Source organism: Camelus dromedarius, chromosome 12, assembly GCF_036321535.1.
Source record: "Camelus dromedarius isolate mCamDro1 chromosome 12, mCamDro1.pat, whole genome shotgun sequence".
NCBI lineage: Eukaryota > Metazoa > Chordata > Mammalia > Artiodactyla > Camelidae > Camelus > Camelus dromedarius.
This window is the reverse complement of record NC_087447.1, coordinates 9141538-9420266: the sequence shown is the minus strand read 5'-3', so window position 1 is coordinate 9420266 and position 278729 is coordinate 9141538. Positions and strand designations below refer to the sequence as shown.

At 53.2% G+C, this 278729-nt stretch overlaps 8 protein-coding genes, 1 long non-coding RNA gene, 1 other non-coding gene and 1 pseudogene across 28 annotated transcripts; 6 read left to right on the top strand and 5 right to left on the bottom strand.

The window, feature by feature from the left end:
• Nucleotides 1-2045: 2045 nt before the first annotated feature.
• Nucleotides 2046-62143, top strand: DAGLA (diacylglycerol lipase alpha). 5 transcript variants are annotated; one of them, XM_031459482.2, is made up of 21 exons: nucleotides 2046-2153; nucleotides 37454-37592; nucleotides 37973-38184; nucleotides 39566-39667; nucleotides 40099-40237; nucleotides 43367-43454; nucleotides 45389-45523; nucleotides 46108-46185; nucleotides 47990-48114; nucleotides 51789-51942; nucleotides 52534-52617; nucleotides 52733-52810; nucleotides 53284-53364; nucleotides 54322-54464; nucleotides 54762-54830; nucleotides 55163-55235; nucleotides 56499-56695; nucleotides 57385-57514; nucleotides 57633-57725; nucleotides 57915-58102; nucleotides 59408-62143. In XM_031459482.2, the coding sequence occupies exons 2-21, from the start codon at nucleotides 37498-37500 to the stop codon at nucleotides 60360-60362; spliced, it is 3219 nt and encodes a 1072-aa protein (XP_031315342.1). In that variant the 5' UTR covers nucleotides 2046-2153; nucleotides 37454-37497; the 3' UTR covers nucleotides 60363-62143. The 5 variants fall into 5 exon arrangements, with proteins under 5 accessions (XP_031315342.1, XP_031315344.1, XP_064348338.1 ...); XM_064492268.1 differs by having other exon boundaries at nucleotides 2141-2153; nucleotides 37457-37592; XM_031459483.2 differs by lacking the exon at nucleotides 2046-2153 and adding an exon at nucleotides 33962-36397.
• Nucleotides 62144-67530: 5387 nt separating this feature from the next.
• On the top strand, nucleotides 67531-101586 carry MYRF (myelin regulatory factor). Of its 7 annotated transcripts, none has more exons than XM_031459467.2 (27): nucleotides 67531-67687; nucleotides 79955-80042; nucleotides 80254-80517; nucleotides 82983-83044; nucleotides 83966-84248; nucleotides 85278-85528; nucleotides 85610-85733; nucleotides 87450-87645; nucleotides 89047-89123; nucleotides 89300-89410; nucleotides 89813-89903; nucleotides 90294-90494; nucleotides 90765-90876; nucleotides 91355-91464; nucleotides 92165-92325; nucleotides 92399-92471; nucleotides 92763-92851; nucleotides 93137-93205; nucleotides 93639-93719; nucleotides 93870-93955; nucleotides 94064-94255; nucleotides 94516-94767; nucleotides 96453-96540; nucleotides 96768-96842; nucleotides 97198-97303; nucleotides 98762-98836; nucleotides 99011-101586. In XM_031459467.2, the coding sequence occupies exons 1-27, from the start codon at nucleotides 67642-67644 to the stop codon at nucleotides 99089-99091; spliced, it is 3444 nt and encodes a 1147-aa protein (XP_031315327.2). In that variant the 5' UTR covers nucleotides 67531-67641; the 3' UTR covers nucleotides 99092-101586. The 7 variants fall into 7 exon arrangements, with proteins under 7 accessions (XP_031315327.2, XP_031315326.2, XP_031315331.2 ...); XM_031459466.2 differs by having other exon boundaries at nucleotides 93867-93955; XM_031459471.2 differs by lacking the exon at nucleotides 80254-80517 and having other exon boundaries at nucleotides 93867-93955.
• A 545-nt stretch (nucleotides 101587-102131) lies between these two features.
• Nucleotides 102132-105290, bottom strand: TMEM258 (transmembrane protein 258). Its single transcript, XM_010986964.3, has 4 exons — nucleotides 105174-105290; nucleotides 103567-103676; nucleotides 102858-102994; nucleotides 102132-102245 (listed from the first exon to the last, which is right to left on the bottom strand). Exons 1-3 carry the CDS (start codon nucleotides 105174-105176, stop codon nucleotides 102868-102870), a joined length of 240 nt encoding a protein of 79 aa, XP_010985266.1. The 5' UTR covers nucleotides 105177-105290; the 3' UTR covers nucleotides 102132-102245; nucleotides 102858-102867.
• A 98-nt stretch (nucleotides 105291-105388) lies between these two features.
• Nucleotides 105389-110209, top strand: FEN1 (flap structure-specific endonuclease 1). Its single transcript, XM_010986963.3, has 2 exons — nucleotides 105389-105653; nucleotides 108287-110209. The coding sequence occupies exon 2, from the start codon at nucleotides 108308-108310 to the stop codon at nucleotides 109448-109450; it is 1143 nt and encodes a 380-aa protein (XP_010985265.1). The 5' UTR covers nucleotides 105389-105653; nucleotides 108287-108307; the 3' UTR covers nucleotides 109451-110209.
• TRNAT-AGU (transfer RNA threonine (anticodon AGU)) lies at nucleotides 106510-106582 on the top strand. Its single transcript has one exon. It is a non-coding gene; the product is annotated as a tRNA-Thr (tRNA).
• Nucleotides 110210-111801: 1592 nt separating the features above from the next.
• Nucleotides 111802-125041, bottom strand: FADS1 (fatty acid desaturase 1). Its single transcript, XM_010986962.3, has 12 exons — nucleotides 124663-125041; nucleotides 122647-122757; nucleotides 121895-122092; nucleotides 121082-121183; nucleotides 120849-120977; nucleotides 117511-117571; nucleotides 116298-116374; nucleotides 115279-115376; nucleotides 114984-115080; nucleotides 114647-114726; nucleotides 114412-114537; nucleotides 111802-114066 (listed from the first exon to the last, which is right to left on the bottom strand). Exons 1-12 carry the CDS (start codon nucleotides 124852-124854, stop codon nucleotides 114015-114017), a joined length of 1323 nt encoding a protein of 440 aa, XP_010985264.1. The 5' UTR covers nucleotides 124855-125041; the 3' UTR covers nucleotides 111802-114014.
• On the top strand, nucleotides 122752-182711 carry LOC105091476 (uncharacterized). Of its 4 annotated transcripts, XR_010383329.1 has the most exons (5): nucleotides 122752-123582; nucleotides 124329-124521; nucleotides 162728-163033; nucleotides 163852-164052; nucleotides 181807-182711. It is a non-coding gene; the product is annotated as an uncharacterized LOC105091476 (long non-coding RNA). The 4 variants fall into 4 exon arrangements; XR_010383328.1 differs by having other exon boundaries at nucleotides 122752-124521; XR_010383327.1 differs by lacking the exons at nucleotides 122752-123582; nucleotides 124329-124521 and having other exon boundaries at nucleotides 161252-163033.
• Nucleotides 150826-152826, bottom strand: LOC105091524 (small ribosomal subunit protein eS8-like; annotated as a pseudogene).
• Nucleotides 182712-197872: 15161 nt separating the features above from the next.
• Nucleotides 197873-228395, top strand: FADS2 (fatty acid desaturase 2). The gene is made up of 12 exons (XM_031459473.2): nucleotides 197873-198385; nucleotides 205922-206032; nucleotides 207722-207919; nucleotides 208051-208152; nucleotides 213148-213273; nucleotides 219540-219600; nucleotides 220009-220085; nucleotides 224939-225036; nucleotides 225276-225372; nucleotides 225643-225722; nucleotides 226165-226290; nucleotides 226658-228395. Exons 1-12 carry the CDS (start codon nucleotides 198179-198181, stop codon nucleotides 226707-226709), a joined length of 1335 nt encoding a protein of 444 aa, XP_031315333.1. The 5' UTR covers nucleotides 197873-198178; the 3' UTR covers nucleotides 226710-228395.
• Nucleotides 228396-232081: 3686 nt separating this feature from the next.
• FADS3 (fatty acid desaturase 3) lies at nucleotides 232082-246954 on the bottom strand. Of its 2 annotated transcripts, none has more exons than XM_031459476.2 (12): nucleotides 246550-246954; nucleotides 237761-237847; nucleotides 237082-237279; nucleotides 236534-236635; nucleotides 236289-236411; nucleotides 235950-236010; nucleotides 235317-235393; nucleotides 234721-234818; nucleotides 234251-234347; nucleotides 234037-234116; nucleotides 233747-233872; nucleotides 232082-232405 (listed from the first exon to the last, which is right to left on the bottom strand). In XM_031459476.2, exons 1-12 carry the CDS (start codon nucleotides 246754-246756, stop codon nucleotides 232354-232356), a joined length of 1308 nt encoding a protein of 435 aa, XP_031315336.1. In that variant the 5' UTR covers nucleotides 246757-246954; the 3' UTR covers nucleotides 232082-232353. The 2 variants fall into 2 exon arrangements, with proteins under 2 accessions (XP_031315336.1, XP_031315335.1); XM_031459475.2 differs by having other exon boundaries at nucleotides 237761-237871; nucleotides 246550-246953.
• Nucleotides 246955-252306: 5352 nt separating this feature from the next.
• RAB3IL1 (RAB3A interacting protein like 1) lies at nucleotides 252307-272319 on the bottom strand. 5 transcript variants are annotated; one of them, XM_010982982.3, is made up of 11 exons: nucleotides 272059-272318; nucleotides 261483-261735; nucleotides 261034-261129; nucleotides 260868-260945; nucleotides 259978-260196; nucleotides 258744-258872; nucleotides 258532-258644; nucleotides 258229-258252; nucleotides 257003-257102; nucleotides 254186-254252; nucleotides 252307-253349 (listed from the first exon to the last, which is right to left on the bottom strand). In XM_010982982.3, exons 1-11 carry the CDS (start codon nucleotides 272208-272210, stop codon nucleotides 253267-253269), a joined length of 1314 nt encoding a protein of 437 aa, XP_010981284.1. In that variant the 5' UTR covers nucleotides 272211-272318; the 3' UTR covers nucleotides 252307-253266. The 5 variants fall into 5 exon arrangements, with proteins under 5 accessions (XP_010981284.1, XP_064348336.1, XP_064348333.1 ...); XM_064492266.1 differs by lacking the exon at nucleotides 272059-272318 and adding an exon at nucleotides 269329-269440; XM_064492263.1 differs by lacking the exon at nucleotides 272059-272318 and adding an exon at nucleotides 265893-266697.
• Between the last annotated feature and the right edge of the window lie 6410 nt (nucleotides 272320-278729).

The following is a 278729-nucleotide window of genomic DNA, read 5'->3' as shown; positions in this document are numbered from 1 at the left end:
TTTCATAATTAACCCCTTCCCCTTTTCTTTTTAAACAGCAACGATCACCATTAAAAACCATTTTTCATACATGTACTTTTCCTTTCCATCCATATATATAATAGCAGTGCTTGTCAAAGTTTAACGTACATACAAATCACAAATCACCAGGGGAATCCTGTTAACCTGCTGAGATTTGGGGGCTGGAGATTCTGCATTTCTCAAAAGCTTCCCTGATGGTGCTAATGCCACACTTTGAGCAGCAAGAATTCAAAGGACAGGTTGGTGGTAGTTAAATGTAACGTCTAATTCAGTTGTTAAGTGCCCAGACGGGATCACCATCAGCCTTGAGGAGAAATGGACATGGACATCTCCTTGAAGATCTTGACTCTGATGCTCATCATGACATCAAGTCTGGAGGTGGCTGACCAGGGAATACTGGAACACAATATTGTTTGGTGAAGATGACTTTGGATGAATGAACGGAGGATGCATGAGTGTGTGTGTGTGTGTGTGTGTGTGTGTGTGTGTGTGTGTACACGTGTGAATTAGTGAGCCCTGGGCAGCTAAGGGGATGGAATGTAGCTGCTATAATTGACCATGCCCCAAGCTGGACCAAGATTCTTTCTATTGGGAATCTAGAACTTTGAACCAAGGGGCATTAAGTTTGGCAGTTTTGATTCTGATTTATTGCAGTGATCTAGACAGAAGGATCCTAAACTACTTTGCTACAGTCAGTCCTTAAAGTCTCTCTGATCCCTGCCCTTCCTGAGGTTGGGAGGGTCCAACTTTTTCTTGAATTCCCTGAGGCATCCCACTCAGTATTTGTCCTCTCCACCCCCATTTTTTTTTTTTAATAAGCTGGAGTTTGCCTTCAAAACAATTACAAGTAATAAAGAACTCTTTTGAGAAGTAGTTCCCACCTGCTTCATGACAGAAGGGAAGGCTGCCCTGGACTTAGAGTTTCACTTTAAACCCAGAAGTCCAGATAATTTTCAGGCTGATACTCCATCTTAGCCCCCCTTACACATAGCTCCTTATGGTCCCACTTACACCAAACTGCTGCACATCACCCTGTTTTCTTGGGATGACAAAGGGCGCAGAGAACACTTTAGAGGCACTCTCCCTCCTGAAACATGCTACTCCTCTTTCCCTTCTGAATTCTACTCCATCTTTGAGATTCAGCTGTGTCATCACATCCTCCAGACCCACTCCCTCCCCCAAGGCTTACTTAAGTGCCCCTTCTAAGAGCTCTACCCGCCCTCCCTGCTGAGCTCCTGCACCACAAGCACCCTGTATTGTGACGATCTAATAATACCCACTAGGCTGAGCTCCTAGAGGGCAGGGCCTGGGTTCTGCTTGTCTGTGCCCACCCACTCCCGAAACTTAGCACAAGGGACGTGGCACGCGGACAGTGGTGCTCGGCTCAAAGGCTCAAGGCTAACTCTCAGGGAAAGTGTGTTAAGTGAATGAATGGGAGAGCGTGAGGCAGATTAGAATGGGTGATTTTCTTTCTTTGCCGGGAATTCACATTTGACCAAGCGCCCTTTTGGATACTAGGCACGATGCTGGGCACTATAGGGGTGAGGAGTGAGGGGAGGACACAGATGATGAATATGTGCTTTGACCTCCCAGGAGCGCTCAGCACCCGGAGGAGGTGGAACTCATCTTTCCCTTTCCTCCTCCCCAATGAACCAGTTCTCCACTGATCCTACACGCTTTCTTGCCTCTCCCACGCTAAACCCGGTCACGCGGGGCCTGAGGGAGAAGGACCCAGGCATCTCCCTTCCCCGCATGCAGCGCGGCAGGTCCTGCCCCTCCCGGCCGCCCACGCAACCCCAGCCGCGGCCAGAGCCGGGCGCCCACCGCCCCCACGCCCCGGGCGCGAGCCCGCGAAAGACTCCGCTCGCTCTGGCCTCGGCGCCGCTCCCCTCCCTGGCACCAGGGGGCGCTGCCGCCCCACGGCCGTCGCCATGGTCACCGCTGGCGGCGGAGTGGGGTTTACGTAAAGGACGCAGCGTCCCCCGGGGGGCGGAGGCGGCCTTCGCGCCGGCGCCGGCGCCCTGCGGAAGCGGCGTTAGTGAATTGGGGCCTTGGGGAGCCCAGGATGGAGGTGGCGGTCGCGGCGGCGGCGGCGGCGGCGGCGGCGGGCCGAGCCCTGCGGCGGGCTAGAGGTACGGGGAAAGGCAGGAGCCGTGGGCCGGGCCCCGGGCGCGGGCGCGGTGCGAGCGGCGCGGCAGCTGGGCAGTGTCCAGGGCGCTCGGTGGCCCGCCCGATGGGTCTGCAGGCGGAGGTGCGGCTGCCACTCGAGCCCGTGGCAGGTGTGAGATCCGTGGAGCCCCTGGCACTGGCGTGGGTATGGTGACACCCGTGGCGCGGGCGTGGGCAGCATAGGTCTGGCACAGGCAGCGTGGTTTTACTGTCACGGGTGTCAGAAGACTCACCCCCACCTTGGTGTGGTGGTGGCTGCCCAGGTGTGAGGCGGGTGCAGCCCTCTGTGCAGGTAGGGGTTGGGCACAGCATTCGGACTGGTTCTGGGGTGGCGGTGGCCGGCTCGTGGGCGCATGGTGGTGCCCCTGGCATGGGTGGTGAGGAAGTGCTGTCATTAGTAAGGTGTTGGATGGTTCTGGCCTTGACATGGTCTGGAGCAGTGGCATCCAGGGCTTGAAGAATCGGTGTCCTCATCATGGCAGGAGTTCCTGGCATGACTGTGAGAAATGGCAATGGCCCAGCGTGATGCCCGGGGCAGCCTGGCCCTGTGAGGGGAGAATCCATGGCCCTCAGACCCTGGTGGATGGGAAGGGTAAACGCCCATCCTCCCACTCTGGTGATGATGAGGGGCATGGCCTCTGTCACAGGGGCCACTGTCACACTTTTAATATCTGTTGTGTACACTGGACTGAGGAAGGCAGAAGCTGGGAGAAGGTTGGTGTCCTTTCTAATGGACAGGAAAGAGAGATGCCAGGTGATGCTTCTAGTATGAGGACCCTGATGGTGACCCAGACAGAGACCTGTCCAGGTACTGGCGTTGTCCTGGGCTCTTGAATTCATCCAGCTTTGGGGAGGAGGGGAGAGGTGGCTTGTTCTCAGCTCTGCTCGCTGTCCCTGAACTTGTGTCCTGAGACATGTGCAGGGCCGCGAGGTGGGTCATGTCTTTGGGCCAGGGGAGGTGCGGTGCTCTGGCCATCTGTAGTCCCCGGGCCCTGCCTTTTCCTTGAGTTGATGGTTCTCCCCTCAGAGTCTGGGAGTTGCCTCTCTTCTTTGATAACGGGAAGCCTTTGGGTCTAGAGGATCATTAGGGGGATGTTCTAAAGTTGAGTCTACAGCCACCAGGAGTGTGCTAGGCTGGCGTCTGGCCTCACGAGCCCTTTGGAAAGCTTTGGGTGAGGGGCCCACTCAGCGTCACATGTGCTCTACTTCATAGAGGGGCAATTTACAGACCCCCCAGAGAAGTCTTAGGATGTGGGGGAAATTGTTAGGTCTTTGTGGATCTCTTGGGGAAGTGGAATCGGAGGATAGAAGAATAAATGAGGCTGGGCCTGGGGAAGGCCATTAGGAGTCCAGAAAGAAAAACTGAGGGTGTGGGAGACTAGGGTGGGGGTGGCAGCTCATTTGCTAAACTAGGTGCTTAGGGATGCTGCTGAGGTTCCTTAAAGCTGGAGTGTTGTCCCATGCATTTGGAACCAGAAAACGTGAATTCCAGTCTTGCCCATGTGACCTTGAGCAGGTGACTTTACCTCTCAGAGCCACATCAGAAGATAGCCACAGAGGAGGACTGGTGGTGCATGTGGAAACCCTTTGTGAAAAGCTGTACAAAGGTTGGGGATTATCACCAGGTAAAGAGACCAGGACAGGAGGCGAGAGGAAATGGAGGCATGGAATGTGATTGGGGAGGAAGGCCGCCGGAAGGTCTAGGGCCTGTCATAGGGAATTAGAGGCCGTGAGCGTAAAGGCTCCTGGTGGGGAAAAGTGGGATCTGTTGACATTGTGAGTCAGCTGCTGAGCTGGAACCAGGCCCCAGGTCTCCCGAGGATGGTCCCCAGCATGGCCGCAGCAACTGTAGAGTCCGGCAGGAGGGGCCCAAGCAAGAGGGGGCCCTTCGCTGAGGCTGCAGACATGTTCCTGGCTGTGCAGGGCTGGGAGGTGGCGGTGGCTTACAGATCAGGGGTACCTGTGTGGGAAGGAGACTTGGAAGTGTGTGTGTTTTCTCTTGAGAATTTCCTCTGGCTCTGGGTTCAGAGGATGCGGGTAGGGAGCAGCCGTATCAGCTTTTTGGGGGCTGTGGCATATATAGGGCTGGGTGGTCTGTGAGGTCTGAGGTCCCATGAGGTTGAAGATGGATGGCAGGAGGCTGGGGCCCATGGAGGATGCACTTGGATATGTGGGGCAAGAAGAGGGCAACGGACACCCTCAGAGAGGTCCTCTGAGGGTAGATAGGTGTAGTAGGAATTCCCCAGGATGTGGGCCCCCTTCTGTCTAAAGGGCCTTCCCAGGTGGAGAAGATGAGGGTGGCTGCCAATTGCTTTGCTTTCTGCCAGTGAGGCCTAGTTCCTAACAATGGTCAGCAGAGCCTGAATTACATACCCCACAGCTAGAAGCCTTTGCACGGGAAGATCTGTTTCTGGTGAACCCAGGCCCACTTCTGCAGCATTCCATGTGGGCGTCTGTCTTAGCCAGCAATTCATTGCACAAGCTTGGTCCCCGAGGCAGAAAGTTTTTGCCCTGCATCCATGCTGCAGTGTACAGCCACGTGGGGTGAAGGAGGACACGGCCCTGCCAGGCCCAGGGTGGTGAGCTGACTTTTCCAAGCCGAGGCACTTGCCCTGCCCAAGGCCATGCCACCTGAACACTGCCTGGCTCAGCAAGATCTCCCTCGGCTGCTTGTTCCCGGGTTGGCTCAAGGTGCCTGAGGCCTGTCCCACACGCTCCCTGCAGCCCCTTTCGCTGCCTCCCCATGAGTTACCAGCACTTCAGCTCCTGCTTGGAAAGCAGTCCATAAAGAGGGAGCCTCAGGCCTCCCTGATGTGAATATTCAGCATTCGCGTCCCCTCAGCTCACCCTCCACACCTCCGCCTGTTTGTTCTGATTTGCAGCTCAGCCTTATGTTTTTGGGCTCCAGGAGCCCTTTGCAGCCACCCCTTGCCATCTGCTTGGGATGCTGGGACTCTGCATAGCTGAGCTGGGTGGCGGGCAGGGCAGATCAGAGACGCCGACCGGAGGAGTTGGCCTCTGTTTCCCAAAAGCAGAGCAGAGCTTTCTTCGGAGGTTGCAGGCCTTGGGGAGCCCAGCCAGGTCACCGCCACCCCCTGTTGTGGTGCTGATTTGAAGCAAATTCCAGCTGGGGCAGGTGGCGGTAGCATCGGAGCGGCCATTGAGGTGCAAGTGGCTCTCTGGAGCTACGCTGTTTTTCAGATCTGGTCCTCAGTCCTCTTCCCATTTCTTTGTCCATGTTTCTCCAAAAGTTGCTTAACTCAGCTCTTGGCAACCTTTCCTTCCTCAGCTGCCTCATAAATCATGGTGCCCAGTTGCTCAGCTTCACGGGTGCCAGGGAATCGGGCATCTCTGGACAGAGGCTTCTGGGCCAGAGCTGAGAGCACCAGGCCAGCCAGCCACAGCTGAAGGCATGGCCTATTGGTGGAGCCACCTTTCCCTCGGCCCGTCTCCCGGGGCCTAGAAGGACAGCTCTGGGTGTAATCACCTGTTGGCCCAGCACTCCATCTGTGTTCAGTTTCTCCCTGGAATAGCTTTGCATTATACTCTACCGGAGTGGGCAAGTGGCGCTGGGGGAAGTATCAGTGAGCATGCGGTCAGAGGATGATAAATCTTTTAGAACAGTGGAGCCTAGGACATTGTGGGATGTGGTTACCTCCCCAGTGGGCAGAGCTGAAGACTGCTTATCTTGATTTTCCTTTTTCCTTTCTGATACTGACTTTGGCTGGGCTGGATCTCTCTGGGTGGACGGGGGACTGGGTGTGCAGGTGAGGAGGACCCAGGAAACTGCCTTCCCAATGGGAACCTCTTAGCTACTGAAGGGTCAGGGGAGGGGGACCAGGGAGGTGATGTGGAGGGGAGTAGTGTGGCCAAGGGAAAGGGCGTCGGGCAGGGATGCCCAAGTCCTCCACAGGATCAAGGTGGGGAGACCAAGGGTGGAGCCGATCCCGCTGCAGGGCTGCCCAGGGATTGCATGTATGCAAAGCCGCGTGTGCCGGTAAGCCAGCATTTCCGTGGGAAGTGAGGGCTGAGGGGGTGTGGAGCGCCTGGTGGCGTGGGAACTTGTGGGCTTCTGTGTCTGGCTGGCCCAGTGTCAGTGGGTGTGTGCAGTGGGGTCTTGCCGGGCTCCACGAAGCAGGAGAGAACAGTGGGAGTAGTGGGTAGGTCTCCTTCCAGCTCCAGGAGGGTGAGTTTAACATCTCCGCGTGATCTTACAAGAAGAGCCTCTCTGCTTTCTCAGTTTTCCTTAGAAGGAAGCCAGGGCTGGGGGTGTGGCTCTCTGATGCCCATATGTGCTCACACACGCCTGCTTCCACCTCTTCCCCAAGCCCACTGGGAAGTCACCCGGGGACAGTCTACCTGGGTGACAGAGGAGAGCAATATAGCCCATGGGCCTGACAACTTGAGACTCTGGAGTCAAACAGACCCGAGTTTGAATTCTGGTACCTCTCTACACCTCAGTTTCCTCATCTGTAAGGTGGGGACAGTAAAACCTCCCACCAGGTGGTTGTAAGAATCCCACACAGATGGCTGGTCAGTGGACAGACCCTGATAGAGGCAAACACACTCAGTAAATGTTTTGTTCCTGCTGCCAAGATCTTTTCCATAGAAAAATGGTTACATCATGATCTGCATACACTGGCACCAGGAAAGATGTAATAGGTCATGTCCCTTTTCTTGATAAGGAGAAATTAGCTCCACCTTGCCCTTGGCATGGATGGAATCTGGTGTATCTGTCAGCAGAATCATACACAAGATAAAGTTTGGTGCCTGGGGAATGTTTCCACTCTGATTGAGTTGATAGTGATTTCTTGAACATCTACTGAAGGTTGGGGTCAGTGAGGGCCATGGAGATGAATTGGACATACCAGAGCCTACAAGGTATAAATTCTGGTGTTCACAATCTGTTGAGAAGATAAAAGATGGACATAGAGGTCTACGCTGTAATTTCAAGAGGTAGGTGCTACCAGGGGTCAAAGGAGAGAGAGTAACTCAAACCAGGGAGATCAGGGGAGACTTAAGTAGCAATGGCCTTTCACCTGGGCCATCCAGGTGATTGTAGAGGAAACAGCAGCAACAGGGGACGTGGCTGGGAAAGCGAGTTGCCATGGTCTGGTATGACTGTAGTGTGCAGGAAACGTAAGCGATGAAAGGTTGAAAAGTGAGCATGGGCGGTCACTAAAGTGTTCTGAACGAGAGTGTGTGCCGGGAAGAGCTGGCTGGGAGCAGGTGCCAGGGGGCCTGGGGAACAGGAGAGGGGAGACCAGCTGGCAACTAGGGCAGGTGCCAGGTTGGAGGGCTTGAACCTGGGCAGTGGCTGCCCTGGGTTGGGGAGGGGCGGGAGGGGGAGAGGCCAACCTGATTGATCACGGAGACGGGTGGAAGCCATGAGGTTTGTCACTTTGGTCAGTAAGAGGTGGGGCGTCGAAATCCCAGCCTCAGATGCGGCTCCCACACTTGACTTTCAGCTGTTTTGACTCCGGTGGGTTCCAGGCTGGAGTGTGAGCAGGAGGTTGTCACGATCCCCTGAAGGGGGCTGTTCTAGTCCCTGAGGACCGACCAAGGGGGTTCCAGTATTCTTAGCGCTTATTTCCAGGTGTTTGATCATATTCTCAGCAAATTACCCCTAGAAATTTCGCCTGCCTGAGTTCGGCCCAGGAGGTTACTATTCTGGGAATTTTCATCAAAATCCTCTCGGTGTTTGAAAGTTCTCTGAGCTGGGGTGGGGGGTGGGGTGGGGGTGCTGGGGGGAGGAGGGGAGCAGGGCATATCTTCACCTGTGTTTTGGGAGTTGCTCCTGGCTGCAGAGGCTGCTGGCCGGGGCTGGGGCAGGTGGGCCATACGTGAGGCAGGACACTGCCTCTAATTCATCCCAAAGAGGCCCCTTACCGTTACCTCTCCTGGAGCCATTTAATTAATTTATGATTGATGTTCCTGGACTTAGTTGAGGTTAATTTATTATTGATGTCCCTTCATTATATACATCCACCCTGCACCTCCCAGCACATGGCTGCTTCCGCTGCCAGCTGCACAGTGGGGTGAGCTCTGTGGGGCTGCTGGCCCTACCCCTACCCCAGGGACTGAGCCCTGCACTTGGCTTTTGCCAAAGCCCTGCAGATTTGAGGGTCAGGAAGCCTCAGGGCCTCTGTCTCCGGCATCTTTGCTCAGCCACAAAGTAACAGTAATAATAACAATAGTTTCCATTCTGTAAAGCAGGGAACTAAACCTGGCACAACATATAGTATAGAGAGGATCTCATTTATTTCTTGTGATAGGTACTCCCTCCACTCCCCCATCCATCTACCCGAGTCTTACAGGAGGTGCAGAGAGGGTGAGTTACCTACCCAAGGACACACAGCAAGTAGGTGGGGGGCCAGGGTTTGAAGCCAAGACCCTACTCTCCTCTCTGAGCCTTGCTTCTCCTTCAGGCCCACATGGCCCCCTCCCCCGTGACGCCTTTCTTCCTGCCCCACTGCACCCTGGGACTGTCCTGTCTGTCATGATCAGGTGGCCAAGCGCTGGCGCCCCTCTGAGCGCATGTTGTTAAATGTTCGTGGCTTGTTCCCCTTGCTAATCCATGTCCTCATTGAAGACTAACAATGACGGCAAAGAGCACTTACTGAGCACACACGCCAGGCGCCATGCTAAGCACTTTTCATGCGTTAGCTCGTTTAATCCCCATAACCACCCGCGAGGCAGGTGGTATTAACCTGTTTTATAGGTGAGGTTAAATGTGCTCTAGGCACTCAGCTGATAGATGGCAGGGCATCCTGGGCTCCAGCAGCCTTGAGATACAGAGTGATGGTCTCATTCTCCCTGTAATTCTCTTCTCTCTCCAGCTCCTCTGGCCTGTTTATCAGATATCTGTATATTTATCCAACAGCCTCAAACCTTTTGCATGTCTGGCCTGAAGTCAAACCTTCTGTGTCAAGCCTCCTCCTTTGCCATGGGGACCAGGAGTCCCCACTCCTGGGATTCTGGTTTGGGTGATTTTAGTGAGACAGCAAGGCAGGTGAAGGGTGTCGGGCCTGGATTCTGCCCCCGGCTCTGCTGGGAAACTTCAGATGAATCAGTCAGTCTTTCTGAGCTTCAGTTGCCCCATTTGTATAATGGCAACAGTGATATTTACTCTCTCTCCTGCATTGGCTGTTCCTGTGCTTAGAGGCGATGCTGGATGGGAAAGCGACAAGGCTGATCATGGGTTAGAATTGCTTGTGTGTGAGAGTCAAAGATTTAGGAGCTGGCATGAAGGCCAGGAATGCTTAAGGCCAGGCCAGGGCCTCTGCCCCCACCCTCTAAGCTGCCCAGTTGGGCTAGTGAATTCCATGGTTTGTCAGGTGGCAAGGCCTTGCTCAAGGACTCTGATCAGCTAGCCACTGGACAGGAGGTCCTTAGAGGGGGGACAGGCCCCAGTCTAGTGTCCCTTGAAGGCCACCCCTGCTGCTCTGGGGCCTCGGATTGTGTAGGAGCACAGGGGGCCCGCCTGGAGTTCTGGGCCTCCCCCACCCCTCTTGTCTCCCACATGCCTGGGCAGCCTGACTAGGTGGATTCAGGCAGGGTTTGGTGAGGAAGGGGGAGGGTTCACCACACAGCCGCCAGAACCTCTCCTCACCCCTCAAAATATGCGGAAAGCCTAGTGAAGAGGTGAGCCCTGCGTCTGTCTGTTCCGGAAAGCGGTGAGACTGTCAGCCTCTCGATGGCAGGCTTCCCAGGGCGTTGGCTAGAAACCCTCTGCTTTCTCATCGGCTTTACTCGAGCACAGTTTCTGCGCCAGGCTGGGCCTGGGGAGCCCAGTGTGTACTTCCCGGGTTCCCCCTACCCTGGGCCCCGAAGGGGAGTGTGGAGGCCTCAGACTGTGGGTAGGGGTGAGGCCCGCCTGGTATGGCTGTTGGAAATCTGTGGCCGGGTTGCAGTGAGGTGACGGCTTGTTTCACTTCCCAAGTTTCCGCCCTCCGCTGGCGGGGATTACATCAGGCTCCCGCTTCATCCAAGCTCCGGGGCTGCCCCAGGACTGCCGCCCCGCTGCAGTGTCAGGCTGGCTGCAGCACCTCCGCGCAGCCCTGGGCCCAGCAGCTGAGGGGACTGTCCTGGCCCCTGCAGCCTTGCCAGATGTGCTGCCTCCAGCTTGGCTCTGCCTGCTCGCCTGCTCAGGACTGCCTCGGCTCCCAGACCATGCCGCCTGTTCATTCCTCCAGTCACCCACTTCTGATTCTCTCTTTAAATTCAGCCTAACATGGGCCTGTGAACGTGGGCTTTAGCATAAAGACGGAGCTCCGTTTGAGTCCACTTCTACTTGGGCGTGTCACTTAACCTCTCTGAGCCTCAATTTCCTCATCTCTAAAATAAAGGACCTAGTAGAAAAAGGCACACTGGGCAACTGTTGGGAGCTAATGAGATGCCACCTCGGAAGTTCCACCCAGTGCCAAGAGCATTGGAGGTAATAAATGTCACCTGTTGTTATCACCAGTGCCTGTTCCTTCTGCTCTTCTATCCACCCAGACGGTGCTAAGTTGAGAGGACCCTCCCTTTCCTGAGGATGCATTCCTGCAGCCAGGCAACCCTGGCACCACCTGGCCCTTCTAGGCTGCTTCTCAGAGCTGGCAGTGTCCCACCGTCCCTCTGGCATCTGACCCTGTTCCCACCCCAACCCTCTCCAAGGTGGCCTTTCCCCCTTTCTTTCCTCTCCTAGTTTGGTTTCCTTCCCTTTAGCACCTCTTCCATGTGGCTGCCCTTTGTTTGTCCACCTTTTCCTCCCCTGAGACCTTTAGGGGAAGCCAGTGTCTTTTCTCAGAGACTCTCTGACCGCCTGTGCCAAGCAGTGGCCCCTCAGGCCCTCCCATTCCCCTGGGCTGTAGGAATGATGGCCGATGGGTCAGACTGTGCCTCTCAAGCATGGGGGTCACGACTTGGCCTGACAGCTAAGAACACTGGCCACCTTGACAAGTCCAGAATCCCACCCGGTCCTCTCCAGTGTGGGAGCCTGTCGGTTGGGGCAGCCTCTCTTGGAGACTCGACAAGGAGGCCAGCTTGTGGGGCCACAGAGCCCCACCTGAGGCTGGAGTTTCCTGTCACAGCAAACCCTCCTTGATCTTAGGGACGTGTAGAAGGAAAAGGCCAGAGTCAACCCCGGTATCCAGAAAAACTGGCCGCATCTGGAGTCTCTTTCCTCCTGGGAAGACAAGGAATTTTTCTCAAGAGGTGATTTCAGCTTCATACCTTTGAAAGAACTTGGTCTTCCGCCGACCCTGTTCCTGGGCCTGGGGCCAGACTGCGGAGCACAGAATAGTTCTGCCGCTTGTAACCTCCTGTCCACCCATTCTCAGGGATACTTGTCAACAGCTACTGCATGCTAAGTTCTGTGCCCGGAGCTGGGAATTGGAAGAGGAAAGTCACCACCTCGTCCTCAGGGTGTCCTCAGGTTTGGGACTGACACCTAAACAGACAAACAGAATAACAGCAACAATAGCAAAGCCTTCCTGGAGAGTCCTCTCAGCCAGGCACCATCCTGAGGGCTCTGTGTGTGTAACAACTTAATGCAAAGAATAGTGATGATTCTTGGGCAGTGGGTGCCACTGCCCTGGGAGGGAGGCACATGTGTTTGACAGCTGAGGGACAAGTCGAGGATCTCAGTTTCCTTGGAGAATTGAAGGAACCTCCAGTATCTGCAGCTTGAGGCCATGTATCTGCAGCTGGCCAGCTGAGACCCCCATTAGTCTGGCTCCTGCTCTCGGGGTGTTCCTTCTTGCTCCACTACCTTGTGTTGAGTTCCGGGACCCCATGAGCCACAGGAGGGATTCGTTCCTACAGAAGGTAGGCCCCCATTGGCCCCCCTGGTGCTGAGAGGACCAGCCTCCCCCGCCCGGGAGTCTGGGTCATTCCCCACATGTGGGCCTGTCCGTGGCTCAGATCCGGCACCTCGCTGGCCTTGGCAGGCAATGCAGGAATCCTCTCGCCTCGCACGCCCCCTGCCAGCAGTGTTGAGCGGCTGCAGATTGTTCTCCTTGCTGCCTGCCTGCTCTACTGTACAGTTTAATAAATGGCTAATGGGCAGCCCCTGTTCCCCGGAGCCGCCTTCTTCATTTCTCAGCCCCTTTAGAGAGCCTGACCCCCCTCCTCGCCCCAGGTGAACCCCATTCAGCAGGCTTCCGGCAGTGGTAACTAAGCCGGGCGCCCAGCCCACCACCTGCTCAGTACTTTATAAAAGTTTAACCTTAATGGTGTAATGAACTCCCATCACAAAGCAGCTGGAACAGTGCATCCTGGGATGTATAAATTATAGGAGCCCTCTGAAGTTGTAATTGGAAATGGCAGCAACTGGAAGGTTGAAAGGGGCCAGCCTCATTGGGCTGAGCACAGCTATTCTCTACTTCCTTTCAAAAGGCACACAGAACTGAGCCTGGCTGCGAAGAAAGGACGTCCACAGACCAAACTGAGCTCCTGGTTCCTCCGCCCCAGTTCCCACTTCCTGCCCCCGACTGTGTCTGCAGAGCCTGCGGGCTTTGGAGGCGGGACCCCCACCCAGGCCTGTGCCGCAGCCGGAGTGGGCCCCAAGGGAAGGGACCCCGGTGTGGATGTGGCAGACGGGGTAGGATCAGGTCCGTTTCCTGGAGAGCCCCAAGAGCGGTTGGTCAGCCTTCCCCTGGTCTCTGAGGTCTTGTCTGTAATGTGCAGAATTGGAGGCCACCTCTCACAGAGAGTTTGGGGATGGAATGGGAAACTGCAGGGAGTGTTATGATCTGGGTTAGGAGCTCACGCTCTGGAGCTAGACCATCTGGCTTTCTGTCTCAGCTCCTGCTAGTGGCCCTTGTGAGACCTTAAACGAGTCCTTTAACCTTGCAGCTGCAGAATCTCAGCTGTAAAATCAGGGGAGTAATTGACCTGCCTCTGAGGATTGTTAGGAGGATGACGGGGTTAAAGACTCAGCAAAGTGCTGCTTTATTGGGCACGCTGATCCCCTGGGGAGCTTGCCAGTGCAGATCCCTGGTGAGGCTGGTTGGGGCCCAGACCTGGTCCTCGGGACGTGGTTCATGGACCACACCTTGAGCGGCCAGGGCATGGTGTTCAACCCATAGGAAATGCTTCCTAAGTGCCAGCTGTGATTGCCCCTCCAGGCACAGTGTCCATTGCCTGCATCTGCCCAGCACCTGCACATGGTTCCCACATGGGCTTAGTTGAACACGCCTGAGTGTGGCCCATGAGTTGGCAGCAGCACCTGAAAACAGGTTAGAAAAGCAGAATCTCACTGCGCCCCACTGCCCGTACTGAATCAGAATCTCTGGAGAGGGGCCCAGGACTCTGCAGCTTAACCAGCTCAGATGCACTGCCTCTGCTCGCCTCTGGAGCAGGGCTCCTCTGGGTGCAGGGAGGTTAACCCCGGCATCAGAGTCTCGTGGGGTCAGCCATGGTGGGGCTTGCTCAACTCCAGGTTCCTGGGCCCTACCTCAGACCAACTACACAGAATTTCTGGATGGGGCCAGGAAATCTGCATTTACACATCTCCTCGCTGCTCATTCAAGTTTGAGAGTCAGTGGATGTCACCCACTGTCTGAGAGCTGTGGAGCAGGGCAGGACCCCCCCATGCCTCCCTCCCTTCCCACCTTCGCTTCTGCTGGGGGAGAATAAGCCCTAAATGGGAGACAGGAGCTGGGGGCTCCAGCACCTCATGCCTGGGGTCCGGGAGCTGCTCTGCCTTGGGCCCAGCGGTGGGGCTTTTCTCACAGCGAGAAGAGGAAAACAGCCTAATGGCCACCGGTAGGGAATGGGTTGTATAAATTCACATATGCCTTGCATGGATTGCTATACAGTGATGAGGGAAGATTGGGCTGGAAAAACGTTTAATGAAGAGAAATGTTCGCCTTCACTAGCTCAGTGAAAAAAAGTAGGTACAGATTGATCTCATATTTGGACGGGGAAAAAAGACTAGACAGATGTTGATAGGTAATACTTTTCCTAGATGGATCATGGATGATTGCTATTTTCTTTTTTTTCTTTCCCTTTCTCTCTCCCTCTCTTTTTTTGTTTCTGTTTTCTATGGAGAACGTGTATATTGTGATAAGAAGGGAAAAGTAGGCACAGCTAAACATGTCTGGTCCAGGGTCCTCCATCACAGGTCCCAGGACAGTGTTCCTCTTGCTCAGCCTTCACCTTGGTGTCCCTCGTCCCCAGGCTGTGCCTGGTGTTCCCCAGTCCTCTCCCACTTTTCCCTTTCCTCTCTGCTTTTGAGTCTTCCCTAGTGATGGCAGGGCATCTGCTCCACTTTGTATGAGAGGAAAGAGTGGGGAGGGAAGAGCCAAGGGATGGGAGGCGACCCTGGCTTGCAAGTCTCTGGGGCTGAGTTCAGTTTTCATCAGGGCATCACCTAGGAGCCTAAGCCTACATTCCAGAGTCTAGGCACATAGGATGGCTCTGGAAGTAATGGGTGAATGAATGGGGCTTGGAATGCAGCCAATGACATAGCAAGGACCCATAGCTGTGTGACCTCAGGCACATCAGTGTACCTCTCTGGGCTTAGAGTCTTCATCTCTAAGATTCAGGGAGTCAGCAAATCTTGTACTCTTGATTTCCTCAGGCCCCTCCAGCTCTCAGCTCTGGTGAATCTCATACCTTCCCACTCCTGCTCCTTTGCCTGGTTTTCTAAGCAGTTTGTACTGTCCAGGAAGACCCCACCTGTCTACTGCAGCTGCCCAGTGAGATGGTGTGCAGAAGCAGCTGCTCAGGGCAGGGCACTCGAGGCAAGGGCAAAGGGAGGAGCGGGAGGAAGGGAGACCCATGATGCTGGGAAACGAGAGTAAGCCAGCCGCCAATAGCAGAGTACTTAAGGGCACCTGAGCATTTCTGGATCTGACATTGGCCTCCCAGGAACCCTTCGTAGCTTTTGTCCTGCCTGTGATCAGGTGTCACTTTTCATCATCTTCTGGCCAGAGCTGCCTTTATCCCAGTACCTCTTGCCTGGCTTTGTGGCTGAGACCCCGTTTCCATCAGGCCCCAGCGGCCGGAGTCTCTAGCCCTTTGAGCTGCTGTTTTCCAGTGAGTGGCTCAATGGGGTGAGGGAGTGGAAATCCATTCAAGCCATTTGTTTTAAAGACATTTCAGTAAACTCGTGGGATTTGTGGTCACTTCTTTTCGGTTTTCTTTCAAATAAATGGTTGGGTTTCTGGGTCTCCCCCACCACCAACTTCCCTGCCTGGCAGCAACCCAGAGGCAGGAATTGGGTGCTAACGATGGTGCTCCAGGAGGAGGAGGCAGGCCTCTGTGCTGGCTGGGGCTTAGCTCCTGCACAAGGTGCATTTGCCCAGGGGTTCTGGGAGGGTGTGTGTGGAGGGTAGGGGGGACAAGAATGAGTGAGCCTTGCTTCTCCCCTCACCTTTCTCCCAGGTGGTGAACTCCTGTTCAGCCGTCAGCACCGGCTACGAAGCCTTCTCTGTCTGCCTTGGGCTAAGCAGCAGTCCTTGCTGTGGGATTTCTGGCATCATAGCCCTGTACTCACTGACCTGCCTGTGGTTTTCCTCATCATTCTGCATTGCGAGCTGCTTGAGGTTGGGGCTTGTCCTTTTCATGTTCACAGCCCCAGAAGCTCCTTCTTAAGATGCTGCTGAGTGCATCTGAAGCCTCAGCTGGCAGGTCTGCTTTCCCGCCCTGGTCATGGAGCCCACCTGAGGCAGTGAGAGGGGCATGCTCAGAACATCACCCTCCCCTCACCTATGCGGAAAGTAGCCCTGCCTGGGCAGGTGTCAGGCTGGAAGGGAACGGGTGACACTCAACTGGGAAGCACCAGCCAGGCAGGATCTTGCCCACCGCCCGCTGGGCCCCTTGCACCCTTAGGCAGCCAGCAGCAAAGAAATGTCTGCTAACGCCAACTGCCAACCGGTCTGGCGGGTTTGTGTGGACCTGGCCGGGTTTCTCTCAAGGGATAGGATGTCCTGCTGGGAGCAGGCTTTGTGCCTGTCCTTTCTGTCCTTACCCTTTCAGGCGTCCAGGCTGCTCCCCTCCCGGCCTTGCTTTCCTCTCTGCCCCACCTCCCTCCTCTCAGGCAGAGCCTTGACCCTGCCCTTCCTGGGGTCCAGGACAGGACAGGGCCCCACAGGAACGAGGTAGGGTGTCCCTGCCCCACCACATGAGGCCCTGGAGGTACTGAGACCCTGGAAAGCAGGATACCCAGTGGCTGGGGTGGCAGGCCCCAGGCAGTTGCTGGCCATGGCCATGATGACCAGGCTCCCACCTTCTCCTCAGCTGATGCTTCGGGGATAAGGAACTGGAGCCCCAAAGAGGCCACAGAGCAAGGCCCAGGAGCAGAGCCCTCACTCATAGGGCTTTTCCAAGCCAGGACTCCTCCTGGCCCCCCTGGCCAGGCTCCCATCTCAAGGAGCAGGAAATGGGGGTGGGGGATCCCGGGTGTTCCTCCCACCCTCTGCTGGGAGGGGCTGGGCCCCCTCGCTCTGTAGGTGTCAGCGGAACTGTCACCCAGCGGCGGGCGCTGGTGCCGGGATTTCCCTCGCTGACTCACCCCGGCCTGGCTGTGCCTCAGCCCAGGCAGGAGTTGTTTGTGAAGGTGTCTGCATAGTGACAGCGACCCACATGGAGGGAGTCCCGGGAACCGAGGAGCTGGGAGCAGGGACAGATCCCCCCACAGAGCCCTGGGGCCTCCCTCCTGCCCCAGTGCCCCCCAACCCTGCTGCCTACCCCCCACATCTCCATCCAGCACAGCACCCCCACTTCCCAACACAGGAGTAGCTGCAAGGCCTCCAAGGTCTTGCGAACAGGCCTGGCTGCTCCCTGCCTGCTCCCTGCCTCCCTAAAAGATTCCCCCAAGGGTGATGAAATGCCTTCCCTGCAGAGGACAGAGAAGCCATTGATTCCCTTGGTCCCCAGGCATTTCATAGACAGGGCAGCCGGGTGGGGGACTGTTAGAGGCAGGAAGTGGGGCCAGCACAGTGACCCTGCCAGGGGCCAAGGACCCCTGGAGAAAGGGTGAAACTGTAGGCTCCCCTCTAGAATTCACACAAGCCTGTGTGCAATTTCCGGGCCCACAGATGCCCTGGAGCACATCTTCAGGCCCTCCCAGCCGCCAGCTGCCTGTGCCACCCTTGGGGAGAGTGGCAGTGGGGTGGAGGTGTCGCAATTACCGTGTGTGGGGGACTGGGGGAGGACCGAGCAGACAGAACTGTGGAGAGCAGGCCTGTGGGGGCGGCAGCAGCAGGGCCGCGTGGGGCGAGCTGGGTTGGAAGGGGGATGGGATGCACAGTTCTGGGTGATTGCCCCAGAAATCCTGCCTTCTGTTTGCTGAAGGGACGGAGAATCACCCCCTGACGTCTCCAGACTGCAATAGCAGGGGCTGGCAGCCCCCAACCCCGGGGGCCAAACTGCCAAGGCTGAAGTTCACAGGGGACATTCGGGACCTTGGTATAGTTCAGTCTAGGCAGGCAGACTTCTCAGCCCCCTACGCACCCTCCTGGTCTGGTGAGAGATACAACAGTTTCTGCTGACTGCGTGCCACGTGGCAGCTCCAGTGTCTCTAATGAACAGGCTGCCTAGCCCCCTACAAGCATGTCCAGCCTTGTTGGCCACGTTAATCCCCCTGTGAGCAGGCTCAGGGCAAGGAAGTCCCTGGAAGGCATGTGGCCTGTGGGTCCTGCCTCCTGAGCCGTGGGGCTGGGGGCACAGCCAAGAGGGCAGGGCTCTCCCTGCGCAGCTTCCGGCTCAGCCCACTGCTGCGATCAGGGGCATGGAGGCTGACTGGAAGCGACCTGAGCAGGCAGCGTGAACGGGCAGGGCACAAGGGAGGCCTGACCCGAAGTGTGATGGGCCGTCAAGGCAGAGCCAGCACCCCTGAGCCCTCCAAGGGCGGCTCTCCTTAAAGATCAGAAGGCAGCCCTGCATGGGAGCCTGCTGAGGCCCCAGAAGCTGGGCTGCAGGCCGTATTTTGCTACCAACCTCGTTGTGGCCTGGGGCATTCTTAGCCCTCACTTTCCTCCCTGAAATGGGTGTGTGTGACTCAGTGGCGCTGAAAGTCCCTTCCCATCCGGTTGTTCTGTTTTTCACTAAGCCCCCAGCTTAGAGAATAACGGAGGGCCCCAGGACCTTCTCCTGATGGGCCTAAGTGGCCAGGAGACCCTGCACTGAGGAGCGGGGTGTCGGTCTCCTCTTGGACTCTCTGTGTCTCCTCCCTCCTCCCTGGGGTGGTGGGGTGAAGTGAGATGATGGCTGCAAGCTCCTAGCACAGGCCTTCTGGCAGGTAGTTGGGTTTTCACTGAACAGTAGTTGGTGTTGTTACCCTTATTATCATTACGTTTGAGTTATTATTATTGTGGAGTTGGCTCCCCAGAGCCTGCGGGGGTGCTCCCTGGAAGAGGTGATGTGGCCCATGTCCTGGGCTGGCATCCGGGCCCCCAGTCTGCCCGAGAAGTGGGAGGTCAGATGGGGGCAGCTAGAGGGTCCAGGCGGGTGGGAGGGGGCCTGTCACCTCTCGGGCTTGGCAGAGCTGCCGGCTCCCATCTGCAGAGGGGCGGCCCGCCCTCCGTGAGTTGGCTGGGAGACCTTGGAGCCGAGGAGTGCGTGTTCTCCAAACATCTTGTTCATGGCAGATGGCAGCCACAACTCCCTTTCTCCCTGCAGTTCCGGTTGCACTTCCCTTCCCTGGGCTCACCCTCCTGTTAACTTTGGTTTCTGCTTTTGGAGATGGGGAGGCAGCCTACAGCCCCCAAAGCCGCCTCTGACTGTGGTGAAGCTCAGTGCTCAGAGTGTGGACAGTGTCCAAGGGAGAAGATACCACCAGCCCCCATCTGCTTTGTAAGGGAAGCTGTCTAAGTCTCTTTGGCCAATCAGGCCAACAGCGATCTCAGAGGAACCAGGGCCTAGGCCTGGTTTAACATTTTTGGAGCAGCTGCTAGGCACTGTCTGGGTGCCAAGGACACAGGCAGAAGGTTCAGTCCTGCCCTCTAGGAGCTCCTAGTCTAGTGGGGAACCAGGGCACCTGGCTGGGGTGGATGGAAGGGCGCTGCTCAGGTCGGCAGGTTTCACAGAGGAGGTGGTGTTCAGGCTAAGTCCTGGCAGGCTGAGGAATTCCCAGGAGAACAGGACTAGAAAAGACAACTTGTGCAGTGAGAACAGGCTATGCAAAGGCACAGGGGCAGGAAAAGCTCTGACTCTGCAGAGCGCTCAACCATGGCAAGTAGTAGAGCAGATAAAGGCCAGGCTGCCTCATCGGCATGTGCTCTGCAACCCCAGGGTGTGGTCTGCGAGGAGGAGTAAACAGTACCCCTCTGGCCACTTGTGGGGCGGGGCCAGCCTGGAACAGAAGCCCTGTGTAGGGGCCAGGGGGCCCTAGGCAGCTGGAGGGGATTCTGGAATCTGGCTTATGGCTGCCCTGGGCTTGGGGCCAGCAGGAAGGAGCATCCCCTGCTGGTGGAGCCACAGGTCAGAAGTCTCCACAGGGGGCCTAGGCCAGGGGAACACCGACGAATATACTGCTGAAGGTTGTGGTGCCTGAACTTCCACGGTGCTGTCCCTTATTCTGTGACAGCCTCGGCTCCACCCCACATCTACATGGCACTGGCTAGAGCATCCATGAATCTAGACCCTCGTCTACGCTAAACTCTGTGTTAAGTGCTCCCACTCGGGCCTCCTCCCATTTAACCTTTACAAGAGCCACACGTGGCCATCACTCCAAGGTCCTGAGACTTGTTCAGAGTAACCCAGCCAAGCAGAAGCTCCAGGCCCAAGGCAGCCTGACCCTCCCCGCACACCGCCTGCTAGGTTATGTACCTTGTCCCCTGGAGAAGGCTCGGTGTGTGGGGTAGGGTGGGGGTGGCCTACAGTGTTTACTTTTCCCAGCCCTGCGTTTGCTGTGCCTCCAGCACCTGGCTGACTGTTTGCCCAAGGATTTGCCCTCCAGGAAGATGGGTGAGGCCGGGCAAGGGTGGCAAGCAAGTGGTCCACTGCTTCTGGGCTTCCAGCTTTTGTGTAACTGAGAAGGGCCACATTGCCCATAAGTGCCACGCTCTGCAGTGCCTGGCCTCGCCCACGCAGAGCATGTGACTTTACAGAGCTGGCCCTGGCATGCCTGGCATGCCAGGGCTGCAGTGGCAGCAGCAGCTGGATGGTCAGCAGGGAGCGGGAGAGGTCCCCAGAGCCCTGGCATCAGGGTGCTGGCCCCAGGGTGTGGAGGCGAAGGGCAGCATCAATGGGACTTTGTGTGGCCAGGGGCAGAGGAGCACGTGGCCCAAGCCAGGAGTATCCTGCCAGACACATCTGCCCCTTTCTTTCCTGGGGTTGCCATGCCTGCCCGCAGCTCCCGCCCTCCCTCCCAGCAAGGAGAGAGCCTGCCTTGATTCAGCCAGTCTCTGCCCTGCTCTCACCTCCTTTCAGATGAATCAGCCCCAGGAACTTGATGATTTCTTCCCCGGCCCTGGGCCCGCCCCTCCGCCTGCCCTCCTGAGAGTGGCCTTCCAGCATCCTCTTCCTGGTCTGCCTGAGCTCACCCCTGCATGGGCAGTCATTGACCAGGGAATGTGCTGGTGGCTTCTTGAGGCCACAGGCCTGGTCCTTGGTTCCAAAGGGAATAGATTAGGTAAACAGAGGCTGGGTGGGTCTGGTGTCTCTCTGAAGCTGAGACCCCAGGGAGAGGCCTGCATTAGCTGGGCAGGGAGTCCATGCCTCCCTCCCTGCAGTCCTGCCTATGGCCAGCCTCGCGCCACCCCAGGGTGTCCACCTTGCTTTGGGCTGTGGCCTTTAGCAAGCCCACTGCTCTGGCCTGTGGTCCTCCCAGCACTTGGTCCTATCAGACAAGCTGTGAGGACAAGCAGGCCGTTACCAAGAGACTGTGCTGCACCCTCCACTGGCAGAGCTCTGTCCACAGAGGGCAGCCAGCCCTTTGGGAGCTGGCCATGTGCTGGGGCTGGGGAGGCAGCCTGGTCCCTCCACCACTGCCTCTTAGCTGGGGAGCAGGACTGACATGGAAGGGGGAGTGCTAGTCTCCTGAGTCCAGTGGGCACCAGGCCCTGAACAGCCCTCTCTCCTGCTGCTGGTCAGGGATGGGTGCCCGCCTGGAGACAGACACAGAGTCTGCAAGCTCAGGCGGCATTGCAAACAGCCCCATCCTCAGGTCTTTTGTCCACAACTCTGCTCCCCCAGGAGAATGACGAGCCATAAAGCACGTCGAGCCCGCAAGGCCCAGTGCCGAGCGCTCGACCATCACCCCCGTGGTAACGCCATAAGGCCGGTACCCTCGCAGTCCCCATTTGCAGGTCGTACTTTAACCAGTGTCACTCAGATCTCATTTCTCCCCATTTGACAGGAATCAGGGCTTCAAGAGGTTGTGACTTGCCCACACTTATTAGCGGCCGAGCCCAGTACCAAGTCTGGATTCTGTGACACTGAGCCCCATGCATCTCCTACTCTGCCCCTGACCCAAACCGAAGTACGCATAAATGAGCACATTGATACCTAATTCATCCCACGTTGGGTCTGACTCTTTCTCTGAGGAGCTCTGAGCACCTCCCAGACGTGCTCTCGTGTCCTCCCAAGGCCCAGAAGAGCTGAGAGGAGGCTGGGTGCAGAGGGTGGGGAAAGGGCCATCCAGAGTGGACCACAGCCCTCGAAACCAGCCCTCCCACCTTCCCTCCGCCCTCTGCCTCTGGTGGGGAGATGCTGGGGCCGGGGGTGTGTCTCCGGGTGGGCCTGCCCACTGCCTCCGGTCTCCCAGCTGTGCAGGTGTGAGCCAGGAGGAGGACGCTGGGAGAATCCTGACGAGGCCCCACGGGGGCGGGGATGTCAAAGCCCAGGGCTGTGTCTTCAAGGGAAGTAATCATATTGTGAAGCTTTTTATAGTGCTTTCCTTCTAAGAAGCCTCCGCTATGTCTTGTGTGTTCTCCTCACATTCCCAGGAAGTTGGCAGAGAGCAGATCAGGGTCACAGGGAGGAGGCGGGACAAGGATCTGAGGGTAGGCCCTTTACCAAGTCGTTTGTGTTCCCCCAGCAGCCAGGGGGCAGCCACTGTTCCCGTGTCCATTGTCTGGAGAGGGATGAGGCTTTGCAGCTCCGAGGTCACAGGCAAGTCACTGACGGCTTAGGTTTTGTCCTTGGTTTTGACTGACTTAAAACCCTGGGTGTAGAATGGTCATTCCTGGTCCATCTCCCTCCCAGGGTGGCCATGATGTAGTGTTATCGGTATTTCTGCATCTTCCATGGGATTGTGTTCCCCATCCGGGGGCTGAAGCCCCTTGGCAGCTGAGTGTTCAGGAGGAGTAAAAATACAAGTCCTGGGGAAACGGAAGACATCCAGTCCAGCCCCGTACATTTGGGTGAGACACTAGGCTCTAAGAGGGAAGTCATTCCCCTGGTGCTCCCTTTCCTTCTTGTTAACAGCGGCCCCGGGATCCTGGTGAGCCCCTCAGGATGTTGCTGGGAGGGGACTCGAGTACCCACTGCATCCTGAGAGCATGGCCTGCGGTGCCCTCCCTGTGGATGTGCATCCTGCCTCCAGGCACAGGCTTTGTGGAGGTGGACACCACAAGCCTCCCTCCCACGGATGCCCAGGGGAGCAGGCTCGTCAGTGCTGTAGAGCCTCCCAGGCAGAAGGACCTCTGGGATAACTGGCCATGGTCCTGGCCCTGCTGCTCGCCGGGTCACCCAAGGCAAATCACCAACACCCCCTCCCACCAGTTTATGCATCAGTGAAAGTTGCCACTTTTCTCCCCTGCCTCACCCACAGCGTGGTCGTCGGGCACCAGTGGAGCCTGCCTGTGGTTGCTGCTGCAGGAGAGCAGTCTGGGCCCGAGCTGGGATTCCGAGCACGCAGCCAGTGTGGTGCGGAAAGAGTTGGGGCTGGGAGTCAGGAGCCTGGGTTCTGGGCTTGTCTCTGCACCGGCTGCCACAGGCTGTGCTCACACATGGCTCCTGCCACTGCCAGGCCCTTTGCTGGGTGCTGGGGACATAGCAGGGAAGAAGACAGGTGAGGGCCCTGCCGGAGAGCCACTCCCTGAGGGGGTAGGAGGGGACAGAGAGTAAATAAGTTAACAGATGAATAAACTAGAGAGGGTTAGGTGGTGGAAAGCGATGAGATGAAAATAAAGTAATAATGTGATGGAGAGGCTCTGGGGCTTCCTGGGATTGGACAGGAGTCCCAGAGGAGGGATGGAGCTAGGATCTGAATGATGGAGGTGGGGGGCCATGCAGAGATGGGGAGCAAGGATCGTGTCCAGGCAAGAGCTTGGGCTTTGAGCCAGGACACACTCGGGTATTTGAGGGACAGAGACACGGCCGAGTGCCTGGGGATAGTGAGCAAGGGTGGTGAGGGCGGGCCAGCTGGCCGGCAGAAAAAGAAGTACATTTTCTAAGTATAATGAGCTCTGTGGAGTGACTGGAAATGGCGGGTGGGTGGGTGACCAGCCGACAGAGACCGCCTCTCTCTGAGCCTCCATCTCTCCTTCTGTGTGGGGTTTGCATCAGGTCTGAGCTCTCGTCCATCCAGGTTAAGGCCCCCTCTGCATGGCTGTATTTGTGGCCAGAGCTGGTGACAGGAAAAGTAAGGAGTTCAGCATTCAGGGGGCAATGCCTCCAACCTCAGGCTCATCGTGGGGAACCCTCAGCTGTGGAGCAAAGCCCAAGGACTGCCCTTGAATGGGTGCCTGCTGCACACCTGGGCCGAGCTGAAACTTTGGGGTGTGCGTTGCTGTTCGAGTGGGACAGGCTGCCCCAGGCCTCCATTCTCTCGGTGTTCCTCCAGGATTGGAGGAACCAGGGCGTAGTCCATCCTTCCCCGCCTGCAGGAAGACTCCCCGCCTGCAGGCAGACACTGAGCAGGAAGTGCTCCAGAGCCTGCTGGCCCCGGAGCCAAGATCACTGGGTGTCTTGGGGCTCCAGGGGCAGATGCAGTGCCCTTCCCTCTGCCTGTCTGGTTACACGGCCATCAGGCTGGGTCATCCTCCAATGCCAGCGCCCCATCCTATCTGTCACCGTTGTCTGCTGCACCTCAATCTGGCCCCCACTCCTTTCTACCCTTGTGCCCGCCTTGGCCCAGAGTTTCCCAGGATAAAGCTCAGACTCCTGGGCCTGGCTCACCGACCCCACCAGCCCCTCCTCCTCGGCCCTCACCTCTGCTCCTGTCTGGCTAGTCTGGTCTTTTCTCTGTCCTCTGTGGTGCTCACACGGGCCTCTTCCAAGTTCTTCCCCTCGCTGCCCTCTTTTTGTGGCCTTGTTACTCCAGCTTATTTTTCAGACCTCAGTTCTTAAGGCAGCTGCCCCTCACCTCCCTGCTCAGGCTCTGACAGGACCCCTCTTCGGAGCACACGTTGGAGAAATTTATGCCGTCATATGTGAAGATTGGTTTGAAGCCTCTTTTTCCTTCTGGCCTGTGGGTTCCTTGAGGGCTGGCCCGACCTGAGTTTTATTTATTGCTGGGGCCCTCTGGCACACAGTAGGTACTCTGATTATGTGTTGGACAGGTGGAGAATGGCTGCATGTGTGAATTTAATTTCTACTTGGTTTCACCTGTGTTCACACCCCAGGCCCCACCCCTGGAGCTGTTCCCAGCCTTCTCTCCCCTCACGCCCTGGTGCCGCCCTAAGCCAGAGTCTGGAACCAAACCCTGGCCCCGTGTGAGGGATGGTGTCCTCACAACTGCCAGGCCTGGGGCCACCTCGTGCCCTGGGCCCCTAGGTCAGCCAGACCTGGGGTTTGGGGCCTGGGCCTGCCTGGGGTCTCTCGAGGACTGAAGGGCTGACTCAGACACGTGCCACCGACTGGAAGAAAGGAGTATGCTCGGCCAGCTTGGAGGTCAGGTGGAATTGCCAAGGAACCATGGACTGAGGAGGGGGGCTTTGGAGCCCTTGCGTCTAAGCTTGAGGCTCGAGGCTGTGGTGGGTGGTCCTGGGCCGCACACCGTGTCTCCTCTGCAGGCCGGCCAGACCTTTGCTCTCCAAGGACTTGACGTCCTCAGTGCTGCCGCCAAGATGGTAGAGAGGACGGTGGTGGGACACCCAGGGTTTGGCAGCCTCAACTGTCTCCCTCAGTGTCAGGGTCTTCCTAGCCCTGGCCAGGGCCCTGCTCATGGTGGGGGTGGGCTCTCAGGTCACAAGGACATTCTGGTCAGGCAGGCTGCATCTGACACTGGCAGGGAGGGGCACCCAGGAGGCCCCAGAGCCCACAATTCTAGGTCACCTCCTGCAACATCCAGAGGCAGGAGAGGTATTTATAGCAGCCAGTGGCCACCAAGGGTGGGGCAGTCAGCAGGAGCTATGACGCAGGCTGCCCCCCTCAGGTCCCCTGCTCTTGCCGACTCCCTCACCGCCACCCCCCACTCCAGAGCCTTCCTGGACAAGCAGTGAAGGGCTGGGCCTGCTGAGGGAGCAGGCATTGACACTCTCCTTCCCAAGCCCCAGAGGAGATAAGGTGCCACTTTCTGCCTGGCAGAAGCCTCGGCCTCACCCGGTCTGGCCAGGACCCTGTCTGTCTCCTGGGCCCCAGGTGGGCATCCCATTAGCACTCAGTGCCCGGCACTGCTAGTCTCTCTCGATGGCGCTGTCAGCTCCTGTTGAAAGGTTCATCCCCTGGAGTCAGACACAGCTTTGCCGACCTCCCCAGGGCTGGCAGGGTCCATGGAAGGCCTGCCTCATCCCTCCTGGTAGCAGGCAGTTAATGAAGCCGCGGGCACCTGCCCTAGGTCGACTGGGAGGAGGTCCTGCCAAATGTCCATTACCTCCCTTCTGTGACCTTTTAAGTGGTCATGGAGTACCACTCAGGGCTGGAAGGTCAGGCAGCAGTCTAGCCCACAGTCACCAGGGAGCTGCCACACCCCGGGAGCTGGCCAGGAAGCAGAGGCCACAGAAGTGTTGGTGTGTTGAGGCTGGGGCCCTGGCCCTGAGGATGAGTCCTCTGGGAGGGAAAGTGATACCAAAGTCCGGAGTCCAAGGTCGGGCCCTGCCCTCTCCGAGCCTTTACCTACCCAGATCCGAAGCCAGCCCTTTGGTCCCGCCTGGGCATGAAGAGTGAGAAGGCTGATGTTTACGAGGTGCCTGGTGAGGTTGCCCCCACTGTGGAGGCCATTGCTCCCCATTTCTAGTCTGTGTTGCCCTGAGCCTCTGGGCCCATCCCCCAGACCTGAAGCAAAGCCTGGGGAGTCCAGGGTTTCCTTCCTAGGAGCCTCAGTGTAACAGAGAAGGCGAGGCAAAGCACCAAGAGCCTGCAGGAAGGTGGGCCGAGACGGATCAGTCATGGGCCGACCAACCAGGACTGGGGCTCAAGGCCAACTGGGACGGGCCCGAGCTCTGCCAGGGAGAGGGCCATTCCTTTGATGAGCAGGAGACGGGCTTGCCCACTGACAGCGATGGAGGTGGGCGGTTGGTCGAGAGCTTTATAGCTAATGGTTGGGAGTTTTAATCTTACATAAAGAGCATTTAGGAGCCATAATGCACTTTTGAGGAGGGGGTTGATTTAATTAAAACTAAGCAGGTGTGTGTGTAGCTAATGCCACCAAGCAACCCGTCTGTGCTGGACCCGGCGCTCAGCACTTCACAACTTTGAACTCACTTTGTCTTCACAGCAGCCCCACGAGGGAGGCGCTGTCATCACCATCCCCGTTTCACTGAGGAGGAGGAAGTGGTGGTTGATTTGTCCCGGGCGGTGGCTCCTGCGCTTGACTTTGAAGATCATGGCTCAGTGCACGTCTGCGTGGACAGAGGCACTAGGACAAAAGCTGGGTGTAGCCCTGCTCTCGTCCAGTGGCAGGGGGCCTTCGGAGCCCCCACCCCCACCCGGAGGCCTGTGGGCACGTGCTTGGTCCAGCTTGTCGTGCCCAGGGCGGTTTCTAGGGAGTGAGGGGGACTGTAGAAGTCTCTGAGCACCTGGTCAGTGTTTTTTGTGGCTTAGTCCAGGCAGACACATAGGATGGTCCAGTTAGCTTGGGCTCCTGGATGGACCTCCCCGGCTCTCAGCCATCCTGCACTGAAACAGCAAGTAGAACTAAAAGTCAGGGCCAGAAAGGACCTGAGAGTTCCTTCTGTCCAGGACCTCTCAAACATTTTTAAGCACTGAGATTGTTTAGTTCAAATACAATGTTACAAGGAGCCCCAACGTGTAAAACAGCTTAAAGTACTCTGACCAGCATAGCCTGCAAGCCCCAGCCTGCTGTGACCACCTCCCCTGAGCTGGAGGTGCCTGAGGGTTTCCAGAAACCCACTTGGGAGAGCACTGCCATCCACTCACTGGGCACGGGAGAGGAGGGCCACCGAGGGCCGGGGTCTGGACCACAGCCTGGGCGCCGTGGGGAGTAGCACCTCCTGCTGCCAGCAGTGCTCTGAGGGGCAAGGGATGCTGGCCCTCCGGCCGCACAGGAACTCTGCAGACCTCCTCCCCTGGGAAAGAGCTCATGTTACGAAGTCACTCGATCCCTTCCTGCTTCTGCGATGCCCAGGGAATGGTTGAAGCGAAACTCAATAGCCCGAGTGAGGGCCTGTGCCCTAGATGGCCGTGCTGCCCAGGGAGGTGGCCCCTCCGCCCATCCTCCGTGGCCCATGCAGCCTCCTGGAGTCTGGGGAGCCTCTCCCCCTGAGCAGGCCTGAGGAGGTGCGATAGAACCGTGGTGGCACAGGGTATGCTGGGCGCGGGGGTTCCCAGAGGGGAGGTGTCAGGCTAGGTGTGCCCACTTAGCATCCTCATTAGCAGCCTCACTAGGGGGCCCCGAATGAAGTGGAAGGTGCTAATTCCTCTCAGAGGTGTTGCCAGCACCCAGGACAGGGAGTCTCTTCTCGGAAGCTCTGGGAAGCCCAGCTAAAACATTGCAGATGAGCTGCGCGGGGCGGGAGCAGTAGTGGGGGAGGCTCCCGGTAAATGGCTTGTGGGAGAGCAGAGGCCCTGGGGGAGATAAGGGGTGGGGGGCCTGGGAGGACTGCCAGTAGGATGCTGGACTGGGCAAATGGACATGAGTGGTGGGCCTCTGCCCCTCGGGACATCCAGAGTTTGAGCTGGGAAGGGGCCTACAGTGGGACTCCCCGAAACTTAAGACATAGGCAGACGGGGGCATTCCGCAGGAGCACAGATGTGTCCTTGAGCCAGAGCTCCTCATTCCCAGCTGATCCATGGGATCATGAGTCCGTCTCAGTGGTTCGTTGTGGGTTAAGGAGGCAGGGCCAGTGAAGCCTCAGCCTGGGCAAGTGGGGCTCCTAGGAGATGCTGCCATTCCTGCTGGAAAAGGTAGGTCAGGGTATTAGGTAGGTCGACAAGGGTGACGGCAGGCGTGGGTCAGCCCGGTGGCCAGGGGTAGGGAGCAGGGTCTTTCTGTATGGGAGGCTTGAATTAGCTCACAGGGAGATCTGGGCCCTGCCACGCCTCGAGGGTAGGGACTCAGGCAGTGAGGAGTCTAAGCACCCTCAGGAGAGATGCTGGATAGATAATAATGACAGCCACTGTTACTTTCCATGAGCCGAGGGCTTTATATGTGTTGTCCCATTTACTCCTCACGACTCCCTGTGAAGCGGGTACCTCCATTATCCTCTTTTGCAGATGAGGAGACTGACACTCAGAAAAGTGAAGGTCACAGACAGCTAGAAGTGACAGATCTGAGATTCAGATTCGGGGCTGTCCTCCAGGGCTGGAGGGAAGGGGTAAAGATATTACAGAGCACAAAGAGGGGATGTGAGAAGACCACAGGGCCTGAATAGAAACAGCCCTGGGATGGGTGCCTGCATCCATCCACAGACAGACAGGAGGAAAGGGCCAGGGCCTGGGAGACCCGGGCACCAGGCAGTGCCCATCAGGCAGCCAGCAGAGCCCGCCTCTCTGGGCTGCTCCGGGGCACCTCTGCCCCAGGCACCAGAATGAGTGTGGGACAAGGGCCCATCCTTAGTTTCAGAAAAATAAACAGCCTCCAAGGAAGAATTCAGAAATAAAACTTGACCTTACCAGAGGGGAACTTCTTCCGCTATTGGAAGCAGGTCCGTTCCAGCCCAGTGAGCCCTGGCGTCAACCCCCTGGAGGAGAGGACCAGGGAGGGCAGTAGGGTGGGAGGAGGGCCTGGCCTGACTGCTCGTGAGGGTCCTGCCACTTCCTGGGCCCTCCCACCTCATCTCCCAGCAGCCAGCCGCCCTCCCAAAACAACTAGCAGGAAACGAAAGGCCTCAATTGATTCCCAGGGAGTTGGCTGGTGTCAGTGACAGGGCCCGTGGCAGATGGCAAGTTTTGCTTGTTGTAGACGAGTGGAAAATAATTAGCTTGAGAACGAGAAGCTGGAGCCTCTGTGATAAATGGAGCCCTGACAAGGGCTCGTCGGGAGGGGCTGAGAGCACAGACTGGAGCCTCACGGCCTGGCTCTGTCGCTCACTAGCTGAGTGACTTAGGGAAAGTTACTTTACTTCTCCGGGCCTGTTTCCTCATCCGTAAAATGATAACATTTACCTCATAGGGTTGTTAAAAGAATGACGTTAAAGTGGGTAACATCTGAGAATTGCTCTTTACTATATGTAATAAATGCTATGTAAGAATTTTTTAAAAAATAACAGGTGATAGAATAATTGTTGGAGCTGTTTCTGCGTCCAGCCCAGCATGGCATCCAGCAGTTGGAGCCATTCCTTTTCATCCTCTTCCTCAAACTCTCTGCCTGGCCCTGAGATTGCTCTTCCATGGGGAGGGGCTCTGGCCATCAAGCCTGTCGATGTGGAGAGAACACAGCAGAAAGTTGTGGCTTCAGAGCCAGACTTGGCATCTCACTCATTGGGTTGTTTAACCTCAGAGCCTCAGTTTCCCCATCTGTGACATGAGACCAGCTGTACCCACCTTCAGGCTTGTAGTGAGGGGCGTAGGAGGCACCTCCCCTGGTCCTTCAAAGTGGCCCTGGCTGGGAGGGCGGGGAAGGTGCTTGTGAGTCTGAGACCCTGGGGGCGGAGGGGAGTGGCCGTGGCGTCCCCCTCCTGCCCCCGGCCACATCAGGCACACTGTTTCAGTCCCTGGGCCTGGGTGCGTGAGGAACCCAGCCTCAGCCCTGGGCAGACTCAGCTCTGCCTTCTGCTCCTGCACAGCTGACATGTGAAAAGCAACAGCTTTCAGGCCCCTAGCTTGGGTTGTGCACACCCGGGCACAGGCTGGCAGTGCACGTGGCCCCCAACCCACGCGTGTGCTCTCTCTGTCGCCTCCCTCGCCGCCCTTCCCCTTCCTGTGGTCCTGAAGACCAGCCTCTGTGTGGGGCCACAGGCCAGGGAAGGAGAAGGGACTTGCCCGGTGGAAGGAACATGTGGGTCTTTGTGTCTGTGTGCGTGGGAATGAGGACCCGGACTGATGGGCAGAGATTTTTTCTTTTCAAGTAACTCAAGGAGGCTGCTTTGAAATCCCAGCCCTGCCCTGTCCTTGTCGTGGGATCTTCGGGCATTGTGCCTCTCTGACCTTGGTCTCTTCATCTGTAAAGCTGGGGTAATGCCCCTATGACCTAATGAGGCTTCTAGCTCTGGGCCCACAGCCCCCTCACTTTCAGGCAGCCCGTGGTACTCCCCTGGGCTCAGTCTTCCTCATCTGCAGAGTGGGGTCGATATCCGCAGTCTCCCCGTGGTGGCGTGGCCACAAGCCTGGAGCCAGAGGAAGACCCACAGAGCTCTTTGTGATCCCTAACGCCATGGCTCTTCATTCCATAGGGGGCATCAGAAGCCTGCTCCTGGGTTCAAAGACAGGCATTTAGCTGAATCCTGCTCCTCAGAAGCAGTTGTTAAGACACAGGCCCTGGAACTAGGCTGTGTGACCTGGGGCAATTCACTTCACCTCATCTGTAAAATATAGTAATAGCAGTGCCTGCCTCACAGAGTTATTATAAGGATTAAGTGAGTTATGTTTGCAAAGGGCTCAGATGAGGCCCAGGATGTGGTAGGTAACTGACAGGTGCTAGAGGACTTAAGGTGGGCTGAGCTGGGACCGCCCTGCAGCCTCTTGAAGTGATTCTGGTTACTATGTGTTGATCCCCTCCCTCTGTGGGTGCTCCCTCATATAAGCCTCACCAGCCAGCAGGGAGGCTAACTAGCTCTGTAGCCACACATCTGAGAAGTGGAGGGGCCAGGATTTGACCACCCCTGGAGCCAGTGCTCTGGGCATGACTTAAGAGGGCGGGCGCTGTCTGCCAGCCCACTTAGGCCAGAAGGGAGCCCGTTCGTGAGCCCACCCCAGCTAAGACGGAGTGTCTGGGGCCAGCACTCGCCCTGCAGGCTGCCTGGGGCCCAGCCTCACTGCAGTCAGGCCCCCAAGTCAGATACCCACCTCAGGAAGACAAGCTCCAGTGCCCAACACAGAAACACTTGGAACCAGACAGACCCCAAGGGCCTAGCTAGCAGCAGTTTCCTCTCACTGTGTTTGGAACACATTCTAATTTCAAAGCCCTTTCACGCAAGGAATCCCACTCATTATAGGAAAGGGAGTCCTGGGCCCTCTCCTCAGGACCCCAAAGACCACAGCACCTTGGGGAACTAAAAGAGTCCTTACAGACTGCCTGATTTCCCTTTTTACTTTGGCCACCAGGAAGCATGGTTTTACATGATAGTTTTACATGTAGCTCCTGTGGGGGCCGTTGTGTCTTGCACATGTGCAACCATTTCCCCAATCTTCTATTTTAATGTACTTAGTTTTTGTTCTGAAGATTTTACATTTATATTCCACCTTTTCATTGTTTGTGGTTCCCGTATAGGCACATGCAGCTGTTGCTGATACAAGTAAATATTAACAAATACAAAAATACTAGCCTCCCCTTAGTCCAGGTTCCTCATTCTTCAGGAGAGGCAACCAAGGCCTGAAGGGGTGGTGAATTTCTGGCCTGGGGATGCTGCCCTGGGTCTGGGACTGGCAGCTTGAGGATGTGGCTGGACCTGGCCTGGTCACCAGCCTCAACAGGCAGGGCTAAACGGGGTCCAGGGAAGGTGGGCCTGGGGCTGAGGTCTCCTCTCCTTTGCCAGCCCGGCTGCGGAGCAGTGGGGCCCCCACCCACTGGGAGGTGGAGAGGTAGCCACAGATGACTCTGCCTGAAACCGTTCAGGTGATTGATGCCTTCTTGTGGATTGGTTGCCAGTGAGGGAGGTCATGTGGATTTTGCCAGCTTCCAAGGGGGTTATGCATCAAGAGTGTGAAAGAGAAGATCTCAGCCCAGGCTCCCCGGGGATACACTCTGTTAATGGGACTGTCTCTTGGGGAGTTCAAGAAGGGCATGCTGTGAGGTGGGAGAAGGGATGCGCTGGCTTGGGAACTCTGGGACAGTGTGTCTAGCACCTGCTGGGATGGACAGATAGGGAAAGCTGGAGTCTCTGGGGCCTTTCTGAACCTCAGTTTTCTTACCCATAAAAGGGGGCTCCAGGACTGTTTGCATGGCCCCTTCTAACCCTGACATTCCTGCATTAAGTGTGGGCTTTGGATAGCACTGGACTCCTGCCTGCTCAGCCTCCTGCTCCTTGGAAGCTGCGGGGCAGAGTCTCTGAGCCCCAGCCTCCTCATTCTTCAATAGAAATCATAGTGGAAGAGCTACATTCACCGAGTACCTACTCTGTGATAGGTGTGGGCTTAAGTGTGTGACTCATTTAACCCTGTGACAATTCTGAGCTAGGTACTGTTCTTAGCCCCATTTTAGAAATAAGGAACTGAGCGGCACAGAGAGGTTAAATAACTTGTCCAAGGTCACACAGCCAGTAAGTGCAGGGCTAGGACCTAGACACAGCCTGATTTTTAGAGCATGTGGATTGAGGGTGACGCTGTCACCCTGCATCGTTGCTGTGAGGCTGGCAGGTGGACTTGGAACAAGGGAGGTGCTCGCCAATGTCAGATGTATCCCTGTGGCCTGGGTCTGGTTGTCATCCCTTCCTCCAGGCTCAACTTCCAGCCCATCCTTGGGCCTGGATGCACAAGGCCACCCCTGCCAGGTGGGACACCTCATGAACTGACCTAGAGGCTGGAGGTGACACTGGATGGGCCTCCTATATCACGTCATCCTTTCCCTGTGATTCAGCCTGATTCTGGTGCCCTGGCCCCACTGCCAGCAAGCAGGGTGACCTCCTGTCTCCCACTAGCCCTGAGCTGGAACTTTCTGTGACCTCCCTTCCCTGAAAGCTCTCAGCACTGACCTGCTGGGACCTACTGCCAAGGGCACTTCTCCCTGAAGCCTGCTCCCAGGGCCAAGCCCAAGGGGACCTTAGGATCAGGGGGAGAAGGCCCAGCCCTGGCTCTTTAAATAGCAGCCCCCCAAGGCCCATGGCAGGGGAAGGTTACCCTGTCAGGGCTTTGATCTGCCCAGGCCAGCCCTTTCTGATTAGCTGGAGCCAATCATGCAATCAGCAACACCTGCCCAAACCCCAGCGCCCATCCCAGATCACCCTGCCATGAAGTCCGCAGAAGCCCCGTTGATATGATGGCCCCCACGAGGAGAGGCCTGGGGTCCGCCGGGACCTATGCAGATCTCTGTGACATCATCCCAGTCAGCTCTTGCTGCAGCCTTCTGAGGGAGTGGTGTTGTCCCCATTTTGCAGCTGAGGAAAAAGCCCTAGAGTACTTAAGATAGCCAGAGAAGCTGGTCCTCTGAGAGCGGCCAGGGAGCGTGGGGGCGGGGTGGGTAACATTTCCCCAAGAGGGAAGGATTTGAGCTAGGAGAGGAAGGAACCATGTCTCCAGTCTTATGACAGCTGCTTCAGGGGGATGGAGTGGTGGTTTGTGGGGACCGGGGCTGCTGCGGGGGCGGGGGGGGGCCCTATGCTTACACTCCAGGGCAAGAGAGTGGGTGTGAAGATCAGCAGCACTGCAAGACCCCGGCCCTCCAGGACTCTCGGCTGAGCTGGGGCAGGGATGGGCAGCAAAGAATCAGTAAGTTTACACTAATACAATGTGCCCAAGGCTGCCCTGGGGGAGGCATCCAGGGGGCCCATAAGGGAAAAGCCAGTTCTGCGTGAGAAGGGTAGGGGGTGCTGTCAAGGAGGGTTTCAAATAGGTGATGACTTTTGGTTGGCCTCGAAAGATGAGTGGCAGAGGAACTGTGGTAGACAGAGCACAGATTCCAGTGAGGTGTTTTAGGGAGCAGCAGTTTGGTAGGGTCGGGAGGAGGATGGGGCAGTGGGAGAAGGGGCTGGAGTACTTCTCTAGCCAGAAGAAGGCCCTGAGCCTGTCTGTGCCCGGGATCCCCAGGGGATGGGGAGGGTCTTCCTGCTCCCAGACTCAGAGAGGGCAAGGCACTTGCCCAAGGTTGCACAGCCCGCCTACCAGTTACTGAGGCCCTTAGCTACTGCCTGAGAGGTCTGGACTTTACCCTGCAGACCACGGGAGCCATGAAAGGTTTTTAAAGTAGGAATCAGCATGTGCATTTTAGAAAACAATTTTGCATTTTTGGGAAGTGGAACTCAGAATGGTTAATGCTTAACTCAAGGGCCTGAATCACCATCAAGGATACTGGGCTTTGTGGATAGAGGAAGAAAGGGGCCCTGTAGTACCACTCAAGTCACCCCATCCATGTGGGGGGGTGTCCTGGCACCCCAGTCACACCTGCCTGGGCTGGCGGCCCAGCCAGGGCATAGGGAGCGCCCAGCAGTGCCCCTGTTCTCCCCTACTGAAGAGGGATGCCACACCTCCCCTGGGAGTGCCACTGATCTGGGTAGGGAAGCTATGTGCGCCCCCACTGAGGTTGTTGGAGGGCACAGACCCTGTGCCCTGGGGGAGGAGAGCCAGAGGAGGTGCTTTGTGGCAGCCCCAGACCAGGAAATAGCCTCTGCCCTCCCCCATCCTGAGACATTTCCTCCAGATGAAATCACATCCCCAGCAGGGGAACAGGCCCCCATTGTGAAGGGCTGGGGTCTCGAGAGAAAGGGCGTCTTTCAGGCCCTTAAAAATAGCAGCCCTGAGATTTATGAATCTACATGGAATAGAGTGGCCCACTCCCCCAGCAGCAGCACAGGCCCTGTCACCCCCATCCCACACCGTGACCTGGTAGTGACCAGCTGGAGAGTCCTCCAGCCCAGACCAGGGAGGGGCAGCTGATCTGCCGGGTTTATATGCTCTCCCTCTGTTTAGCCCACCAGAGCTAAGACTGTCACTGGCTTTGTCCAGGCCTGTAACGGAGCACCTGGTGGGGTCAGCCCAAGGGATTACCCTGCCACATGATCGAGGTGGGACTGACACTGACCATGGCTGTTGGCTGGTCACTCCCTGAGCTGGGGGGCAGAGGCTGCCACTGGCCGTTTCACTCTGGTGTCTTGACAGACCTTCAGCCACCTCTGCAGGGCCGGGTGCCAGGTTCCCCCTACTTCTCCCACCTGAGAGCAGGGAGGGTGGGGCCGTGTGCACACGTGGTGCTTTGTATGATATTGTGAGGTGGATGGTACGTGTGAACTGTGAGAGTTTTAGCCATTCTAGACTCCAAGAGGTGAAGGGCAGAGGGAGAGGAGGTGGTTGGGAAGGGCTGTCTGTGGAGCATCCCTGAGAACAAGCTCTTCTGGGCTCCTCTGGGACGGCCCTCCCCTTCCTCTGCCGGGGTCTGGCCTGATTAGAGTGGGATGCGGAGCTACAGCACGTTCTGGGACCTTGCAGTCATTTCATTTGTGTGAGGGGCCCCCGAGCCCAACCCAGCATTTTGAGGCAACCTCCGTGGGCCACCTGGAGATGGGGAGGGGCTGTAGGAGCTGGCGGCTGACATACCAGCTGTTGGCAGCTCTGTCCTTCCGCAGCCCTGCTGCCACCCACGGAGCCCCAGCCCCTCCCTTCCCCTCCGTCCTTTCAAACATAGCCAGTGCCGTCAGCCACTTGTCACAGACATACAGCTGGATCCCTAGCCCCCTGTAGTCCCAGACCCCCACCCCCGGACACCCCACCATGCATCTCTGCGCGCGCTCCATCCTTCTCCCGCTTCCCAGAATCCGTGCTCCGACTCCTCCTTGGAAAGAGTGGGATGATGTCACTTCCTGAGGGTGGGGGGAGGAGTAGGCACGACCCCAGCAGGCTAGCCCGCCAGCCCGCCCGCCAGGCCGCCACCTCGCTGGGAGCAGCCTGGCAGCGGCTGGATGAAGTGGCTGCACCAGGGAAAGGGCGACAGAGACGGGCTGGACTGGACGTGCCGGCTGGCCACCAGACCCCAAACCCCCTCGCCCACCCTGAGGGCCATCCCACCGGTCGGGGGAGACTTGGCCACTTCCCAAGTGATGCCGGTCTCCGCAGACACTCTTTTTCCCTGGAGCCGTCACCGGGGAGAGGAGGACTTGCTGTCTACCCTTGGACCAGGTGCCATGTAAGCCTCTGCCAGCCTGGGGGCAGCTGCCCACCAGTGCCCAGCCTCCTGCAGCAGGGGTTCCTCTACACAGTTCAGCTCAGAGCTACTCTAGAGCCCCTCATGGGTGTCTACCCCCGGCCAACACCACTGCCGTTGTTCCTGGGACTCTAGGGTGTGGGGACCGGGGGATTCCTGGGCCCTCCTCCCTGAGCTTGCCTGTGGCTAATTTGAATTCAGCTACTTCAGAGAGTTGGGATCGGGGCAGTGAAGGCTGCATGGCTCAGGGTGGGTGTGGGAGGGATGGTTGCTGAGAGGATGGGATACCCCCAGGGCTTGCCTGCTGCCCTTCTGGCAGAGGGGCTGAGCACCCCAGCCATGCTTTTGAACTTGTGTCTCAGCTATGTCCTTCCTTACCAAGAGGCATTGCTGTGGTTGGGAATTCTGTCTGATGGGTGCAAAATCAAGTCATAGAGTGACTTGATTTCCAGCATTCCAGCAAAGCAAGCAGTGGAAGACCTCATGCAACATATATTTACTGAGTACCTACTATGTGCTGGGAACTCCCATCCCCCATATTTTCCAGCCCCAGGCACGCCCTTATCCCCACCCTCCCCAAGGCCTTCAGCCTTACACCTGCCCTGCTGGCCTCACAGCAGGGGATGACTCAGGCTTGGTCTGGGAAGCCCCCACCTCACCCCAAGGACTGCATGCACTGGGCAGGGGCTCCCCTGATCCCATGGAGGGCGAGGCAAGGATGAACCCAGGTCTTTAATGATGCTGAGAAGTTCCTGTTGGGGTAGCCCCTGGCAGAGCTGATCCCAAGGGGCATGTGCCAATATGGGGGACAGGAGAGTCCTCAGGTAGGGCTGAAGCCAGTGTCTGGCTGCTACAGTTTTTGATGTTGGCTCTGGGGGTGGATCCCGTGGGAGGTGGGTCTGCCCAGAAAGGGTCAGGAAGCCCCTGGGCTGTAGGGCCTGGGGGAGACGCCTGTGCCGCTGGGCACACCCAGCAAGGCATGTGGCGACCCTGGGTGCCGCAGTGGCCTAGGCAGCCACAGGGTCTGCTCTGTCTCAGGAGGTGAGCGCCAGGCCCGCTGAGCCTCCGCAGAGCTGCCAGCCATGCCCGGGATTGTGGTGTTCCGGCGACGCTGGTCAGTGGGCAGCGATGACCTCGTCCTGCCAGCCATCTTCCTCTTCCTCCTGCACACCACATGGTGAGTCTTATGCCCATGTCACAGGCCTGGAAGAAGGCCTTCTGATCATCTGTCCCAACCCCATCATGTGCCCAGCTCCCAGGAGTCGGTGTTGAACCATCCACCGCTTAGGGCGATACCCACATGGAGACCCCACCCGGCCACTGCTGGACCTGACGCCAGCGCTGGGCGGAGCTGCTGTGCTGCCTGCCCACGGCTGGTGGCTGGACTCCCTGCCCTTGCTACCCTGTCCCTGGACACCTGTGTCCTCAGAGGGACTCACTGCCAGGTGAACAGTGGTCCTGTGCCCGGAGCAGTGAGGCCCTCACCTCCCCCGCCGGGAGGTGGGCCGTGGGAGGTGCACAGGCTGCCTGGCTCCGCTCACGTGTGCATTCCCCCAGGTTTGTGATCCTGTCCGTGGTGCTCTTCGGCCTGGTCTACAACCCGAACGAGGCCTGCTCCCTGAACCTGGTGGACCACGGCCGCGGCTACCTGGGCATTTTGCTGAGCTGCATGATTGCAGAGATGGCCATCATCTGGCTGAGCATGCGCGGGGGCATCCTCTACACGGAGCCCCGAGAATCCATGCAGTATGTGCTCTACGTGCGCCTGGGTAAGGGCCACCCACCACGGGTGAGGGGCTGCTCTGGCCTACTCCAACCCTCACCCTCCTCCTGTGCCCAGCATTCACTTAGCCACATGTCATGTGATGGGCCGGGCCCAGCACCAGCACCCAGGTCCAGCACGGAACAGGCAGGTTTATTGGGCTCACTTCTGGACCAGGGGTGGGCGGACTGAGGCCTGAGAGCCAAGTCCAGCCTGCCATCTGTTTGTGTAAATAAAGTTTTATTGGAACCCAGCCATACTCATTCGTTTATGCACTTACCACCTCTGGCTGCTTTTGAACGACCACGGCAGAGCAGAGTAGGGACAGAGAGTATGACCCACAGAATCTAAAACGTTTATTCTCTGGCCCTTTACAGAAGGAGTTTGCTGACCCCTGCTCTAGGCCGTGCACATCTTTGGCTGCTTGTAATCCTTCCCCAAACAGCCCCCCACCTTCCCTGGGAAGCTCCCCAGGGGCCTCAACCAGCTCCTGGAGGGCCGGCCTGTGTTTTCTTCCTGGGCTCGGGTTCAGCCCATCCTCCTGGGCACTCCCAGTGAGCACTCCTCCTGTGCTGAGCCCTTTTCCCATGTTAACTCAGGGAGGAGTCTTTATTGGTCTCATATTGCAGATGAAGAATTTGGGGCCCAGGGAGGTTAATTAGCTCCCTTAAAGTCACACAGCTGGTAAGTGTGCAAATGTCAGAGCTGAGATTTGAACTCAGGTTGTCTGGCTTCAAAGCCTGGGCTCTCACCTGCCACACGGGGCCTGTGGAGCTGGGACTTTTAATGCTGTCCCCTGAGGGGGGCCATCAGTTCTCCCACCCACTTCCCCAAGCCCCATCTCAGCCTGAGTAGGGCATCGTGGGCAGCTGGCTGCTGGGACCCCTTCCTCTTCCTGCCTTGTGCCGGAGGCCTCCTCCTGAAATGAACACTCTGTCACCCTATTCTTGCACAGCCCTGTACCACGGACCTTGTCACTCCCATTTTACAGATGAGGAAACGGAGGCTCAGACAGATTAGGTAACTTGCCTAAGATACATCCGATTCCAGAGTTCGTGGATATAACTAATTCTAATTCCTGAAAGAACAGAAATGCCTCTTCGCCATCGCCTTTGCAGTCACCTTCTTGGGGAGGCATCAGGGGCTTGAAGGTACATGAGCCAGAACAGGTGGTGGGCACCTTACAGCAGAACAGAGTGGTGGTGGGACAGCCATGCCCTCTGGGCCCTCTGTACCAGGAAGCCCGTGAGGGGTTCTGTGAGGGGTCTGGTGACCCTGCTGCCGAGCTGGCCGGGGGCCCTGTGGCAGGAAGGGCCAGGCCAAGGCTCTAGGGCCTTTCCTGGGCAGCCGGCAGCTGTCCTTCAGCCAGGGCTCTGCTCTCCTTGCAGCCATCCTGGTGATCGAGTTTATCTACGCCATCGTGGGCATCGTCTGGCTCACTCAGTACTACACCTCCTGCAACGACCTCACTGCCAAGAACGTCACGCTTGGTATGTTGGTCAGCCCTGGGGTGGAGGGGGTGGGTCAGGTTAGAGAGGGCAGACACTCAGGCCCTGAGAGAGGGAAACAGTTTCTGTGAGGGTGCCGGTAGGTTGGTAGGGTGAGGCTGCAGCCTTCATCCTGTGGTCTGCCATCCCTCATTGGGGGACCCTGGTCTGGGGGGCAGCAGCAGGCACAGAGCTGCCCAGGGCTCTGGAAACCCACAGAGCCATCTTCTCTGTGCCAGGGATGGACCTTGGGGTCACAGCTCAGCCAGGGGACCCCAGGCCTTGCAGCCAAAGGCTGGAGCTAGGGGCTTTGGGGCTTTGCTCTTGGGCCCCAGAAGCAGTTGGGGGTAGGGAGGCCCCAGTGCCCCTTTCTTCAGAGCCAGGGAGGTGTCCCCAGGACCATGACCCTTCACTTCCCAACACTGCCCCCACAGGGATGGTCGTCTGCAATTGGGTGGTCATCCTTAGTGTCTGCATCACTGTCCTCTGCGTCTTCGACCCCACGGGCCGCACCTTCGTCAAGCTGAGGGCCACCAAGAGGAGGCAGCGCAACCTGCGGACCTACAACCTGCGGTCAGTCGGCCGGGCAGGTGGGCCGTCCCCTGGCGGGGTTCGCTGACTGGCGGGTGGAGGCCGGCTCTGTGCCTCCCTCACTGCGTCTCAACCTGTGTGAACCACAGGCGTTGGCCAAAGGCTGACCTCAAGTTTCCTGGTCTATAAACGGGACCACCATGGTTTCTGCCTCATGCTGCCACTGTGAGACTTAACAGGGTGGTTAACATGGTACTCACATGAGGTTCGTGCTCAGCCAGTGGTAGCCTTTGTCATTGTCATCATCATCTTCAGTGCCAATAACAGCACAATGATAGTAACAGTAGGACGCATGTGTACAGCGAGCCGGAAGTGCCTTTATTAACTTGCAGTAACTCCCTAAAGTAGCTGTTAATATCATCCCCATAATACAGATGAAGAAACTGGAGCACAGAGAGGCTCTGTGACTTGCCTGAGGTCACACAGCTGGGAAATGGTGGGGCTGGGATCAAGCCCAGGCAGTCTGGCTTTAGAGCCCTTGCTTTTAACCACTAGGTGAGGCTGCCTCTAGGATTAAGGGGCTGGAGGAGGTTAATCAGGGAGGGCTTCTTGGAGGGAGGAGGTTTGCACAGTGTTTTGGAGAAGGGGAAAGGCTATGCCCTGGTAGAGAAAATGAGACCAGGCATGGGCACAGAGTTCCTGTATATTGAAAAAAGAGAGGGGGAGCTTCCAGGGTGGGTCACCATGACTCCTGTTAATCAAGCTTCTGTTCTGGGTTAGACCCTGCCCTGAGCCCTTTCCATGATCTGTCTGTTTAATCCTTTTGTTAACCCTGGTGTGGTTGTGAGACCCATTCCACAGCTGAGGAGTCCAAGTCCTGGAGAGGCCACCCTGCCCGAGGAGTGCAAGCTCATCTGGCACTCCATCTCCAGCCCAGGGCAGTGGGGTCGGGAGCTCTCAGCCAGGGCAGTGGCTTGCCCAGGGCCCCACCCCATCCTCCTGTACCCCTCTGACTGGTTCCTCTGGGCCCCCCATGTCAGCTTGGCAGTGCAGCCAGAGCCACACCTGGGCCAAGGCTGGCCACCTCCCCACCCCAAATGCCAGACCCCAGAGCCCATTGTTCCCCCCAGTGCAGCTGGCCGCCACCACCCGTCCCATTTTTGCACATTCTGAGCACATGCCCCCCCGACCCAGTTTCTGGGCTCCTGGGGCCCTGGAGAAAAATCTTCCCTCTTCAACTCTGGGTAATTGCCTTTGGGGCCCAGGGCAGCCAGTGCCTTTGCAGTTGGGAGTTGGTGGTGGCTGTCATCTGAATTAGAAAGTTTTCCAGCAGTTCCGGGCCCTGTACGGGTAGTTAAGAAGCCTCAGAGCTCACACGTCCCCACCTGCTGTGGTTTCTCCAGCTCTCAGGTGGGCTTGGGAGGGTAGGCTGGGCCACTGTGACCACCTCTCGGCTGTTCCCCACTCGGCCTCCCTCTGCTCTGAAACCACAGTTCTTCTAACCAGGGAATTTTAAGCCTACCGACCCTTTATCCGCCTCCAGGTTTGGGGATGCGCACAAGCCCTTCTGTCACACTGACGGGTTATTTCAGTTTCTGGGAGTCAGGGAGCCATTTAAGTCCTTGGCCCTTTCTCCTTCCAGTCAAATCTGATAGGGTTTGGAAATGGGTTAGTCCCACCACTACGCCTTGGAAGCCTTGACCTTGGATCTTTGCGGGAGCCCCAGGGTAGTGGGGTGCCGAGTCCATGAACTTCCTGTCTACATTTAGTGTCTCTCCCTGTCTTGGTCTCTATAGCCTAACCAATGCATTAGGCTAAACGTGTCATCAGTGCCATACGCCCCCTGGTGGGAACAAACGGTACTGCAGTAGGGTATACTGTCAGCTCTTCCATCAGCCACAGGGAAGGGAGGAAATTCTCTTTGAATGTTTGATAGCCAATTTGGTTAGAAAGGGTTAAAGAACATAATGCTCTGGGAACCCAGCTTGGCCTTTGTTAAGCCTCCAGTAGGTGGGACATTGGTTTAGGATGCAAGGCTGCCTAAGTCCCTCAGGGCTGGCTGGTCCCAGAAACAGAATTCCCGCGCATCCTTCCCTAAGCCCCTCCTGTAGCCCTGGAAGGCCCTGTGGTTTTCCCTGTCCTTGTGGCCCACAGCCTGTGGGACCAGGGTTGGGAGCAGGAAGCAGCCCTTAGCTGCAGAGAGGAGCCAAAAGGCTTGGGAGGAGGGCCTGGCCTGTCACTCCTGATGGATGCTAAGTGCCTTGCAGGCATTCAGGGTCACCCGTGCCTGCACTTCCTCACCACCCATCACCAGGATCTGAAGGGGCTGGCGGGAGAGTACATGTCAGAAAAGCAAGCCAGCTCCTTCTTGCTTTTTCTGTTAGTTTACATTTTTAATGTTGGATCTGCTATCTTTATGCTCAAACAGACCGGCTTCTGGACACCCACCACTGGAAGGGCCTCTGTGGATAACTGGCCAATTGCTCTCCCTTTGGGTGTAGATTCCTGGATACCCTGACACCCTCAGAACAGCCAGACCCACTGGGGCTGGGGATAGGGGTGGGAACAGACAGGGGCCAGCCATGAAGATGAAGGGCAGGGGCCCTCTCCCCTCTGGACAGAGGAACAGATCCAGGGAGTTTCGAAATGCAGAGCCTCATTCAGCCCCTTAAACTTCCCCAAGTACAGGGAATGTGAGCGTCTGAAATCCTTTCAGGGGAAACAGGTCTGTCTGACAGGTCTGCTCCAGGCCTTGGAACAAGCTGGAAGAGAGGCCCCGCACCTGGCTGCCATCTCCTAGGGCTCTTGGTTTGAGCCTGTGGACACATGGGCCGCACTGAGAACAGCCTTCAGTTTGGGCTCCCAGGTCTGAAGCCCCCAGGTCATGCTGGTGTCAGTCTCCCAGAAGCCGGGAGTACAGGCCCCGGCCTTAGCCAACAGTGTGCCACCTTAGGCCAGCAGGAGTGCCCAGGAGAGACCTGCTGGCTGACAGCCAGGTCACTGGCCACCCAGAATAGGCTGGGCCCAGGCCTATTCTCCCCAAGACTCCCCCTGCTCGGGAGCCCTTTGGTGGGGTCCTGGGAACAGGCTGCCCTGTTTCCATAACGTCTTGGCCCAGCTCTTCTGGTCCAGCCCTCTGACCTCACACATACCAATTCTTCCCCACTGCAGGCACCGCTTAGAAGAGGGTCAGGCCACCAGCTGGTCACGCCGGCTCAAAGTGTTCCTCTGCTGCACACGGACAAAGGACTCCCAGTCAGTAAGTACTGGCAAGCCGCTGTCCTTGGGCTCACGTCTTGCTGTTGGTGACTCAGGAGCATTTGCTCCCTGGCAGAGCCAGGTGGGGCAGGGCTGGGTTTTGAGCAGGAGCAAGGTGACAGCCTGCTCCTATGAGGACCTATTATTATTCACTGAACGACTCCCTCCAGCATGTGAAACAGCCAACCCTTTGCTTCATCAACAGAAAAATATGAAGGCCTTTTATCAACCCCCTTGGAACTGAGAGTTTAGTTTAGGAGAAGAGAAACTCAAACATCAGGGTCACCTGAAGACAAAGGAAAGCAGTGTCACCAGCTGCAGGTCACTCTGGAAGATCTGTTGGAACCACGTGGCCCTCGATGTGACAGGCAGCTCTCCACACCAGGCGCTCTGGGGAGTAACTAGAGGGGCTGGACTTGGTGCCAGGGCACCTTGGAGGGAAGGCGGGGTCAGCAGTGGGTGGCCCCCGAGTGGGGGGAGGGGAGGCAGGGCCCTTAGAGATCATCGAGTCCCACCCCTCGTTTTGCAGATCAGGCAGCTGAGGCCCAGAGAGGTGGAGTGACTTGCTCCGCGCCCCACAGCTAGTTAGTGGCAGTGAGGTCAGGAGACCACTCCTCCCTGAGCCAGACAGCAAGTGCCCTCCATGGAAGCCACTGGAAGCCTTGAGTGGCCCCTTCCCACCAGAAGTCCCTGGTGAGCTGTAGAGTGAGTAATCAAGTGTGAGACAGCCTCCCCCAACCCCTGGAGGTTCCCTGGTGGGTGGGGAGCACCCTCATGGGGCTCTCTGGGGGGCCTGAGGGGTCTCAGCCCAGGGCCTGCTGAGGGCACACCCACCTTCCTGCACGTGGTGTTGGGGCTGGTGTTGGCATCTTTTCCTGAAAGGCAAGGGGGCCTCAGCAAACACTGGTGGCCAGGGAGGGAAAGGGTGGTCGGGCCAGGTCCCATCCAGAGCACACCCTGATCAGCTTGTGCTGTGTTGCTTTAAAAACTTGAATTGGATGCTAACATTTAAAAATCAGGGACATTTATGCAAAGTTCAGTATATCTCAATTTGGCCCGGGTGGGCCGCTCGCAGCAGTGGCTGGCTCTGTTTGGCCCCATTAAGTGTTTGAGTTTGCAGCCCTGGATTTTTCTGCTCTTACAAGTGCCAGACACTCAGGGGTGAAACCCAGCAAGAGGGAACCAGTTGCTATGAGTTTGTTCCCACCACAGCCTCTCCTGACAGGTTAGGGAAGAGTTTCCAGGCTTCAGCTTGTTGCGAGGCAGGAAGGACTGCACGCCGGCTGGCGGCGCTGCCTCTGTCTGCCTTGCCTCCTGCCCCCAGGCCCCAGGCATGGCTGTCCTGAGGACAGAGCTTGCAGGGTAGCCAGGAGGACCACTGACCCAGTGTTGCACCCTTCTCCAGGCACATGGTGGGGGTCCTGAGTCGGCCACCAAAGTCAGGTTGGGGAAGGGGTCTGAGACCTAGGGCTCTGTAAAGTCCTTGGAGGCTGTTCAAGGTCACAGCTGGTGGGAAGTGGAAAGAGACGCAACATGGGGAAGAAGTAGCCAGGAGCTTGGTTTTGGCTTCTCTGCTAGAGAAAAAGTCTGGAGGAGAAACAGGCTGGCCGTGCAGGCCTTGATTGGGGAAGGAACAGGAAATGGCTCGCAGTGGCCTCTGCACATGGTAGACAGATGGTATGAGTGCCTTCGGAACTCCAGGGACAGGAGGGCTGGGAGATGGAGGACAGAGAAGGGTCGGTGCTGTCCCAGACAGCTCCTGCCAGGTCTGCCGGGGCCCAGAGCCTAGGACAGGGCCCTCAGGGTCATGAAGGAGAGGGGTGAATCTACACACGGGACCCAGAGCACACACCCAGCCCCGGGGCCTTCACGCCTGGTCTCTCGTCCTCTCTCCTGTTCCCCTGCCACTGCCTCCTGCCTCCCTGGACCTCATAGGATGCCTACTCGGAAATCGCCTACCTCTTTGCCGAGTTTTTCCGAGACCTCGACATTGTGCCATCTGACATCATCGCGGGCCTGGTGCTGCTCCGGCAGCGGCAGCGGGCCAAGCGCAACGCTGTGCTGGATGAGGTGAGCATCAGCTGCCCTCGGGCAACCTCCTGCACCATCCTCCTCCCAGGCCCTCCCTGCTGCCCCCCAGGTCCCACACAACCCCTCAGGCCCAGTAGGTCACCCTTTGATGCCCCCTCCCCTCCCTTCCCCAGCACATCCCTTCAGCCAGCAGTCCATGGTTCTTCCTTCTGCTGGGCCGCCTGCGGCTGCCTCCAGGACCACAAGGGACTTCTAATCACAGGGACCTAATGAACCATCCAGCTCCAAGCTCCAGCCTCCGCTCTTGTCACTCCACCCCACCCCGCCGACACACCAGTCCTAGTTGGGGTCTCCCAGCATTACACACAAAATGTTTTCTCCTGGCCTGGGCAAGCATCGCCCACCAAGAGTTGATGCTTTGGGTGGAAGGGGAGCAACTGGAAATATGAGGAGACCTCAGATTTTGGAAGACTGGCCAGGCTGTGGAGGAGCTGGAAGCCACATGCGCCTTTGGGCTCTCAGGCCCTGGGGAAGCAGGCAGAGTGCAGAGCCGGGGGCCTGGACCTCGTTCTCAGCCATGCAGCTGGGCCTCAGGCAGCCACCCTCACGCACCTGTTTTATAGGCCAACAACGACATCTTGGCCTTCCTGTCTGGGATGCCAGTGACCAGAAACACCAAGTACCTAGACCTGAAGAACTCGGTGAGTCGGGGCCACCCCCCAACTCTGCCCGTGGTCCCTCTCACCCTCTGCCAGGATGACCCAAGCCAACTCCCTACCCGCTGCCCTCACGGTGTCAGCAGCACCTTCTTCGCAGTGGGTCCCCCCTCGGCTCTCCAGGCGGCCCCTCTTCTCAGTCCACACACTCTTCCTCCCGAAGCCCCTCCCCCACATCTCACTAGTTCTCCAGACAAAAATCCCTGAATCTGCTTCACTGTGCTCAGAATATTTGGTCCTGGCCTCCTGAGATCACAGAGGGCTTCGCAGGGGTGAGCTGCTATTGTTTTTGCCAAGTTGCTGTTGTAAACCGCAGCGGGACCAGCACTGTGGTTTCCGAGCTCTTTTGAATGGCAGAACCTCTTCTCCAGTGTGTATGTCCCAGGTAAAGGAGGGGCCGGTCCTGGGGCCAGGAGAGCCCCTCACCCAGGGCTGCAGTTGCAGTCTGCAGCCCGGAGAGCCAGCCCTACTTGGAAGCAAACCGATTTCGTGTGCATCAGCTCCACGCCTGTGACTGTCACCTTGAGCAAGTCCCTGACCCCTCAGAGCCTGTTCCCGCAGTATAAATGGTGCTGGGCACACATTCCACCCAGAGCGCTGGTGGAAGGGGGGAGCCATCCCGAGCCCAGTTCCCAGCAGAGTGCTAGCCAACAGTGGTGCCAGTCAGATGCTGCTAGAAACGATTCATCCTTCACATCTGAATCCCCTGGAAAAGCCTGTTCTCCGCCTGCCCCCACTCCCCACAGCAGGTGTTTATATCTCCTCTTAAAACAGCCCATCCATAGCAGGTCCATCCCAGTTGCCTAGGGCTGCCCAGCTAGCTCTCACCACCTCCTCCCTTGCCTGGGGGAGGGGGCAGGGGAGGAGCCATGCCTCGAGGGCCTGGGGTCCCCGCCTGCCACCTGGCAGAGGCTGCCAGCACCCCACCCTCCGCCCTGAGCCAGAGCGGATAATTACCTTCTCTGGCTCATTCCTGAAGAGCAGACCCAGGGACGTTCAGCCCTCTGGGCCCTGATTAAGGTGCTACTTACTTCACTTCACAAGATGACTAATCGCCCTCTTTAACTTTTACAAGGTGACTAATTTCCTCTAAGTGCAGGAGTCCCCCGGTGCCTGGGGCACCTGGGACTCTGGAAGCGGCTTTGCTGGGATGCCTGTTTCTCCCACCTCCTTCCAGCCATCTGGCTGATAACAGTCACTGGCCTGAGACACAGGGTTTCAAACTGGCGCCTTTCCCAGAGAGATCCCAATCTCCCCCAGATGCCCTTGTGAGCCTGTGACTCCCCGAGTCTCGCTTAGGCCTTCTTGAGGGTAGGCATCTTACCTGTCTGGTCCCCCAGCGTATCAGTGTCTCCAGGCTGGCCCTGCTGCTGGTGGCCTGGGCACCCCCTCCAGAGGGTCCGGTCCTCTCAGGGTTAAATGCCCTTCCCAGGACCTGATTGCTGAGGTTGGTGGGTGACTGTTGCTCCCCCCTCCCTCCTCTTCCCTTCTGGGGAAAACGGGCAGGGAAATCGATCCAGTGCTCTGAGTGTTTTTCTGTCCTCAAATCATTAATTCTGAGATCAGAGCAACAGGACAGGTCTCGGGAGGATTCGTGCCCTGGTTGCATGGAGATAATTAGGAAAATGGAGTTATCATCTGGAGGAGTGGCCCGTCCTCCAGGGCTTGGGGTGCGGGGTGGCCGGAAGCCTGGGAGAAGGGCAGCTCCCTCCTCCACCAAGGGCAGCCTGTGGGCCTGCGGCTGCAGGTGGGAAGGGCAAGAGGTGACCCTCTGCCTCCTCTCTTCCAGCAAGAGATGCTCCGCTACAAAGAGGTCTGCTACTACATGCTCTTCGCCCTGGCCGCCTACGGGTGGCCCATGTACCTGATGCGGAAGCCAGCCTGCGGCCTCTGCCAGCTGGCCCGGTCCTGCTCGTGAGTACCCCGTCCTGTCCCCCCGCAGGCCAGCTGTGCAGAGGGCCTGCCCAGGGGGGCTCTCCGTAAAGGGATTGTGCCTGCTGCCCTGCCCCCGCCTCCCTGTGGCCTGCCTTGCTTCTCTTCTGCACCATCTCTGGGCCTCGACCTTTCTAGCTCTGTGTTATCCCCAGGCAGGGAAGAGCGTGGGCTTTGGAATCACACAATATTAGGTTTGAATCCATGCTTTGTCACTTGGGAAATTCAGTCTACCTCTGCCAGCCTCCGTTTCCTTATCTGTAAAATGGGGGTGGTGAAACATCCCTCCCAGAGCTGTTTGGAGAGGACTGAAGGGAATATTGCCCAGCATCTGACTGTGCAGGTCCCCTTCCCTTCCCGTCTCTCTCCCCACCCCTCTCAACCGCTCCCCTCTGCCCACATCTTCCCTTCTCCCAGCTTCCCTCTGGGGCTCTGCCTTTCTGGAAGAAAGGCCTTTCCTAGTAGAGGCTCAATCCATAGAAGCCTCAAGAAGGGCAGTAAGAAGGCCCTTTGTGCAAGGCTCCAACCCTCTTTGCAGGGAGTTGGCAAGGCCTCAGCCGGATGCCGCTCTCAGCCCGCTGCCGGGGCCGGGATGGAATCAGCTTTCCTGAGTGGGCCAGAGTGGGGCCCGCTCCAGGAGGGCCCCTCGCTATCTTTGGTGTCTCCACCATCTGCCCAGACCGAGCAGCAGGAGGACAGCTCCCTGGGCTCCCAGTTCCGGAAAGGCTGGCACTCTGAGTGGGCAGCTTCTGTCCGTGACACCCCCGCCCTTGGGGCCCAAAGTAGCCACCCACTCCTGCAGCGTCCTTTCCACAGAAAGCTGGGGGGCTCTCAGGCCCGTTTTCACCACCCCTCAGTGACCGACAGAGCTGAGCAGGGCACCCCATGCCCCACCCCATCTCTGCCAGCCTGCACGCAGCTGGCTTCCCCCAGCATCCTTGGGAGCCCCTGCAGCAGCTGAGAGGCTTCTCCCAGGAGTACTGGCTCAGGAGTCCTGAGACCTGGGCTCTGACAGTCCTGCTCCACCACTCACTGGGGATGCCATTTGTACAGATAGTGTCTGTCCTGCCTGCCTGTGGGTTACTTCAGAAACCAGGGAATCACTGGCAGCCTGGGCATTGAAGACACTCTGCAGACCAGAGGGAGGCTGCGTTTGTAGGACCTTAGACCCTGTGAGGGCCCAGCCAGCTCCCTGCCTAGAAGAGTCAGGTGCTTGGAGGGCAGCGAGGAGGCAGGCCTGAAGTCCTGGCCTGCAGCTAAGGGTGGAGGCCAGAGGGCTGGGCCCCCGTTTCCAAATCCCAGCCTGTCCGCAGCAGCCCAGGCTCCCAGGACTGGCTGGAGGAAGGAGGGCTGCCCACCCGCCTCAGGCCCGAGCCCTTCACCTACAGTGCTTCTCCAGCCCCACATAGAGCATGGCAAGCTGGGCCTGCCCACGGCCCCACCACCCTGGGGTGACCTCACTTGGCTCCAGCCCCGCTCTGGACGTGTGGTTGGTCTCCTGTGGGCAAGAGAGGCCCTGCCATAGTCCAGGAGGATACTCAAGCTCCCATGGCCTCTGAGCCCCTCGCCACCCCAGCCTCCTCTCAGCAGGAAGGCTGGCCTCGAAGGTGCCGTGGGCCCCTCCCCTCCAGGCTGCTGGCCCTGCTGCGGCTGTAGGTTCCTCAGGCCCTCAGACCACTGGCTCAGAGGCAGCCCTCTCCCTGGAGAGAGGGAGCACTGTTCATTGGGAGCCTGTTGTATGCCAGGAGCTTTCTGCATCTTGGGCCTTTGATCTCACACCAGCCTTGTGGAGTAGCTGTCAGCACCTGCCCCCCAGGGCCTTGCAAATAGGAAGGGACACCAGAGCAAGGATTCAAGCCCAGGTCTCTCCACGAAGGCCACACTGTGGCAGCCACGTGCTCAGTCCTAGAGACTGGGGCTGAGGCTGGAGAGGGGACACAGCTGCCTAGAAACGGAAGCCTGGCCTGCTGATCCAGACTGTCCTCACTTGGCCTGGCAGCGGTGGGGGTGGTGGGTGGAGGGGGCTCCCAGTGTAAATGGAAGTGGTTGCCCACCCCAGGCCCAGTTGTTTCTGAGACTTGGCTCAACCCTGGGTTTTCTCAGGGAGGCCTCTCCCCATTGGGAGGTGTTAACAGTCCCTAAGGTACTGCTCGAATGAAGACAAACCTCTCAGCATCACGGAAATCTAGGATTCTTAGTGAAATCTTGGCTGACAAGTCAAGAAAGCTGGCAGAAGTGCAGTCACGTGCTCGCCGGGCTCCAGGGCCCCATTTGTTGGGTGCTGGCTCCCTCTGGTGGCATGAGCAGCAGCTGCACCCATTCATTTCTGGGAAACCTACTATGTGCCTGGCACTGTTTTTGGTGTTGGGGACATAACTGAACCAAGCAGAGCAAACCCTGCCCCATGGAGCCCACCACCTGGTGGGGCGGCAGAGACAAGGAAAGATACCCATTGGAGCACATGGGCATTTTGGAGAAAAATTAGGCTGGCTGTGTTGTCAGGCTGGGAAACACGGGCAGGGGCTGGCTGTGTCAGATGAGGTGGCCAGGGCGGACCTCACCATAAGTTAGAACATTTGAGCAGAGGCCTGAAGGAAGTGAGAAATCTGGCCACACTTTACCCGGGAGAAGAGCATTCCAGGCAGAGGGAACCTTGATGCAGACGCTGAGGCAGGAATATGGCCAACGCATCCGAGGGGAAGTGGAGGCAACAGGCCAGAGAACCAGGGCCAGATGTTGGGGAGGTTGGGCCTGGGCCCTTGCAAGGACTCTGGCTTTTACACTGGGCAGGAAGGGTGGCATCATAGGGTTTTTGGGGTTTTTTTTTTAACATTTCTTTTTATTGAGTTATAGTCAGTTTACAGTGTCGTGTCTGCATCATAGGGTTTTGAGTGCAGTCACATGGCCTGACATATCTTAAAGGGTCACTGTAGCTGCCAAGTTGAGAACATAGGAGGCAAGTATAAACCAGGAGACCAATCAGACCGGCCTCCAAAGCAGGGATAACGTGACTTGGAGCTGGGCTGGGCGTAGAGGTGGGGAAGGGGTCCGAGTCCAGATTTGAATTTGAAGGCAGAGTTAATGGATGTGCTGATCAGCTGGGTGTGGCATGTGAGGTGGGTTGGACCCGATGGCTCCAAACATGGGGCTGAGCAGTGAGTGGCCGGGTGTGGGCGACTGCTGGGGCCCAGGGGCAGGGCCTCAGGGACTGGGTCCTGGAGAGGTTGCAGTCCTGTGGGACATCTGGGAGGAGGTGTTGCACAGGTGGTTGGATGAGAGCAGGTCTGGGGGGCTTATTAGCACATAGGTGATATGTAAAGCCCAAGACTGGGTGAGGGTCCCACAGGAGTGGGTGTCACTACAGAGAAGAGGAGGTTCAGGGAGAGGATGAGGCTGAGGAGCTGCCCATGTGGGAGAAGCAATCCAGGAGAGAGGGTGCCTCCGGCTGAATGGAGAGAGACTTTCAAGGGGGAGGGAGAGACCCCTTGGGTCACCTGCTACCAAGAAGCTGAGTGAGATGATGGCTGAGAACAGGCTGGTGGGGCTTTGCAAGGGAGGCTTTGAGAGGGGGCGGGGCAGGTTCTAGAGAGAAAGGGGGCACAGAAACCATTGCTCTGTTGGGGTCCCTGGCTCTGAACCCTTGGCCACCCCTCCAGGTGCTGCTTGTGCCCCGCAAGGCCCCGGTTTGCTCCTGGAGTTACCATTGAGGAAGACAACTGCTGTGGCTGCAATGCCATTGCCATCCGGCGCCACTTCTTGGACGAGAACATGACCGCGGTGGACATCGTCTATACCTCCTGCCATGATGCGGTGAGGGGCCAGGGCGGGCTGGGCCAGGCTGGTATGTGGCATCCCCCAGCCTTGCAGGCTGCAGGGGGCAGGCAGGGCTGGGGCCTGTGGTGTCCATGCTGTCCCCCGGCAGCATGAGCTGGTGCTTGGCTGGCATGGCCGGTGACAGCCTCCAGGCCTTCCCTGGCTGGGCAGACCAGAGATGGGCTCCCTCATCCCCACATCCTGGCCTGCACCCCCTCTGGGGCTAGGAAGTGGACCCCAACCCCACACCCAGTGTTGAGGCTTCCTGGCCCCAGCCTTTTGGGGAAGGAATTGAGGGAAGAAGCAGTGAGGCACTAGGGAGGGGGCAGCCCCTCTCGATTCAGCAGGCAGGATGGCAGCACTCAGGACTGCCCCGTTCAGAAGAGTTAGAGGGGCGGGTAGGCTGTGTGCTGGGTTGGGAGGGACCTACTGTGACCACCGGGAGCCCCAGCAGCCTAGCAGGCATCAGGGGCCCAGTGGCCAGTAGAGCTAGAATCCCTGGCCGTAAAGAAGACCTGCTTAGGTCCCTTCCCTGAGTCTGGCCCCATCCCAGGGGCCATTCAGGTTCATGAGCCACCCTTCTCCTAGGTCTATGAAACCCCCTTCTATGTGGCAGTGGACCATGACAAGAAGAAGGTGGTGATCAGTATCCGGGGAACCCTGTCCCCCAAGGTATGCTGCCTAGTGTTCCCAGCCCACCCCATGGGCCCGCTCACAGCCCCCGAGGGGCGCCCACCTCCCTTTCCTGTTCTCAGCCCCGCTCCTCACCATCCTTTCTCCCCACCAGGATGCCCTGACAGACCTGACTGGTGATGCCGAGCGCCTCCCTGTGGAGGGGCACCATGGCACCTGGCTAGGACACAAGGTACCCCTCCTCATGGGCCCCTGATGGCCCCTGGCTTTTCCTCCCCTGCCAGGATGCAGGCCAGTCCTGTTGTTGGGGTGGGGGATCCTCTGGGTTCCCTGGGCTCACCGGGAGAGATTGGTCAGAGAGGCATGGATTTGTCTGGAAGAGCCACTGCCCCCCACCTGCCAGAACCCTGACAGCCCTGCCTGGCCCAGATCCTGTCCCACCAAGAGCTTGAGAAAGCAACTGGGAAGAGCTCTCACTGGTTTCTATTAGACACATAATCTTTCTGAGCCTCAGTTTTCTCATCTGTGAAATGGAGATGATGTGATAAAGTGTCCACCGACCCCCACAGCCAGGTTGTTCTGAGAACCAATGTGGGAAATGAGCAGGGCAGGATTGGTGAGCTTCGTGTCACCGTGGTTTTGCTGGTCCCTGAGAGGCCCCACCCTCGCTCCCTGTGATACCCGTCTCTGTTCCTCCCCACCCAGGGAATGGTCCTCTCGGCTGAGTACATCAAGAAGAAGCTGGAGCAGGAAATGGTCCTATCCCAGGCCTTCGGGCGAGACCTGGTAAAGCATGTTCCGCGCCATAAGCCCTCGCCCAGCCCAGCTCTCCCTCCCCCAGGGCAGCAGACTGGGGACAGGACTGGTGATGATGGAGCCGCTACACTCTCCTGTGATCCCTGGCTCCCAGCCCCCTCCTCACTTGCTCAGTCCCTCCCACCCCTCTGACCCTTTCTTCTCTTGTACTAGCTCTTCTTGGACACCTCTGCTCCACCCCACCCAGCTATGAGCACCCGCTCTGTGCCAGGCACTGGGAGCACAAAGATGGCTTGGGCCAGGGGCTTCCAAAATGTAGAGCTGAATGAACAAAGAGGATGATAGCAGAGCAGATAGAAGGGGTGCTGCTCTGGTTGGGGGTGATCTGGGCCCTGCCCACTGCACACTCCTCCCTGGGCCAGCAGGCGGCTCCTGAGGTGCTGCCAAATGCCCTTCCCAAAGCCAAGCAGTTCCTGGCCTCAGGAGACCCCAGTCTAGTTGGGGAACAGGAATGAGAGCAGGTGACAAAATGATTGTAATAAAGTGTAATCACTATATATAAAGGTCTATCCCAGGGGGGTGGGTATAGCTCAGTGGTAGTGCACCTAGCATGTGCGAGGTCCTGGGTTCAGTCTCCAGTACCTCCATTAAAAAAAAAAAAAAAAGGGAAAAGAAAAAGAGAAAAGGTCTATCCCAGGTACAGATGCAGTATCTAGGAGGAAGCGAGCCTCTCCTGAAAAATCAGGAAGGCTTCTCCAAGGAGGTAACCTCTGAGTAGGGTTTTGAAGGATGAGTAAGAGTTTGTTAGTCTCCCCAAGAAGTTGCTCTGTGGGGGCCTAGCTTGGCTCTTCCTCTGCCCCAGCAGCCACACAGCATGACATGATCCCAGGACTCTGGGGGAGACCCCTCTGCCTCCCTGGTATCAGCTGAGACAGTCAGCTTGGCAGGCAGTGGGGCAGGGCTCTCAGGGCTTCTCTCGGTCCCCAGGGCCGTGGAACCAAACACTATGGCCTGATTGTGGTGGGCCACTCCCTGGGTGCAGGCACCGCTGCCATCCTCTCCTTCCTCCTGCGCCCCCAGTACCCGACCCTCAAGTGCTTTGCCTACTCCCCACCAGGGGGCCTGCTGAGGTGAGCAGTCTGGGGCCTCAGAGTTGCCTGGGGCGGGTGGGGGCTAAGGGCTGGACAGGGCTGGGAGCTGGCTGGGGCTGGGGCTGGACCGGGCAGTCTGGCTTCCTGGCACCAGGGAACCTGGGAATAGCTGGTAAGTGGAGGGGGGCTCTGTCAGATGCCAGGCAGCCCCTGGGATCTAGCCCCAGCAAAGCCTTTCTGATAGGAAAGGCGGGGCAGGGAGCAGGCAGCCCAGGGTCCCCTCAGGAACACCGCAGCCCCTCCCCTACCTTCGCACCCCCTTGGCTTCCCTTGCAGTGAGGACGCCATGGAGTACTCCAAGGAGTTTGTGACGGCTGTGGTTCTGGGCAAAGACCTTGTCCCCAGGCAAGTCGCCCCTGCCACTGTCCTGGCCTGGGCTGCCCCTCCTGCCGCAGGGCCTCACCCTGGTGCCCCATCTCTCCACTCAGATTCCCACCTCCTCGAGGGACCCCAGAGTGCCCCTCTCAGGTGTCCAGGGTGAGAGGACAAGGTGGACCCCCCTGCCTGGCTTCCTCTTCCTGGCTGGGCCCTGCCCGGTGGCAGACTCTCCTCCACCCACCCCGTGCCCCTGATGGTCTGGTCTCCTTGTTCCTGGTGGCCCTGCTGCCCCCTCCCCCAGCCCCTCTCCCGGTCCCTGGCCAGCCCAGGCTGACACCCCGCCTTGCTCCTTCCCCCAGGATCGGCCTCTCCCAGCTGGAAGGCTTCCGCAGGCAGCTCCTAGACGTCCTGCAGCGAAGCACCAAACCCAAAGTGAGCTCACTCCCCTCCCTCCTGCCTGGGTGCCCCCGGGGTATCGGGTCCCCATCTGTCTTGTGCCCTGCCTGTCCCTTGGTGCAAAGCACACGAGGCCCCCGCCATGTGAGGCCATGCTGGGGTGTGGGTGGTGTCACAGGCACCTCAGGCCACCAGACCCTCAGCATCCCCAAGCTCATCCCATCTGCGCCTTGCCTGTCCTTGTCCAGATGGGGAAACTGAGGCCCTGGGTGGGCAAGGGACTTTCTTTTGCGCATACAGCAAGTTGGAACGGAGTCAGGACTGGAACCGAGGGCTCCTGAGTCCTGGCTCTTGTCACACAGAGCTGCCTACAGTCAGGTCAGAGCAGGCCCCAAGGCTCAGTGCTCCGAGTGTGACAGCAAGGCCTCCTCCAAAGCCCAAGCCCGCGGTGATTCCCTAGACTCAGGAGGCTGGTTGCTGCCTGTGGAGGGGATCTGAGGGCAGTTTGTTCTGGTTTTCCCTGCAGCTGGGAGGAGAGACCCAGCCCTCTGTAATCCCTCATCAGGCCTGCAGAGGACACCGGGTTGGGAGGAGACCTCTTCCTGTAGCAAACTAGCCCTCAGTGTGCCAGGCCGGAGGTGGGCGTGCTGTGGCCAAGCACTATGAGACAGGCAGGAGGCCGCCAACCCAGACCAGCGGGGCCTCTGTGCCCCACTCACCATGTCAGCCCAGTTGGGCCTTGGTGCCCGTAACCCTCTGGCAAGCAGGGCCCTGGGCTAGGTACCAGGTGCCAGGGGTGGGCAGTCAGTAGAGCCTTATGGGACCACGTCTGTCTGGAGGAGCCTGGTTCCAGCTTTAGGACTGCTCCCCTCGGGCCCAGTCCTGGGCCCTCGCCAGGCCCAGGAGGAGGTGGCGGGGAACCAACTCAGATGTGGCTGGGCCTGGTAGGTGCAGCTGGACTGAGCTTTGGGGTCTGTCCTGCCTCCGACTTATGAAATGACCTAGAGCCAGTCCTCTCCCTTCTCTGTGCCTCTTTCCCCTCTACTAGTTAAGGGGTTGACCCTTCTTCCAGCCCTGAGGTTCAGCCATTCCACGTCATCCGTCCTAGGCCCCTGTTTGGCCACTGTGGCCGAGGTACCCCTCCACCCCGGCCTCTTCACTGGGCTCTGCCTTTCACTCTGCCCTGTGGCCATCCCAGCTCCACTATTACCTGTGAGCCCTCCTTCTGGGCACCCCCTGCCCCTGCCCACCCGGCCCACGCTGCTCAGCTCCGTCCCCCTCTTTCCCCTGCCCCAACAGTGGCGAATCATTGTGGGGGCCACCAAATGCATTCCCAAGTCGGAGCTGCCCGAGGAGGTAGAAGTGACCACCCTGGCCAGCATGCGGCTCTGGACCCACCCCAGTGACCTGACCATTGCCCTGTCGGCCAGCACCCCTCTCTACCCTCCTGGCCGCATCATCCACGTTGTCCACAACCACCCAGCAGAGCAGTGCTGGTAGGTGTCACCCGCAGCCGTGGTCAGCTGGGAGGTGGCAGCATCCAGGGCAGGGGGTGTGTTCTCCAGGGAAGTGGGGGATGGGGCTGGGAGTGGAGACTGAGAGATGATGGCTCAGGGCCCCCGAGGTGGGGTTGCCCTAGCCTTGGGCCCTGGAAGTGGAACAGGCCAGCCGAGAGCAGGACTCTAGGCTCCTCTCTTGATAGTCCCTTCCCACTTGCAGTCTGTTTAAAAGCAGATCACGCTAGAGGGTCACCCTAAGGCCCTGGCCAGCTCACATCTCAGTTGTCACTTGGCATCACTGCTGGGATCAGTTGACAGCTGGTGGGGGCAGGAGAGAGAAATGGAGAGGGCGGGTACAGAGACTTCTCCCCGCTGCTGCTTTCAGTGGGTCGGGCTGCCTCCCCAGACAAAAGGCTTGTGAGCTGGGACTCTGCCTGGGGTGGAGCAGGTGTGGCCCAGGCCACCAGCAGGTAGAAGGCTGTGTCGATATCAGGGCTGAGCTTCAAGGGCAGCCTTTCTAGCTCTCTGTGGTGTAAATGTTCCCAGCTGGGGTGAGGCAGAAGCAGGGAACCCAGGGACATTGGCTTGGCCTGCTTAGCAAGGGCAGAGAACGGAGCCAGGGGCCTGGGGGCCGAGGCCAGGCTGCCACCTATCCCCTGCTCCCCCTTGGCCCCTGTGCCCCTCAGCTGCTGTGAACAGGAGGAGCCCACATACTTCGCCATCTGGGGCGACAACAAGGCCTTCAACGAGGTGATCATCTCGCCGGCCATGCTGCATGAGCACCTCCCCTACGTGGTCATGGAGGGGCTCAACAAGGTGAGCGTCGTGTCCCAGCCGCTCTGTCCACACTGCCTCTTGGGCCCAGGTGGGGAGGAGCTAGGAGACTCCCATGCACCTGTCCCTCAGTCCTGAAGGCTCCCTTGGCACTTGGCAGATGCACAGCCAAGCAGAGGCAGCCTTGGCCATCACCCGGCCATGGAAAGGCTGGCCACCGGGAAGGAAAGCTCCAACCTTGCCCATCTGTGGGGTAAGGCACGACTGCAGGGCTCATCCCCCACCTTTCTGGAGGAGCAGGGACCTGTAGGGGGGAGGAGAGTTGGGCCCAGCTGACCCCATGAAGCTCTGCTGGGCCTGAGAGGCTTGGCCTGCCACCCTACCCCTACACGTGATTGTCACCCCTCCACCACCACCACCAGCTGCCCCGTCCTGTCCCCAGGTGCTGGAGAACTACAACAAGGGGAAGACGGCCCTGCTCTCTGCCGCGAAGGTCATGGTGAGCCCCACTGAGGTAGACCTGACTCCGGAGCTCATCTTCCAGCAGCAGCCGCTGCCCACGGGGCCACCCGTGCCCGCTGGCCTGGCCCTGGAGCTGCCCACCGCAGACCACCGAAACAGCAGCGTCAGGTGAGCCCTGCCCACCCCAGCCCCGCCCCAGGGAGCGCAAGCAGGGCCATGAGCGTGGTTTCACAGCACGAATGCTTGTGTGCGTGTGCATTCTGTATACACACTGGGCATGTTCACGCAGCTCTGCACGTGCGCGTGCACGCACACACACACACACGCAGAGGAGGGATTGAACTTGCCCCCCTGCTTATGGCCTCTCCCACTCTGCCTCCACTGCCCCCAGCATGCCACCACGGAAGCCCACGTGAGCTAGGGGGCATGTAGGGATGCACAGACTCCCAGCCACAAATACGTAGATTCACTCATAGCCATTTAGACCCGCACAGATGGACACAGGTGCACTTACACACATGCACACATATGTATTGAAGCTTATGCTTGCGTATACGTGTTCACAGATAGTAGCTCTGAGTGCGCAGAGCCCCCTACAGACAGACTCACGGATAGGACATACACCAAGACAGAGGCCAAGGCACTTGGACACAAGGACACGCTTGGACCAGCAGCCCATGATGGGTGTGCCTGTGCTCAGACCCAGGCTCCCAGACCCATATGTCAGCTGGCCGGCTGACACATGCACGTTGCACACAGAAACACAGAGGTGTGCGCAAGCTCCCAGGTGCACACACCCCCCACATTTGCATGTGCTCTTGGGGATCAGGCTCTGAGGTGGTGGCTCCTGGGGTGGGTGGGGATCCTCCCACCTCTTTGGGACCCTTCCCACCCAGGTCCTGAGTCTTGGTTACAGATCTGACCAACAGGCTGCTGAGAAGGGTGGTCAATGCTTCCTGGCCCTTGGTGGGGCACCCGGGCACCTCTCTCCCTATCTTACGTGCATTTCCTGTGACCAGGTGGGGGAGCCAGTGTCCGTTCGCTGCCATGTACTGCCGCGTCCCTCCCTCCTCCACTCCCGTCCTTCATTCACTCCCTGCAGGCTGGTGTGCGGAACCCAGGGGCTCCAGGGCTCCCTGTCCAGCAGAGGGCTACACCCCATGGGAGAGGCAGGGCCGCTCTCTCTTCCTCCCTCTCAGTCTCTCTGGGCCTCAGTCTCCCGTAGGTGCAGTGACAGGGCACCTGTGCAAGGCCCCCATCCTAGCTCAACCCAGCATCCACCCTCTTGTCTTCTACCTTAGGTTCTTGTGAGCTGTTTTGTTTTTTTTTTTTTTTTCAATAAGGGTTCCCTGCTCCTAATCCAGTCAACAACCTTCCCCTCCTCACCATCCCCAAGTTCCCTCTGGCCAGGGAGCTGGGAGTGGGTCTTCCTGCGCCTCTGAGTCTCACCCCTCTCTGCCCACCCCCCCATAGGAGTAAGTCCCAGTCGGAGATGAGCCTAGAGGGCTTCTCGGAGGGGCGGCTGCTGTCCCCAGTGGCCGCAGCCTCGGCAGCCCGCCAGGACCCAGTGGAGCTGCTGCTGCTGTCCACCCAGGAGCGGCTGGCGGCTGAGCTGCAGGCGCGGAGGGCGCCACTGGCCACCATGGAGAGCCTCTCGGACACGGAGTCGCTGTACAGCTTCGACTCGCGCCGCTCCTCTGGCTTCCGCAGCATCCGTGGCTCGCCCAGCCTCCACGCCGTGTTGGAGCGTGACGAGGGCCACCTCTTCTACATCGACCCCGCCATCCCCGAGGAGAACCCGTCCCTGAGCTCGCGCACTGAGCTGCTGGCGGCCGACAGCCTGTCCAAGCACTCGCAGGACACGCAGCCCCTGGAGGCCGCCCTGGGCAGTGGGGGCGTCACCCCTGAGCGACCCCCCAGCGCTGCAGCCAATGAGGAGTTGGAAGAAGGGGGTGGCGGGGCGGCCCCCCGCAGCGGAGAGCTGGCTCTGCATGATGGGCGCCTGGGGGACTCGCCCAGCCCTCAGGTGCTGGAGTTCGCCGAGTTCATCGACAGCCTCTTCAACCTGGACAGCAAGAGCAGCTCCTTCCAGGACCTCTACTGCATGGTGGTGCCCGAGAGCCCCACTAGCGACTATGCTGAGGGCCCCAAGACCCCCAGCCAGCAAGAGATCCTGCTCCGCGCCCAGTTCGAGCCCAACTTGGTGCCCAAGCCCCCGAGGCTTTTTGCCGGCTCGGCCGACCCCTCATCGGGCATCTCGCTGTCACCCTCCTTCCCTCTCAGCTCCTCAGGCGAGCTCATGGACCTGACGCCCACGGGCCTCAGCAGCCAGGAGTGCCTGGCAGTGGACAAGATCCGGACTTCTACCCCCACCGGCCACGGGGCCAGCCCCGCCAAGCAGGACGACCTGGTCATCTCGGCACGCTAGCACCCCAGGGGTGGCTGCCAGCTGAGGCCCAGGCCAGAGCTCCTCGGGCTCCTGGTGGCCGTCCCTGGGCCGGGCATCTTTGAGGAAAGGTCTCTGGGGCCAGCATAGCCTCAGGCATTGGGCACTGCTGCTGAGCTGGGGGTCCGTATCCCTACCTCAGCTTAGGACCCCCCCCCCCCCCCCCCCCCCCGCCAGAGCCAAGGCAGCTGGAATCTGGGCCTCCAGATAGGGAATGACGGGGAGGAGCGTGGAGCGAGGAGGAGCCTGGGGCCCACCTACCAGGTGGGCAGGGCAATACTCCGCCCTCTCAGCCTGAGCCAGGCCATGAATATGCTGACTCCCCATCACTGCCCTCTGGCTGTTGCCTTGGGCTGACATGGAAAGCAGCAGCCCCCTCCCCACGTGTTCTCATCTGTGGTCCAGGCTGGCATCTGCCCAGGCCACCCCAAAATCTGGTGCCTGCTGACCAGTCTCCTGGGGTGACCCCTCCACCAAGGTGGCCCGCAGTGCTGTGTATGTTTACAGAAGCTGCTGGGCTGGGCTCAGGATGTGTCCTGAGCTTGCAAGCCCCCCTATCCTGCAATCATGTGTTCAGTAGCCCCCCTCTGAGCAGGTAGGGGTCACCCTCCATGGAGCCCAAGGCAGTCATGGGGCCTGCAGGGGCCCGCAGGAGGGTGGGGTCAGGACCTCCCCTTCTCTGCTTTATGTCCCTCGTGCTGACACCTGTCGACGGGCCCTGGGTACCCAGGCCTGCTCCGCCAGCCCATTACTTTCCAGCCTGCCTTCTACCCCCAGGGGTCCTGGCCACTCAAAGGGTGGAGGGCACAGATGTGACCGCCCCTGGCTGCAAAGTCAGTGCCCTGGGAGGAAGGAGGGCCCACCAAACCCCTTTTTGTCACCTCCCCCCAGGCCTCGGCACCCCAAGCCCTGGGGTCTGGGACCACACATGCCTCCACTGCCCTCAGCTCCCGTCCTCACCTGGCCCGGGCTCTCCTGAGAGCGGGGCTTTCTTCTCTCCTACCCCCAATGTCCTGTTGGCAGGAAGTGGGGCCAAGAATGGGGTACGGGGGGACCTGACTGGAGGGGCCAGGAGGGCCAACGGTCCTGCGGCCATCCTGGCTTAGCCTGAGGCCTCCTCAGCCCCGACTTGAGGGGTTCCTTCCCTGCTGGGTTGGGAAAGCAGTCGGGAGGTGGAGACCCTGCCAGCCCCCAGCGGCAGAGCGGGGAGGTGGTGCATGCTGGCGTGGGGCATGTGTGTGCATGTGCATGAGCGAGCGCCGTTCCTGAGGAAGGGGCTGCTGGAGCGCCCTCCCCACCCTCCCCGCCCTGCCTGCCTGCTACCCCTCCGAGCTGGCCAGGAAACAGGCACCAAACGTGATGGGCGCCAGGGCAGCGGGGGCTACAGGACAAGCCCGGCTCCAGACCCGACCTGTTCCCCTTGTCTTGCCTGCTGCTCCGACCCCTAGTTTGGAAAACTGGTGTGTGCTGAGGCGTTGACCGCCCGCCCGCTTGTGCCTTCGTCTCCTCGGAGGCATGGTCCCCCGACTCTGGACCGGCCCATGGCCTCCCTGGGTCGGCTAGGTTTCCCTGACCAAGACGCCCATCTCATGATCACCCTGACAGATGGGACAGAGACCTGGGAGCTAGGCCTCCCTCACCCTCCATGACTCCCATCCCTCATCAGGGTCCATCAGGCTCCTGCCCCCGCTGAGGGTCCCACACAGAAGCAAAATGAAATCAATAGCTCTTAGAGTTTAAAAAAAAAAAAGACAAATCATAAATCAGAGTAAAGTTCCAACAATCACCCCAGCCGATAGCAGGGAGACTTGGGGTCTGGCCTTTTAATTCCTCCTCTGCTAGGGTGGCCCTGGGACCTCTGAGGGGGCGTGGTGCCCACCCATGCCCAGGACTGAGCCATCAGGGACAGACTCCCCACCCCCAAGGCTGCAGCCACACAGGGTTACAGGCTTGGGGCCGGGGCAGGCTCAGACTCAGCCCTGGACGCCCCGGGTCAGCCCACCCCTCACCCACCCTCCCCACCTTGCCCCTGGAGGATGGGCCTGCCGCGGGTCTCCCCCTTCCTCTGCACACCACACTTGGGGAGTCTGAGCCACCCTCCTCAGCCCAGCTAGGCTCAGACTGACCCCTACTCTGTCCCCCAGACCCGCAGCACAAGGTCTCCTGCCATACACTGGCCTGTCCTCCCGGGGGCCTGGGTGACCTCCATATGCAATCGGTAGTGAGCAGCTGGGCCCCACAGACACTCATGCACTGTACGTGCCATTCTCCCATGACTCTTTTTGTACTTAATGTATGAAAGATCCAAACTAATATTGCTGTAAAAAGGAGAGACAAATTAATATAGCTTATTCTATAAATATATCTGTATATAAAGGTTTCTGTATATTGTATAGAGCTGTGTATAAACTGGATGTAGAAGCACGCTGGCCGCCTTGAGTGACCTCTCTTCCCAGCAGGTGGAGTTGGGGTGGTTGGCCGGGAGGGGACTTCTGAGGCTAGCTCTCACTGCTGTCGATGCCCTGGTCCAGGACCACACTTGGAGTCACAGTGAGAGACCAGAAGACCCTCGAAACCCCATTTGAATGGGGTCAGCTCCCTGCCTCTGTGAGATGTGCCCGGGGACCCATCTGACCTCATTAGGGCCTTGAAAAATGGACCTCCTTAGCCCCTTCTCTCTGAGGGGTCTGGGGCTCAGGGAGGGTTAGTAAGCTCCCAGGACCACAGAGCTAGCCATGGGGTACCAGGCTGGTCTGACAGTGCCCGCCTCCTCCACAAGTCCTGAGAGCTAGGGAAGGGGGAGGGCACTAAAACTCCCCAGCTGGGTAGCACGGAAATGCAAGGGCCACAGGAAGTCTTTGCTGAGGGCTTCCGTAGAAGGGTGCAAAGGACCCAGCCAGGCTCAGGACACCCCAGGGACTCCAGCCCAGCCTGGCCCCAGGACAGAGAGGCCAGGGGAAAGGCTGTAGAGCCAGGGTGGGCCGGCAGCCTGGCCTCCCGCCAGCCCCATGCCCAGACCTGGCCCATCCACACAGCAGGTGGCGCTGTTCCTCCAGCCAGTCCCAACAGGACCTGCCGAGTGCAGCCCAGGCAATGACCCAGCCAAGCTTTGACCAGACCTTGACCTTCCCCGCTCATACTGCCCACCCTCCCCCACCCCCAAGTCCAGAGTGACCCTACCTGCTGAGGGGTTGGAAGGATGATAGAACAGTGCTGTCTTCACCCAGGCCTCTTTTTGTTGTTGTTGTTGCAAATTTACATATTTTTATATACTGTCACTGAAGGGTAAATTAACACAAAAAGGAATCTGTGACTGGCAGCACACCAAGAGCCTAAACTTCGCTAAAGACACCCAGGCCTCTCTGAACAGAAGAAACTGAGGTTCATAAGGGTGGAAACCTGCTTGAGGTCACTCAGGCCTGGGGACAGGTCTAGGACCAGAACCAGGCCTCTCATCCCAGGACTCTGGCCTCCACCATCGCCTAATGGTTTTCAGAGGTTCTTCACACCCTGTAGTCTCATTTGGTTTGCAAATTATCCCATCCAATTAGGGGGCAGAAGCAGAAGCAGCTGCGGGCCAGAGAGTTTCTGTGACTTGCCTAAGGTCACACAGCATGGCATGCGGAGGACCTCTCAATGAGGAGCAATGCTGGGAAGGGTCGGAGCAGTGCTCTGCCTCCCAGGCCCTACTTGGACCCTCAGATGGCCCTTCCATCTCAGCCGGGAGGGAGGTGGGAGAGAGGTTACCCTGCAGGGCCCCAGCCTCACTTACTCCCTGGGTTCACACTCAACACCTGCTGGGCCTTCCTCTCTTCCTCTGCAAAATGGGCAGATGCCAGGACGGTGTTGGCCCACGGGAGACCCAGAGCCCTGCGGTAGGGAGGGTTCTGCCCACAGAACCCCACCCTCTCCTGGGCTAGCCTCCAGCCCGTTACTCATTAACCCTCATGCCCCAGCCTCCCTTTCCCCAGGGCTGCCTTCTAAGCCGCCGGCTCCTCCTACCGCCATCCAAGGGCCAGCACTGGGCATGGGGAACTGACCTGGAATCAGAGAAAGCACCATTTATCCGTCACTTTCCTGGCACTTTACTTGCACGGTGAGGTGGGAATAACAGGTTGATGTAGAGATGAGGCATGGATCAGAGGACAGGCCTTGGAGAACAGCTGAGCCAGCCACAGGGACAGCCATGTCTGCTGGGCCAGGGCTGAAATCTTGGTCCCTCACTCTTTTTGACTTGGTTGGGCAGGGGTACCGATGGGAGCTCCTCCGCATGGATGGGCCCTTCAAGGTCCTGGTTATGCAAGGCTTCCTGGGGCTCCCTCACCAACCTTAGCCTCCTTCATTATGGAGCTGGGCCAGCCGGGGCAAGGGTTGGGGGCAGCCTGGACTCTAAGCCGAGCCCTAGAGTCTGGGACCTTTCAACCACCCTTCTCCCCCAGCCCAGAGATGAAAACCCCTGGGGACAGTTGCTCCTTTGCTCAGTGGCCTAATGGAGTCAGGAGAGATGGTAAGGACAGAACCCCCTGAGCGAGGCCAGCTCCCACAGGATTAAGAGGAGGCTCCATCCCATCCCAGCCAACTTCAAGGCTAATGCAGAGACTCAATCATCCAGCCAGAGGAGTTGTGTGTTGGGGACAAAATATGCATATCCCACCTAACCTTTGACAACCAAGGGACATGTTTAGCTCACCTGGATGGCCTTCCAACGGTGGACTTTTTGGCACTACAGGGGATATGGCGGAAAGACCTGGGGGTGGAGGAGGCTTATAAAGAAGCTGATTTTCCAGCTGGTCCTGGGCCACTCCTAAAATCAATTCATTTTTAAAAATCATACGGCATAGGCGGGCGTCTACTTTGTCCACAGGCAGGCCTGGCCCGGGTTGGGGAGGGGGCAGAGCAGAGAATAACAATTGTCTTAAGGGAGGCTGCGGAGGGAGCAAAACCTCTGGGGTGTATCAGCTGGAAAAGAATAGGCATCTCAGTGTGGCCCTCTCCCCCCTCTCAGCCCGGCCCCTGCGGGGGGAGCACTGGTCAGCACACACAGCTGGGGCCTCCAGCAAAATCTCATTCTATATATCTAAGAGCAACAGCTCAGAGAGCGGCCCCCGGAGGGACAAAACCTCATTGTGAGACACCCGCCGGCCTGGGCACCCCCTCCCCCAGCCCCAGAACTGTCGTGGCATTGACCCTCCTCGGCGGGCCACCATGGGCCTGCTGACTGGGCCACATCTGGGGCTTAGGGACTCATCATCCCTCTCCCATGGCTGGCCACTTGGTGGGGAGGGTGGTCTGGGTGCGAGCAATTTTGCAGGCTCTCACTCCATCCCCACCAGGCAGCCCAGCTCACCCCCCAACTCTGTGGTGCCGCCAGAGGGAGGAGTTGAGAGTTCTGGGCTGGCTAGACTGGCATCTTGATCTGCCTTTGAGCTTCAGTTTCAGTTTTGTCGTCTGTCAGGCAATGAATGGTGGGGTGGGATAGGTTTTTCCAGCCCTGACTTGCTGTGTCTGAGGATCCAGAGAGGCTGTGAGTTGAGCTACTCCATAGTGAGATGATACGCTGGATTAGAGATCCCAGAATTCTCTGCTTCTGAGGTTTCAGAGATCTAGGATTCTGCAGTTTGACGATGCCACCTTCCATTCATTCAACACATATATTGAGCACCTACTGTGTGCCGGGTAGCATTCTTAGTGTTGAAGCTATTGCAGTGACCAAGCCAGAAAAATCCCTTACCCTCATAGAGCTCCCATTGTTGAACGAGGAGAAGGATAATAACAAAAACTAGATACAAGTCTTTTATGTGGTGAGAAAGAAAGGCCTAAGCAGGAGGAATTGCTTTCAATAAGATGGTCAGAGGGTTGACAAATGAGCTGAGACCTGACTAGTCCAAAGGAACCAGCCATTTAGGGACCAACATTGTAGACAGATGGAACAGCATGTGCTAAGGTCCTGTGGCAGGTGTGGACCTGGCATGTTTTAGTCATGGCAAGGAAATGGCTGTGACTTGGTGATCAATGGAGAGAAAAGTAGGAGCTACGGTCAGCGACATAGGCAGGAGCAGGTCGTAGAAGGCCTTGGGAACCAGGGCAGGATGTTTACATATTGTTTTGAGTGTAAAGGGAAACCACAGGTTTTAGCAAAGAAGCGACATGATCTGATTTATGTTTAAAAAGAGTGATTTGGGAGGATTGTAGAGGAGGTCAATGAGGAGAGAGGCTTGCAGCTGGGCAGAAAAGAGATGTGGAGGTGCTCACAAGGGTAGAGGCAGAGGGAGGGGGCTGGTGGATTCACTCAAGACACTCGGAGCTACCTCCAAAGCCTTGGGGTTTCTCACTACCCCGCAGGGGAGCAGTGATTGAGAGAGCAGTTTCCCAGGTCAGCTCTGAATGCTGCCTTTGACCCTAATTACTATGAAATCCTTCAACCAGTACTGTCTAATACCTCAGCCACACACAGCTATTTAAATTTAAATGAATTCAAATTAAATAAAATTGAGAAGTCAGTTCCTCAGTCTCAACAGCCACATTTCGAGTGTTCAGTAGTCACTTGTGGCAAGTGGTGACCATGCTGGCCAACACAGAGGACATCATCATCATGGAAGGTTATACAAGACACACCTCCTCAGATAGTACTGAACTTCATTGAGCTTCAGTTTCCTCATCTGTAAAATGCAATTTTTACAGAAAAAAAAAATCTGTACCTTGGTAAGGTACCAGAGAGGACCAAATGAGATAACCCCAGTGGGGCGCTCAGTGTGGGCCTGGCACATAACAGATGTTCGAGAAATGCAGGTTATTATTGTCACTTCTGAGATGAAGGGTGGGTAAGGAGAGGAAGCGGGGATGTCTCTGAGGTTTGGTTCTGAAAATCTAAGATTCCGAATCCTGCTGTCTTCCCCTGTCCAAAGGGTGGCCGAGGACTGCGGAGGCCCTGCCCTCCGGGCACAGAGGCCGGGCTGACCCGCGACCCCCAGGTCCTTAGGACCCCGCGCCGAGCGCCCCCTGGAGGAGCCGCGCATGTCCTGCCCGCCGAGGGGCTGTCGCGCGGGGCCGACCGGCAGGGGGCGCTGCGCGCGGCGGGCGGGGCGCGTGGGGCGGGCCGGGGCCGGGCCAGGGACGCGCGGGGGGCGAGCGCCGCGGCCGGTCGGGCGGGACTGCAGCCGGAGCCGAGCCGGGACTGTCGCGCGGGCCGCGCCGGCGACGCCGCGCCCCCGGGCCGGGCTGTAGCGGGGCCGGGGCGGAGTGCGCACCGGGCAGGCTGGACATGGAGGTGGTGGACGAGACGGAGGCGCTACAGCGCTTCTTCGAAGGTGAGAGATTGCGGGCCGATGAGGGCAGCGACCCTCTGTGCTGGGAACCCCCAGCCGATCTCCCCGGGGACTGGGACCCCCGACTATGCTTTCACTACACTGAGAGCCCCCCAGGAACGCTTCCTCTGGGCTGGGGCCCTCCTGTCTCCTGGAGATCACTATCCACTACGCTGAAGTTGGGCTCCTCTGTCCCCGTCCCCTAACACACACCTTCCTTGGAGCTGTGTCCCCTTCCCTGCTCGGTCTACTTCATGCCTTCCAGGACCTTCAGTCCTCCCTAAGTTCTGACCACCTCCCACCCCCAGCGCACTTCCCCACCCCCAGCGCACTTCCCCACTCCGGGGACCCTTTACTGTGCTTGCCCAGAACCCCATCCAGGCTGGGACCCCCAGGTTCTTCCATGCTTCTTAGGCTGGCACCTCAGCACGCCTCTCAGAGCCTGGGATCCCTACCTAGAGACTCAGGCACTGTGTGTGCCTTTCAGGTTGGCACCTTCCCCTCAAGCCTGACTCCTAGGGGCTGGGACCTCCCCACCGTGCTTCTCTGAGACTAGAACCCCCATCAAGATGAGAACCCCTTTCAAGACTGTCACCCACCTTCCAAAGGTTGCTCCTTCCCCCAAGGCTGAACTTCCCCTTGAAGCAGCTACTTGGGGTTGGGAACCCCTCCCGGCATTCCTCTGTGGGCTGGATTCCCCCACCCCCAACCCTCGAATGCTCTCTTTGGGCTAGAACCTTCTTGAAGTTGGCATCTCTGCTGCCTGCCATCTCTGCACTCTGAGACCCTCCCAGAGCTTCGAACTGCATGCTGCCCGCCCTCTGAGGCTCCTCAGAGCTGTGTTGCCCACACCTGTCCCTGGAACTATGCCTCCTCTGGCTGTGCTCCCATCCCAGGAGTGACCTCATCCCCTCACCTTGACCCTGATAGGACTCTCCCCTCTGGGGTCTACACATACCCTACAATATTTTCTTTTACCCTTTCCCCTCCCCTCCCCCTGCCAGTGGTTTAGGAGATCTGCTCCTACATCTAACTAACTCCCCTCGCCTTTTCCTGAGTGGCCTCTGCCCCATCTTCAGGGCTGTCCCCATCCTGGGTGCTGGATTCAGGAGGGGTGGGGCAGAGTGTGGGAGGGGGAGGCGGAGGACAGGCTGATATCACCCAGCTTCTCAGACCTTCGCTGGAACATCGAGCCAGACTCTCTTCACCAACCTGGGTAGCCCAGCCTCTGTCCCCTCTCTCTCTCCAGTCCCTAAGCCCACATCCAGCATCACAGTGCATTCAAAACCCAGAACTCAATGATTCAGAACCTTCCATTAGTGTGAACCTGCCCCTGGGGAGGGGGTGTATGTGTGGCCCATGTGCTAGGCCACAGGGCAGGGAATTTGGGCCCAAGTTTCATGCCCAGCACCCACATCCCTTTGGAGTCCCATGAGGGAGTGAGGAAGGCCTTTTTTCACCTCAGTTTCTCCCTATGACTTCCGGGTAGGAGTGGGGCTGGGTGGCGGGAGACTTTGTCCACTCCTGCTTGCTGAACAGTCCAGATAAGGGCATCCCCAAGCCTCAGGCCTCCCCACTCCAGGATTCTGGACACCCCAGCAGACCCAGATACAAGAAATCAGGCTTGAACTAGATTCAATGATTGGTCCTGAGGCTTTTGGGCAATTTGATGGTCCTAGGCAGTTTCCCCATCAGTCCCAGGGGCTCTTCTCTCCCCAGATCCTATTCATCCTTTAGGAGCCCTTAAGGGGCCTTAAGGGGGCTGGGGACCCCTGGGGAAGTAGGAAGGGGACACTCATTCTTGCTTGGGAGGTACTATTTTGGGGGTGCCCTGAGCCTGCCAGATACCCCAGATGACTCATGGGCCAAGACCCCATGCTTCCTGCAATTATCCCGGTGCCTCCTCCCCTGGGACCCTGGGCCCATGCAGAGGGGTGGGCCTGGCTGGCCCAGGCTCCCTGTCTCCTGAGCCAAACTTTCCCTTCTGGCCGTGGGTGGGGGTGGGGGCTGACGCCACGGCTCAGCCATGCGCCTGGCCTGGCGGGGAGGCTGTGCTGCTCCCTCCAGAGAGATAAGAGGAGACTCAAGAATGTCTGTGGAGGGAGCCAGGGGCTGGAGAAGTGTTCCCAGAGCCTGCGATGGGGGGAAGGTGGGGCGGGTGCTGAGGGCTGGGGTCTCCCGGGCCACTTGAGAGGGGAAGGCCTGGTGAGGAACCAGGTGGGCGGTGGCATGTGGGGGCGCAGTGTGGGTGTTAGAGAGCCAGTAGGGCCGGGGTGGGGGGCTGCCGAGTGTGCTCGTGAGTGTAAATGTGAAAGTGCAAGGGGTGGGCAGTGATGCTTTTGTGCGTGTGGATGTGTTGTTTGGGGGGGGGGTGGAGGGGAAAGCAATGCGTGCTTCGCACTTGGGGCTGGGGACACCTGAGTTCTCATCCTGGGCCCTGCTTGGCCTTGGTCACTCCCGGGGACAGTGGGTACCCGGCGGGGGGAGGGTCTGTGCTTCCAGCTCTGGGCTTGGAGGTGGGGAAGGGCTTGGCTGAAGGGGGCAGGGCATACCCAGGCCCCTCGTGTGACATGGCCCACTCTCCAGGCACACCAGGCGTTATGTCCTGGGTCCTGCTGGATCCTGTGCGGGTGGGCCAGGCTGTACCCTGCCCCAGGGTGGTGGGCTGGAGGCTAAGGCGCTTTGGGCCTCAGGTGGGAGGCTGGGACAGGGCGGCCCCCTCGAGGCTGGTACAGCCGGGCCCCCGTGACCGCCCTGCTAATCCCCTAGAGGGAGGCTACTGCCGCCCAGATCGACGGGCACAGGGCCTGCAGAGAGGGGACCCTCCAGGCAGGATGCACTGGCTCCCAGCAGGTAACCGGCACGCAATGGCAGGTGTACTCCTCCTCACCTTGACTGGCTGGGGCCTTGGACTCCCAGAGCAGGTCAGGGACAGGGGAAGGCAGCATCAGAGGATCCCTATAGGACCTTAGAGGTTCTGGTGCAGGCTCAGCCACTGAGTGCTGTGTGGCCCTGTGCGGAACTCTTGCCCTCTCTGGGCTGCTTTTCCTCAGCTGCAAGACAGGAGTGGGTAGCAGAGAAGGTCTTGATGATGCCTTCAGCTCTGATGAGTCTTGACCTCTAGCCCCAGGGAGGAGGGATGCTTTGGAGCATAGAAGGGGGAGGGTGCTGGTCCCTGGCTCCAGGGGCACATGGGGCATGAGTGAGCAGCAGTCACCCCTCAGAAAGCAGGCGGATGTGGAAGAAGTGACTGAGGGGAACTGGGGTACTAGCACGTGCTGGAGAGGCCACTGAGAGTTTGGGGGACCTCCCTCGGCCTCTAGAGCCCCATCAGGGCTGGAGGTGGGAAGCCTGGTTTTCACTCCTTTCAGGCCTGATGGGTGGCTTGGGCTGGTGACTTCCCTTCTCTGGCCTCATGTCCTAGAGTAGACAGGTGGGCCGGACCAGAGCAGGGGTTTCCAATGTGATTCTTTTTAGCCACCGACCCTATGGCCTCCTAATAGGACATATGCACTGGACACAGAGGGACTGGGCTCCCCACAGACCCCAGAGCACCAGATCCTGGTTTGAAAGATACCCTTCCCCTCAGCTCTAAGATGGAGGAAGGGAGGGGTGGCATTGGCCCCCTTGCCCAGGGCCCAAGACTGCTGCTCTGGGAGAAGAGAGTTAGCCAGCATTAGCCAGAGCCAACACCCGGGCCTCAGCACTCCCCTCTGCCACCAGGGCTTTGGGGGAGGGAGGGCGGCCTTCCTACAGGGGCCAGCATCTCTGCCTCCAGAGGGCAGGAGGAGGCCCCTGGCAGAGACTTGTGGGAGAGGACGCCCACCCCGGACGGACCCAGAGGCTGGGGTTGGGCTGCAGTGTGTGACGGGGTAGCCCTGTGCCCCGTGTTCACCTGTCTGTAGAGCACCCAGGGAGTAGGTGGATGGGGGAAATGGCCAGACCCCTTACTCTCAAGGAGATGAGATGGAGTGTCTCCTGGGTCCACCCAGAGCTCCCCCAGAGGGCTCCTGTCCCAGCCCCACCTCCCTAGGTCCAGCTGGAGGGGAAGTGGTATGGGGGGGTCTGACTCATCCCCCTGTCCCTAACACCCAGCACAGGGTCACAGGGGGTGGGAGGGGGCAGGAAGCTATGTGAACAGAGGCTGGTAGGGGGCGCACCCCAGGAAGCTGATTGGGAGGGCCTGGCTCAGTACAGGGGAGAGAACAGGCTGCTTCCAACCTGCTGGCCTCAGGGCCTCTCCTGAGTCTGGGGGCCTGGGCAGAGTGCCCTTTGGGGTCTTAGGCAGAGCCAAGCAGGGTGTCTGGGCAGAGCGGCCTCCTCCTGGGGACCTGGCCCCCACTCCCTGACTCCCAGGGGCCGGCAGGACTGAGGGGCGCTGGCAGCAGAGGCTGCTGGGTAACAGCCCAGCGGGGCTGCTGATTGGCTGCTGCCCTTGGACTTTGCCCGCCCGATAAGGACGGGGAGAAGAAATCATTAACTGAATTATTAACCGGGGGCAGCCCCGCCCCACCCAGGCCGCCTGCCCTTCCTTTCCACCTTCTTCCTCCTCACAGCCCCCTCCTCAGGGCCTCAGTTTCCCTTACAGCCTGGGTGTGTGTGTGGGGGGCCTCCTCTCCTGAGTCAAAGTCTCCAGCCCCTGATGTCTCTGTGTTGGGCAGCCCCTCGGCTGGGGACTGGGGTGGGTGATGTCATGGTCTTATGTGCTCTCTGGGGTGGGCTGTGGATCTGTTCCTAGCTCTGCTGCTTACCCACAGTCTTTCTCCTGGGCCCATCACTGTGCCTCTTTGTGCCTCCATTTTCCTCTCTGTGGAGTGGGCATACAGCTGGAGTCAGAGCACCTGCCTGTCACGGTTTCTGTGGGGATTAGGTCAAGGGGGCCTGCGCAGAGCCTAGTGCAGTCCCTGGTGCAGTACTGCTCCATCAGTGTGAGCCTGGATGGCGATGCCCCCCACCCGGCCCTGGGCTGGCACAGCGCAGTTTGACAGGTTCATGGCAGATATTATGCTCTCCACTTTGAGGGTGTACTGGTCCACGGATAGGTCATGCCCCCAAGCTTGGGCAGGGGCCTGTGGCTGGTGCTGTGTACCTTGGGAAAGCCCCTCACCCTCTCTGGGCTACTTACTCCAGAGATGAGGGGAAACCATCCGCCTTGTGGACCACACTGTGTACGCAGGGGCCCCACTCCAACACGGATCCGCCCTTCTGGGTCCTGATGCCTGCTCCTGTGCCAGCTGGTACCTCCAGCTGGGCCTGCCCCACCCTCCACCTCAGAGATGCGGAACTTGGGCCTTGGGCCGGAGGCGTAGGTGGGAGGGTTGGGGGAAGGGGCTTGACTGTCCTTTGTCTTTGCCAGCCGCACCCAGGCCAGGGGTTTTTGCATATGTTGTCTCCCAGGGGCCAAGGGCTCCATGGAAGTGCAGGGTGGGGGGGTCCCCTCATTTCCAAGAGGGAGTGCTGAGGCAGGAGGGGAGGCCGATGTCTCAGGCTCACTCCCGGTGGCCTGGGTCTCCTGAACTGTGGCCAGTCACAGGTGGGTGCCATCTTGGAGCGGGGTGGGAGGGGCCTCTCTTCGCGTGCTGAGGGACCTGACCCACTACCAATGGCTTTGCTGGGTGACTGCTGTCCAGCCCCTTGTCCTCTCTGGGCCTCAGAGCCCTCACTCAGATGTCAAGGTTGTGTGATGTAAGCAGTGAGACCCCAAGAGTGCCAAGGCCTAGAGAAGAAAGGAAGGATGGGAAAACCCTGGGTTGGGGGGCAGTTGGGTCCAGAGCCCCCACTGGATGGGGGAATTCAAGCTTCCTTTCCTCCCCACCAACCTGAGGCTGCATCAGTGGCAAAGTTTTCCCTCCATCTGACCTGGATCCCTCCGGTCCCCCTAATGCACAACCACAGCCTCTGTTTCTGAGGAGTTGGGGGACTCTCCCTCCCTCAGGGTCTTCCCTCACTCCTCTCTTAATCCTCTCAGCCCCCTGTGCTCTCTTCTCCCACTGTGGTTCTCCCTCCTGGGGTCTGTGGCCTTGAGGATGGGGGGATCCTCATCCTCTGCCTTGCTGACTTGGAGGGAACTGCCTTTGGCAGCGGAGTTGGGGATCTGTGACACTGAGTTCACTCAGTTAGATCTGGCTCTGGCTAGAACTGATGGGGAGGTATGTTGGCCCCGGGCCTGCTGTGGGGTCAGTGAGCATTTGTAGACACGCGTATACAAGTCTGTGAGGTGTGCTGAGATGTGAACATGCCTCAGGGCCTTTGCACTGGCTCCCCGCTGCCTGGAATGCTTTTCCCATGTATCCATGTGGCTCACCTCCGTTGTATCTTTGCTCATTGAAGTCCTCCCTGCTATCCTGTGTAAAATGACAACACCTCCCTGCTCTCCTAGCACACCAGCCCCCCTCCTTTATTGTCTCCATAGCATTCGTCACCTTCTAAAAGGCTGTGGATTTTATCCATCTATCTTGTCATCTGACTCTGCCTCCAGAATGTCAGCTCCATGTAGGCAAGAGATTTTGTCTGTTTACTATTTTATCTCCGGAACCAGCATTGCCCTGATCCATAGAGGATGCTCAGTAAATAATTGCGTGACTGAACAAATGCACACACTGGGGCATGCTGGTGGGGCACGTGTGTGTGTCAGTGTGGGAGCAGTTTGTTTCTGTATCTGTGTATGTTCAGATGTACATCACCATGCACGTGTGTGGGAGTGAACACAGATGGGGTGGAGCTTGCTGGTGTGTGAACACAGACGGGCACGGGGAATCCCGATAGAGCCCTGCCCCCACCCCAAGCTGCAGGGTCTCTACTCCACCTCTGTGGGGAAGGGCCTTCCCCAGCCTGCCTGCACTGGTCCCTGTGGAAGAGGGCTGGGGGCCCCCAGAGAAAAGTGGAGATGCCTGGGGACCAATGTGGGTTCTCTAAGAACAGCTCGCAGCTGTTGGGCTCAGCTCTGTTGGACCCAGCTTGGGAGTAACTTAGGGCTGTGAATTCAGCCCTGTGTCGACCTGAGGACAGGGTGGCAGCTGTGAGGGGACTAGGGGAGGACACAGCTATAGCCCAGGGGTGGCTAAAGATATCAGGTCCCCTGGAAGCGATGGGTCTCTGCAGGCAAGATGCAGGGCTCCTCTGCATTTTTGGCAAGAAGTGAGAGGAAACAGTGACAACCATAGCTCAGATACAAGGATCTGATGGTAGTGACTCAAGAGCCACAACCTTGTCATTGGGTATTTGAGGCAGAGAAGCAAAGCATAGCTTGCAGAACCAAGCATTTGACCTGAAGGCATTTTAGTGAGAAGACTCTGGTCACAAGTTGAAGCCTCAAGTAGTTATCATATTAATCACAGATCATATTAATAAAGATAGAAAGTCCAAAGGGAGGCGAGAGCCCACCTTACCCTGTCCCATTGTGAGCTAGTTTGGAGCAGGCCAATTAGCTCAGTCAGTATTGGGAGATAAGCCACAGCACTGAGTCCTCTGTGACTGGGGTGACTGAGGAGGGGTGGCTGGGACAGGCAGGCAGTCACAGAGGCTTACCCACTGGAGGGGGGATGGCAAGAGCCAAGGCCTGGCGCCTGGACGGTGACATGCATGTGCCAGGATGACAGCATGGTACTGGTCATGCCTGGGCAGGAAAGGAGATGGAAGTTCCAAGAGAGATGGAAACAGAGCAATTAACACTGATTGAGGAATGGCCTTCCCGGATAAGGAGACTCCATCTTGTTGGAGACTCACGACCACCCCATGATGCAGGGATCTCCTCCATTTCAGAGGGAGGGAAGCTGAAGCACAGGGAGGTCAAGTCACTTGCCAAGGGTCACACAACAATGAAGAGGGGGCCCACGGTAGCGACCCAGTCTCTTTGAGCCCAGGGCTCCCTTAGGGCATTATGGGGTTCCCAAGGTTGGCAGTCCCCTAACCACTACTACCCTGACCCCAGCCATTGCCTGGAGGCAGGATGCCCCTCAGATTCAGATGCCCAGAGTGGACACTCAACAGTGGGGGGACAGGCCTGTGCCCTGTTAGCCCCAGGTTCAGATCAGCTTGGCCTGGCCAGCATCCTTAGGCCCCAGCCTGCCCTGCCCACAGCCACGTGGCCGACGGGATTTCCGCCATGTTTGGGGCATGAATTGACAAGTGCCCCATTGACGGGTGGGGGGGAGGGTGTGGGCAGGGCACAAGCCTCCCACTGTGCTGGGTCCCCACCCTCCCCCGTTCCCTGGGACAATGGTCGAGACTCAGCCAGTGGCCACAGCTGGTTGGCAGGGGGGTGGGGCATGAGCACGAGGCAGGAGGAAGAGAAGGGTCCAGGGTGGAGGACCACCTGGGCCCCCACCCGCCCTCATCCTGCACCTGGCTTGTGTCCCCTTGGTTCTTCTGCCCAGCTGGGTGGCCTTAAAGGGAGGAGGAGAGGGGAGGGGAGGGGGCTTCCTTCCCACAGCCCAGATCCCAGCCTGCCTGGGAAGAAGCAGTGTCTGGCTCCTGTTAAAAGCAGGTAATAAAGGGCCTAATTAATGAGGAGCAGCTGGGGTGCATAGCTCAGCAGGGCAGCGGCAGTGCCTGGAGGGGCCCTGTCTAGCCCTGGACCCTGACCACAGCACTGCCGGGCGGAGGTCCCCAGACCCAGGCAGGCCTGGTTCCAGTGCCCCACTTGCCCCTTTGCTCATTTATTCCTTGAACATTTATTGCGTGCCTACAGTATACTTGGATGCTTACACCCCAGAGAGGCAGAACAGGGCAGGACTCACAGCCTGGCTCCCACACCACTAAGCTGTGGGCAAGGCATTTTTTTTTTTCTGAGCCTCAGTTTCCTCATCTGTAAAACAGGAAACAAGAAAACCACTTACCCTGTAGGGTTGTTAAGAGAATTAAATATGAGCCATAGAAAGTGTGTGGCATGGGGATGGGCAGAGTGATTGCTTGGTGAGTGTGAACTGTGGGCAGTGAGCAGGCAGAGTACAGTCTCTCCACCCGAGATGTGTGCAAAGCAGCAGAGTAAAGAGCCTGCGGACAAAGTAGAAAGGAGGCTGCCACTCATGAGAATGGAAAGTCAGACATGGCCTCCTGGAGGAACTTACATTGAAACCAAAACCTAAAGAGTGATGAGGAATAGGAACAGCATGTGCAAAGGTCCCAAAGTGCAAGGGGGATGCTTGTCCCAGGATGGAATGAGGTGGGGACTGGACTATGGAGAGTTGCAAGGAGGGGCACTAGGGCAGGAGAGGCCGTGGGGGCAGGCAGGGGGCCTTGGTCGAGGGTTCCTGACATCCCGAGCAATGGGAAGTTGACAGACTGGGGAGAGGGAGGGCAGGGATGCTGGTTTGTGACCTGGTGGTGCCACCTTCAGGCTGTGGGACCTTGGGCAGCCTCCCCACCTCCCAGCGAGGTCTTAAGGATCAGCATGGGACATTCTTAGCTTCCTGCCTGACAAGTATCTGTTGCTGGCTCAACGATGTTCCAGGGTTCTTTGGGGAGCAGTGTGGGAGGGGCATCCCCAAGGGTGTGCCCAGGGGTGCTGCTTTTCTCCTGGGTTTCTGGGGGCTCTACTCCAGCCTCCAGAGCCCCTGGGCTTTTGCATGTCCCCGCTTCACCCTGTCCTGCTGGAATGTTGGGTTAGAGATCTCCAGTTTGGCTCATAGGCTGGGGGCATCTGCTTGGTGGCTGGACCGTTTAGGACGGGTGGTGTGGGGAGACCAGGCAGGCCTCGAGGGTTCCCAGAGAAAGAGAAGATGTGGGGTCAATGCTCCTCAGGAGGCTAGCTAACCCCCCAAACCTCATCCGTCTCTCCCACCCATTGGCCCACCCCTACCCTGCCCCAGTCACTCCCTCCTCCCTCCCTCCACCTTCCTCCCGTCCGCCCGGCCCCTGGCACCGGAGGGTCTCTCCTCCCCCAAGCCACATCTGGTTCTCGTTAGGGTCTCCCAAGATGCCTCTGTCTGAGGCCCCCCGATCCTGGGGGAGGTGGGCAGGAGGATTAGGGGTGATTAGGAGTGCTCCCGGCCAGGGGAGGAGTGGGGGAGGAGGGGCCTGGCCTGTTATAAATAGCAACACCATGACTCCATCACCCCATCATTCACTGTAGATTCCAAGTTCACTCTCAAAAACCTGCAGGCCAGGGTGGGCGTGACGCTCCAGTAGCCCCTCCCTCCCCATCCCCCGTGCTCGATCCCTGCCTATCAAGTGGGGCAGCCCAAGAGGGCTGGGTAGTCTTAGCGACCACCAGCCACACCTTCCCTCTTGGAGTCAGTCCCCTGCACCTGGGTTTGGCTTCTCCTCCTTGTGTTGCGGTGGGCAAGAGAATTGCCTACTCTGAACAAAGGGGATGATGCTAATAACAAACACCAAGTCTGCAGGGGCCATTGGGAGGTAAATCATTAAAGTACTTAGAATAGTGCTGGGGCCTGGCAGGCACCAGTATCAGCCACTGTCACCCTCATCGTCATGTCATCATCCTCACCATTACAGGTTGGGAGGGTTAAGTATCATGCACAGGAAGAGCCTGCAGGATGCCTTGCCTATAATAAACTATGATTATTAGTGTACTTGGCTCAAAAATTGCCTGGCACACAGCAAGCGCTCAATAAATAGGACCTTCAGTTAACAGGGAAGGATCGGATGGGGGCCAGAGTGCAGACGGGCGTCTTAGTACCTCTGCATGCCAGCTGGTCATTCCCAGCTTGAGAAGCTCCCCTTGCCCTGGCCACACAGGGCCCTGGACGGCCATGGGCGGTGCTTGGTGGGTGTCCCTTGTTCCCGGCTGGGTGAGCCTGGTGTAGGGGCCAGCAGGAGGGCCTGTCCCAGGCAGCGCGTGACTCCTAGGAGGGCTTAGCCACTCATTAATCACCTAAGCGGGGCTCAGCATTCTTGAAATGCCGGCTGGGGCCAGGGAGGGGCCTGGGCTGGGGGTTCCTGGGGACCCCAGGGCTCTGGGGACTGGGGAGCGCAGACAGCGACTGTTTGCTGAGCACCCACTGTGTGCCAGCACCATATATGCCTTAACTTGTTTCATATTCAGAACAACCCTGTAAAGTCCAGTTGTAAAGCCGTTCATGTCCCCATTTTACTGAGGGGATTGAGGCTCAGAGAAGGTAGGTGACCTGCCCAAGGTCACACAGCACAGAGCAAGGGAGCTAGTATTAGTTCCTGGACCTGAGCTCTGTTCCCAGGGTTTACCAGGGAAGAGGGCATGAGGTGCAGACCCCAGACTCAAGGCCTAGGGGCCTGTGGGAGGGGCACCTCCTGCCTTCGTGGGGCTGCAGCCCAGGTCAGCAGTGTGGGTGTGGGTGGGGCCTTCCCCCACTATCGGGGTTGACGCATCTCTCACGTCAGCCCCCTTATCACCCCGCCCTCCAGCTCCCTCTGCAAGGTGACCCCGGGAGGGGAAAGGCCAGCGCCTCCCCCTCTCCTCCCCTGCTGATGCCCAAGAGCACCAGACTGCCTTTTCTGTGAGTCCCTCCCCTTTGTGGGGCCAGGGCCAGCAGGAGGGCCCAGGAGAGGGCAGGTGGAGGAGCAGCACTCAGGCCACCGTCATTCCCCGCTGAACCTCTCTGGGCCTGTTTACTCCTCTGGAAAACCAGGGCTAAGCACCCCAGTCCTGGTTATGGGGCTGATGATGGGCATATGCAGTGAGAGTGGGCTGGGCACTTCTGACTCTGATCCCTACTCCCTCTCCATCTGCAGCTGGGGCCTGGGGTATAGGAATCTCCCCCAGCCCCATGCCCCCCCAGGATGTATGGTCCAGCCCAGCCAGGCCTCAAGCTCCCAGCTGCCCACAACTAGGCCATCTAGCACTGACTCCTGGAGGACAGGGCAGGACAGAGTCAGTGAGTCTGGGTCTGAGTCAGTGAGGGTGGCGGCATCCACTGGGCACTCAAGCTACATAAAGCACCTTGTTTGCTCCTCACAGCAGCTCCTCCATAAGACGGGGGCATGGTTACCCCCATTTTACAGATGAGGGTCTTGCTCATGTCATGAAGCTGGAAAGGGGTATGGAGGGGCAGGAAGCAGGTCTGTCCAGATCTGCACTCTGGGCCCCTCCCCTCCTTGGAGGCCCCAGGTGGCCTTGTGGGCTGGGGACGGCTCCATCATTGCCTGCTGGAGGGGGTCAAGTGATGGTCGATGAAGGACTCCCTCCATGTGGATACTCAGGTCAGAAGGAGGCTGGGGCCATCTGTTTTGAAGGGCCCAGCCTGGGGATAGCTGGAGGGCTAGGCCCAGAGGCCCAGGAGCCGTGGGGAGTTGGATCTGTCCCCTCACTCACATCTGCTCCCTCCTCCACAGGCCACGACATCAATGGCGCCCTGGAGCCCTCCAACATAGACACCAGCATCCTGGAGGAGTACATCAGCAAGGAGGATGCCTCCGACCTGTGAGTGCCCCCCCGACCCCACCCGCAGCCTCGGCCCTGACCCCAGCCCCTCTGCATCCACCGGGGAGCTGTGACATGGCCCCATCTCTGAAAGCTGCTCCTCTCCTTTCCCAGCCACTGACCCCTCTGCCTCTCCACGCTGCCCTGCTGGTGGGGGACCGGGGACGGGCTGGGGGCCTGGCTGGCGCTGAGCTTCCTTCCTTCTCCACAGCTGCTTCCCTGACATCTCTGCTCCAGCCAGCGCGGCCTCCTACCCCCACGGGCAGCCAGCGATTCCCGGCTCCAGCGGGGTCCACCACCTGAGCCCCCCTGGGGGGGGACCCTCCCCAGGGCGCCATGGCCCCCTCCCACCCCCAAGCTACAGTGCCCCGCTCAACTGCAACAACAACAACGGCATGGGTGCCGCTACCAAGCCCTTCCTGGGGGGCTCTGGGCCCCCCATCAAGGCAGAGCCCAAGGCTCCCTATGCCCCAGGGTGAGTGAGGGCAGGGAGTGTGGGGGGCAGGGGTAATGTGCAGGGGCCCAGGGCAGGCCAGGTGTGGGGCCAGTGACTGCGGTCTGGGAGGTGCTGGCCAAGGCCTGGCAGTGGGGATCGGGCCGCCCTGTGGGTAGGTAAGGCAGTGGGGAGGACCAGGGCCAAGCTGAGGAGGGACTCATGGCTTTGTTGTGAGGCAGGGGGCAGCCCTGGAGGATTCTGAGCAGAGGAGTGATGAGGGCTGATGTAAGTGCTAGAAAAATCCCCAAGAGCTGTGTGGAGAGAGGCCGGGAGCAGGTGAGACTGGAGGCATGACTGTTTACACTCAGGGGAACACCTCCACACACATGCAGGCACCCAGGGCACCCAAAGCCGCACTGCACCAGCCCCACCCATCACTTGTGCATTTAGCTACTATTTCCCGTGGTCCTAGGGAGTTGGCCAAAGGCGCAGATGTGGGACCTGAAGTTGGTGCAGATGTTAGGACTCTATCCAAGCCAGCCCCCCAGGTCCTCTCCGGCTCCTGTCTGAGGAGTTGACGTCAACTCCTGACCCAGGGGCTTGGCCGGAGACCGGCTATGACCCTGGTTTCCAGGTGGCCACCAGCCCAGCCAGACTGCAGGGCAACTACGGGAAGAGGCAGGGAGCTTGGATCTTCTGGGCCCTGCAGAGGGGCTTGGAGAAAATTCTGGGTTCCCCAGCCTGGGGCAGGGGCAGGGGACCCTACCTCTGGGTGGAAGGGTGACAGAGCACTGGGAGCACGACACTGGTCAGGCAGCCTGGCTCCATCTCCGGTTGCACCATTTCCAGCCTTCTGGCATGGAAATCCACAACCTTGGTTAGGGCCTCAGTGACCCCCTGCTGTAAAGTGAGCCCAAAATGCTTCCACCTCCAAGTGATTGTGGAAATCAGAGGAGGAAGCACAGAGGAAGTCCTGGGGGGGGACCGTGGCTGTTTCCTGGCTTACTGGGGGAGGGCAGTGGAGGCCAGCTGGGGTGCCAGAGTGAGCCATTCATTGCTGAAGAGGGCAGCTGTCTGCTTGAGACCAGGAGGCTGTCCCTAAGCCACAGACTCTGAAGGGCAGGTAGGGAAGAGGACTAACGCGTAATAAGCACCTGCTGGGTGCCCGCTCTAAACCCCATGCTTCCGTGTGAGCTCATCAACTGTCCCTAGTAACCAGCTCCTGGGGGACCCCAAAACCAGCCAGCCTGCAGGTAAAGCCCCACCCCCCTCACAGCAGGATGTGGCTGGGACACTGAGGCCATTTCCCAGAGAGAGAAAGTGCTTGTCCAGACCACACAGGTACCCTGGGGCCCCCAGGCCATTCCTGGGAGGGACCCAGGGCCTCCCACTGCCCCTACCTCTGCCAGGCCCTGTTCTACGTGGTAAAAAAAGGCACGCATCCCTCCTGCAGCAGGTCCTGTTGTCTAGTTGGGGAAGGAGTTATTAATAAATCACCAAATCAGGGACTCATGAGCACTGTGAGGAGTTATGAGAAAGATCACAAGATCCTGTGGACTTGGCGCATTTGCTTGCAGGGACCAGGGGTGTGAAAGACCTTTACACAAGGCCACTGACAGGGTAGTTTAGGGAGCAGGCGGGACATGGTGGATGCGGAGCTGGGGCCCCAGTTAACCTGTTGCACCTGGCGGGTCCCAGCAAGGGCCGAGTCCCCATCACTTTTTCCTGTCATTCTCACATGGCCTGTAGGGCTGGGGTGGTGGCTTATCCAGGGAGCTTGGGGACCCTGGAATCAGGCCCAGGCTGTGTCCACGATGGTTCGGCTGCCTTGGGAAGCTTCCTGGGCACAATAGTGGTCAGCGTCTGCAGAAGTGGGGACCGGGATGGCCAAAGAACCAGCTCCTTGAGTGGCCGCAGCCTCCTCTGGGTGAACACAGGGTTCATGCAGGACGTGTTGACCTCTCAGAAATGAGTTTGTTCCTTTGCCTGAACCACTGATAAAACAAAACCTGCAAGAAAAAAATAAGCTCAAGTCTGGTGGAGCTGGCTCCCTGCCCAGACCACACCTGCCCGTGGCAGGGCAGCCCCTCTGGTGACCCACTGAAGTTTCCCAGGCCCGCCCCCCGGGGCTCCCTAGAGTTTCCAGGAAATGGGGCTTCTGCTAGTACAGGAGGGAGGAGCTGGCTTGGCCTTTCAGTCTGGGGAGGGAGTCCTTGAATCCCTGTGCCATCATCAGGGACACTGGTGACAGGCCCCCAAATGCCTTGTAAGTCTGAGGGGATCCTAGGCAGGAGTCCAAGTCCCCCTGCACACAACTCAGCCCCAGGCCCTGCTGGGCACCCCGAGATGGCTGGTACAGTGAAAAGCCCATAAGGGTGGGTGTGGGGAGACCTCGATGCCTCCGGCCTCTGGGGTCTCTGGGACCCTGCCCCGCAGAGGAGCTGCCTGGCTGGAAGGCAGGGGCTCAGCTGCCCACCCAACCGCCCCTTCCTCTTGCTCCACAGCACGCTGCCAGACTCTCCCCCAGACTCGGGCTCCGAGGCCTACTCCCCCCAGCAGGTGAATGGTGAGTCCAGCGGGCACTGCCCTCCCCCTCTGGGGTTTGGGCAAGTGGTTGGGGCGGCCTTATCGGGAGGGAGGGAGCGAGGGAGGGAGGGGGCCAGCAGCTGCCCAACAGGCCCAGATTATCGCTGGTCAAATACTCCCCGGCGCTGGCTATTGTTTCCCCATGGGCGGGTGGGGAGCCTGGCCCTGCCTCTGAGCAAGTGTCCCTGCCGGTGATGCCACCCGCCTGCCCGCCTGCGCCATCATGGACGCGCCCTTCAGCGGTAAGTGGACGGCTGGGGAAGGCTGGGTGCAGCCTGAGCACAGGCCTCGCTGGCCAGCCGGGCCCACCTCACCTCTGGGGGTGCTCAGGGGTGCAGCAGCCCCCAGGTGGCCAAGAGCAGGAGCGCGGGCAGCCGTCTCCCCATAGCTCAGAGAGGGGTCAAGAGTTCTGTTTATCTTACCAAAAACATCTCTGGAATGCCTCCTGGGGAACAAAGGGAGCTGGGGCCTCCCCCCTCAGGCTGGGGGGCTGGCCCCTGGGAGCCCTGTAGAGGGGCTGCTGGAGGGAGGAGGGCCCCCGCAGGCCTGCATTGAGGGTCCTGGGAGACTCCTTCCTGTGGTCCAGAGGAGGAGCGGGCCTGAGAGGAACTGGGAGAGAACCTTGGGATGCGGGACCTCCCCCAGGGAGCTGGGCCAGGCCCGGCCTTGGGGAATGAGCTGGCTTGGATGGCGTGAAAGGCTGCCCACCCCCTGGACAGGGTCTGGCCTCCCTGCCTCTAGGCTGCCCAGCCCTCCTTCCACGTGGGATTGGTAGGAGGGCAGCCCCCAGGCTTGGCTCAGGATAGGGTAGGCATCAGGAGACCCTGCTCAGGGGAGAGCTGGTGCCCAAGAGTGAGTGACTGAGGTAGGTCTCTGATGTCTGCTCCCATCTCTCCCACAGACCCCCATCTCCTGCGCACCATAACCCCTGAGACCCTCTGCCACGTGGGGGTGACCTCCCGCCTGGAGCACCCGCCCCCACCTCCAGCCCACCTGCCAGGCCCCCCGCCGCCGCCACCACCACCGCCACCTCATTACCCTGTCCTGCAGCGGGACCTGTACATGAAGGCCGAACCCCCAATGCCCCCCTACGCTGCCATGGGGCAGGGGCTGGTGCCCAGCGATCTCCACCACACCCAGCAGTCCCAGATGCTGCACCAGCTGCTGCAGCAACACGGAGCCGAGTAAGAGTTGGGCAGCCTCCCCCCAGGGCAGGAAGGTGGGCTGGTGGTGGGGGAGTTGCTCAGGGCAGCCGCAGGCAGGATAGAGATGGAGATAGGGGCAGGGATGAACCCAGGAGGGGCAGAAGGCTCTGAGCCCAGGAGATGGGGGTCAGCATATGCATATGTGTGTGCTCAGCAATGCATTGGGGATTTATAGCGATGGCCAAGTGCTCGTGACTACCTTATTTAATGGGCATGGCCACACCTGTTGCCCAGATAGGTAAACTGAGGTTCCCAGGGTGGGGATGGGTGGGAGGAAATGCTTACCCAGGTCATGGAGGTAGGAAGGGGCAGAGCCAGGACTTGAACTGCCCAGACATTGGTGACTTTCCAACCATCACGGAGCGCTCGGGCTCCTGAGGAGGTTCAAGGTGTAGACTCAAGCTTCCTGCTCTGACTCCAACCTGCAGAATTGTCTTTTTTGCACATTGAGATTTCATGAAAGATTTCATTCAAGGAAAGATTCCACTGCCAAAGTTTTTTGTAAACCAGGAGGGGAAGGGGTGCTGTGTAGGCCCCCAAATCTTAAGCTCCCTTCCCAAGAAACCCTCCTTCCCAAGAAACCCTCCTTCCCAGCCTTTGTGTCCCAGGCCCTCTGTGACTCGTTTCTAACGAGGCAGGCTGCTTTTCAAAGAGCCCCCCTACTATAAAGGGTGATGGTGAGAATGACACCACAGGAAAGGGACAGGCTTATTCATTCCACAAACAGTTCTGAGCTCTCTGTGTACCAGGCCAGTTACTAGGCATGATGGGGATACACAGACATGTCAGGTGTGAGTCTTGCCCTCCTGGATCCCATAGTCTGGGGGGTAGGGAGGAGGGAGAGAAACAGAATAGTAACACAGAAAGAGGGGGACTCCCTGCAGGAGGTGTCCATGGACTGGGGGTATCCTGCTGAAACAGGGTGGAGAGGGCAGGGGGTGTCCTGCCCAGTGGGGAGGGTCTCAGGGAGAGCCAGCCCCCCATGGTGCACACCTGTGTCCCCCCCAGGCTCCCCACACACCCCTCCAAGAAGAGGAAGCACTCTGAATCACCCCCCAACACCCTCAACGCCCAGATGCTGAATGGAATGATCAAACAGGAACCCGGAACCACGACGGCCCTGCCCGCGCACCCAGCTCGAGCCCCATCCCCACCCTGGCCTCCCCAGGGTCCACTCTCACCAGGCCCTGGCTCCTTGCCCCTCAGCATTGCCCGGGTCCAGACGCCACCTTGGCACCCACCAGGTGCACCCTCCCCAGGTACATGGCTGGCCTGCTCCACCTTTCAAGTTGGGGAGTGGGGCCTGGGGTCTAGGGCCCATGGCCTTTGCCTCTCTTCAGGTCTCCTGCAGGACAATGACAGCCTCAGTGGCTCCTACCTGGACCCCAACTATCAGTCCATCAAGTGGCAACCACATCAGCAGAACAAGTGGGCGACACTGTACGATGCCAACTACAAGGAGCTGTGAGTGATCTGGGCCACTCCCCACTGCTCCTGGTCACCCCCTGAGGGGACCCCCAGCCCTGGCATCCCAACCCTAGAGCAGGGCTGGGAGCATACAGGGTACAGGATGGTCTCGTCTCCCAGAAGAGCAGACAGGCTCAGGGCAGAGGTGGGACTGGCACTCAGGGTTCTGACTCCTGAGCCAGCCTGAGGCCTCCTTAAGAAGGTAGTGTCTGCCAGGGAAGGGCCAGTGGGGGCCAAGTCAGGGAGAAGTGGGTGGAGAGGTGTTTTTGGCTCCTCCTCCCCCTCCCTCTCCTCCCTCGGCATTCCAGGAAGGTAGCCGGAAACTGAGTGTCAGCAAGGCCCTTCCAGCAGCCCCCTCCCTGGAGGGGAGGGATGTGTGGGTGGGGGAGGACTGGATCAGAGGCTGCCCGGGCATTCCTAGCTCTCCTGCAGCACCCACCCATGTGGATTCAGCTTCCTGGGACCCGGCCAGGAGCACTCTGGGGCCACTCCCCTCACTCCCCCAGAAGGCCAGTGAGGGTTGATAGCGTGGCTCACCATCAACTCATTTTGAACATCGCCAGGCCTGGGCAGGGCATCTGAGACTTGGGCCCTCTTGCAGCTGAGACCAGCCTCCTGGAGTTGGGCATCCCAGGCTATGTGGGATGGTTAGATAGAGTTCAGGACTGGGCGGGGGGGTGGGGGGAGGGTCCAGCTGATGTAGTGGCTAAAGGGTCCTTTGAGGCCATGTTAGGGAGGCAGGGGGAGGTCTGGATGTCCAGCCATATGGTCTGGTGAGGACCCCCATTCTTATTCCCACCCTTCTCAGGCCAGATCTGCCACCCCAGGTCCCACGGCAAGGAAGTTGGCAGCTGAGGCCCCCAGTGTGGCCCAGGCACTTCCTGGGTGTACTCCTGGGTCAGGCAGGTGGGTGGAGCCCGGGGAGGGAGAAGTAGCGAGCCCCAGGCCTTCCTGTAGATGTTCGCCCAGCCCAAAGGCCTTTCTGCATAAGTTTGGAAACATTCTCCCTGCCCAGTTTCCTCCAGGCAGGTCCTGGGCATCAGGGGCACTCCTTGTGGCTGGGGACCTGGGTGAGGGCGGGCCAACAGTTGCTCCCTTTTCTGCCACCTGGAGTTCCCTCCAAGGGTCCAGAATAGGAACATCTTCCTAGCAACAGATGAGTAAACTGAGGCTGAGTCTGGGCTGCCCAGAGTGCCCTTCTCCTCACTCGGGCAGACAGAGAAGTTAGAATGAGGACCTTTGGGGGCTTGAGCAAGCTGGTGGGCTGGGGCTGGGCCAGTGCAGAGCCGGCGCCTGGTTCCACCGTTTCCATGGCAACCAGCTGTCAGGCACAGTGAAGCTCCACAGACGCATCCCCTCTCACCCCATCTCCTGTGAGGGAGGGGGCTTCAGGCATCCTTCTGGGAAGGAGCCAAGTGTGGTAAGGGGCCGTCAGACCCCCTCCCTGGGAGTTCCCTGCCGTCTGGTGGTCCTCAAGGGTCTTGCCCAGCCTCCCCCATCACTGGAGCGGAGTGGTCCCAGGAATGTAGAGGAAAGAGTCTTGGCTGAGGGGTTGGCAGACCTGAGCTCAAATCCTCCTGGGGCCTCAGTTTCCATTCCTGCGAAGTAGGGGCAGCCCTGAGACATGCAAGGATGGGGGACCAGATAGGAATCGCAGGCATGTGGGAGGGCTGGGCACTGCAGGCTCACCGTGAGTGCCCTTACCTCCCCCAGGCCCATGCTTACCTATCGCGTGGACGCCGACAAGGGCTTCAACTTTTCGGTGGGTGACGACGCCTTCGTGTGCCAGAAGAAGAACCACTTCCAGGTGACGGTGTACATCGGCATGCTGGGTGAGCCCAAGTACGTCAAGACGCCCGAAGGCCTCAAGCCCCTGGACTGCTTCTACCTGAAGCTGCATGGAGTGAAGGCAGGTCTGGGGGCTCGGCTCGGAGCAGAGGGCAGGTGGGCAGGAAGGCTGGGGGTGCTGACAGGCCCCAAGGCCAGGTGAGTGTGATATGAGGAAACTCAGTGCTCAGTCCAGCCCCCAACTTTCCACCTTTCCTCCAGTGCCTGCCCCCGTAGTTGTCAGGCTCCTCAGCCCTCTTCTCAGGGACATTTCTTGTTTCCTTCTCTACTTTGTGACCCCAAGTCTGCATCCCCAGCCAGGACCCCTCTCCTGACCCTTCTGTCGGCCGCCTCAGCGCCACATCCCAGAATGAACTCCCTGCAAACTGACCCCTTCCCCAGCCTCCCCTCTCTGGGAATGGGGCTCCAGGGCCCACTTGCCCATCCCTCGCGATGCACTGGGCCCTGCTATCCCACCAGGAACTCCCCTTGACGGTCCCCCTTCTCCTCCCCTCTGCCTCTGCCTGGACCAAGCTGTCCCCCTCCTTGTCTGAACGTCCACAGCAGCTTCCACTCTGGCTCCCGACTCATGCTCCATGAGACTCGGGTGGGCCCAATACTCCCCACTCTTCCAAGGCCCCCAGGACCCATCTCCCTGACCCTAGCAAAGCCCTGACTTCTGAGCTGGGCCTGCAGAGGCCTTCAGGACCCCACCCTTCACCCCAGCCCCGCTGTTTGCTGTGCCCAGTCACAGCCCCTACCTCCCCTCAGGCAGCTCCCTTTCTCTGGGCTGCCCTCTGAATCCCATTCTATGCCTCCTCTCCTGGCTGACTGCTCCTTGACCTTCACCGTTCACTCTGCTGGGTCCTCAGGACACCTGCCTTGAGTCCCATCTTGATTTGAGGCCCCTCCCCTGTGACCCCCCAGCACCACTGCAGTGGTGGGTGATTTTGAGTCCCTGAGCTCCTGGGGAGCTCGGCCGGAGGTGTCTCCTTCAGTGTTGTGAGCAGGGCCTGGCATTGGCAGGGCTCAGTCAGTGCTCATGGAGGGGTTGAGGGGACGTGGGTGTGGGATGGGTTCTGGGAAGTCGGTGGGTTGGGTGTGAGCAGGTGTTTGTGGAGGCCGGTTGGGGTGTGGTTTGGAGGTGGGAGGAGTGTAGGGGTGTGAACTGGGGGCGTGTGGGGGCTGTGAGGGTGACTCTGTGTGTGTGTGTGTGTGTGTGTGTGTGTGTGTGTGTGTGTGTGTGTGTGTGTGTGCGCGCGCATGCGCACGCACAGAGGTGGGGGGAGTGGTGTGGGTGTGAGTTCGTAGGGGTGCGTGGCTAGGTCAGAAAGGCACCTGAGTTTGTGGGCAGGTGAGGCTGAGGGGAGGGCAGGGCCTCTGTTTCCTCATGAGCTCCAGCTGGGCCAGGCCTGAGCCGAGAGGCAGGACCAGGTAGGGAGTCTGGGCCCTGCGGTGCCACTGGGCTCTGTTCCTCCCCCAGCTGGAGGCCCTGAACCAGTCCATCAACATCGAGCAGTCGCAGTCAGACCGAAGCAAGCGGCCCTTCAACCCCGTCACGTGAGTGTCTGCCCCGTTGGGGGTGGTACCCTGGTCCTGGCCTCAGAGCTGATGGGGGCCGGGGAAGGCATCCACAATGTCCGTCTCCCACACACTCCTGACCTCAGTGCCCACTGCCGCCTGGCTCTCCGCAGCCCCCTTTCCTGCCTCCTGAGTATCCTGCCCCTCCTCTGCAGGGTCAATTTGCCCCCTGAGCAGGTCACGAAGGTGACTGTGGGGAGGCTGCACTTCAGCGAGACCACCGCCAACAACATGCGCAAAAAGGGCAAGCCCAATCCTGACCAGAGGTGAGCAGGCTGGGCCCCTGCCCCGGAGCCCCTCCATTTCTGAGGATGAAGGGCAGGAAGATGCCACCCCATGTAGTGAGCCAGGCACAGAGTCCCACAGCCTGACCCATTTTTCAGATGATGGACCTGGGACTCAGAGCACCTAATTGACTTAAGGATGGGAGAGCAGCAGCCTGGCTTCTTAGCTGTGGGCCCTGGGGAATTACTGTCCCCTAGTGGACACTCAGGTTCCTCTTCTGTAGGATGGGGTGTTAATGCCCTCCTCCTGGAGTGCTGGGAGCCTGGGAGGAATGACCTAGTGGGAAGTTTTGTGCCCCGTACATCTGACCCAGGAGGGGTGGCAGGAGGTGGGGGCAGGTGGGGCAGGACCCTGGGCACCTCTAAGACCTCTGTGTGCCTCAGGTACTTCATGCTGGTGGTGGCCCTCCAGGCCCACGCACAGAACCAGAACTACACGCTGGCCGCCCAGATCTCAGAACGCATCATCGTTAGGGTGAGGGCCACCTCCCCCTGGGGGTTGACAGTCTTCCCCAGACCTGGGAGAAACAGCACCCAGGAGAAATATAGGGGTTCTCAGGAGTTGGGAGCTGGATTGCTGATCCTTCTGGCACTCTCTGTGTGGCCTTGGGCAAGGCTCTCACCCTCTGGGCCACAGGGTCTCCTTCACAGTAGAGTGTGGAGGTGGCCAGGACCTTGTGGCTTTCTGAGATCCCACAAGTGACTGAAAGCTGCCACAGTGGAAGGGACAGTTTAAGTTGGGCATGGTGAGGTGAGGAGCACTGCTGGGAGCTGGAGGGCTGGCTTCGGGGTTTCCACCTTTCCCAGGGTGCTGGATGGGGGGGGGCCCATCTCCCAGGACTGATCCAACCCCAACTTGTGTTAGGCCTCCAATCCAGGCCAGTTTGAGAGTGACAGCGACGTCCTGTGGCAGCGCGCGCAGGTGCCCGACACCGTCTTCCACCATGGCCGTGTGGGCATCAACACCGACCGGCCCGACGAGGCGCTGGTGGTGCACGGCAATGTCAAGGTCATGGGCTCGCTGATGCACCCCTCAGACCTGCGGGCCAAGGAGCACGTGCAGGAGGTGGGGGCGGGGCTCGGGAGGAGGGTTGGGGCTGGGGCGGAGACAACTGAGCTAGTCCGAGGGGCTGGTGGCAGGGATGGGCCGTGGGAGGCGGGGTTGCTCCTGTGGGCGGGCTCTGCAGGGGCGGGGCTGCAGGGGAAGGAGTTGGGGGAGGTTGGCCCTCTATCTCTGGATCACGGGACCCTAGTAGCAGGGTCTACTCTCCACAGTGCTGCCTCCACACGGGCCCAGGAGGGGAGGGGTTCAGTCTCGGCACTGGTTCCCGCGCAGGTGGACACCACGGAGCAGCTGAAGAGGATTTCGCGCATGCGGCTGGTGCACTACAGATACAAACCAGAGTTTGCTGCCACTGCCGGCATTGAGGCTGCGGCACCAGAAACGGGTAAGGACCTGCCTGTGCGGACTGGGCTGGGATCTGGGAACACAGTAACCTCAGCCCTCAGTAACCCTGCCCTCGTCCCTGTCCTCTAGACAGGGTTTCCTGTCTTCTAGAAATCCTCCTCTCAGGAACCCTTTCCCTTGACTCCTGGAACCCTGACCCCGGAAATCCCCGCCCTCTGGAAGACCTGCCCTTCAGACCTGGGTCCCTCACCCCTTGACACTGAAAGTCCATGAATTGTGGCCCCAGGATCCTGTTCCCTAGGTGAATCCTGCCTTTATTCACCTGGATCCCTGCCCCTTTCTCCTGGGATCCTTACCCGCAGGAATCTGTCCCTAGAACCCCCTGCTCCAGGGATCCCTGGATACCAAATCTCTAGCTCCCAGAATTTCACCCTCTCCAATTCCAGCCTCTGCTTACATTGTGATGCTGTGGGCAGCCCTCACGTCCCCCCTCTCATACTTGGCTTGTCCCTCCCCAGGTGTAATCGCCCAGGAGGTGAAGGAGATCCTGCCTGAGGCTGTGAAGGACACTGGAGACGTGGTCTTTGCCAATGGGAAAACCATAGAGAACTTCCTGGTGGTGAACAAGGTCTGTGGAGTGAAGGAACTGGAGGGAGCCCAAGGGACAGAGGGGCAGGCCAGCTGGAGGGCGTTCACCCCCTCCATAGAGACTGGGGGCACTGCAGTGCAGAGGGCAGGAGCATCCCTCCCCAGTCTTCTCTCGTGCTGCTTCCAGAGCCCCCTCCCCACCCCACAGGGAGAGGTGGAGGTGGGATGTGGGGACCTGACCACTGTATGGCCATGTGAGCAAGAGCAAGAGGAACCTTGCAGAGGATCACCTTCCTCTGCTGCAATAGGAGGGTAACCATAGTTACCTCTAAGACGTTCTCATCTGGTTATCGCAAAGCTTAAACATGCAGCTTCTTGTGAAGATGATGTTTGTAACTTAACCTGGCGTAAGGCTGGGCGCCAATGAGCATGTCATATGTTTTGGCCTCTGTTGAGCAGTAGACTGCTGAAGTCTGAGACACCATGTTCATCAGAGGGAGAGACGGAGGGGGGAGACTCTGAGGGAGAACGGGTTGTGACTGCAGGTGGGAAAAGGTGCAGAGGCGGGATGCTGTTTGGAGGCAGGCAAAAGGAGCGGTAGGAACTGAGGCTGGACTGGAGGAGAGGCTGGCCTGGGTTGGAAGGCTTCCAGGGCTCCCCTCCTGCTCCCCGATGGACCAGAAGCCTGGGGCCCTCGGGGGCTGACTGTGCCCTCTACACTGGCCTATGGCCCATGGCAGGAGCGCATCTTCATGGAGAACGTGGGCGCCGTGAAGGAGCTGTGCAAGCTGACAGACAACCTGGAGACGCGCATTGACGAGCTGGAGCGCTGGAGCCACAAGCTGGCCAAGCTGCGGCGCCTCGACAGCCTCAAGTCCACCGGCAGCTCGGGCGCCTTCAGGTAGGGGCGCGGGGTTGGGGAGGGCAAGACCCCTTTTCTAGAGGCACCTCTGACCCTAGCCCTCTTGCTGCAGCCACGCAGGGAGCCAGTTCAGCCGGGCAGGCAGCGTCCCCCACAAGAAGAGGCCCCCCAAGATGGCCGGCAAGGTGAGGGTGGGCAGGGATGGGGCCCAGGTTGGGCCAGGGCCTCCCCATCCTCATGGCCTCCCTTTCCAGCTTGCATTTCTCCCAGCTCACTGACTCCAAGCGCTTCCCTGCCCCTCACCTCATGACCCTCTAGCCTTCCCAGCCCCCAGTTTCTCCTTCGTCTCCCTCTCCCCCTCTGAGGGGATGAGTAGGCCTTCATACCCCACCTCTAGCAGAGCCCATGGTGGGTAAGACCATGGGCTCCATAAGCCAGACCATTTCTGCTTCTCCCCCTTTCCTCTTGGTCCTCAGTCATCATCTGTGGTCCCAGACCAGACCTGCATCAGCCAGCGCTTCCTGCAGGGAACCATCATTGCCCTGGTGGTGGTCATGGCCTTCAGGTGACTTGCCCCTAGACTCAGGTTGGCTGGCTGGGGGAGTCAGGCTGTCCCCGGGCCCAGGCCTGGGGGAAGAGGAAGGCGTGGCCTGGGAGAGCAAGTGGCTGGGGTCTTGGGGAAGGAAGCGGACAGCCTCATTCTGTCTTATTCCCCTGGGCTGGGGAGACCTATTTATAGGCATCATTTGGGAGCCCAGCCCCTGGGGCCCAAAACCACAAGCCCTGCCCTGGAGAGAAGGCGCTGGACAGCGGCTCCAGTTCTAACAGTGGCCCTTTCCTCTGGCTCCAGCGTGGTGTCCATGTCCACACTGTATGTCCTGAGCCTGCGCACTGAGGAGGACCTGGTAGAAACTGATGGGTATGTCCCGGGAGACCTGGCTGCCAGCCAAGTCACCAGGCCAGGCGGGGCTTTGGTGGGCAGCCCCGGTCAGAGGGACCCTGGCAGCTGTCTCCTCTAAAGGGGGTTCCACCTCAGGCTCTCAGCCTGCTGTGGGTCTGTGGGCTGGTTGGGAAGTTCTCCCTGGAAGGGGGAGCAGCCGCTTCCCAGTCCTTGCTGAAGCCGATGTTTCTCCCTGGCTTACTCAGTGCTCCTCCAGGTAGCTGGGCCTCTGAGAGCCAGGGGGCCTCTGAAGGGCATAAGTTAGAAGAGGGGGTGGGGGAAGGAGGGCCAGGGTGGGGCCTTGGGCTCTTCTGCCCACTGTCACCCTCAGCCCTTGGGCCATGTCTGACTGTGTCTTCTCTCTCTCCTCCCGTGTGCCTGTCCTCCCCTTTTCCTCTCTGCTGCCCCTCAGCTCTTTTGCCGTGTCCACTTCCTGTCTTCTGGCCCTGCTCCGGCCCCAGCACCCTGGGGGGAGTGAGGCCATGTGCCCATGGTACGTGTCTGGACCAAGCCCCCTGCCTCCTGCCTCCTTTCTGCTTGCGTTGTCCACCTCCTTGCGTCCCTCCTGCCTCTCCCAGACTCCCAGGCCTCCCCTCCTAGGGTCTCCCAGCCCCTCTGAGCTCAGCCCACCCTTCCCCAGCAGGTCCAGCCAGAGCTTTGGGACCACTCAGCTCCGACAGTCCCCTGTGACCACTGGGCTGCCAGGCACACAGCCCTCTTTGCTGCTGGGTGCGTGCTGGGGTGGCTTTGGAGGGATGGAATGGGGAAAGGTGGCTGTGTTTTGGTTGGGGTGCTGTGCTGTCCCCCTCCGGCTCATACAGCCTCTGGCTTCCTCAGTTACTACCGGCCTGACCAACTTGGCCCCAGCTCCAGCCCTCCGCACCCTGGACCTCTGCTCCAGCCACCCCTGCCCAGCTGTCTGCTGCTCCTCACCCAGCCCCAGCCCCACCACTGGCGCTAGTCTTGGCCCCAGCTTTAATCCTGGCCACGGTCTTAGCCCCAGTACCAGCCCCTCCGCCAACCGCTCAGGTATGGCTAACTTGGGGCCGGAGTTTGGGTTGAGGGATTTTTACATGAGTCCTGAGAAAGGCTCGTGGCCCCAGAGACTCGTTGGTGGGAGGGTCTGGTGCTCTGGAGCCCAGAATGAGGCTCTGGAGAAAAACTGGGGGCTCCCCCGAGGAAACCAAGAGATAGATGGGAGACCCCCAGAGTCCAGTGGGGCCCTAGGGACAGCTGGGCAGGAGGCATCCCATGCCCTCTTCTCAGCCTGTGCCTGGCTCTACCCACAGGCCCCAGCCAGATGGCCCTGCTGCCAGTCACCAACATCAGAGCCAAGTCCTGGGGCCTGTCAGCCAATGGCATTGGCTACTTCAAGCATCTAAAGAACTCGGACCCTGTGGCTAGTCCTGCAGTCCCCTTTCCTGGGGGCCACAGCAAAGCCAAGAACAGCCCCAGCCTCGGTCTCCATGGCCGGGGCCGCCGAGGGGCCCCCCAGCCTGGCCTGAGCCCTGCTCAGCCCACTCAGGCTCGGGGCCAGCCAGGTATCTGTCCTAACCCCGCCCTGCTCAGCCCAGCCCAGCCAGGCTCACTGGCCGGGGCCCATTTCAGCCCATCACCAGAACACCTGGGCGCAGAACTGTCAGTCGACAGATGTTCGCTGAGCATTCCTAAATCCCAGGATTCAGGCCAGGAGCCTTGTATAGATTGCCTCAATTAATCCTCACAACACTCCTGTAAGAAAGGCATTGTCTCCATTGTTTAGATGAGGAAATGGAGACTTAAGTGAAGTGATTTGTCCAGGGTTGTACAGCCTGTTGGCGGCCAGGCTGGAATTTGATCCCCAGTCTGCCTGACTCCAGGGCCTGGCTCCTTCTATATCATCACGCCAGGGCAAGGAGGGTGCTGTTCAGGGCCCCCTCAACTCTCCAAACCTCAAACCATCAGTTTTAACAAAGCTAGAGAACCCTTAATACAGAAGTTTTCAAACCAGGTTCCTCCAGAGTGCCCCAGGGGCTGCTTCAGAGGTTGAAAGGGAGGCTGAGCACCTTCCTGGCTTCAACCAGTGGCTCTGCTCTAGGTATTGGGCTTCCTCGTCAACTTTCATGTCATGGGTTTTGTGGTTTAAAGTTTAAAAAAGTTAAAAAAAAAAAAAAGCTTAGAAACTGTGGCTTGCTGAGATTGAAGTTCAAAGTGATGGGGAAACCCCAGGGGGTAGATGCGCTCCAGGCAGCCGTTTCCTGGGCCTCTGCTCTGTGGCCGGCTCTGCAAAGAGCACTGAGGGTGATGAAGGCGGATGTGCCCTGCCCACAAGCACTCACAGACACGAAAACAGCAGTGCGGTGAGGCTCTGAGGGGACACTCAAACAGCTTGGCAACTGGGGAAGGCACAGAAGCTAGGCTGAGGTGGGGAGGTGATCAGGGAGGCTTCCCTGGAGGAGGTGACACTGAAGCTGATTCTCTGAAGGACAATGGGAGTTTGGCCAGAAGAGAAGTGGGAAGGGCACTGTCTCTCTTGTCTGTATCTGATACGTGTCCTTGGCCCCATGGGACATTGTGGTTCCTGCTTGGGTCCTCAGGTGCCTCACAGAGCTGGAGATGTACCGGGTCCAGCAGATGTTCAGTGGCCACTGGCCCCAGCTTCCCCTTCCTGGGTGGGATGCTCAGGTGAAATGAAATGAATGAGAAAGCCTTGTCTCCCCCACCCCCTGTGTCACACTTCAGTCCCACTCCCACCTAGCCAGGCCATCTGTCGTGCGTTTGTTCACAGAGGGCACAAGCAGTGGCGTGCTGTAGGTGTTCTCTGGGGGCAGAAGCCCTGATTTGTGTGTGTGAATACTTCCACCATGGCTGATTGCAAGCTATCAACTTGACGTCACAGAACCCTGAGTAGGGCAGAGGTGTGTGCAATCAGGAACAAAGGCCTGAAGAACAGGCTCCAGTACACCCCTGGCATGAGATATGGAAGACCTATTCCTGCTTCTGGGTGTTCTGGTTCCATCAAGGAGAGAGACCTCAGGCTCACAGGAACTGGGTAGGCCTAGGGCTGCTGGGGAAGTTGGTGGTGTGACTCCAGCCATTGTGGGAATCTAGAAAGAATAACCTGAAACTTATTCATACTAAGGTGTGAATGACTGATCCAAGTCTGGCAAGGAAAGGTTTGGCTGCTTCTCATTTGTGTCCTGCCTTGTTACCCTCCTTCCTGCCCTAATGATCTCTCTCCTTGCAGACCCAGTGCCGTCCCTGACCTCCATCCAGGTGCTGGAGAATTCAATGCCCATCACCTCCCAGTACTGCACTTCAGAGGATGCCTGCAGGTGGGCTTGGTCCCTCCCTTCACCTCTAGGACAGGTGTACTTGGGTGACATGAGCCCAGGCAGTACGGGTGTTCAGATCTTGCTCCCCTCAGGGAGGAAGTTCCCGCAAAAGGAGGGGCAGCCCCTTTCTAGGGGGCTCCACTATAGGTGGGTGATGGGGGTGGGCTGAAGTTGAAGGGGGCATCACGGGCTGGCCTTGGGTTGAGGAGCCAGCTTTGCCCTTCCAGGCCTGGAAACTTCACCTACCACATCCCTGTCAGCAGCAGCACCCCACTGCACCTCAGACTGACCTTGCAAATGAAGTAAGTGCTGGCGTGGGGGATGGAGACGCAGTGGTCCCAGACGCCTCCCCCAGGGCGGCAGAAGAGGGATGCTAGCTTTACTGCCTGCTCTGTGCTTAACTGTGTGGCCTGCCTGACAATCTCCGGGCTTCAGTTCCTCGTATGTGAAAAGGCTGCTGCCTCCCTGGGGCTGTGAAGACCATGTGGGACAGTAGGTGGGAAAGGGTTTGCAGCCGTCTAGGACCTTGACTGTTATACATCATTTTCAGTCCCTTGTTTCAGCAGGGCAAGGGCAGGAGACTGGAGGGCTGGCTGGGAGGGGGCTGGGGTGGAGGAGCTCGGAGCCCAACTTCCCTGCTAACTGGGCCTTCCCCAGCTCCTCGTCCCCCGTGTCCGTGGTGCTGTGCAGCCTGATGTCGAAGGAGGAGCCATGTGAGGAGGGGGGCTTCCCAGAGACACTCCACACCCATCAGGACACCCAGGTAGGAAGCAGTTGGGAAGCTGGGGGCCGGATAGTCCCCAGAGCTCCCTCTCCCTGGGCCCCCAAATGGGCCAGGAGAGGGAGCCGGGAGTCAGAGTGAAGGCATCTCCACAATGGACACTTTGGGGCCTGGGCCTCCGCACCCTGGGGAGGGGCGTGTGTGTGCACCTTTCACTGCTGAGCATCTCCCCTCTCTGTCCCTGCCCTGACAAAGCCCTGGGGAAGAAAACAGTCCCACAAGGCCTAATCCGGGATGAGTGCATTGGTGGAGACAGGGAGGGCATCCTGGGAGCCAGTGGCAGGGGAAAACTAACCTTGTCTGGTCTCAGGGTCAAGACAGCTGCCCCAAACAGTCACGTTTAAGAGACCTGAAGGACAATTTGGCATCAGCTGGGGAAAGAAAAGGGGACAGCGTCCCGGGAGTAGGGGAGCAGCGCATGCTGAGACCTGGTGGCCAGGGAGAGCGTGGCACACTAGCAAAGCTGGAAACATGGCGAGGGCTGTGTGCCAGGGGAGACGGGAAGGAGGCTGGACCTCAAGCTCAGGCGGAGATGGGAGGAGCGGCGGGGTTCCATCTGTGACTTTGGAGGATCTCTTGGGTGCATGGAGAGGGCTGCCTCCTGGTCTGGGAACCAAATGGCTGGGACCCTGTCACTGGCCACGTGACCTGGAGTTGTGCCTCTCAGCACAAGTTAAGGCAATTTCTTCTGAACACTCGTGTGTTCACTCAACAAATATTCACTGGGGCCTCCTCTGACCCAGGCCCTGTGCTGGGCCCAGCTGAAGGGAGACAGAGGTAGGGGAGAAACAGGACTTGCTTTCCAAGAACACACTGTCTAGCCAGGGAGAAAAGATGTGCCAAAAGTAGCTTGAGTAGAGGACAGAGTGGGTGAGAGTCCTACAGAGGCCCAGGCACTGGTCTCCGCAGAGGTGAGAGCACAGGGAAGTGGAAGGAGGGCCTGGCCAGATGCACAGTACATGGAGCTTGGGCCTGAACCCACAGAAGGCGAAGCCAAGCCTCAAACTAGACACACAAGTGGCCTGCAGCCAGGCCTCATGCCACCCTGAGAGGGAGAGAGCAGGACAGACGTGGGTTTGCATCCCAGCTGTGCCACACATTGCTGTGTGATTTTAGGCAAATAACTTAGTAGTGTCCACATGTATAAGCCACCACCTCACTGGGTTGTAGTGAGGGTGGAGTTAATGAAATACTGTGATGCGCCTGAGGTAAGGCAGTAAGAGACAAATGGCTGCGGACCACTAGGTACCTGGCACAGAGCAGACAGAGGGTGGCTGCTGTTGCTCCCCGAAGCAGGCCGTATGTGCTCTGATCTCTTCGAATTTCTGCTTCTTCCCTTTGTAAAACTTGCTACAGAGCCCAGGGCTGTGATGGCCATGGTGAGAGGGATGCTGGTCTGGATGGGGTGGGGCGCTGTCCTGACCCCTTTCCTCTCCCCAGGGCATCTCCCACCAGTGGTCAGTAACCATCCTGTCCTTCCGCGAATTCACCTACCACTTCCGGGTGGCATTGCTGGTGAGCACGGGCACCCCATCTGCCCCCAATGGTACCGTGTGGGGCTCGGAGAGGGGGGTGTTGAAGGGCATAGAGTGGGGCTTGGGGCAGTGTCAGGCGATGTCAGCACGGGGAGTGCCTGCCACCCTGCACCCCCAGAGCCACCTCACCAGTTCCCACTGCCCTTCCACCCAGGGTCAGGCCAACTGCAGCACGGAGGCCCAGGCCCAGCCGGCCACAGACTACTACTTCCACTTCTACCGCCTGTGTGACTGAGCTGCCCTCTGAGAGGCAGCACCGCCCCAGGGCCCGGGGGTCCCCCGGCGCCTCTCCCACACTGGATGCAATGGTGTTACACTGGAGCCTGCCGCCTGCCCGCACTCAGCCGTCCACTGGCACTCCCTCTGAGAGACTGAGTCGGCTCGGCCCTCCCCGTGACTGGTGAAACTGGAAGTCCTCACACTGGAGCTGCTGTTCCTGCTGACGACCCCCGCCTTATACCACGGAGGGAGCTGGAGAGAGACCTGCTGGGCCCAGGCCAGGCCCAATTCACATCAGTGCAGATATGGCCATTGGAGGGCTGGCTTCAGGTGCCCTGGAGGCGGGGGAAGCCTGTGATTCTGTCCAGAGCCTACCCTCCGTGCCTCCCCTTTTGAGACTGGGAGCCACCCCTCTTTTGGAGAGGACCTGCCCACCTTTGAGATCAGCGGGGCTTGGCTCGAGCCCTCAGACTTGGCTGGACCCATGAGTCAGTGGAGGGCACATGGTCCTCACCCTCCAAACTGCTCCCTGGGGAGGGCCAGGTAGTGGACTTCTTAGGGTTTGACTGTTACTGGACTTGGACTTCTAAGCTTTAAACGTGGCCCAGGAGGTCTCGGTCTCTTCCTGCTGGGAGAGCTTGGCTCAAGAGCTACCCGGGCCGCTGAAGCCAGCCCTGGATGGGCTGGTGACTAACCATGTGCCTTGTGTACACTTAGGTGCCTGGCTGAACCAGGGGGGCCAGTGGGCCAGGTAAGCCTTGGACTTTTGAACCTGGAGGATCCCGAAGGGAAGTTCCTTGTGAGCCCCCAGATGGTATTGTGGCCCTATGGCCACGGTTCCTAGGAGCTTCCAGAGCTCACAGTGGTGTTGGTGACCCATCTTTTTCTCTGAGCAGAGGAGCAGGAATCCCTGCAAGGCAGCAGGCCGGTCTTAGCTGGTGGGTGGATACAAATTGCTTTTGCTGTTATTAATGAAGTAATTACTAAAATGCACTTAAACCAGGGCAGGAGTGAAAGGATGGAGATGGAAAGCCAGAGTGGGCCAGAACCCTGGGGGGACACTTGCAGAGGCAGGGCCTGGCTCTGATCTGTCCCCAGGAGCCTCGAGACACCCATCCCATTCCCAGCCACCGAGACTGGCCTCTCCACTCTTGTCTGTGGGTGGCCTCATCTCCCCAGATCAGGGGCTTCTGTGATGGGCTTGGACAGCCACACTGGGGTCCCATGCTCAGCAGCAGGCCCCAATTCTGCCCACTCCTCCAAGAGCAGAATGGTGGGCTTTTGTGATGGCAGAAGTCTTATCTCAAGTGCCAACATTAACCTTTCTTAGTGGATATCTGGAGCATTCAGAGGCCACATCCAGGCTCATGGAAGGAGAGTGGAAATCATTCAGCCATGTCTGCCATAGGTTCACAAGGGGAGAAGGGAATTGCCATCCTTGCCCTGTGACATTCGGCCACCTCTTTGGGAACCAGGCCTTGCTCCTCCTACCTCTCATTCTCAGCTTTGAATGGGAGGCCTTTCTGTGGGAAAGCTGAACCTTGAAGAAGCCTGGGCCCCCTTCTGCCATGGATGTCAAAGCACTTGTCCTCAGGGCGGGGAAACTGCAGGAGCTGGGGGAGAGCAAGGCTGCCTGGCCTCCCAGGCCCCTCCCCAGCGTGGCTCTACGCCCTCATTCTGACATAGGAATCATATGGCTCCCATACCACGCAGCGGGCTGAGCCTTACTTAGGACTACTCTGTTCTCCTTCCTTCCATTGGGGGAAGCCTCCCTAAATGCCTTAAAGATGCCAAGCCCTGCCCCTTCTAATAGGATTCTGGGGCTTCCTCAGTGGGGGTGCATATTCTTGGACTGCAGCCCCTCTGTGTTTAACTGGAAAGTGACCCTCCACTGTCTCCTGGAGCCATATGGACACAGCATCGCCCCAATCTGGTTAGCAGCTGGCTGTTACCGTGCCTGGGGAGGGGGTCCTCAGTGCAGAGGTTGGGGCCAAGCTAGGTCTCCAAGCTGCTCAAGGTGGGGTCAACCTTGGACCAAAGTTGCCTTAAAGCCCAGTAAGGAAAAAGGGCTTTGGGGAAGGCCAGCAGGCCACCTGCTGGAGACTGAAAGCTGCCTGGCAGGTGCTGGTGAGTGGGTATCTTGGCTCCATCCTGGGGTCCAGCAGCCTATCCCTCCCTTCCTCTCTCCCCTTCGGCATTTATTCCTGTAGCCACTGGGCTAATCTCCCCTCAAGCTTCAAGCTGTACATAGGGCCTCTCAATGCATAAGTGCCCCTGCCCACATTATATCCCCCAGAAAGCCTGCGTGTGCATAGAGCGCTCCCTCCCTCCCATTTAACTCCCTGTTCCTGCCCCTGAGCTTTGACTCATATTTATCATGCACCAACTCTGACTCTGGAGTGGGCAGAGGCAAGCAGCCCCAGGCCTGCTTGCTTCCTGTCCCCTGAACTGTTCTTTTCTGAAGTAAATATACGTATATAAATAAATGTATAAATACTGCTTTGTATCTAAGCTTGCCTCCCTGTCTTTTCTTGAGATTCTTCTGATGCGAGACAAGGCTGCCTACGAGGCTAGGACCAACGGGGGCCCCTGAGCCCGAGGGATGCTTTGTACTCCATTATCTTTCTTAGCTTTGTGCCTAGCTTGGGAACAGGATACAGCAGCCCCTTCCCCTAGCCACACCCCACAGACCTACCGCTGCCCTGCCTGGGTTAAAAGTAGCCACCTTTGGGAAAAGCTGAGCCTTTTATTTAGAGGAGGGGACCAGCCCAGGGCAGACTTGACTGGTGCAGGTTTCTAGAGAAGTTTGCCCTAGAAGCAACAGAATCGGGTAGGCCCAGCCCCTTCCTATCCACAGGTGAGCCTTCAATTCCAAGGACAAGACACCCCCCCGCCATTCCTCCCTCACCCCTTGCAGGTGGAGGGCAGGGCTTCCCAGCAGCAGGAACCATCTGAAAGGCAGAAGAGAAACGGGAAGGGGTGGGAAGGGGTGGGACTGGGAAAGTTGGGAGGTCCCAGCCCCAGCACCACTCCCACCCCGCAGAACGGGCACCAGACAGGGCTGTCACACATCTTTATTGTGAGCAGCAGGTGGGATACTTCCAGCAAGAGTAAAAAAAAAAAAAAAATTAATTTACAAAAGCAAGAATTCAGTGACGCCAAGTTGGAACCTGAAAGAGAAGGGTATGAAAATGAGACCAGTGACCCATTTCTCCATCAACTTTTCTTACTGAGACCCTATGCTCCCAGGGCAAGGGCTGACAGGTAGTCCCTGGAAGCAGAGCCACCAGAGCTGATTGATTCTCAGTGACCAATTCGGTGGCTTATCTGTGACAAAGTTTTGTTTTGTTTTTCAGTTACTTAGTCAAGATTTATTTCAAGGACTGAAAACACTGAAACAAACTCAAATGGTTCTCCTTATGGCCACCCCCGGATCCTGGTCCTGTGTTGGACCACTCTCCAGCAGTTCTCCAAGTCACTGGCGTGTGACTTGAAAGAACGCAGGTGTGTAACCACGCAATGCCTGTGCCCACAGCCCCGCATAGAACATCCCAAAGCCACAGACTGAGGCCTCGGGCAGCGTGGAGAACTCCAAACTGACAAAGTCCGTCCCACTTGGCTTAAATCCCCATTAGGGACAGGGAAAGAGGCATATGTGTCTAATATCCCTATCCATTCTGCTGAGTCTGTCTCCATTAACCAAGGGGTCACGCAGGCCTGAGGTCCCTGTTGATGTGAGTGTGGGGAGGCTTCTCTGGTGTCCCCATCGCCACCACACTTACCCTTGGGAGCTCATACGTAGATGCCAACCCAGAGCAGCAGAAAGAGGACTCCAAAGCCCATGAAGAGTGAAGCCACCAATGAGATGAGGAGCTCTTTGTAGATGTCCCGAGTGTACTTAGTGGAGGTGACCTCATATCTGGCAGGGCAATTAAGGAGAAGCCGAGACGGACTGTACAGGTCAGGGAACCTGGGCAGGGCATCACTGGGAGAAAAATATGGGCTAAAGGCTTTCTGAGAAGCTTGTCTGCCTCGGTGTAGCCAGGAAAAGGGGCCCAAGAGATGGCCTAGACTCTGGTTCTCCTACCACCCTTCCACCACCCATGAAGAAAATGAAGCCCAGCAGGGTTAGGTCACTTTCCCTGGGCCAGCTGTTGAGTGGCAGAGCTGGGACTTGCCCTCAGATCTGCTGACACCTGAGCACACCATTCCTTATACCATTTTTCCAACTTCAGGTCCCCCATCCCTAGCCTTCAGTCCAGGCCCTCTGCTTACTGTCCTGGAAATCTGAAGGGCAAACTGAGCTCACTTGAACTTGGAAAATAAGGCCACAACCTGACTTCGGACATCAACAGCCTTCCCTCAGTCTCCTTACCTTCCCCCATCCCCACACCAGAACAAAACTGGCAGGGTACATATACCTGCCCTGGTTTCTCCTTCAGTTTCCCACATCACTAATTTTGGCTCACGGGATGCTCAGTAAAAGGATACACGAAGAACCAGGCAGTGAAAAACATGCCAATGGCCAACAGCACCACGGTCAGATGGGGAAAGACAGCCGGGTTCACTGGGCTGGTGTATCTGCTCATGGCCTCAAGCTCCTATGAGAAGGCATGAGGTCAGAGCTGTCAAAGAACCCCAAGACTTCAACCTGGAGGGACTATGGGATTATCAAGGAGTCTTGTGCTGCTGTGACTGCTAGAAGCTTATTTTGGCCTGGAAAATGTGGAAATCCTTCAGACCCACCATCAAATGATTCAGTTTGGGAATGACAACAATTACAATTATATCTTAAACTAAGGTGGCACTTTGTCTTTTCAATATGAGACAAGGAGGCTGAGACACAGAAGGTGACTGAGAGCTACAGACCAACGGTTCTTAACATTTTCTAAGGCCTCTGACCACCATGAAAAAAATGTGATGAAAGGTATGGACTCTCTGCCACGGAAAAACCACGTACAAAAAAAGTTCGCTTTATAATTTTAGGAGCTTTATGGACTCATGTCTGTAGACACCAAGCTAAGAATCCCTGCTGAAAGACAGAATCTGGACTGATACCCAGATCTCAACGTCTAATTCTGTATTCTTCTCACTACACTATTAAGGCATCTCAGAAACTACAGGAAAAAGACATAAGTTAAAATTCTGGCTCTATAGAATAATATGTGTCTCAGTTAAGTGATTACAATAATATCTCATTCACAAAGTTGATGTATGATGTAAGAAAGATGACTAACATCATGGCATCTAACTCAATGCCTGGCATAGAGCAGTTGCTCAATAGGTGTTTGTTTCCTTCCCAAGGTTATACGGAAAATTATGAGATAATGCTTGTGAAAGAGGGCTGTTAACGTAAAGTTCTGTACAAATGTTAACTTCCATTGTCACCCACCAGCCAACGCTTCTATAATCCAGAACATAACAACTCTAGAGAAGTAAACTGACCCCATTGTTCTGAGAGACACTGGAATTCAATTCAGTAAACATTTATGCCCCCCTGAAAATGATAAAAACAATCGCTGCCATTGATTGAGCAGGCCCCGTGTTTGGCACTGGGACTACAAAGATGAATAAACCATCATTTCAGGGCTAGAGGCACGTCAGCTGGTGGTCACTAGGAGGCGTGGCAGATAACAAAGAAGTCTATGGCCCGTGGCAAGAGGTCTGTACATAGGTTGTGGGAGCTCCCAGGAGAGTGGACAAGTGCCCGAGACAGCTGGAAGTGCTTCACCAAGAAGGTGACGTTTACCCAGGGCCTTGTAGGATGAGTACGAGTTCGGCAGGGGGGAGAAACTTTCCAGACAGAGACAACAGCTTGATCAAAGGTAACAGATTAAAAACTCGAAGGTATTAAAAGTGCACCCCACGCCCCTCGTCCGTATCAATAGAGAACAGAAGCCGAGTAAATCAAAACTTCAGCCTAAGAATTTCACGGCAAGGCGCTTCTCTTCCCCGCCCCTCAGCCCAAGCCAGAGGATCCAAGAGCCTCCTGTCCTCCGGACCGCGGGCGTCTGAGGCCTCTACGAGAGAAATCGGGTGTGGGACAGGCACCTAGGGGTCCCTGGAGCCCTATCCGGAACTCCCCTCAGCCCTCTCACCATTTTGCCGGGCACAAGGTAATCCGCCGCTCAGCCACCGGAACAACACGTCGGCAGGAGCAGGCGCTCTGTTCAGCCGGAAGAGGAAGTGCAGCCGCGCAAGTATAATTGTGGGGCTTGTAGTCCTCTGGTTGCCGGTGTGGAGGGATCTGGGGCCTGCGGGCCCCTTGGGTAGAGTAGGGGCAAGCGATGGAGAAGAGTACGGTCGGGTCGCTGAGCGAGTCAGTTAACCCTGGCGGGACTGTTTGCCGTGAGAGAAACTGGCCGAGGGGGCCGGGTCCTGTACTACACTTCCCAGGAGGCTGTGCGCCGCGGCAGGTCACGTGGCGCGAGCGCGGGCTTTGGAAGGCGGCGGTGCGAGAGCCTACCGGCTGCTAGTGGTGAGCGAACAGCGGGACTGAGGAGGAGTCGGCGTGAGGTCTGTCCTGGGTCTCGCGGGGGCACGCGTTAGCTGACGAGGCCTAGCACTCCAGAGGCCAGGTGAGACCCGCGGGAAGCGTCTCCGATAGCTGCGGGCCCGCTTTGCGCGGGGGACTGGGGAAGACGGGCGGCTGCCGCGCGCAGGGTGGAGCGAGCGCGGGATTCGCTGGCTGGCGGTCCCGCCACTTTTCGCTGCGAGCTGGGGGCCAGTCGCTTAATGTCCGAGCCCGTTTCTTCATGTATAGAAGGAGGATAACTCCCACCTCACGGGGTCGTTGTGTATTGTGACTGAGATCCTGGAGGAGAGACATTATGTGAACTGCACTTGTTCAAATCTCTTTCCTGTCTGCCTTTGTCGGACAGTGGGAGGATATCCGGCTAACAAGGCATTGTCCCCGCGGTACACGTTCTAGCAAAGCAGCCAGCTTGAGGCACAAACCAAAAAAACGAGTGAGTTCTGGAGAGGGAACTTTTACAGAGCACCTAGTATATGTCGGGGGTTTTCAAAGTCTGTTATCTCAGTTAACCCTGGCAGTAACTCTGCAAGGCAGGCACGGTTATCATCCTGTTTGGTAGATGAGAAGACCAATCCCATATGACTCAGTACTGTCACCCACGAAGTGACTTAGTGATCTTACCCAGGTGGTAAATGCTGATGCCTAGGTTCAAGGCTGCTGTCGTTCACGGGGGAACTACAATGAGATGGACCTTGAAGAAAGGGCTGCAGGATGGTGGGAGGAGGGGCACGGCTGAGCAAAAGTGAGAAAGGGCAGGCCTTATGCCAGCCTTTCTCTTGGGTTCCCAGACTGTAAGTTGGGAACCAGAGCATGAAAGGTCTTGATGCCATGTTGAGGACTTAACTGGGAAGAGGAATGTACCAGGGTCCCTTACACTTTAGAAAGAGTCCTGTTGTGGAGGAGGGTGTAGCTCAGTGGTAGAGCGTGTGCTTAGTATGCACAAGGTCCTGGGTTCAATCCCCAGTCCCTCCATTAAATAAAATAATAAATAAATAAACGTAATTACCTCCCCCATCAAAAAATAATAATAAATAGAAAGAGCCCTGTGAAGGAAGAGTGGGAACGATTAGAAGGCCTAATGTAATATTTCTTAGAGTGTTGGACACATCCCGCCAGTGGGTACATGATGACTTTAAGTGGCACCCCCAAAAGTCTTTTTTAATAGTTTTTCATGTAACACATGTTAAAATGTAACTGATACAATATAGGTATTATTGCTTAGGAGGAGTTCTCTTTTTCAACTTAGTTTTTAGAAAATGGTGTCCGTATAAAGAAAATATTAAATGAATGAAAGTACAAGTTTTAGTTGGAAGTGGCAAAAAATTGTGAGAGTGGTTTGGGCCTGACTGAAGTTTGGGAAATACTGCCTTAGGAAATACTTGGTTAAGGGGCCTGAACCACAGAAATGCAGTACTGGGCTGAGTGAGTACAGCATGCCAGGTCCCTAGATCAGGACTTGGGGTGAGGTAGGAACTATGGAGTTCACATTTCGGACTTAGTGGTGGAAAGAAAATGCAAAGGGAAAGAGTTAAAACAAAAACAACATCATGATAGAAGTAGAAACTCTTAAGTGCTAAGAGGATGTTGAAGAGAGGTGAGAGCAGTGTTGAGAAAGCCACATTACTCCCATTCAGACGTTATTTTTGCCAGTCCTTCAAAGCTGCTGTATCCTCCAGAGAAACAGAATGAAATAGGATATAGAATATGAACATAGTAAAAGAGACTTACTTTAAGGAATTGGTTCAGGTGATTGTAGGGGTTGGAAAAATCATACGACGGTGGGCAGGCTGGAAATTCAGGTAGGAGTTGATGCTGCAGTCTTGAGGCATGATTTCTGCAGTGAAACTTGTTTTTGCTCGTAAGGCCTTTCACCTGATTTGATGCGGCCCACCCACGTTATAGAGCGCACTTTCCTTTACTTAATGAAAACTAAGACAGATGTTAACCACATCTATGAAATATCTTCACAGCAACACCTGGCTTAGCGTTTGATTAAATAACTGGATTCTATGGCCTTGACGAGTTAACACACAAAACTAACCATCAGAGCTGCTAAGAGGAGTTGAGCTGAAGGAATACTTTGGGGATGTTCAATGAATGGTAAAAAGCTACGGAGGAGGAACGAATGCATTGTTCATGAATTAGCAAGAAGACAGATACTCATAAGTTTATTTTACTACTTTACACATTCAGCCATGTATTTTGGTTGTTCTATATCTGTCTCTCCTGACCTTTGTCTAACTGGGATTTGCCTGTCCTTCAGGGCCCAGTTCTGCCATTGTGATCCCTGGACTCCTCAAGCTGGCCAGGCCCTCTGGACTTGCTGATCCTAGATCTGCTGTAGCCCTTTCTTCACACTTGCCGTGTTGCTGCTGTAGCCACAGAACTTTTCAGTCCCTCAAGGACTTCAGCATTTTATCCCACTTAGCACCCGGTTCAGTTTCTGATACTCAGGAAGCCTTAGTATTAACTGAGCGGACTTCCTTACTAGACTGTAAGTTTCTTGACGATGATAACTTGGTCTTGTTCTTCTTTAGTGCTGACTTGGTATCCTTTTGTTGTGCTAAATTTGTTTAGCGGAAGGCAAGTGAAGTTGGTGAGATAGCACCCATTGTAACCTTTGCTTCTTTTTCATCCTTTAAGTTCCTCCTTGTCTTACTTAACTTTCTTTTTCAGCCATCCCTTTTCTGTGTTGCTATGGGGATTCAAGGACTGGCCAAACTGATTGCTGATGTGGCCCCTGGTGCCATCCGGGAGAATGACATCAAGAGCTACTTTGGCCGCAAGGTGGCCATTGATGCCTCCATGAGCATTTATCAGTTCCTGATTGCTGTTCGCCAGGGTGGGGATGTGTTGCAGAATGAGGAGGGTGAGACCACCAGTCACCTGATGGGCATGTTCTACCGCACCATCCGCATGATGGAGAATGGCATCAAGCCTGTGTATGTCTTTGATGGCAAGCCGCCGCAGCTCAAGTCAGGTGAGCTGGCCAAACGCAGCGAGCGGCGGGCTGAGGCAGAGAAGCAGCTGCAGCAGGCCCAGGCTGCCGGCGCCGAGGAGGAGGTGGAGAAGTTTACCAAGCGGCTGGTGAAGGTCACCAAGCAACACAATGATGAGTGCAAGCATCTCCTGAGCCTCATGGGCATCCCGTACCTCGACGCACCCAGTGAGGCAGAAGCTAGCTGTGCGGCCCTGGTGAAGGCTGGCAAAGTCTACGCCGCAGCCACAGAGGACATGGATTGCCTGACCTTTGGCAGCCCTGTGCTCATGCGGCACCTGACTGCTAGCGAGGCCAAGAAGCTGCCCATCCAGGAATTCCACCTTAGCCGAATTCTGCAGGAGCTGGGCCTGAACCAGGAGCAGTTTGTGGATCTGTGCATCCTGCTGGGCAGTGACTACTGTGAGAGCATTCGGGGCATTGGGCCCAAGCGGGCGGTGGACCTCATCCAGAAGCACAAGAGCATTGAGGAGATCGTGCGTCGGCTCGACCCCAACAAGTACCCTGTGCCAGAGAATTGGCTCCACAAAGAGGCCCAGCAGCTCTTCCTTGAGCCTGAGGTGCTGGACCCAGAGTCTGTGGAGCTGAAGTGGAGCGAGCCAAATGAAGAAGAGCTTGTCAAGTTCATGTGTGGTGAAAAGCAGTTCTCTGAGGACAGAATCCGCAGTGGAGTCAGGCGGCTGAGCAAGAGCCGCCAGGGCAGCACCCAGGGCCGCCTGGATGATTTCTTCAAGGTGACCGGCTCTCTCTCTTCAGCTAAGCGCAAGGGGCCAGAACCCAAAGGATCCTCTAAGAAGAAGGCAAAGACTGGGGCAGCAGGGAAGTTCAAAAGGGGGAAATAAACAGGTTTCCCTTCATTATACCTCCTTGACCCCAGGATATCTGCCTTGCTGTACCCGCAAGAACTCGCTCTAGAGGAACCTCCGTGCGGTTGGGGGGTGCAGATTGCTTCCCAGGCACCACCCTTCTCAGTAGTGCTTTTCCCTTTGTTATTTGACCTCATGGCAGGAAGGCCAAAGGTACTTTGTTTTTTCTTTTCTTTTTTTGTTTTTGTTTTTTTGTTTTTAGCTCAGGAAAGTATGTCAGGCTCAAACCGCCTCTCAGGCAATTTAATGGACACTGAATCCATTGTTACATGAAAGCCTTAGCAGCAAGTTTTGAAGAAGGGAAAAGGAGATAAAAGGTGGAGACAAAAGACTGGAAATGATTTCCTGCCTGGCCGGCTGGTGGGCAGTAACCATGGAACCAGACTGGCTTCTCTGGCTCAGCCTTGACTGAGGGACAGCTGTCAGGAAGACTCAGCCTTAAACAGATGGGAAGAGCTACAGAGAATTCAGACAGGCAGACAGTTTGAGTCCCTGGAGATGGCAACAAGGGTTTGATTACCAGCTGTGTTTCCTGGGGTGGACAGAAACTTGAACTTGCTACATAACTCCAGTCTTTATAGTGGTTATTCAGAGGCATGAGGTGGTGGCATTCCTCTCAATGGCCTCTCTGGTAATTAAGTTGAAACATTGGCATAAGATGCTGTTTTCACGTGCAGTTTTTGTTTTAAAGGTATGAGGAGAAAAGAGTCAATAAAATTATAGAAGTAACCAGAATGTCATGTTCTTTGAGAACGTTTGAAGATCTCTTAAGTGCTCCAGGCTTCAGACAGTATAAAATGTTCTCCTTTTCACTCAAAGATAACATGCTGGAATTGCACTGTAATAACAAGTGGTCTGAGTGGCCACAAGATGGCGCCATGCTCAACAGACAGGCCAAAGCAGCTTTGGCGGTACTTCAGCCATTTAGAGGATGCTCCTAGTTTATCTTGCTGGCAAAGGAGTTTTGATAAATTGAATGGCTTTCTAGTTTTTCCATCTACTGTATGAGATAAAGAGCTCTTTTGAGAAATCCTCACAACTTCGATCAACTACTTCATAGCATCTAGTTTATAAATTATGAAAGCTGCCATTCAAAAATCACTTTCTTGTTCTTTTTGTGACATCAACTTCAGGTTGCTATTTCTCATAGAGATGGTTTTTTTTTTTTTTTTTGGTACATTGAAAGTTTTATAATCCTGATGAAACTTGGTAGGGGCTGTTTGAGTTTGTAATTTTTTTTTAGCATTCCTGTCACTTAACTGCCATTTAAAGTTAACCAGGACACTTAAGCGGTCTGAAATTTGACAGCGTTTTGACAAATTAAGCAAGAAGACTAAAGACCAGTAGTTTTTCAATGGAGCAACCTATCTTTCAAGTGAAATCTTATATAGAATCTCAGGATATCAGAGCTCCTCTGGTTGATACAGGAATGGGATATAGGTCCCCCACTCCACCCCAGCAACACCTCATACTTAGGGGACTCTGAAAACCACTGTAGACAGAAAGTCCTCCCCTGAGGGCAGGGATCTATTTGTTCATTGCTATCTAACAATTGACAACATGAAACCAGTTCTCCCAGATTGAGCCAAGCCACTCAACTAATTTGAGCTCTGTTTTCTTAATTCTAAGCCTGCAGTAATGGTGATGGGGGCCAGAGGTAAGTTTTCTTAGGAGTTACTGCCTCAGTGCAGTAGTTCTAGTTAAGGGCTTGTCCCCTATGGTAGCAGGTAGAGTGGTTTGTTTTCCTTGTTTTTTGAAGTTGAGTTGCCATATCTTTTTTAGGAGTTATTAACTACTGCACACTGCAAGGGAAATCAGTCCTACAGATTTTATTTATCATGTTCTAATACTCTTGCTCAAAGAAGAGTGCTGTTCTAGTAGAGTATAAGTTAAAAGGGCTTTGATTGACAGCCTGGCTCTGAGGTACTGTGCCTGCAAAGAAAGATTTAGGCAAAAAGGAAACCTATGGAGACTACTAGCACTAAGACTAGGTATGAATTTAAAAGGTGAGGGCATTGCTTTATGACAGGAAGAAACGATGCTTAAAACCTGGCTAGTGTACGTAGACAATCTAGCATTTGAACATATGGGTGTCAAGGAAAGGGCTAGGCTTTTCCTTGCCATAGTCCACCTGTGCCTTGATGTTTTCCAGAGGGTCCTGATGATCCTCTGTCTGCACAAGGGGTTTACAAAGGGGAGTGTATATGAGGACTTACGTTCGGGAAGAAGTTCGAGCCATAGAGGTAGACAGTAACTTAGAGCGGAGGTACAGGGGGTCCTGTCAACAGGTCCGGAGAACATTATGGATTATAAGCGAATAGCCTTCATTTGGTCAAAGTTAACTTTATTTCTTAGTTTTACTTCATTGGGATGTGGTAATCAAGTTGCCACATACAAAGAGGATACTGATAGTGGATCTAATTTAAATGCCTATGGCAAAGTGGTAGGAACATGAAAGGAACAAAGATGGAGTTTTTAAAAAAGTGAGTTCAAATGTTAGTTCTGCCACTGTCTGTTACCTGAGGCGACTTAATCTCTCAAATCTTTTTTTCTCATGCCAGTTTGGATTTGAGGTAACAGCCTGAGCTTTGTGTCACTGGTCTGTCCTTTTGTGGCTGTGTGAGACCACACTGGTCTGGGCTGAGTAGAGAAGGCCACAGTAGTTGAGGGGCGTTGAGGACCTGGACTTGGCTCTATAAGCCTCACTAGCTTTGCTCAGATTGGGCAGCCTGGGCCTAAAGCAAGATGGCTGGATATGCTGGGATCAGCACTTGTTTCTGGAGTGTTTCTGCTTCTAATTTTTCCACCCAGAATGTTTAAAAACAGGTCCTGCCCCAAATGTGTAACTCATTCTCCCCCACGTGTATGTGTTTTAATCTTGGTTTTGACAATCTCTAATCACAATAGCCCTTCCATAGGGGGGACCCCCACCCCAACATGCCTTAGGACCTTCATCTCCCTAATTTCCATCCTCTGCCAAAACTAAATGTGAACTTTCCCAGTGCTGTTTTTCCTTCCAGTTTGACGTTCTCTCTTACCAGTGTCCAAAATGCTCAATATGCTTAGACTAGATGCTGTTGAACAGGTGGATAATCCCCTCTCCTGAACTGGAAGGCAGTGGGTGTGAGGAGGGAAGAGAATGTGGCTGTTGATAAGCCCTAGCAGTTAAGGCAAGACCTCCATGGCACATTCCTATGATCACTTTGTAGAGGTGAGTTAAAGTGTTTCTTTTAAAAACCAGATTTAGAAATTTCAGTATTAAACTGATAAACTTTTAAGAGATTCTTCTTAGTTCCTACTTGGTCTCCAGAAGAGAAAGATACTTAAACAGGGTTGCCAGAGCTGTGCCATGCTGAATGACAGCAATGATGATCACTAACTTCTGTGTTTCTATCTTCCTATTTCTGGTTAGAACTATGACACTGCTCCTGCTCACAAGTAGTGCTATAATGTAATTTGGGTTATAGAAAATTTCTTAGCCCTTATGTTCCTTATGACTGAAACTTTTGTCTTCCTCATGACTGGTAATTGACTATGGCCCACCTGTGCTGATTGCTATTTTATAAAACTTGGAATTACAGGTAGGGGAGTAAAGAGAAACCACGGGGAGCCTCTGTTTGTTTCTATGGGAGTGATGACTTAAGTGCCCCGTCTGCTCACTTACGGAGCAAGAAGCAGATTCCTTTTCCTAGGAGTGTTCCTTGGGTGGTGGTTACAAGAGGTGAATCAAAAACTGAAAGGATTTTAGTGGTCAGCAACTCTCTCTGCAGGCTGTTTTGGCAAGACCTGGGACCTCATGCTCCCTTGGTACCCTGGAGGGAACATGAGACCAAATTCAGTAGTGACAGGATCCTTCAGGGCCAGCTGCCTCCAATACCACAGTCCTGGCCTTTGCTCTCCCCACTTCTAAAAGTGGAAGATTTGCTTCTCAAGGCAGACATAGGTCACACCTAGTCCTGGAGTGAGCTGAGCTCCCAGGCACTGTGTTATGCCAGGCCTCAGAATTCTAAGTACTGACGCTTCCTGTCTAAATCTTGCTCAAAAAGTTTAGCAGCTGTCTTCCTCCAGCCTGCAAACCTCAGGTTTGTAAGTGAGGGTAGAGAAGGCACTGAGAAGTCAACCAAGGGGATGAGCTCACCCCTTTCCTGGGTGGGATTTTAGTGTTAAATCTCTTCCTGATTCCTGGGCTCAGTAGACTGCTCCCCTCCCCTACCACCATTTTAACACCCTCTGGACTCCCTCTTGCACAACAACCACCTGCATCTGCCAACTGAAAAAGGAAACAAAACTCTCACATCCCTGTGCCAACAGCCACATCCCTCCTTCGAGGGCGCTTGCATGTTCCCTCTACCCCTCTTTGGGTCTCAGATCTGTGCCTAGAAGATAAAGGGGAAGGGTTTGAGCCAGAGTCTTTATCTCCTCAAACCCACCCCACCCACCCACCCACCCACACCCTGAATGTTAGGATTGTAGTGGCATTGTCTCCAAGCTCCCCTCTGCTTTGGCTCCAGAGGCTCTTCTTCCAGATGGGAGGCTGTTTTTATTGGTGAAGATAGGCATCTAGCCAGATCTGCCCATAGTCCTTCAGTGAGCTGTGGGGGCAAGATGGGAGCAAGCAGTGAGGGAGACAGGGCGAAGCCTAAAAACCAAGCTACCCACCAGAAAGGTAGCAGTGTGGTTCTTAGAGAGGTATGGAGGCTGCTCTCCCTGGTGTAAGGCCCCCTTCACTTCTGAGAAAGACCTTGGGCCATGGCACTGAGAGCAAAGGCCTGAACTGGCCACAAGGCCAGTAGAGCACCCTGCCCTTACCTTGGTGCCCTCCATTCCCAACAACCAAGGAAACCTGCTTGTTGCTCCCACCCCGCACTTCACCACTGCCCCCACTGCCCTGCCCTCTCCCTGCCCTCCCAGCCCTCTTCCCAGGTTCAGATACTCACTGGATAATGTCAGCGAAGGCTGAGAGCAGGGGCTTGGACTGGTACTCTATGCCATGCTTGGCACACAGAGACTTCACCAGGGGAGCCACTTTGTGGTAATTGTGTCGAGGCATCATGGGAAAAAGACTTCAGGGAGAACAAGGAACAGTCAAGTGTCTCCGACTCCTCTGCTCCCCCTGTTCCCCTCCTACATGGACCCTCCCCAGGTCCCTGCCTCCCAGGCCTCCTTACTCACTGGTGCTCAATCTGGAAGTTGAGGTGGCCAGTGAACCAGTCATTGAAGGCTGACTTGTGGACATTGCATGTTGCCTGGATCTGGAGCAAAAGGTTAGTGGGAGCAGGGCTCTGGGACCGGATGGAAGGGCCAGCCCAAGCCCAGCCTTCTCCAGGCAAAGCTGGACTGTCCTTGGTCCTCTTCTCCACATGGTGGCAGGAGAGAAGTTTCAAGCCAATGAGGCAGGGTTTGGGAACTTCTGTTGTTACTGCCCCCTACTCTCTACCCTGCATCTGTGCGCACCCACCCTTTTAATTAGTTGTGTTACGCCCAGGTATTCCAAGTGACTGTCCCTCACCTGAGTGGAGACCCAGTCCACATTCTGGTCGTGATCCATATGCATGGGGATATGGTTCATCTGTGTCACCCACACAAACCAGTTGCTTTCCAGGAGCCTGGTGGATATGGCACACACATGAAACCACTACAAGCAGAGCTCAGATTCTTACCCTCCCTCAGCCAGGCCACCCTTCTGAGCCAACACCTGAAACAGCTCCTGCTGTCTGAAGCCCCAGCACAGCCCCCAGACCAGACTGGTTACTCCCAAACATCTGCTTCTCTGCGCCAGTCCCTCCTCCCCTATCAAACACTACCTGACAATGAAGAAAAGGCCCAGGAAGCCTTTCAGTCCCAGCAGTGGCACATAAGTGAGGAAAACGCGGGCGTAGAAGGAGGTCATCCAGGCCAGGTCCTGCAGTGAGAGGCAGAGAGCACTGCGACTGGCACACAGCACCTCCTCTCACGGCACCTACTTCTTCGCATGGTGCAGCCCTTCTCCCAGGTCCTCAGAATGGAGCAGTCAACGGCAGCCTCTCTCAGCTGCCCAGTCCTGCACCATCCGGGGCCACTGTGCCTTCCTTCCATTCCTAGTGGTGTCCCCCAGCCCTCCTTGCCTGTTTCCTTCACAGTTGTCAGGTCGCCCTGCCTCCAGTTCCTCTCAACCCATCTCCGTCCTTCATCCCTTCATCATGCTGCCAAATGAATCTTCCAGGACCATGGCTCAGTCTGTGCCAGTGCCCTGGTCAAATCTCCAATCAGTTTTCTGCACCACACTCCTCCCCTGACAACCAAGTCCTCCACAACATGTCTAGTGGCCATTTGCCCCTTAAGTCCCAGCTTCTCTGCTCAGAGTCCATCCCCATTCCTCCACCTCTGCCTGTCCTCCAAGTCTGGCTAGAAAAGTGACTTCACAAAGTCTTTTCTGATGCCTGCCATCCAGCCAGATGCAGTCAGGTCCCTTTTGGAACCCCAGAACATTCTGCCTGTACCTCTTCTCTGGTGTCAACTACATCCTGCTTCATCAGAAGTTTCCTGAGAGTAGGTGCCATCTCTTATTCATCTTCCCCCTCCCCAGCCTAGCCCCTGGCTTTATTAAGTCCAGTACAATAACCTCAGGAGATACTGACTTAGTGAAATAGGGCATTAGGAGCCAGGCTGCCTGCTGAGCCCAAATCCCTCACCCAGAGAGAAGGAGCGTCTATACCTGGCTCTACTTTGCTCTAAATTAAGCCTGGAGAAAAATCTCGGTGGGATTTCCCCCGGGGAACCCCTTTCCCATCCCTCAGGGTACTGGAGACAAAGGATGTGGGATTTTAGAGCCATGGATACTTACCACCCACTTCTTCCTCTTGAAAACAAAATAGAAAACATACCACTGGAAGAAGAAAGGCACCAAGGCTGGGGGCCCAACTAGGAATGAAATGGAGACAAGGGAGGAGGTGTGAGCAGCATGAGGGTCATTTAAGGGCCAGCTGGTGCTGGACAGATGGCTTCCAGCACGGGCTGCCCCCTCTGCCATCTCCTCCTATTGCCCTCTAGCTGCCTTGCACTCCTCAGTCCAACAGGACTGACAGCACGGAAGGCGGGCATGAAGGCAAGCTTGAAGAAAGCAAAGTCTCCCAAGAGGATGCCAGCCCAGGGGTTGGGGGGCAGCCTGGCATTTTCAGTGGAAGAGGACAGTTGGGGAAACAAGCTCCACCAGTGGAAAGTGCTCTGCTCCCATGCCTTTAACTTTTTTTTTTTAAATTATTTTTTGGGGGGAGGTAGTGGTAATTAGGTTTATTTATTTAATGGAGGTGCTAGAGATCAAACCTGGGACCTTGTGCATGCTAAGCATGCACTCTATCACTGAGCTATACCCTCCCCCTTCCCCTGCCTTTAAAAAGGCACTGCTGATACTCCCAGAGTTGCCCTGTCCAAACATTTCTGTTCCACCCTTCTATCCCATCCCACTTTCTCCAGTAGGGATGGTTGGTAATAGGCAGTTAAGATAAATTCCTCCTTTCTTTTTCAAAATGTGAATTTTTAAAGGAGCTTAAGAAATTTTGAGGCATTATAGAGCAGACTTTTAAAGCAGGGAATTTATAGCAGTCTTCAGAAAGAGCTTAAGACAACCACCGAAGTGTTTTCTCCTCCTCAGCTCCCTCTTTGGGTCCTCCCATAGCTAGCCTGCCTTTGTTCCCCTGGGGGTTAGACTGTGCCCCACTGAGTCACCTTGGCCCTGGTCTCTGTCTAACAAAGTTTAAAGTGAGGTCTTAGATTTAATTGGGATGGCCTCCTACCACTCAGTTCTCTTGTAGATGCCAGGGTGGGGCCGGAGAAGCTAGTTTGTCCCCCATACAAGTGACCTTTGACCAAACATTAGCCTAACTCTTGATTTTGCTCCTTGAGAAGGTAGCTGCTCCTTTGCAGGGTCCCTGTTAGAGGTGAAGAACTTCCTCCGGCCTTCACTTCAAATACCATGATCCCTGGAGAGCCATTTCTTCCTCACACCCCTTCAGCAGCCCCTGCCAAGGCAGCCCGGCATGTTGGATGAGGACACTCACTCAGGAAAAAGTATTTGTGCTGGTGGTTGTATGGCATGTACTTTTTCTTCTGTTTCCCAAGCTGTGAAGCAAAGCAAACAAAAGTCAGCACTTACAGACCAGTCACTCATGCCTCTCCCCTTGTGACCTCGGCTTTCTCCCCTTAGGTGCTGACGCCTACTGCAGGGGTGTTGGTGTCATTGGAAGGTGTTGGCTTGTTGGTGTCATTGGAAGGCTCCAATAGGCCCAGCCTTACCTCCAGCACCTGGCACATGAGGCCCGGGCTGCCATTTGCCAAATGCACCACACCATGGCAGGGGGCTTGGGGGCCTGCACCCACACAAGGTGGGAGCACAACAGTCTGTGGGTCCTCAGGACTCCTTGTGCTCGTCCAGAGACACCCATCAGGTTTCCAGTCCCCTCCCCCTTCCTTTCTCCATCTGCTACTTTTTTTGACATCAGGGTCTCTACAGACAACCATTTTTACCCCTATACTGGCCAGTATTCCTCTACATCCAGCCCCTGATCTTCTCCAAAGTCTTTTAGTCTCTTCAAATGTCAGCATGAACCTTTTAAAATCCCTTGAAAGCTAATCAATGTTTGGCAAATATTTGGGGAAAGAACAACTTGGCAATCTGAAGGTTCTGGCAAGGTCTTCCCTTGGTGGTGGTGATTTTGTAAGCTGAGCTGCTGTAGAGGCAGGCTGGGGCCACCAGGTCAGCCAGTCAGCCTGGAACCCCTGGTGTGAGTACACAGAACCATGACAGCAAAGCTCTGTGGTCTCATTTGATGGCTCCTTCTGCTCCTTATGCCCCGGTTGGTTCTGGTGACCAGGTGACCACAGAGCACAGGAGGAACTCTACCCCAGAGTAGAATGCTGGCTCATCCTTTTTTCAAGATTCCACTCTCTGTTCTGACAGGTCATTTATTGAGCCCGTATTCTGTGCAAGCTACTTCTGCTAAATGAAGCATTCTTTCTACATTAACTGATTCATAGCACAAATATTTATTGAACATCTGCTAAGTGTGGGGCACTGTTCTAGGTATGAGGATACACAGAGGTGAAAAACACAAAATTCCTACCCTTGTGGAGCTTATAATCTGAGGAGAGGAAGCTGGTGATAAATTTGTAAACAGAGCTCAAAGTAATTACAGATTAAAAACGGGAAAGTATGATAGAAAGTGAGGGAGGGTAGTCACATATGGCTTCCCTGGGGTCCTGACATGGGAGCTGACCTGAATGATGAAAAGAAGCCAGCAGAGTAGACACTGGGGGTAAGAGCAGTTAAAGCAGGGTAAACAAAGGTTTGGGATGTTCAAGGGATGGAAAGACCAGTATGGCTGGGAATATAGGCAACAGGGGAGAATGGTTGATACAGCCAGAAAACTAAGGACGGCCAAATCATGTTGGGCCTTAAGAAGCCCTGGTAAGGCTATGTAAGGAGTTTATTCCAATGATAGGAAACCCTGGAGGCCTTTCAACAGGTGTGTCATTACCTGCTTTGTGCTTTAAAGGCTCACTCTGGCTAGTGGTGGGGAAAATGAACTGTAAGGGGCAGGTATAGTGGAAGGAAGACAGTGAGGAGTTTGGAACAACAATCCAGACCTGAGATGGACCAGACCTGGGGATGGGAGGCAGGGGAGATGTATAAGTCAATGGATTGGGATATGCTTTGGAGGCAGCAAGGCTTGCTGATGAACTGGAGATGGGGGTGAAGTTCATCCCCATGCAACATTAACCGAGAGGAGGAGGCCAGTAGAGAACATCTGTCTTATTTGGTGGGTAGGTGAGCAGAACTCCAGCCTCCTTTCGAGACTGTTATGGAAGGGAGCCTTGACCACTGGCTGCCTCCTTGAATGGCAGTCAAATGCCATTATGATCCTAATAACTGCCCCACTGTTTCAACTCTCAGAGGCCAGGAAGGTTGTATTTAGGGTGAAGTGTCCCCTACACTTGTTCTCCAGGAGAGCTGGGAAACACTGAGGTGGATGCTACTGGGTCGGTCAGCCCAGGGATCAACACTCAGACCGGACCCAGCAAGGCGGAACCAAGCACCGAGCAGCCTGTAGCCCTATTTACTAACAGACTAGCCTATCCTCAGTCTCATAACTAGATGCCCACCCCCCTAAAATTATTTTGGTCCCAGATCATTCTCTATTTTTAGTGTCCACAGATGGGAGTTTCCTGAAAACCCCAGTACCAAAAAGCAACAGAGGCAGTGGTGTGAGAAGGTTGTCTTCCACTTAAGACTCCCATCTTTTTCTTTAATCCTCTATAGTGTGACAACAGAAAAGAGCCCCGTGCTCTGCCCAATAAATAACCCACACTGCCCTCCAAGGAGCCACCAAAGGGCCGGTTCATCATCTGCAGTGTTGGACATACAGCAAACCAACTAAATCCCTTTTTAGGAAGTGGGAAAATTAAGACCTTGTGGCCAGGTGAGGAGGCACAAGCCTCAAGTTAAGGGCTGCTGATGCTGGGACAGCCAGAGCTGCCAAAGCCTTTCCACAGAGTTCTTCTTATGGCTAGAGAGGAGAAGAGAGCCAGGCTATCTTGAACTCATGCCTAGAACTGAAATGTAGTTGATGACAGTTTAACTCTTGGCATGCTGAAATGTCATAAAGTTGGGGAGGAGGGCCTGGCAGAACTCTGACTACAGCCTAGAGCCTTGGGACGAGTTTTAAATTAACTTTTCAAAGAACTCCACTGGTCATCCACAGCCTTCCATTGCCTTATGCTCACTCAGGGTTCACCAGATCTCCATCCACCCCCAGGCATTCATCCTTTAGCAGCTGCATTATGATTTTTGTTCACAACCTTAGATGACAACTCAAATTCAGTGCTGACCACCCAGGAAGTCAGACTAGGATTAGGCAGGTGGGAAGAATTACTCAGTGAATGAACATCCTAGGTAATGGATGTCAGAGAAGAGTAAGACAGTGTAGCTATTTGTGGGGAAGACATGGTCGGATGTCAGTGTAAGACAGAGGAATACAAAGAGCGGGGGGTTGACTGCTTGGGGTAGGAATGTCTAAAAAAAGTATCTGCAAGGAGGGCCACCCATCACCTTCAAGCCTGAGCACGGTTTGCCCAACAATCTTGTCAACCTTTGGATCCTTAGCAGCATGCGGTACCCTTCTGCAATAACTGTCTGCTGGCTTGAACTCACTAGGGATGGCAAGTAACACTGTTCTGGGCAGCCCGTTGACTGCCTGTTGCCTCCCATAACTTCCAAATAGCCAGCCAGCCCAGCCCACAGTGTCTTATCCACACTGACAGCATTGTGAACACTTCCCCCCAAGCCCTCTGTGCCAGCTGGTCCCTATTCTCCAAGACCTTCAATGATACCTCTGCTCACCTCTACAGAGAGGATCTTCCCCAAGGAAAAGAAGATGGGGTGCATGTTGATGTCTGGGTCTTTGCGGAAGCAGTTGGGCTTGGCATGGTGCTGGAAGTGTAGGTGGTTCCACCAACTGGCAGGGACCCCCTATGGAAAAGCAGGGACTTGAGTATGAAAGCCTGGTGTCCCTCTTCCTCGGCGCAGCCCCTCATTGACTGGAGTTTCAGAGAGCCCCTCCCCGTCCCATTGACCTTCAGGTGGCCAATCACGAAATGATGTAGCAGGTGGTTCCACATAGAGCTGCTGAAGACGGATAGGTGTCCGAAGTCATGCTGCAGCCAGCCAGCCTGGACCTGGGCGAGAAAGGTTAGTGCTGAGAGCGGCCCACCAGTCCAGCATCCCTCTTACTGACCTCAGCTGCTCAGCCTCTCCCTCTTCTTTCATCTACCTAGGCCTGTGCTAGCTGCAGTACCCTAACTGAGCACATCAGGAAAGGATTCAGGAAGCCTGGGTCTAACTAACTCACATGAGAGCCAGGGCAAATCTATCCCTTCCCTTTTCTTCAGTGTCCCCAGCCCTGGAGTTCTGCAACTTACGATGGACTGAACATCCAGACTACAGAAAACAGGGACAAACTCAAGCAAGTAGAAAGCTTAGCGAATGGATTTTGACAGCCAGGTATTAGGACCCACGCATTATTGGCATGTTGGGCTGTGTTGTGGTGGGGAGGAAGCCAGGCTTTGCTGAGAAACCAGAATCTTGGTTCTTGGCACACCTGGACTGTGGCAGAATCTGAACATGAAGTTTCACAAGAGAAATTCCACAGGAAGAAGGGGACCCTGGAGGAGCAGCTAGAGAGGCAGTGAGAGAAATGAATCACATGTAGTGATGATGAGCAGGTAAAAGCCACAGACAAAGGAATGTGTTCTCTTTCTGCACCAACTCTCCCACATGCCCTCAGCTCTGCCCTGGTCAGAGGGTTCCTTGGCCTCCTGAAAGGTACAAAGAACTTTCCCCACAGATGCTGAGCATAGCTGTGCTCTTGAAAAGCCCAGGGCTCTCACTTGAACTGTGGTGAGCAGCACTGTACAGAGGAGGAGGGGCATGAAGGATGTCCCAAAGATCCAAAGAGTGAGCCAGGCAACGACATCCAGTAGCAGGATGTGTAGCAGGTGTAGCAGGAAGAAGACATGGTTGGCCTTCATGAGCCCCATTTGCTCCACTGTGGCCCGCAGCTCCCGGAACTCATCAGTCAGCTCTTTCTGTAGAAGAGTGGAGAGGGAGGGGGTGTTATTCTTCCCTGATGCAACCCAACCCTGCTGGAGACAAGGACTCTTTTAAGCTCAAAGACCTCCCACCAAGGTAGCTGTGGGGAGCCCACAGTCCTAGGTAAAGATACCACAGCACTGAGGAAGGATGACAGGAGGCAGTGCTATGGGATCATGTCTAAGAGCATGTGGTCTTTGGAGTTAAGCAGAATTAATTCAAGCTCCTGCTCTGCCATTTACTAATGGTGTCATCCTTGACAATGTTGCTTAAGCTCTCTGAGCCTTAGTTTTCTCATCTGTAAATGTGTGAGGATTGTATAGTGTTACGCTTTGCACATAATGTGTGTTCGGTAGATAGGTCTCATGTTGAGGATGGTGATGGTAGTGGTGGTGGCCTTGTAAAAACCACAGGTTCCAAAGCCAGAAGCAGGGATCTTGAGATACCCCAAAACTACTGATTGTGGTTACCTGTGATCATACCTATGCCTTCCTTCTACCCTCTGTCCCTCAAAAACCACAGGGTCTCCAAACAGCAAACAGACTCTCACATTCTTAGTGGGCTCAAAGCTGGGCTGCTCTGGAGACAGTTCTCCAATCAGGAGAGAGTTCATATACTTCTTCACGAGGCCCTTGTTGATGTGGAATGCCACAAAGGGATCCTGCAAGGATGAGGAGAAGGTAGAACAGTGAGGAAGCCAGCCCTGCCCCTGTGAACTTGTGGAAGGCAAGTTCACACCAAAGGCCATCCTCCTGATTCAGCAAGGAGGCTGTAGTCAAGTTCAGATACCACCTCCCTCCAGCCGGCTGCCCTTTGAGGATGCTCAGACCTGTCCCTGGTGTCCACAGCTTAGGATCACTCATCATCAGTGTTCTAGTAAGAGGGGCACCACACCAAGGAATAGGAAACACAGGTAGGGGGACCACAGAAGGACCTTTCCTCTGGGTGTCTCATAAAATGTGATGAGGGAGACTCCATGTGTCGGAACCAGGGAACTTTTGCATTTCTCCCCCTTCCTTCCCTCTTGCTGCTATTTTGGGTGAGGTTCCATATTTCCCCTCCCACTCTGAACATCTCCTGCTCTAGGGCACTAATTTGGGTTATGCAAGGTAAGGTCCTCAGTGAGGAGATGAACAAAATTAACCCGGGAGGTCAAACAGTCCCAGGCCCTAAGGGGAAGCAGCAAGGAGGGATCCGGGGCGGAGCTCCCAGCCGGTGGCACCACACACCCGGACCAATCGTGGTCCGCGCCGCGGCCGACCCGGCCCCAAGTCACACTGCAGGAAGACCTGGGGTTGGTGCTCCGTCTACGCATGAGCCAATCCACACCTTCGCCTTCAGCCACCGCCTGAGCTCCCCAGTGGTCACTCCGGAGACGAGTGTAGGCTCCGGCATCGACTCCCATGCCTGATGAGTGGAAGGGCCTGGGAGGGAAGGGTGGGTCCCCACCCTGTTAGGTTCCTCCGTGACATAATGGGAACCCAAGGTACGCTCTGGGATGGCAGGGCGAAGGGTAGGGACAACGGAAGAGGTCACGTCGCTAACCCGAAGAATGGGATTAGGCTACAGGCGGAGGGGACGCTGCGGAGCGAACGCTCCAACCTATCGGTCCCAAGGAAAGACCCTCAGCTCTCGAACCCAGAAAGGAGGTGCCAAGTGCCTTAATTCCGAGAGCTGGTTACCTAAAGAGGCAAGCAGCAGGATCGCGGCTGGGGCGCGCGCTGTCTCGGCAGTGCTGCCCGAGGGAGGAGAGATGTGACCCCGCACCCAGCCTACAGCCCTGGAGTGCAAACAGCTGTTTGCGAGGTTAATAGCTGGAGACTCCACTGGCCTGAGGCTGAGTAACCTCCCCACAGAATTCCAGGCTCGCTCAGGGGGTCCTCTCTAAGCGCATGCTTATGCAGTCCCCAAACTTCAGCACCAGTTCCCTGCCGTGCACGAGCAGGAGCTAGCCCTCTCCAGCCGGTGCAGCCCCTTCCCCGCCCTCCCGTCTTCACCTGGTACAGCGGGTACGCCTCAGATATACCCCCCCGAGTTCCCTCGTTCTCTGTCCTGCCCGCGCTAGCCAGTATAGCTCAGCACGCTCGGTCCAGAAGTGACAGCGCTCCCCTCCTGGCCACCAAGACAGGTCAAGAATCCCTCTCCCTGTCACTGACCCCTCCTCTCGAGGTCTCGTCAGTACGGTCGTCCCCTGGACCCAGTATCCCCGATCTCCTTCCTCTCCTCCCTCAGCCTTGCTCTAGGGCCTGCCGACGCCAGGAGACCTCAGACTTGGGGTCGCAGACGGAGCGCAGGGACGGACGGCGCGGCCCTTTGTGTGTGCACGTTGCCAGCCTCCATCCCTACTCCCCAGACTGCACTTTTCACAGCCTCTCTCCTGCCCTTGCATCCCGCCTACGCAGCACATTCAGTCACCCGGCAACAGGTATGCTCCGACGCCTCCCGGCTTTTCCCCAAATAAGTGAGTGTTCGGCCGTGGATGCCAAACTTCCTGTCTCGCGCACTGAGCTCCGGCCCTGGCCGCCCGGCCCGGCCTCACCCTGTGTCCCTATCTGGCAGCGCTCACCGTGGCATCCTGCCCCGCGTAGTGGCTGAGGACCCGGGAACCTCCCGGGTGCCGTCTGGTGAACTCGCTGATGTTGTATACCTTCCGGTCAATCACAAGCCATCGCTCTTTGTCGCGTCCCGAGCGCTGCGCCACCTCCTCCCAGGTGAAGTAGCGCGGGGTCGGCCCATGGGCCTGGGTCTCGGGAGCCATCGGGGCCGGACTGTGCCGTGAGCCAGCGGGACTGGGGTGGTCAGACGTGCGCACGGGACACGCGGGATAGCACGCGCCGACCTGGAGTTCTTAAGGAGTGGGTCCGCTGGCGAGCGGCCAGACCCCGCCACCCGCGCGCCGTGTTTCCAGTAACCAAGGCGGTGGGCGCTGAGTGCTGAGCCCTGCTGCGCGCGCTCCTATTGGTCGAGCCGCGTGGCGCGGGGAGCAAGTCCCCGCCTTCCCGCCGGCCGGGGGAGGACAGGAGCTGCGAGAGGGTCGTGGCAGGCCGGCGTCTGGCACGGACGCGCGCCCCCTCGCGGGATCGCTGAGGGATCCCACTTCCCGACTGTTGGCTTTCGCTCCCAGGGGGCTCCGCAGACCGGATAACGGAAGAGGCTCCTGAGTGCGGGGCCGGGCTCGGGGTGGGGTGGTTGCTGGAGCAGCAGCACCGAATGCGCGGGCGCCCTGTGCTTCTACGTCGGCCGGGCTGGGGGCTGTGGGCAGTGGCCGAGCCTTGAATGGGTGGATGGAGGAGGGCCGGCCTCGGGGCTAGGGAGGTCGGCCGGGCCTGCGGAGTTGGGGCAGGGCGGGTGCTCGGTGAGGGTATGGAAGAGAGGCAGTCCCAGGGGCCTCGTCTTTGGCCTAGAGGCGTCCTCCTCAGTCTTCAGACCCCGAAACCTCAGATATCCGCCGGTTGAACTCCAGCCTCCTCCCCGCCGCTCCACCAATAAAAGCCATGAAAGCTATGGAAGAAACTTAAAATACATATTACTAAATGAAAGAAGCCAGTCTGAAAAGGTTACAAACTGTATGATTCCAACCAAATGACATTCTGGAAAAGGCACAGCTACAGAAATAATAAAAAGATCGTGGTTTCCAGGGTTTTGGGGAAAGGGAGGGAGGAAGAATGAATAGATGGAACACAAGGGATTTTTAGGCTGATGAAATTATTCTGTGTGATACTATAGTGGTGGCTACATGTCATTATGCATTTGTCAAAGCCCACAGAATGTACAACATCAAGAGTGAACCCTAAATTAAACTATGGACTTCGGCTGATAATAATGTGTCCATGTTGGTTCATTGTACCAAATATGCCGCACTGATGAGGGATGTTGAGGGTAGGGGAGTATATATGTGTGGGTGGGGAGGGCTATGTGTGAACTCTATTTTCTGATCAGTTCTGCTGTGAACCTGAAATTGCTCTAAAAAAATAAAGTCTATTAAAAAAAATTGGATATCTGGGGCTGGAATTTACCCTAGGACTCATGTATACCTTTTAGTTCCTCTCTGCAGGAGTTCCTAAACAGCGGGTTCAATCAGCGTGTTTGATATAAAGACACCCTGGTTCAAAAAAGGTGTCAGGGTCAGTGTTGCTGTCCTTGCTTCTCTGCGGCACCTTCTTCCTCCCAGGCCCTTAGACCTGCCTCTGTAAAGTGGAAGAAGGCAGGCCTGAACAGATAGGTCCCAGACCTTCAGATTTCCCCAGAAAATAGTTCTGCAGTGCCCCAGGCATTGATTGTCAGCCTTTTTTCTGATCTTTTAATGCAACTTCACAGTACAAAGGATCTCTATGTAAAGCAAAAAGGTTAATCTTAGAACACTTATAATGAGAAGATTGTGTACTTCACTATAGCAAGTAGACATATATATATATATACACACACACATATATATACTAATATATTTAACCTTTTCCCTACTATTGGATGTTTGTTTAGAGGTTTTTGCTTGTATAAATATCGCAGTGATGAGAAATTTTAAACCGTATTGTTTATATTTGAGCATTTTCTTAGGATAAGTTCTACATATGTAATTAATGCATTAAATGATAGAGATATTTTTAGGCTCCTGTGCTGTCAGTTGCTTCTCAGCAAAGTTTATTTATTGAGCACTTACTATACGTTGTTTAGTTTCGTGGCAGCTGCTGTCACTGGAACAAGAAAGAATGCTGATCTGCCTCCCCTGACAAACTGCCTCCCCACCAATACTATGAGTTCTAAACATACAGGAATGAAGCACAACCACTTGAGGTCTCTTCTGGGAGTCTCCCAATCTCCCCACTTTCTATCCAAATAATTATAATATCAGCCTACAAGTAAATTCTATTCTAAATGCATTTCTAAATGCAAGTTCCAACAAGATGAAGCAAGGAAGGGAGGCAATGTGATAGAAAGAATGAGGATAGGTATTTGAGGGACCTGGGACCTAGTCCTGCTATCCACGTGCTGCTGTGTAATGTTGGGCATCATGTCAACCTCTCTGATCTCAGATTCCATATCTAAGGTAAAGAGGTCAGATTCCTTCCAGCAGTTGCTGTCTATGCCTTTTTGATGAAAGTTTTACTCCAGATACCATATCTCTGGTCGGTGTTCACTTAGAGATAATGTTTTTGATAACAGATCTGTTTCTTAGATTACCCTTCCTGTCATTTTAGGCAACTAAATTCGACACCCTTGTTAAGTTTATGCCATTTTTATTGTTGAAAATTATTGAATATTTTTAAAGAATAGTTATGAGTTTCATTATGAATTAATAGTTAGCCTAGTGTGCTTGTTTAAAGTAGTTTGGAATGACCATTATTTATAATTGCCAAGATATGGAAGCATCCTAAGTGCACATCAATAGTTGAATAGATAATGAAGATGCAGCACACATATATGTAATGGAGTACAACTCACCCATAAGAAAGAAGGATACTTTGCCATACTTTGCCATTTGCAGCCCTTCATTCACTTTTTTTTTTTTCACTTCAAAAACCAGAATTTTTATAACTGGTATAAACTTTTCCACTACATCAAAAACATCAAAATACCTAGAAATAAACTTAACCAAGGAGGTTACCTATACTCCAAAAGCTGAAATGACACAAAGAAATGGAAAGATTTCTTGTGCTCTTGGATTGGAAGAATCAACACTGTCAAAATGGCCACACTACCCAAAGCAATCCACAGATCCAATGCAACAATGCATTCCTCACAGAGCTAGAAAAAACAATTCCAAAATTTATAAGGAACCACAAAAGACTCCGAACAGCCAAAGCAATCTTTTGTAGGTCCTTTTTTCTCTCTTTCTTCTTTTTGTTCTCTTTTTTTATGGTTTGATGACTAGAGAAGTTCCTTTAACATTTGTTGTAAAGACGGTTTGATGGTGCTGAAATCTTTTAGCTTTTGTTTACCTGTGAAGCTTTTGATTTCTCCAAGTCTGAATGAGAGCCTTGCTGGATAGAGTATTCTTGGTTGTAAAATTTCCCCTTTCATCACTTTAATATATCTTGCCACTCCCTTCTGGCCTGTAGAGTTTCTGCTGAAAAATCAGCTGATAACCTTATAGGAGTCCCTTGTATGTTCTTTGTTGCTTTTCTCTTGCTAATTTTAATATTTTCTCCTTATCCTTAATTGTTGGCAGTTTGATGACCGTGTGCCTTGGTGTGCTCCTCTTTGGGTTGATCCTGTGTGGTACTCTCTGTGCTTCCCGGACTTGGGTGAATGTTTCCTTTCCCAAGTTGGGAAAGTTTTCAGTGATTATCTCTCAAAAAATTTTCTCAGGTCCTTTCTCTCTCTCTGCTCTCTCTGGGGCCCCTATAATGCGAATATTAGAGCAGTTCATGTTGTCCCAGAGTTCTCTTACACTACCCTCATTCCTTTTCATTCTTTTTCCTGTTTTCTGTTCTGAAGTAGTGATTTCCACTAATCTGTCTTCTAGCTCACTGATCTTTTCTTCTGCCTCATTTAGTCTGTTCTTGGTTCCTTCTAGTGTGTGATTCATTTCAGTGATCTTATTCTTCAACTCTGTTTGGGTATTTTTTATATTTTCCAACTCTTTGCTAAAAACTTCACTCTGCATCTGTACACCTCTTGAGTTCTCTGAACATCTTCACCATCATTACTTTAAACTCTTTCTCAGATAAATTGCTTATCTTACCGCTTATTTCTTCTGGGATTTTATCTTGTGCCTTGGCCTGGGAGATATTCCTTTGCTGCCTCATATCATCCATCTTTCTATATGTTTGTGGATTCCTTCCACAGGCTTTGGGATTGTTTTCTTATTTCTAGTATCTCCCCCTGATGGATGAGGCTGGACTAGAGGCTTATTCAGGGTTCCGTGCCTGCCCACTGCTGACTGAGGCTTGGTCCTGGACCTCTGGTGGGTAGGGCTGTGTCTAGAGGCCTTTGTGGCTTAGGAAGTCTGCTGATGGGGGGGGGCTGTGTGCCCCCCTCCCCCGTATGTTTGGCCTGAGGCTTCCCTACAGGCTGTTGTGTGGGGCTAGGTCTTGGTGCTAATGATCCAATCAAGATGTCAGCCTCCAGGAAAGCTCATGTAGATGAACACTCCCACAGTGTCTGCCACCAGCTTTTATGTCCCCTGGGTGAGCCTCAGCCGTCCTCCACGTCCCCAGAAGACCCTCTGAATCTAGCAGGCATGCCAGGCTCAGGTCCTGTGTAATCACTGCCTCTGCCCTTGGACCTGGCACACATGAGATTCCGTGTATGCTTCCCAAGCAAATGGAGTTTCCATTTCCCCAAGTCACGTGGGGTTCCTGGCACCAAGGCCCACTGGCCTTCAAAACCAGATGTCCTGGGGTCTCCTTTTCTCCCAATGCCAGAACCCAAGCTGGGGAGCCTGACGTGGGGCTTAGAGCTCTCACTCCTGTGGGAGGGGCTCTGCAACTTAACTATTCTTCAGCTTATGGGTTGCCCACCCCAGGGGTATGGGGCCCAATCATCACAAGCACACCCCTTCTACCATCCTGCTGTAGTTCCCTCTTTATGTTGCCAGTTGCAGAAGACCTTTTTTGCTGGGTTCCAGTCTTTTTTTTTTTTGATGGCCGTTTAGCAGTCAGTCGTGGATTTGTTGTAGTCATGAGGAAAGGTGAGCTCGTGGTCCTACCACTCTGCCAGCTTGACCAGAAATCCCTCCCATTAAATTTGTATGTTTAGTCCCGATGACTCTTGAGCTTTTTACTCACATATCCAATGCCTTGTTGCCACTTCCATTGGGGTGTCTTACCATCATATCCAAATCATCGTGCCCAAGCCTGAGCTATCCCCCTCCTACTTCACCTCCCAAACCTCCCCTTCTGTTGTCTTTCCCATCATTATAAATGCTCTGTTCATTCAGTGGGACAAGCTAAAGGCCTGGAAGTCATTTTTGAAACTTCATTTTCCACAAGCCCCTATGGCTGATTGATTACCAAGTCCTGCCAGTTATACCTCCAGAAATATCATAAATGCCCTCCCTTTTCTTAGTCTCCAGTGTCTGTACTCTATCCAAGCTGTTGTCACTTGCTTGGATTCCTACATTAGTCTCCTAAGTAGCCTTCCTGCCTTTATCCATATTTGACGCCCTCCGATCCATTCACAGAACAGCTAGAGCGGTCTTTGAGAATTTAAGATCACGTCAGTTTCCAGCTTAAAACCTGTCATTGGTTTCCAATAGCACTGGAAATAAAATTCATACTCCTGTGGCACCTGCCTACCTCTCCAGTCTCATCTGGTGGCTCTCTTCCCTTTACCAAGGACACAGCAGTTTTCTGTTCCTGAAACACATTAAGCTCATTCCTGAGTTAGAGCTTTTGCATATGGCTGTTCCTTTTGTTTGAAATATGATTCCCTGCTCCTCACATGATTCTCTCCTTCTCAACCATCTGTTCCCAACTTAAATTTCATTTCTTCAAATGCTCTTTCCATGACTACCACTCTTTCTAAGGAAGATTCTCCCTACTGCTGTTTACTCATGGTTTTGACATTCGCTTTGATTTTTTTCTCACAGGAATTGTAATTGTTTTATTCTTTCTTTGCTAATTTTCTGTCTCCCTGACTGGATTATAAGCTTCATGAGGGAGAGGCTTTCTCTTGTTCACTATTGTATCCCTAATATATACACAAAACAATTAGTTGTATGAATGAATAAAGTCAATAAGAAAAAATAAACCCAAATAAGTCATACCAACAGGAAGTCATAAGAAAAAATAATACAAGAGGATGCTCAGTCTCTGTCCCATAATTTAAAAGGAGGGTAATTGCCCTTTTTATATATCAGATTGCCCAGATCTCAAGGTTTGGCCATACTTCCTGGACTTGGCAAGAATTTGGAAAAATAGGTTGTGGGACAATAAATTAGTGCAGTGTTTTTTGAAAGCTTTTGGTAGTATTAAATTATAAAAGGCATATATTCATTGACCCAAGAATTCCAGAGACAGACTTGCATAAGAAGGCAAATAAATATGTTCGAGTGCTTATTGTACCATTTTTGTAATAGTAAGAATATGGAATAATAACACCTAATATTTTTGAGTACTCACTGTATTCCAGGAACTGTTCTAAGCATTTCACATACTTCACAGAGCAACTCTACGAAGTGGTTATTATCCTTATATTTCATTTTGCATTTGGGGTAATTAGCTGGTAACTTCCCTAAGGACCCTCGGTGAGTAAGTGGCAGAGCTAGGAATTTACCCCAGAACTACACACTTAATCATGCTATACTGTCATTTAGAACCATCTAAATGTCTAGCCAAGTAGGGAACAAGTTACATAAATTTGATACTGGAAATCCTACATTGTATGGCCCTCCCATCTAAACAACTATAAAACTGAACAAAATACATGAAGCAACTATTTTTTAACATTACAAAATAGGCAGTGTGACCACCACATGAAACCCAAGGTCTCCCTGGCTTTCTGCCTGATGGCACTTTCTGATTCTGTAATGAGGTGGAATTCAAGCAGGACACAGCAGAGATTAATTTAACAGTTGAAGCTGTTAAGGCAGCTGGGAGTTGTGGATCAGGGTATTAGAGAGAAGGGTGTACAGAAAAGGAGGTCCAGAAATTTGCATATGGATCTTCTTAAGTCTTCAGCCAAAGACTAAAGTATGTGCAGGATGAGACCTCAGAGGCCTGGCAGAGGATAGCTATAGGCTTTCACAGCACTAGGAGACACAGGAGTTTTCATTAGCGAGAATCAAGAGGCCTCATTAAATACTCAGAGCATTCAATTGAGGCCCTAGAAAGGTCATGCATTATGAGTAAGGCTACTCTAGCCCTAGACTATGTACCACTCTAGACCTTTCTCATAAAGCTTAAAAATAAGCCTCAAAAGGATTAACACATCTGCTGGTAAATGAACTGTTGGCCAGAACAAGACACAACAAAATCCTGACACTCAAAAAATTTAGCATTGCAGTGTCCAGCATAAAATGTAGAATAGCTAAGCATGAAAAAAAAAAATCATGAAAATGTGACTCATAACCAGATTTTAAAAAAAGACAATAGAAATTGACCCATAGGTGACAGAGATGTTAAAAGAGCAGACAGGTAGTTTTAAACAGCTATTCTGAATATACTTAAGTATTTAAAGGAAAAGATTAACATGCTGTGTAAGTTGACAGAAAAGCTCACTGAAAAAAATAGAAACAGCAAAAAAAAAAAAAAAAAAAAAAAAAGAAATTCTAGAACTGAAAAAAATATAGCATGTGAAATATAAATTCACTGGGTGGAATTAAGAACACACTGGAAACTACAGAAGGAAAGGTCAATGAAATTGAAGATAGGAACATAGGAATTCTCCAGAGTGATACTCACAGAGGGAGAAAAGGCTGGAAAAAAGAAAAAAGAACAGTGACCACCAGACAATATCAAATGGTCTAACATATGTATGATTGCAGTTCTAGGATAAAAGGAGAGAAAGATGGGTGTAGAAAAAAAATATTTAAAGAAATAGTGGCCAAAATGTTTTGAAATTTGAAGAAAAATATCAATTCATAGATCCTAGAATCTCAATGATCACCAAACAGGAAAAAAATACAAGGAATATCACACCTAGGCATAGCAGTCAAATTGCTAAAAATGAAAAATAGAGAGTAAATCTTGCAAGTACCTGGAGGAGAAACATACATTATAAGCAGGAGTACAACAATAAGAAGAAACACTGAGTTTTCACCAGAAATAATGCTATCTAGAAGACAATGAAAAAATACTGTTCACCTGGGAATCTGTCCAGTGAAAATATTCTTGAAAAATGAAGAGCTGTGGGGGCTGGTGTAGGAGGGAGGGGTGGTTCAAAAGGATTTAGGGAACTCTTTGTACCTTTCACTCAATTTTGCTGTGAATCTAAAACTGCTCTATTTTTAAAAGAAAAAGGCAAAATAAAAATATTTCCAGACAAAAAGGCAGAGAAAATTCACCAGATCTGCACTACAAGAAATGAAACGTTAAAGCAAGTTCTCCAGGTCAAAGAAAAATGATATGAGATAGAAACTGGGATTTATACAAAGGAATGATAAGTATCAGAAATGTTGCATTTGTGAGTAAATAAAAGTACTTTTTTTCTCATTATTAAATTTATTTAGAATTAATTAACTGTTAAGAAGAAATAATAACACTATATTGTGAGGTTTATAACATCATGTAAGGTTCTTAGGTTTTATGTAAAATGATATATTACTCATGGTAGACTGTGATGAATAATGGATGTGTATTCTATTTCCTAGAGCAACTATTAAAAGAAAGGTACATCTAAAAAGCTAGTGGAGGAGATAAAGTGAAAAAAAAAAAAGCTCAAAAAAATCAAGAAAGGAGAGATAAAGGAACAAGATATAGGTGAGGCAAAGAGAAAACAAATAGCAGAATGACAGACTTAAATCAACCATATCAATAATTACACTAAATGTAAATGGACCATATATTCCAGATTGTCAAATTGAATAAAAGAGCAATACTCAATTATATACAAGAGTTGCACTTTAAATCTACTGACACAAGTAAGTAAAAGTAGAAGAATGGAAAATATATACAATGTAATGCTAATTATTAAAAAACTGGAGTGGCTAAATTAATTAATATCAGATAAAATAGACTCTGAGATAGACTATTATCAGAGGGAATTTCATAATAAGAAAATGACTAATTCATTAAGAAGACATAAAAATCCAAAATTTGTATGTACCTAATAACAGAGCTTTAAAATATGTGAAGCAAAATTTGACAGAACTAAAAAAAGAAATTGACAAACCCATAATCATAGTTGGAGGTTTTAACACCTTCCTTCAGCAATTTATAAACTAAACAACAACAACAAAAAAAGATATAGTATATTTGAACAATATCATCAACCAGCTTGACGTGTTGACATTTCTCAAACATTGCATCCAACTACTGAATACACATTCTTTGCAAGAGTACACTGAACATTCTTCAAGATAGATTATATGCTAGTCATAAAATAAATATATATCACTAAATGTAAAATAATTGAAATCATGCAGAATATTCTCTGACAACTATGTTAAATTAGGAGTTGATTACAATGGAATATCCGGGAAAATCCCCAAATATTTTGAAATTAACATATCACCAGATAACCCATAGGTCAAAAAAATCACAAGGGATTAGAAAATATTTTTAAATGAGTGATGATGAAAACATAACATAAGTTGTGGGATACAGCTAACAGTGCTTAAAGGGGAATTTATAGATTTAAATGCTTATTTTAGAAAAGGTATAAAATCAATGAAATATAAAATACAAGTAGAGAAAGTAAATACAATAAAAAATTAGTTCTTTGAAAAAGTGAAACAAAATTGATAAATCTCTAACAAGAATAATGAATTAAAAAAGAAAACAAAATTACCAAATATTAGAAATTTAATTGTCAAAATGGAAATGAAAAAGGAAATATTACTACAGATCTTAAAGACTTAAAAAAAATAAAAAGGTAATACTGTAAATAACTTTGTCAATAAATTCAACAGCTTAGATGAAATGGACAAATTCCTTAAAAAATACAGCTTGATAAAATGGGTATAGGAAACAATTTTTAAAAATCTAAATATCCCCTTACCTATTAAATAATCAAATTCCTAATCTTTCTACAAAACTCCAAGCTTAGGTTCTTCACTGATTAATTCTGTCCAGTATTTAAAGAAGTATTAGCAATCCTATGCGAGCTCTCTCAAAAGATTGAGTAAAAGGGAAAACTTCAATCATTTCACAAAGACAGCATAACTCTGACCAAAACCTGACAAAGACATTACAAGATAATAAAATGATAGACCAATATCCCTTACGAACATAGGCATAGATTCCCTATTTAAATATTAGGAAGTCAAATTAGCAATATACAAAAAGGGTATGAACAAGTAGAGTTTATCTCAAGAATGCAAGGCTAGTTCAAATTTGAAAATCAGTGCAATTCACCACATTAGCAGTATAAGGGAAAAAAAATACCTTATGATCTTTTCACAATAGATCCAATAAAAGCATTTGACAAAATTCAACAACCTTGGTGATAAAAAGCCCCAAGTTGGGAATAGAAGGGAACTTCTTTAAACTGATAAAGACATCTATGAAAATCGTACAGCTAACATCATACTTAATGGTGAAAGGCTAAATGCTTTCCCTCTGAGAGAGAAGACAAGAATATCTGTTCTCACTACTGTTCAACATTGTACTGGACAGCCTAGCCAGTTCCACAGGCAAGAAAAAGGAATACAGACTGAAAAAGAAATGAAACATTATTCACAGACAATGGGGTGTGTATGTAGAAAATTCTATAGGATCTACCAAAATAAATAGCGAAAAACTGAGCTAGAACTAATAAGTGAATTGAACAAGGTCACAGAATACAAGGTCAATGTGTAAAAATCAATGTAGTTCTATATACTAGCAATGAAAAAATGAAATTTAAAACTACCATTTACATCAGTGCCTACAAGATGTGAAATAGTTAGGGATCTATTTTAAAGAAAGATACACAAAGTCTCTGTACTGAAAACTATTTGGTGGTTCCATGTGAGTGTCTGATGGGTATTACAAACCTAAAGCTAAAAACAGAATTTTCCATCCCTACATCCACTCCATTCCCCCACATTGATAACTCGCATCACCATCTACCCAATTGCTCAAGCCAAAGGCTAGGAGTCTTCCTTGCTTTCTTTCATTCCTTCATCACCACCCTGACCTGGTACATTTAACTCATCAGTAGGTCTTGATTCTCCCTCCAAGACCCTGAATTTATCTACTTCTCAACACCGCCATCGCTTCTGTCCTGACTGAAGCCACTTCTTTTGTCCACAGTAGTCTCCTAACTAGACTCCATGTTCCCACTCTTGCCTCTTTACAACTCCTTCTTTATACATAAGCCAAAATAGCCTTAAAAAAAAAACCCATACCATTTCTCTCTTCCACTTAAAACCCTCCAATGCTATATATATATATAAAATGTAATATTATTCAGCCATAAATATTATTCAGCCATAAAAAAGAAGGAAAGCCTGCCGTTTGTGATATGGATGAACCCTGAGGGCATTATGCTAAGTGAAGTAAGTCAGTCAGAGAAAGACAAATACTGTATGATCTCACTTATATGTGGAATCTGAAAAAACCAACCTCAATGAGAGTAGAATGGTGGTAGTGAGAGAGGTGGGGAGGATGTGGTGGGGAGAGCAATGGTGATCAAAGTGTACGAACTTCCAGTTGTAAGATGAATAAGTTCCAGGATCTGATGTACAGCCTGGTGACTACAGTTAACAGTACTGGATTGTATATTTGAAAATTGCTAAAGGAGTTGATCTTAAATGTTCTCACCATATACCCACGCAGAAGGGTGAGAGGGTGGATGTGTGAGAGGATGGATGCATCTTGGTCCATTTGGGCTGCTGTAACAGAAATACCATAGATTGAGTGGCTTATAAACTACAGAAATTTATTTCTTATGGTTCTTGAGGCTGGAAAGTCCAAGATCAGGGTGCTGACAGACTGGGTGTCTGGTGAGAGGATTCACTTCCTAGACTGCTGTCTTTTTACTTTAACCTCGTGTGGTGGGACGGCCAAGGATTTCTTTTATAGGACACTAATCCCATTTATGAGGGCTCCACCCTCATGATCTAATCACCTCCCGAAGGCCCCATCTCCAAACACTTCACATTGGGGATTAGATCTCAACATATTAATCTGCCAGGAGACACAGATATTCAGTCCATAGTATACTGTGTGATTCCAATTATAGGACATTTTGGAAAAGGCAAAATTATGGAGACAGTAAAAAGATCAGTGGATGCCAGGAGTTAGAGGGGAGGGAGGGATGAAAAGGTGGGGCCCAGAGGGTTTTTGGGGCAGTGAATCTCTTTTGTGTGATACTGTAATGGTAGATACACACCAAAACCTATAGAGTGTATAGCAGTAAGAGTGTGGCCCCTAATGTAAACTATGGACTTTGGGTAAAATTAGTGTGTCAATATTGGTTAGTCAGTTGTAACAAATGATTTGGGATGTTGATATTGGGGGAAGCTCCGTGTGTGTGTGGAAATATTGGGGGTATATGGGAACTCCATATACTTTCTGTTCAGTTTTGTGGTCAACCTAAAACTGCCCTAAATAATAAAGCTTACTTTAAAAAAAAAAAAAGAAAGAAAGAAAGAAAGAGACCTTAAAAGTCAAAAAACAGCTGTCAGATGTAATCCCACTTTGAGTCAAAATGCTAGGTGATCTCTGTAGTACCCACTTTCTAACACTGGGGCTTAAGCAAGTCATGTGACCACTCCAGGGCTGGATTTACTTTCTGCTTGAAAATGAAGAGTTGGGCTAGATCAGTAGGTCTTGTGCTTTTTAGTGTTTCATGAAGAAGTAAATTAAAAATGGAAATCAGTATAGGGTTGCCAACTTTTCATTTTGTCAAATAAACATTTTTAAAATTCCACCATCTACTGTTACCATTTCATTATAAAAATATTTTAGTACAAAATGTTAGGACATAATTTTTATTTATTTTTATTTTTATTTTTTAAACATTTTTTTATTGAGTAATAGTCACTTTACAATGTTGTGTCAAATTCCAGCGTAGAGCACAATTTTTCAGTTATACATGAACATACATATATTCATTGTCACATTATTTTTCTCACTGTGAGCTACCACAAGATCTTGTATATATTTCCCTGTGCTATACAGTATAATCTTGTTTATCTATTCTACATTTTAAAATTCCAGCCTGTCCCTTCAAACCCCCCACTCCCTTGGCAACCACAAGTTTGTATTCTATGTCTATGAGTCAGTTTCTGTTTTGTATTTATGTTTTATGGTTTTTTTGGGTTTTTTTAGATTCCACATATGAGTGATATCATATGGCACTTTTCTTTCTCTTTCTGGCTTACTTCACTTAGAATGACATTCTCCAGGAACACCCATGTTGCTGCAAATGGCATTATGTTGTCGGGTTTTGTGGCTGCATAGTATTCCATTGTATAAACATACCACTTCTTCTTTATCCAGTCGTCTGTTGATGGACATTTAGGCTGTTTCCCTGTCTTGGCTATTGTAAATAGTGCTGCTGTGAACATTGGGGTGCAGGTGTCTTTTTGAAGTAGGGCTCCTTCTGGATGTATGCCCAGGAGCAGGATCCCTGGGTCATATGGTAAGTCTATTCCTAGTCTTTTGAGGAATATCCATACTGTTTTCCACAGTGGCTTTCCTTGCTTCCCTCTCCCACTCTTAATGATTTTGATGTCTTCTTTTACAATTTTGTGTTTATTCTATTTGTAATTCATGGTGGTTATCATCTTTCCAATTATGAGTTTCTCATTTTTGTAGCATCTTGCTTCTTTTCTATTTAGAGTAGACCTGTCAATATTTCTTTAAGCATGGGATTAGTGTTGCTAAACTCTTTTAGTTTTTGCTTGTCTGTGAAGTTCTTTATCTCTCCTTCTATTATAAAGGATAGCCTTGCTAGATAGAGTATCTTAGGCTGCATCTTTTTTTCATTCAGGACTTTGACTATATCTTGCCACTCCCTTCTGGCCTGTAGTGTTTGTGTAGAGAAATCAGCTGAGAGCCTAATGGGGGTTCCCTTGTAACTCACTCTTTGTTGTTCTCTTGCTGCCTTTAGGATCATTTCTTTATCCTTGACTCTGGCCATCTTGATTATGGTATGTCTTGGTGTGGTTCTGTTTGTGTTCCTCCTGTTTGGGACCCTCTGAGCCTCCTGTACTTGGATATCTGATTCCTTTAGGTTTGGGAAGTTTTCAGTCATGATTTCTTCAAATACCTTTTTAATTCCCTTTGTTCTTTCTTCCCCTTCTGGAACCCCTATTATGCGTAGATTGGCATGCTTTATATTATCCCATAGTCCCTTATATTGTTTTCATTGGTTTTTATTTGTTTTTCTCTCAGCTGTTCTAATTGGGTGCTTTCTGTTGTCTTGTCTTCTAGGTCACTTATTCCTTCCTCTGCATTATCTAATCTGCTTTGTACAGCCTTTAGATTAGCTCTTATCTCAGCAAATGAGTTTACCAATTCTACTTGGTTCTTCTTTATAGCTTCTATTTCATTTTTGACATATTTTATATCTCTAAACACTATTTATTTTAGTTCCTTCAGTACTTTGATCAGTTCTTTTTTGAAATCTTGATCTAGTAGGCCATCAATGTCTATTTCCTTGATCGTCCTTTCAGGGGATTTCTCTTGGTCTTTCAATTGGGAATGGTTCCTCTGCTTCTTCATATTGCTCATATCTCTCTGGCACTGTGGCTGGTGGGCAGGCAGGTCACTCCCCCTCTCAATGCAACAGTCAGATGCTGCGCTCAGGTGAGGCAGATGGGTGGATCGCGCCCCTCCAGGTGCTGCGTTCCTGCCAGGAAGGCAGGTGGCCACCCGCTCTCTCCCAGCGCTGGTCGCTCCACTGCTCTGTGCAGCTGCCTGCTTGGCCTCAGGTCAGCACTTCGTAGATGGGCTCGGGGAAGACCATGGAACAGCCCCGCCCCTGCTCTGTGCCAAATCTCAGCTCCTTGTTTGTCTTGGTGGCGTGAGTTCTCTGAGGTGCCAGGGCAGAAAGATCCTATCTGCCTCAGGCTGTGAACAAGTCTCAGTCCTGCCTAGGAGGTTGTGGAGCCCCCGGGTGCGGATTCAGGGCTCAGCCCTGCCCCTGCCCAGGCGCTGCTCACAGGAGGAGATGGTGACTGTGGCTGCTCCATCCTCTTTTCTTGGGAGAAGCACCAGTAATGGCACCGCGGGTCTGAGGAGACAAAGGCTACAGTGCCCCTCCTCCTAGGGCACACCAGCATTGTTGCTTCACTTTTTTCACAATTTATTGTGGACCAAGGTTGTTCTGCTCCATATCCCCTCTCAGCCACAGAGCACAGCACCCTGCAGTCCCTCAGGGCTGCCTCAGTGCAGCTGCCTCAGTGCAGCCACCTCAGTCCTCTGCCCAGCTTGGGCAGCCTGCCCCGGCCCCAGCTGCCGACTCGCATCTTGGGCTGGGTGTCGTGGGGACACCCGTTTAACTTAGTTCTGTTGGTCAAGGGTTGCTCAGGGCAGATCTGAGCCTCAGAGGCTCCCCCTCTGTCCTGTTGGCCTCTCTGTTGGAGAGGGGAGACCCAGCGAACAAGCGCTAGTCCTCCTTTGCTGCTCCCTCCCCACGGGACTGGTCCCACACTGTTTGTTTTTTCTTCTTTCTTTTTTCCTTTTCTCCTACCAGATTTTTGGTGTCTTTGTCTTTCAAAAAGGGCAATGTTCTGTTGGAGTTCGGCAGATGCTCTGGTTGGCTGAGTGGGTCTGTAGATGTGAGTTTTGGTGTATTTATGAGAGAGGGTGAGCTACAAGTGTCCTACTCCGCCATCTTGCTTCTCTCCCAGGACATAATTTTTAAATAAAAGACAATCACTTAAATTGAATACCTTTAGTTTTATGGAAAACTCTACACTTTCCTTTATTTTTCTAATTTTTTGACTGACTACTGAAAACTCTGTCATATCTGGAACCAGCTTGTGGACCAGCACTTGGACAGAGTAAATGATACCTTCCAGTCCTAATAGTCTGAGACTTTACGCACAGGTAGGTTTTGTGCTGCAGAACTATCCAAAGTAGATGTCGTCATTGCTGGTCCTAAGCAAACAGTGAAAACCCTGCTATATATACTAAGCATATTATTGCTAATGCTTGAAACAACCCCATGGGATAGGTATTATAGATGACAAAACTGAGGCTTGGAAAGAGTGAGTAACCTTCCAGAGTCCTGCTGTAATGATGGCAGCATCAGGACATGGACCCAGGCCTGTCTTGACTCACAAACCCATATTGTTCCTGCCCTCAGATTCTGGTTTTCCTCCTAGCACTCTCTTTCCTTCTGGAAGCAACACTCTCCTCTTCTGAAAATGGCTCCTTTCCCCACTCCAGCATGTGGACTGCTTGAGATCAATCTCCAGGCCATAGTTGATTCATCCAAGTGTGGGAACTTGATCCAAGGATGGCATGCCAGTCAGAGTTCTTCCTCCTGTGTTTACACCTCAAGAGATTAGAAGGCACTGCCTTCCAATGCAGCAGGCCACAGAATCTAAGACTCAGTAGTTTTCAGCCATCTCTCCACCAGACAGCGGTCTGCCAGGAGAGAGAAGGAAATGACATCAAGGAAGAACAGAGGAGGGAGAGACCTGGAAGCCTTCAAGATCCTACATGGGGTACCTGAGCCCCTCCATCCCCACCTTCATGGTCGGATTATCCCATCTTTCCTTGAATTTAGGGAGGCAACAAATTCCTCTTTTTTCCTGAGCCAGTCCAAGTTTTATCCCATGCAACCAGTATGCCTCCACCACAGCGCCCTCATTCTTCTTGCCCTAAAGGAAGCAGCACTAAATCATAGTGGGAAGAATGTGGGCTTTGGAGTAAGATCCTTAACAAGATGTGGATAAAACAATGCTTTATGGTGTTAGAACTTTAGAAACTGGCAGCAGCACTTCTATTAAGCCACTGCAGAGGGGACAAGAGACTAGACTGTTGTCTCAAACACCCGATAGTACATTTAAGCTGTTATTGTGCTAGAGGACAAAGGTCTTAAATCTATTTGAGAAAAGGAGACAAAACAACAAGCCCTGTATGTTCATTTTCAGTTGACTTACTCTTGAATAACAAACAGTGCAACTGATGAACAAAAACTCTCTTCTCCACCAGTCATGCTTTATAATGTTAACATTTTACAGTTGTATTTATCTTTCAGAATATATTATGTACATTCATGTGGTTCAAAATTCAAAGTCCAAAAATGGATATGGTAAAAATTCTCCCTCTCATCACTATCCCTGACCCAGTCCTCCCTATCTCCAGGCAACCAGTGTAGCCAGTAAAGAAATCTTTCCAGAGATATTCTCTACATATATATATTGGCTTTGGCTGCATGACAAGTCACTCCAAAACTCAACGGCTTAAAACAAGGAGCATTTGTATCTGCTCCAGATTCTCTGGGTCAACTGGGTGGTTCTTGCCTGGGCTAACTCAGCGGGATGGGTGGTCTAGAATGGCCTTAGTCACATGTCTGGCAGTTGGCAGGCTGTTTGGACCAGGGAGTCTTCACATATCTGGAAGTTGGCTCAATGTCAGCTGGAGTGACAGCCACATACCCACCCCCCCCATTATGCAGCAGGCTAGACCAGAGTCCCTCATGTGAAGACAGAACAGTTCCCAGCAGTAAAAGGGGGCATGCTCCAATGCATAAGCATGCTTGGACCCTCTGCTTTCATCACATTTGCTAATGGACCTTTGGCCAAACCAAATTAAATCAAAGCAAGTGGCCAAGTCCAGATTCAAGGGGTCTGGAGAAATAGACTCCACATTTTCATGGGAAGAGCTTTAAAATCATATTGCAAAAGGGCATCCATGCAGGAATAAGAAGAATTTGTGGCTTTTTTTCTTTTTCTTTTTAGCAGTCTACCACTGCATATGTTTGTGAATATAAGTGGATGTAATCTGTGTGTGTGTTTATACTTTTTCCTATTTTTTACGTAAATGGTAGCATACTATTTTATGGCTTTTTATAAATATTTTAAACTGGTTTTGCAAACCTTGATGTTTATCAAAACATAAAAGATTATATTTTAGATGCTGACAACAGACTGTTGTCAAACAATCTGACAAGAGAGTTACTTATCTCTTTATGTCAGATAAAACAGAAGATCTGTAATTTATGATAGAGAACAGAACAGACTGCACTTTAGTTTCACTTGGTACTTTTGTCTTAGTACTTCATCAGCTCCTCAAGGATCTTGGTGCAATTCTCTAAGATGGAAAAGTCAGCTTCTCACAGAAGTACCTATACAGTACCCAAATAACCAAAGTACATTTTGGTTCAAGGATTTCCTTCATGGTCTCCATTCAATTACAGCTGATTCCTTTCTTGAAAGAAGACTCATTATTTAGTCATCCTTCACCCAAGATAGGGCTTGTGTTGTCCTCCTTCAGGTCTCAAATGTCACCTTCTCCAGAAGGCCTTCCCACCTAGTGTAAGAGTGTACCCTACTTCAACTTCTGGCTTTCCCCTCCTTTTTCCCAGCCTTATTCTTCTGTATAGCACAATCACCATCTGACAAGGTATATATTTATTTGTTGGTTTGTTTATTATCCATCTATGCCTAGCTTTAGAAGGGCAGGGGCTTTCTCTTGCCTACTCCTGTATCCTGTGCACCCAGAAGGGCAAACATACAGAAGGCCCTTGATACATATTTACTGAATAAGTAAACATTAGTTACCTTTCTAAGCCCCAGTGACCTCAGCTTTAAGATGGAGGCTCTTAACACCTCCGTCATTAGGTTTCCATGCACAGTAAGTGCGTTGTGCATGTACGATGCTTCATATAACGAATGACATCTAGACAGACCTCCTGTTGATTGGGCTGCTTTGTTAATCAGAAAATGTGCTCCAAGCTTTCACTTATACGAGGACGTACACATTCATAACAATGAGCAACACATTTCTTGGGACATTTGAACTTTGGTATGTATCAAAACTTTGTAAAAAGAAGAACTTTGAGCTTTTTTATAAGGTTACTCTGGACTTCCTTTGCAGTATAGCAAACTAAACACATGCGTTTTGTCTCCCCTCCCCCTTCTGATACTCCATTAAATTAGAAAAGGAAAAAGAAAATGAAACTCATAATACTGAGGAGAATAAGATGGGCCATCAGGGGACAAGGAATTTCAATGAATTTCTGGAAGATATAAAGTAGATAGACATGTCTTGATGGATGGAATGGAGTGCAGGAAACCACAGGCAAGAGTAAGCACTGGAGGATACAGCCAACCTGCTGAGCAAAATCTCAGAAAGTAGGGTACCTCCAGACAGAGGGTGGGAGTGAGATGCCAAGGCCATGTCAGGGGTTAATGAAAGTCCATCTGTTGAACAGCTGCATCCATCAGCTGTCCCCACTCCCATACCCTCCTCCACCCTCACTCCTGTGCCAGTAGATAGCCAGCCATATAGCCCTAGCCTAAAAGCCAGGAAGAATATTCTCCAAAGAAACTGAATGAACTGCAGCTAATATGAATGTTAGTGCCCCAGAGAAGAGTTCCTCTCCATTCTTCCACTTTAAAGTTTCACACAACCCCAAGGCTGGCTCCTTGCCCAGTCACTCATCCACCCTAAAGCATCACATGAAATCAACAAGCCCTACCCAGGTACACAGATGAACCAGTAAGGAGAGAGGCTTTGTGGGCAAAGAGGCAATGCCTACTGACTGCAAGAATAACCAACCTTGCCTTCATTAATAGGTGTAAAACATCAGCCAAGGATGAAGACCAGCAGCATGGAAGAGAAAGACAAACCATTCCTGCACAGGGCCAAAGTCAGTCATTCACCTAGGCCTAGAACATTCTTCTTGGAGAGGAAAAGAAGACAGACAACAGGGAAAGAGTAAGTAAAGGAGGAAGAGGAAAGATTTATTAACCATGTACATCTGCCCTGGGGGCACAGAAATGAATAAGATCAACCCCTCCCTACAAACTTATATTTGTAGGGATGAGGAAGGCTTCACAGAGAGAGTGTGTCTGAGGGCTTCTTAGATGATGATGTTAATTTTTTGTATCAACTTGGCTGTGCCATGGTGCCTAGATATTTGGTCAAACAATATTCTGGATATTTCTGTGAGGGTATTTTTTTGGATGAGATCAACATTTAAATTAGTGGGCTTTGAGAAAAGCAGATTACCCTCCATAATGTAAGTGGGCCTCATGTAATCAGTTGAAGGTCTTAATAGACCAAAGACTACTTCCCCCAAGCAAGAGGGGGTTCTGCATTCAGATGTCCTTCAGACTTGGTCTGTAACCCTGGCTCTTCTCTGGGTCTCCAGCAGACTTTGGAGACTTTATATATATATACATATATATGTATATATATATCCTGTTATGTTTCTCTGGAGATTCCTGACTAATACAAATAGGGTATCTCTGGCCCTCTCAAAAGGCTCTCCTGGCCCATTTTGCTCACAGAAAAGATGGGTGTTTGATAGTAGATATTAGAAGGACAACCATGGACTAAGTTGAGACAGTCATTCTATGCTGGGGAGGCAGAAGCCATAGAATTGCTTGTTACAACAGAGGTAATTTGAGAGCAATGACACTGAAGTCTTATCTCTGCCACTTTCCAGTTGTGGGGCTTGGGCATGAGGCTGAGCACTGGAGAATGCTGGGATAAGCAGGACCCTAAGGAAGAAGACATTAAAGTCATAAATGATTCCTCTCAAATGTGCCAAATGCAGCCAAGAAGTGTGGGTGCTGAGGGTGCTGAGGTGAACACATCTGAAACGTTTTTATCAGCTCAAAAGTAAACCCCGTACCCAGTAAGCAGTTACTCCTCATCCACCACCTCCCCCCAAGCCCCTGAGAGAAGCCCTTTTTTACACAAGATTCCTGAGTACCAGGGTTGGCACTAAGATTATTTTTTCAAGGGCTTTGGGGCTTAGAGGAAAGAAGAAACATGAGGTTTAGTGTCAGACAAGACTAGGTTCTAAAGCCAGCTGTGTCACTTATCTGTGCGAACCTGGGCTTAATCTTTCCAAGCTGCAAGTTGGAAATAATATCTACTTTGCATTTAGTATTGAAATATCTGAAGGGGAATACTTCCTTAAAAATTGAAACTCAGGTATGGTGGCCGCCGGGCCTTGGGTAGCTCTCTGTCCTCCAGGGTCTCCACGGAGGGCCCTGCGAAGCTTAAGCTTGGTTCAGATGTCCTTCCTTTAGCCTTTAGCAGCAGGGAAGCCTGGGGAATTTGTAGTTAAGTATATTTCAGGACATCAGCCTCTACTTGCAATACTTAATACTGTGCTTGGCTTGTAGATACTTAAGAATGAATATAAATATATGAGGCACTCATTATCTACTCAAGCGATTCTGGAGATGTATTGGAAATTGAGTCTAGACTCTTCCACTGAAGTATCATGATGGCAGAGGAAAGTGAGTTGGAACCCTGGGCATGGGCCAATTTATCCTGTGGCCTTGTGTACCATCAGAGGTATGGGCCCCCCAACTTAAGAGGCACAGCTGTGAGACAATCACTCAGCTCCTCTTCCCTGATGCGAAGGAAAACTCTTAAAACCTTTGTCTTGAAGGGCTCTTGTCATTACCAGTCATGATGGTCTCCACGCTTTTCTGGGTTGTAGTCTGTGAACTCCATAAGTGAATTCTGAAGGTTGGGGACAATCTGGTCTAGGCTCTCTGGCTGAAGGAACAAACCAATAGGGGCTTTGGGTCCTTGGGAGGTGAGCAACTTCAGAGAAAGTATAGCAACTCAGTCGTAGCAAGCTCAGGAGTCCCAGGATGAATGAAGAGCTAGCTGGCCTTTCTTCAAGACCCTTCTGGGCCCTGCAGAGCCAGACAAAGGAGCTGTGGGCACCTTGAGCTCCTGGGAGTGATCGGGTCTGGTCCTGCATCCAGATAAAACAATTGTTTTCAGTCCCATTGGTTAGACATAACCTGTCCTGCTTAAGCATATCTTAGCAGGAGGAGAGGTTCCAAGAGTTGGGATGAGCTGGAGTCTGTTTCCGTAATGCTGGTGAAGTCCCCCAAATGTAGTTCTGGGCCCTGGGGAAGGTTCTGGGGTCAAAAAAACTGTGACTTATTCAGAAGACATGGTTTACTGGACTTCAGAGGTTCAGGGAGAACAGGACTGGGTTTTTTCAGGGTGGGATAAGAGGGGGTGTGGCAGGCTTGGCCAGATCCAAGGTCAGGGCATTTCCAGTGTGTTTTGGAGCTCTCCTTTTATTAGAGTTTCCTCAAATCTTGTCAAAATTCAGTAACAACCTCCTCACTATTTTCTGGTAGGTAAGCCAAGGCCCACTGATGGTTTGTTAGCCAGAAGACTGAGTAAGGCACCAACCTTAGTCTTCCTGAAAGGCTCTTGGCATTACACAATGAATGCAGGGGGTGGATGTCATCAGTGACCGTGGAACCCCTCCCAAGCCTTGGGCTGATATCTGGGGGCTGCCTCCGGAAGGAAAGGGGTGCCTGGAGCCCTGATGACCAATGGGCCTCAGTTTACCTACCAGTGTGAAGAAATGGCTCTAGACTATCTGCTAGTGAGGACTTGTTTCTCTCTCTCCCCATTTCTCTCTCTCTCTCTCCTCTGTCAACAGACTTCTGGAGAAATGTGGTTTTTTGTTTTTCTAAATTCATCCAGGAATGGGTTGGCCTCAGCCTTTGTTCTGGTAGTTTTCTGTGCGGGTTTGGGTAAAAAGACTCATTTTCTGGAAAGCAAGGAGGCGGTGAAGGAAGGTACACAGAACCATGTGGGTGGGAAAAGGGAGGACACTTGAGAACCTAGAAGGGAAGGTGGCCCACTCTGGGACTGGACATTCAGTAAAGAGGGATGGAGGCGAGATGGGGACTGATAAGAAGGAAGCTAAATGTACAAATGGGCCCTGGCCAGTATGCAAGGCAGAGATTTGGATTTTTTTCTAATAGAATCGAGGAATCTGAAACAGTTTTAAGTAGCAAAGGGGCATGATCAGATTTGTCATGAGGGACCCCCCCGGCTGCATTGTGGGAGTGGATGGTGATCTGGAGAGGGGTCACGACAAGGGAGTGAGATGAGATGAGATATGTGTATAGTATTGAAGCTGACCTAACACAGCAAGGCAGAGAGAAACCAACAGTGACTTTTTGTCTTGGGCAAACAGGGCTGCCGTTGGCAGAGAAGGAAGAAAGGGGTACAGGAGCAGACCAAGGGAATATGATGAGTTTAAGTTTGGATATTCTGAGTCTGAGAAGCTTGTGTGACACCAGGCCAGATTGTCCAGTCAGCAGTTGGAGAGGGAGCTCTGGTTAGAAACCTAGGTCTGGGGGCTGTTGGCCCCTAGGTGGTGAGTGAAGCTGAGGAGCAGCTGAGCTGCCTCAGGGAGACTGTGGAGAGTGAGAAGGAGATCCTGGGGAAGGTCCACAGGGAGGAGCTGGAGTTTTGCCTTTTCTAGAATGTCATATTTTTACCTGAAAACTGGATTCCCCTCTTGGTGGGTGTCAAGCCAATAGACACAACCAAGCCAAAGATGGGGAGAAGAAAGGAATTTTTTTTTAATGGAGGTACTGAGGATTGAACCCAGGACCTCGTGCATGCTAAGCATGTACACTACCACTGAGCTACACCCTCCCCAGGAAGGATTTATTATCACTTGCAGCAGGTAGGGAGAACACCAGGGATCTTTCGCAGAGTTGTCTCCCCAAACAGCAAAACTGGGGACGCTTTAAGCTAAGGGTACGTGCATATTCATGAAGGGGCTTGGACAGAGGAAAATTCAGCATAGAATTGGGGGAAAGGTCGACAGAGTCCAAGCTTTAGTTGACTGAAGTCAGGAGGGTCAAAGTCATCATTCCATCCTGCTGGGTGGTGCCTTAGTTCCTGCAGAACTCAAAGGTATATTATTATGTATCATGTCCCTTGAGGAGAAACTAGGGCTCTGCTTTATTGCTGCACTACTGTTTGCCTGCCTGTTCTCTGTTCCTGCATCTCTTTGTTCCCTTAAGATCATTAATTACTGAGACCTGTTCAAGGGCCAGCATTGTGGCCAAGCTTAGATTACAAAATGGCTTAGACCAAAATGGCTTCTCTTATGTCAAGAAAGCCATTCCTGGTTCTCTCTCCAGGGACCTCTTAACCTATGTGCTTACAATATAGTTGGAATCATACAATATGCAGCCTTTCAGATTGGCTTCTTTCATTTAGTGATATGCATTTAAGCTCCCTCCATGCCTTTTCATGGCTTGATATCTCATTTCTTTTTATTGCTGAATAATATTCTACTGTCTGGATGCTTATTTATCCTTTCACCTACAGAAAGACATGCCGGATGCTTCCAAGCTTTGGCAATTATGAATAAAGCTGCTATAAACATCCGTGTGCAGGTTTCTATGTGGACATATGTGGTTTTTTTATCTTTTAATTGAAGCATAGTCAGTTACAATGTGTCAATTTCTGGTGTACAGCTGGACATACATTTTGAGATGGGCTTTGACTCTTCATGGGATTTATTTCTCATCCTTTGAAACAAATATGTCTGGTCAAATCTTCCAATATATTTTTCCACATTTGTTCATTGATATAGTGGATCAGTGAGACATCCTACAGAATGTCCAGATAGTCCCAATCCTGTCAGTCTAACACAGGACAGACGAAAGAGTTGACATAGCCGAGGACCAAGACCATCAGTATGCTATTGTCCATCCCTTGTGAATGTGGACAATTTCCCGTCCTCCCTCTAGATAAGGATAGAAAAGAACTCATTCACCATATCAGTGGCTGCATACCACACACCTCAGAGTTGATTTGAAGAGTTGAATTGAAGCAAGAGGGCTGGGCCTCTGTCTTACTTAATAAGCCACTGGATTCAGGCTGTCCCGGGGAGGGAGTCTAACCTTGGGTGAGTCAGCTCCTTTCAGCTGAGGGCAGTTCCTGAGGAAGGACTCAGTTGTGAGCAGCCAACGCTACTGGCAGCTGGAGGAATGAGTACCTCAAACATGAAGGGGAAAAATCTAGGCTGCATCCCACAGGATCCTCTATAGATATTAGTCAATCAAGTGATGTAGGGTCAGTAGGAAATTCAATGAGTCTGGAGCTAGGAGAGATATCTAGAGCTGGCAACAGAAAGGTGGAAGTCTTTATCCTAAGATGTTGTCTAAAGTCATGCGACTGGATGAGTTCACCAAGAGGGTGACAGCAGATTCAGACAAGAGAAAGAGAACAAAGGACTGAGCCCTGGGGCCCTCAACACTAAAGGAGAATCCATGAAGGCAGGGATGATCTTTGTCTTTTTTGTTTACCGATGTATCCCAAGAGCTTAGAACACAATAAGCGCCCCCATAAATATTCGTTGATTGAATTAAATAAAGTTCAGGGGGAAAAAGTTCAAGATGGAAAAAGGATTCAAAACCATATCATACAGTGGGGAGAAATTATTATGTGTTATAGACTGAATGTGTCCCCGCCACCACCAAATTCATGTGTTGAAGCCCTACCCCTCATTTGGAGACGGGGCTTTGAGGAGGTAATTAGGTCAAAGGGGTGGGGCCCAGGTCTCATGAGAATAGTGCCCTTTTAAGAAGAGACACTAGAGAGCTTGCTTATCTTTCCTCTGTGCACGTGGACCAAGGAATCACCATGGAAGTGAGACAGGAAGCCGGCAGGGCACAGCCATTCAAGGAATAACTCAGCATTAACACCAGAATGGCGGAAGTTTCAACCCCCAGTAGGCCTTGAGGATCAAGATGATGAGAGATTTGACTTTTAGTAGAACTTGAGCTTTATTACATGCCCACTTTGATATATTAGCATGGTAAATAGCATGCCCTCAGGCGCCATGAGAGTCCCAAGTCTAGACACAGGAGGTCAAAGAGTGGGGAATGGGCAACTTCCCGAGAATCCCAGCCCCTTCCCCAGGCTACTTAGACTGGGCATATGAAGCTCATAAAAACTGGCAACAGGGTGCCTCTCTCTCTCTCCCCACCCCACCCCCGCCCCATTTGGAGACCACCAGCATTCTGTCTATGGAGTGTGTACCTACTTTTACTCTAATCTGAGCACCCAACCCCTACATCTTGAGGCCTTTCTCTTGCTTTTTGATATATCTCTCTAAATAAATCTACCTTTACTCAACTGTGGCTAGCTCTTGAATTACTTCCTGCATGAAGCCAAGGACCCACACTTGGCAGGGCACATCCCAGAGGCTCAACCTAAGCCTGGGACATGGCCCTCCTCACGCCCCACATCCGCTTTTCCTGCATCAAAAGCACCAGCAGGAAGGTGGCCTCATCTGCAAGCCAGGAAGAGATCTCTCACCAGAACCCCAACCATGCAACACCCAGATCTCAGACTTCCAGACTCCAGAACTGTGAGAAAACAAATTTCTGCTGTTTAAGCCATCCTGTCTATGGTATTTTGTTCTGGTAGTCTAAGCTGTTTAATATATAATATATCCTGAAAGATGCACTAGATTTCCCCCAAGAAAATCTCAGTAAGAGAAACAAATGAAATTCTTAGCATCCAAGAGCAGTCAACTATAACTCCAAGCCGGGTCCTATACAAAACAAGTTCCAAAGAGCAAGACAAGAGTAACCAAAGGGCCTGATGACCAGCCTTGGCCAGCAGTCGGACAGTGGTGTGATTTCAAGCAAAGCACTCCCACCTCTGCCTCCACTTTCTCTACTGGCCAACTAAGAAAGTTGGATTGCACCAGTTTTGTGGTCATGTACTATTATTATTTTAAAATACAGAAAAAAATTCATGTTTATTTAAAAACATCAACCTGACAGGGAAGGTATAGCTCAAGTGGTAGAACACATGCTTAGCATGCACAGGGTCCTGGGTTCAATCCCCAGTACCTCCTCTAAAAATAAATAATAAAACCTAATTACCTTCCCCTGCCAAAAAAAATAATAAAAATAATACAGTAATAAATAAATCAAATTTATTTTAAAAATTAAAAAAAAAAACCCTTTCAGAAATATGTGAGGTAAAATGTCAATGTTCCCCTTGTGATTCTGCAGAATTAATCACAGTTGCCAGGGTTGTAAACATCCTCCCAGAACTTTTTCCTCCATGGCCCTGCTCAAATTTTCACCCCTTCATGAAACCTTCCTATGTCCCAGGTCCCATCTTCCCCTTCTATCTTTCTCCTTGGCACTTTATATTGGCAGACAGAAGCTAAGGGAAATGAAGGCAAGAGAAGGAGCTGCTTCCGTCCGAGCATCACCTGCTTCAGAGGAAACTCTGAAGAACCATTTATGGAACCGGCCAAACCAGCATCCAGTTGACAAAGATAGCAAGTGCGGCTGGGGTGCTTCCACTGGTGGGAAAAGAGTCAGAATGTACACTCTAAAGGACAAATTTTTTAATGTATTTGGTCATTTAATTTTTTATTTTTATTTATTTAGAATAAACACCTTTATTACATGGGCTAAGGGAGAATTTATTTGCCTTTCCGGGCCTTGATCTTCCTCAGATAGCACTCCAGCTATCTGGAGCTGCTGGAACTGCTGGAACTGCTCCTCTAGAAGACTGCTGATTCTGGCATTCTTTTTCCTTTTATCATATTTCTTCTGAATTTTCTTTGATCATTTTTTGTTTAAAATCTCTTCCTCCTCAGGAGTCAGCTTGGCCTCCTTCTTGTGGCCCAAGGGCAGTACATGGTGGGACTTGTACCACTGTCGGTACAGGGTCTTGGTGAAGACCAGCTCATTGTTGGAGCAATTGTAGACAACATCTATAATCCTTGTCTTGTGTGTACAACACTCGGAGCCCCAGGTGAAGTTTCCCACATCTAGGCTCAAGGCCCTGTATGTTTTGTTGCCTCCCCGCACATGGACGGTGTTTATGCGGTGAGGGCCTGCCTTGGTGTTGGCTGTGGGGCATCCCAGCTCATACTTCTGCCTCAAGTCATGGGGCTTTTTCTTGCCCCGGTCTTGTGGCACTTGTGCCAGTTGTCCCAAGATATGCCCATCGCTCAGCACTGGCTAGAAAGAGTGGTCATTAAATTTTTTAAATTGAGGCATAACATACACATTAGTAAAGTGCACAAATCTTAAGTATACGACTTGAAGAATTCACACACACACACACACACTCACTCACACACACACTCACTCACACACCTCTACAACTACCACCCAGACAAGAGCTTTTCCAATGTCCTGGAATTTCTCTAGGCCCCTTTCCAAGGAATCTCCCCACCCCAAGGTAACCACTCTTCTGACTCGCATCACCATCTGTTAATTTTGCCTGTTCTTGAATGTCATCTAAAATGGAATCACCCAGCATGTAGTAGCTCATGTCTGCCTTCTTTTGCTCATCATACATCTGTGAGATTTCTCCAAGTGCTTGCGATTAGCAAGAGCTCGTTCTTTTTCATTGCTGAGTAGTATTCTGTTGTGTGACTCCATCATAATTTCTTTATCCTTTCCACTGTGGATGGACTTTTGGCATGATTCCAGTTTGGGCTACCATGAAGAGAGCTGCCCTGATTGTTCTTGTACGTGTCTTTTCACAGGCATCTGCGCTCATTTCTCTCATGGATCTACCTAGGAGTGGAATTGCTGGCTCATGATTTGTCTCTTAAGGGATCACTTAGAAGGCTTTGCAAGGATTTGCCCTGTCCGTGAAGGCTGAGGCCTCAGAAGGTGCTGTAAGAATATTTCTGGCATGATGAGACGCACATGTGCCTGACAAGGTTATCTCTCTCTGGAAGGGACAGCAGCTGGAGAATGACCCAAAGAACCCCAAGACTGCAGAAAGGTCATCTTGCCCAATCCCTGAAACCTGGAGCAAGGCTGATCGGCTCTTTCCAAGGTCAGCATTTCACTGACCTTTCTGGCTGTTTATCTGGCCTGTGACTGGGCCCCCAGCTTAATGAGTGACTTACGGGAATAAGTTCACATCCTTGCAGCTGCAGACAGGCTAGCTGGGCTCAGGCCAGGGTCTGTTTCGCAGCAGGACCTGAGCTCCTGAGGCTCTCGGCTTGTGGCGCCACCATGGCAGGCAAATCAGAGCCCAGAGGCAGAGGGGGTGGTGATCCCCATCAAGTCAGGAAGAGAGAGCCTTGCCAGCTCAGAGCCCCACAGCCCTCGGGTTCAATCTGGGGTGCTGCAGACTTTCCACTGCACTTGAAACCTAGGGAGCACTTTTTACAACAGACACATTGTAACATCATTGGAATCTGCCTAGAAACAATTTAGAGATCGTTTGACTTACAGTCATTGGTCTTGGGGCACCCAGGGCAGGGCAGCCTCCCGGCCGGCTGCTAGCACCACTCCTTGTACTCACAGCAGGATGAAGTGGGAACGAATCACAATCAGGCAGGCCCTACCAGTGGCTTCCTGGTGACACCTTCCCCCACGAACCACGGTTTACTCACGGGTACAGTGGGCTAACAGCACGTGTTTCTCTGTACCACCCGGAGTGTTTTGGAAATCACCTGACCATTGCTCGCCAGAAAGAACAAACATGGCTCTGTAAATATAAAACATTGTGTTAGGCCTCAGCGATTGTTTATGGTCGGAGTGAGGGGATGAGCAGTGCAGTGGTGTTGGCTGAGGCCTGCCCAGCCAGGATAAGTCCCTTCCCTGGGATGTCATTGTCACCCCCCTTCCCAGGCAGAAAGCAGATGACTGCTGCACAGCCTAAGCCCAGGAGGCCTGGGGCAGCCCTGAGCATGGTGGGATCAGAGCTGTGGGGAATCAGCACAGGAAAGCATGTCCCCTTTGGGGCCATTGAGACAGTGAGGTACAAATTCCACAATTACTATTATTATTTTTATTTGTAGACAAAAACACAAACCTTCAGAGGTTAAGAAATGTACTCAGGATCACGCAGTGCTGGAGCCAGGACCCCACTCTTGTCCTGTGCCCTCCCAAGTTCAATGTCTTTCTATTGCCTCTCCTTCCAGCATCAGCCCTGATGGAGGCTGACTAGGGCAGGAGACCATATGAGGCCTTGGGGTGGGGTCAGAGATCCCTGAGCCATTGTCCACTGGCGCACATTCTCAGCCGGGCCTGCTAGTTCCAGCCCCAAGCCACTTGTCCAGCCTTTCCCTGATTTGCACCCACCCTCATGCCCACCAGTTTTCTCAACCTTCGAGCCCTTCTCAAATGGTGCAGCCTCCAAGATTTCCTCCCTTTTTAAGGCTAAGTAATATTCCATTGTGTGTATCTACCACATTTGTTTATCCATCCATCTGCCTGTGGACACTTAGGTTCTCTCATGTGTTAGCTATTGTGAATAATGCTGTTATGAATGTGGATGTAAAATATATCTTCATGACCCTGCTCCCTGCTTTCTTTCCATTTTTTCTTTTTTGATACAAACCCAGAAATGGAATTTCTGGGTCATATGGTAATTCTATTTTCACTTTTTTTTTTTTTGCGGGGTCAGGGGAGAATTGCCATACTATTTTCCACAGCAATGGCACCCACAAGGATTTCAGCTTCTCCACAACCTTGCCAACATTTGTGTTGGGTGTCTGTGTGTCACACCCAGTGCAGGGGAAGGAGCATGGAACGGGAATCTGAAAATCCAAGTTTACTCCAGGCTCTCTCCCTAGCTGGCTTCTTGTCTTGGGTGAGTCAGTCCACATATTGTTTCTCCATGTTTAGACAGAGGAAATTGGGCCAGGTCATCTGGAACTTTCCACCTATAGATAAAACTTCATAATCTTCAGTTACTTGTATTCCCCTTATTCCCCTGACAGACCGATTGTCCTTCAGGGCAGAAGCTAATTTGTTCTTTAATCTCCGTCTCCAGCACCCACTGTAGAGCTTTCCATGTAGTCAATGCTCAGGCTATGACCCTTGGATGTGTGAAGTGATTTCTTTTTTTTTTTTTTTTTTTTTTTTTTCAGATGGAGGGGAGGTAAGTAGGTTTGTTTATTTATCTATTTTTACTTAATTTTAATGGAAGTTCTGGGGATTGAACCCAGGACCTCCTGCATGCTAAGCACATGCTCTACCACTGAGCTCTACCCTCCCACTGTGTGAAATGATTTCTAACGAGATGTTTTCCCTCCATCAGGCCTCTATCTATCTGTGGGTAGTTTTGAGGCCTTGTGAAATTTTCTGTGCCTTGCTCACGACATGCTCTCTGCCTAGAGTGCCCTCTTCCCTCCCACCTTTCCAGCTGACAAAACCATCCACTTCCTCAAAGAGCCAGCTCAGATGTCACCTCACCCGAAGCCTCCTGCCCTCCTCTGAGAGCGGACCTTCTCAAGCTCCCGCAGCTCCGTGGTGCTATCACATTGTGCTGGAAACGACAGCCTTTTATCTTCTTCACTGGACTGTGAGGACTCCTGATGGGCACAGCCATCCTTCCCTTGTTGTTGTCACACTGACACTCCAGTGCACTTGCCAGCCGTTTGCAGGCAGGAGGAGGTGGAGTCAGTGAGACTGAGCATAAAGGAAGCGTTGTGTCCGTGGGAATTTTGGGACGTCCTGATTCCATTCTGGCTGCGCAGGGTCTCAGAATGTAGCCTCACAGAGCCCAGGCCCAGCACCCGTAGCATCAGGTGACATCAACTGCTCTCTTTCCATGCCCTCTCTCCTCATTCTCGGATGAGGCCACTGCCCTCCTGGAGTCCTTCTCAGCTGCACCCGTGGGGGTTCCTGGCAAGTGCGGTAGCTACATCCAGCTGCTCCCACTGGGCCTTGGCCCTGGAACGGGCAGCCAATCAGATCAGGTGAAGGGCCAGCTGTGGGGAGATCTGTGGCATGAGCCTGAGCTAATGAGGGAGTTGATCCCACTACTCAAAGGCCTCTGTGACTCAACCCAGCTTCTTCCTTCCCCCTGGGGGCACAGGAAGCCGGGATTCTTGCATCAGCATCTCTTGAAGCGAGGCCTTTATTCCCAGTGTAGCCAGCCCAGGATGGGTGCCAGCACAGATGTTGTTGGCTGTGGGGACAGATAAGGAGCACTGAGGAGATAAAGAGCTAAGCTGTAGATTTAGGTCTCCGAAGCGCCAGCTGTGTGATCTTACTCTGCTTAGTTCACACTTCTATTCATCTCTAATTCTTCGTGTGATCAAAATAGATACAATAACACCCCCAAAACGGCTTTGATGGGGGTATCAGTGAGATAACGTAGTGACGGTGTTTGTTAGTGACTGCCCCTCGCATGTGGATCCCTAAGCCTCAGGATGAGCTCTGTGTGTGCTCATGATGCCCAGGTTACTCTGGCCAAGTCCACCTGGTTTGGGTCCTCCGGGCCATCAGTAGCATGCCTGCTCCCCTACCAGGGGTGTCCTGTAGAAGGAGACAGAGGTGTGAATGCTGGGGCCTGGGCACCACGTTCCTGCAGGATGTGGGATGTCAACATACTTCCCAGGTGTCCAAGCCTGGTGGATGGTACCACGCTAAGTGCCCTGAAACTCCATGTGAAGGACTGCAGAGGCAAAGAGGATCTTAGGGACCTTATTGCTCAGATAAGTTTCTAGAGGTTCTCGGAGGGAAGAGCTTGCTTAAGGTCACACAGCAAATTAGTGCCTAAGTGTGTTGTCAAAATGACCCCCCCCCACTGAACTCAACTCTGGCTGAGAGTCTGCATAAGTTAGGGTTGGGGAGAGGGTGAACACTCTTTCCTGGAGGCTATGTGGCCCACAGAGGGATCTACAGCCTCTTACCAAATGAACCCACGACCTCTCATCTCTGATCCTATTAGGTAAATTTAGTTAACATTCAGACAAGCAAACAGTGGCAGTGCTCTTTCCAGGCTGGCAATTTCTGTGCCAGGTACGGGCAGGGATAAAGTCCCAGCTGCAGAGTCCGTTCCAGGGAACCCAAGCTAAGCCTGGAATAGCTCAGGTCAAAGATTGTGTCTATTTCATGGCATCATTTTGCTGTTGACTTGCTGTACCCCAGCAAACTTGGGCGAACCCATCTGCTTGCTTTGGCTGCAGCTTTGCAATACAAGTTGCAGGAAACGGTCCAGATCTACAGCAGTCCCTGAGCCTCTGGGCAGAATCAAGTACCACTGGCCTTGTCGAGACCGTTGGTGGGCATCTCGGACGCAGGAGCATGTCAGGTGGGGCCAGAGGCAGCCCAGCCAAACACTGGCTGTTGTCTCAGAAAGAGCAATTCAGGAAGCATCTATGTGCAGAGGACTTTGACATCTTATCTTTACAAGGCCAGAGACAGTCTTGTTCATCTAGGGAACTCCCAGAACTGAAGAAGTTCATTCCTCCTGCCCTTCCACCACCCTAGCAATAGTGGCAAATGCTCTTTAAGAGAGCAGGGCTTTTCTCTTTGGGAGGTCACCAGGAGGCATCAGAGAATAGGTAACAGGTAGATCTTGGGGTCGGGGAGTCTGGAGACCTGGGTTCTAACCCTCGCTGGATGACCTTGAAGCAGTCAGTTTCTGGGGCTTATCTTGTAAAGTGAGGCGGAATCACCCACAGGTGATTGTGAAAATCAAATGGGAATCAATGGAGTGTGTTGCGAAGTGTGAAGCACCGTCCAGATGGCTGGGAACACCACTGCCCTTCTTGCTAGCTTGTTGACAGTCATGTTCTACCACCTCTGCCTGGCACCCCTGCCAGTAGTCCTGGGCTTTAGCTCCTGCCGGCTCTCCACATGGAGCACTGGGCAGCACCTGGAAAGTAAGGAAGGCATGTGTGCAGGACCTTCAAACCTGAGCTCGTGCTTTCCTCCAACTCTGCTACTTCTGAGCCTTCTCTACCTCCATCAAGGGAGGCACGCAAACCAGGGACCTGGACATCCCTTTTAGTCGATTCCAAGGCCTCGGCTCACTTTTCCTTCCATGAGGCCAGCGTAAGTGAGCTGAGCAGAGAGTCACAGATTTTCAGGGGACTCTCAGGCTGAAGAATTTGCAGGGAAGGGTCTTCAGCACTGGGGACTTCATTGCTCTTCAGGGAAGATGGTGCTTGGAGAGGAAAGGGGCAGGCCCATCCAATGGGGAGTGTCTAGGGGTTGGAGGGCCAGAGGCTTGTCTGGGAGAAGAATAGGAAAGAGCCCTTTAGGACACACTCTCCAAAGTCTAGGAAATAAGGAATAAAGAAGCAAGGAGAGGAGAGCGCCCTGCCTACCTTGCCAGCCCCACCGAGGGTGGGCTGTGGTACCCCCAATCTGGCTTCCTTCCAGCTCCCATCTGCCAAGCTCCCTCCCCATCAGGCAGTCCTGCCACCACTGCCTCTCTCTAGAGCCCTCTGCTCCCCACTCCTCTCAGAAACCTTTGTCACCATCTGGTCTCACTTGAATCCCCTTCCTGATCAACCTGCTCTCCTGTATTCTCTACCACTGCATCCTGTTTTTTCCTTTATAATACTGATCACAATATGCATTCATTTAGGTTTACTTATGTATTTATATTGAGGTGAAGTTCACATAACATGCAATTAACCATTTTTTAAAAATCTAAATATAGTTGGTTTACAATGTTGTGTTAATTTGTGGTACACAGCATAGTGATTCAGTTATACACATATATATATATTCCTTTTCATATTTTTTTCATTGTAGACTATTACAAGTTACTGAATATTGTTCCCTGACATTAATCATTTTAAAGTATACAATTTAATGTCATTTAGAACATGTACAATGTTGTACAACCATCACTTCCATCTAGTTCCAAACAGTGTCATCATCCCAAAAGGAACCCCCATACCCATTAAGCAGCCACTCCCTGGGGGGACTCCCCTTCCTTCAGCCCCTGGCAACCATTAGTCTGCTTTCTGGCGCTATACAGTTCCTTTTCTGGCCATTTCATATACACAGAATCATACTATATGTGGCCTCTGGGTCTGGCTTCTTTCACTTAGCATAATGCTTTCGAGGTTCATCTGCTTGGCAGCATGCGTCAGTACTTCATTCCTCTTCGTACCTGAATACTATCCCATCATATGGACATGCTGCATTCTCCATTCGTGGACATTTGGGTTGTTTCCACCTTTTGCTACTATGAACATTCTTGTGCAAGTATTTGTTTGAATACCTGTCTTTTGGGCATATACCTGGGAGTGAATTGCTGGGTCATATGGGACTTCTATGTTTAACTTTTTGAAAAATCATTAATTTACTTTTGATGTCTTCCTTACCCCTAGACGTCTAGATCTGCACAGCCCAGGACAGTAATCCTATGCAGTTATTTAAATTTGAATGAGTTAAAATTAAATAAAATTGAAGAGTCAGATCCTTGGTCACATTAGTTACATTTCAGGTGCTCAGTCGCCACATGTGATCAGCACCTACTGTATCTCCATCAATCCAGAAAGTACTATTGGACAACACTGGTCTACAGTGTAAGGTCCTCCCTGAGGGTAGGGATTGAATCTGTCTGGTTTACCATGATATCCAATGCCTAGGAAAGTGCCTCGAACATAAGATTGTTATTCAAGGAAGGAAGGAAGGAAGGAAGGAAGGAAGGAAGGAAGGAAAGAAAGGTTGTTTTTGGAGTCATTCCTCCATTTCATCTTCTCAACAAATCTGTAAGGGAGCAGGAAAAGAATGACTTTCCCTTTCCTGCAGATGCAGAACAGGCTCAGGGGAGTGAAATATCACACCCAGTGTCATAGAATGAGCACAGATCGTGGCCCTAGACCTCCCACTCTCTCCACCAGCCAGACCTACGGTGATTCATGAGACATATGGACAGTAGGCAGCCCGGGGGCTGGAAAACACCAGAGGCAGCAGAAAAATCCTTCTTGCTCTAGCAGAATTAGGGCATTTTTGAGCAGGACCTTATCCACTCTGTGTATTTTATAGAAAAGGAGATGTCACAAGATGTTATGTGTCCACAGGATTAGTTGAGAGGCAAGGACATGAGTTGGGTCCAGCCCTTGGAACTTGAGAGGCTGTAGCATCAAAGGAGTCATTGAAGGTTTACAGCAGAGAGATCAGTTTTATGGCCTCTTAAGATCAGTCTGGTAGCATCCTCAGGCTGGAACAGACGAACCAAGGCTAAAGGAAAGACTAGTCGGAAAGCGACTGTAACTTGCAGCAGGATAGGGGTGGCGAGGATGGATGGGAATGCCTGAAATCTGAATATCATGAAAGAAAGAATATTGGTCGGGGGTGACAGGACAATGGGGATCTTGAGCTTTTGTGACTTGGAGCCAGGAAATATGATAACACTGGTTAGAAAAGAATTCAGGAAAGAAGCTGGTGTGTCCAGGTATGAATGATTCACTCATAGGACACTCGAGCTAGAAGGGACTTTTTAAGTGATATATTGTTCTACCTCTTTGTTTTATTACTGGGGAAACTGAGGTCCAGAGAGGTGAGGAGCTGGCCTAAAGGCACACTATGTGTGAAAAACAAGACTGGGCCTGAACTCAGGCCACCCAGCTTTCATTCATGCTGCCGAAAAGTCCTCTAATCTCATTGGCCCCTGGCAGAGGCCCACCCCCATTGCGCATTTGCTGGCTGATAAAAAGATGTTACTTGACTTTATTAACATTGACTCCTCTCTAGTGAAATCTCGTCTGATCATGGATTACATAGTGGATGTCTAAATTTAATCCAAATATAAATCTTTTATCACATATACTTAGGACTTAACAATGCAACCTGTCCTGATGAAGACCTCTTAATGTGTTTTCAGTTAGTATCTTTGTGGTTTGGAGTATATTTTTATTGTCCCTGAGTCTATATTTCCTCTTCTGTAAAATGGAAATAATAAAACCTGCCTCACAGGTGGTGCCTCACCTGTGAGATAACACATGGGAGGCACTGGCAGAGTTCCAGCCTACACTAGTTAACGGATAGTCTTTCTACTTTCTTCCCCAGAGCACAGCAGAGCTGATCAGTTGGGCTCATCATAGCATTATGTTGGCTGAATCAGGGAGACCAAAGACAGGAAAATCTTTGAAAATAGACACCCATGGCTGTTACTAATAGCACAATGAATTAGCATGGCTGAATCAGGCTGGGGGGACATTCTCCACGGAGATTGGATGGAAGTCACCCAGTGCCTTGAAAAGTAAAGAGGACACTGTAGCGCATGGAGGTTGCTAACATTGCCAGTGCTGTAGGCATGGTTATCCAGCCCCCTCTTCCCTCCTATCCAGCTTGGGGACATTTTCACTGGAGCAGGCAGAGAAGGAATCACCCTTCCTACCAGCTCATTAACCAAGTATCCTGGGGAGGAGGTAAGAGTTTGAAACTTATCTCTTGGGTTAATTATCAATAAGCTTTGTGGACGGTTAACAACGTGATGTCCCCCAGGGTCGCTCAGGTCGTATCCCCTGGAGAGTACTGGGCTCTCTGGCTTCAGTCCTTTCTTGTTACCTCCCCATGGGGATCCTTAATGGCAGTGCTGGGCTTGAGTGTGGGGGAAAGGCGCTGGGAGAGACAGTCTTCCAGTTCAGGACCATTTACATGTGAAAACTGCAGCCTGCTCCTTCTCACAACATTGTGTTGGCATGTGCATGCTTTCACTCACTCAGCAAATAGCCACTGAAGCCTACTATGTGCTGGGCATTCAGCTAGGGGTGGAGTACACAGTAGGAGGCAAAAAGGCCTGGTCCCTGCCCTCAGGAAGTTTCCAATCTAGTGGGAAGAAAGTCGACAAACCAGTAAACAAAGTGAGACAATTGCTACTAAGGAAAGAAAACAGGGTGGTAGAGGCTAAGGTATGGCTGGGAGACGGAGAAAACTGCTCCAAGGGAGAACTTTGGAGCTGGACATGGGCAGGGGGAGAGGAGGAACATCTCGGGGCAAAGCCAGCAGTTCAGGCAAAGGTCATGAAACAAGAAAGAACTTGACTTTTCAAAATCAGAAAACAGTCATGAAGTGAGGGGTTTGGACTATCTAAGTACAATGGGAAGGTTTCAAGCAGCAGAGTGACAGGGTCCAGTGCACGTCTTAGATGGCTCAAGCTGAGTGGAGCGGGGCCGGAGCCAGCGGGAGCTGGGAGACAGCACTCTGTGGGGGGTTCTGTGGGGGAGGGAGAGGAAGTCTGAAGGTGCTGCTGCTGCAGACAGACTCTGCGTGGGGCAGGATCTGGGAGTGAGGGGGGAAGAGCTCCCCATTCAGTTAATGTGTCTGAAACCACCATGCAGAATCTGGTATAAAAGCAGAGACTTGGCTCGTTAGACCTAACCAGGCTGCACCAGACCTCCTAAACTCTCTCATGCAGTGCCTGAGGTGAGCTAGCAGCTTCTTATGACAGCTTGGAGGTCCCAGTGAGCCGAGAAGTGACAAGCGGACAAGTCAGTGCTTTGCAAGAGGCGTGACAAGCGGACAAGTCAGTGCTTTGCAAGAGGCTCGCCTAGCGCTGAAAAGCAGTGGGTATGGGAATGCTGAAGACTTCTTTGATGTCCCTGTTTGTGGGATATTCAGGAATTTGGGGTTTGTTGTTTCTGATAACCTGGATGTGAGTGAATTCCACTGGCTTATTGCATCTATATACATAATGGCAGGACTTCAGGCCCTCTAGGTTACTGTGAGTAAACCTTTTTCATTCTCCTGCCCCTAAGGAACCATTTTAGACATTTCTCTCCACAATCATAACCCCTCTTAAAAGTTTAATACAAAAAAAAAAAAAGAAAAAAAGGAAAAGATACAACAAAAAACAATTTAAAAGTGGGAAAAAAGTTTAATACCATAGTTGTCTATTTACTTACTGTATGTATATCTGTGTTTATATACAGAAAGAGCAAGATTTTTTTCACCCCCTGAGAATCAATTTTTGTCCCCTTGGGGGTGATTCTGTCCAGCTGAGAACGCAAGCTGGAGATCAAAGTCTCCCCACTTATTATGGGGCCCCAGAGAATATCTCATATGTCTCTCCAACATGTCCACTTTTACTTCCTGAAAGAACTTGCCTTGCAGCTGCCCCTGCTTAGCTAATGCTGCAGAAGACCTTGTGCTTCACGAGGTCACCCTCACACACTCCCAATAGCAGGGACTTTGAGGAGCTAAACACACTGCACCCCCTGCAAACCTGGCCGCCCCAAACCTGGCTGATGTCTCAAGTGCCTTCTCCTCTCCGCACCTTCTGTGCCTCCAGGCCGGTGGCAGCATGTGCTCCCTTCATCCCAGAGAGATCCCGTGAAAATATCCTTCAGCCAAATGAGGCAGAGCTGGGCAAGACACCACTGTCTCTCCAGCTTCATGCCTGCCTCCCAGCCTCCTGAAACGTGCCCCTTGACAAGCCCTTTTATCAACTACAGACTAGCAGCCACAGCCAAATCCCAGCTGTGGCTCAGATGTCTTCACTCCCGGTGGAGAGTTCACAGTCTGCACTTGTGGTTCTTACAGAAAAGAAACCTGAGACTGGACGGGGTCCAGCCAGAAGCAAGGTTACAGAGTGAGTGGTTCCCAGGCCACCTTTCTTTGTTCCACATGAGGAGAACAAGGAGCTTCCCCAAGTTCGTCCACACTGAGGAGCTGGCTGTGCACCTCTGTTACCTTCAGATGGGCGCACCATGCGTGAGCGGCTTGCTGCCTGCACATGCCGAGGTAAGTACAGAAAGTGACAGTGAGCATCTAGAAATGTTTATAACAATTTGATGGAGGAATTTTGTACCTATGAACTCTTAATAATTCTGGTCTTGGATATTGGGGTTTTGTTTTGTTTTGTTTTGTTTTGCTTTCATTTATTTTTATTGTATTTTATGAAAGCATGGATCTGTGGTAGACTGGAAGTTTTTTAAAAAGAGCTAGTCCTTGCAGGGGAGTATAGCTTAGTGGTAGAGCGCATGCTTGGTATGTACAAGGTCCTGGGTTCCCCAGCACTCCCATTAAAAATAAATAAAATAAAAATAAATAAGCCTAATTATCTCCTGCCACAAAAAATAAATACATAAATAAAAATAAAAATAAAAAAGCTAGTCCTTCACCACTGATAGTTTGAAAAGCACAGCGTAGAGACTGTGCCTCCCACCTCCCACCCACTGCGGGGAAGATCTTTGATCACAGGATGAAAGGAAAAAATAACTTGTGGTTAATTGGCTGAGCGAAGTGATAGATCCCAAAGGTCTCCCTTTTAGCCCCAGGCAGACACAGCCTTAACATCATGAAGCCTGGCTCCTGGAGGATTTCTCAACCCATGGAGCCCTGTCCAGGGGAACGGCTCCCAAAGCCCGTAGGGTGTGCAGTGTGTGGTTCCGTGTGCTAAGCTGATCAGACAATTGGGAGAGCAGTTGCAATCCTAAAAATTATTTAAGTACCCCTCCTCCCGTTGTACAGATAGAGAATCCGAGACCCAGAAGAGGGCTCACATTTATTTTCCTATCTCCTGCGCCTAGGATGTTGCCTGTCACAGAGTATCTGGCAGGGTTCGAGCCGAGAAGCAGAACCCCTATGAGCCACGGAGAGTCAGGGGTTTGTTCTCGGGGTCAGGGCTCCTGCGCTGGTGGGGCTGTTTCTGCGGTCTGTGTAAGGTGTTGTCTTTGTGGCTCAGCAGGGCAAGCTCGGTAGGGAAGGTAGACACGGACTGGGGGAGACGAGGGACAGACTGGAATGGCTCTCACCACTGGCAATCTCTAGGACAAGCTAGGGCCCCGCACCCCAGAGCTGCACATACCTGGCCGAGGAGCTGGAGGAGCTGTGGGCCCAGCGGCCGCCCCACACCAGCAAGCGGGCATGAGCTGCCCGCATCTGCCCTGCTCCACCTTCAGAGCATAAAAGGGCCACGCTTCACCTGCATTCTCCAAGTCTTGCACACATTTCTCTCTGTGGCCACCCCACCCCAAAACCCCACAGGGAGGGGAGTTCTGGAAAAGGTAGTTCATTCAGCTTAGCTAATGTGACACACTCCAAAGCCACCACCACGCTGAGAAATGCTTAATGAAAAAAAGAAATGACTTGTCCAGGGGCACACAGCAAGCAATGGAGTGGTTGCACTGGAATGTCTTCTGGCCAAGGGCGGGGCTTCCCCCCAGTTCACTTACTTCCAGAGAGGACCAGGCTGCCCAGCGTGGCACTAGGGCCACAGGCTGGCCACCCCCTGCTCTGGTGTGAGTCCCACTTCTCTGACTTCATCTCTCCTTAAAGCTCTCCCTGGAGTTTTCACAGAATCCAGCACCCCACACACCAGCTTTTACAGATTGTATGTATGTATGTACGTATGTATTTATTTCAGGAAAAGTAAGGTTTTTTTAAAATTTGTTTTTGTATTGTTTTGTTTTGATTTTTCATTGAACTATAGTTTATTTCATTTTCACAAATGTTTAACAAGCATGTAGCATGTGCCCCACGCTAAGGATTCAACTCTGAATCCTCTTCCCACAGGAACCTATTGGTCTGGTGATAGAGGTAGATGCGTTTATAATTTCCATGCTATATAGAAGAAGTGCTTTGGGAGCACAAAGAAGGGAGCTTCTGACTTAGCCACAGGGAGGCAACTCGAGAACTAAATCTTATGGTCAAGTAAGAATTGCAGGCAGAAGAGGTGGGAAGGGCACTTTGGCCAGGAGATGAGCACGGACCAAAAGCCAGGAGGACTGAGGTCACGGCTGTGCTTGGGGAACACATTACTTTCCATGGCTGCAGGACAGGACGACTAGAAGAGAGAAAAGGGCCAAGAAAGTGAGGTAGGCACCAGACCACAAAAGATCTTACCTGCTGGCTGCAGAACTCTCGCAGAAAGATGAAGATGCCAGGGTTTGGGCAGTGCCTTGGGGAGGAGGGAGGAAATACACTTCAGAGGTAATTAGAGGTGGAGTTGGGTGGAAGTGGGATCTCTCTGAGGGCTTGAGAGGGTGTAGGTTTGAATGTGGGGGCTCAGAGCAATGGCCTCTAAGGAGGACACCTCCCCATCCTGTCAGGGACTAGGGCAGAAGGTAAGGAGATAAGGAGATATGAGGCTGGCAACCTGTTTGGTCTTGGGACAGACATCTCCTATAGGCGTGTATGCCCTTAGCGCTGCTAGTCTAAACAGGACTCCCAGATGACTCAGAAGCTGGCAGGTGATTCCTCTCAGTGGCCAGCACGGGGGCTGGGCTGGCCCCTGCTCATGGCCCCTGCTTACACTGCCCTGACTGCCTCCTTGGGTCGGCCACCTTGAAACAGGGGAAGTGGTACCTTCACCAGGAAGCAACCTATCTCTCTAAAGCAGAATCACAGATTTTTGTGATTTTCTGTGATTTGGGGAATTTAGAGATTATCTGTTCAAAACCATTTTGTTTATTTATAAGGAAGGAGAGAGCCCCAAGATGCAAAGTGAGGACAATGAACTTAGGCCTATACAGCCCCCATTTGGTGTTTTTTCTCACTGCAGTGCTCCAGTCTGCTTCACTCAGCCTCCAGTTAGAGGTGGCCGAGGACAGCTTTGTGGTGTTGGATCTTGCCATGTGTGTTTGTCTTGTTTGTTGTCGGCAAATAGATCACAGATGAAAGAGCTCTGACCTTTGATTCAGAAAACTTGAGTTTCTAGTCCTTGTTCTGCCGCTTAATTTGCCACACAGCCCTGGTCAAGTCCTTCATCCCCACTGGGACTTCGTCATCTTGGTGGTGTGATGAGGTCCTTCCAGATCTAAAAACTATGGAAACATTATGAAATAAGCAAATGCGCTTGAACTTAGTAAACTTCACAGCCGAACCAAAGGTCCCCAGTGAAGTTCTTCCTCCCAGTGGAGGATGGCTCCATCCTCTGACTTTGGCCGCCTTGTTCCGGTTGAGCCTGGCATGAACGGGCACTCAGTCAATAGCTGTTGCATGAATGAATGAATGGTTTTAGGTTTTACCACTTACCATTTAGACACTACTCTCATTGATGAGTGCCATTTGGTGGAAAGAGTGTGGGCTACAGAATCAGACAAATTCTTTCTCTGCTTATAAACTGTGGGACCTTGGGCAAGCTACTTAACCTCTCTGAGCCTTAATGTCCTTAGTGGTCCTTATAGGACTATTATGAGGATTAAAATGGATAATGGATTTAAAGGATTTAACATAGGCTTAGGAATGCTCAAGAAGTGTTCATTATCAGCACTGACAGCCAAAGAAACAAACAGTGGCCACAGCACCACAACCCTGGCACTACTGATATCATAACAGTAAAACAGCAAGAATAATACATTCCTTATATTGGGTGTAGGCTGTTCAAGTGTTTTTAGTTTTTATTGTATTTGTCTGATTTTACCTTCATAATCCTGTGAGATAGGTATTACCTCCATTTTACAGATGAGTTGACTGAGGCTCAGAGAAATAAAGTGACCTGGTCAAGGAAAGTCACATAGCCAACAGGGGCCAGAGCTTGGGCTAAAATCTGGACATTGTAATACTAGTATTCTCTGGGGTCTGGCCCATAGTCCATGCCATTGTCCTCCCCTGACCCAAATGCTTTGTAAAAATGCATGCCAGTCTAGTTACCTCCCCCCTCAAAAAAAAATGCATGTTAGTTTTATCTGATGTGAGAATCAAAGATAAGCATATTGGGTTTTCCAAGGATTCTAAAATGAGCATCACCCATTCATTCTCACACTGGTTCCCCACCAGGTAATGTCAGCCTTATCTTTATATGTATCGTTGTGTTCCTTCTCCTCTTCAGGTCTCCAGGAGGCTTCTTATTTTGGTATTCTAGGATTTAGTGATCTCCCCTTAGCCCATCCTTTTTTATTTTTTGATCCTCTTTCACTCTGCAGACTAATGAGGAGCATCTCTTTTGCAGTAGGACATCCATCTCCTTAGTCACTAGTTGGTCTCATGATCAGAATGACAGGGGATGTTCCTACCATGATTTTGCACAAAGATAAGAGAATCCCCACCACCTCCCTTATCGTCCTCTTTGATGACATCCTATATATATTTTTTAGCCTTTTGGGTTGGAGCTCCAGGCAAAGCCAGTGTCTTCAGGGAAACTATTAATGTTTGTGTGCTTTCCTTTCTCACACTATCCCTACTTAATTGGCTGGACAACAAGAAATCATGGAAGGTATGAGGACAGAAGTCCTAGTAAGAGCTGGGCCCAGGAAAATGGCACTTCAGCAGGGCACACAGTGGCTGAATGTTGGGGACCCTCAATCAGGGCAGTAGCAATGGCATCGGAATAAAAGAGGCTGATAGGAAACACTGATGGAGGTAGAATCTGTCGAACACAACTTTTTTGCAAAGATGGGAGGCAAGAGAAGTAGAAGATGTTCTAGAATTCTGAGACGAAGTGACAGGCAGAAGAGTGGAAACGTTAATAGAAATGATAATGTTAAAAGGAAGGGCTTTTGGAAGGGAAGATGACAAATTCAGTTTTATATCGGAAGCAGGGAAGGTTAGACCTAGATAGTCCCAAAGAGCACATCTGGTGAGGCCTGTCCCTTGACTCAGGGAGTTACGTTGAGTTAGTGGGACAGTTAGTTTTGTATGCATAGGAGGTAAGTGGATGTGGTTTGAGATGCAGAGTCATCCTAGATGTGGTCCCTAAAGGACAAAATATTGAGTAATAGCTAAGGACCAAGAACATTTAGGGGGAAGGGAGAAGAAGGGAAATAAATGGAGGAGATAAAAGAAGGGGCAATCTAACAGTAGAATCAAGACTGTGTATTGTCAAAGAGCCAAGGGACGTGGCATTGCGAGGGGCAAGGCATGTCAACCCACCAGATGCCTCTCAGGGGTCTGAGTGTCCGTGTCCTCATCTGCAGAGATGGAGTAATAAGGTCTACCTTAGGAATGAGATGAAGAGGGGGAAGACATTGTGCCAAGGGCTTTCATCCACTGTTTGAGAGCCCCTCGCACACCCTAACCTAATAGACCAAAGGGAGGGATTCCTATCGGTGCTAACAGAATTGGAGAAGATTGTAACAGTCCAAGAAATGAATGGAAGACAGAAAGTAGACCCAGAAAGGACTGACTGTTCACAAAATTCAACAATAAATGGGCTGTGAAAAAGGAGTGATGGCTTGAGAAAAATACGACTGTGAAGATTTTTTAAAGATAAGGGGTGAGTTGGCCATATTTATCAACCAAAGAAAGGAAGAGACAGAAGTAGCCAGGAAGAACTTTCGATTCTGGTCCTGTACCTGGGAGGTGCTCTGTGTCAGAATCATATTCTCTCTCATTGCCCCAGTGACTGCTCCCGTTGGGTGTTTTTTCCTTTCACTCTCCCTCTGATTAACCAGTCTCTACTTCTGTGATGCTACCAGTCTACAGGAGACGTCAGAGACTCCTTGTGAGGACAAGATGGAAAACCTTGCTTGCCAGCTTCTGTAGGGACGTGGGGGCATGGGCTCTATCCTTCCAGGCTCTGTCTCCCTGGGCACCTCCCTGCTCTGCCCAGCTTTCACCCACTTGGCTGGCTGGGAGGACCTGGGTTCCAAGCCACCCACACTGGTCTGTTTTGTCCCTGATAAAATGCAAGGATCACGAGGTCCTGGCAAGATCCCCAGAAAGCTGTAGTTCTTGGTACTGTTTTGGGCTGGTGGGGGGGCTGTCAGGTCCCGTGGGGTAGGAGGAAGCCATGGGAAGCTCCTCCCTCTCTGCGATCACCCCATTTCCAAAGTGACTCTGTGGTCAGATAGTTTGGGATTTTCTCCAAGGCAGCAGTCTTATCAGTCCATCCAAATAGTGAGAGTAATGAATAATAGAGGAGGAAGAGGGCAGGGGAGCCAGGCAGTGCTCCTGTGGGCTCCAGCCTTCTAAAGTTCTCCCTCCATCCAGGCTCCCTCTTGTCTCTCTGCTGAGGCACTGCAGCACCTCTGAGCTGAACTTGCTGTTGCCAGGCTCTGTCCCTGACATTCTATCCCAGCCCCAACTTGTCCCCAACATCTCTTTCTACACCCTAGATCTGGTCCTCACACATTCCTGCTTTATGAGGTTCCCTGCCTCCTCCTGAACAAAATCCTCCATCCTTAGCATAGCATGCGAGGCTTTTCCTGATTTGAATCCTGCCCAGGGCAGTTCTCACCAGAACCATCCTGCAGCCATTCCACATTGTTCTTGTATTCATTCATTCATTCATTCATTTGTGTCTTCATAAGATGATTCTCAGGGTCTACTCTGAGTAGTGCTAAGCTGGGATTGCTGGGAGCCCCACCCCCTGGGCAGTCCACACTTCTTGCTCACCCTAAACACACTCACTGCCTTTTAGGGCTTCTCACATGCCCTTTTCTCAGCCTGGGAGGCTCCTCCATGAGATAGTTCCTGGATCTTCCTTTCAGATATCACTCCTTCCTCTGAGCTCCATGACTTTTTTTACAAATTTTCATTAAAGTTATCTATGTATTGTGTTAGTCCCCCTTTTAGAAAAATAACAATCTTGGTTACCATTTCAGTAAACTTCCAACAGGCATAAATCTCAGTGTACTCTCCCAGGTGCTTGCTTCATCCTCTCTTATCTGATGAGCGAGGCTTTTCAGTGTGGGTGTCTGTTCCCAGTCTTCAAAGCTAGAGAGGCCTCCTTCTCTCCATCTGGAACTGATACTGAGACAGAAAGGAAGGGGGCAGGACACAGCCATTAAAGGAATGACACAGCAATTAGCACAAGATGGCGAAAAAATCAACTCCCAATAGACCTGGAGATCAAAGATGGCGGGAGGTTGGACCTCCAGTGGACCTTGAACTACACTGTACACATTGTAATGTATTAGCATGATGAATGGCACCCACAGGCACCATGACAGTTCCGAGGCTACCATGAAAGGTCAAAAAGAGGGCTGTGGCCCAATTGCTGGGAATCCCCAACCCCTTCCCCAAAGCAGTTGGAATAATCCTCTCACTTGTTAGCATATAAAAACTAGTGCACTGTGGCTGGAGGTCTCTCTCTCTCTCTCTCTCTCTCTCTCACCTTGTGAGACCGCCCGCACTCTGTCTATGGAATGTGTATCTCCTTATACTCTAACCACCCCCCTCCACTCCACCTCTTGGCCTTTCTCTTGCCTTCTGAGATGGCCTACACTCTAGTGTGCACCTCTGTAAACAAATCTACTTTCACTCAATAACTCACTTGCTCTTGAATTCTTTCTGTTGCCAAAGAACTGGCCTCTGTACACTGATAGCCGAACTGAGAGTCAGAGGCAGAGTTTTGGGAGGATAGAAAAGAACAGCTTTATTGCTTTGCCTGGCAAAGGGAGTCACAGCAGGCTAATGCCTTTAAGACTGTGAGCCCCTCTTGAGGTTGGGGTCTTGAAGTTTTATAGAAAAACCGGTTGGAATAGAAAAGGTGATAACAATCAGGCTATTTTATAAGATGTTACCTTCTTTTCGTCTTGATAAGAGCTTGCTGTTGTTATGGAGGGCCTGAGGAGGGTCTGCCCACTTTCTTGAGGTTCAGTCCATGACCTTCTTTAAAGAACTCTAGGGTGAAAGGATAAGTTATTCTAAGAAAAGAATGCACAGAGAGGAGAACATGTTCATCATAAGATCAGTTTAGGTAGAAATACAGGCTTGAACAACTCAATAGCCATCTTGTTAGTTTTCATCTTGTTAGTTTCATTTCCTATGCAAAGCCAGAAACCTTCACCTGGCAGGGTGCTTCCCAGGGACTCGACCGAGACCTGGGACTTGACCATCCTCTCACGTGCCCTACATTTTCCTGTATCAATACCAGCATGATATGACAGTCCTAGAGAGGAGGCTGACCACTGTGGGGATGGCATGAAGGAGACCCAGTGTTGCCCTCCACTGCTCTGCTCCCTGCAACCAGTTGGCCAGAGATCTTCCTGACACAGGAGTGAAGGGGGCAGGTACAACCCTTGAAGGAATGACACAGCCAATTGAGGACAGGACAAACTGGTTAGAACAAAGATGGCAGAAGATTTGACTATCAGTAGACCTTGGGGCTCAGGCACACTCACATATGCCGTGACAGTTCCTAGGCTGACCATAAAAAGTAAATAGGTAGAGGGGGCAGATTCCTGGAAATCCTCTCCCCTTCCCAAAAGTAGTTGGAATAACCCCCCTACTCACGAGTATACAAAATTACTGAGTCCATAAAACCTAACAGCTCTGCACCTCATGGTCGCTCTCTATTGCCTTCTTTACTTTAAACTAAATATCTCCACACCTCTCTGTCTCTCTCCCTCTCACCTTTCTGAGATGGCCCACATTCTGCCTTTGGAGTGTGTATCTCCTAAGCTGTTTTCCCTTCGGAGTGAGACCAACTGCACTCTGTCTGTAGAGTGTGTATCTCTCTAAATAAACTTGCTTTCACTTTACCATGCCTTGCTCTTGAATGCTTTCTTGTGCTAGGCAAGAACCTATTCTCCCACAACATTCCTACCCCCCTGCTGCGTCAAGCTGCTCTCCAGCAGTTTCTACAATGCTTCCTTCCCACTGACCTCATTAGGAGAGAGGCAGTACGATGTCTGCGCCACTTGCTAACCATGCGTATTTGGCTGTTTCATCTTTCTTAAACCGCCGTCTCTCCATGTTTAAGTTAGACAGTGTGAATCCTGTTCATCTCACAGGGTTGGGGTGAGAAGCTAGTGAGCAGGGTGTATCACAACTCAGGGACCTGGAAATCATCCCACTGAAATGTGAGGGCCCCTTATTCACTCCTAACTCAGCCCCACAGCCGTCCTCACCCTCTACCTCCCTCTGTTCATCTTCACTACTAAAGGGGAGCAGAATTTGCCACCCCGAAATGTCTCTGGCATAAGGATCATTTTAAGCTGATTATTTTTAAGCAACTGCAGACACAGGAAAAGCTCAGAAAACTGAGCAAATTTACTCTTTCATAAGAGACATTCAAACGTTTAAGGGAAATCTCCGTGTATAAGGGTTATCTCCCTCAATGTACTAGGAAAGGAAGGATGACCTTACCTCTAGAAACTCTTGTACAGCAGGCAAAGACTTAAGTCTGCATAACAATCTTACCTTTGATTACTGTGCTTTTCCTCATAACCTCCCAAAACTAACTCTCCACCCTCAACATCTTTTGTCTTCTAAGCTAAGAATGATGTTTAAGGTGAGGGCTTCCGCCATGTTGGGAATGCTCAGTTTTCCTGGGTGTCGCCCATGTATATAGGAGGTATTCATATTATTAAATTTTGTTTGTTTGTTTTTCTCCTGTTACTCTGTCTTATATCAATTTAATTGTTAGATCAGCCGAAGACTATAGAAGGGTAGAGGAAAAGCTTTTCCTCCCCAACAGTAGGCATACTTGGCAGGTTAAACCTCACTGGATGAACACTGCTTGCTCCAGGATTTCTGGGACAGACCTAAGACTGCCATCAAAAGCTGGCAGAACATAAAGGAAAGTTTTATTCTTTGATCAAAGAATGGAGAGGTGTTAGCTTGTGTTCTAGAACCCCCGCTGAGCTGAGGTGTCGGTGCAGCCCTCTGGCACCAGGAAGTCTGGTCTGAAGCTCTGGGGACAAGGCCTCTGCACACGGTACCCTGTGAGCAAGTGACACTAGACTAAGCAAAAAGGAAAAGGAAAAAAAAAAAATTAGACTTTATTTTGTTACCCAGGTTCTAGTTTTATTTCCTGAGAATTGTTAACAGGCTTTGTTGGAGACAGAGGAAGAGAGTAAATAAAAAATAACTTTCAAGCTTTAAAAAGAAAAAAAAAAAAGCTGGCAGAATGTAAGAATTCTTACCACATCAGTCTTGAAGATCTCTTCTCTGCCTGCAGGGTCTGATGGAAGTGAGCATGGTGAGGGTCCTTTCCTTTATGTAAATTTAGGTTAGCAAGTGAAAATATTTTTGGAATTAAATCCTTGGCGCTAATGAGTTTGGTAAAAATTTGTTATGAATACTCATTTCCTGTTGACCCCTTTCCTCCCAGAGATGATCATTGTTTTCTTTTGTCTCCATCATCTATGTCCTGAGAGCTTGGCTTTTTGATCAGTGAGAATATTCTCTCAGGACTCTGCCAACAGGAGGGTGCACGGAACGCCATGCACCTGGTGGGCGGCCATATATGCTATGGAGCCAATAAGCCAGTTGGTCAGAAGCTCAGGTAACAACCCAGGCTTGCAGCTGACCTCGCAATATTCTTTGTCCACTGTACCAGCTCTCAGGGGATTTTGTCATACAGGGTCCTGGTCTATATGAGGATTTTGTCCTCTCAACCTTTGTTGCTTTGTTAGTGCTGGAAAAATCCCCTTCCAGTAGTGCCTGCCTGATGTCACAGATTAGCAGTTCTTTAACTAGGGGCACCCCACTTTCTCTTGGGCAACTGGAGGTACAGTTTTCACCACACCGTTCTTACCAGCTGTAGCAAAAAAGGCCTTTGACTTCTTAGACTATCTTTGAGAGTGAACCTTCTGGATTGTGTGAGGGCTGCATTTTTCTTTTCTTCACTCTCTTATAGAACGTCTCTTGCATCCTTGGTTAAGCCATAAAAAGGCTTATTGCTTTGAGTTGCTATTTGAATTGGCGCTATTTAAAAGAAAGAAAAAACTATGTTAGAGGGCTCTCATCCTAAACAGTTCTCATTAGTACCTCTGGAAAGACCAAGTTAAAAAATGGATACAAATAAATATAATGACTAGCCTTAGTGACTCCCTTAACAAAATGACAGGACAAAAATTACACTTGGAACACAAATTAATCTCCACATCCAAAGAGCATGCCATCTTCTGGCACACCTGCTTGTTTTGTGTCTAAGAACTGTGGTCCTAGAAGTTGTAGATATCTACAAAAATGGGGAAATCTTACTAAGCTTGTGTATGTCCTAGGGACTTGGCTAACTTTCAGGTTGGGAGCTCCAAAATAGGGCTGGACAGAAATGTGGGTTGCACCACATTTGCAGCTAGAAATGGCTGCACAGAAATTGTAGGTTAAACCCTATCTGTGGCTAGAGTCCTACCAAATTGCTGCTAGCCCTCAGGGAAATTATAGCCTAGAATTACAATGGCCATTATCCCAATAAGATCAGATCATCTGGGAAGTGCACTTAAAAGCAAGGGCTTCCAAATCAAACAGAATGGGATATCCATTTTAATTGGTATGCGGAAGCCTCCCAAAATAGCTTCACTGAAAGATTTGTTGTAAAAGGCTAAGGAAAAAAGTAAAGATAAGAGGTACCTAAAGCAAAAGTCTGTAAGATTGACAATTCCTACTGCTCTTCTCTACCCTCCTTTATTTGAGTACTCATTCTAGTCATCTTTTGTCTGAAATGCCTTTCCACTCTGAAGAGACTATTAAACAATTAGCTTTTAAAACAAAACCAATGCAGGTAAACAGATGTGGGGCGTGACGAGGGTTGTGTCCCAGGTCTTGGTGGAGCCCCTGGGATGTGCCCTGCCAGGTGTGGATCCTTGGCTTCATTCAGGAAAGAATTCAAGTGCAAGCTACAGTTGAGTAAAGGTAGATTTATTTAGAGAGATACATACTGCACAGAGCGTAAGGCAAGAGAAAGACAAGGGAAGAGGTGTGGGAATTGGGTGCTTAGGTTAAAGTAAAAGTAGGTACACACTCCATAGACAGAGTGCGGGCAATCTCCAAAGAGGAGGGAGTGAAAAGGGCCATTAGGCGTGGTGTTGTCAGTTTTTATGGGATTGGTAGCTTCACATGCTTCACACACAGTTGGGACCATTCCAACGGCCCTGGAGAAGGGGCTGGGATTCTCAGGAATTGGGTCACCACCCATTCTTTGGCCTATTGTGGTCTGCCTTGGGCTGTCATGGAGGCCGCGGGCATGTTACAATGAGCAGATACGCTCAAGATCTACTAGAAGCCAAACCTCCCACCAACTTAATCCTCAAGGCCAACTAGGAGTTGAATCTTCCACCATTTTGGTTTTAATTGCTGTCATTCATTGAGTGGCTGTGCCCTGTCCCCTTCCATCCTGTTCAAAACCATTTGAGGTTGCAGGTGACCTTCCTCAGATACCTTTCACTCCTTGGTCAAGGGCTGAACTAAGGGCCATAGTTAAAGAATTTCTTAAACCCCTGAAGAATCCTGAAAAAAATTTTTAAGTGGATTACCTCCTGAGATTAGCCATTAAATAAAAATGAGGAAAAAAATAAGATGGGAGGCTGAACTCATGATGATAGATGATATTCAGAGCCTGATGGGGATTTCTTTTAGGCCTTCTCCCCAAAACTAAATATACCTAGAGGAAAAGAAATAACACTCCAACACAGAGAGGTGGATGGGTGTAACAGTCCTCTGATGTCGCTTAGGCAACAACACAATTCTTTGAGGAACTGGAAACAACTGTCTTTGCCAAGCAAACCTCTATGAGGCTAGAGAGGTAAGTCTAGAGGTAATTCAAAACCCTACAAGCTCACAACCTCCCTTTTCATCTCAAAATGCCTGCAGATATTGGGACACTGGAAACCGAATTGTCCTGCACTTAAGATAAAGAAGAGGGGAGGCTATAGCTAGCTCAGTGGTAGAGCACATGCTTAGCATGCATAAGGTCCTGGGTTTGATCCTCAGTACCTCCATTAAACATACAAACAAATAAATAAATAAACAAACAAATATATAAACCTAATTACCATGCCCTCCCCCCAAAAAAGATAAAGGAAAAACCTAAATCGACATAGTAACAACACTAAAGCTCTGATAATAAGCAAATATGGCCCCCAAATTCCATCTTAGAGAAAACTTGTGTTCTTTTTCTGTGCCTTTGTTTTTTGTTTGTTTGTTTGTTTTCTGTGCCTTTGTGATGTGGATTTCTACACACCCCCCACCCCATTCTCTCAGACCTCAGAGAGAATATTCTTTGAAATGCATACTTTAAAGAGATGTTTCTTATCAAAAGTTAAAAAAGAAAAAGAAGTATTTGGAAATTAGGCAAATGAAACATCCTCACAAATATTCATAACTATGAGGCCTTTGTGTCTGACTATACGTTTATGTGTGTCTATATTCCTATGTTGTAGATGTGTGACATATTTCTAACTTCAGATGACAATGCCAAAATTAATGTGTAAAAAAGCTCATTTTAGTTGGCTTGAAGGCAAACACTCACTAAGGATCAGGTATTCTAAAATTCTCAGAAATATAGAAACTAACCCAAATTAATTTCAGGTTCATGTGATTTGAGAAAATAGTATTAAAGCAAATTTAAGTTTGTGGCTTAATTAAAATTGGAATGCCTTCAGAGTTATCAGCATGGAATATAATGAAGATAAACAACTTTTATACTACCTGGGTTTGTTAGTCAAATAAGGTTGTGGGTTTATTAGTTAAGTAAGTTCATGTTATTTCTGTTACAAAATTTGTCAGCTAGAAAAATAAATTGGGATGATAGTTGACTGTCTAATGTCTCATGAAGTTTTCATCATTCTTAAGAACAAGTAAATCAAATAGATGAAAGTTGGATAAAAAGGTTTTGAGATGAATTCTTGAGCATTATGTTTGTATAGTATGTGTACTTAAAAATGGCTTCCAAAATCTTTTTGGTAACTTGAAGCTTTGGAGTTTTGCTAAGTTGAGTTAAATAGTGGAAAATTTTCAAATATCTAGATCATTTCTAATACAATAAAGTATTGAGCATTAATTACTGAACATAGGCTTACTAACTTTTGTTTTCTTTTTTCAGAAAAACTAAAAATATTTGGGTCCATTAGTAAACATATTTCAAACACTGAAGACTTGAACTATGTGGAAGCATATGTCTCCTGAAATTATAAAATGTAATCATAAGTTTGTCAATCTAAAAAATACTGGTGTAACATCCAGTTCACAATTGCTTACTTCTTAGCCTTCATTAGAAATTAAGGGTTTCTAAGAGGTAAAACAAAATCTAATATATGTGATTGAAGCTGCTAGAAATAACAAGGGCAACATCTCTGTATGCAAGGAAAGTAAGATGTGTGTTTTCAGTGAAAGAAGACACAAAGAATTAAAGTGTAGTTTGTTAAGGGCAAAGAAAGTAATCTTGTCCTAAAGAGAGGCTTGGAAAGAGGGAAAACTTAGGACAAAATCTGAATGTAAAAAAGAAAGTTGTAGAAGGTTTATGGAAAAGGAATATTTGAAAAGGAATTTTACGTGTGCTCAGGACTAGCTAGGAATCGAGTAAACTGAATTAAGTAAATGAGTTTCAATATCAAAACTACACTGATGTAAAAGTGAAATTTGATTTTCTCTTTGTTGAAAGGACAAAGTTTTCTTGAACGATTGTTTTCTTGGACTATTGGTCTGCTTTTGATAAGAGATGGTAAAAGGTTTTGTTTATCTTTAAAAGTAATCTGCCTAGAAAACAAGAATTCTGTAGTTAGCCAAAATATTTTCCTGTGTTATCAGGTCTTTGTTTACTTAAGTAAACCTAGTCCCCTTGATATTAAAATAGCTAAGTTTTGCTTAGAACTACGCTAACCATCTATGTTTGCCTATGAAGTCTTTAATTGTCACTCTGGTTAAATGGATAACTAAGTATTGTTTCACAGTGACCTATAATCCTATTTGACCACGTGTTTTCAAACATTTTTGATATTTTTGACAAACTTTCCAAAAATCAAATTCTAAATAAAGGCTAAATCTGAAATTTTCCAGAGGGCCCCTGGAACATCTCAAAAGATTTGTTAAGTAAGTAATACGAAGCCTTCTTTATGGTGTGTCTGTATAGGTATATATAATAAGTATTCTAGAAATTATGTGGAATTTCTGGAAATCTGATATATCCTGGTGTGTTATCAGTCATAATTGCAGCTATTATCTTAAAATGTTGTATGTTATAGAAATAACCAAATTTTCTTGTCAATTCTATTATAACAAACTCTCATCAGATCTTTAATAATTGACATTTTAAAGTCTTTTGTCATTTACAGAGTTATCATTTTACCCAGATGCTTTAACAAAAATGTTCCTGCAGAGGTATATCATTTTCAAGGAGACTCATGGAAAGGATTTTTGACAAATACAAGTTCATGATAACCTTAAGATGATAAAACTGACCTGGGTAGGAATTTACAGAACTCTAAGGAAAAACTGGATTCATAAAACTTCTAACAAAAGATTGAAATCAATAAGAAGTAATAGCATGGAACTGAATGAACTGATAAGAATGATTATAATTTTTGTGATTTGTTTTATTGCTGATTCTCTAATATTTTGTTTTTCCAGATTTAAGGAAAAATTTTTTCTCTTAAGCTATCTATGGTTATAGCAATTTGGTAAAATATATCTTTGTGAACAAAGATGAAACATTTATCTTTTTCTCCCTACTTGATCCCTCCAGAACTCAGAAACTCTTAGGACTATTATTTTCATGACAATATAGTTATTTGCATAAGTTCAGTAAGAATCTATTCTCCTTGTAACAGGACATAACAGGAAATGTTGAGTATATTCCAAAGCTTTGACTTGAATGTCATATTTGAGAGAGATGTGACTAGACATCTTCAAGGAACTAAGGTTGGCTTTACAGAGTGAAAAAAGCCTCTTGGGAAAATCGGCTTGGTACCTTGTTTACAAGATTACCAGCAAACTTACCAGGTGAATAGGAAAGGTCACTTCCTGGCAGGTACAGGAATCTCAGGATGTTTTGGGGACCTTGAAAAGAGTAATTCACTCAAACCTACAGATATTGCAAATGAGTCTGAGTCTGATGGGGTTGAGCTAAAATGACAAAACAGTCAGTTATTTTACCAGCAAAATGAGTTAGTATGGGAAGAGCAAAGAATTTTAATTTGGGACATAAAACCAATGGCAAATCACAAGTAAGTCAGGAGAACAAAGGAGAGAGAGGACCATTCTTCTATAGAGGAGAAGGAGGAGTTGGGAAGGGCTATTAAAATAGAAAGTTTATTGAAGGAAACTGGGAATTTGAGGGTAGTGGCTTTTTATTGGCTGAGTTATGAGTCTATCATTGCCCAGCAAGGAGAAATTCTTCCTTCCTCCTGCTGGGGAGTAAGTAGTAACTTTCTTTATGTTGGAGAAACAAAAGTACTTCCTGTTGCATCTGCAATTGACATTCATTGGTGAGACATGACAGCTCTCTCTTCTGGCCTCCCAACTCCCAATTTTTTAAACTTTTTTTTCCTTAATTTAAGTATAGTTTATTTACAATGTTGTGTTAGTTTCTGGTGCACAGCATAGTGATTCAGATATATCTATATATCTATAGATATATATAGGTGTAGATATAGATATCTTTTTTCACTAAAAGTTATTATAAGCTATTGAATATAGTTCCCTGTGCTATATAGTAGGACCTTGGTGTTTATCTATTGTATATACAGTAGTATGTATCTGCTAATCCTGAACTCCTAGTTTATCCCTCCCCCCTACCCTTTTCCCCTTTGGTAACCATAAGTGTGTTTCTATGTCTGTGAGTCTGTTTCTGTTTTGTAAATAAGTTCATTTGTGTCATTTTTGTAGATTCCACATATAAGTGATATCATGATATTTGTGTTTCTCTGTCTGACTTACTTCACTTAGTATGAGACTTTCTAAATCCATTCATGTTGCTGCAAATGGCATTATTTCATTCTTTTTTATGGCTGAGTAGTATTCTATTATATATAAACACCACAACTTCTTTATCCAATAGTCTGTTGATGGACATTTAGGTTGCTTCCATGTCTTGGCTAGTGTCAATAGTGCTGCTATGAACATTGGGGCCAATTCCATTTTAAGTGAGGTTTCTGTTTATTAATTTCAAAATGGCAGGCCCTTGGCTTGGCTTGGCTTCTTGACCTCTAGAGGCCGTTAAAAGTTCAATCTGAAGATTCCTTCTAAAAGTTCCAGCAAAGCAGATTTTAAAGAGCCTATATTATCAATTGCTATTCTTGCTGCATTTATATAAATAACCTGGCCAAATTTAATAAGATTAGACTTGTTTTGCAAACAAATTAGTGTTAATTTGGCTGTCTTTGGTAGAAATTAGTGTGATTTTAAAGAGGAAAGCTATGTTTCAATAGCACATCTTAGTGGATATTAAATTCTAGTGGTGTTCACTGTCTTTGAAATTTTATTTACTTGTAAACTGAACTAGATTCTGAATTCTTCTAGTTTCCTCCAGTATCTGGTTATGCCTCTCCAAAGTAACATTTTCAACTTTCCCCTACCCTTTTGACTTGGAACACTGAGAACAAAAGCTGCTCTTATCCCAAAAGCCCTACAAACAGAATGTGAATGACTTGATATAAATTTCAGAGAAATCACAGCAGCTCATGTTTAGACAATCTTCTTTGTGCTTGTTGCCTATCTGGCCACTCAGAAATGCTCCATGGGCCACCAGTACGCCCAATGACATCATCAGAGACATTCAAACTGCAAATCAGGAAAATCTTTCAGACTGCCACTGCCTGCCCTCACTCCATCTGAAGCTTTGAGTCTGACATCTAGAAGCCATGTGAGCTCCCACTGGCAGCTCTCAGGACTCAGATGCTGGGTTTATAATTTGCTTCAACCACCTTTGTTTTTGTTTTGCTTCTATAGAAATTCCTCTTATTAAATACCTGATTTCCTGCATAATATGGTCTAACTTTGGAAGCCCAGCTGCATCACCTGCCTCCTGAAATGAGACAGCGGTGTTAATGGACCTCGCCAAGCCTCACCATTGGGAAACTGGTTCAATGAGATATGGAGCAATCTATCTGGATTGTGAAACATCTTGGGGAATTTTCAAAGGCGGCACTGTAGAGGAGCAGAACTTACCACCACAAAATAAATCTTTGGCATAAGGGTTATTTTAGGCTGATGATTTTTAAGAAACTGCAGGCAGTGAGAAGCCCTGAAAACTGAGTAGACATTACCCTTTTGTAAGAGGTATTCACATATATAGGGGAAATCTCCATTTGTACCAGGAAGAGGCCTTATCTCTAGAAATTCTTTTTTTTTTTTCCAGTGGAAGTACTGGGAATTGAATCTAGGACTTCGTGCATGCTAAGCATGCACTCTACCACTGAGCTATACCCTCTACCCTAGAAACACTTATCAACACATGAGACAAGGAGTTACTGCACAAAAACCTAACCTTGTTTGAGAAGGAAAAGCTGGGCTGGGCTAACAAGATAACTCATAAATCTAAGTGTAGCAAGTGACAGTTTACTGATCTAAGTTCTGCTGGGCTAACTCATAAATCTGAAGTTTAGTGTCAGTTTACTGGGCTAACAAACTAACTCATAAATCCAAGCTCAACAAGTGTCAGTAACGTGATCTGTTCCTAATAGATAAGTTCCAGTGTACTGATTCCTTGGTTTTGCTGTTCAAGCCTTATTGGCTAATAGCTCCAAGCTTGTAATTAACCCTCTAAAACCCCATGCACACGTCTCGGAGGTGCTCAGAGCTTTGGAGCAAAAGCCCCTCTGAGCCCGCCGGCGTAATAAATCTGAGTACTCCAACCCTCCGAGTGGTGCTTGTTTCTTGGCTGGCCTGTCATTTCCCTAACAGTTTACTGCAGTTTTCCAGGCAACCTCCCTGGCTCTCTATCCCCAACATCTTTTGTTTTTAACTGAAAATGGTATTTAAATGGAAAGGCTTCTGCCATTTTGCAATTTGGTGGGACAGGTAGTTACTCAGTTTTTCTGGGTGTCTCCCATGCAAACAGGAGGTATACATGCTATTAAATGTTTGTTTTTTCCACCGGTTAATGTCTTCTATCAGTTTAATCACTAGACCAGCCAAAAACCTAGGCAAGTAGAGAAATTCAGCCTTCTGAATGCAGGATTTCAGGCAGTCCCTTGGCTAGGTCGCTGTTCCTAAGCAGCTCCATCCCCCTGGGTCTAGGAGCTTGCACAGCTCTAGCCTTTAGATTTCCCCATCTTTATTTCCTAGAGTCTGTACAACACCACTGAACAGTTAACCACAGGAGGTCCTATATTGCTGCCATGTCACCTTTCCCAACTAGGCTGTGAAATTCCTGAGTCCAAGGCAAGAACTGAGACAGGAAGGGGGCAGTGCACAGCCATTCAAGGAATAATACAGCAATTAACATCAAAATGGTGGAAGATTCAATCCCCAGCAGGCCTTGAGGCTCAAGATGGTGGGAGATATGACTTCTGGTAGACCCTGAGCTTCATTATATGCCCACTGTAATAGATTAACATGGTGAATAACATGCCCACAGTCACCATGACAGTCCCAAGGCTAGCCATAAAAGGTTACAGAGTGGGAAGTGGCCAAATTTCTAGGAATCACAGCCCCTTCCCTAGGATAGTTAGACTAGTCCTTCCACTTACTAGCATATGAAGTCACTGAGCCCATAAAAACTGGCAACACGGTGCCTCGTGGCTGCCATCTCTTTCTCTCTCCCAGTTTGGAGACAGTCCGCACTCTGTCTATGGAGTGTGTACCTACTTTTACTTTAACCTGAGCACCCAATTCCCACACCTCTTTCCTTGTCTTTCTCTTGCCTTACGCTCTATGCAGTATGTATCTCTCTAAATATATCTACCTTTACTCAATTGTAGCTCACACTTGAATTCTTTTCTGGGCAAAGCCAAGGACCCACACCTGGTGGGGCATGTCCCAGAGGAGGTAAACAGGGGGAAATCCCATACATCCAAATGTTCCTGATCCTATACCAAAAACCCTGGTCTAAGGATCTCCTGCTGGATATTCCTGGCCCGTGTCCCCTCAAAGCATCTCCCACTGTGAAGGAAAAGCTGGGCTGGTCTAACAAGGTAACTCACAAGTCTAGGAAAGTGAAGGAGATGCTGGGCTGGGCTGGCAGGATAACTCACAAATCTAAGTATTGGAATACTGATCTGAGTTCTGCTGGACTAACTTGTAAATCTAGGTTAATTAGTGTTGGTTTGCTGTTCATGTTTTTTGCTAGCCAGCTGGATTTTCAAAGATATATATCTGGCTTTGGAATGTTGGTTTGCTGCCTCCCTGCCTCCACTTTTGTGATAATGATGCTGCTAAAGCTGTTCCATGCCTATTGGCCAAATACCCCAAGCTTGTACTTTACCCTATAAAACCTCATGCGCACGTCTTGGAGGTGCTCAGAGCTTCAGAGCAGAAGCCCCTCTGAGCCCACCAGCATAATACATCTGAGTACTCCAACCCTCCGAGTGGTGCTTGTTTCTTGGCTGGCCTGTCATTTCCATAACACCACAGGAGCTCAGTGTTCTAGATGACCCTCTTATGAATCCAGTTCCTCAAGGTCCACAGCCAGAAGTTCCTACTTCCCCCAACTCTGAGGGGGAACAGTCTTCCCCAGCATCTCCCTCACCAGAGGAAAGTCCTGCCAGTGCTACTCCAAGTGGGGCCACCTGCCAACCTCCTGCTACCAAACTCTGCCCCTTGAGGGAAGTGCCAGCTGGTGTTGGAGGAACAATCATAGTTCACTTCCCCTTTTCTATGACTGATTGGGCTACTTGCAAAGAGAAATTTGGGCATTTCTCCAAGGACTCCAGTAGGTTCATGGAGGAATTTGCCAGGCTGACAATGGCCTCTGCGCTTACCTGGGGGGACCTACAGGTCCTCCTTCAACCTGCTGCACTTTCGAGGAAAAAAGCCGGATCCTCGGTGCAGCTTGGGTGTATGCCAATGAACTGGCTGCCTGTGACCAGGGATGTATAATCTCCCTTACTGGGGGGATGCAATCCCTGACCAAGACCCCCATTGGAACTACAACCAGGGAGGTAGAGGGCTTGAATGCAGAAACCGTATGGTAACTTGCCTCATAAAGGGGATGAAAAAATGTGTTGTTAAGACTGTCAATTATGACAAAGTCAGGGAAGTAACACAGGGAAAAGATGAGAATCCAGCCCTCTTCCAGGGCCGCTTAGTGGAGGCCCTTAAAAAGTATGCTAATGTTAACCCCCAAACCCCTGAGGGGGAAGTCCTGGTAAACACCCATTTTATCACTCAGTCGGGCCCCAGACATCAGGAGACAATTACAGAAGGCAGCTCTGGGACCACAGACCCTCAGGGATCAGCTCGTGGAGCTGGCATTCGGAGTATTTAACAATAGAGACAGGGATGGGGAGGCAAGAAGGATCCAGGGACAACAGCGAAAGGCACAATTCCTAGCGGCTGCCCTAAGCCATGCGCCACCTCAGGGTTACCCTCTTTCAAGAAGACCCATGGCGAAGACAGGATCCAGGATGCCTGGATCAGATCCACTGTCTTGCCAAAAAGGGACCTGTTTTAAGTGTGGCCAGGAGGGCCACTGGAAGAATGAATGCCCTATGTTTGAAAAAGGTCCACGGGGACCCTGCCCGATATGCAAACAAAAAGGCCACTGGAAATGGGACTGCCCCCAGTCCTGAAGGGGGCTTGGGTCTCCCAAACCAATGATGGCCGAGATGACTGAAGACTGATGGGGCCCTCAGCCCTCAGTGTCTCTCACAGGACACCTGGTCACTTCTCTGGAGGAGCCTCGGGTAACCCTTGACATGCAGGTAGAAAGGTTGTTTTCTTATTAGATATGGGAGTCACCTACTCTGTGCTAACTGATTTCCCTGGACCTTTGTCCCCCAGTCCTGTGTAATAATGGGGATCAATGGGAAGCCCCAAACCAAGCGATTCACACACACACACACCCCTTAGCTGCCTGCTAGAAAATTTTACCTTTGCACATCAGTTTCTGCTCATGCCTAAGTGCCCCATCCCCTTGTTGGGAAGGGATTTACTCACTAAATTCCAGACAGTAATACAATTTGGACACCCTCATGAAGAAGGCACTCACCAAGAAAAAGGACTGCTCTGGGCCTTGGGAACCCACTTCAATACTAAATCAGGGGAGATCTCCCTTCCACCTCATATTGTTTCTCAAGTAAACCCTGCTGTCTGGGACACAGAGGTCCCTGGCAAGGCTACTAACGTGCCCCCAGTTCAGATCTCATTAAAGCCAAATACTAATTACCCATGGAGGAGATAGTATCCCTTGAGGCCTAAGACCCAATGAGGTATCCAGCCTTTGATAACCAGGTTCTTAAAATATGGGCTGTTACCACCCTGCCAATCTCCATGTAATACTCCTATCCTGCCCATCAAAAAGCAAAATGGAGAATACTGGTTTGTTCAAGACCTCAGGGCAGTTAATGAGGCAGTGGTACCAATTCACCCAATAGTCCCTAATCCATACTTTATTGACCCAGGTCCCAGAAAATGCAACTTGGTTCACAGTGCTAGATCTAAAGGATGGTTTCTTTTGCATTCCTCTGCATCCAGACTCCCAATACGTCTTTGCCTTTGAGGGGACAGATCCAGACACTCGTAGTGTTTCTCAGCTAACCTGGACTGTGCTGCCCCAAGGCTTCAGGGACAGCCCTCACTTGTTCAGAAATGCATCAGAAAAAGAGTTGAGAGAATTAAGATTGACCAATGGCTCTCTCTTACAGTATGTGAATGATCTCTTAATTTGTAGCCCCACTAGAGAGGATTCAAATAAAAACACTACTCAGGTTCTCAGCTTCCTAGGGGAAGGAGGATATCGAGTCTCTCCCCACATGGCCCAGGTTTCCATGCAGCAGGTTAAGTACCTGGGATATATGCTCTGCCCTGGGACCAGAGCTCTAGCCCAAGACGGAGAGGAAGCTATTAGGACCCTTCAACCCCCAGACTAAGAAGCAACTGAGGGCCTTTCTGGGGGTGGCGGGATCTGGCAGGACCTGGATTCCTGGATTTGGGCTTATTGCAAAGCCTCTTTATGAGGCCCTAAAAAGGGGTGACCACGGACCCCTAAATTGGGACAAAAATTGTCAACAGGCATTTCTACCTTTAAAACAGAAACTAGGAACTGTGCCTGCACTGGGTCTTCCAAACTTAGAAAAACCTTTTACGCTCTATGTAGCTGAGAGGCAAGGAGGAGCTTTGGGCATCCTCACCCAGAAGCTCGGGGGCCTGCCTAGACTAATAGCTTATTTCTCAAAACAACTTCATCAGGTGGCCACAGGGTGGCCAGGATGTCTTAGGGCAGTAGCTGCCACTGCTCTGTTAGTAGATGAGGCCAATAAGCTTACCCTGGGGCAGCCACTGGAAGTTCTAACCACCCACTAGGTACAAGGAGTCTTAGAGACTGAAGGACACCCCTGGCTGACAGGTGGGCGACTACTTAAATACCAAGCCCTCCTACTTGATTCCCCAGACAGAACTCTTAAAGTTTGTCAGGTTTTTAGTCCAGCCACTCTAGTGCCGGATCCCCATCCCAGGAATCCCTTATTCACTCCTGTGTGGAGACTATTAAACAAGTTTACTCCAGCTGGCCAGATCTCAGGGGTGAGCCCCTGTCCAGTCCCGAAGCAGAATGGTTTACAGATGGAAGCAGCTTTATACATAACGGAACAAGGCGAGCTGGTTACGCTATAGTAAACCTATAAACAGTCGTTGAGTCTGGAGCTCTACCCTCCCAGACTTCTGCGCAAAAGGCTGAACTAAGAGCACTCCAATTAGGAAAAGGTTTAAGAATCAACCCCCTTCTAGCATACATAAATAAGTAAGCCTAGTTACTACACCCCCTCAAGAAAAAAAAAAAAAAAGAATCAATACCTATACTGACTCTAAATATGGATTCCTCATGTCACATGCCCATGCTGCCGTATGGAAAGAAAGGGGACTGCTAACAGCCAGGGGGTCCCCTATGAAACACCAGGCAGAAATTCTAAAACTCCTAGAAGCAGTCCAGCTTCCCAAAGAGGTTGCAGTTACACACTGCAGGGGTCACCAAAAGGGTGAATCTTCCCTTATGAAAGGAAACGCCCTCGCAGGCAAGGCTGCCGAAGCTGTAGCCAGAGAATAGCCGGTCTCACAAGCTGCAGGTCTCCCACCTGAGGACCAGCCTCTCCCAACGGCACCGTCCTATACACCTGAAGAGGTCGAATAGGCTAAACTCAGAGGGCTAGAGAAGAATTTCTCAGGGAGGCTGATGAAAGATAATAAGCTTCTCATTCCTGGGGACAAACAATGGAAAATAATTAAGCATCTCCACGAGTCCACCAACCTAGGGCGGGACTCCATGCTCAGACTAATTTCTCAAGTGTTCCCAGGTAAGGGACTGTCCCAAATGGTTAAAAAGGTCACTAGGGCCTGTGAACTCTGTGCCCGCAATGACCCAGGGAGCCACCCTATACCCTCACCCCTACTCTGGCCCACACAACATCGGGGAACTTACCCAAGGGAAGACTGGCAAATGGGCTGCCCTCTTGTAAGCGATAGAAATACCTGTTGGGATTCATAGACACCTTTGCAGGATGGGTAGAAGCTTTCCCTACCAGAATGGAAAAAGCAATAGAAGTGTCAAAATTTCTGCTCAAAGAAATAATCCCAAGATTTGGGCTAACAAAAAGCTTACCGAATTATAATGGACCCTCCTTCATTGCCAAGGTGACTCAACAGGTTTCTTCAGCTCTAGGTATTAACTTTTGCCTCCACTCTTTCTGGAGGCCCCAGTCTTTAGGCAAGGTAGAAAAAGCAAATCACGTTCTGAAAAGAACACTTGCTAAGCTATGCCCAGAGACTCTAGAAACCTCTGTGCCCCTCCTGCCTATAGCCCTTCTAAGAATAAGAACGGCCTCTAAGGGAATTTTAAAACTTAGCCCATTTGAAATGATTTATGGGAGGCTCTTTTGAACTTCAGGTTCCTTGTTTGATGTGGAGACCCATAAAATAGCTTCCTATCTTGTTAGCTTAAGCCACGTTCAAAGAGACCATTAAAAATATGGAAACAACGTTGCCCTTTCCCACAGAGGAAAAGGCTGAAGTCCCTGTCCAGTTAGGGAACTTTGTTTTACTAAAAACTTGGAAGGAGGGGGTACCCTGAAGACCAGCTGCAGCCAAAATGGAAGGGACCATATCAGATATTACTAAGCACCTCAACTGCCTTTAAGCTATGAGGAGTTGCTAGTTGGGTACATCTGTCCAGAATAAAACCTGTAACTTATTGTGAAGGAAAAGCCGGGCTGGGCTAACAAGCTAACTCACAAATCTAAGTGTAACAAGTGTCGGATTACTGATCTGAGTTCTGCTGGGCTAACTCGTAAATCTAAGTTCATAAGTGTCAGCTTGCTGATTCCTGGGTCTTTTTTTTTTTTTTTTTTTTTTTTTTTTAGCCAGCTGGTTTTTCAGAGACATATCTGGCCTTGAAGTGTTGGTTTGCTGCCTCCCTGCCTCTACTTTTGTGATAATGATGCTGCTAAAGCTGTTCCATGCCTATTGGCCGAACACCCCAAGCTTGTAATTAACCCTGTAAAACCTCATGCGCACATCTTGGAGGTGCTCAGAGCTTCAGAGCAGAAGCCCCTCTGAGCCCGCTGGTGTAATACATCTGAGTACTCCAACCCTCTGAGTGGTGCTTGTTTCTTGGCTGGCCTGTCATTTCCACAACATTTCTGGAGGCCCCAGCGAGATTCAACCACGCCAGCCCCTTGAGCCGCTGGACTGGTGGCTCCGGCCAACCGGGGGACGGGACTCCGGCAGCGAACGAAGTGGCGCCGCCCGACGGTATTCCGGGTTCTCTTTCATGACCGTGACTCGGCCCCCCTGGGTGGCTGGGCTACAGCCAGAGCTAGACTCAATGGAGGGACGGACAGACTCACCAAGTGGCTGTCCAGACAAGGTAGGAACCCCCGGGAGGAATCAGGTCATGTCCCATTGGACAGAAGAAGAGGCTGATACCCTCTTACAGGTTTTCCATCTGACAGTATTCCAGATGGGGTAATCAGGTCAGGAATAAGGTCCTGTCCCAGTGGACAGAAGAGGAGGCGGATCCCCTCCTACAGGAAACAGGATATTGGGATTGGTGGGAGGACTGTTGTTAACTTCTGTGTGTGTGAACGAAGGTGTGGCCTGTGAAGCATGCGATCAGGCTCGAGTTTGTAGCTCCACGGCATTCTGCTACAGAGTTCGAATGAGTCCCAACCTGTGGTTCCATGGTGACCTCATATGGCTCAGGGCGGTATCGGTCCCTCAGGGTCCCGATCGGAGTCAGAGGCTTATACTGACCCGCCAAAGCTAAGAGGCACCTTCGTCCCTGTGAGGGGAACAGCCAGGCAGACACAGCAAAAACCGTCCCTTGTCTTGTCTGCGACACCGGCACAGGGTGGCTACACTGGGAGGAAAGGGACATAAAACAGGGTAGAAGTAAATGATACCTGTGCTCTTGGGGACTAAAACGAGGCTACTTTAAAAAGTTTCAGATGCGACCTTGTCACCAGTCCCCTGGAATATCCAGTTGTGATTAATAAACCAGCCTCAATACTACCCCTCTGTCTAAAATAAAGCTGGCAAGACCTGAGCCAGAGGGAGCTACCCCAGGACTGGCTGGAACCCTCTTTTGAGGTCCCCTTTTGGTCCATTTATTCTGCCGCCAGCTGGCTATCCCAGCCTCATATTTTGTCAATTTAGGCTATAGAGAAGGCTTTGTGCAGGGACCCCCTAGAGCTCATCCAGGCCCAGGGGAGCCTCAGGGACAAGTGCCTGTCGTGAAACCCTAACTCACTGGCAGCACTTGCAGCCAAGCAGATAGATAGTAGGACCAGAGAGGCAGCAGAGTTAAAAAAAAAAAAAAAAAAAAAAAAAAAAACTCCACTATTTTGAGGAGTAGTAAAAAAGAAAAAGAAAAAAAAAAAAACAAAACAGAAATACTGGGGTCACAGTTCTTGGTGCCAGGAGCAGACCCACACCAATAGGCCATAAAATCTGTCAATTAATAATAATGGGAGCCTCTAAATCAAAGCTGACAGTTCTGAACTGCATGATTAAAAATTTCAAAAAGGAGTTCTCAGGAAACTATGGAGTTTAAATAACCCCTGGCAGGCTCTGTACTTTGTGTGAACTTGAATGGCAGACCTTTGGAGTTGGGTGGCCCTCATGAGAAACTTTGGACCTAGCAACAATGCAAGTAAGCTATTGAATAATTACCAGAACCCCAGGCCACCCAGATCAATTCCCTTAAATTGACTCCTGGCTAAATATCACCCAGAATCTACCCCCATGGATTTGGTTCTGCTCAAATGGACCTGGACAATGCAAGATATTAGCAGCTCAGCCGGTCCAGGCCAAAAAAAAAAAAGGACAGATAGAGAAAAGCCTATTTTCCAGGGAGACACAGAGGACAATATGTGCCTGCCCCTGGGGCACCAACACCTCCAGTCCCACTGGAGACGCCGCCACCCTCTGTGTCACCACCTCCTCAACCTGAGGACCCAGAGGCAGAGCCCGGCCAGCCCCCAGCCTGAGCTGGTAGGAAGGAGACTCCGCTCAGCACAAGCCAGGAGACCAGCACCGCCGGCCCTCCAAATGCTGCTGTGGGAGACACAAAGGCCGCAGCAAGCTGGGGAAGATGGGCCTGTTCAGCCTGGGCACCCCGTACTCTGCTATCAACCCTTTAGCATGACAGCCCTTCTCAACTGGCGCCATCATACTCCTTCCTACTCTGAAAAACCGCAGGCATTTCAACCACATCATGGTCTAAACAAAATTAAAAAGAAGAGCTTCCACAATAATAGCAGATGAAGAGCCACAGGTAAACTGGTCAGGATTTTTGGCCTGTCCTCCGAAGAAAAGGAACAAATATTGTCGGAGCCGGCCGCGGAAGACGTCGGGGTTGGGGGAGGGCCACGCCGAGCGGCGGCAGCGGGTGGATCAGCGGCAACGGCTGCCCGGAGGCGGCGCGGCGGCGGCGGCGGCGGCGGCGGCGGCGGCGGCGGCGGCAGTCCCTGCAGCCCCGGCCCCGCCTCCACCTCGGCCGCTGCCGCAGCCGCAATGGCAACTGTTGGGGAGCGCCAGCCCCTGCTCAGTCCCAAAGCGATGCTGGAACAGTCTCGGGGCTCTGTCGTGAAGACATGCCAATATTTGGTCTCTGTCCAACGAACAATGATTTCTCCTTGGTGCTATGTGAAGACTGTAATTAGGCTGTCAAACCGCAGGCTGATTGACCTCGTAGAGTCTGTCTTTCATTCTCACTGGCCCACCTGGGAAGATGTTCGCCAGCTGCTTCTGACTTTTCAACACGGAGAAAAAGAGACACATTATCAATGAAGTATGAAAATGGCTGCAGGGCCGAGTCCCCAGGGACACATTGGATGTTGAGGGGTGGGCCATGACACGGCCCCTGACACCAGACCAGACTGGGACTTTCTCTTGGAGTCCTGACTCAGAATGTGGCAGCGCGCTATGGCCTATTTGTCTGAAAGACTGGACCCTGTGGCATCAGGATGGCCACCCTCTATATGGGCCTTCACTGCCACAGCCCTCCTGGTCAGCGAGGCAAACAAATTCACACTGGGACAGACTTTAAATGTAAAATTGCCCCATTCAATGGTGGCTCTGATGAACAGCCCAGGTTACAAATGGATAACTAACACAAGGATGACTCACTACCAGGGGCTTCTATGTAAAAATCCAAGAGTCCGTCTAGAGACTGTGTGAAGCTTAAACCCAACCACATATTTGCCTGAGGAGGAAGGGCAGCCTGCCACGACTGTAAAAAAAAAAAATCATCAAAAAGTGTACGTGAGTAGGCCTGATATAACCGAAAAGCCCCTGCAAAACCCAGAACTGGAACTCTTCACAGATGGCAGCAAGTTACATGCAGGATGGATAATGGTGAACAGGTTATGCTGTAACAACAACAACCCAAGAGGTTGTAAAGGCAAAATCCCTTCCCCCAGGATGGTCTGCTCAGCGAGCAGAGATTTGGGCGCTGGTCCAGGCACTAAGGGAAGGGAAAAGAAAATGAGTCAATATATACACTGATTCCAAATACACATTTGCAACCTTGCATGTACATGGAGCCATCTATAAGGAGAGAGGACTTTTGACTGTTGGGAAAAGAAAATCAAAAACAAAGAAAAAATTTTACAGTTACTGGAGGCAGTATGGGATCCAAAGAAAGTGGCTGTTACTCACTGTAAGGGACACCAAAAAGGAAATGACTCTGTGAGCCAGGGGAACAGACTGGCTGATCAAAAGGCGAGAGGCAGCCACCCAGGAACACCCAGTAATTAAAATTATGGCAGCGCCAGAGCTACCCACTGCCCCAGAATATAGCCACGACGAAAACAAGTGGGCACAGGCCGAACAAGGAGAGAAAGGAAAGGACGGATGGTGGATCATGACAGATGGAAGGGTTTTCATCCCAGAACGACTAGCTTATCGTCTAGTCCAACAACAACACAAAGCCACACATATGGGAAAAATGGCTTTGGAGGCCCTCCTAAAGCGATATTTCCTAATTTCTCGTCTCCCTACTCTGTGCGCATCAGTCTCCTAATGCTGCTTGCTCTGTGCTCAAAACAATCCAAAGCAAGGGCCCACTGGGCCAATGAAAATACAATGATGTGGATTGGCTCCCTTCAAAAATCTAAAAGTGGACTTTACTGAACTTGGGCCCAGTAAGGGATATAAGTACCTGCTGGTTTTCGTCTGTATCTTCACAGGGTGGGTAAAGCCTACCCCACCAGGACAGAGAAAGCAAGAGAGATAACAAAGGCTCTCCTCAGGGATGTCATCCCTCGGTTTAAAATGCCTACCTCCATCAGGTCCGACAATGGAGCCGCCTTCATGGCAGAAATTGTACAAGTGGCAAAGACACTGAGCATCTGCTGAAACCTACACATAACATACTGGCCTCAAAGCTCAGGGAACCTGTTAAAGTTGCAGTAATCATCCCTTGGATCCACCACTCCAGGGTTAAGAGAGCAACTTCACCTCATGTCGGTGGCACAATATCATGTACACACGAACACTGTGCGGAGAGAAGCAAAGCAGTTCTCTGTTTATTGTTTCTTAGAAAAGGGTTTACATAGGACATGCACGATGCCTCACATATCATCTAAGTTATAACAATGTTAATAATCTTAGCTATTTAGGTCCCCAAGCTCCTGCAGTAAGCACAGGATGCTACATGATCAAGGACAGATTGTTTGAAAGTTCATCATGAAACTTCATTAAATAGGCCATCTCTTATCCAGCCAGCTCTGCCTGTCTTAGGTTGTCCTCCTCTGAGTATCTTACCCGTCATTGGCTATCCAGCCGTCCATACTGGATACATTAAGAAGGCCATTTCTTATCCAGCCTGGATACGTGACATTCCTCACAGCTTGTTTATCAGTTTAGCCCATGGCTTATTCTCTAGAGCCTTCAGACAGGGGCCTACACATCAGACAGAGGGTCCCTAAAAAATTGAGAGTGTCCCAGGAGACCCACTCAAGATCAAGCTCAAGATCAAGAAGGGCCAGAAAAAGATCGACGAGCCCTGCTCTAGGCACACCCGGAAGCTGGCTAGTCAACGCTCGGCCAAAGCTTGAGAATAGCTCAACAGAACTGTTAAATGTATTCCTTTTGTGCTCCCTTGCCTCTTTCCTTGTTTACTATACTAGCCTGCATATTAGCAGTGGGGCTGGCCAGCACCACCCCACCTGACTGAAACATAGGCCATAGGATCCTGATAGCTATTTTATACCTTGTTATAACTAATGCCATCACAGCAGCATCATGTCTAAGATAATCATAAGGCTGATGTTATTGGCGCTAATGCCCTCATTCCCCTTACTAGTGGGGCTCAGAATGACAGCAGGGGTGGGCACAGGAATTGGTGGCATAGCCTCATCCTCTTATTACTATTATCAGCTTACAGGTGAGTTCAGCCAGGATCTCCAACAAATAACAAAAACCCTGGGAGCTCTGCAAAATCAGATTGTCTCTCTGGCCAAGGTGGTCTTACAAAACAGGAGGGGCCTGGACCTACTCAAGGCCAACGAGGGGGGACTATGCCTCTTCCTAAAGGAAGAGTGCTGTTTTTTTATGCCAATCAATCAGGAATTGTCAGAGGGATGTTTCAAAAGTTACAAGACCAAGTGAAAAATAAAAAACATATTTTAGACAAGAGCCGATGGACAGGCCCGTGGGGCTGGACCTCCTGGCTGGCACCATTCATAAGTCCCTTGCTCCTGATTTTTGCAGTTCTGCTATTTGGGCCCTGTGTCCTAAACTTCCTGACCTGCTTTGTCAGTGAGCAAATAGAGGCTATAAAACTTCAGATATTAGCCTCCAACTATGAGCCCTTGCAACAGATAAGTGATGATGCTTACTCCAAGAACGGTTGTGAAAGCATCAAGAGAGGAGAACGTGAAGGAAAAGCCGGGCTTGGCTAACAAGCTAACTCACAAATCTAAGTGTAACAAGTGTCAGATTACTGATCTGAGTTCTCCTGGGCTAACTTGTAAATCTAAGTTAACAATTGTCAGTTTGCTGAGTCCCTGTTCATGTTTTTTTTTTGTTTGTTTGTTTTTGTTTTTTTTGCTAGCCAGCTGGATTTTCAAAGAGACATATCTGGCCTTGAAATGTTGGTTTGCTGCCTCCCTGCTTCTACTTTTGTGATGATAATGCTGCTAAAGCTGTTCCATGCCTATTGGCCGAATACCCCAAGCTTGTAATTAACCCTATAAAACCTCATGCGCACGTCTTGGAGGTGCTCAGAGCCTCAGAGCAGAAGCCCCTCTGAGCCCACCAGCGTAATACATCTGAGTACTCCAACCTTCCGAGTGGTGCTTGTTTCTTGGCTGGCCTGTCATTTCCATAACATTATAAGCCCCAACAGGAGCCAGGAGAGACCTACACTTGCGAGGCAATGCAAGACCTCAGGTACCTGTGTAAGAAAAACAAATAATATCATGTAGTGGTGATTACCACAGTTCACAATTGCTTGAATATATCCAATTAAAGCTCCTAAAACATTTCGGTATGCCAAAAAATAATAATAATAATTAAATAAATAAAAGTTTCATGTACAATCAGGAATTTAAGTTTTTAACAATTTCTAAAAGGTCTTTGTAGCCCTAGCTAACTTTGAGATGCTTTAAAGGAGCCCTGAGGCATCTTAGATATTAAATTAATTAAAATTATGTGGTATGTTGTCAAATGTAATCAACCATGATTTTAATAATTGTAAAGAAATTTCTATCAATTGCAGGTATTTAACAATGTCTTTTAAGTCTTTTGTCATTATAGAAAGTTAAACTGCTGTTACAAAGGTACACCATCTTCAAGAAGATTCATAAGAAGGTTATGAAAGCAGTTACAACAGTTCTACATCAGGATTCCAGCTCATAGGGCACTCAGATGCAAAAACAAAAGGTTGTCCTGCCCCTGGGGCCCCAAGATTAGGCATTCAGAGATTTTTAACTCTCTGATAGGCAGGGTCAATGCCCCTACTCAGCCTGGAAGTAGTTTCAGAAGACGGACCATCACCCCTCTGCAAACCCGTAAGATTATGGGAGTAAAATCTGAGACAGGAATGAGACAGGAGGGAAGGGGGCAGGGCACAGCCACTCAAGGAATGACAGCAATTTAACACCAAAATGGGGGAAGATTCACCGAAATGGTGGAAGATTCAACTCCTAGTTGGCCTTGAGGATTAAGAGGTTTGATTTCTAGTAGACCTTGAGCTTCATTATATGCTCATTATAACAGAGGGATAAATAACATGCCCACAGGCGCCATGACAGTCCCAAGGCAGACCGCAATAGGCCAAAGAATGGGTGGTGGCCCAATTCCTGGGAATCCCAGCCCTTTCCACGGGGTAGTTGGAATGGTCCCACTTGTAGGTGTGTGAAGCTACTGAGCCCATAAAATCTTGGAACACCATGCCTAGCGGCCTTTTATTGTTCCCTCCTCTTCGGAGACGGCCTGCACGCTGTCTGTGGAGTAACTACTTTTACTTTAACCTAAGCACCCAATTCCCATACTTCTTTCCTTGTCTTTCTCTTGCCTTACACACCATGCAGTATCTCTCTAAATAAATCTACCTTTACTCAACTGTGACTCGCTCTTGAATTCTTTCCTGCAGGAAGCCAAGGACCCACACTTGGCGGGGCACGTCCCAGGGGCTCAACCGGAGCCTGAGACATGGACCTTCTCACACCCCACATCCGTTTTTCCTGCATTAGAACCGCGTCCTGTTCAACCTGGCGTCCCCACTCCCCCAACCATGGAGCCTAGCATGGGAAAGTACAGCAGAGGTTCTGTAATTCTTTTGTAAGAGCCACTGATTACAGGGCTCAGAGCCCTGGGCCAGCCAGAGGCGGGCACATTCCCTCAGGGAAGCTGTAGGAGGACACCAATCTGGAAAGCGCAGACAATGTGCAGGATGGGACTCGCCAGCCTAGAGGCAGGGCGCCGCCTTCGTGCGGGGGAGCCAGCCGCGTTGGCCTCTGGGGTGGTCCCCACCGCGGGCGCGCCAGGCAGCAAGGCTCTCTTTGTGCCGGCATCAGGTGCAAGCGCCCTGGAGCACCGAGCGTGGGCGTGCGCCCACGCTTCCGCGGCGCTCCAAACCCAGCCTCCATACCCCCTGCAAAATCTCCAGGCTCCCCTGGGATCTCCTCGGGCTCCGGGGGCTCGATCGGCGGCGGGAGGAGTTCGGACACACAATTGGTCTGGCAGGGCTCAACTCCGCGTGGGCGGGCAGGCGGGGGAGCGGGGGACCGCCGCTCCAGCCCTCTGGCCTTCGAAAGATCTTCCTGGGCCAATGGCAGGCGGGGCGATGCGCCCGGATTGGTGCAGGCGCTCTGCTGATCACTGTGGAAACCCAGGCGGAGGGGAACGCGGGAGGATGCAGAGCCCTGGGCGGGGGGAGCCAGAGGGTCGGTTGGAGGAGGCTTCTATTCCCTGAGCTACCTGGGAGTTTTTAGTAGAGGCAAAAGTCCACTAGGGGCTGGTGGGCGGAGGGAGGGGAGGAGGGAGGGGACCGCTTAGGGGCACTGGGAGACCTGGGGGTAGGCAGGGATACTCCTGGGCGAAGGAGAGGAGGCTGGGGGAGGGGGCGCGGTGGGAGGAGGAGTAGGAGAAGACAAAAGCCGAAAGCGAGGAGGGCCCTGGGCGCACCCAATGCTGTGAACTGGACAACTAGTAGACAAGCAGCATGGGGAAGGGGGGGAACCAGGGCGAAGGGGCTACCGAGCGCGAGGCGCCGATGCCTACCTTCAGCTGGGAGGAGATTCAGAAGCACAACCTGCGAACGGACAGGTGGCTCGTCATCGACCGCAAAGTCTACAACATCACCAAATGGTCCAGACGGCATCCGGGGGGCTTTCGGGTCATCGGGCACTACGCAGGGGAAGATGCTACGGTAAGGATCTGGGGCCTCTCTCGCCACCTTTCTTTGCTGCAGGAGGGAGTCAACAGGGCGCCAAACAAGGCCTCCAGCGCTGAGTGGATTTGGGGCGTCCTGGAGGGATGGGAAGTGCCTACTGCGCTCCTCTCCCTCCTGGAATCCTCGTCCTCCAAGACAGCTGGGCCAACGTGCTGTGGGGGTCGGATTTTGGAGCCCGGGAGGAGAAGCGCGTAAGACCTACCGGATGCGCATTGGGACCGTGCGTCCGTTCCTTACTCAGGGTTCAGCCCAAGCCAGGAAATCCCCAAAGAGGGTGCTGGGACCTTAGGGCTTTGGCGCCCCCAGCGCGAAAGATGGCCGCCCCTGGTTTCCGCGAAAAGGCGCGAGAGAGGAGCCAGGTGTGGGACCCCGCGCGCGTCCCCCAGGCTCCAGCCAGACTAGAGAGCCGGGAAGGAAAGCTCGACCCAGCCTGGGTTCGCTCCTGCTTGAATTCCAGTCTCAGAAGATCCGCAATGGCTGCCTCGGAGACACCGCCTGGTATCTCTTGTTCCCACGCTCTCAAAAGACTACCAGTGCCCACTGCAAGGGTTGGCCTTCTTGGGGGACCTGGGTGGGAAATGGTGGAAAAGAAAAAGGGCTGGAGTTTGCAAAGCCCAGGTAGAGAGGGACCGTGAGACGCGACGATTTGGCAGCATTAGACTGGCTTGGCAGCAGGTCAAGCTGCACCCGAGGTTACTCTGGGACTTCAACTAAATGGCCCTCTGTTCCTAAATCCTGCCAGGAATGCTCTTACCTCCTTTTGGACTCTTAACGGTAGTAGGGCTCCGGGATATTCCCGAAGCCAGGGCTGCCCATCTTCCCTTCACCTTTATGCTCCAAAGGTGCAGCTCTGTGTTTACACAGCACCCCCACGACACCACCCCAACCCCCAATCCGAAATCTTGCATTTCCTTAAGGTGCAGCAGGATCTCTGTGGATTCAAATTAGCTAGCGGGAAAAGAACAGAGGCAGGGAGGAAAGAAAGGGGGCTCTCCTGGTGGCAGAAAAGTCTGGTAGGATGGAGAGCTCCGCAAAGGCGAATAGGGAGGGATCAGCTTGACAAGGCTCATTCCACCTGGAGGTCTGGCATGCTCAGCTGTTTGGCTTTTGCTGTCCAAGTAGTATGGGCCCCTGTCAGTTGGTGGAACTCTTGATCTTGCTACTTTGTCTTTCACATTGGGACAGGCATACCCTAGGGGTGGGGGGCAAACCGGGCAGCTATAATCTTAGTGGTCCCTTGGCTCGCCGCTTTGATGAAGTAGGTCACTGATAGTGCCTACAGCTTCTGGCCCCATCCTGTTTTACCTGCTTGCGAACATGGCTTGAGCCCTTAGGGCTGGTGATACTGATCATAACTTAGATGGGTATACGATTTTCAAGCATCCTCAGTGTATTAGCTCACTGAGACTTTTCCATAACTCTGTAAGGAGGTGGAGTAAGAACAATTACCCAGAAAAAGACTTGACTCCTGATTGGGTCTTTCCGCTATTCCGTGTTGCTGGACTTGTGCTAGTCTGTTCACGATTTCATGGGTAAAATCTAAAGATTCCTGCCCTGGTTGGGCCTTCACCAAAAAGTCAAATCCAACGGATTAGTCTGATTATTTAGTAGTGTTAAATAAATATATTTTGTTATGTGGCAAGGCATTTCATAAACTGTAAGAACTAGATAAATGCGACAGAGTGTTATCAGACAGGTGAGCCTCGGGGTGAGGATTATTAGCTAGAATGTAACTTAAGCAAAGAGGGGTTTGGAGGAAATTTCAAAAACTCTATGCCAGCTCTATTTCGTGTAATAAGACGTAAAGACAATCTCTATGCTCAAAGCTTGCTGCCTTCCAAGATACTTTTTTTTTTTTTTTTTTTTTGAGTGAAGGTAGAGTTATTCAGAGAGATACATTGAAAGGCAAGAGAAAGGCCACAAGGTATGGGGATTGGGCGCTCAGATTAAAAGTAGGTACACACTCCATAGACAGAGTGACCGAAGAGGGAGAGAGAGGGGCGGCCCAAGATAAAACTTTCTGAGCATGAAATGTACTAACTGGGGATATAACTGGATAATGGTGGACAACTGGATTTTTTTCTCCCTCTCTCTTTACTATCTGGAACCAGGTAGGGAAAAGGCCACAGGAAGTCTGGGGTCTATGGGCAGGGGACTTGAGAGAGGCTGAAACAGGCTAGGAATTGAGAGGCTCTTTGACTCGTTGTTTTCCAGCTGTTGAGCAGGTGGCTTTACCCTTGGGGCAGGGACTTCAACCTCAGAGCCTGGGTTGAAGGAGAGTATTTATGGATCATGTGAAGTTTGGGAAGGACTGATCAGGAGATAGAGGTCTGACACCCAGGAGCATTCAAATGCACTGTTAAGAGCCAACTGCAATGAAGTAATATCCTCACAAGAGATTGGCAACCAAGGAAGCCAGATAATCTGGGGCCTCAGTGGGGGATTTTCCTGTTACTATAGAAAAGACCTCAGAAGTCAGGACAGCCTAGTGAAGTGCTGTTGTCATCTGGTCTTTCTAGAGAGGTTAGAACTTGGCCTTGCCTGCAAGAATAAAAAATAAAACTAAATTTTTACAACTCTCAAAGCATGTTTGTAAGTATCACATCATTTAGTGCTCAGATCAGCCCTGTAGGTGGTAGCCCTTACTGCTCTTGGATTTAAAAACCTTGACCTATTGGCAGCCCTTGGACCTAGACTCAGGATCTGCCATCACAGAGACCTCCCAGCCCACTTTCCCTTCCTTCCTCCCCCAACCCCCTTCCTTCCTTCCTATTTCCACCCCAGGTCTCTTCCCCTCTGGTCCTCTGGCACATCTCTGGTCTTTGCCTTGCTGTGGGCAGAAGGAGCCCTCACCTGTGTCCAGGGATGTCTCTCATCTTTTAGAGTTCCACCGCTGCAGAACTTTTAATCTTTTAACAAAGATTCATGGCACATTTCTTCCAGTGTCTCTATGGCTCCGAGCTGGCCCTGGACACAGATAGTCAGCATATCTGCTGGGTTTGCTTCTCTCCTTTCAAACTGAGACTTGAATCTGGACCCTCTGCCTCTAGACACCAGCTCCTCCACCCATTGCCTTGGCAACTTTTCCTGTCCTGTCTGCATCAGTTGCCTCTTAGAACCCAGGGAAGGCAAGAAGAGGTCAGGATTCATTCCATATTTTAACCTGCTCCTCTGCTGTTCCTGAGAAAAGGCAACAGGTTGAAAATGGAACAAATCTCCAGCCTCCTTAGGGCAGGAAGACCATGGTATTTGGAGGCAGAGGACCTGATTCTGAGTCCCAGTTTTAGGAATTCTAGGCAGGACATTTAGCCTGAACTTCACTTTCCAGGTCTATGAAATGGGAAGGTTATTATTAGGCTCAAATAGGCTGTGAGTGAGATCATTCTTTAAATTTCAGAACACTCTACAGGTGTGAGGGATCATTGCTGCGGGTCCCTTTGCCTCCTGTGCACAAGTGTGCATATTCAGCATGCAGACGAGGGAGTTCCATAAGCAGCAAAAGAGCAAGCCCTTGAAACAGGAACCTTGGTGGCCTCATTTATGCCAAAGGTAGAAGGCATTGGTTGCACATGAAATCCCTTCTGTGGTTTTGCCTGGAGGCAGCTCCACCCCCTCAGCTAGGAGCAGTCCAGTTCCTGCGGTCTGCAGCCTCAGGAAGGATCCAGTACCCAGCCCCAGCATCCCTGGTAACTTTGGTGAGATGTGTTTCCTGTTGTAATACCTTCACGCCCAGGTTGCCTGTCCTTGGCATCTGCAAGGACGCTCTCATCAAGGTCCCTTTGGCCACAGAGCACCACTCCACCAGCCTCCATCTCTTCTTTCCCTTGCAGAGGACAAGGCACTTTCCCGCCCTGCCTGCATCTCCGCAGTGGAAAGGAAGTCAGCGTCCCTGTTTCCAGCTGAGAACTCAGGGTCCCTCCTCTGCCTCTCCTTCTCTAACCTCTTGCTCCAGAGTCCTGGTTCCCAGAGCTGCTACCTGCAGCCTTGTATGACCTGAGCTTGCTCCTCCTGTACTTCCCCAATCCCTGGCCAAGTACCAGGATGTGGGAAGCTGGATTAAGGATTAGCCTTGCTCTGCAGAGAAGGTGGATGTAGCCAGAAACAAGAGTTAGCTCTTGCTGCCCGGTGCAGGAGGAGTTGCTGTGAGTTCTACTCAGGGTGGGGTCAGGCAGGGAGATTTCTTCCTGCAGAAGTCGGCTGGCATGGGAGCTGGGTGATCCTGCAGGAGCAGGAACACGTGAAGATCTTTCATTTGGGATTCTTTAAGTGTCCTCAGCCTGACCTCCCCACCCCCAAACACACACGCCTGCCTCCTTGATGGTGGTTCTGCTCCGCTCCCAACCGTTGGTCACTCCGTCCCCTTCACCTGCATCCCCAACCTTCTTTCTGGAAAGTGTTTGGCTTCAATCTCTCAGTCAGATGAGGATAGAGCCTGGTTGCAGTTCTTGTTCAAAAGTCAGTTTGGGTTGACCCTGTCTTGCCTTGCCCCTTGGTCTACCTTGCACCAGCCAGACACTTTTGTAACTAAGCAGCTGTTGGGAACCTTCTGCAAGTTCGTCAGGCACATCTGTGACACTTTGAAGGGGGAGACCCAAAAGATGATCAGCTCTCAGGAGGCGGAAGCTCATTTTGATCGAGGCCTTTGTACTAACAGCAGAGTTAGGCATACCTGGAGTGTGACCATGGATGAATAACTTCGCCTCCGTCAGCCTCTCTTCTCATCTCTAAAATGAGACCCGCCTCACAGAGTTTGGTGATTAGTGAAAAATTAGTGGCTTATGTACACAAAACCCGGAGGTCAGAGGCTGACCTGTGTAATCTCAGCACGTGGCAGCTCCGCCACCACTGATATGTGGGTGCTGGAGGAGGCGAAGATGTCCCAGAGGCCGAAGCAGAAGCCAGGTTGTGCAAAATGGCCAAAGGGTCTGAACATGCTTTCACAGTAGGAAAGGCCCCTGGGCTTAGAGAGTGCACAGCTGTCGAGTCCTGGAAGCCCCAGTTGGGCAGTGCTGTAGCCACTGGGGTTATTGCAGTGGACGAGACAGGCTTGGCCCTGTCATGGAGCTTATATTCAATAAAGAATGAATCAGGATGACAAAGAAGTGAGCGCATAATACAGCTTGTAATTTTGAAGCTGTTATGAAGAAGATAAAGCCAGGCAATGTCCCAGAAAGCGTGAGGCTGGGAGATGGCCCATTCAGGTAGGGTGGTGGGTTGCGAGCCCGCCAAGGGATCCCGCTGGAGCAGGGCTCCTGGCAGAAGGAAGAGCCGCAGGCCCTGGAGTGGGAACGAGCTCGGTGGATTCAAGCAAGGGTGGTTTCCACCAGGCCTGCTCGGAAAGCTGCCAGATCTACTACAGACAATGAGGCAATTCAGCAGCGTCTGGCTTTTTAGACCTGTGTGTGGTTGTGTGGCATGAGGGGACACAGACCCTGGGTCAGGTGAACCTGGATTTGACCCTGGCTCTGCCACTTGACCGTCACCTCCCTGCACTCTGGTACCTTCATCTGTCAAATGGGGCTTTGAGGGTTCTGGGAGGTAATAGAAGAACCTTCCTGGCTCCCTGCCTGGCGCGTGGAATTGAGGCCACCTGAGAGCTCTCTGGAAACGGCCCAGGCAAGGCCTCAGTCAGGACAAGAATCTGCCTGGCTCTAGCAGGTTCCTCAGCTCAGGCAGGGACTTGGAGGTGTGACCTGGACGTGGTAGGGGCAGCGGGATCTGGATGAGCGATGGGCGCACTTGCAGACTGCCCCCCGGTGAAGACTGGGGAGTTTCATTATCAGAAACAGCTATTCCTCAGGAAACTACCTTACCAGGGACTTGCAGTTGGTTTCTCAAAAGCCATGATCTAATGTAAGGACCAACGAAAGGACCTTTTTAGGCTGACTTTGGAAGGCAGCTGTGCTCGCCACCATACACCAATGCCTGGGCCCTGACTTTGGCTCCTGACGGGGCCTTTCCCAGGACCTTCGAGCACTGGAGCTAGGAGGGTCCTCATGTGCAGAGGAGACAGGCTGGAGTGGGGCTGCTGGCCCAGAGTGGACCCCAGGCTCTTCACTGCCCGCTCAGGGCCTCCAGAATAGCAGCCCATCTCTCCTCTGAAGATACCCTTGCTCTGATCCTCTGCTACCATCCCTTTCTGTTCAGCTCTTGGGGAGTGGGGGGAGTGGGGTGCAGACTTTTTTTTTAAAGACTCTGGGCCCAGTTTTCCTCTGCACAAAGTGTTGCTTTGTAAGTCTGTTCTAGACACATAGAATAAAGATCAGGCAAAAAGACTTCATGCCAGGGATGAAGTAAGGAAACGGGAGAAGACTGGCAAGTACTCTTGTGAGATACTTCGCTAGGGGCTGAGCTGGGTTTTTTTTTTTTCCTTCCAAATGAGAGTCTTTCAAATCAAGCATTGCAGTTTTTAATAACTTTTTCTTCTGTCTCTTTAATCCTCCCCACCTTCCCCCATCCCCAGCACAGACACGCACCCTCACTTTTCTCCACTACTTTGATTTTTCTAATAGTTTCTCATGGTGTAGTTCGACTTGTTACTCTCTCCTAGCAAAGTCTCAGAGCTTCAAAAAAAATTTTTTTTAAATTGAAATATAGTTGATGTACCTTGAAACTTGGTTTGATGCAAGGTAAACATTGTTCATCACTGGGACATCACACTATGTCCCATCAGGGGGACCTAGTGTCACCTCATCTCTAATGGAGCTGCTGTATTTGTTTTATATTATATATAACATGTATAGAAAAAAGACTGGAAACAACGGTGGTATTCATTTTCCTCTTTATTGTGTACATGTTCTAAATTTGCCGAATGCACATTATTTATAATCCAAATAAAAAGATTAAAAAGCCCAACGTTTAAAAAAAAGCAATACTGCAATGTCAGAGAACGTGTGGAAAGTAATGAAGATAAAGCAAGGCATAGCGCCACCACCTTAACACATAATAGTTTAAAATACTTTCATAATTTTTGTAATTATTTGCATACCTTTTTAAATTGTGGAAAAAACGTTTTCCCCCAGAAATGCTTTTTACCTCATTCTGCATCTGCTTTTGATTTAACATGATCTAGGTGCATTGTTCTTGTTGTTCTTTTTGTTGACAGCAGTGTGTGGGGGCAGCAGGTGGTGAAGTTCGCAGGGAACCAGGCAGCCTGCAAAAGACTGTGGCTCCTGGCCTCTGTGGTGCCCGACCTTAGAGGGGCGCATTTTTCTGACTCGCTGCAGGACTATGCGGTGTTTATACCTAACCTTTGTCAAGCTCCGGGGTCTCTTGTCAGGGCGGAGCCCCAGATGGCACCTCCAATTTGAGTTGGGCACAGAGGGACCCTGCCACCTGCTGGGATGAGGCTGAGAGAGCATTTGGGGCTGGATCATGGGAGGCCCCGTATCGTTCAGTGTGCTGGTGTCTGAGTGGGACAGAGTTTCTGCTGGTGAGCCCTGCCCTCCCCAGGGCAGAAGCGCTGGCAGTGGTCGGGGTCTGCTACTCACTACCTGCACCCCTGCTCCCCAGGATGCCTTCTTCGCCTTCCACCGCAACCTTGATTTCGTGCGCAAGTTCATGAAGCCCTTGCTGATCGGTGAGCTGGCCCCGGAGGAGCCCAGCCAGGACCACAGCAAGAACGTGAGTCGGAGGGATAAAGGAAGGGAGGGTTTGCTGGCATAGGGGGTCAGGTCCCCACTCAGACACGGAGAGTGCAGGGCATGGGGCAAAGGAGCCTTTATGCCAGACCAAGGGGAGCCACTGCCCATCTCCTAGGGTCAGGGAGGACTTGGAGCCTCTGCGGGCCCTGTGGGCCACCCCTTCTGCTGGCCCCCACCTTGGAGTAACTCATTCCCAACCTCTCCACCTCTGGGGCCTCAGTGGAGCCAGGCTGGGCACAGGGTCTTTCCCTCTTTTCTGGTTCCCCGCTGTTGTATTTGGCTTCCCCCTCCCTGGAGCTGACCCGGGATTCCATCCTAACTGTATTTTCCATCCCTTCCAGGCAGGCTCCTCCTCTCCCCTCCTGCAGGCTCCTCCTCTCCCCTCCTGCAGGCTCCTCCTCTCCCCTCCTGCAGGCTTCCCTTCCCGATCTTGCTCCCCACATTTCACTTGGGCTTATAGCCCTCTTCAGATCCTCCACCACTTAGCACCTAGGCTCCCAGGTCTGGCTTCCTCCACGTATGCCTGTCTGCCCTTCAGAGTACCCTGTGGATGGCTTGAGCCCCCTGGCCTCCACTTTCTCCCCCCTCCTGCCCTGCCCTGCCTCCCAGGTTCTTTCTTTCTCCAAGTGATGCCCTTAGTTCCCCAGAGCCACCCTCGACTCTGCCTCTGACACCTGGCACCACATGCCCAGTACCCACTCAGTGCCCCCTGCCTGTGGTGTCCAGAGCAAGGAATGCGTGTCAGATAGTGGGAAATAGACCCCTTTTAAAAAAAAATGTGGTAAAACAGACATAACTTAAATTTTATCATTTTAACCATTTTTAAGTGCACAGTTTTCAGTGGCATTGAGTACATTCACATTGTTTTGTGACTGTCACCACTATCCACCTCCAGAACTTTTTTATCACTCCAAACTGAGATTCTGTCCCCATTAAAGACTAACTCCCCAGCCCCTGGTAAACACTATTCTACTTTTTGTTGGTGAATTTGTCTATTCTAGGTACCTCATATAAGGGGACTCATAAGTGTTTGTCTTTTTGTGTCTGGCTTAATTTCACTTAGCTTAATGTCTTCAGGGCTTGTTCATTAATAGCATGTGTCTCTTTTTTTTTAGCATTTTCTCTTTTTTTTTTTTTTTTAGAATTTTCTTCCTTTTTTTTAAAAAAAATATTTTTTATTTCAGGTTTTTTTAGGGGGGAGGTAACTGGGTTTTCATTTATTTATTTATAATGGAGGTACTGGGAATTGAACCCAGGACCTCGTGCATGTTAAGCACACTACCACTGAGCTATACACTCCCCTCCTAGGGTTTTCTTCCTTTTTAAGGCTGAATAGTATTCCATTGCATGTATAGACCACAGTTTGTTTAGGCATTCATCCATCAATGGATATTCGGGTTGTTTTCACCTTTTGCCTCCTACAAATAATGCTGCTGTGAATATGGGTGTGCAAAATGCAAGCTTTTATAATTTGAGTTAAATCCTTTCTCTGCATCTTAACTGGCTGTGGACAAACGGACAGTCCCAGAGCTGTGCCAGGCCCCGACAGACACATGGTAGCGGCCGCTGTTGTGGTCATGCACGGCGGCTGGGCTCCTGCGGGACTTGGGCTTGGTCCTCTCCCAAGCGGCTGGGTGGCTGAGTCCTTCCCTGTGTTCTTGCTTCACAGTCGCAGATCACTGAGGACTTCCGGGCCCTGAGGAAGACTGCTGAGCAGATGAACCTGTTCAAGGCCAACCACCTGTTCTTCCTCCTCCTCCTGGCCCACATCTTCGTCATGGAGACCATTGCGTGGTTCACCGTCTTCTACTTTGGCAATGGCTGGATTCCAACGATCATTACGGCCATTATTCTTGCTGCCTCTCAGGTGAGGTGTGACACCATCACCTGTCACTTGAAGCCCCTGCCTCCTCCCCCCACCCCCGACTCCCCCAACTCCCAGAGGCCTGGTGTCTGGGTGCTGATGCTGTGAAAGCATCCATGGCCCTCTCTCCCCAGGCCCAAGCTGGATGGCTGCAACACGATTTTGGCCACCTCTCTGTTTACAAGAAGTCCACGTGGAACCACATCGTCCACAAGTTCACCATAGGCCACTTAAAGGTAACTGTCAGCCACCATGGGCGTCCGTCCCGTCAGTTAGCGTTTGATGCAGCACTATCTCACTTTACTCTGAAACCAGGACCTACCAATCCCCCGCTTCTCTGACCTTCCAAGCCTTGTCACATTAGACACACAGAACCAGTGTACTAATTATAAAAACAGGCACACGCTTCTCCGTTGATGATATTCGTTTCTTACCTAAGCAAGGACTTACTAATAATCCCCTTTCAGTTTGAGGCCAGTACAGAAGCAGTCTCTCTTGATGAATTGGTATACTTTCCTTCACAGGGTAGTGTTTGCTGTTTAATACATTGTGTTCCTCTTCTTTTCTATTTTTTCCCTCCTTGGGTGCCAGGAAACGCAAAGCAAAATGTGGAAGAGCACTGTCCCTAATCTACATTTCCCGTTATCCATATCCTCCCCTCCCAGTCTATGTCACTGACGCTTTTATCTTTATTATAACCGTTCTGTTATATATGAATCCTTTATCAGAAGCCATCTCAAATACACTTTGGAAGTACATGGGGCTGGAGAGGAAATATTGCCATCATATAAGTCTTTAGATAAGGGACATCAAACAATGTAATGATCAACTCAGCCAAAAGACAAGAGCTGTTTAAAACTCAGAAGATAAGGAGGCAGACCTGCAAAAGTGTTAATAGGTTGGCCAAGTTTGTAAAAAAGAAAAAAAAAGACTAGCTGGACTTGCCAGTGACCTTGGGCTGATCTGATGGACTTTTTCTCCTTGGTTTTGGACATAAGTTCTTGCCAACTCTCTTTTTGAAGCGTATTACCCTCCACCCCAGACCTACCCCAACAGCATCCAGCTGCTTCCTAAGAAAGGCGTTGTCCTGGAGACTTCCATTTCTCTCCACCCTGGCTTGGGAAGAGCTGGATGTCTGGGTTAAGCTTATCCCCCTGTGACCTAGGATGCCTCTAGCCTTTGGCTTGCCGGCTCTGGATCAGGTTGGGGGTGAACCACCATTGAACTAGTAACCATTTCCACAGGGAGCAGTTTGCCTGGCCCTGAGCCTGGAGCTGTCTGAGAACCTAGTTTCTTTCCAGAATTTCAGGGGTGAAGGGAGAAGATGCACATAGTAGAATGCTTTGTTTCATTTTATATTCTTTTCTGTCGGAGAAAACCCTCCTCAGAATTGGAAAGTAACATTTGAGTCCCGACCTGCTTTATCCCCACACGTTTAAAAATGATGGACTGTGTCTTGTTTGCAGATTCTGGGCAGGAGCCGGGAGGGCCTCTCCTGCGTGATGGCTCTCAGTCCTCGAGGGGCCCTGGAACAGAGCTCTTGTGTCAGACAGAATATGACAAGGACGGAGGACTGGCCCCCCTGTCGAATGTTGGCTTGTGAAATCGGAGCTCTGGGTGACAGGGAGATGAGAGGAAGTCAGGGACATGGGCTCTGCCCAGGGCTTGCCAGCCGCCTGCTGGCTGTGTCCTTCGTTAGTGCGTGGCGGAGCAGTTCAGCCAGGGTGCCCCAGAGCCAGAAGGGTCACAGCTTTCCTGAAGTCCTGCTGGCATCCCGTGGCCACATAGCTGCAGACAAGTCTTGTAGGTGCAGCCGTTCTCGGGTCCCTTTGCTGGGGCAGGAAGGAGCTGGCTGCGGGGCGCTCCTCGGGGTGCTCTAGCATAGCTGTGAGGGCAGTGAACAGGGTGCCGGGAGCCCCGAAGGGCTGGGACCCGCTTCTTACTGCCAGCCTGCCCTGCCGTAGGAGTCCACATGTGAGCGCCCCACTCCCGACCTCCCCTTTTCCTTCAGCCCGCGTCACTTCTGGTGGACAATCCTACTGAAGGGTGATCTTCTACAGTGACAGTTCTGAGAGGTCGAACCTCTGCTTAAAACTCTTTAACTTGTTAGGCATTGCACGTGCCATCTAGACCCTGCACGTGGAGATGGAATCTTTGGAACCCGCAGCCTTTTTGCAGCTTCGTCCTGGGCCAGGACTAAGGTGAGGCGGGTGAGGCACTTCGCAGGGCCTCAGATTTTAAGGGGACACCAGAAAGAGTCAGTAATTGACATAAATAACTATTTAATGCAAATATTTTTTAAAAAAAGGCAAAATTAATGTAAAAAAAGAAATCCACAATGAACAAAATACCAGCAGTTAAAATGAAGATCAGGGCTGTGCTGAACCGTATTGGAATCTGAAGCAAAAGGAAAACTTTTACCTTACATATGTGTTTGTATGTGTTTTTTTTTTAATGGATGATTTTTCTTCCCAGAGCATTAAAGTAGTTGAAAACTATTTAAAAACTAAAAGCCCCAACATGAAGTTTAAGTGTATCATTTATAAAAAACAATTTATTATTATTTTACTTCAGTTTAAATTAATTAAAAATTATTTAAGACTGACCCTTGGTTGAGAGAAATGAAACTTGGCGGTTGTCTCAGTGGAAAACAAGGTGAGCCAAAGGGTAGATTTTGAAAATATTGTTGATGAGTTTGCTTTTGGCTCTGCTATGGCTCTGCCCAGCACTGCTGGCCCAAGAGGGCCTTCTTTTGGCTTCTGGAACAGTCTACACTCCCCTTTCCCCAAGGCCTTCACCTAGGCTCTTCCCGCTGTCAGAAAAGACACCTTCACTGTGCCCAGCTCCCTCCTGCCCAGCCTGCAGCCCAAGGACAGTTCACCTAAGTGGCCTCCTGAAACTTCTCCAGCTCCACTGGCGCATCTCACTGTGGTGTGATGCCCCCATCCCAGTGTGGAGCGACACCCACACTGTTGTGATGCCCCATATTATCAGGTGTGGTGCCCCCATATTGGGGGTGATGCCCCATCACAGGGTAGGGTAATACCCTACTCTCCCTCACTAGACAAGGGCTTGCCTTCTTCCCCACTTCATCCCCAGGGCAGGCAGGGCAGCATCAGCACCACATTCCGAGAGCACAGCGCTGGGTCATTCCAGGGTAGACAGGACTTCCCAGTGCCCAGGAGGCAGGGTTCATGGAGGATATGCAGGGTTTGCCGAGTGAAGAGCAGTGGAAGAGAATTGCAGCAGAGAACAGTGCCATCCAAAGATGTTTCATCATTACACCCGATGCCAAGTTCAGGGACGGCCCCACCTCGCCGGCTCTCATCCCCAAGGGGCTCACAGCCTGTCCTTCCTCCGTTTGTTCATTCCCACACTTCTCTTGGTTGGTGTAGTCTAAACCTCCTTACTCATAACTGCCTTGCCCCTTAATTTCTCTGTGCCAGAGACTCCATTGCACTCTTGCCAGGAATTCAGCCTCTTGGCTGGAGAGGTAAATGTGCCATCTGATTTCTCAATCCTCTCAGCTCCCATTGGCCGACGTTCTTTTGTTCTGCTGGGTTTCGAGCCCTCCTGCTTCCTGGGGCCTGAGGTCACCGCGAAGGCCACAGCCGCTCAGAGCTGTTCCCGCCTGTGGCACTGAGTGAATAGAGACTGGGTTTGTGCCAAAACATCTTCCAAGTACAGTGTTTGTTTTTGCAGTTAGGCCTTTTTGTACCTCTCCCGACACTTGGCCAAAGTGTTGATTGATCCAGCAGCAGTGCCCCAGTGAAGTCCTCATGCCGGAGAGTCAGGAGAGTCTTGTCTGCATCACTGCATGACTTTGCGGAGAGACTTGCCCTTAAAATGTTTCCAGAGCTGGAACGAGTGAGACAGAAATTCATGGCCTTGAAAGACATACTCATGTAATGGTTCTTGTCTCTGAGAAGCATCATTTTGCATTCACCTGTTAGAACCAGGAAGCTCTTGCCTGTCTCTGTTAGTGACTGCTTATGGAGCCCTCCCTGTGGCCTTCTGTGTGTGATGTGACTCACCTGTCAGCCCTGAGAGCAGTGGCGTGTCTAGCTGTTGGGCTGTCCCTTGCCTCTCAGTGGGCCCTTTGGGAGCAAGGACCACTTGTGGTCTTCTTTGGTGTGTGTGTGTGTGATTTTTTTATTTTTCTATTTTTTATTTTGTTTTTATTATCTTAATGGAGGGACTGGGGATTGAACCCAGGACTTGAGCATGCTAAGCATGTGCTCTACCACTGAGCTATACCCACTCCCCCTCCTTTTTGTTCTTTTGAAAAAAGCTTTCTTGGTATAATTCACATACTATGCAATTTGCCCGTTTAAAGTATACAGAGCAACGGCTTGTGGTGTATTTGTGCAACCACCATCACAATCAAGTTTGGAACATCTTCATCACCCCAAAAAGAAACTGACACCTCTTGGCCATCACCTCCCAACCCCCTCATCCCAACCTAAGCACTAGGCAACCACTCATCCTTCTGTCTCCATGGATTTCCCTATTTTGGACACTTTGTATAAATGGAACCATAGAACACCTGGCCCTTTGGGCTGGCTTCATTCACTTCGCATTGATTTCCAGGTTCTCATGTTGTAGTACCTCGTACTTTCTTATGGCCAGGCCAAAGTTTTCCATTGTATGGGTCTGTCGTGTTTTATTTATCCATCCATCAGTTGATGGACATTTGGGTTGTTTCCACTGTTTGGTTATTTTGAATAATGCTCTTGGGAACGTGTGCGCACAAGTTTTTGTGTGGCCGTGTTTTCATTTCTCTTGGGCACACGCCTAGGAGTGGAATGCTGGGTCGTACGGTAGGCACCATTTCTCAATGTTCCTGAAACAGAGAGAAATGTTCTTCCTTGTACAACACGTGCACACAGGAGATGAACAGAGGATAATGGGTGTGGAGGCTCAGTCTGGGGTTGACAGAGATCTGAGACTCCCCAACAGCTGCTAAAGCCCCTTACCATGCTGTCCATCCTCAGCACCATCTTATGATTGAAGGAACAGGCCTGGGGGGATGGAGTGACCTGGCTCAGTTCAGAAGTCCTGGTCCAGGGGCTGGTCAACTCTGGACTCAGTAATGGTAGCAACACTTCCTAGCACCTCCAGCATTCAGGGCCTGAGGCGTGTGTCACGGAGAGTCGGCCCTGAATGTTGAAGGTGCTAGGAAGTGGTCCCCTCAAGGACTGCACTGCTCACCCCCATTCCTCTCCCAACAGGGTGCCTCTGGCAACTGGTGGAACCATCGCCACTTCCAGCATCATGCCAAGCCCAACATCTTCCAGAAGGATCCAGATGTGAACATGCTGCATTTGTTTGTCCTGGGAGAACGGCAGCCCGTTGAGGTACGATGAAGGGGACGGAGGGAGGGCGTCGACATGGGAATTGTTTGGCCTGAGCAGGGATCAGCAAAGGCTTCTGGTAGGGAGGAGAGTCATCAGACAGACACATCTTTGCCTGATGTTTACATGGAAACCTTTCCTGGATGCCCTGAATTATTCAAACTGGAATTTCTGTGGAACGGCCTCCTGTGTAAATAATAGATGTCACGCCTTATCAGAGTGTTAGGTGCCTCCCTGCCTCCTGTGGGCCGATGAAGAGCATCTCCTGTCTTGTTCTTTCCAGTTTAGCAGGAAGGCACAATTCCAGGGCTCAAGCTTGGTCCCCAAACACTAGCTCAAGAAAATCTTACTTGGAGAGTCAGAGTACCAGAGGCTGGGAGAGACCTTGACAGGGTCTGGTCCCACCTGTTTCACCATAGAGGCAAAGTGAGGCTCAGCGGGAGGAGGGCACGGGTTTAGGGTCACATGGTGACGACTCTTGGATGAGTCCCCAGATCTGACAGCTAGGCCATTCCTTCCACTCTATCACGCTGTCCTGTTTTTGTATTAGTTTATTTTTTATTATAAATATAGAGCATACCTGTTACAAGCACTTAAATAATACAGAAATAGACAAAACTAAGACGTGAATCTCCTATGATCTCTGCCATCTTCCTTCTGCCTCTGGTGTCACACCCCCAAGGGTGACCCCTGTTGACAACATACTATAAATCCTTCTACATGTTTCCTGTGTGTGTATAAACATGCACATATCTTTTTTAACAATAAAAACTTAAACATAGGCATTTTTTTTTGCAACTTGCGGCCTCACCAAATGTGGACTTCTTTCCGGGAGTCCAAGTGCATTGGCCTCTACCTGGTGCTGTCCAGTGCTCTGTTGTATTTTCTATACCGAAACGTAACCCACGCTATTTTGTAAGACAGGAAAATTTGGTGTTGCTAATTCTTTTAATAAAGTCACCCCCAGTGCACTTAAAGAATTTAAACAGTGTCCTTGTTTAACGTTCTTTAAAAAGTAGAGCCTCTATGTAAAAAAAAAAAACCGTATTTTTTTTTTACTTTTCAGAAATACATTGATGATGTAAACCAAAGTTTAGAAGATCCTTGCTGCTTTTATGTAGATCTTAAGTGTGACCTTGTAGGGAGTCTAAGCATTTGTCAGGAGAGGCACCTTTGCCCTCGGTAAGGAGCAGTGTCTTGAATCGGCCATATTCCCAGCAGTGTTGGCATCCAAGGCTTGGAACACAGGGAGGAGAGAGTCTGTTCCTTCAATTAGCAACCCCTCTCCCGTTTCACATCCACCCGACAGAATATCTGAACAGAAACATGGGTTTTCTGTGACATAGTCAATTTTGAGGGAATTAGCCAAAGTTCAGCACTTCAGAAGCATGGAGCCTCCAGCTGGGCAGGGGTTTTATTCTCTGCCAAAATCCGTGCTTGCGTTTTCTTTCTAGGAGACAGTTTGCTGGCTTTGATTTGAGGTGGCTAGGTAGTAGAGCTGATTAACTTGGGTCCACCTGATAAGAAGACAGAGGCTTCCCTTTCTGGGTGAGGCTTCATGTTGTAGATCTGTTGGCTGGCCTGACAAATGTTCTCTGTGTCCCTAACAACAAAATCTAGTCTCACCAGCTCTGCTGGCGAGAAGGTGCCTTTCCTTTCTGCGTGGTAGCCAGTGCAGTCTCTACCAACATCCCCTTCTCGAATGCCGGCTTCTGGGCAGAGGGTGCAGTGGGAAGTTTTGGGGATCTGGTCATCCAGTAGTAGCCAGTGGCATTTGAAAGACCACAGCCAGGGCCACAGTGCTCCGTGAAATCCCTTCTCTCCCACACTGGTGGGGGAAAGGCCAGCCATTTCTGGGTTCCTCGTGGGGCCACACCCCAGTGTCCACCAGACCATGCTGTCTGAAAGAGACCTTTCTTTTATGCTTAGAAAGTTCTTCCTTCACACATCGTTTCAGTGTTTCTGGTTTCACTTTTGAATGTTTCACTATTGCCAAATGGGGTTTGACTAAGTTGTCCTAGCCTCACTTTTCTCAGAAGTCAGCCAGTTTCCCTGGAGCCCCCTCCTGGGTCACATCACCTCTTCCGCGTGGGAGGCTGTTCTTCCCTGAACCCCAGCGCCTGGTCTGGGCTGAGTGTCCCCGTGAGGAACGCTGCCTGGGTGATGCGGGCGTCACGCCGATCTATCTGTGGCCCCCGCTAGCTCACTGTAAGCTTCTCATGGGCTGACTTACCCCTCCCAGAAAGGATTTATGTCTATAGATTCAGCCTTTCCATCCAGGAATATGGCATCTTTCTCCATTAATCTCTGGGAAAGGTTTTAACCTTTTCTTTGTGTGTCTCATGGGTGTCTCAGTTGAATTCTAGATAATTTGTTTCTTTGTCATCATGATAGCGGTTTCTCCAGTTTTCAGGAAAACTTGATATTTGCCTAGTTATGTGCAGCTAGTGTCCACTTAAATCTCTGTGATTCCAATTGTTTTTTTCAGTTGATTCTTCTGAATTCCCTGGGTAGATCATATCTTTAAAAATATAATGAAAATTTAGACCCTTTCTAAATTGCAGTAGCTCTACACTCTTACTTCTAGTTTGGTCTTTATGACGTTATTGGAACTTCCAGAACAGAGTTAAATAGTGGTGATGTCAAGGGCAATCTTGTTTTGCGCCCCACCCCCCTTTTGTCATATCATGTTGGGGACCAGTGAGGCCATTATCCCTGTAGCTCTGTTAATGGGCTCTCAGAAGCCGTGAGTGTTTCCACCCCCCGCCTGAGATCTTGTTTTTCCACCCAACTGGGAGGCTTCTCCTGTCCCATTGACTGTCTGAGCTGAGCCTCCAGGCTTCCTGCTTTAGGCAGATTTTTGAGAACAGGCCAAGTGGCCAGTACTCCTTTGGGGCACCCGTGGCCCTCCTCTCAGGACCCTTGGGCTGGAGTCCTGCCATTCCTCGCATGCCTGCCTGGCCATGTTCCTCATTTCTCTGTGTGTGTGAGTGTGTGTGTGTGTGTGTGTGTGTGTGTGTGTGTGTGTGTGTGTGTGTGTGTGTGAGATGTAGGTTCCCTGAGGCAGGGTCTGGGCTTTACAACAGCTCCCCTCCCCCAACCCTGAACAGGCAATGAAGGCCCTTGTCATTCCTCAGACATTTTGTTTCAAAGCTGAAAAGCCCCCTGCACATGCCCCTGGCTGCCCCTCAGCCCATAATCCAAGCTTGGCCTTGTGGTCTATGGAGAGGCTGAGCCCAGGAGGGTCGGCCAGCCCAGGCCCAGGGTTGTGGGTCTCCAGACACCAGGCCACCAGGGCTGGAAGTGCTTTCCCTCCCTCTGCTTCTGACCTGTGTCCCCTTCAGCCTCAGCTTGAGGACATGTCAAAGCGAGCCTGATGTGTGACGACCCTACTGGAGGGCAGAGGCACATGTGGGTCCTCCAGGCCCTGTGGCCCCTGGTGGGGAGGAAGGCTGACTCCTGCTGAGTGAGTCCCTGGGCCCAGGTTGTGTTGAGTACCTCATGTGGGACATCACTTAATCCTGCTTGAGGAAGGAGCTATCATCAAACCCATTTTATAGATGAAATAGCTGAGGCTGGGAGAGGTGGAATAACTTGCTCAGGGTTACAGCTAGAAAAGGCAGCGTTACCACCCAGGTCCTGCCAGAAGCCACCATCTGCTGGACATAAGGGGAGAGTGTGTGTTGGTTCCTCCCAGCTTCCTGATGAATTAAGAAGCCAGGAGCCCGTCCTGCTAGCTTGGTACATTCTAAAATATCCCTCCCTGCCCCTCCCTGCGCCCTGACCTACAACAGAGCATTGCAAAGAGCTCAGCGTGTGGAAATCAAGAGCCAGAAGGCCGCTCCACGCCTGGTCTGGCATCCCGCGACCACAGCTGTGCTTCCTGGTTTTCAGAGGAAAGCCAGCGCCCCGGGGCAGCTGTACCTTGACGGGCGGGCGGCCTTGCGCTAGCTGAGGTCATTGAGATGGGAACAAATGCTGCGTGACGTATCGTGTCACCAGCCACCGGCGCACGTGTCACCGTGACTGGCCTTCCCTTCACAATCCTGAAGTGCTTTCATAGCCTTGCCATCGTCTGGACCCTCCACCACCCTGTGAAGGACCCATCGTACTTGCACTTGACAAACAGGGAACCCAAAGCTTGTGCAGCGGGGAGTGGGGAGTGAAGCAATTTGCTGAAGTAACTCCAAGCCTGTAGCCCCCGCCTCTCGAAGGCTGGGAAGCCCCGGGCTGACAGAGAGGCCTGCCGCAGCCCGAGGGCTGGGACCGGTCAGCTCCCGAGGGATAGTCTGAGGCCTTGAAGGGACACACATGGAGCCGCAGTGCTGACCGGGCGGGGGCAGCTGGGGGAGCAACAGCCCCAGAATTGCCGTCGCCCCCTAATGGGCACCGTAAATAAGTGCAAACAAGGTGTTTGCTGGGCAAATGCAGCTTCAAACGAACTGTCCACATGCACCCATCCCTGAGTCATTCTTTGGGGACCCTCTGGCCTCTGCTGGCCTGCCTGGGCCACCCTAAGTGCTCACTCCTAGAGTAGAGAGTGTCCTCTGGGCCTGAGGCTGTCCCCTGGGATGACCTGCAGCAGAGATGTGGTGGGGAGGGCTCCTGTCTGGAGCCCGGGAGGCCCGCAGACACAGGGTAGGCCTGTTTCCTGTCTGGGAGGAGGTTAGAGCAGAAACCAGGAGCCTGTTCTGTAGACCACATGCTCCCTGGAATCCCAGACCACCAGACTGGCCGCTCAGGGGGTGCCTCTAGTCTTTCCCTCCTCTGGAAATTCATCTGAGACTGTGTCGGAAGCCACCTGGCTAGGACCGCTCCAAGGCCAACCTCAGTCCTGGCCTTGATGACAGTCTTCATGCAAAGGACATAACTTTCTGGGAACAAGTGAGACCCCTGCCAAGGCGCAGGAGGCTACATGGAACAAGGGAATCGATTCTGGTGATGCCTCGGCCGGTATGCTGTGGCCACGGTCGTTGGTGCCAAGCTGCATGTCCTGGGGACAGGCTTGGCTTTGCTTCCTGCCAGGGCCCCTCCGTTCGGGAGTCTCTGGGCCCTCCCTATGGTTTTGACAATGGGCTCCCACTCTGTGTTCTCACCTGGAGAAAGGGGCATCAGCATAGAGGACGTGCAGGGTTTCTTCATCTGCAGCTTTCTTTGGTCTCCCAGCTGCAATAAGCAGGCCTGGACATCACTGGGTGAGGGTGCCACTGACCGTTGGAACCGAGGAGGGGCAGATGAGGTGCGTGTCCCAGGGGTCAGCCTGTGGCATTTATGCCCATTGGCTCCCCTTAACGACCAGTGATTTGGATGCCAAACAGGGCTCGGGCGGATTAAGTGACCTGTGCAGGGTCTAAGTGCTGGGGAGAGGCAGAGCCCAAGGCCACCCTGCACAGCCCCCACCATCGCAGGCCAGAGCAGGCGCCCCTCTGTGAGCGGCATCTTTGGGTCTCGGTCTCTGAGAAGCAGGGTGGGCTGGTCCCTGGAGTGGAAGGGCTGCAGGAATCCTGTGAGGCCACAGCTCCCCTCTGCTTCAGGCTCAGTGCAGCCAGTGCTGCTCTGTACAGTGAGGCTGCCCATGCCCTAGCCAGCTCTCCTTATGCAAACGTCTGGGCAGCTGGGTCTCCTGGGTGGGACATGGTGACCTCCTGGCCTGCTGGCATCCTCCAAGTGAAAAACCTCAGCCTGGAAATTATGGGAGGCTCTGCAGAGGTTGGTGCTTTCTGCCCGGTGACTGTTTACAATTTCCCAGGCTCTTACCTGAGCTCTCCCAGCCACAGCGGGCTCCAGGGATCTCCTCAGGGGGATCCAGGAGCTTTTCTCTCTCCCAAAGGGGTGAAGACTGGCCAAGGAGCTCCCTCCGGGTACCCGTGCCTGCTGTAGGAGTTGTTGAATTGTGCATTCGCTTAGCAAACTTTTTATTTTGTGCCTATTCCATGGGCTCTCAGTCAGCTTTCTTGGATTCGGGTCCCAGTCAGGCCACTTCTTGTGGGGCCAGGCTTGGGCGGCGACTTGACCTTGAGCCTCAGCTCACAGAGGGTGTGAGTTGAGGCCTGCAGGGGACCTAGCTCAGGTTGGGCAGGAGCAGCGAAGGCATAGGAAGTCCCGGGGCAGCCGGGAGCCCAGAGGGGCCCAGCCTTGGGGGCTCAGGGTGCAGACAGACAGGTCCTGGAGCAGGAGGAGGGGACCGTGGCTGCAGAGCATGCGGAGGAGGGCATGGGAGCCTGTGGCTGAGGGATGCTGGGTGCTCATGGTCTCTGCTCTCTCCTCAGTACGGCCAGAAGAAGCTGAAATACCTGCCTTACAACCACCAGCACGAGTACTTCTACCTGAGTGAGTGCTGGACCCCCATAACCACACCTCGGACCCCCTTCTCAGCCCATTGTGGCATCTCTCTCCCCTCCCACCTGATGCCCTTCCAGACCCAGAAAGTAACACCAAACCTGTCAGAGGAGAAGACACCTCAGCAGCCATCCTGGGCAAACCCCTCCTGGCCTGTAATACAGAAGGGACCCAGAGGCGCAGGCACCTGCCCAGGGTCCCACACTCCCTGATCCTGGGCAGGGTGCCAGTGGGTGCTGTCTGCTCCCAGCCCCATCCCGGGCCCCGAGGCCCAGCTGCCTCTGCCCATGAATTGCAGAGCTGGTGCCATGTTCAGTGTTCTGCCCCTGGCTCTTCCCTGTCACCTAACCCTGACAGTGGGACAGGCCACTCTAAGCACCTCTGCTCTCTCTCCTGCAGTTGGGCCGCCCCTGCTCATCCCCATATACTTCCAGTACCAGATCATCATGACCATGATTGTTCACAAAGACTGGGTGGTGAGTCCAGGGGGCCCAGGAGTGGGGGGAGGAGGGTGACTGGGGCGGGTGGGGCCTGTGGGGCCCCAGGTGTCTCCTCCTGGGATGGCTGCTTTCAGTCTCAGAAAGGGACTTGCTCTGAGGCTACCAGGACCCAGCAAGGCCATAGCACCCCAACCCTAACACAGGGCATCCACTGAGAAAGCCACTGCCTTGGCATGGCCCCCTCAGAAATTTCTGAAGGCAATGTGATGAGAGCTGAGTGCAGAGGCCACCCATCTAAGGCTCCACTCCCGCCTCCAAGACCCGGTGAACGGATTCTGGGTGGCACATGGAGAGGAGCCAGGCACTGGGTGAGATGACAGGCGTGTTAGTTTACTAAGGCTGCAGAAGAAAGGGCCACCAAGTGAGGGGCACGTCTGTTAAACAACAGAATTGTATTGGCTCAGTTGTGGAGGCTAGAGGCTGGGACAGAGGTGTCTGCAGAGTTGGTCATTCTGACAGCTGTGAGGAGGGGTCCGGCCCAGGCCTCTCTCCTTGGCTTGTGGGTGGACACTCCATCGTCTTCTCTGAGTCTCCCCTATCCATTATCTTCCCTTTGCATTTCTGTGTCTGTGTCCAGACTTCCCCCTTTGTATAAGGACACTAGTCGTGGTGGATCAGGGCCAGTCCTAATGAGCTCATTTAACTAATTACATGGGCACTGACCTGAGTAAGGTCATGCAGTGAGGTCCTGGGGACTAAGACTTCAACGTACACGTATTTAGGGGACATGGTCCAGCCCATAACACCAGGCTTGGTGGAATCCCTGGATTCTACCCCTAGAGAGAGCAAGGGCCCCTGGAGACGGCCCTGCCGCAAGGGGCGCAGGCTTTATGTAGGTGTGCAGGCCTGATTCTGCAGAGATGACAGTGTGCCCACAGTGGACACCCTAGGTGGGACAGTCACCCTGGGCAGAGCCTGCTTTTGTCAGAGCGGGGTTCACTGGGACAGGAACAGGACCCCTGCCCTTGGGACCAAGTGGATAGTCACTTAGCTGGTCTTTTTTTTTTTTTTTTTTTTTAACCCAGTTTCATAAATGAGGATATTGAAACTTGGAGAGTTGCAGATTTGCCCAAGGTGACAAGGGCCTCCCAGTGCCGCAGCCTCGGCGCTTCTCCCACACCTCAGCCTCCGCTCTGTAATAACAGGACCTCATGTTTGTAAAACAGTTTAAGGGCTTCCAAGTACTTTGTTTTACATTCTCTCCTTGGCTTTATGGGCAAAGGTGCTGACTAATTATGTTAAGAGGGCCAAGCCTGGGGCTCAGGTGCAGGAGGGGTGTTTGGAGAGGAGGTGTGACTCTGAACTCTCTGCCAAGCCCTGTGCCAGTAAAACCTGTAAGGTATACTTTTTAATTAGTACTGTGTTTCAGGAACAGTTACATCGTTTAACCACTGTTGCCTACGTTATATTGTTTAACCAATCCTGTTTTGGTAGGTATGGGCCGGAGGGAAGAGGTTTCTGGATCAGTTAAGAGGTGGGAATTTGAACCCTAATTTCCTACCCCTGTGGTATTTCCACCAGGGATCACCTGGGCCCTAGAAGGGGTCACAGCTGAAAAGGATCATGGTGCTGCTCCTGGGGGCACAATCATCTGTTTTTCTGGCAGGTGACTCCTGACGTGAATTTTTAATCCTTCAAAAAATTTTTTTAAACTGTGTTTGTTCCCTAAAGAACGAAGTATTAAACAGGGACAGCAGAAAAGGGAATCAGACTATGTATCCAAACGGGGCAGACAGCAGAGGCAGGGAAATTTGATCAGGGCCCTCAGGGCAGGGCTCTCGTGCCAGGGAATAAGGTTCAAGCTTGGGCTCCTTCTGCAAAACATTGGCTGATTGCAACCAGGCCTGGCACCAGACCCAGCACTCCCCTCAGGGGCTGGCACGGGGCAGAGGCATCCCTGTGTTGTGGTTTTCTGATTTACAGTAGCAGTGAGCTTCAGGGCCACGTGCAGCTGTAACATGGGGCGGTGTTCCTCAACAGGGGCGATTCTTTTGGGCCACTTGGCAATATCTGGAGACATTTTTGATGGTCACAGCTCAGGGCGGGGATGGAGAGCTACTGGCGTCTAGTGGACATCTAGCCAGGGAGGCAGCTAAACATCCCACTGTGTGCAGGACAGCCCCCCACAACTGAGCATTGTCCAGACCCACATGCTAACCGTCAACTTCCTGGAGGTCTGCTGTATCTGACACCACTAACTGCTCCTTTTTGAAATTCTCCCTGTCAGCTTCCAAGTCCCACCTCTGCTGGTTCTCCTCCATCTGTTTTCCTGTACCTCCTTCATCTCGTACCCCCTGAAGCCAGTGGTCCTGGGGTCACATAATCACTCTGCACAAAAATAAGTAAGCATAACTCCTGTTAATACACATGAACCAGGAGGAGGTACAGCTCAGTGGTAGAGCATATACTTGGCACGCACAAGGTCCTGGGTTCAATCCCATCCAGTACCTCCATCAACAACAACAAAAATATATTCTTAAAATTACATATGTACCTACTACTGCACTACATGCACACAAAAAAGGAATTTAAATGAATGTGATGAAAAGTAGGAGCAGAACTGAAAATACTTGCTTCCTCCACCCCCTTAAAGATCACCTCGGCCCCGAGGTCTTGCCCTCTGCCCGCTACCGGCCCTTCAGGTTCCCCTCCCCACCTGCTCCCCTGACCCCTTTTCCTCAGCACAAGACACTGACACCAGGGACCAGCCTAGATTCCTCATGACCAAGCAGTCGCCAGATGGAGCTGCCCCTGCTTCCTAAATAGTTCTGTAATCTGTTACCCCCTCATCAATGCTGTGGGTCCTGGTTTGGGCGTCCATCATCGTTTCATCCCTGAGCTACTGAAAGGACATAATCTCCTCACTTCCACTTGGCTGGGATTGATTTTATGATCCAAATGGGACCATGTTCTCTCCATGAGTCTTCACTGCGAGCGAGGCAGAGATCAGTCTCCCCAGATGGACGTGACCTGGCCTCAACCTCTCACCGAGGGCAGGTGGCCAAGGCCCTACCTTCTTGGGCTGGAGTATATGGAGCATATAAAATGTATTAAACACAGCCCCTGCCCGATCGCCTCTCTGGGCTTTCATTTGTATTGTCGTCATTCTGCAAACATCCATCCTACTGTTTTTCACTTGGCTCACCTCTGGTGTATCCTGGCCCACCTCAAGCACCACCTCCTGAAGGAGACCTTTCCTAAACCAGAATTGTGCTGGGAGCTCACGCCATGCTCCCATCACCCCTTAATAATGTGTCCCCTTCTGTATGACATTGGAGGGATCTCTGTATAAGTCTGTCCTTATAGATGAGGGGCTTCTGAGGGGCTTCATTTTGCCCCCAGCACCTAACTCAGCCCCTGACACAGAGAAGGCATTCACTGAATTTTTGTGGAGCCTAACTGGACAGAGCTCGTTTGAAAGTTGAGTTTGCCGAGCAGATAAGGGGAGAAAGAGCCTCCAGGCGGATACAGCCCAGGCGCCGCAGCACGGCCTGGCCGGGCAGCACAGAGTTCTGGAGACTGGCTGGTTGCAGATGAGGCCATGCCAGTGGGCAGGCATGTAAAGGTCCTGTGCGTCCTACCCAGGGGCTGATTTTTATCCTTTGTCACTCAGTGGAGAAGAAGGCCAGTGACAGCTTTGAGGATGGCAATAATGTGATCCAGTTTGCATGTCAGGAAGATCTCTGGTGGCACGGTAGTTCAGGGACCAGACTGGAGTTGTTAGAGCTCATACTTGTGGGCTGTGCTTACCGTTGTAACAACTTCAAGCCACGTAGAACCTCAGGGGAATGTTCTTTCCCCACTGTGCGGACGGAGGAGCAGACACAGCTCAGATTACTGACAACTACACAGAATCGGGGTGAAGCTGTAATTAACCCCAGCAGCCTGACTTGGAGCCTGTGCTCTGATCAGTACCCAGCCGAGTCTGTGGGGAGGAGAAGTGGTCAGGGAGAGGAAACAGTCAGTGCAAAGGCCCTGAGGTGGGAACAGGCTGGGGCGGGGTGGCTGAGGAGAAAGTGGTTCCCAGTCCCCGTGAGCTATTCTGGGTGGGGTGGGAGGGCTTTGCAGGGGAAGATCGTCTGCTTGGAGCTAAGATGGTCACTGTAGAGACCAGTGGGAGGCTACTGCTGTGTCCAGCAGAAGCACATGGCCTTGAGGGGCAGTTAGGAGGTTGGGTGCTTGCCAACAAGGCTATGATGGCGGGCAGAGCAGCAGAGGCAGCCAGGGGACGTGCTTGCCCAGGAAGGGAGGGCAGAGTAGAAGAGGGGACAAGAGGAGAATCAGGTCTGGGAAGAAGGCCAGTAGTGTCAGAGGTTGCTGGGAGGCCCTTGAGGTAGGCGACATCTGGCGTCCCCGGCCTTTATCATTCTGGTGTGAGTGGCCAGGAGGAGGTCTAGATGCTGCTGTGTGGTTGTGAGCATGCAGATGTCAGGGGCTTTGTGCAGATGGTAAATCCACCTTTAGAATCTCTGGGACTACGAAAGGGCTGCTGACCCCTGGCCCTTCCCTGTGGCTGCCCCTCGGCTCGCATCTGCTGGGCCCCATCCCTGTTTGTTTCCCTAAAACGCAGAGCATACAGCATCCCTCGGTCTGCTGAAACACTCAGCATTTCCCTAGACGTAGAGAGTGTTGGAGTGTTGCGCACACTCTGTGCTGGCAGGTGTCGCGTCCTCAGTGGGCCTGGTGCCCAGCTCCCTGAAGGCCCACTGGGGTTTCTTGGCCACCTTTGCCTAGCGGTGAGTGTGAGGCGCTGTGTACACATCTGTGGTCAGGACACCATCCCAGGGAGAGTGGGGCACTCCCACATCTAACCGTGTTTCTCTCCGCAGGACTTGGCCTGGGCCGTCAGCTACTATGCCCGTTTCTTCATCACTTACATCCCTTTCTATGGTTTCCTGGGATCCATCCTTTTCCTCAACTTCATCAGGTGCCTGAGCTTTGCTGGTTAATAATCCTTGGTCCCTCAAGCGCTGGCGTTGATGGGGGCTTTGATGTGAGGGCCCGCAAGGAAAGGCTCAGAAGTCCCCAGTTCCTGCCCCAGCGCCTCATCAGGGGCTGCACTCACCCCCCACGCCTGCCCTGGGCTGCTTCGGGTTGGGAGGGAGGCTCTGTTCCCACAAGGTGCCTGGGCACCATGAAGACTGAGCCAGCCGTGCTCGCTTCCAGGTTCTTGGAGAGCCACTGGTTTGTATGGGTCACGCAGATGAGCCACATCCCCATGGATATTGACAACGAGGCCTATCGTGACTGGTTCAGCAGCCAGGTGAGGGTGGCCAGAAAGCTGGCCACGGGGCCCTGCAGAGCCTGGACCGAGATCCATGTCCTTGGCCTTCAGAAACTTGGCTGCCCGGTGGACCCAGCGTCGTGCTGGGAGGCACAGGGTTGGGCAAGAAAGGGTGGCAGGAAGCTTTTGGAGCGACTAGTGGGGAATCTGGGCAGGGCAGTGAGACCCGGGTAAGGCTGGGCCTTGTGGGAAGGAGACGGGCCCTTCGTGCTTTTGCTCCCGCCCACTCACCCCCCTCCCCCACCACAGCTGTCGGCCACCTGCAACGTGGAGCAGTCCTTCTTCAACGACTGGTTCAGCGGGCACCTCAACTTCCAGATCGAGCACCAGTGAGCGCAGGCGTGGGGGGTGTTGTGGGGGGCAGTGGGCCCCAGACCCACCTGGGCAGAGGTGGGCAGATGGGGGCTGCCTCCCTTCCCCTGTGAGGTCTCCCACTGGCCCTTGAACGTGTTTCTGCGGCCAGCCCTGCTGAGGCCAGGAGAGGGGCTCGCGTGCCTTGTGCCGTGTGGTCATAGTGCTGACCACCCCCTCACGTGTGGCCTGGCATCTCCCTTGATTGTGTGAACCTAGCAGGCCGGGGTGATCAGTCCCTTTATTGACAGGGAGCCCAGCCCTCCGCCTTCCACATGCCAGTCCCGTGTGCCTACCCCCAACCAGTGGGCACATGGGGAGAGGGGGATGGACAGGGCTCCCAGGCCTGGCTGGCCTCTGTGTAGGCCAGGGGAGGAGATAGGCACTTCCTTACACCAGGGCCCCCCACGCTCTCCCCAGCCTCTTCCCCACTATGCCCCGGCACAACTTGCACAAGGTCGCCCCGCTGGTGAGGTCCTTGTGCGCCAAACACGGCATCGAGTACCAGGAGAAGCCGCTGCTGCAGGCCCTGCAGGACATCACTGGGTAAGGGGGCCCTTGGGTGCCAGGACCCCTTGAGGTCCCTGGGGCACAGGGAGGGGACTGAGACGCACGTTTCTGGGACCATCCCTGCTGGAGACCATGGTGACAAGAGAGGTCCAGCCACCTCTGGCATTGGTGTCCCCACCAGGGCCCGCCCTCACTGTCAGTTGCCTGACCTCTCTCTGGGTTGGATGAGGACCTTCCCATGGTCCTTCCACATAGGGTCCCCTGGGGAGCCCTGAGCTAACACCCTTGCAGGTTGAGAGCTGAGAGGAGGCACCCACACTCCCAACCCCCCATTTCCCAGGGATCCCTAGGCCTTGGCCTCTTGTGTCCTGGTCCCTGACTGTCCCTCCCCCTTTCTTCCCAGGTCCCTGAAGAAGTCTGGGCAGCTGTGGCTGGACGCCTATCTCCACAAATGAAGCTGCAGCCCTCAGGGCACCCATGGGGAAGGGGGAGCTGGTAGGGGTGATGGTCAAAGGGAAGTATGGGATTTTATTCTGAGGGGTATGGTGAAGCTGTGGGATATGCTGGCTTGCAGACTCTGATTTTGGTCTTTCCTGTTTTGCTGTCTGGTTTCACTGCCTTCACCCTTCCTCATGGGGCCTGTGCTGTCAGCCCGGCTCTCCCCAGCCAGGAGCGGAGAGCCAGGTGGCTCCAACCCGGCCTTCACCCTTGGCCCCTAAACATCTGCCAGACCAGAGGTGCACCAGGGCTGCCTGTGACCCCCCCTTGCGGCCTGGCCTCCAGGCTTCACCCCCACCCTCTTTTCTCCCTCAGATGCTCCTGAGGTCCAAGGGGCTGGGTCCTAGCCAGTAGGATGGCTCCCTGGCCCTGCAGGCCCGGCTCTGCCCTCTGCCAGCTGCCCACCGCTTGCCCTTACATGGGGCGGCGCACTTTGCGCCTGAGGGCTTCTTCCCACTGCCGAGATCAGTACTCGGGGCATCCCTGCAGGCCCTGCTTTTTCTTCAGATGTTGGGGCCCTAGCCCTGACTCCAGGCTCCCTTTGCCTGCAGCACAGCCAGCTCAGGCCTCAGGGACCAGGGAAATGTCCTCCTGGGCCCACTGGAGCCGTCTGACCCAGGACTCCAGGACAGTTCCATCCCATCTCCAGAGCCTGTGACCTTGGGTCCCAGGGAGCAGGGCCACAGATGGGCTCAGGAGAAGCAGCGGCCAGGTTGTAGGCTCAGCCCTGTTCCCTATCCCTGTTCAGATGTGTGTCCTGGTTGGGAGGCCTAAGATTCCGAAGCAATCAGACCTTTCCCCCCAAATGTTCCGCTACCTGCCAGGCAGTGCCAGCCAGAACCTGGTCATTTGGGCCCTATAGGCCGCAAGAGGGCGCTGGAGTGGGGGGTGCTCATCACAGCCCCTCCTCGGGTTGGGGCTACCAGCGGACGTGCTCTTTCGTGGTCTTCCACGTGCTTGTGTCTTTTCCTGGTTTTTCTAAGCTTTTGCTACAGGTACATTCTGATGGGGGCAGTGGGACTGGGCCCTGTGACAATCTGCCTTTGACTACCTGCCCTCAAAGCCTCCCCAGGCCCTGCAGTGGGCTGAGCTGGGCTCACTCACTGGGGCCATGGTGGCCCTGACTGTCAGGAGGGCCACGGGGCACAGAGGGAAGGAGTCCTAGAGAAGGTGACCCTGAGGATCCAGGGGCTTGGGAGGGGACCTAATGAGGACCAAGTGGGACAAGGAGGGGTCAGGGCTGGAGGCCAGGCAGCTGAGGGGACAGGAAAGTGAGAGGGGAGGGTGCGGAGCCTGGCGCCACTGGGAGGACCCAGCGCTGCTGCATTTGGAAATTAACCCACTAACCAGTATGTAGTCTCGGGGGCGGGATAGGACAGGAACCAGTTCGGAGTGGGGGCTTTCAGGGGAGGGTGTCTGTTCCCCCAGCTCCGGCCAGCTAGGAGGTACCAGCCCTCCTGTGACAGACCTTCGAGTTGCTGTTGCAACATGGACGCGCCTGAGGCCCTCCGGCTGAGAACTGGCTGGCCCAAAGGGCCACTGTCCCTCCCCAGAGGCGGAATGGATCCATAGGGAACTGATCTTAATTTTTATCATGTTGCTTCCCCCACCTACATTTTTGGAAATAAAAGAAGTTAATTTTATTCTCAGTTCCTTGATTAGCACCAGCCTGATGCCAGGCTGGGTGTTGATGGAGGAAGGGGCCTGGGCACCAGGGAGGGCGCCACTGTTTCCCCCTCCCCTACACTCCTGCTCAGAAGAGAATTTCCTTTATTTTTCCCTGAAGTGCACTCCAGGCCAAGAATTTTAGGCAAGTGACCCAAATAAATGGCCCTGCTTCCTCTTCCTGGGAACTCTCCACAGCTCCCAAAAACCCACCACCACTGGAGCCACGTGGGGCTTTCTGGAAGGTCTCTGGAGGGCAAGAGACTGGTACACGCCACCTTGCGGACATCCTCATTCTCCATCCCTCTCCTCATCTTCATCCTGGGACCAGCTGTGGGCACATGTGGGCTCAGGTCGACTGGCCTCTGCTGGACTCCCCTGGTTAGTGCACCGAGTGCTAGGGACAGAGAGCCCCAGTAGGGGCTGAGGAAAGCTCTAGAGACCAGTCTGTCTTCTGGCCCCTGTGCCCATGCAGTGGCACATTTGGTGCCCACAACTGGGCCTGTGCCATCCCAGCCTAGTGTTATGGGTGTAGGCCATGGCATGGAGGCGGGTCCTAGGGCTGTCTGACACCCAAGCCTGGGGAGAGGCCAAAGGAATGTGCCACTTAGCCTCTTGGTGGCCCCTACAGTGCTCTCTGACCACCCACCTCTGGACTGGCTCAGCTGGCAGGTCAAGCTGGGCGTGCCAGGGAAGGGCCAGGAGGTTCAGTGGGGCCAGCACCTCAGGGGCCCCCCACCTGGTTTTGCATCTTACAGCAGGGCTGGAGAGGGCACCAGAGTAGGCCCTTGTCCCCCCTCTTTCTCTGCCTGTGACCTCAGGATAGTCAGCAGGGACAGCCAGCTGATCTGGGTAGGGTGTGTTTGATCCCCCCCAGGGGCACAGGGACTCTGGAGTAGGACCCAGGGTTCCAGAAGCCCCGAACCAGGAGGTAGAGACAACCCCTGGCTCACTGAGTGGCCTTGGGTGAGTCCTTTGCCCTCCCCAGCCCTCTTAGGCTGTAGTCTCATTTATACAATGAAGGGACTGGGCGATAGGGCTCTAAGGATGCTGTGAGCCCCTGGCCTTGCCCCGATGCCCATTAGAGGCCTTTGAGCCTGGAAGATCTTGTGGAACATACCTTCCGTCCCTCTTACCTGTGCCTATGTTCTGCCTCCTACCTGGGCTGGGCCTGGCACCCTGACTCCCAGGATGGTACAGTACAGCCACAGACACACATGCACGCAGGCACCTGTGCATGCACACCCCTGCATCTCTGCCATCTGTAAGTCTAGGGTTTGTCACCAGTGACAACCAGGATCTGGAGTCTGGCGGGGGGTGGAGGGGAGAGGGGTGAGGAAGACTCTGCTGCGGCCATGAGGGCACCAGGTAAATCTTGCCCCAGGTCAATGGGCACCTGGATCTTCTGTAACTTCTTCCTCCAAATCCCTGCCTTGTCCTGAGGTCTTACCCTTGGGGCAAGAAGCTGGGGACACCCATACCTGCTCTCTGCCCATTGCCCCTCTTGTCCCCATACCCCGCTGAGGCTCTTGCCCCAAAAGCAGAATCATGGGTTTTGATCCCCATCCTCTGCCAAAGTTGTGACATCCTAACATGCAAGGCCCCAAGGGATCACAAGACCAAAGCTCCATTCACAGGGGAGGCTGAGGCCAGTGGGAAAGGACACTGGCGAGCATCAGGGTCCCTGCTCCTCACCACCCTGCACTCTGCCTGGCCATCTCCTTCACCCCCGACAAGGGAAGAGCTGTTTCCCAGACCAAGGACTCCTCCCACCCTATCAAGTCAAAGGTCAGACTGGCTGGAGTGGGTGGAGCGGGTCAAGTGGGTTGAGATATGCAGGGAGTTAGCCCCTGTGGAGGGGATAAGGGCTCGCCCATAGTGAGGTGGCTACCCTGATAAAAGGGTATCAGCTCTGTAGGTGGCATGGGCATGTGCGGGTGCCAGGCCCAGAGGAGGGGCTGGCAGAGGAGCCTGGGCTGTGTGTGGACCTGGAGCCCCAGACGTGGTCACTGGCCCGGCGAGTTCTCAAGTTCTGGGCGGCACTGCAGGCGCAGCATTCCCGTTGGGTGGGGACGGCTGTCCTGGGATCCAGGGTGTTAATGTTTCCCTGATAGGGCATCTGAACCACCGCAGGAAAGGCATGAGGGGACTGTCTGCTCAGGGGATTGCCATCCCAGGGTACACAAGGTGCCAGGAGTCAGCAGGTGGCCGCAGGAAAGGAGACTCACAAAGAGAACAGCCAATGCAGAGGCCCTGAAGCTGGGACTTGCTCTGGATCTAAGTTTGCTTTCAAGGCTGGAAGTACCTTTCAAGGACGAAACAGGCTTGGAGGCAGCCAAGTGCTCGTCCCAGTTGAGAGCAGGTGGTGGCCCCAGGGCGGTGGACTAATGCATAACATTTTAAAGTAAATGTCTGAGGCCTGATGCTGGAGGCCCTAAGCAAAAAGCCTTCCACACAGCATCCCTTTTATCTTCCGTCACCCTAGGAAGGCGTATTACCAATCAGAGAGGTTGTACAACTTCCCCAAGGTCACAGAGCCTTGAGTCCAGGCAGAGGCAGGGCGCTCCCCCTGGCTGTCTGATTCCAGAGAAGAGGGGGTAGGAGCTGCGTGGAGTGGGTCAGGGTGGGGCTGGGTGGTCCCCGGAAAGATCAGATAAGAAATGCAGTATCTGCACCCCTTCCACCTCCTGCAGGGAGCCCAGTCCAGGACCATGGGCGCCCTGACAAAGCGTGGGGGACAATCCTGCAGCTGGTGGGGAAGCTCGGGCTCTCACTCCAGAAGGTCCTTCAGAGAAATCCTAGCTCAGCATTTCAATTTTTTTTTTTAAGCTGCTGACATTTCTTCAAATGGAAGCTTCCGCTCACCTTGGAGCAGCTGAAGTGTGTGGGTACTGGGAGCAGAGGGGTCCAGGAGCCCAGCTCTCCCTCCCCACCTTCAGGAAGCTCTAAGGGGCAACTCAAAGCCCTCCCCAGAAGTGTCCACATGCCACAGGCCCAGGCCAGCCACACCCATTTTCCAAGATGAGGAGCCCAAGCCTTAGCAAAGGGAAGTATCTTGTTTTCAGATCCCAGGGACGGAAACAGCCGCTTCCCAGGGGTCCAACTTGACTCCTTCTCTGCAGCAACTGCGGGCAAGCACCTGGCCCCAGACAGGCGTGGAGGAAATCCGGTGTCACCTCCTGCGGGCCACTGAGCACAGCCAGGCTGGATCCCTGCCAGTGTGATGCCAAGTGTGGTACTGAGATCAGCAGGGGGCCCACTGCCTGTGGGCCCTCTGAGCCCCTCAGCATGGAGGCTGCAGGAGGCCAGTACAGATCCAAGACATAGGGGCTTCTCCTCCAGTACACCTGGGGCACCTGCAACCACGGCCCTCAGCCCTGGCCCTCGCCGGCTGACAACCCCTGTCCCATTGTGGAGTAAAGTGAGGGGAGCCCAATGTGACCGGCCACAGTTGCTGGTGAATAGGTGAAGAAAGGAAGAGACCAGGGCCTCAGGGCATCCAAGCCTGGAGCAGAGGCCAGCTCCCCCGCCCAGAAGAGGGGAACTCAGAAAGCCACTCCCCACCCTCCCACCCAGTCTGATGGCCCAAGGGCCTCAACTCCTCTCGGGGAGTCCCGGGCAGACTCCAGCTCCAAAAATCATACAAATTCAATACTCCACTCCATAATATATCTGGGTTTGTTTTTATAGAAAAATAACAGCTTTCCCTAAATTTTTCTCTAGGAAAACATGCCATGCTCACCATGTGACTTTATATACCACCCCCCTAGCCCTGGTCCTGTTGGGCCTAGGGCCAGGGCCGCAGGGCTGTGGAGCAGACCGGGGAGGGGCCCAGGAGGGTGGGCAGGGGCCGCAGGCTGAGGCAAGGCCGGGCTGGGGACTGCTGTCGAGCCCACCTAGGCAGCTTAGTGGCTGCCGGGGCCCTGGATGCTGCCTTCACTGGTGGAGGTAGGCTTCCAGCCAGATGTCGCCAGACTTCTTCAGGGACCTGGGAGGCAGGGGTGGGAGAGTCGATTGCAAGATACTAACCCCCTCCCTCCAAAGTGATGAGTGTGAGTAGAAATGTCCGAGTTCCCTATGAGTCCCCTTCCCCTGGGGCAGGCAGCTGGGTGGGGCTGGAGGGGAGGGTTGGGAGAGGAGGCTACACTCATTAAATGGAGTGGGATCTAGACCTTGGGTCAGGGGAGAGGCATAGCTAAGGCCAAATCCAGGCAGAAGCCAGGGCGGGCCATCTCTCCTTCACCCAGCTCTCTCTGTTGCCTCATCTGCTGGGCCCTGTGACCCAGAGATTTGTAAGGCATGGAATCTGCCCACCAGGAGGCTCACATCAGGCAGAGAAACCAGCAATAACAAGAATTTGCTGGAAAACCCCATGTTCTAAAGGGGCCATGCCAAGTGGCAAGGGGTCCAAGGACTGCACTGGGAAAGGTCGTGAAGGAGAAGCAGGAGTTCAAATACCAGTATAGAATGAAGGGAATCCAAATAAAGGGAACTGCATGTGCTAAGGCACAGAGGTGGAAGAGCTTTGGCTGGGAATCTGGCCTCTGTCCCTCACTGTCAAGGCTACCACTGGGACCAAGCCCCACCACTCCTTATCTGGACAGCTACAGGAAACCTCGCTCTGCTCTTTCGGCCCCATCAGTGCATTCCCACAGTCAGAGCAGCTTTCCAAAATCTACGTTCTGTGTGTTGCTCCTCCGCTCAGTGGTTCTCCCACACACCAGCATGCTCCTGCCTCAGGGCCTTTGCACAGCTGTTCCCTTGCCCCAGATGATCTTCTTTCAGATGTCTCCGTGGCCTGCCCTCTCTCCTCCTCCCTGTCTCTGCTCACATGCTGCCTTCTCAATACCACCCATCCTGCTACCCCACTAAAAACTGCAACCCAGCCTGGCACTCACCATGCCCTCTCCTGCCCCACCCTCAGGTTTTGTGGTTTTGTGTTGTTTTTGCCAAAGCACTTCTCTCCTTCTCTCATTTTCTGAAATTTACTTATTTTAACTGCTTGTTTTGTTTCCCCTTCTAGGACGTCAACCCCAGGAAGGCAGGGATCTCGGCCTGTTTTGCTCACTGATGTGTTCGTAGCACACCTAGGACGGGGCCTGGGCCCACGGCAGGGGGTCCCTACATCCTGGCTGTGTGAATAAATGCTGGGAAGGGAGGGAAGGCCCAGGCTGAGGACAGAAAAACTGATCCGAAAGGCCTTAAGTACCAGCTCTTAGAGAGTGACCCGTGTGGGCTCAGAGAGCCAGGTGGGAGCTCAGGACGAGGCTGACCAGGCAGAAGGTGGGCAGGGACCCTGGGGAAGCCCCTGTGAGCAGAGGGCCCTTACCTGATGATGTCCACCAGGGCGGTGAGGAAGGGCTTCACCTCATAGCTGAGGCCGTGCTTGGTGCACAGAGCCTTGACCAGTGGGGCCACCCTGTGATAGTTGTGCCTCGGCATTGTGGGGAAGAGGCTGCGAGGGGAGAGCGTGTGCTGGCACCCCCCCCACTGCGATCTGGGCCCTGCTCACCACCTCCCTCAGGCCCTCCAGGAAGTTCAGGGCTCACGGGGGGAAGACCGGGCAGAAGGGCTCAGGCCTCACTCCCACCCCCGTGGGCCCCCAGGGCCTGTGCTCACTGGTGCTCGATCTGGAAGTTGAGGTGTCCGCTGAACCAGTCAATGAAGAGCGAGTGCTCCACGTTGCAGGTGGCCGCCAGCTGCCAGGAGTGGGCGGGGCACAGGTGAGGGAGGCTGGCATGGAGTCCTGCTCCTGTGGCAGCCCCTGACCCTGGCAGCCCCATCGGGGCCCCTGTCCCTCCCAGCTGGGGCCCCAGCCCCACCTCCAGCTCACCTGAGAGCTGGCCCAGTCCCGGTGCTTCTCGTGGCCAATCTCCTTGGGGATGTGGTTCATCTGTGTGATCCACACGAACCAGTGGCTCTCCAGGACCCTGCGAGGGGAGGCTCAGGCACTGCCCCGTGTCCAGCTCACCACTTGGACCTGGGCCTCAGCTTCCTCATCTGTACAATGGGATTGCAGCAGCCCCTTCCCGCTGGTGTTTCAATCAAGCACCAGTGAGCGCAGGCCCATTGCTGGGCTGAGCCCAGAGCAGCCCTGCTCGTGAGGGTGGACACCCAGAGGGCCACTTGTGAGCTAGGCCACTTCCCCTAGACCTGCCTCCCCCGGGATCCCGCCACTCAACCATCCAGGGAGACAGTACTGTTGTCCCCATCCTGTAGACAGGAACATGGAGGGCTGAGGTCAGGGTCCCTACCGCCTGTGGGTGAGCTCCTCATTCCCTGCTGTCCTGGCATTGGCCATACCTGACAGCCACAAAGAGGAGCAGCGCCCCAGGAACACCGTAGAAGGGGATGTAAGACAGGAAGAAGCGAGCGTAGAAGCTGGCCGCCCAGAGCAAGTCCTGCAGAGGAGGGTGGAGGAGGGCAGAGGACTCGAGTTAGCCAGGAGGGGGAACCAGGGTCATCCAGCCTTCTGCTTGATGTGACTTGGGTGGACATGTCCTCACTCCACTCTGGGCCTGGTTTTCTCAGCCGGGTAAGGGCACAGAGTCCTTGCCAGCCTCATGGGGCTGACCACGGAGGTGAAGGGGCCAGGAAGGGGTGTGAGATGGGGGAACCCCTGCCTGGGACCAAACGCCTTGGAGGGATGCCTGGGATCCTGACCCCCAGGGAGGACACCCCATCATGAGACCCACACCCTGCCTGGTGCACATACTCACTCTCCCCTTTCAAACACACACGCACCCACTCCCCCTGTGCGCCTGCACACACATGTACCACCCCGTCACCTGTACACAAGCACACCTGTTTGCACTGGTGGACAAGGGCTGCCCTCTGTTGCCCCCCCTCCTGCCACCACAGTCACATGCCCAGGGGACCTGGGCAGGGCCCCCACTCACCGTCCACCGCATGTACATCAGCACATACGCCAGATTTTCCACTTCAAAGTTCACCAGAACGAGCAGCGGCGGGCCAACTGCAAGGAGAGGCATGAGGAGGCTCAGGAACAGGGCTGGGGCGCTGAGCAGGCTGGGCGGGGTTGGGGGCAGTGGGGCTCTGCTACTCCAGGAACGCCAGTGGGACTTAGTGCTGGTCTCATCTGGCTAGGGAGACCCCGCATCACCCACAAGGTCTGGTCCACACTCAGTCTGTCAGCGACTGAGCCTTGCCCCGGCGCCTCCTGTGTCTGTTTAGCAGGTTGGGGCCAGCTTACATATCCCCACCCTTGTTGGCCCAACAATTGCCCTAGGACTCTGGGTCACCCTGAAGTGAGGGCACGAAGGAACTCTGAAAGCCCTGGGCAAGGCTGTGGCTGTCTCTGGCCAGAAGGCATCCTGGGTGGACAAACGGCTGGGGCAGAGGCCTGGTGATGGGAGTGGGCACGGGCTGCGGGCGGAGCAACCAGAGACAGGCTGGGAGAGGCCTGGAGGTGCCGGCTTCTGTCCAGTATCGGTGGACGTGGTGTGGATGGCGCCGGCCCGGGCGTGGTCCCCGCCCCGGCCCTGTCCCCGGGAGGACAAGTGGACACTCACTCAGGAAGAAGTACAGGTGCTGGCGGTTGTAGGGTAGGTATCTGCGCTTCTTCTTGCCATACTGTGGAGACAGGCGGCCGCTGGGGAGGGCAGCTGGCCGGGCCCTCCTCGTCCCCAGCAGGGTCAGGGGGCTGGCGGGGGCTGAGGGCCAAGCTGGATTCTAGATTCTAGCACCTGGGCCCACCATCCCCGGCAGGCTGGGAGGTGGGGAGGGGGTGCTCCTGGGGCAGGGGCTCCGCCTGGAGCTAGAGCAGGTGGCGTGGTCAGGAACCAGGGCTGGGGCCTAGTTCCCCTCAGCTGCAGGTCCAGCCCTAGTGTGTCCCCGTCCTCCCCACGCACCTCGATGGACAACTCCCCCAGCAGGAAGACAGGTGCCACGGTCACATCTGGGTCCTTGTGGAAGATGTTGGGCTTGGCATGGTGCCGGAAGTGGCGGAAGTTCCACCAGTGTGCAGAGAAGCCCTGCACGGGAGGGGGGCCTCAGGGGTGGAGCCGGGCCGTGTCCACCACTCCATGCTGGCCTACTTGGGCAGACCCAGCACAGTCCCCCAAGCTCAGACCCTGGCTGCCTACCCCGTCCTCACCTTCAGCTGCCCCATCACAAACTGCTGGGCCACATGGTTCCACTGGGACTTCCTGAAGACAGAGGTGTGGCCCAGGTCGTGCTGCAGATACCAGCTCTGGGCCTGGGGAGAGGCAGGGTCAGGAGCTGGGGCAGGGAGCCACATGGGGCTCAGCCCTGGAGCCCCAGCAAGCCCTCCCCGCTCCCAGGGCACACGCATAGCCAGCACGTCAGTCTAGACCCTTGTGGGCCGGCTTCCTTCTTTAAGAGACAAGGACAACTGAGTTTGGGAGGTAGAGGGGCTGCAAGTCTGTCGTGGAACTGTGGACACCAGCCTTCTGGCTCCCGGGCCTGGGCTCCCTCTGAGTTTATTAAGTAAGGTGCTTCCTCAGTTCATTTAAAATGCAGCTCGACCCACAGATACACGGCTTATGGGACTCTGGCTGGTCATTTGTTCATTCATTCATTCATTCATTCATTCATTAAGCAAATATGTCCTGAGTGTCTGTGTGTACCAGGCCCCATGTCTGTTGGTCCGTTTAGGTGGCTGCAAGACAGTGCGGGGGTCACCTGGGAGATGACTAGGATGAGGGCAGCGACGGTGCTAGGCACCCAGCCGGGGCCGAGGAGGTAGATGGTGAGCCAGGCGAGCACCTCCATGGCCAGGATGTGGCCCAGCAGGAGAGCGAAGAAGGCGGGCTTGGCCTCAAACAGCTTCATGTCCTTGACAGCCTGGCGCAGGGCTCGGAAGTCCTCGACAAGCTGGGCCTGCCAGGGCGGAGTGGCCAGTTAGCTGAGTAAGCCAGGGAGTTCCCAGTCATCCCCAGAAGCCTCCCACAGCCACTCCTCCCCAGGGCCAAGCTCAAGGCCTCTGGCAGAAGGGGATGGAGGGATGAGAGCATCCAGCCTGGGGTGTGAGCTGGGTCGCTGGCTATCAGTGAAGGCTCCCCCAACAAAAGGTGTGGGGTGTGTGAGAAGTAGGGAAACCCTTAGAGCTCAGCTCATCAAAATTCTCATTGTAGATGGGGTCTCAGGGTCCAGAGCAGGAGAGGGGCTTGCCTGGGATTCCCTAGCAAGTGCTGATACAGGTGTCCCTACAGCTCTGCCCTCAACATCTGCCCAGGAGGGGATGGCAAGCCCAGCCTCGGTCCTGGGCCCCTGGGGGTGATTTGGATGGAGCTGCTGCTGGCAATGCCTCCCACCCCTCCAGTCCCCACTGGGGGCTTAGCCAGAATATGGCCCTGCTCACATTCTGGGGTCCGTCCTGGCTGGGCTCCTCCGGGGCCAGCTCTCCAATCAGCAGGGGCTGCAGAAACTTGCGCACGAAACTGAGGTCCTGGTGAAAGGCATGGAAGGCGTCCTGAAGGAGAGTAGACAGTCAGGTGGACAGACAGACAGGCAGCTGGAATAGCACCCAGAGGCAGGCAGAGACAAGGTAGGATTGTTGATGGAAGGGCAGGCAGCTGGCTGTTCAGCAGTCACAGAACAGGCCCACACGGGTCAGCCTTGCCCCTGAGTTCTCCCTGGTCCTCCGCAGCCCCGGGGTGCCCCGCCAGGCACCCCTCAATTGCCAGGCTCTGGCTGTTTCACCCCGCCATGGTGCCCTTCTCCAAACCTGGTTGGGTGTGTGAAAATCTGGATTTATAGAAAGTTCTCCCTGGAAGACTCTGATTCCTTTCATCAAAGGGTTGGACTTTTCCAAAAAGATCTCTGGAAATCTTTCTTGAAATCATATGCTTTTCTAGTGGGTCACAAACATAGATGTACCCAGCTTGCACAAACACAACTAGCAGGTAAAGTGTAAGTGGGGAAACGTGTAATTGAGGACCACAGGGCCACTGGGAGAACAAAAATCAGTTGAGGGCCACACAGCGTGAATTCTCGGGGGGTTTGCAAGGAAGATGCTCAAATAGTTAAACTCATTTGATATTATAAATGGGAGTGGAAAATAGAAGTTTTTTAAAAAATAAAGTAAACAAACAATCTAACATTCCTGTGGTTCTCTGTAAATAGGTGGGGGTGGGGTGAGAAAGGGTTAGAGGAAGAGCGAGACCCCCCTGGCAAAGATAAAGGGCTGGAGGCTGGAGGGCATAGCTCAAGCGGTAGAGTGTATGCTAAGCATGCCTGAGGTCCTGGGTTCAATCCCCAGTACCTCCTCTAAAAATAAATAAATAAACCTAATTACCACCACCCCCCCAAAAAAAAACTAAAAAAAGGGCTGGAGAAAGGGACCAGTCAGGAAGTGACCCCCCCCTCCCCCTCCCACCTCCTCCACCGGGCAGCTCTGCAGTGTGAGTAAACTTGAACTTCACGCCTGGAGCTCAATCAGTCTTCCTGATCTAGCCCTGGTGTCACTGGCTCAGGCTTGTTCCCAGCTCTTCTGCTGATTTTTTTTTTTTAATTGAAGTATAGTTGATTTACAACGTTGTATTCGTTTCTGGCGTGCAGCACAGTGATTCAGTTACACATTCGGTTTTCACTGGAGGTCGCTACAAGCCACTGAATACAGTTCCCTGTGCGATACAGAGCTACACTCCTTGTTGCTCTACTCTGTACACAGCAGTTTGTCTCTGCCGATCCCAAACTCCCAATTCAGAGGCTCTCTCTGAGGGAAGGTGACTGCTGGCTGCTAGAGGGAACACCTTTGCGTTTCCTATTGTCCTCTCTCTAATGAACCTACCAGTTTCTGGTGGGAGTTAAAACAGCTGTGACAGCCAACAGCCGGGTCCCTGGACTTACTGCCGCACATTCCACACTGACCCAGGACGGAAACACCTTAGGCCCCTCCCGTCCCCACTTAGAGGCCACATCTGCAGGGTTCCCCAAGAGGTCCCCTTTCCTGTTGCCTGTGATCTTACTGGCCCAGGGCAACCTGAGGACCTGGGGGCTCAGAGGGTGCAGCTTCTGGAATAACCTAGGCCTTTGGGAAGGCTGACTTGGGGTCCCTCCTTGGAGCTCATGACAGGGGAGGGGGCTGTAATAGGTACAGATCTCATCCTTTCCAGGGAACAGCCTCGAAGGAGGGGCAGCACCCCTGGGAGAGAGGGGTGGTGGGGAGGCTGGCCCCACAGGAAGCTGCCCAGGGCCCAGGGACGGGGGGCGGGGTGCAGGTGACATTCCCAGGGGGGCTAAGAAGGAAGACTGCTCTTGGGCTCAGCTGACCTTGCTGACTGTGACCTTGAGCGAGTCCATTCTCCTGCCTGGAACTAGGCAAGTCCAGAGAGGGTAAGTCAAAGGGGCAAGACCCCAGGGCCTTTCTGGCTCTGGTGTAGAGCATTAACTTTTTTCTTTTCAATTATAGTCAAACATACATAAAATTTACCATTTTAACCATTTTTAAGTGTGCAGTTCAATGGCATCAAGTGTAGTCACATTGTTGGGCAACCATCGCCACCACTCATCTCCAAAACATCTTCACCTCTGCAGCTGGAACTCTGCCCCCACTAAACACTGCTCGCTCCCCACGTCCACCTCCCCCCGCCTCTGGCACCCACCGCTCTGCCTTCTGTCTCTATGAATTGACTACTCTAAGGACCTCACAGAAGAAGATGCATAGAATATTTGTCCTTTTGTGACTGACTTGTCACTTAGCACAATGTCTTCAAGGTCCATCCATGTGTAGCGTGTGTCAGAATTTCCTTCCTTTTTAAGGCTGAACGAGCATTGACTCTGACTCTCTCTCATTTCCTTTGAAACCCTCCGTGACCCCGGTGGCACATGGAGACCACATATGCACAGAGGTGCACAAGCACGCTCAGAGTGTGACACCAGAGGCACACACATGTCACAGAAATGCTGTGCCTTAAGCATGTGCCTTCACACATGCAGCCACCACCACCAGCCTGCCTCAGCACCAGGGCTCAGACACACAGACACATTCAGGAACACACACACAGGCAGAGCCATGAGAACACCCAGACTTAGCCACAAACTCACAGAACTGATGTGTGTCCTGAGGCTGCAGCCCCAGGACTTCCTCCCTCTCAGGCCTCCTCTCTCTCCTCCCCAAGTGGACCCCAGGTGCTCCAGGGCCGTGCCCTTGAGCTAAGAGTCTGTGGGAACAGGTCCACCTCATTGATGCCTTTCCCTTAGTCCTGATGCACCAAAGACAGGCCTAGAGACGCCCTGAGGGAAAGGACAGAGCCAGGCCTGCCTGAGGGACCTCCAGCCAGGTCTGTTCCTTGCAGTGATGTGGGGTGGTGTGAGCCCCCTCAGGGCCAGGTGGGGACATCTCAGAGCTCAAGAACAAGTCTCCAGCTACAGGGAGGGGATGGACAGAGCTGCAGCTCCTTGGAAAGCAGCTCAGCCTTGTGGGGCTGGGTGGGCTGCGCTGAGCCTATGTGTCTTGTGCTCTGAGTCCCAACAAGGTGGGTCCCTGGCCTCAGACCAGAACCTCAGCAAACAAGTTTTTTTCTGAAACCTTGGCTGGGGCCATGTGAACCAGTCCTCTTTGGGCCTCTGCTTAAGGATTCAGGAGCTGGGCGGAAGACTCAGAGAGCTTGAGCCACTTACCCAAGGTCACACAGCTCCATTTGATGGAGGCTGGACCAGAACTTGGTCTGACTGTAAAACTGTGCTTGTGGCCACTTGGCTGTAGCCCCAGGGTAGCTACTCCTGGTCAGAGGGGAGGCAGTGAGTCTCCGAGGTGGGTGGGTGACGGGGTCCTCATCACGAGGCTGGTCACCATCCTGAATAGCCAAGGCCTTGGCTGCTCTGAGATTGGGCTGTGGGGGTCAGGAGGGTGGTCCTGGTGTTTCGGGGGTTTCACTGACCAAATTTCACAGTACTATGGGAGGCCCCACCCTCCCCTATCCCTGGTGCACCTGGAAATGTCCTCCCAGGGGCATGAGTGTGACCCCTGTGACTCTCCCCAACCTAATGAGTGGAAGGTGGTCTTCGGGGCTTCTCTCTAGGTCTTGGAAACTGCGGGGACAGGGACAGGCCCTGTTCACAGCGGTGTCCGCAGAGCTCTGCACAGAGCAGGGGCTGGACGAAAGGTGAGAATCAGCGGACAGGAGTCAAGCCTCCACAGCCCACAAGCCAGGGGTCTGACCCATCCTCCCGGGGAGGAAACAGAGGCTCAGAGTGGTGGGGACAGCTGCCCAGGGCAGAGTCTGCAGTGGCGGAGCTGGGATTCAAACCCGGGTCTAACTTCTGCGACGTCCCTGCCCTCTCAGGATACAGCCACCACCCTTCCTGGCATCAGTCCCTGGAAGCCTTGGAGTGGCTCCTGCCCTGTCCCCTAGACCCGCTGTGAGCTCCGTGCAGCAGCTGGTGAAGGGCAGCCGTGGGGGGCACTTGGGAGCCAGCCTGCCAGGGATGGAACCTGAGCCACCACTTAGGGGTGGAGGCGCGGAGCCGCAGACAAGGTCACACTCCCTCTGTATTCTGCATTTTCTCCTCGGTAAGTCAGGAACCACAAATGCTCATCTCATGTGGCTTCTTAGAGCACTGAGGCAGTGCAGGGAGAGCACTTAGAAGGGCCTGGCGTCCAGTGAGCTCCAGCTGAGCTCCAGCTGAGCTCCAGTCTCCTCCCTGTGGTCTCCCATGCCCTCCTCCTGGGTCCAGCCAGAGATTCGGGCCACAGGCAAGAGGCACGAGGGTGGAGGTGGACCCTGCCAGTCAAGGCCTGACCGGCCTGAGGCTGAGAAGCAGGAGGGGCTGATAGCCTCCTTCCACTCCAGGGATAAGGTAGGGGTGGGGACCATTTCTGGTCACTCTCCGGAAGAATCTGGAATGTTCCAGATCAGGAAGCGGGTGGAGTAGGGAGGGAATGGAGCAGGGCTGCTGGGGGCTCAGGGAGTCTGGGTCTGCTCCTTAAGCCTCGGCTGGGGAGGCAGTAGTGGGTTGTGGAGATGGGGGTGGGGGGCTATATGCCTCAAAGGACACACCCAGGAACTGGTCCCTTTCTCCCTCTCCCCGGGGGAAAGATAACACAGGATCTCAAGCCCAGCAGTCAGATGCTCCTTCCTGTCCTCTTCTGGCCACTCCCCACAGGGCCAATGAGGAGGTACTATCATATCCCCATTTTATAGGTGAGGAAACTGAGGCACAAAGAGGCCAAAGGGCACACAGCTCTGAACAGGAACATGCAACTCCTGCCCGTGCAGCAGAGCCCAGCTCAAAGACAGATGTCCCTGAGAAGCTGCCCCCCCAGTCCCCCAGCACCCCTGGTGATGGGCGTGGGGGTGGAGGGGATCTTCCTTCAAGCACCCTTGGCCTCACAGGTGTCACTGACCCAGCGATGATGGCCCAAAGCGGCCAGGCCTTCTGGCCCTGGGTCCTCTCCACCACTGAGCTCTGGCTCTTTCCCGCTGTCTCATAAGAAACCCACGCAGCTTGCGCGCCCTGGGGTGGGGAATGCAGGAGGCTGCCAGGGTGCTTAGGCTACCTGCATATCTCTGCTCCCAGAGTTCTACATAGTCCTGACGCCTCTGCTCGGGCACTGCACCCCTCAACCCTGCGTGAAGTATTGAGTGGGTAGGGACATTACAGAACTGTCTCCTATGAAGCTCAGAGAGGTCACTCTTCATGGGGAGCAGCCATCAGGCAGCCCTCAGGGCAGCCAACATGGTGGGTGGAAGCAGTGTGGGCCCCGGAGCCAGGCTGTCTACATTCATGGCCAGGCCCCACTCTGCGGCCCCACCCTCACTCCATAGCCTAGAATCTGCCCAGTCCTGCTCCTCCCTAACTCTCACCAGATACAACCCCCACCCTCTAAGCCCAACGACAAAGGCCCTGATCTTTGAAGGTTCCAAGAAGGTCCCTTTAAATCACCCATATTCAGCCTCAGTCTCAGCATCGGCAAAATGGGCTCACGTTAGGACTGCCTCTTGAGATTGTTGTCTGAAGACCACATGAGCTAAATCTTAATGGTTCCCACTGGGGCACCTGTGCTCACAGCATAATGTGCCCCATCCTGGACACACCTGCACTTCAGGACCCAGGTGAACGGCCACCTCTTCCAAGTGGCCTGCCCTGGGGAGGGCAAGTCCCCATCATATCTTAGTCTCCCAACCACCCTTCTCCTCGGAGGCTCTGCCTTCCCCCTCCTCATTTGGGATCCTTTTAAATAGATTCCCCTGTCTTCCCTGCTCTGCCCTCCACGCTCCCCTTAGAATAAAACCAAAGTCCTGCTTCCCTTGATACCTCTGGGCCTCACTGCCTGCCCTTCTCACTGCCCTACCCCAGCCAAACTGACAGCTTTGCTGGTTTTTGAATGCACGGAGTTCAGTCCCACCTCTGAGCCTTTGCCCCAGCTGGTGCCTCTGCCAGGGAACTCCCTCCTCGCAGATTTTTCATTCACAGCTGTATCTTCAGAGGTCAGAACAGAGTTTGGCACATAGGATATGCTCATTGGATATCTGCTGATGCATTTGATGATTCAATAATTGAAGAGTGAATGAATGAAATAAACAGCTCAGTGTCAGTGGAGCAGGAGGTTCAGAGCTTGGGTTGTGGATTCAAATCCCAGACCTAGCACCTAATTTCAGTGACTTTGCCTCTCTGAGTCTCAGTTTTCTCATCTGTAAAATGGAAATAACAATACCAAGCACCTGTCCCTTGTTTCTTGAAGGGTAAAAGGCAGTATCTATAAATCAAGCAGTGAATTCGGAGCCTGGCACACAGTAGGTGCTCGGCGCACAGCCATGGTGCACCCGTGACCAGCAGTGGCTGGGCCTCACCCCTCCCTGGCTGGCTTCACTAGTCACAGGCCATCTATGACTCTTAGACAAACCTGGCCCAAGGCCCAGAGCACTCTCCCCAGGGTACCCGGCTTTGTATCCCAGGATGGCCACAAGCTGATTTCATGGTACAGGAACTCTGGGAATTTCCTGGCAGGAAGGCTTCCATCGCCTAAACATGAGAACAGCTGATGGGCGGCAGGGGCTAGTAAGGGGTGGCTGCAGGAATACAGCCCTGGCCAGACGGCTGTCCCCCACCTGTGCTCCAGGGCCAGGGATGAGGCGCCTGCGGTCTGGGCTGGACCACACAGGGCACTGGGCTGATCCAATCCCTGCTCTGCCCTTTGGGCCCCCATGGACAAAGACTGGCATCCCCCAACCCCAGCTTCCTCAAAGCCCCTTTGGCCTGAACAGACCAGGTATTTCTGGCAACTCCAGCCCAGTGTTTGGGGCCTTGGGGAAGCTAAGAGATGGTTTAGCACAACTCTTTCCTGCTACAGACATGAATAAACGAGATAAGGTCACTCAGCAAAGGAATGGCTATGCCATGGCTGTCTACTGCACTCTACAGTCTGCAGAGCACTCACACTTATCAGCAGGCAACATACAGTGACCTGGAACAACTACGTGGCAGCTCTGGGGCCACAGAGCTGCGAAGGCACAGTCCTGCCCTTAGCCGGCTCACTGTCTCAGCTGTTCCCACTCTACAAGTGAGGAAACTGAGGCTTCAAAGAGTGACATGCCTGGTTCAAGGTCATTCAGAGCCTCCAGTGGCAGAGCCAGGACCTTGCCCCAGGGAACAGACAGGGTGTCTTAATGGAAATGGGAAAACAGACCTTACTGATGACGAATCAATGAGAAAACTAGCATGTGGAGGTCTCAGGGTTGAGAGCTAAAGGTACAACGAGGTTTCCACACATAAGGACCCCCAGCACGGGCCTAGGCACCAAGCAGGAAATAGCGATGAACACCCTCCATGGTCTTCCTCTCACCAGCCTCCATCCTGTCCTTCAGGTCAGAGGTTGAAAAAGGCCAGAGCAGTCACCCCTGGGATCCTGGAGGGGTGGCCAGGATTCAGCCCGGCTGAAGGGGAGGGGCTCTGACACCTCACATCCCCCCACACGCCGGCAGCAATGCACACGCGTGTAACTACACACACAAACATGTGCAGCGCTCACGCATGTGTGGGCCTGGACACACTCACACACTCACTGGCCCACAGTCAGCTTCAACTCCGTGGCCACCGCCTGGCCCCTCAGCACCATGCACAAGGCTTTCTGTCAGTTTCTAGAATTTTGGGAGGTTTCTGATCCTAACGTCTCAGCTTCCTGGGGTGAGGGGAAGTGAGGAAGAGAGACTTTTTCCCCTAAAGAGTCCCGTGAAGTTCGCCCAACCCATGGGAGAAGGCAGCGGGCAGGGAGCAGAGAGTCCCAGCAACAGGGACACTGACCCCTTCAGAGATCAGACATAATCTCTTTTCTTATCTAAAGTTTGCCCGTTAGGGATTCCTCTCCTGGAATCTCAAAGACTTTCCTGATACCCAGTGTGACCAACCCAGAATTCTGAATGGTCAAGGACAGAGTATCATGGCCCCAAGTCCTATTGTCCAGATGGGGGACTGTGGGAAAGGGGCTGGTAGGAGTCTCGTCTTGACAGTTGCTCTGCCAAATGGTCCCACTGGACAGACCACTTTCCTCCTTAACTAAGACATGTCTAGACATGGCTGGAAAGGGGAAGTTGGGGTCTACAGAAGCCAGCCTGTTCCTGGGGTGACTATGGTTCGAGATGAGGCCTTTCCCAGCCTGGCTGGCAAAATTCTCCCACATGCAGCTGCCAGCCCAGGAGAGGTGAGTCACTGCCCCTCAGCGCCATTTACAGCAGCTCTTGGGAAAGCCACAGACCTCCAGGCCCTGCCCAAGCTTTGCTGCCCAGCCTCCAGCCACTGATGGCACCTCTTTGCCAGCCTGTGGGGAGCCCGCCCTACCGCTGGCATCCAGCAAGCACCCAGCACGAGGAATCGGGTCTGGGAGAGGAGGAGGAGGAATCTCAGAGAATTAGGGAGGGCTCTCATCTAGGGCAAGTGCTTGCTGCCATGACACACCCACCTCTGAGAGCCCCTTCCCCCCGGCATGGATCTGTTCCAGCCCAGCCCTGGTCCATGGCCTGGTCTGCGGGTCCTCACGCCAGGACGTCGCCTCTTAACTCCACATCAAGCCCCGGCTAGTCCATCCCAACTCTGGGTCCCTAGCCAGGAGGTCAAAGGTCACAGAGTAGGAAGGATGCTACGGCCCGGCGGGTGGAGCAGGCCCTAGCGAGCGCCACGCTCCACCCTGCCAGCGGTGGGCGACCTTACCGTGGCGTCCTCAGCGCCGTGGTGGCCGATGAGGCGGCTGCCCCCGGGGTGCCGCTGTGCCCAGCGGCTGATGTCGTAGACGCGACGCTCGATGACCAGCCACTTGTCGCCCGGCAGGTTGTGCGGGCGGATCTGCTCCCAGCGGAAGGTGGGCAGAGGCGCCCCCGGCTGCGCGGGTCCCCGGCCGGGCTCCCCGACGCCACCCATGACTGCGTGCAAAAGTCCTAGCGAACCCGGGACCTCGCTGAGGCCGGAGCGAGACTCTGAAGGGAGCGTTCCCGGGGACTTCCTCCGCCGCCACTCGCTGCTCCGCGGCCCCGCCCAGCCGCTGCGGCCGCCGTACGAGCGTGCGCCTGCCCGGCTCTCGGCGGGCAACTTTTCCCTTATAATCGCGCTGACAGCGCTCGCCTCGCCCCCTCCCCGCGCCCCGGCCCCCTCCCGCCGCTGTCCCCGCGCCCGCCCCAATCCCGGCGCAGCGCCTCGGCCCCCATTGGCTGCACCGCGCTCCGGCGGGGCTGGCGAGGCGGGCGGCGTCGAGGCGGGGGCGCCCCGCCCTCAAGACTCCTAGGCCACCACATCCTGGCCTGCTGGGAGCACTGTCCGCACCCGCCGCCCCCCCACCCCCACGCCCACCCCCACCCCGCCCTGGCTCGCGTCTCGGTGGGGCGGGGCAGGAGCCGGGGTCTGCCGCGCCCTCGGGGGCGGGGCCCAGTCGGCTCCGGGTGGGACCCCCAGAACAACCGAGTCTGCGAATAATGGGCTTCCGGCCGCGCCTCCTAGAACGTTAAATCCTGAGCACACAGAGGTGGGGACAGTACCCTGGGCTGACAGTAAACAGCTCTCAGACCACGGGTCCCCAACATCGGCGCAGCGAGGCCTCCCCATCGGGCCGAGGTTACTGGCCTGGCAGCCCCCACCCACGAGGGCATCATCTGGGGAGGTCGTTGGACTTCCTGCCGTCGGGGCTACAGGGTTGGGGATGCTGCAGGGTAGCCACCGGGGAAGGGGGAAGAAGAGCAGGAGCACCTGAGTGGGGAGTGGGGTGCTGTCATTCACCGGATGCTGATGCTCCGCTGGCTGGCTTACTCGTGATAGTACCTTCTCTTATTTTTCACTTAAATCCCTTTTGAGAGTGTAGGTTGCTCCCCAGATTACATTTTTTTTTTTGAGACAAAGATACCTGTTTCTAAAAGTTAAAAATTCACACTTGACTTGGAATGAAACGAGATGAAGGTTATACTACAGGGCAGCAGGTGTCAAACTTGAGAGCACCTCAGAATCACTGGAGGGCCTGTTAAGACAGACTGCTGGGCTCACCCCCAGAATGGGATTCAGCACGTCTGCTTTGGGGGCGGAGAACTGCATTTTAACAAGTTCTCGGGTGATGCTGATGTACTGGTTTGGAGAACACACTTTGAGAATCCTAAATTTTATCTTGGTTTAACAATTTGTAGGAAATCATTGTCACTAATATTGGTGGGACAGGTGGGCCAGGGTCCAAAGAAGGGGTGAGGGGGCCTCTGGGTTCTCCTTGGTACCAGGAGCACCTGTCTTCTGTTACCAGGACAACCAGTAAGGCCTTGCTGTCACCAGAGCTGTGGGCTGCCTGAGCTCTCTCCACTGAGGCGTCCTCAAACCCCTTCCCTGAGCATGTGTTGGGGTAGAGGAGTGTGGTTGGCAGTTGAGCCTGGAGGTGACTTCAGATACCCCTGCCTCTATCATGTTCACACATGGGCACAAGGATGGAGGAGGCATGGCCCTCACCCTGTCTTCAGTAGCCCTCGGTGGTCAGCTGCTGACCCTTGACCCTTTCCCTGGGCCTTGACCTTGAGAAGGAAAAGCCAGGCTGGACCAACTCGTAAATCTAAGTGTCAGTTTACTGATCTGCTTCCTGCTGGGCCTACTCGTAAATCTAAGTTTAATTAGTGTCGGTAACTGATCAGGTCTTATTGGATAAGTTCTGGTTTACTGATACCCTGCTTCCCTTTTGTGATATTGCTGAGCTGTTTGCGCCTTATTGGCCAATATACCCCAAGCTTGTAATCTACCCTATAAAACCTCACTTACACTTCTTAGAGGTGCTCAGAGCCCCGGAGGGATAGCCCTTCTGAGCCTGCCAGCGTAAAAAACCTGAGTACTCCAACCCTCCGAGTCGTGTTTGCTTCTTGGCTGGCCTGTCATTTCCATAACAACCTCATCTCAGTTCATGTGAGGTAGTGGGAATTGGGGTGGGTTAGAACCTCCACTTGCCCCCAGCTGCCCCCAGAGAGATGCGGAAGATGAAGACCTGTGCAGGATCTCATAGGAGGTAAATAGGCTCAGGACTAGACCACTGCCTCCAGCTGCTTCATCCCAACAGAGGGAGAGAGGTGGCTGAGCCCTCCTGCTACATGGAGTTGTGTTGCTGCGAAGCCTGAAGTGTGTCTCCTCCCCACAGCCTAAACTTCAGTCTCCCACATTTCTCCACGGGCCTCAGGGCCTTCCGTAGCCTCTCTGGGCTTCAATGCAGTGGACCTGGCAAATTTCCTGGAATCAGGGGCCCTGGAGGAACTTGGGATTCCATTGTCCATCCAAACCCCCAGCAGGACAGTGAGGCCTCTTAGAGTGCTTGGAAAGAGAGAGGTACCACTTGACATTCCTGAGCTGCCGTGGGGCCACTGTCATGGCGTTGGGTTTAGGCAACGGGAGGGGAGAAGTAGCCAAAAGGCAAAAGAGGATCTGCCAGCTAGAGCAGTTTGGGGGGGGGCACATAGGTTTGAGGGAAGTCCCTCAAACCACTTGAATCCAGCCCCTGTCCCAGCTGCTGCTGGGCTTCTCTGCGCCCTGAGCTGCTACACAGGCATCTCAGACACACAGAAGTCTCCGCCCACTATGGTGCCGCCAGCCACGGTCCTGGAGCCAAGTGATGCTTGTGCCAGTGGGGGCTCGGGCAAGGGCAAGCCATGTAGGGGCAGCAGCGGCCCAATCAGGCAACTTTACAAAAAAGCTCTGGGCCTAGCAGGTAGAACAGTCACAAAGCCCCGTCATTGGTTCTGCAGAAGACACACAAAGTGGTCCCAGGTCAGAGCTTTACGATTTGGCTTTGAGTCAAAGCTCACCACGCTGCGAGCTTGGTTATGAGGCCCTGGGCACAACTGATCAGTGAAGAGTTATTATTCAAATGAATTATTGACGCGCTGTGGCCCTACCAGCCATGAAAGACTCTCTCCGAAGGCATCACGATGATGGAGCAGCAGAGCTCCTTAGAATACCCCTTAGTAAAAACAAGAGGGTGTGGCATACAAATGGCCAACAAGCATATGGAAAGATGCTCAACATTACTAATTATCAGAGAAATGCAAGTCCAAACCACATTGAGACATCACCCCATAGACATTAGGGTGGCTATTATCAATGAACACCAACGGAGAGGGGAGGGCGTAAACTCAGTGGTAAAGTGTGCACCTAGCATGCACGAAGTCTTGAGTTCGATCTGCAGAAACTCCATTAAAAATAAGTAAATATATAAAATAAATCTAATTGCCCCCCAAATTACAAAAAAAAAACCCAAACCCAAAAAACCAAACAACAACGAAACAAATGTTGGCAAGGATCTGGAGATATTGGAACACTTGTACACTGTTGGTGGGATTGTCAGATAGTGTAGCTACTATGGAAAATGCTAGGGAGGTTCCTCACAAAATTAAAAATAGAACTACCATATCATCCAGCAATCCCACCTCAGTATAAATATCCGAAAGAATTGAATGCAGGGACTCAAAGAGGTAGCTGTACTCCCATGTTCATAGCAATATTGTTCACAATAGCTAAGAGGTGGAAGCAACCCAAATGTCCATGAATATAAAGAGATAAACAAAATGTGGTCTCTGCATACAACAGAATATTAATTAGCCCTAAAAGGAAGGAAATCCTGTCCTATGCTACAACACGGATGAACCTTGAAGATATTATGCTGAGTAAAATAAGCCAGTCACCAAAAGACAAATATCGCATGATTCTACTTATATAAAATACCTACAGGAGAGAATGGTGGTTGCCAGGGGTGGAGGGTGGGGACTTGTTTAGGGGTATATAGTTTCAGACTTGCAAGATGAAAAAGTTCTGGAGATCTGGTTCACGTAACACTACTGAACTGTACGCTCAAATCACAATCCAAAATGGTTGAGAGTAACCTTTTTCCTTTTTTTTTTAAATTTATTTTAAAGATAGTAAACTTTGTCTTAATTTTTTGTTTTAACTTTTTAAAAATTTTTTGAGGGGGGAGGTATTAGATTTACTTATTTATTTTTAGAGGTGGTACTGGGGATTGAACCCAGGACCTTGTGTATAGTAAGCATGCCCTCTATCACTTGAGCTATACCCACCCCCCATTTTACTTTATTTTTAAGATGGTAAATTTTATGTCTTTTTAAACCACAAAATGAATGGAAAAAAAAAAAAAAGGGAAGGAGTTAGAAAAGTCATTCAGTCCAATATTCCCAACTCAAAGATGAGAAAGCTGAGGCCCGGAGAGGAAAAACTTGCCCAGGTACACAGCCCTGGCAGGACCAAATCAAGACAGGCTTGACAGATGGTAAAATGTGACACAGCAGTGCAGTGTGTGAGGCCAGTGTGGGGCTGGGCTCAGGCTCAGTGGCTGTGGTTGGTGCTGGCTTCTAAGTGGTGGCCATCTGAGTGGGTTATCTAGAAAATTCACTTAAGAGGAACAGCTCCTGTGTGGCTGTTGTCAGCTAACCTTCCCCTCCCAATTCCAAAAGCGAAAGTCCTGGGGCGCCCCCAACCCAACCCCAGAAGCCTGCAGATCAGGGGTAGGGGCGCTTTCATGGGGTACAATTTGGGCACCAAACCTAGATTAAAATCCAGCTCTGCCATGAGCCTCAGTTTCTACATCTCAGAAAAACAGGGAAGGGCCTAATTCAGCAGTGGTTCTTTTGGGGGGGAGGGGAGGAAATTAGGTTTGTTTGTTTATTCATTATTTATTTACTTTTAGGGGGCAGTAGTGGGGATTGAACCCAGGACCCTGTGCATACTAAGCACGCACTCTGCCGCTTGAGCCATACTCTCCCCTCTGGTTCTTAGAGTCTAGGATGCTGGCCAACACTATGCGCTCTGGAACTGGGCTTGTTCATCCCTATCCTGGGGCCACTGTTTCCTCTTGGTGCCTCAGTCGACTCATCTGCAAAATGGGAGAACTAGTACCTCTGATGGCTGCAGTGAGGATTAAGTGAATTTGTTTATTTAAAGGGCTTGCAACCCAGGACTTCAGGGGCCTGGGCCACCCCAACTTCTTCCACCTGTCACTATTGTCCCTCATTAAGAATCCATGGGGGAGTCAGGGCTACTACAGTCCCTGCCTGTGCTGCTGGCAGACATCACCGGTCATCAATCCTGCCTTCATCCTGTGTGCTCGGCAGCCCTGACACCTTGACTGAGCTCCAGGCTCCTGTTAGACTAGGCAGGGAGATGGGAAGGGGATCTGCTCAAGGTTTTCTGTGAGGCAGCGGCAAAGCCCCCACTCTCCTGACAGCAAGCAGCTCCACATGGAGAGGAAGCCAGGCTCAGCCTCCAGTAACCCAAGCCCTGGGGAACCCTGGGGAGGACTCCAGTGATGCTCCCTACAGAAATCCCTTCAGGATTTGGGTTTAATCCCAAGCACGAGGGTGGGCGAGGAAAGGATTTTGTTTCATTCCTTCAGAGGCCCAAGCCTTGGCCCAAGCCCCAGGGCGCAGGAGTAAAGGCTCGTGGCCACCCCGCCTCTACCAACAAAGCCGTCCTTTATTAAATAGAGATCGCATTACATTCCGTTCAGAGGAGGAAATCAGACGTGGTGAGGGATGTGTCCAGGTTGGCCTTGGACCCTGGTACCGAGTAGGCTGTGAGAGGTGAGGAGGGGCCCGGGGCCTGCCCACCCCACCCCAGTCCTGGGTGCAGGGCGCCCTCTGCCCCTGTTCTCTGGATGGCCATCCACGGCTGTAAACAGGCCAGGGCGTCCACTGTGTTTTACTTTGGGAGATGAGTGCCCCAATCCTTCCAGGAGCGGTGGGGGCAGGACTTCTTCAGCATAGGGCTCGGATGGGGAGGGGAGGGGGAAGGTTGAGAGGGAGGGCAGGAAGAGGGACCCTGCTACATCTTGAGAACATCTGGGGGCAGTTTTCAGGCAGACATAGGATGGAGTAGAAGACAGCCAGGGAGGCCCTGGCAGTCACAACTCTGCGGCCCCGTGGGCACCTGGGACTGCAGGCCTGCTGGGCTTTCTGATGCGGAGGCCTCCTGGGAACGTGGTGAAGGATGGCCACAAGGGGGTGCTGGTGCCCAGGGACTTGGGAACTAGCCTGTCGGATACCCTTGAGATCCAGCCAACAAGGCGCCTGCAGGCAGCAGCTCCTGGGACTGGGGAGGGGGTGCTGGCTGCCCCAGGGGCCCCTCCCAAGGGCTGAGCCTCTCTGTATGGCTCCAAGCTCCTTGGTCTTTGGTACTTTCTTGAAAGTCTCCTAGTGGCTGTAGTACCACTAGGGAAGAGAGGTCACCTCTTGAGGTCCTGTCCAGGGATGGACGTTTGGTGCCAGCTCGGCGCTGCCTCCATGGCCTGGCCATTTGTCCTTCTGTTCAGTTTCTGGCTAAGGGCTGGCTCAAGGACCCTGTCCTGCTGTATGTCTGTCTATCATGGAGTGGGTGTTGGCTCCAGCTCAGAGCCCCACTCCAGGCCTGGGCCATGCCCTAGGCCTCCTGGGGGAAGAAGCCAAGCTTGGCCAGCGACATCTCCTTCCGCAGCCTTGTGATCTCCCAGAACATCGGCTCCGCTGCAGGCAGAGAGAGCGTGGACAGCTCAGTGACCACTCAGGATCACCTCAAGCAGACGGCCTGGCCCCTTTCCCTGGCTTTGGGCAGGGCAGCTAATGGGCACCCTGAGGCTCCCCAGTCTCCCAGGATCGATGACCTTAGTGAGTGGCTGGACCTCTTTGAGGCTCCACTTTGAGGCCTTGCAAACTGTTGAGTGCTGAACACATGGGAGAGATGGAGGTGATGGTCACCCCCAGAGCCTGACGTGGGCATTCATGTACCCACTGCCACACACTTGAGAGGCTGCAAATGCTCTCCAACCCCATCTCCCCGGGCTCTCCAGCGACCCAGAGAGTAGACAGATCCAAAGCGTCAATCAGGGCCCTCAAAGTCCATCCCCTGCTGGCAGAATGGGGCAAGGGGACAATGGGTGGACGGACTCAAGTCAGGCAAGGGTACCAGGGAGGTGGATGAGCCTGTGTTCAGGCGACCACACTGCGAGGGGAGGAGATTCCGTAGGGCCTCGAATGCCAGGCCAGTAACAGGAATGCAGTCCCTACTGGCCCCGGGGCTGGGAAAGGTTTCTGGGCAGGAGAAAGCAGTTGGATCCAGGAACGCGGGGGGTCAGGCTTGTTCTCCTGGTGAGGCAGGGCCCAAGAGGACCGTTCTGCTGTTAGTCTTTCCACAGAACTCAACAACAGGGGTTCACGAGCCCTTTACTAACCCACAACCTTCCCGCTCGCAGAATCCTCATTTCGGACCCGGGCAGCAAAGCTCTGGGGTTGGCCCTGCCGCCGCTGGCCCGCCCCGCCCCTTCCAGGGCACCACCCACCGCCAGCCACCAGGGGGCGCTCACCGTCCTGCCGCACCAGGCCTTGCTGGATGTAGCGGATGTAGGTGAAGAAGTTGCACACAGCAGTTATCTGTGGGCGGAGGGGGCAGGGTGTGATCCGCCGGCCTCATACTTGGGGTTCCCCCGCAAAAAAAAACCAGCGCAGATGAGAGACAGGGCAGAGCGGGAAAACCCACATCAGAGCCAGAGCTGGGCTCTAAAACTGTAATTAACAGCCCCAATACTATCACACCTAATAAAAAAATGATAGCAACAATTAAGCGTAATCAAGTAGTTCAAGTAGGCGTATCCTACGAGGCAGACATGCCCATCATTCCCATGCTGCACGTGGGGAGAACGGGGGCTCCAAGAACGACCTAACAACAACTGTGGAGGTCACAGAACTTGTAAGTGGCCGAGCTGGAAGATGAAACTGGGCAGGCTGCCAAGAATCCACTTCCCTGCTCCCCCACCCCCAACCCTCACCCCAACCAGGGGCCTGCTTGCCCTGGATGCTGGAGGCCTTGGCCAGCCAGGCCTTACCAGGGGCTATCTGTAATGCCAGGAAAGGCAAGAGGATCAGAAGGTGCTCACCTGGCTGCCCTGGAGCCCCTCGCCTGAAGCCCCCAGCCTGGCCATGAAGACTCTCATACCGTGGAAAGAATGCTGTTGGTGCACTGTCCTGGCCACTTCTGCAGGCTGGGGCCCCATCTCCCTGCTGTTCAGAGTGTTGCCCCTCTGTACCCTCTACCCCCACAGGCCTCAGCCAATGACTGACTGACATCTGAGATGTAAAAGGCCAGCCCACCCCAGGGTGGAACCCACTCTGGGCTCCAGTCCCTGTGGATCAGGCTGAGCCAGACTCTAGCTGAGGCCACACCTTCGCCTGTTTCCCTCACCCCATTCTGCTTCTCCCACTCGCCTCCTGAGAATTGCACACAATCTCCATCTTAGGCTCTGCTTCTAGGGAACCCAACCTAAGACAGGGTGGGAGGTGGCTGGCAGCTGTGCCCACAGCTGCTCCTGCTAAATATCCAAGTGCTTTGAGGGAGGGATGTCAAGTGTGTGTGGGCCACAGGCTGGGGAGCGGAGACGGTCAAAGGGTGGGGCGGTGCTTCTGATAGGCCCTCAAACACCCAGGAGCCCTTGCCAGGAGGACAAAGTGGGTCAGAGGCAGGGAGGTTTGAAAGCCAGGTCAGGAGACTGACCCAGCGTGGCCAAAGTGCCACCTGGGAGGGCCGAGGAGGGGCTGCGTGGGGTGCAAGCAGGACAGGAGAAGCTCGCATCTCAGGCCATGGTGATGTGCAGTGGCCAGTGGGCCCCACGGGAGCAGGGGATGACAGGAGTGGCGGGCCTCCCCCCAGTGCTGCTCCTTGGGGACTGAACTCTCTTCTCCCTGTGGATTCCACACTCCGTGGTCTCTTCAGGATGGAGACCACATCCTAAAACTTCACACCCTTCTCATCTACCACCCCAGTTCTGCCCAGCACAGCGTGGACACACAGGCCTGGCAGATAGGACGTTCTAGATGTCATTTTGTTGGCATGGGAATGTCTGGCATGGATCCCCGGTGTTGGTATCAGAAAACACAAAGGGCCAATGGCCATCGAACAAGGCCGTGGGCACAGATGCACAGGGCGGAGGCTGGATTCAGAAAGGGGAGACCTGGGTCTAGGATGAGTTGCCTGGGGCATACCTCTTTCCTTTCTTTTTTGGGGGGAGAGTAATTAGGTTTATTTATTTTAATGGAGGAACTGGGAATTGAACCCAGGACCTTGTGCATGTAAGCACACGCTCTACCATGGAACTACACCCTGCCCCCTCTCCTTTCTAAGGCTCAGACTCCCTGTCTCTAATGGGGGCCCAGCTTGTTGCTGTGGGATTGGCCAGGACATCATGCTGGGCTACCCTGCAGAAGCTTTCAGGACCAGATAAGCTGCCTTTGCTTGTCAGTCTGGTGCCTGATGATGGGGGCCATTTGTCCACTTTAGTCCCAGGAGGCGCCTCTGGGAGGTCAAGGGGAGGAGATGGTTCCTCTAAGAGGGCCCGTCCACACTGTGTCAACTTTGCACCAAGCTTCATTGTTTTCCAAATTTTTGTTTCTTCCAATCATCTTTACTGTCTTTGAAGGGACAGAAGAACGGGGACCACCTCACCCTCATCCCAGCTCAGTAGGTCCCCTGATCCAGCCTGGGTCACTTGGCAGGTGAGGACAGTAGCTGGGATTCCTGGAGGCCCCTCAGCACCCACAGCTGACTGTCAGCTTTATGTGACAGACAAGTCTCAGAACATTCTCCAAAACCTGGGGCCGGACGGAGCTGGAGCCAGAAGTCAGGAGCCTGGAACTTTAACCTGAACTTCCGTGTGGTTCCCTTGGTTAGGTTACTTTAAATGACAGGTGATGGGTGTCATTTTCACGATTACTTTTTAGCCAGCAAGAACATGGCTACCTCAGTCCTTCAACCACAAGGAACTGACTTCTGCCAAGAGCCATGTGAGCTCAGAAGGGGGCCCTGATCGTCAGAAAGGACGCAGCTGCTGACACCCTCATTGCAGCCCATGAGACCCTGGCAAAGGACCTAGCTAAGCTGTGCCTGGACTCTGGATCCAGGGAGACTGAGATAATAAATGAGTGTCACTAAGTTCATGGAAATTTGTTACACAGAAATAGCCAACCAATACACCTGGCTTGGCTGTGTAGCCCAAGTCAATCTCTGCAGCTCTCTGAGCCTGTGCCCTGCCCTACTCTGGAGATAGAGGTTGTGCTCCTAGGCCTGGGGACTGGAGTCTCAGCTCAGGGAGCCCTAAGGAGCCAGGTAATGCCCCCATTGGATGACTCACCCTGGCTCGGGAAGATGGCGAAATGTAGTAGTGGCTCTTGGAGTCCCCAAGCCGGATTCGGTGGCGACAGGCACAGGCCAGCCCACTCAGGGCACATGTACTAGGGGAAAGCAGAGGGGGTTGTGGGGGCTGACTGGGGCTTGCCCATTCAGCTCATGCAGGGAGGATGCGGCAGCCAGGAGGAGGCCATAGAGGGAGAGGCAGGCAGGCAGACTGCAGGATGGGACCTGACATCCTCTCCCCTGGCGTCCCATGGAGTCTGCAGCCAGGCCAAGCGGGAGTAGGGGCAGTCCTGGAAATCCCTGCGAGGGACCTTTAACCAAGCTGGACCCCATCCCTAAGCCCCTCACCTCACCCTTGGTGGGCAGGGGAGCTTGGTCAGCTTCATGCCAGGTGTACCAAAGCTCCACCCTCTGAAGGCCCTGAAAATGCCCCCCTACTTTACTGGGGCCCTCAGACCCAGTCACCCCTTCCCCCAATTAAGCAGGAGTCTGCTCTCTCTTCCACTGAGCCTTTTGCTTTATCTCTACTCTTTATTGTTACAGCCAAGGGCTCCTCAAAAATCCACATCTAGCCCACGATCTTTCCCTGCTGCCTTCTTATTGCCCAGGAAATGGCTATGGAGAATCCCGAGTAAATGAAGGATAAATAGGCTCCTTGGTTGCAGGACTTATCAGAGCCTTTGCTGCCTCCAGGTTCAATGTGTCTCTCTGATTGGACCAGGGAACCTTCTTTTCAGGGAACATTTATCGATGATTTGTGAAATTCTGGTCTAGTGGGTCAAAGCCCCAGCCTTATTCGAGGCCCTTTACACTCTGGCCCCAAACACCCTCTGTGGCCTCAGCCCCAGCTCCTTGCCCACTCACTCAAATGCTCCACCCACCAACCCAGGGGAGTCTCCATTAATACTCTGGCTTCTCATACCTTCACTTATCCCGTTGCCTCTGCCTGAAAGGTCCTTCCCTGCTTGGCAGACTGTTATTCATCCTTCAAAACCCTGCTCAAACGTTCCCCTCAGTGACAAGGCTCCCACCCCAGGACCTCCCTCTCAGGCCAGATCCTGGGCTGCTGAGGGGAAGTGCTCCCCAGTCCCTGCCCTCTCCACACTGTGGCAGTTTCACTTGGCTGCTGGCCCCGCCCAAAGCCAGCTGAGAAGCAGGGAGGACTAGACGCCAGGAATGTCCGGTTATTGGCAGGAGGCAGAGCCAACAACAAATATAACTTACGTGTCAATCGGGGCCCGGAACCCACTGTGGGAGAGAGGGAGTGGGAGAGGGAGGCACGTCAGGGCAGCCGGGAAGGGAGAGACCCTGGCTCCGTGATGAAAGGCAGGAATTTCTACCAAAGATGCCTCCCTGCCCTGCGTGGGGGCAGCCACAGTCCCCACCCAGTGAGGTGCCCTGGCCCACCCACACCAGGCCCCAGCAGGCAGGCCTGAGGCTCAGTCCTCCCAGGCCACCCCCTTGGCGGGGGCCCAAGGCTACGCAGGGGTTTCCCAGGGGCCAGGAAGGGTGCAGAGCTAAGCTTACTTGGTGCGGCCACACTCGACAGCGGCCACCTTCACTGAGGGCAGTGTTTGCGAAGCCACAGGCTCAATGGTGAGCGTGTTGTCCTCCACGGCGGCCCGGACCAGTGCCGAGAGCTGCTCCAGAGCAGGGCGGTGGGTGAGGTGGTGAGAGGCTGGTCCCTGGCTGGGGGGCCGGCCTCCCCTCCCCAGCTGGCCGCCCTCTGCCCGCCTCACCTCCTGCATGGTGAAGTCCAGGCAGGGGCCCACGTCCTCCCGGTACACCCTTTCCAGGAAGGGGCAGGTCTTGTCCAGGGAAGGTGATTCCCTCCAGGCTTGGAACTCTGCAAACAGGGTCGCATCCACCTGTAGGGGAGGGCGAGGGGGGTGGGTGGGGGTTAGGGTGCTGGGGGCCAGCACGGCAGAGACAGGCAGAGCCGAAGGTGGTGGGGAGCCAGGGAGGACGCAGGGCAGGCCCAGTGGGGACCACGCAGGGGAGCCAAGTCCCAAAGAACTCATCTCCTGTCTCTGCACCGAGAATGCAGAATTCAAAGTTGCACTTTCAGGCGTGTTTTCAGTTTCTCGGCACTAGAGAATTACGGACTTGGGTCCGGGGCCTCGTCCTGAAGACCCTCCCCACCTCCTTGAGGAGGAAAAGTTGAAGAGTGACCCCGCAGGGACCCACGGGTACACGCCGGGACCCGCAGCACACACAGGCATGGTACACGGGAGGAAAGACACACGCCCCCCCGGAGCACATGCAGTGAGAGGCTGGGTGGGCGGGAGCGGGGCGGCCCCTCTCTGGAGCCATTACCTGTCGGGAAAAGGAGAGAGAGGTGGCAGAGGTGGGGCCCACAGGCAGCTCACCAGGTGGGAGCTGCCAGGCCGGCTCGTAGGTGAGGTGAACCGCCCTGCTGGGGACCACGCAGAGGAGCAGAGAGAGGAGGGGGGGCAGCCCGGGCTGGACGCACAGGGCAGACAGACAGACAGGTGCACAGAGACAGAAGGAAGGAGATGTTAGTGTCCAGTTGGAAGCTTAGAGCCAGAAGAGGGTTGAAGGCCCCCCCCGTGCCTCCTCCTTGGAAGCTCCGGAGGCCTGGGGCAGGATGGAGCTGGGGGCCACCTTGGCATCAGAGACCCCAGGAAGCTGAGTCCCACTACATCCCTCATGGGTGTTCGCTGGGCGCAGCCCTGAGTGAACTCCTGAGGACCCACAGCCAAGGACATTGCAGCTCATTGTCCAGCCTGGACCAGGCCCCCATGTACCCCACTGAGGGCCAAACACCTCATATCACAAGGAACCTGCCCAAAGGAGCCCTCATAGCCAAAGGACACAGAAGTCCAGAGAGGGTGGGACAGGCTCCTGGTCACACAGCAGGAGTCAGGCAGGTCCCCACTGGGCATCACTGCCCGGCTGACAGTGGGCGCTGTCTCTCTTTCTGGTGTCCACTGTCTGCCCGCAGCCTCTCACCTCTCTGCCCTCCTTGTCCGGGGCCAGGGCGTGTCCTGCAGCAGGACACACAGCAGGGCAGGGGGCGCTGCTGGTGCTCTTATGACGCAAGTGGCCCTTGCGGGGTCCGGCCTTGGTGGGGCTGAGAAGCTGCGGGTGGAGCTCGCGGTTGGGAGAGGCTGGTGTGGACGTGATGACCAGTGTCTTCAAGGCTGTCACCTCTGCCTGCAGCATGTCGATCTGGCCGGAATGAGATGGCTGTAAGTGTTAGCCCAGGGTTGACTCTGCCCTGTCTGCCACCACCTGTCACCCCAGCTCAGGATGGCCCACCCTGACTAGTACCTAACTCTACCTGTTACAGCTTTTGAAGTGGGAGCTGAGATACCCATTTTACAGATCAGGAAGCTGACGCTCAGAAAGAAGACATGGCCTGGCTTAGGTCACTTTGATAGCCAGGACTCTGTTTGATACACGTGTCTGAGAGCTGGTTGGATCTCCCACTGAGTGGCCCCTAGGAGCCAGGAACAGCCCAGCCCACACATTTTACAGATGGGCAAACAGGCTCGGAAAGCTAAAGCTCCTTGCCCAGGCTCATACAGCCAAACTGAGGTTTCTGCTTTGCAAAGGGGACATAGGAGGAGGGAAAAGAAACTACAACGGTTACAAGATCCTCCCAGACCCAGAAAGGGCCCAGAAAGATCTCCTTGGTGCAACAGAAGCACAGCTGGGGTCCCAGGGAGCTGGACTTCCACCCCAGCGGGCTGTGTTCCAGCGGGGTCATTCAGATGCCTCTGTCCCTTCCTTCTGGGCCTTGGTTGGCCCATCCCAACCGGCATCCATCCCCTGGCCAATGGCAGGGCTGGGAGGGGGTCAGGAGCTCTGGGCTGGCCGAGTAGGTAGGAGGGCCTCACCTTGCCCCGCGCCTCCTTCAGCTGCTTTTCTGACGCTGCCTGCTTCATGTTGGCTTCTCGCACCATCTTGTGGGCTTCCTGGGAAGAGGGCAGGCTCCAAGTGAGTGGGGCCATGCTGACAGATGCCCTGCAGACTCCCTCCCCAGCCTGCGCCCAGGCCCCGTACCTCAAACAGGCTGGCCGTCAGCTCCTCCAGCTCCTGTTCCAGCTGCTCCCGCACCTTGGACAGCCGCTCACACTCCTCATCCTTCAGTTTCAGCTCCTGGGGGGCACAGGGGACAGAGCCGTCAGCCCCATGGGGGGACCCCAGGCCTGGCACTGGGGGCACCAGGCCCACTTGACCAGGCCCCATTCCCTGGGGTCATCTTCCGTGGGCCTCTGGAGCTGACTTCCTCCATGGCCCTACAGTTTACCATGTGTTTTCCATTTAGCTTATAGCATGAGGTTGGAGTCAGGACTTCTAAAAGTCGATTAAAAGTCACAGGAAGCACTGGTCTCCCCTTTGTTTGTGCTGCCCTCATGCTCAGCACAGGCCTGGCACGCAAGTGGCCTTGACAGGTGCATGACGTCTCCCCAGGCCGGCCCCTGGCCCCCCACCCCACCCCCAGGCCCCACCTTCTGGGCTTTGTGCAGCTCCTCCTTCAGGAACTCCGAGCCCTTCTCGCGGATCTCCATGGAAGAGCTGCGCAGGCGCGACACGTCCAGCCGGGTAGCCACAGGCCCCTCCTCGCCTTGCACCTCCTCCCCTGCAGGGGTCTCCGCCAGGCCTCCCGGGGACTCCCTGTGGCTTTTGCAGGGGCCCACACTCTTCCAGGGGACTGGGACAGCTTCCAGGGGTGGCGGGTGGCCCTCGTCCGGGTGGGGCTGGCTGCCAGGCAGAGAGCAGATACAGGGTGGGGTCCTAAGGCCTGGAGAGCTGAGCCCAGGGACCAAGCCCAGGCAACACACCTGCCACTCTGGGCCTCAGTCTCCCCATCTGTAAAATAGGCTATCACCAGGGTTGTCACAAGGGCAGAATGACCAAGCACAGGGACACCTGGGGGCAAGGACAGGGCTCATTCATCTATGTCAACCACCCGCTCCAGCCCAGGCCCACAGTAGGTGCCCAGCACACAGCAGGTGTTCCTGTTGGTTCGCCCAACAGATACTGTAAATGTATCAATGGTGAGGGCCTGCGTTTCCGCCTCTTTAAAATGGGGAGGATCCAAACGGCCCTACCACAGGGGTCACTGACTAGATCAGAGATGTGCAGAAAGCCTTGGCACACGAGACACTTAAGTGGGAAGTGCCTTCATTGCTACTGTCAGGGTGGACCAGAGAGGAAGGACCAGCGGGGACAGGCAGAGCTCAGGCAGGAAGGTTCTGCAAATGGCCCCGGGGAAGGCAGCCCACTTCCTGCCCTCTGGACCTTGTGGGGAGCAATCCCAGTTCTCCACTGGTCCACCTTGTGACCTCAGGCAAACTCCCCTCTCTCTGAGCCTCAGGACACTCTTCTCCCTGAAGTTGAGGACCCCGGAGGCAGTGCAGGGCGCCCCCCGCCCGTCCACGCTCCCCTCTTCGCAGCAGACCCTGAGGAGTGGGGGAAGGAGAGGGCTGGGCAGTGGTGGTTTGTGCCAAGACAGCACCTCTGGACTCGCTCACTCAGCAAAAGTTGGCGGCTCCTGAGCCAGCAGCTTCTGAGCTGCAGTGGCTGGACTGAAGGTGGGGGGCTGGGCTGCTGATCGAAAGGGGAAGTGGAGGGGAAGGGGCTCAGAGGGGCCCACACAGGAGGGAGGAAAGACAAGGCCAAGGGGTCGTGGAATTCAGAATTGCCAAGAGGAAATGGGAAAGACAGGGCTGCGGTCTGGTCCCTCCTCCCCGTCCTCTGGACCAAGGGACCATCACTTAAGCAGCCCCCTATGTTTTGTGTTTCCCCTTCGGTAACACAAAAGGACCTGGTGCCCAGGGACCCTAGCAATGAACCCATTCCCAGCCCTCCACGTGGCCCAGTCCAGCCACCAACCCAGCCTGCCCTCTGCTGGAACTAGCCGAGTGTGGTCTTGGGTTCCTCGGGCTGGGTCCTGCCCAGCAGGGACGCAGGCTTTGACGACTAAAATTGGAACACACACCCATCACTGCATCAACAGCATTTATGCTGGACAGGGATCTTTCCTAATACCCTTGTCTGAGGGGTCTTGTTGGCCAGCGGGTCCCTGAGGCTTAAGGGGCTGTGGCAGCGCTGTGGTGGCCCCAGGCTGAGTCTGCACCCAGGGGACTCCCAGGTGCTCTGCTCATGTTATCTCACTTAAAACTCTCAGCCGAGGAGGGGAGGGGATAGCTCAGTGGCAGACGTGTGCTTAGCATGCATGAGGTCCTGGGTTCAGTCCCCAGTACCTCCATTAAAAAAAAAAAAAAAGAAATCTGATTACCCCTCAAAACAAACAAACAAACAAAAGCTGCACTTGTGGTATTGTCTCCATTCTACAGATGAGAGAGGTGATGGGACTTGCCCAGGGTCACACAGCTGGTCAGCAGCAGTGCTAGGAATGGTGGCCAGGTCGTCAGCCCAGGCTCCCAAAGCTCCCCAGCTACAGCGGACCGGTGGGCGGTGGGCAGTGGGTGGGCGGTGGCATCGTGCATCTTCCTCTGGATCAAGGGCCACTGGGTCCAGGGGTACCCAGGAGGCTCTTCCTGAGCTGCGCAGGGAAATCTGACCCAATTCCAGCCTGAACTGGCTTCTCAGCCTCTGCTCAGGCCCAGAAACTGCCCCCGAGAAAGGAGGCCAGGGCTGGCGGCAGGGGGGCTGTGGCTGAGCACACAGGCCAGTCGGGCAAGGATGGGTCCATGCCAGGCTCCGACCCTTGGTACCTGCGAGCCCCTGGGAAGGTTACTGAAATTCTCTCAGCCTGCCTCCCCATCTGTGGGTTGGGGGTAAAACCTGCAGGAAGCGCACTAAGAATGGAACTGAGTCACTGGACAAGGCACGGGGAGAACAGTGGACTGTCTGCAGCTATGTTTGGCAGGGACCCCCACTACCCCGCCCCCCATCACGTCTGCCCAGGCTCTGGATCCTGCAGCTAAAACTGTGGGCCCTCAGGAGGTTCCCCCACTGGAGGCCTGGGGTCCAGTACCATCCCCTCAGTGGAGAAGATGGCCAAAGTAGTCATTCAGGCTTGGTGGGGTCAGACCCCACGTCGGCTCTGCCCACTACGATAGAATTGAGCAACAAGTATAGGCCAAGGGCAGGGGGTGACTTCCAGGGACAGCAAAGGGCACAAGGCAGGATCCCAGGTCTCAGATCCCCAGCCCCATGGCAAGGACCACCACAGCCATCACCTGCATCCCCTGCCTAGGGGAACAAGGCAGCCAGACACCTCCCGCGAATAATAAGCTTCGTCCACCGGTGTGGGCTTGGCCTCTGGCCACAGTGAAGGACACACACTCTCCTGCTGGTCCCCAGGGCATGGGCTGGGGGTGTGGCCAGACAGCTCCCATCATTTTCCCAACAGGTTCTCATTTCAACCCACTGCTAGGGGGATGGGGCCCAATTTTGCAGCCAGAGGAAACTGTCCCAGGGAGGCCTGAGACAGAGTCCCAGTGATACCTTCCCCTTCTCCCTCCTCGTCCCCCTCTCCCCGGTGGAAAAGCCCAATGTATAAATCCTCATGGCAAAAAGCATGGATGGCTGGGGAGTCACTAACAGCCCAATGCCTGGGCCGGGGGTGCACAAGCAGGAGGGAAAGAAGGGCCCACTCTGCACTGGGAGGGAAGCTGGAATCTGTAGACCCTCCTGCTTACACTCTGGGCCATAAGGCCAGCTCCTGTGACTCAAATTTCAGAAGTAGAGGAGACCCCAGGCCCCTTGGGTCCAGCCAACTCAGAATCCATTATCTTCTACATACTTTAGAGGCCCAAAATCCTGGGCGTGAACGTCTATGGTGGAGGGAGTTCACTCTTTGGGCACGCATGAGCTATCAAGTTCTTCTCTGCTATGCCTACTCCCTCGGCCCCTAGTCCAGGTCCACAGTGCTCTGCTCAAACCTTCTCAGTCCCCATTCCCCACAGAAACAGAGTCCAACATCCAGGATATGCCACTACGGAGGGGTCTGCTCAGCGGCAGGAGATAGTAAGAGTCAAGGTCGGGTAGATGGGGGCAGCCAACATCCCCATCCCGAAGCCGGCTCCCCTGCCTAGAGCCCAGGGCAGTTCACACAGGAAAGGCGCTGCGGGGTCACTTCCCCAGGAAACACACAAGGGCTGGGGGAAAGCAGCAACCCCCAGGCCCTTTCTCAGAGGGCCCCTGGGGCTTTTGTTCCCATCTACGAAACATGGCAACATGAGGGCCACCTCTGGGTTCAGTGGTCCCCAGTCACCCAGCAACCCCCACTGGACGAGGAGGGCCTGCCCGGAGGCCACACCCAGGGCCAGAAGGGCCCAAATCCGGTCCTGTGAACCTTCCTCCAGCTTTGGCCCAGCCAGCCTGCCATGCCCTGAACCTCTCCCTCTCTGCCCACCAGTGCCCAGGTCACCTCCTTGAGTTAAAGATGCCTCCTGTGTGCTAACAGACATGACGGCCTCATTACTCAAGCAGGGGGAGGAGCCAGCATGGGATACTCTGAAAACCAGGGGAGAGAAAGGAATCAGGGCTCACACTGGGACCCTCACCTTCTGCCTCGGGCCGCAGAGCCCAGGCTCCAGGGCAGCTGAAGCTTGCTTGTCTGGTCTGCAGGAACCCCGACCTGGGCCCAGCTCCGGGACAGTGCCGCAGCGCAGGGGCCGGGTTCAGAATCACACTCACACACTTACAGGCAGCCCAGTAAGCCCTGAGAGCCCTGAGGCTGAAGCCCAGTGACTCTTGTCCAGGGGCCAGCGGGGTCCCAGGAAAGGTTTCCTGTGTTGGTTCCCTGACCGACCCGCAAACCCAGCCAAGCTCAGCCCACAGAGAGTGGCCAAGTCCTCAGCTCCAGACCCACAAACATCAGATTCCCGAGCTCCCACTCCCATCTGTGCCAGCCCCCCACTCCACAGATGTCATCACGCGTGCACCTCATTACACTGCGACAAGGAGAGGCTCTCTCCAACCCGGTTTGAATGAAGAGGCGCCCGAGGTTCAGAGAGGGGTGGCGATCTGGCGAACACACAATGAGGAAGTGGCAGGGTGGGACCTGAACCCAGAAACCAGGCTCTAGTGTCATGTGAACTGTCACCCAGAAGAGTCAGGACAGGAGGAAAGGGGATGAATGGTGGTTTCAGAGAAGTGAGGCAGGACGCAGATGGAGGTTTGAGGAAGTTTGAGGCAGTGTGGGAACGGTGGTGGTGGTGGGGTTCCACCCACGGCTGCTGTTCTAGCTGGGTAGGCTCTGGGCTGGGAGGGGATAGGCAGAGGGGAAACACAGAGAAAGACTTGGCGGGGGAATCATGGGACGACCAGGGGCTGGAGAGGGGGACAAGACAAAATGGCAGTAGTTAAGATAACTACAAACCAAGAACAAGGTGAATGAGAACAGTAGTGCCCGTGAGTGGAATGAGGAACTGGGAAGGGGTCTTTCAGGGAAGAGAAGGGGGTGGCTGAAGCATTTGGGAAGTGGCAGCCCACAGGGAGCAGCTGCAGCCCGAGCCTGGATGAGGGGATGGGTGACAGAGGAGCTGAGGGTTCCAGAAGAATGGACAATGGTGTTGTCCAGGGAAGTGAGTCGAGTAGGACCCCCGGGGTAGGAGAGGGTGCGTCTGGACCACTCCAGGAAGGGTAGGTGTGTGCACGGGAGGCTGGAGCAGCAGCAGTGCCTTGTTCCTACAAGGAACACGGAGCAGGAGGGAGGAGGAGGCCAGGAACAGCCTCGGGATGGTTGGAACCCTTGAAGCAGGTGGGCCAGGCCAAGCCTCTCCCTGCCACAGACCCAGGCCCGCCAGCCCAGCCTCTGCCCTGATGAGGAAGGGAAGCCAGCCCTGCCTCCACCGGGAGCCAGCCCAAGGCCCAGAGCCTTAAGGTGACTTTCTCAAGATCACACAGCCTATCTGTAGCCCTGGAGCTCCCCAGCACCATGCCTGCAGCAACGACACAGTCCCCCATCCCTAGGAGGTTAGGGTGGTCTCTCTCATTCCCAGGCCATCCAACAGTCTGTCCCTGCCTAGAGACAGGCATGATCTGACAGACAGGGAAACAGACTGGGGGCTACACCAATGTCATCTGGCCACCAAGTGGCAGAAAACTAGCCCAGAACCCAAACTCTGGCCTCTGAGGACCAAGTCGCAAGTGCCCAGCACTGTGTGAGCAACAGAAGTACCCAAATTGCCCACCCCATCACCTTGGAGCTGGCTTGGTGCCCCAGACTATGGACATGGGATGCTGTGGGGGATGGGAAGGGAGCAGCCTGCTTTGTGGGGAGGCGTCTCTGGATTCAGAGTTCAGGGCCCACACTCAAGGAGTCCCCATGAAGCAGGTCCACCTGAGCTCCTGAAAAGTCCTGCCGCTGCCTCCCACCCCAGGGGAGCAGCCCTTGGTCTAGAGCCAAGAAGCCGAGCTGGCACCTTGACCCAGCCACTAACAGAGCAGTCATCCAAGAATCCTATCTCAGGCATCTTCCACATGAGGAAACCAAGCCCTAGAGTCATGAGAGGCTTAGCCAGGGTTACCGACTGCTCAGCCAGATTCCTCCCAGTCTAGGAGGACGGATCCCAAGGATACACTTGCCCAAAGTTATCACAGCAGCTCTGTCTGCTACCTGGGCAAGTGTGACCCCGAGCAGCGTCCCTCCCAGCTGCTGCTGGAGTCTGGGTGAGCTCCTAGGACAGAGTCCCCCAGTGGGTGCTGGCAGCTTGGCCCCTGATCCTTCAATCCCTGCCTCCAACAATATTCAAGTGAGAGGTCCATAAAAAGGCAGTGCTCAAGGTAACCCCCAAACTCTACCTCTTGTTCCCCAGGTGCCCAGCTCCTCACTCTGCCCCTCGTGCCTTCCATCTGCACGTATGAAGCATCCACTACGTGCTCTGCACCTGGCTAGGTCCTGGAGGATCCAAATCTACCTCCAGGAAGTGAGCCATATTGAGGATTGAGTTGGGTTCGACTTGGCAGCCTGATCCATCCAGAAAGGTCCTGGGACTTTTTGATCCCTTCTTTAAAGTCAGCACCCGTCTACCAGCAGCCCCCAGACTTGTCTGTCTGGCCCTGGCCTGGGTGCCTCCAGGAAAGGACAATCTCTGGGCCTGGATCACTTCCCCACCACAATCCACACATGTCACCTAGAGGCCCAGAGAAGTGAGGCTGTACTCTAAAGATCACACAGGTGGCTGAGTTTTGCCTGGGTGTACCCAACACAAGGGGTCACCAGCTTCCTCCCCCAGCTCCTCAAAGACAATTAACCTCAGGCAGGATCGCCTTAACCTCTCCGGATGTCACCAATCCAACTCAACCACTTTCTCCCTAAACTCAGTCTCCTTCCCCCAGGGCACAATTCCAAAGAATCCAGGCTCCACTTAACTCTCTCCTTTTAAGTGTCTAGGGCTTCTTCACGCCTCACCCCTACCAGGAGCCCACTCTCCCAGCAGCCCCTGCTGGGGATGACTTTCCATGCCTCCCTTAGCATCTCAGCTCATGCTTTGCTTGGTGCCATGGAGTAAGGCGGATTCAGCCTGTATCGGAACTCTCCAGCCCGCCAGCCTCCCCACTGGGGTGTCCCTCACTCTCCAGCTGTGGCTGAGAAGGAGCCCTGTCCTGGGACCTCCCATCTGGCCCAGTTCTTTACAGGAATACATATAACCCACTTCCACTCTGGCCACATCTCCTCTAGGACCTGATCTTCCCAGGCCATGGGGAAGAAGTGTTTACCAAACTGCATGAAAAGACCACAGCACATACAGAGAAAGGGTCCCACACCAGGTTGGCCAGGGACTGGGGCCACCCGTGAGAATCAGTGAACAGATATGGGTACTGAAGCCACTAACCCAGGGCCCAGAGTCTGTGTTGCCCCGGTCCAGGCTGCAGGGAAGTCCCACACCACACCTTTGAGCCCAGCAGGCGCCAGGAGCCTTAGATGGAGGTTCACCAACTTGCAAGTGACCTTGGCAGAGACCCAGCCTCCCCCTTCCCAAATGCACTGCTTTTAGAGGGTTCACCCAGCCTGGAGGGGGGGGGGGTTCCCGTTCTCTAGGTGCATAGCAGAGTTATTCCGGCTTGCACTCTACCCCTCCTACCCCAGCTCACTTGCTCTCCGATCAATTAGAAGTTGGCGCTGTCATGGCAGGACGGTCTGCAGCCCACCCTTCGCACTCTCTGCCTCCAGAGAGACCCCCTGACACCTCCATGCGGAGTGTCCTTCCATCTTCAGTTGCGAGTCGCCTTGCCTGTCCTCGTGCTCCAACAGGGCAGGAATAGAGGCGCAGAGCACCTCCCAGTGGGGGTGCACACACTCCCGGGACCCCACCCCCACCCTCCCCGCCGTCCCACCCCGGGAGGCAGCAGCGTCCCGACCCCTCGCGAACCTACCCGCTCCACATCCCGGCGCCTCGGGGCGCCCGGGAGTCGGTTCCACGCGCCGCCGCCGCCGCCGCCGCCGCCGCCGCCGCCGCCGCGATCTCCCCGCGCCGCCCCCGCCGCGTCCCCGCCAGCCGCCGACTCCGCCCAGGCCCGCCGGGCTGCCCCGCCGCCTGTCAGTCCTGCCCGCTGCCTGTCCCTCTGTGCGGCCCCGGCCCGCGCCCCGGCCCCCAAGCCTGCCGCGACCCTGCCCTCGGCCGGTCACGTGGCCGAGGGGTGGCCCGAGGACACGTGCCCAGCCCCGCCCCTCCGGCCACCGACGCCGAGAGCTCGCGCGCGCTCGGAGCCCAGTCCCGCTCCGGCCGCCCTCCCCGGGACAGTGCGACGGCCAGAGTGGGGGAGGAGCCTGTCCCCATCATCCTGCGGCCAGCGCAGCTCCCGGACGCTCCCAGCTGACTCCCCTCCAATCACCCGCCGCGCGGCACAACGCTGCACCCTCCCAGGGCCACCCCTGCCCAAGAACCTACAGTGGCTCTCTGGCTTTCAGCTCCCTGACTCTTAGCGGACTGTCTCTCAAGGCCAGCAGGCATGCTCTCACCCCCTAACCTGGCACTCCTTCCCTGGGCTCCCTGCTCTGTGTCTCTCCTGGCAACATCCTTCCGGATGAGAAGGGGGGCTGACCCCCAAACAAGTTTTCTCTCTCCTCCTCAGGGCTTATCTTGTGGGAGATCCCACCTTTGGCCCCAAGTCTCCAGCACCAGCCTCTCCTCCCAACCAGGGGCCACCCTTCTTGCTCTGAACAGACTCTGCCCATCCCTGCCTTTGCCCACCATCTAGTCTCTGCCAGAATGCGCCCTCCCCACCCCATATACACACCTATTAGGTCCCACGTCTGTAAAACCATTCCTTGGATGCTAGATCACTGGTCTTCCTTGTCCCTCAGCCCCTCTGTCCCTCTGTGACCTCTCCTGAGTCCTGACCATTGACTCAACTTCAGCCTTGGGCTCATCCAGTGAGAGCATAACCCTGCTTCTCTCTTGCCAGAGACCATGACCCCCACCCTCCATATCTAGAGGAGGCCTAGGAGTCTGGGAGCAGGTACTTTCCCTTTCAGGTGCTACTCTCAGATCCAGAGTCGGGACCCCAGGCTTAAGTTTGTCAGATCTTCATCTGGGAACACACATTTCATTCATTTGTGCACGCATTCAACCATCCCTTCTGAGCACAAACTATGGGCCGTCCAAGGACTGGGGGACCCAAAGGGAAACTGCATAGACACAGGCTCTGTACCCCCTGGGGTTCCAGTATGGTGGGGAGATGGGCGGTGGGGGAGATACTCAAGGACCTCCACTTCCAGGGCCACTTCTCAGCCAGGGTGCACCTTACTAAATGAATGATGTCCTTGTTCAAAATAGAGGACAATATTCCTCTCCTTGGGGGACATGGCCCACGCCAAGGTACAGGACTTGGTGAGCGGAGGGCAGACCAGATTTGATGTATTGCTCACATGCTCCCATGGCTGGCACCTTGCTCAGTGAGCAACCTGCACCAGCCCTCTGTGACATCCCTCTCATTCTGCCCAGGCCTCCCATATCCTTCTCTCTGCAGGGCCATTGTTTCCACAACTGTGGTTTCCCAAGGGCAGGGACCAGCTCCTCCTTGGAGCTGTGTTTCTCCACCCACCACAGCCTAGCCTAGGGTCTGGCCCAAAGGAGATGTCATTCTGTATTTGTTGACGAATCCTTCACCAGATAAGTCTTGAGCAACTGCTGTCTTCCTGGACCTTACTCTGTTCACTGTTAGGGGAACCAGGAGGGGATGACACACAAGGAGCTCAGGACAGGACGCTTACCCTCCAAGTCTTCACAAGCCCGGGCAGGAGATAAGACCTGGTCCAAGTCGTGGTAACCCAGACTGGTGGGAGATAAGGGATGGAAGGGGTATCAGCCCAGGGCTACGGGCCCAGAGGAAGAGTCCTCAGCCCGGGAGGACTAGTGGGCTGGAAGGCCCTTGAGTGAGGCTTCAAAAGACAAGTGTGGGGTCACTGTCACCACCCCAATTACCAGCCAAAAATATCCCATGATCTCTTACCTTGGGCTCTCAAGGCCTCACTAGCTCCTCCCACAGCCCAGTGAGCTCTGCTCCTTAGCTGAAAAGGACGGGCTCAGAGAAGTTAAGAAAACTGCCTGATGCCACACAGCCAGGGATGGTGGGGCTGAGACCCCTTACACCGGTTTTCTGAAAAGACAGCCCAGAAACCAAAGAGCTCTGTGGAAATGGCAGTTACATGCAATAAGGGGACCCTACTAGGTTGGGAGGTTGGCAGGTTGGGAGGGAAAAATAAAAGGTGTGTCTTCTGCCTCCAAGCCACTGTCCTCCCCAAACTTCCCCCCTCACCCTGGCCATCCGCAGCCTGGCAGCCCTGGCCACAGACCCATCCAGGACACTGCCAGCTTCAACAACCCAGGCCCTGATTCTGGACTTCAGTCTGTCCTCGATTCACTGTGCGACCCAGGATGAGTGTCTTGCCCTCTCTGAGCCTCAGATTCTACATCTTACAACAACCAAGTTAGACAAGACAATCAGGGCCACCCCTGGTGCTGACCTTGAAGGAGGCTCATGATATCCTCAGAGTTCTATGCCAGTCCACTGTCCAGTGCCCCGCTTCTCATCCCTCCCCCAAGGCCCCTGCAGAGTGATAAGGTTCCTCCTTCCCCTCCGCCTCCCAGGCCACTAGCTCACCTGTCTGTGGCCCAGGGCTGCTCTCCCAAGTGCCCCTCAAGTTCAGGACCCAGACCTGAAGGGGCATAGCGGACAGCCCCTGAGCTCACTGCCAGGAACACGGGACATTTTCCTCGGGCAGGACACTCAGAGCGCTCATTAGCAGCGTCCATGGCTGGTGGGCCAGATCGAGAGTCCCCCTAGAGACTGCCAGGTGGGGAGGTGGCGGGAGCCTTCTCGCCACCCCCAGGCTGAGACTCACAATAACCTTTGCTATCTCCGAGGAGCAGCAGCCTGTGAGGGAGGCGCCTCCCAGACAGACCTCTATCTCCTTAAACCCAGTAATTATTAACTCCCATGGCTCAGCGGGCAGCAGAGAATGCTGGGCCCTCCTTCCTGCCTGAGCCAGGGAAGTTGAGCTACCTTGAAGGGAAATGGGAGGCTTCCTCTGCGTGTCCAAGGCCCCAGGCTTAACTAAGCCCATGGGACAAGGCTGCCTGTCCTCTCCCCGCCCAGGTTGGCAAGTTGGAAAGAGCCTGTCCAGCTCTGGCCCTGTCACTGGCTGGCTGTGTGGTCTTGGGCAAGGTCCCCCACCTCCCCGTGGTCCCTGGCTTCAAAACACCCTTAAAACTTTCAACCACCAACAAAAATGGACCAGTTGTGTAGCAGTTAGGAACACAGACCTGGAATCAGACAGGCTGGATTCAACCCCACTTCCAGACTGTGAACCTTTGGGCACATTAGGCTCTCTGTGCCTCAGTTTCCCTAACTATGAAATGGCACCTCACCCTCTAAGGCACAGCAGGCCAGCTGCTATTGCCCAGACGTGCCCTATAACCCCCCCCCCCACTTTCCTCACACTGTTCCCACTCTCTGCAGCCTCCACCCCATCCCAAGCCCTCAGATAAAATTGTCTTCTGCTCATACCCCCTCCTCCAGGAAGTCTTCCCCTGTGTTTTGGTTTTTTCCTCTGCAGACATTGGGTTGGAGCCCTCTGACACGTGGACCACCTTATGTCATGACAAGAGCCCCATGGCACTGTCAGACACCCCTCACACAAACTGAGTAAGCCGTGGGCAGAGGCTGGCCCATGCTCATCACCAAATCCGTGGTGCCCCCTTGCCTGGCACACAATCAGCCTCAGTCCACCCATGGGATGCCTTGAATGTTCCACTTCAGCTCATTTGGCTTGAATTCTAATCCGAGCTCCACCATCCCCTGACTGTGTGACCTCCGGCAAGTCACTTAACCTCTCTGGGCCTCAGTTCTCACAAGTAGAAAATGGGAACAATTTTCCCCGCCCCCCCACCCCATGAAGTTGTGACTATCAAAGAAGGTAACATTCATGGAGTGTCAGTCACCATGGAGACTGAAATGAGTTTCCTATTCCCTTCTCCCTCGCCTTCCCTCCTCTTTCCTGTCAGCCTCTGAGTTCAGAGTTCCCGCTGGGAGAAGCTGCCAATTCCTGCCTAGTCGTCACACCCTGCCTGCCCTGCGGATATCTCCCACTCAGGCTTTGGGCTTCGAAGCTCTCCCAGCCTAATGCAAACCAGATGCTGGCCTCTCTTTCCTGGCAATGAATTTTCCATGGCCTGCTCCCACCTCCTTCCTGTTTTTGCTCCTCACTCATCCCCCTGCTAAATCCTCGAGGGCCTCCACCTTCCTCTGCAGGGCAACCTCTGGGCCCACCTGGAAACAATTAATGAAAAACAGGAAGTGTGAAATAGGAGGGAGGGGTCTCCCCATCACCCCTGACATGGAGGGAGGAGGAGGGGCTCAGCCTGGCTGGTGACAAGTGTGGAAGCCTTGGTGCCTCCCTGCCAAGCCCAGCCATCCTCTCAGAGGGGAAACTGAGTCCAAGAGGTTCTGGGCACTATTTAGAAAATCTTGATACTTTTTGGACATTTAGGCATAGCTGGGGCTGCGTGGGGAGCTATGGGAACTTTGTCCTTGGCTGTGACTTAGAAAAATCAGGGCCAGAAGGAGCCCAACCACCTCCTGTTAGCAGGTGAGGAAACTGAGGCTCAGACACTCATCCCAGGTCCCTGGTGAGTCAAAGCCAAGAGGCAGCCAGGTCTGGGGCCGCTTGCCAGTAAAAGCTACTGCCCTAAGGCACCTCCCGAGCAGCTATCTCTGTGTCATTCTCCACCTGCCCTTCCCCCGTCACCGCACATAGCTCAGTCACGAGGGGATGCTCACAAGGCAGCCAGAGCTCGCTGCCCAGCCACCTCCCGGCATAAGGCGGCCATGCACACCTGGTCAGGCAGACCTGGCTCTACCCAACTGGGGGCTGGGCACTTGGGGAGGCCTTGGGCAAGCCCCAGGGTGCAGGTCGGGGAGGCTCTTCCTTTATCCTCTCAGCCCTGTGAATCCCCACAGGGCATCCAGGGCTGGCCCTCTGAATGAGGACTCAGCCACTTCCATGAAAACAACAGCCCAAGGGCTCCCTGAGAGCCGGGCCCTGGCCCCTCCCTCCGCCAGCTGTGCAGAGTGTTTGGACAACTGGATGGAATGTTTTGCAGGGAGAGTCCTCCCTGGATCCCTGAGCTCCATTTCAAGAGGGAGGGAATAGAGGATGCTGGCTGCAGGAAGGGGCTTAAGAGGTCATCTGTGGGCTTGCTGACCACCCCCCCCAATCAGGCCTGACCAATACCGCTGCCCGCCCAGCCCCAGTACTGGTGGGGGCGGGGGGGGGGGGGGTTAGTCAGCCCAGGCCCCTGGGAGAAGGACAAGACAGAGGGCGGAGGCAGTGGAATGGTGTCAGAGCTTTGTTGGGGCCAATTGGGTGAAGTCGGGCCCAGGGGAAAGCCTGGGCTCAGGGAGGGCCCAGGCCCAGGATGGCATTTTGATAACACGACTGTGATCTATCAGTCTACCAAGACTGGCATTTTGCAGAGAAAGCAACTGGGGTCCAGAGTGGGCAGGCACTCGTCCCAGGTGACATAGCATGCTGGGTGTAGAACTGGGCTGGAACCCAAGGCTCCTGATCCTAAGCTTGCTCTTCTCACTGTCCAGACTGTCCCCACCCTCACCCCCAGCCCCCAGAACACACACCCACCCCAGCCAGTGAATTGTCATCCTTCCCCAAACAACACAGGCAAAATATCCTACTCAAGTGCTGGACTCTAGTTTCACAAAGATACAGACACTGAGCTCCCCGCCAGCCTCCCTGCCAGCTTCTGAGAGTGGCATTAACCCATTGAGCACCAGGATTCCTGCACCATCTCCTACTCTGGGGCCAGAGTTCCCCCCAGATTCCCAGAGCCCCTTGAGTAAGGCTAAGAAGACACACCAATTCTAGACCCAACGATCTGGAAGACAGTCTGAGCCTCAGTTTACCCACCTTAAAATTGGGAGTATTATCTTCACTCTACTTGACTCCTCATCGTCCTGGGTGCTGATGGCAAGGGGCAGAGGGTGATGGCAGGTCTCTTAGGAGACTTAATATTTCCCAGGGACAAAACCACTGAAATTCCAAAGAAAGGAAAGGGGATTCTTTTGGGCCCAGATGGGTGTGAGAGTCCCACCAAGGTGCCTGGGGGCCGGGGCTGGATTTCTTGAAGTGGAACCTGTTTGCCCACTCCCTGCTCCAGAGCAGGAAAGCTCAGCCACCTAATGGAATTAGAACCAGCCAAACCTTGAGGGACAAATATGAGTAGAGGGGGAGGGTATGACCCCAGGGTAGCCAGAAGGTGACTCCCTTCCAGTATGGCAGCATATGGGGTGGGGACCATGCTAGGATCTTTGGTATCAGACTTTAGTTCACCTTGGCCACCACCCATGTGGTCCTTTCATTGCTTTCTGTTCCCATTTTAAAGATGAGGGAACTGAGGTGTGGACTTGGCAGCAGTGAACAAGTGAAGGAACTGGGATGTTAATCCAGACTTGTTTGATTCTGAAAACTCATGTTCTTACCCCTCCACCATTCATCTTCGCAGGAGGAGGGGTAAAGGAGGCTTTTTAGAGAAAATAGGGGGAGAGTATAGCGCAGTGGTAGAGTGTGTGCTTAGCACGCATGAGGTCCTGGGATCAATGCCCTGTACCTCTGTTTAAATAGAAAAACCTAATTACCTCCTCCTGCCAAAAAAAAAAAATGGTTAAAAAAAAAAGAAAACCAGGCTTGAAGAATAAGCAGGATTATTATATAAAATAATTATTAATATATAGAATATAATAATTATTAAATATATAGAAGTGGAGGAAGGGCATTCCATATAGAAGGAGCGTCAGAAACAAAGGCTTGGAGGTGGGACAGAGCAGGGCGCAGGGAAAAGGAATCCCCTCACTTCATTCAGGCTAAGCTGGGAGACAGTAAAGAAAAGATTGTACAGGCAAGCTTGGGATGAGTCATGAAAAGCCTGGGGGGCCAAGTTAAAGAGTTTGGAGTTTATCCTAAAAGCTCCAAGGAAGCAGTTAAACATTTTTAAGCAGGAGAGTGACATGATTGGAGCCGCGCTTTGGGAAGATGAAACTGACAGCAGTGTACACAGAAAATAAAAGTGAACACTTATCAAATATCCAGAGAGGGAAAGACTTGCTAAGCTTAGAAACGTTTGAAGAGACCTCAAAAGAAAAAGTCAATTGATCTGCTGACATTAAAATTTAAAACTTCTCTATGTTCTTCCCTCCACCAAAAAACCCCTCAAAAATCCCCAAAACCAACCAAAATTAAAAGGCAAATAGCTGGGGAAAATATTCCCAGCTAATGGCAAAATGTTAACATCTGTAAGGTAAAGAATTCAAGAAATCAATAAGAAAAATACTGGGAGCCCAGTAAATGTGCTTCATTCATTCAGCAAATATTTAATGAGCAGCTGGGTGAGGTGCCGAGAGAGAATACTAGTGGACAAGACCAAGTTTCTGCAATCATGAAGTATACAGCTTGGGGGAGGAGTGTGTAGGGTGAGTCAAACATCGAATTATTATTATTATTATTATTATTATTATTATTATTATTATTATTATTATTATTATTATTATTATTATTTTATCTTTAACACCTTTGTTGTGGTATGATTCCTGTACAGTAAACTACACATATTTCAGATGTACAATTTGATGAATTTTGATAGATGTATACACCCATGAAACCACCACCACAATCAAGATAGCTCACATTTCCATCACTCCCCAAGAGATGCAAATTTCAAACTCCCAATTTACCCCCACCCCCACTTTACCTCCTGGTAACCGTAAGTTCAAACATCAAATTGTAATACTGTGTGACAGGTACAAGGATGACAAGTACATTGAAGAACTCCTAACCTAGACTTGTGGTCTGGGAAAGAGTTTGAGAGTGGAAAGGGGGACTATTGAAAGAAATGAGTTTGTAATGGGAGTCAGAGACCAGAACACGTGGGGCCTTGTAAGCTGGGAGAGGAGTTCAAACTTGATACTTAAGGATGGAAGAGAGTTGTTGAAGGGTTTAAGCAGGAGTATGATGTGATCAGAACTACACGGCAAAAAAGAAGGCTCCTACGGATGTGTATGGAATGGGCTGGAGAATTTCTGCTGCTTATCATGTGGTAGACTTGGAGCAGTGAGGAACTTTCTTGCAACAGAAAAAGAACATCCTGCAAAGAGAGGCCATGATTCTTTGAGGACCTGTTGTCTACCAAGATTTCCAAAGCCACTTCCTGGGATCAGTCCCCATTACCTCCATTTAAAAACAAACAAACAAACAAACAAACCTAATTACCTTCCCCACCAAAAAAAAAAATAAAAACTGAATTTTAAGACAAGAAGCATTATTTATTAAGCATAGAAATGGTCACTACGCAGCAATAACAAAGTGATGACAAAGTTAAGTAAAATAAAATTAAATTCACCAGAAAGATATAACAAATTCTAAATTAATATGTGCCTAATAAAATAGTCTAAAAATATTTAACGCAAAGATCATTAGCGTGACGGGGGAAATTAGACAAACCCGTCACTATAAGATGGGGTATCAACAAGTCTGTCCCAATTATGAGTAGGTCACGGAAGCAAACAATCAGGAACTGGCAGCTACAGAGACCCCTAGCATTGGTAGTAAAGGCCAAAATGTGGAGCTTTAGATCAAAGCCGATTGAAAAGCCGTTTGATCCTACATCCCCTCCCCTACTTCATGCCACTGAGCAAATTCTCCTTTCTGAGTCTAGCCTAAGACTGAAAATTCATTCTCTGGAGATGGTAAAACAGAGAGTCTTTGGGCCAGGAAGTGACTAAGGGGATTAAGTAACTGCGTACAAGTTGAAACACTGAGACCCCACCCCAACTCTCTTCCTTACCTGGCAACCAGAATAGTGACAGCCAGATTTTCACTTTCCAGGCAGCAGGTTGGAAGAGCCTTCCCTGGGACACAGACCAGTCCAAGAAGAGAGAGCTAAAGCCCCTAAGACCAGTGTGACCCACGAAATGCCCAGCCAGAGCACCATATTGTAAAGCTCCAACTCAGCATGCTTAGAGCTTCCCATCAGTTTCTAAGCTCCCATTCTTAGCAATGAAAACCACTTATTAGACAGCTAAGGAGAACCTTTAACACAAAAGGAATCAAACCTAGTAAGCAGATAGAAAACTTGCAGGAAACAGAAACTCTGAGACAAAGAAGAAGAAGAAAAACACCCACCATTAATATCCCTCAGAGAGAGCAAAATCAGGCATTGCATTCATGAAACAAGAACATGATTTTATAGAAGTGAACTTTGAGA

Coding starts and splice junctions, on each gene's coding strand:
- DAGLA (XM_031459482.2), top strand. CDS start 37,498: ATGCCCGGGATTGTGGTGTTCCGGCGACGCTGGTCAGTGGGCAGCGAT. Junction 45,524..46,107: donor GCAACGCTGTGCTGGATGAG/GTGAGCATCAGC, acceptor CCTGTTTTATAG/GCCAACAACGACATCTTGGC. Junction 58,103..59,407: donor CACCGAAACAGCAGCGTCAG/GTGAGCCCTGCC, acceptor ACCCCCCCATAG/GAGTAAGTCCCAGTCGGAGA.
- MYRF (XM_031459466.2), top strand. CDS start 67,642: ATGGAGGTGGTGGACGAGACGGAGGCGCTACAGCGCTTCTTCGAAG. Junction 83,045..83,965: donor CTCCCCCCAGCAGGTGAATG/GTGAGTCCAGCG, acceptor TCTCTCCCACAG/ACCCCCATCTCCTGCGCACC. Junction 89,411..89,812: donor AAGCCCAATCCTGACCAGAG/GTGAGCAGGCTG, acceptor TGTGTGCCTCAG/GTACTTCATGCTGGTGGTGG.
- TMEM258 (XM_010986964.3), bottom strand. Junction 102,995..103,566: donor TTCACTGCCTGGTTCTTCGT/GTATCCTTTTAC, acceptor TTGCCCTGCCAG/ATATGAGGTCACCTCCACTA.
- FEN1 (XM_010986963.3), top strand. CDS start 108,308: ATGGGGATTCAAGGACTGGCCAAACTGATTGCTGATGTGGCCCCTGGT.
- FADS1 (XM_010986962.3), bottom strand. CDS start 124,854: ATGGCTCCCGAGACCCAGGCCCATGGGCCGACCCCGCGCTACTTCACC. Junction 114,538..114,646: donor AACTTCCAGATTGAGCACCA/GTGAGTAAGGAG, acceptor TTCTCCCTGAAG/TCTTTTTCCCATGATGCCTC. Junction 114,067..114,411: donor GCCTTCGCTGACATTATCCA/GTGAGTATCTGA, acceptor TTGCCCCCACAG/CTCACTGAAGGACTATGGGC.
- FADS2 (XM_031459473.2), top strand. CDS start 198,179: ATGGGGAAGGGGGGGAACCAGGGCGAAGGGGCTACCGAGCGCGAGGCG. Junction 220,086..224,938: donor TTGTTCACAAAGACTGGGTG/GTGAGTCCAGGG, acceptor TTCTCTCCGCAG/GACTTGGCCTGGGCCGTCAG. Junction 226,291..226,657: donor GCCCTGCAGGACATCACTGG/GTAAGGGGGCCC, acceptor CTTTCTTCCCAG/GTCCCTGAAGAAGTCTGGGC.
- FADS3 (XM_031459475.2), bottom strand. CDS start 246,756: ATGGGTGGCGTCGGGGAGCCCGGCCGGGGACCCGCGCAGCCGGGGGCG. Junction 236,412..236,533: donor TTGTGATGGGGCAGCTGAAG/GTGAGGACGGGG, acceptor CCTCCCGTGCAG/GGCTTCTCTGCACACTGGTG. Junction 234,117..234,250: donor GGGACTGGGCCAGCTCTCAG/GTGAGCTGGAGG, acceptor CACTCCTGGCAG/CTGGCGGCCACCTGCAACGT.
- RAB3IL1 (XM_010982982.3), bottom strand. CDS start 272,210: ATGGACGCTGCTAATGAGCGCTCTGAGTGTCCTGCCCGAGGAAAATGT. Junction 258,645..258,743: donor TGGACTTCACCATGCAGGAG/GTGAGGCGGGCA, acceptor GCTCTGGAGCAG/CTCTCGGCACTGGTCCGGGC. Junction 254,253..257,002: donor CGCCATCTTCCCGAGCCAGG/GTGAGTCATCCA, acceptor CTCCGCCCACAG/ATAACTGCTGTGTGCAACTT.